The sequence below is a fragment of the Phocoena sinus genome, chromosome X, assembly GCF_008692025.1.
Source record: "Phocoena sinus isolate mPhoSin1 chromosome X, mPhoSin1.pri, whole genome shotgun sequence".
NCBI classification, from domain to species: Eukaryota; Metazoa; Chordata; class Mammalia; order Artiodactyla; family Phocoenidae; genus Phocoena; species Phocoena sinus.
Genome location: NC_045784.1, coordinates 72,746,195 through 73,034,552, shown reverse-complemented (window position 1 = coordinate 73,034,552; position 288,358 = coordinate 72,746,195). Strand labels below are relative to the sequence as shown.

General features: G+C 37.3%; 2 protein-coding genes, 1 non-coding gene and 2 pseudogenes across 4 annotated transcripts; 1 reads left to right on the top strand and 4 right to left on the bottom strand.

Annotated features, from left to right (window-relative positions):
- Positions 1 to 112,669: 112,669 nt before the first annotated feature.
- On the top strand, positions 112,670 to 219,931 carry POF1B (POF1B actin binding protein). Its single transcript, XM_032618933.1, is given in 15 exon segments — positions 112,670 to 112,954; positions 132,075 to 132,149; positions 134,436 to 134,516; positions 151,576 to 151,677; positions 156,209 to 156,391; positions 180,429 to 180,559; positions 185,168 to 185,195; positions 186,623 to 186,697; positions 192,429 to 192,521; positions 193,352 to 193,465; positions 194,466 to 194,618; positions 194,944 to 195,063; positions 196,707 to 196,835; positions 197,651 to 197,733; positions 219,787 to 219,931. Coding segments are annotated over 15 exon segments (1,797 nt in total).
- LOC116747528 lies at positions 144,218 to 145,216 on the bottom strand (annotated as a pseudogene).
- LOC116747527 lies at positions 162,310 to 163,098 on the bottom strand (annotated as a pseudogene).
- On the bottom strand, positions 167,299 to 167,403 carry LOC116748236. Its single transcript, XR_004348245.1, has one exon. It is a non-coding gene; the product is annotated as a U6 spliceosomal RNA (small nuclear RNA).
- Positions 219,932 to 226,371: 6,440 nt separating the features above from the next.
- On the bottom strand, positions 226,372 to 251,284 carry ZNF711 (zinc finger protein 711). Of its 2 annotated transcripts, none has more exons than XM_032618678.1 (8): positions 251,147 to 251,284; positions 247,580 to 249,389; positions 240,530 to 241,093; positions 235,167 to 235,322; positions 234,330 to 234,467; positions 231,139 to 231,186; positions 229,579 to 229,722; positions 226,372 to 229,050 (listed from the first exon to the last, which is right to left on the bottom strand). In XM_032618678.1, exons 2-8 carry the CDS (start codon positions 247,656 to 247,658, stop codon positions 227,873 to 227,875), a joined length of 2,307 nt encoding a protein of 768 aa, XP_032474569.1. In that variant the 5' UTR covers positions 247,659 to 249,389; positions 251,147 to 251,284; the 3' UTR covers positions 226,372 to 227,872. The 2 variants fall into 2 exon arrangements, with proteins under 2 accessions (XP_032474569.1, XP_032474567.1); XM_032618676.1 differs by lacking the exon at positions 251,147 to 251,284 and adding an exon at positions 232,053 to 232,190 and having other exon boundaries at positions 226,410 to 229,050; positions 247,580 to 247,658.
- Between the last annotated feature and the right edge of the window lie 37,074 nt (positions 251,285 to 288,358).

Sequence of the window (288,358 nt, the reverse complement as noted above, 5' to 3'; positions counted from 1 at the left end):
TTATTATACTTTACCTTCTTTCTTTCCTTCTTTCTTTCTTTCTTTCCTTCCTTCCCTCTTTTAGACAACGAATCACCCCAAATTGAGAAGGTGGTCTCTGAGAGCAAGATTTATGATTTTTACCGCTTTACCTCTTTTTGTGAGAGTGTATGTGTACGCTTCTGTGTAAGATTTTCTCTGTATAGCTTTGCTTCCAACATTTGTCCTAAGGTTCTATCCGTCCCTTTTTTTTTTTTTAATAAGGATTTTTAAATTCAATAACTTTATTATACTTTATTTTATTTTTACTGTATCTTCTTTCTTTCTGTCTTTTTTCCTTCTTTCCCTCCTTCCTTCCTTCCTCCCTCCCTCACTCCCTCCTTTCTTTCCTTCTTCCCTTCTTTGCTTCTCTCTTCCTTCCTTCCTTCCCTCCTTTCCTTCTTTCTTTCCTCACACTTCTACTAATTCTCTCTACTTTTTCTCCCTTTTATTCTGAGCCGTGTGGATAAAAGGCTCTTGGTGCTCCAGCCAGGAGTCAGGGCTCTGCCTCTGAGGTAGGAGAGCCAACTTAAGGACACTGGTCAACAAGAGACCTCCCAGCTCCACATAATATTAAATGGCGAAAATCTCCCAGAGACCTCCATCTTAACACCAACACCCAGCTTCACTCAACGACCAGCAAGACACAGTGCTGCACAACCTATGCCAAACAACTAGCAAAACAGGAACACAACCCCACTCATTAGCAGAGAGGCTGCCTAAAATCAGAATAAGGCCACAGACACCCCAAAACACACCACCAGACGTGAACCTGCCCACTAGAGAGACAAGATCCAGCCTCATCCAGCACAACACAGGCACTAGTCCCCTCCACCAGGAAGCCTACACAACCCACTGAACCAACCATAGCCACTGGAGAGACATCAAAAACAGCGGGTACTACGAACCTGCAGCCGGCAAAAAGGAGACCCCAAACACAGTAAGATAAGCAAAATGAGAAGACAGAAATACACACAGCAGATAAAGGAGCAAGATAAAAATGCACCAGACCTAACAAATGAAGATGTAATAGGCAGTCTACCTGAAAAAGAAGTCAGAATAGTGATAGTAAGGATGATCCGAAATCTTGGAAACAGAATGGCCAAAATGCAAGAAACAGTTAACAAAGATCTAGAAGAAATAAAGATGAAACAAGCAACGATGAACAACACAATAAATGAAATTAAAAGTACTCTAGATGGGATCAATAGCAGAATAACTGAGGCAGAAGAACGAATAAGTGACCTGGAAGATAAAATAGTGGAAATAACTACTGCAGAGCAGAATAAATAAAAAAGAATGAAAAGAACTGAGGACAGTCTCAGAGACCTCTGGGACAACATTAAAAGCACCAACATTTGAATTATAGGGGTTCCAGAAGAAGAAGAGAAAAAGAAAGGGACTGAGAAAATATTTGAAGAGATTATAGTTGAAAACTTCTCTAATATGGGAAAGGAAAGAGTTAATCAAGTCCAGGAATCACAGAGAGTCCCATACAGGATAAATACAAGGAGAAGCACGCCAAGACACATATTAATCAGACTGTCAAAAATTAAATACAAAGAAAGCATATTAAAAGCAGCAAGGGAAAAACAACAAATAACACACAAGGGAATCCCCATAAGGTTAACAGCTGATCTCTCAGCAGAAACCCTACAAGCCAGAAGGGAGTGGCAGGACATACTGAAAGTGATGAAGGAGAAAAACCTGCAACCAAGACTACACTACCCAGCAAGGATCTCATTCAGATTTGACCGAGAAATTAAAACCTTTACAGGCAAGCAAAAGCTTAGAGAGTTTACCAGCACCAAACCAGCTTTACAACAAATGCTAAAGGAACTTATCTAGGCAAGAAACACAAGAGAAGGAAAAGACCTATAATAACGAACCCAAAACGATTTAGAAAATGGGAATAGGAACATACATATCGATAATTACCTTAAATGTAAATAGACTAAATGCTCCTACCAAAAGACACAGATTGGCTGAATGGATACAAAAACAAGACCCTTATATATGCTGTCTACCAGAGACCCACTTCAGACCTAGAGACACATACAGACTGAAAGTAAGGGGATGGAAAAAGATATTCCATGCAAATGGAAACCAAAAGAAAGCTGGAGTAGCAATTCTCATATCAGACAAAATAGACTTTAAAATAAGGACTATTAAAAGAGACAAAGAAGGACACTACATAATGATCAAGGGATCCATCCAAGAAGAAGATATAACAATTGTAAATATTTCTGCACCCAACATAGGAGCACCTCAATACATAAGGCAAATATTAACAGCCATAAAAGGGGAAATCGACAGTAACACATTCATAGTAGGGGACTTTAACACCCCACTTTCACCCATGGACAGATCATCCAAAATGAAAATAAATAAGGAAACACAAGCTTTAAATGATACATTAAACAAGATGGACTTAATTGATATTTATAGGACACTCCATCCAAAAACAACAGAATACACATTTTTCTCAAGTGCCCATGGAACATTCTCCAGGATAGATCATATCTTGGGTCACAAATCAAGCCCTGGTAAATTTAAGAAAATTGAAATTGTATCAAGTATCTTTTCTGACCACAATGCCATGAGACTAGATATCAATTACAGGAAAAGATCTGTAAAAAATACAAACACATGGAGGCTAAACAATTCACTACTTAATAATGAAGTGATCACTGAAGAAATCAAAGAGGAAATAAAAAAATACTTAGAAACAAATGACAATGGAGACACAACGACCCAAAACCTATGGGATTCAGCAAAAGCAGTTCTAAGGGGGAAGTTTATAGCAATACAAGCCCACCTTAAGAAGCAGGAAACATCTCGAACAAACAACCTAACCTTGCACCTCAAGCAATTAGAGAAAGAAGAACAAAAAAACCCCAAAGTTAGCAGAAGGAAAGAAATCATAAAAATCAGATCAGAAATAAATGAAAAAGAAATGAAGGAAACGATAGCAAAGATCAATAAAACTAAAAGCTGGTTCTTTGAGAAGATAAACAAAATAGGTAAACCACTAGCCAGACTCATCAAGAAAAAAAAGGAGAAGGCTCAAATCAATAGAATTAGAAATGAAAAAGAAGTAACAACTGACACTGCAGAAATAAAAAAGATGATGAGAGATTACTAGATGCAACTCTATGCCAATAAAATGGACAATCTGGAAGAAATGGACAAATTCTTAGAAAGGCACAACCTGCCAAGACTGAATCAGGAAGAAATAGAAAATATGAACAGACCAATCACAAGCACTGAAATTGAAACTGTGATTAAAAATCTTCCACCAAACAAAAGCCTAGGACCAGATGGCTTCACAGGCTAATTCTATCAAACATTTAGAGAAGAGCTAACACCTATCCTTCTCAAACTGTTCCAAAATATAGCAGAGGGAGGAACACTCCCAAATTCCTTCTATGAGGCCACCATCACCTTGATACCAAAACCAGACAAGGATGTCACAGAGAAAGAAAACTACAAGCCAATATCACTGATGAACACAGATGCAAAAATCATCAACAAAATACTAGCAAACAGAATCCAACAGCACATTAAAAGGATCATGCACCATGATCAAGTGGGGTTTATTCCAGGAATGCAAGGATTCTTCAGTATACACAAATTTATCAATGTGATAAACCATATTAACAAATTGAAGGAGAAAAACCATATGATCATCTCAATAGATGCAGAGAAAGCTTTCGACAAAATTCAACACCCATTTATGATAAAAACCCTGCAGAAAGTAGGCATAGAGGGAACTTTCCTCAATATAATAAAGGCCATATATGACAAGCCCACAGCAAACATCATCCTCAATGGTGAAAAACTGAAAGCATTTCCACTAAGATCAGGAACAAGACAAGGTTGCCCACTGTCACCACTCTTATTCAACATAATTTTGGAAGTTTTATCCACAGCAATCAGGGAATAAAAGGAAATAAAAGGAATCCAAATCGGAAAAGAAGAAGTAAAGCTGTCACTGTTTGCAGTTGACATGATACTATACATAGAGAATCCTATACATGCTACCAGAAAACTACTAGAGCTAATCAATGAATTTGGTAAAGTAGCAGGATACAAAATTAATGCACAGAAATCTCTGGCATTCCTATACACTAATGATGAAAAATCTGAAAGTGAAATCAAGAAAACACTCCCATTTACCATTGCAACAAAAAGAATAAAATATCTAGGAATAAACCTACCTAAGGAGACAAAAGACCTGTATTCAGAAAATTATAAGACACTGATGAAAGAAATTAAAGATGATACAAATAGATGGAGAGATATACCATGTTCTTGCATGGGAAGAATCAACATTGTGAAAATGACTCTACTACCCAAAGCAATCTACAGATTCAATGCAATCCCTATCCAACTACCACTGGCATTTTTCACAGAACTAGAACAAAAAATTTCACAATTTGTATGGAAACACAAAAGACCTCTAATAGCCAAAGCAATCTTGAGAACGAAAAATGGAGCTGGAGGAATCAGGCTCCCTGACCTCAGACTATACTACAAAGCTCCAGTAATCAAGACAGTATGGTACTGGCACAAAAATAGAAAGGTAGATCAATGGAACAGGATAGAAAGCCCAGAGATAAACCCACGCACATATGGACACCTTATCTTTGATAAAGGTGGCAGGAATGTACAGTGGAGAAAGGACAGCCTCTTCAATAAATGGTGCTGGGAAAACTGGACAGGTACATGTAAAAGTATGAGATAAGATCACTCCCTAACACCATACACAAAAATAAGCTCAAAATGGATTAAAGACCTAAATGTAAGGTCAGAAACTATCAAACTCTTAGAGGAAAACATAGGCAGAACACTCTAAGACATCAATCACAGCAAGATCCTTTCTGACCCACCTCCTAGAGTAATGGAAATACAAACAACAATAAACAAATGGAACCTAATGAAACTTCAAAGCTTTTGCACAGCAAAGGAAACCATAAGCAAGACCAAAAGACAACCCTCAGAATGGGAGAAAATATTTGCAAATGAAGCAACTGACAAAGGATTAATCTCCAAAATTTACAAGCAGCTCATGCAGCTCAATAACAAAAAAACAAACAACCCATTCCAAAAATGGGCAGAAGACCTAAATAGCCATTTCTCCAAAGAAGATATACAGAATGCCAACAAACACATGAAAGATGCTCAACATCATTAATCATTAGAGAAATGCAAATCAAAACTACAATGAGATATCATCTCACACCAGTCAAAATGGCCATCATCAAAAAATCTAGAAGCAATAAATGCTGGAGAGGGTGTGGAGAAAAGGGAACAGTCTTTCACTGCTGGTGGGAATGTGAATTGGTTCAGCCACTATGGAGAACAGTATGAAGGTTCCTTAAAAAACTACAAATAGAATTACCATATAACCCAGCAATCCCACTACTGGGCATATACCCTGAGAAAACCAAAATTCAAAAAGAGTCATGTACCAAAATGTTCATTGCAGCTCTATTTACAATAGCCCAGAGATGGATACAACCTAAGTGCCCATCATCGGATGAATGGATAAAGAAGATATGGCACATATATACAATGGAATATTACTCAGCCTTAAAAAGAAACAAAATTGAGCTATTTGTAATGAGATGGATAGACCTAGAGTCTGTCATACAGAGTGAAGTAAGTCAGAAAGAAAAAGACAAATACCGTATGCTAACACATATATACGGAATTTAAGAAAAAAAAAATGTCATGAAGAACCTAGGTGTAAGACAGGAATAAAGACGCAGCCCTACTGGAGAATGGACCTGAGGATATGGGGAGGGGGAAGGGTGAGCTGTGACAGGGCGAGAGAGAGTCATGGACATATACACACTAACAAACGTAGTAAAGTAGATAGCTAGTGGGCAGCAGCCGCATGGCACAGGGATATTGGCTCAGTGCTTTGTGGCAGCCTGGAGGGGTGGGATAGGGAGGGTGGGAGGGAGGCAGATGCAAGAGGGAAGACATATGGGAACATATGTATATGTATAACTGATTCACTTTGTTATGGGGCAGAAGCTAACACACCATTGTAAAGCAATTATACCCCAATAAAGATGTTAAAAAAAAAAAACCCAGGAATAATGAAATGAGTTGGATATTTCAGATGCAGGGAGCAAGCAGTGTGTACAAAGGACTGTAAGAAATGATTTTGAAACCTAGAATTCATTATTGCCTGGGTGTTCTCCACATATTTTTAGTCTCTACTAATGCAAAAGCCCTCCTGCTCTTTTCTTCTTGTGACAGAGCTCAGTTGGGTATTGTATTTTTTTAAACCTTAAGATGAAAATGCAATTGCAACAAAATGCCTGTAAATACAGAATACAGATAAAGTGTTTCAAGAGAGGGAACCAGCATTCATGGAACATGTATTCCTTCACAGGGTACCCCAATCCAACTAACTATGTGGAATAAAAAAGAGCCGGAGTGTGAGAAAAGTTGTTTAAATCAGAGAAGCTGATTTATTAGACAAGATACTAACCAGATCTTTTTTTTTTTTTTTTTTTTGCGTTACACGGGCCTCTCAATGTTGTGGCCTCTCCCGTTGCGGAGCTCAGGCTCCGGACGCGCAGGCTCAGCGGCCATGGCTCACGGGCCCAGCCGCTCCACGGCATGTGGGATCTTCCCGGACCGGGGCACGAACCCGTGTCCCCTGCATCGGCAGGCGGACTCTCAACCACTGCTCCACCAGGGAAGCCCCAGATTTTTTTTTTTTATTGCGGTACTCGGGCCTCTCACTCTTGTGGTCTCTCCCGTTGCGGAGCACAGGCTCCAGGCGCGCAGGCCCAGCAGCCATGGTTCATGGGCCTAGCCACTCCGCGGCATGTGGGATCCTCCTAGACCAGGGCACGAACCTGCATCCCCTGCATTGGCAGGCGGACCCTCAACCACTGCGCCACCAGGGAAGACCTAACCAGATCATTTTTAACGTTCTTGATGCCATTGTCTAAGTACTCCATCAAACAAATTTTCAAGTGACTTATAAGATAGCCTCTCTCACTTGTCTAGGTCACCTAATCATTTCCATTTTCAGCCATGTTGATTGTTGAGGGGCTTCAGAATGGCTTTAGGGAAGAGGCAGAGATGAGAGAGAACTGGGGAAGCATCTGACACAAATGCATTCAATCTTTAAATATGAGTCATTCTATAGGACATATCTATTGAAGTATCTATAGATGTTTATATTGGAAATAAAATATTGTTCCATTTACTATCTCTGTGATAAAAAGCATGTACTATATTTTATATGAATGATATTCATTAAATGTCAGCATCAGCTTGAGGCCCAGCCTTAGCCTGAGTAATTTCACCCCTAAGGCTTGAATCTTTCTGCCAGAGTTTCTGTAACTCTGAGTGCCTGGAGTGAAAGCTGCATGAATGGCTCTATTGTCACAAGATAATCCTTTATCCTCCAAGCATCTTCTCACAAAACACCTCCTTGTTCATTAATAAAACACCAGCTACTTCATTTACTTACCATTAGAAAATCTTGTTCCAAACTGTTTGAAATCTCCAGGGAGGGAATTAGATGCTATCAATGGAATTCCTTTTGCCATAAAGTGGGACCATCTGGGAAGGGCCTGTGGTTATTGTGCGGACACTTTAGTAGGAGACCCAAGTTTTTATATGAGTTATTTTACATTTTAGTTCATAACTTTGCATTTATATTATGGGTGTGTGCAGTTATTTTGGCCTTTGCATTCCTCAAGTAATTTTAAGACAATGCTAAAAGCTGAGACAAGTTTGAAAAAAAGAAAAAAAAAGATACAGCTTTGGAGGAGTTGTTAGAGTAGAATGAATTTAGTTGGAATCAGTCTTACCTATAAGTCAGACAAGTGCATTTTTTTCATTATGAGAACTTTGATGAAGAGTTTAATAACATGAACAAGTAATCAAGGTGCTGCCTCTCCACAAATTATTATAACATCTTCTACCATAGTTACACAGAGACATTTCCCTACACACTCAAACTGTACTGACATTATCTAATTTAAAATCTGAAAACTCCATTGACATAGTGAGCACTTAGGAGTCAATGTCAAATAACTCTTTGTGCGGCTTTCATAAAGATGGACACAGAAAGGGGAATTGAAAAAAATCCAGGAAAATAAATTTGGAGAGAAACTTCAAATCTCAAAATTGAATAGCTATGAGACAGCATATTGTGGTCTGAAGAGCATTAAATAGGAGCCATGAATTCTGGGTTAAAGTCCTGGCATTGCCACTAATCAGCTGGGTGAATTTCTGTTGGTCTCTGTCTATAAAATGACAGATTGGAATAGATTATCTCTAAGGTCCCTTCTGGATCTGATAGGCTCTGATCAATCTATTACCTTTTTTGAGAGCTTGAATTGTTCTAATTTTTCTTGAAACATCAAATGAATAGGGCTTTATTTACCACCATGTTTTATAAAGCATCAGAAGGTGTATCTGTTCTGAGAATGGGTAGTGGGGCAAAGGATAGTTTAAGGGACATTGCTTTATTCAGTTTATATAAAATACAGCATTGCAATATAATTCTTTTTTCTTTTTTGCAATATAATTCTAGGTATGTAAAATTTCCACACAGTTTTGGCTTACTTAAATTCTTTGGTATTCTAGATGTGGGTATGAAGGCAAACCTATTCATAATTTGTTAACTAAATACCATGTCTAACCCCTTCCTCCAGCAACCACTAGGGAAAGGCTGGTGTCACTTCAGATTTATGTACTACTATTAACACACACACAAACACACACAGACACACAAACACAGGCACACACACAAACACAGGCACACACACACACAGACACACACGAAGAAACCGCAAGCACTTTGGCACCGAGATTTGAATGATAAGGTTTCTCTTTCTCCCTCTTCTCTCCTTTCCTCCCTCTCTCCTTCCACCCCATCTTTCTCACAAGCACTGGTTTGGCGAGGGTAGAGGAAGGGTAAGCCAGCAGTTAAGTGATGGAGCAACAGAGGAGCAGTGCCCTCTAATTAGCCCTTCAGCTATCTGATTTGAGGGTGTCATTAACGATTAGAAATTGATGGTAGAAGTGTCTGCAGAAACAAAAAATTCAGTCTTTGGCAACAATTGGTAAACGATAGAAAACAGAATGAAGTATTTGGTTCTTCAAAATAGGTGCAAAATAGCACAACTTGAAAAATGATCAATTATCCTCCCTAGAATATATCAAAAGAACAGCATGGTCTCAGAAAATAATGTAGTCTGATAGGAATTGGTAAATTTTTCTCTTTGTATAAGTTTAAACTTGTGTTGAATGCCTGGTGGGGAGGGGGAAAGAGTAGAGTTTTTTAGTTAAATCTCAGAAAATGTTTTGATAAAATGTTAATGATGGATTTTAAACTGAGATTTTCTAAAAAAGCCTGATTCCCACTGTTGTAAATAAAATATTGACAGGAAATCATGAAAAAAATATATCAATAACAGCCAGACCAATGCTTTGCATGCACTAGGCTCTCAAATATGTATTAGTCAATGTATAGATTAAATTTTAGAAGTTTATAAGTTGAAAAAAATAATTAGAGTCTAGTCTAGTTTAAATTTCCACATTTTACAAATGGAGAAACTGAGGTCCAGAGAAGTAAAGTGACTTGCCAAGATTCACGTAGCTATGAATAAGTTCATGCATTGCATTTCTTATGTGAAAGATATCAAAGGCCATATTCTATCAATATTGTTTCTAAAAGATGATTATATAATAATAGATACATGTAATTATGGAAAGTTATGAAGAGCCTTGTTACAAAAAAACCCACTAATGCAATTATATAATTACTGGGATAAGTGCTTTCTAGTGATAGTTTCTTAAAGAGAGAGAGTGAGATTGGACTGTGGTCAGCAATGTCTAATCTGAAAAAAATATTTCTCTTAAGCTAAAAATGGAAACAATAAAATTAAGCTGTATGATTCAGATATCTCTTCATTAACTGCTATGAAAACTTTACTTTGGTTAAGTAATTCAATTTTAAATCAATAACCAAAGTTTTGATTCCCAATAATAGGTGGGGAGAAAAGGACTGAAAAACTTAGCAATCACCTGACCTTTGTTTCTGAGGTCAAAGTTTATTACTAATTATTTTCATTTTTCCCAGTGTCTATCCACCACCACAATGTGCATATGTCCACCTGAGTAAAATAACAGCTAACATTTATCAAGTGCTTACTGTGTGGTGTCAGGCACTATTCTACATGCATACTTTGGCTAATTCTCACATCAGTTTTATGAGATTAAGTACTATTATTGTCAGTTTATTGAGGAAATTGAGGCACCAAGAGAATAATTTGTCCAAAGTTACACAGCTCATAACTAGTTGTGTTCAGAATTAAACCTAAACAGTCGGTTTCCAGAACTTCCATGTTTAATCATTTATGTGAATAAAGTAGAGATAAGTAGAAACTTGTCTTTATTTTCTGTTCACTTTCTAATATGCTGGGCTTTCATGATAAATTAAAAATAAACAAATGTATATAAAAATGTTCATTTACATTGTAAATTGTGAAAAGAGTAAAGAATCATGATCAAAGAGAAATATTATCTTCTTCCTAAGTGACACTTTATCATGAAAAGAGTGAAATTGTACATTGTAAAAATCAAGACATGAATCTCTTCATCTACTGTGAAGCTAAAAGTTTCTAAAGCAGAAAAATGTTTTCATTTTAAAAATGATTTATTCATCTGGATGGGAAAAATAAGGTAGAACAATTGAGTATTTGGTCTTATGTAGTGAACTAAGGTAAATCAAAGCATCAGATACTTGACAAGATTTCACAAGAAATACAAAGAGAAAACACCACAAAAATAGAATTTATGATCTTTTACAATGGTCTTTAGTTACAGTATAAGAGAAAAAATATACTAAGAAAATTAACAAAGAAATGTTCTCCCCTTCCAATCTTTTTTTTATTTTTTATTTTTTGGCAGTACGCAGGTCTCTCACTGTTGTGGCCTCTCCCGTTGCGGAGCACAGGCTCCGGATGCGCAAGCTCAGCGGCCATGGCTCACAGGCCTAGCTGCTCCGCGGCATGTGGGATCTTCCCGGACTGGGGGACAAACCCGTGTCGCCTGCATCGGCAGGCAGACCCTCAACCACTGAGCCACCAGGGAAGCCCTCCCCTTGCAATCTTAATTATGCCAATTAAGAGCACAAAATATTCAAGCATTTTAAAAGCACTCATTTACATATAAAATATTTGTACTAATTAAAAATGTTCTCATTTATTTATTCAATTAAGCTAAATAAGCTAATGCAAGATAACACACATTTCAAGATATAAATACATTATAAAATGTAAGATTTTTAAAATAAAACTGGATACTGGAGAACCTCTTCCTAGTTACTTTGTTGAAAACCTGTCTATTTGCAAGCTTGAGATTAGAAATTATGGTAAAGTTGTCCCTATTATCTCCCACATTCAGGGGCTAGTGGAAATAGTTAGCTATCCATTCCCCCTCCCCCTGCGTTTCTATTGGCCTTCTGAAGCACTTTAATCCTAAGGCTTGGTCTGAGCACCCAAATGACTTACTCTTCCTGTTACCTCTACCTGAGGGGTTTGCAAGTGAATTAAGATGACTAAATACATGTTAAATGGGGATAAGCTACTTTCTGGATACAGAAGACCCATATGGTACTCTTGGGTGGCTCTTATTTAGATCTAATAGGTGGTCCTTTCTTCTGGTTCACCCTTGCCTCCCAAGTGGGACCCAAACAGCCCACTAAGGCACTCGTGTCAGACTGCTGAGGCTTTAAACAAGCTCTTCATTTAACTTTTTCAAGCTTCAATTTCCCTATCTCAAAACTAGAGCTCTTGATGATATCTACTGGATAGATTTTTGTGAAGCGTAAAAATGAGATGATAAATGTAAAAACATTTAGAACCATGCCTGGCACATTGTAAACAGTACATTTTAACTAAAAATATAAAATAAAAAAATAAGGTGCCATTCCCTGTTGACAAAGAGCTTATAATCAATAGGGAGACATTTATGAGAACAGTGTTCATAAGATAACAAAATAAAAGTGATGGTTGAAATAAGTATAAAGTGCTGCGGAAGTAGGTGAGGGAGAGGCAAATATTTTAAGTTGTAAGTAAGCAGATGATTTCTTGAAAATCATCAAAAGGAATTTGAACATTTATATTTCGTTCTGCTATTTTCCCAAGCAAATCCTTTCTTCATAAATAAATTTCATTCCAACCTCCATATGAATCAATGCATACTTTGAATTTGAGGAGTATAAAATAATATATAGCTTTATTATATTTTGAAAGCTGGAACTTGATGGAATAATACTGTTTTATTATGATGTTGCCTTAAACTCGTCTTGAAAACAGAAAGTAGTGGCAGAGTGATCTGACTATGCAATAGGCATATGGAAAATAATGTCACTAATTGAAAGGGTTTTTTCCCCTTGAACTAGCCTTTCACCAAAATATCAGATTTTAAGTATTTTGTCAAAACAGTTTCTTTATCTAAGCATCTGGATAACATCCAGTTGAAAATAGTAGAAACCTAGGATTGGTGTTTGATTTGCAACAGAAGTTTGTGCCTCCTCTTTTGAGATATATGTATGTACAGTATCTCTTTGTATGTATAACCCATATACTTATTTTTAAGTGATGCTGTTGATTCACTGAGTAGGTAAAAACAAAGCACAGAAATCCTTTAGTCATTTTATCTACTCTTGACTAGAACTTTGTTATCTCAAAAAAAGGTGTGTTAGAGAAAGATGACACTGATAAACTGAAATTTTAAAATGTAACACTTTATAACTTATTTTGAATATGTTTGGAATATGCATCAGTTGGTAAACACTGAGCTGAAAGTAGATCTCAACGTGTAGGTACTTTGGAGAAGTGGCAAAATATATGATCCAATATATTGATAATTTATTGGGTTTCCTTGCATAGGAAGAACTCTAGTTCAAGGAGGGACCCTTTGTTTAGTAAATACGCTTTTTGCAGAAATAGTACTTGGCATGTGTCTTGGACCATTACTCAACTACCTGATTTGATGCTATAATTCCAGCCCTAATAACAGCTGGTCTGTGCAAGGTCCATACCTGAACACTAGAGGTTTTGTTAAGAACAGTTGACCTTTGGAAAGCATTACTAAAAATTTCCACTCTAATGCTGTATGTTCCTCTAACTAAAAATGAGAGAACAAACTTTTCAAAGTTAACATATAGTTCTGAAAAGCCCCATCTCCACATGACCTTTCTAATCCTGGGATCACCTTACATTACTATAGTGTGATCGTAGGCCAATTAGTCAATGGTAAAAAAAAAAAATTGTGGGTGGAAAATAGGAAATCATGTTTCTGAGACCACTCTGCTAAATCAGTCTACAAATTGTTTAAGCATAAAAATGTTTGAAAAGGGCTTCCCTGGTGGCATAGTGGTTGAGAGTCCGCCTACCGATGCAGGGGACACGGGTTCGTGCCCCAGTCCGGGAAGATCCCACATGCCGCAGAGCGGCTGGGCCCGTGAGCCATGGCCGCTGAGCCTGGGCTCCGCAACGGGAGAGGCCACAACAGTGAGGAGCCCACGTACCGCAAAGAAAAAAAAATGTTTGAAAAAAAAAAAAACTGTTTCTAGAAAATAATTCATTTCTATTGACAGTCATTTTCCTTTCCTACACAGCAACCCCCACCTCAGCATTTGATTGCATCAAATTCTAGATAAAGTGTTAATGTGTTATTTTTATTTTTGCCTTTTAAAATTCTGTTCCTTAGATTTGACTGTTAAACCATTATCTTTGTTGCTGCTCTCAGTTTTATACTTTCAGTGAATAAAACGATTTGCCTGATTGTATCATAAGGCCCGGTTTACTTTCATAAAATTGACACCATATAGAAGTCCATATACCTCCAGAATTTGGACCTCAGTGAAGCCATTTAGCATGGATAACAGGACATTGGAATAAGAGTTACAAGACCTGAGGGTCTTCAGACTTTTTCAGTGACTTATTCTGTAACCCTAAATAAATTGCCTAGTTACTTTTAGTAGCTTAAAAGTAAAATTCCTCTTACTTACCTCACGTTGATGCCACACTAATTAAACAGAAAGTGTTGTAAATGTCTTTGGGAAAAATACCCTATGAATGCATAGGATATTATTTTTCCCTTTCTCTCAGCTCCATTAGGCATAGTCCGCTGATTCCCAGTTGCTATTGGTTGGTAAGTGGCTAAGGGATTTTTATAGCTAACGTTTACTGAGAATTTGCTCTTTGCCAAGCACTGTGCTTGGTGCTTTACATGCATTACCTCACTTAGTCCCATGATAGCCTTATGAGATGGATATTTAATTACAGGTCTATGGCAGCAGGGGAAGAGGAAATATTCCAAATTGCAACATATTGCAGAGTAAAATTGTGAAGGAAGCCCTCTATCTTTGATAACTTTTTATTTTTTCTTCTAGATAGCAACATCCCCCAAGCTCCAGTGCCTAAAATACCAAAGTGTAAATGACAATTGACAATTTAAAATGCTACCTCATTCCAGGGAATTTATATTTTAAAGAGAATAAACTTTAAACTAAAGAAATGACACTCTATCAATGACATTTTCAATACCATATAGTATGGACACTTTGCAATAAGTAACAGGAAATACAGAGAGATCAAAAATCACATCACATTAGAACTATCCACTGTTGTTGCGATTAATTTGGGGGGGGGATTGCTGTAAATATTCTCTCTATCTCTCTCTCTCCACAGTAGCCCAAAGATTCTTCTCATTTTAAAATATCGAGTTGTGTCAGAAATATGGGGTGGACATCAAAGGATTGATTGCTTGTTAATGTTGAGGCATGTCTGAGGCAAGTTTCCTGTCTCTTAGGAACACATATTCCAAAGAATTTGGTTCTTCACACTCAACAACCTTCAATTTAGTTAAAATCTGAAAAGAACCTGCATAGTCCTCATCCTCGACTAGGAAGGAAGTTGCACCAGCAAACTATGAGCAACAAAAAAGTTGTGTTATATAACTTCTTTAGGAAGTCTATCCATGTACTCACTCATCATGTTCTCCAAACTGCTCCCCACCTGCTCCCCCTCAAGCTTCAAACTTCTTATCCATAGTCTAGAGAAATAGCTTTTGCATGGTATGATGGCATCTAATGACTTAATTCATCTGTTACAAAGTCATTCATATGTGTGTGCATCACAGGCTGTACACATACCTAGGGAATTACTTAACACAATTTGGACATTATTTCCCACTTTACATATTTCCAAGATACACACTTACCAGGATGTCATTAGACTTCATATCCGCATATTTAAAATCTGTTTGCATAGTCTAGGGTAGTTGCCTGGAAAACATGATATGCTTGATTTGAGAGTATGACTAAAACAAAATGTCTAGATTTCATATTATTTGCTCTTAATTATGGGAATATTGTTTTAAATTCACCTTAGAAAAGAGCAAAGGTGATTTGACTCATATATGCTAACTAATAGCAATGGCTACTGACATAACACGTGATCATCACAGGCAAATAACCAGCTCGAAGTTTCTTCTAACCTAAATTTATATGCCCCCAATACTGAGTTTCAGAAAGTTCCATTTAATCACTATCTTTGATTCTAAAGTCCATATAATTTATTGACAACTTTGTAACAGAAATAGTACCAGAAACACCCAAGAAGAATTCCGATTATGAGAGAAACACCATTGAGTCTTCCGTTTTATTTTTAATTTATTTTTATTGAAGTATAGTTGATTTACAGTGTTGTGTTAGTTTCTGGTGTACAACAAAGTGATTCAGTTATATATATATATATATATATATATATATATATAAATTCTTTTTCATATTCTTCTTCATTATGATTTATTACAGGATACTGAATATAGTTCCCTGTGCTATACCATAGGAACTTGTTACTTATCCATTCTATGTATAATAGTTTGCATCTGCTAATCTTAAACTCCCAATCCATCTCTCCCCTAACCCCCCAAACCTTGGCAATCACAAGTCTGTTCTCTATGTCTGTGAGTCTGTTTCTGTTTCATAGGTAAGTTCATTCATGTCATATTTTATATTTCATATATAAGTGATATCATACGGTATTTGTCTTTCCCCTTTTGACTTAATTCAGTTAATATGATAATCACCAGGTCCATCCATGTTGCTGCAAATGGCATTATTTCATTCTTTTTTATGGCTGAGTAGTATTCCATCATGTGTGTATGTGTATACATATATATATTCATCTCTTGATGAACATTTAGATTGCTTCCATGCCTTTGCTATTATAAATAGTGCTGCAATGAACATAAGCATGCATGTATCTTTTCAAATTATAGTTTTCTCTGGATATATGCCCACGAGTGGGATTGCTGGATCATATGGCAACTCTGTTTTTAGTTTTTTGAGGAACCTGCATACTGTTCTCCATAGTGGCTGCACCAATTTACATTCCCACCAATAGTGTAGGAGGGTTCCCTTTTCTCCACACACACCCCCAGCATTTGTTATTTGTAGACATTTTTTTTGGCCATGCCTCGTGGCATGTGGGATCCTAGTTCCCCAACCAGGGGTTGAACCCATGCCCCATGCAATGGAAGCATGGAGTCTTAACCACTGGACCGCCGGGGAAGTCCTATTGGTAGACTTTTTAATGATGGCCATTCTGACCAGTGTGAGGTTGTACCTCATTGTAGTTTTTATTTGTATTTCTCTAATAATTAGTGATGTTGAACATCTTTTCATGTGCCTATTGGCCATCTGTATGTCTTCTTTGGAGAAATGTCTGTTTCAGTCTTCTGCTCATTGTTTGACTGGGTTGTTTGTTTCTTTTTGTTATTGAGCTGTATGAGCTGTTTTCATGTTTTGGAAATTAAGCCCTTGTCAGTTGCATCATTTGCAAATATTGTTTCCCATTCCATAGGTTGTCTTTTTTTTTTTTATGGTTTCCTTTACTGTGCAAAAACATAAGTTTGATTAGATCCCCGTTTGTTTATTTTTGCTTTTATTTCTGTTGCCTTGGGAGACTGACCTAAGAGAACATTGGTATGATTTATGTAAGAGAATGTTTTGCCTATGTTCTCTTCTAAGAGTTTTATGGTGTCATGTCTTATATTTAAGTCTTTAAGCCATTTTGAGTTTATTTTTGTGTGTGGTGTGAGGGTGTGTTCTAACTTCATTGATTTACATGTGGCTGTCCAGCTTTCCCAACAACGCTTGCCAAAGAGTCTGTCTTTTCTCCATTGTATATTCTTGCCTCCTTTGTTGAAGATTAATTGACTACAGGTGTGTGGGTTTATTTCTGGGCTCTCTGCTCTGTTCCATTGATTCATATGTCTATTTTTATGCCAGTACCATACTGTTTTGATTACTGTAGCTTTGTCTGAAGTCTGGGAGGGTTATGCCCCCTGCTTTGCTCTGTTTCCTCAGGGTTGCTTTGGCAATTCTGGGTCTTTTATGGTTCCATATAAATTTTAAGATATTTGTTCTAGTTCTGTGAAAAATGTCATGGGTAACTTGATAGGGATCACATTAAATCTGTAGATTGCTTTGAAAAGTATGGTCATTTTAACAATATTAATTCTTCCAATCCAAGAGGGTAGACTATCTTTCCATTTCTTCAAATCATCTTCAATTTACTTTATGTTTTTTTTTTTTTTGCAGTATGTGGGCCTCTCACTGTTGTGGCCTCTCCCATTGCAGAGCACAGGCTCCAGACATGCAGGCTCAGGGGCTATGGCTCACGGGCCCAGCTGCTCCACGGCATGTGGGATCCTCCTGGACCAGGGCACGAACCCGTGTCCCCTGCATCGGCAGGCGGACTCTCAACCACTGCGCCACCAGGGAAGCCCCTATTAATGTTTTATAGTTCTCAGCATATAAGTCTTTCACCTCCTTGATCTGGTTTATTCCTAAGTATTTTTTGATGCGATTTTAAAACGTATTGTTTTTTTACTTTCCTTTTCTGATATTTCATTGTTAGTGTAAAGAAATGCAGCTGATTTTGTATGTTAATCTTGTATCCTGCTACCTTGCTGAATTTGTTTATCAGTTCTAGTAGTTTTTGTGTGTAGTCTTTAGGGTTTTCTATATATAGTATCGTATATAATGACAATTTTACCTCTTCCCTTCCAATTTGGATATTTTTTTTTTTTGTCTTATTGCTGGGGCTAGGACTTCCAATACTGTGTTGGATAGAAGTAGTGAGAGTGGGCATTCTTATCTTGTTCCAGATTTTAGCAGGAAGTCTTTCAGCTTTTTAACCATTGAATATTATGTTGGCTGTGGGTTTATCATAAATAGCTTTTGTTATGTTGAATTGTGTTCCCTCTATACCCACTTTGATTAAGAGTTTTTGTCATGAATGGATGTTGAATTTTATCCAATGTTTTTCTGCATCTATTGAGATGATCATGCAGTTTTTGTCTCTTCTTTTGTTGATGTGGTGTATCATATTGATTTATTTGTGTATGTTGAACCATCCTTGTGACCCTGGAATGAATCCAATTGAGTCTTCCTGAATTCAGAAACAGACACAGCAAAGCAGAGAAAACAAGGAAATATAAATATTGGTCATTAACTGAGATAATGTCCACATCATGACACTCATTCAGTCTTCTTCATTTTGAATGGTGTTTTGAGCTGTTATCTAGTGTTGAACAAATTGATGTCATGCATTTCATTTGATTTCAGCATCAGAATCATCACAATGACATGGCCAGGTGTTGTCATAAAGCTGATAGAAATAATTCATAGTGGCTCAACAGGGAGTCCAGTTCTATATTTCCATTGTATAGCACATTTCTATGAAAAGACATGTGCGTTATCTCTTTTAATGCTCAGCACAATTCTCTAAGGTTTGTCTTTTCTTTATGGATAAAGAAACTGAGGCTTGAAGAGAATAGGGGACTAGCTTGAGAGCTGTGCTTCAAGTTAGGTTCTCCTAGCAAGTATAAAACTTTGTCCTTTTCCCTACAGTTCTGCTCTCCTGTCCCAGTACTGATGCTAACTAACACCCTCAAATCACTCAGCCCATTTGAATGTAAATTTTTCCACCTGCAAAATTGGCCATGGAATGTAGAAAGTAAGAATTGAATCTTAGTGATTTGAACCTGTGAACCAAGGAGTCTTTGAGGTAGGAGTGGGGGAGGAGTACATGAATTCATATGTCCATTGAACATAGTTTGTATAGTACGTAAATAATAGGTATTGCAATATGTGTATGTAAATGCTGTTGAGATTAATAAAATACACATTCATTCAAAACCGGTATTGAATCAATTGTAGCTTTTTGTTATTATGTATTTTCTCAATCAACAGCTACTAAAAGTGCCACCATTATCTTGGGAGAGCCACCACATTTTGCAAAGTTAAAAAGGGTCTCTATACTCAAAAAGGTTGGTAATCTCTAAACTAGATGATTTCCAAAGCACCTTTGAGCTTGAAAATTCTATGAAATTATTACTCAAATCAGGCCTTATTCGATCATTAAGACAGGATAGGACTGATTAATTGTACGCCAACTGGCTGGGTAATGATTGACCCATAGTACAATTGATCTGAGAAGTCATGTAAAACCAGCTTGAGTATATTATCATCTAAGAAATTAATCAGGGGAGGGTGGGAGAGTTGATAGGACAGTGGTTTCAAAACAGAAATATGCCTTTATGTTCCTAATTCCCACAAACATTTATTATCTTGTGATTATGAGTTGTGGTGGTATAAGTTCTGTTAACTATATTGGTATTGAGCTTTTAGGGGCTTGTAATATAAGGTCTTTATTATTCTACTACCCTCCATCCTTTTAAAAATATGTCTAGAATATGACAAATTCTCACCACTTCTTCTGATCCAAGCTACAATAATCTCTTGCCTGTGATATTACAACACCTTACAAACTGATTTCCTTCTTCTGCCCTTGTCCCCACTATAGTGTATTCTCAACAAACAAGCCAGAATAATTTCTTTAAAACAGGAATCAGATCATGTAATTCCCCTTCTCACAACTCTCAAGTGACATAACATTCAAAGTAAAAATCCAAGTCTTTCAAATGGTCAAATGCCCTAATGATTTTCCCCTTACCTTCTACCTCTCTGTTTATTACTCTCTCCCTCCACTTGGTCCTTACATTTCAGCTGTGCCTACCTCTAATTTTGGAACTTTAGTTTCCAGGAAGTGTTGTTACTTTGTGCTGCTGTTCTCTATAGCTACCCTTCAATAAGTTAGAGTGGTCTGAACAAGTGAGGGCACTTCCTAAATGCCAGAGCTCATATCTCAGGGCAGGGCATTAACTCTTTGATAAGAACACTCTCTTTGCTATGGCTTGACTAGAAGTGGACTTCCCAGGTAACCAAGTAGTGGTGAAATTAACTAACAAGTCTCACCTGTTCATTTTATCTAGTATTTCCCAGGCACCTTTGACTTTTATGTTTTATGTTGATTTTTATTGTTTTATGATTTGAGGGTCACACTACTCTTAAAATCAGGGAAATTCAACAGACATAATGAAAAACATAGGTCTTAATTTTATGCTTGGATATTGCACATTGTTCAAACTGGTATGTACAATAGTTAGGAACAAGTTACAACATGCACTGAATTATGTGCCATGCAAACACATTACCAGGGCAGTTTCTGTAGGCACAGTTCCAGTAACAATGTGAGTTCATGCTAAGCCATATTTACTACAACACAGTGAAGTGTGAGAAACTCATAAGCAAATATTTTTCCATTAACATTTTGCTGCCATCATGTGAATATAAAACAGAGATTTCAGTCATTTTCCAGGTTCACAACTCTTACCTCAGAGAACCGTCGAGTATGCAAATATCAAATCAGGTATACTTCTGCAAATAACGTATTGTACAGGGCACCTTCCAAAAACCAATCATCAAAATATAATTTAACATAAAATAAGCAGGAATTGAGAGGGAGTGGTTTGAAAACATAAGAATATATGTAATGATACGACTTTGAAAAACCTGTTTTTACATGAAACTTGATTTGAATCATCAAAGCTCAGCTATACTTAAGGGGAAAAAAGGTAGTGGCAGAAGATGATGAGAAAAGATTTGGATATGAAATGAGCCAGCTTGAATGTTATGATCACATTCTTGTGACTTTTTGTGTACAGAAATGGATTCATTGGGTGTTGATCTTTTAAAAGGGACATTTTATACAATTTCCTTAGAGCCATTAGAAAGAAAACAAATGCCATGACAAAAGAAAAAAGAAAGGAAAGAAGGAAGGAACAAGGAAGAGAAAGACAGAGGGATAAAGGAGGAAGGAGGGAAGAAAATAAAGGAAGCAGAGGAAAGAAAGTAATATTTGTTTTCTGCTAAATGCTATGTTCTTTCCATGCATGTTCTCACTTAATGCTCACAATAACTCAACAAGGTAGGTATTACTCCTTTATTTTAAGAAAGAGAAACAGGCTGAGAAAGGTTAAGTGATTTGCCTAAGGTCTTGCAGTTACTGAGTGGCTCAAAATTCAAGCCTAGGTTTGCCTGACTCTACGCCTATGTGATCATTCCCAGTATGTCACACTTCTGAGATCACTCTGACATAGAACTTTGGTTTGCAATTCATGGTCCATATGGGTCCTCCAAGTGGCCCATAGGCTATCTTATACCATTAATAAAAATAATATAACAATTCCTATTCTTCAGTTAATGTTATACATTCAGAATTTCTGTTTTTAATAAAAATGCAGACATTACCTCATTGCATCTCATCAAAAGTAGGCCTTTTCCTAATTCTGTGGAGATTTGGTTGGGTTTTCTGGAGAAAAGCAGGAGCAAATGGAGTGGGTGGTTCTTTTGCCCCATTAAATGGGCCAATCGACTGAAAATATTTTAGAACAACTTCCCCGGGTGTATTTTTAAACTACATAAAGGGGTTGTTTTAAGCTCTAGAAGTGCTTTTTAGAAATGGAGGCAAACTTACTACTGAAATAGTGTATTGACACAGTGAGCCAAGTTTTAAAAGTATAATTTTGTGTGGTGGCATTGTTTTGGAAAGAAGCACTCATAGTTTATTAATTGACTTCTAGGTTTACCATCAGCTTCTCGTTTATTAAATTTTTTCTCTCTTGATTTTTTAAAAATTAAAAACAATGAAACATGCACATGAAATATAATAGTTTGCTATAGCATATGGGTATGATGTTTCTTTTAGGGGTGATGGAAATGTTCTAGAATTCGATTGTGGTGATGATTTCACAACTCTGTAAATGTAATAAAACTCATTAAATCATACACTTAAAATCATACAGTTAAAATGAGCAAATGTATGGTATGTAAATTATATCCTAATAAAGATGTATAAAAAAGAATTGAATGTAAAAAATCCAAATTATACAGAAGAGTACAGAGTGAAAAGTAAAAGGTACAATTTAAGATTAACTAATAAGTATATTAAATGAGAGCTTTAAAAAGAATGAAAGAATGTCGCTGTATAATGCTATGCTACACAGAGATTGGGCAATTCAATATTTCTTTCATCACAGTGATAATCTATATAGAAATAGCTAAGAGTTATCAATTATGTACTATACACCTAGTACTAAGTGTTTTACAGGTATTATCTCAATTTATACTCACCACAATCTTATGAGGTAAGTAGTATTATTAACATCTTTATTTTACTGATGAGGTAACTGAAGCAAAAAGATTAATAAGTACCTTTCTAAGATCACATGACCAGCAAGTTTTGAAACCAGGGTATGTAATCCAGGTAGTTGGATTCCAGGAACCTTGCTTTTAACATTTCTAATAAGCTAATTAAATTCTACCTACCTAATTTTAAGCCCTAGCCCATGTGCCAATGCCTCTGTGAGGCCATCTCCAGGTACCTATTTTGCATTGATACTCAATACCACACAGTTTTGTTTTTAGCTTTTTGATGTATTTGTGCTTTATCTTACCAGCTAGACTCACTGAGGACAAAGAGAATGTGAATAAGCGAACCCTTTGCATCCCCCACAATGCTTAGCTCATGAACAAGCATATAGCACATGCCTAATAAATACATGTTTATTAATTGACTCTTCAGGAAAATTCACTATTATTAATATATAGCCTATTGATCCAACAACAGTAAAGAAGAGACTTGAGGCAGCTTTGTAAATTCCTCACACCAACAGCTCAGCAATTGAGGGTTTAAAACATTTAATTTGAGAACCAACATTAGTAGTGAATTGATTAAACTCATTAGGTATTTGCTCTTCTACACTCTGCCTGAGTAGACTTACTGAGGAAAATATATTTCTGGTATCAATGAAAAATATGTGTTGTGCCCACTTAATTAAGAATATGTATGTTGAAGCCTATAATAACCCACTGTTCTTCTGGGTCCAAGTGAAATGGTTTAATAATTGAAACAGCCTTCTGTGGAGGTCCTTTTGGTACTTCGTTGCCTGAGAAACTAAGATAAACATGTCTTTTGTAAAATTCCTCTGCAAAATGAAACCAAAAGCTTTACGGGATTGCAGTGTATGAAGTTCTGGGTAAAAATTAAAAAAACACGTAAACATGGTCCTTGCTTTTTGGAAGTATAATATTTTTTAAGATTTAAAAATGTTTTCTAAGGTGGCTAGGAAAGATAAACATCAAACTGTTAGCAATAGCTACTACTGGGGTGTGGATTCGGATGCGGTGGGCATGTCTAATGGACCTGCCACTTTTTACAGCATATATGTCTGTAGTGTTTAAATTTTCTACAATAAGAATATGTTCATACATTATTTGTGTTATGTTAAAAAAAAACTAAACCAGTCATTTAAAATAAAAAGAAACTCTCTAGCTTTGTAATTGTTACTTTAAATGGTGACAGATTTTGATGAAAAGGAGTAAGTAGAAAGTATTTTTAGGAAAAAGTGAAGAGAAGCCCTGCTTCCCTGGCAAACTAACTCTCTCTCCTCTCTCCTCTCTCCTCTCTCCTCTCTCTCTCTCTCTCTCTCTCTCTCTCTCTCTCTTTCTCTCTCTCTCTATCTCTGTCTTTCTCTTTCACTTTCCTCATTAAACATTCTTTCCTCTTCTCATTCCCTCCTGTCAGATTAACCGCACTTTGGAAAAAAAGAATTGAAACAGATTTTGCAAGACAAAAGATTTGCTGGTTAAATAGCTGAGCTTTTCAGTTGAACCAAAACTTTAACTGTGAATGTTGTTCTATGGTTTATATATTTTTGAGTTTGAAAATGGTGTTTAAATAAATCAAGATTTGTAGTCAGAAGAGTAATGGGAAATTTTTTCAAGTAAAAATTTAAGAAAGAGACTTTCTAGTTTTGTTTCTTGATATTAAAAAAAAGCAGGGAATCTGTATTGTCAGACTAATCCAGATGCGAAGTTCCTATTGTCTTCATTTTTTGAATTTATTTATTCACATTGATTGGTCTTCTCTGCTTGAATTATTTTTATGGATAGGTAGAATCTGTCGTTTTCTAGCACCTGGTGAATACTTTCTATGTGGTTTTGTAAGAAGTCCTCACTTCAAGGCGTATTTTGTTGGGGCACAAAGCCAACTTGAGGCTCCAAGTTGATTATTTTCAGATGTTCTTTCCAAAGAAAGTGGTGTGGCCAGGAGTAACAAAAAGAAGAGAAACAGAGCCATCCTTATTGTAGCAAAGCTACATAATTCTAAATTCCCTTTCCCTAAATAAGATAAACAAGCAACTCTGTTTTATTTGCTTTCAGGAAATGAAAGAGTTAAGCAGTCATTCTCTTCCTCTCTCATCCCCACTTTGTCTCTGACCTGCCCCTAAAGGATATCATGACATACTATAGGGTTTTTTTGTCGGGCTCTAGGATGTGATCTTTCACCATGTTTACTACAAAAATCAGGGGTCCTTGCTTAGGAAACATACTTTAAACATATAATTTACATAAATGTAAAAGTACAAGAAGTGCCAATCACAGAATAGCCATGTAAAGTGATAGAACAAACTACAAATATAGGCCCTCATAGCCCACATGAATCATTCAATAGACTTCAAAAACAATCAACTTAATGACACCCTGGATTAGGAAAGTTAGGAACCCAGCTAAGACTCTCTAGCCCTTGCTGGAGAGAGACAAAGAGCAGATACACTCATCACTCCAGACCAAAAGGATGACTATCATGGTACAGCTCTTATGGCACATCTTGGCTTTCAATATACTAAGATCTTGCAGCTATTATCTTCACTTGGAATTAAGAACAAAACACAGCAAGAACAACAACAGTAAATAAAACCTGTGTCCTCAGTCAAAAATGTTTTCTCCAGAATACCTACCCATGTCTCATTCCACTCTTAAATGTATCATGAAAAGCCTCTTTTGGAGAGGAGCTTCAAGATGGCAGAAGAGTAGACGTGGAGATCACTTTCCTCCCCACAAATACTTCAGAAATACATCTACATGTGGAACAACTCCTACAGAACACCTACTGAACGCTGGCAGAAGACCTCAGACCTTCCAAAAGGCAAGAAACTCCCCATGTATCTGGGTAGGGCAAAAGAAAAAACAGAGACAAAAGAATAGGGACGGGACCTGCACAAGTGGGAGGGAGCTGTGAAGGAGGAAAGGTCTCCACACACTAGGAAGCCCCTTCCCAGGCAGAGACTATGGGTGGTGGAGGGGGGAAGCTTCGGAGCCGTGGAGGAGAGCACAGCCACAGGGGTGTGGAGGGTAAAGCAGAGAGATTCCCACAGAGAGGATTGGTGCCGGGCAGCACTGAACAGCCCGAGATGCTTGTCTGCTCACCCGCCGGGACAGGCGTGGGCTGGGAGCTGAGGCTCGGGCTTCGGAGGACAGACCCCAGGGAAAGGACTGGGGTTGGCTGTGTGAACACCCCTGAAGGGGGCTAGTGCGCCACAGCTAGCACGGAGAGAGTCCAGGAAAATGTCTGGAGTTGTCAAAGAGGCAAGAGACTTCTTCTTGCCTCTTTGTTTCCTTGTGCACAAGCAGAGGGGATTAAGAGCGCTGCTTAAAGGAGCTCCAGAGACAGGCGCCAGCCACGACAATCATCGCAAACCCCAGAGACGGGCATGACACCCTAAGGCTGCTGCTGCAGCCACCAAGAAGCCTGTGTGCAAGCACAAGTCACTATCCACACCTCCCCTCCCAGGAGCCTGTGCAGCCTGCCACTGCCAGGATCCCGGGATCCAGGGACAACTTCCCGGGGAGAATACAAAGCACGCCTCAGGCTGTTGCAATGTCCGACTGGGCTCTGCTGCCGCAGGCTCACCCCGCATCCATACCCCTCCCTCTCCCCAGCCTGGGTGAGACAGAGCCCCCATATCAGCTGCTCCTTTAACCCCATCTTGTCTGAGAAAAGAACAGACGGCCTCAGGCGACCTACAAGCAGAGGCAAAGCCAAATGCAAAGCTGAACCCCGGGAGCTGTGCGAACAAAGAAGAGAAAGGGAAATCTCTCCCAGCAGCCTCAGGAGCAGCGGATTAAATATCCACAAACAACTTGATGTACCCTCCATCTGTGGGATACCTGAATAGACAACGAATCATCCCAAATTGAGGAGATAGACTTTGGGAGCAAGATAGATTATTTTTTCCCCTTTTCCTCTTTTTGTGAGTGTGTATGTGTATGCTTCTGTGTGAGATTTTGCCTGCATAGTTTTGCTTTCACCATTTGTCCTAGGATTCTGTCCATCCATTATTTTGTTTGTTTTTACTTTTTAGAATAAATTTTTTAATAATTATTTTTTATTTTAATAACATTTTTATTTTATCTTCTTTCTTTCTTTTTCTCTTTTCTCCCCTTTATTCTGAGCCGTGTGGATGACAGGCTCTTGGTGCTCCAGCCAGGAGTCAGTGCTGTGCCTCTGAGGTGGGAGAGCCAAGTTCAGGATATTGGTCCACAAGAGACCCCCAGCTCCATGTAATATCAAATGGCAAAAATCTCCCAGAGATCTCCATCTCAACGCCAAGACCCATCTCCAATCAATGACCAGCAAGCTACATTGCTGGACACCTTATGCCAAACAACTAACAAGACAGGAACACAGCCCCATATATAAGAAAACTGGCTTCCTAAAATCATAATAAGGCCACAGACACCCCAAAACACACCACCAGACGTGGACCTGACCACCAGAAAGACAAAATCCAGCCTCATCCACCAGGACACAGGCACTAGTCCCCTCTACCAGGAAGCTGACACAACCCACTGAACCAACCCTAGCCAATGGGGACAGACACCAAAAAAAAAAAACAGGATCTATGAACCTGCCTCCTACAAAAAGGAGACCCCAAACACAGTAAGGTAAGCAAAATGAGAAGACAGAGAAACACACAGCAGATGAAGGACCAAGGTAAAAACCCAGCAGACCTAACAAATGAAGAGGAAATAGGCAGTCTACCTAAAAAAGAATTCAGAATAATGATAGGAAAGATGATCCAAAATCTTGGAAGTAGAATGGAGAAAATACAAGAAACGTTTTACTAGGACCTAGAAGAACCAAAGAGCAAACAAACAGTGATGAAAAACACAGTAAATTAAATTAAAAATTCTCTACAGGGGATCAATAGTAGAATAACTGAGGCAGAAGAATGGATAACTGATCTGGAAGATAAAATAGTAGAAATAACTACTGCAGAGCAGAATAAAGAAAAACAAATGAAAAGAATTGAGGACAGTCTCAGAGACCTCTGGGACAACATTAAATGCACCAACATTCATCTTACACAGGTGCCAGAAAAAGAAGAGAAAAAGAAAGGGACTGAGAAAATATTTGAAGAGATTATAGTTGAAAATTTCCCTAATATGGGAAAGGAGATAGTTAATCAAGTCCAGGAAGCACAGAGAGTCCCATACAGGATAAATCCTAGGAGAAACAGGCCAAGACACATATTAGTCAAATTATCAAAAATTAAATACAAGAAAAAATATTAAAAGCAGCAAGGGGAAAACAACAAAGAACACAGAAAGGAATCCCCATAAGGTTAACAGCTAATCCTTCAGCAGAAATTCTGCAAACCAGAAGGGACTGGCAGGACATATTTCAAGTAATGAAGGGGAAAAACCTACAACCAAGATTACTCTACACAGCAAGGACCTCATTCAGGTTTGATGGAGAAATTAAAACCTTTACAGACAAGCAAAAGCTAAGAGAATTCAGCACCACCAAACCAGCTTTACAGCAAATGCTAAAGGAACTTCTCTAGGCAGGAAACACAAGAGAAGGAAAAGACCTACAATTACAAACACAAAACAATTAAGAAAACGGGAATAGGAACATACATATCAATAATTACCTTAAATGTAAATGGATTAAATGCTCCAACCAAAAGACATAGACTGGCTGAATGTACACAAAAACGAGACCCATACATATGCTGTCTACAAGAGACCCACTTCAGACCTAGGGACACATACAGACTGAAAGAGAGGGCATGGAAAATGATATTCAATACAAATGGAAATCAAAAGAAAGCTGGAGTAGCAATTCTCATATCAGAAGAAATAGACTTTAAAACAAAGACTATTACAAGAGACAAAGAAGACCATTACATAATGATCAAGGGATCAGTCCAAAAACATGATATAACAATTGTAATTATTTATGCACCCAACATAGGAACACTTCAATACATGAGGCAAATGTTAACAGCCATAATAGGGAAATCGACAGTAACACGATCATCGTAGGGAAGTTTAACAACCCACTTTAACCAATGGACAGATCATCTAAAATGAAAATAAATAGGGGAACACAAGCTTTAAATGATATATTAAACATGATGGACTTAACTGATACTTATAGGACATTCCATCCAAAAACAGAAGATTACACTTTCTTCTTAAGTGTTCATGGAACATTCTCTAGGAAAGATCATATCGTGGGTCACAAATAAAGCCTTGGTAAATTTAAGAAAATTGAAATCATATTAAGTATCTTTTCTGACCACAATGCTATGAGACTAGATATCAATTACAGGAAAAAAAAACTGTAAAAAATACAAACACATGGAGGCTAAACTATACACTACTTAATAACAAGTGATCACTGAAGAAATCAAAGAGGAAATCAAAAAATACCTAGAAACAAAAGACAATGAAAACACGTTGACCCAAAACCTATGGGATGCAGCAAAAGCAGTTCTAAGAGTGAAGATTATAGCAATACAATCCTACCTTAAGAATCAAGAAACATCTCAAATAAACAACCTAACCTTACACCTAAAGCAATTGGAGAAAGAATAAAAAACAAATCCCAAAGTTAGCAGAAGGAGAGAAATCATAAAGATCAGATCAGAAATAAATGAAAATTTAAAAAAAAAAAAAAAAAAAAAAAAAAAAAGAAATAAATGAAAAAGAAATGAAAGAAATGATAGCAAAGATCAATAAAATTAAAAGCTGGTTCTTTGAGTCGATAAACAAAATTGATAAACCATTAGCCAGACTCATCAGGAAAAAAGGGAGAAGACTCAAATCAATAGAATTCGAAATGAAAAAGGAGAAGTAACAACTGACACTGCAGAAATACAAAGGATCATGAGAGATTATTATGAGCAACTCTATGCCAATAAAATGGACAACCTGTAAGAAATGGATAAATACTTAGAAACGAATGACCTCATGAGACTGAACTGGGAAGAAAAAGAAAATATGAAAAGACCAATCACAAGCACTGAAGTTGAAACTGTGATTAAAAACCTTCCACCCTGATACAAAAAACAGACAAATATGTCACAAAGAAAAAAGCCACAGGCCAATATCACTGAGGAACATAGGTGCAAAACTCCTCAACAAAATATTAGCAAACAGAATCCAACAGCACATTAAAAGGATCGTACACCATGATCAAGTGCAGTTTATCCCAGGAATGCAAAGATCTTCAATATACACAAATCAATCAATGTGATACACCATATTAACAAATTGAAGGAGAAAAAACATATGATCATCTCAACAGATGCAGAGAAAGCTTTCGACAAAATTCAACCGCCATTTATGATAAAAACTTCCAGAAAGTAGGAATAGAGGGAACTTACCTCAGCATAATAAAAGTCATATACGAAAAACTCACAGCCAACGTTGTCTTCAATGGTGAAAAACTGAAACCATTTTCACTAAGATCAGAAACAAGACAAGGTTGCCCATTTTCACCAGTATTATTCAACATAGTTTTGGAAGTTTCAGCCCCAGCGATGATAAAAGAAAAAGAAATGAAATGAATCCAAATCGGAAAAGAAGAAGTAAAGCTGTCACTGTTTGCAAATGACATGATACTATACATAGAGAATCCTGAAGACTCTACCAGAAATCCACTAGAGCTAATCAATGAATTTGGTAAAGTAGCAGGATACAAAATTAATGCACAGAAATCTCTTGCATTCCTATACACTAATGATGAAAAATCTGAAACTGAAATTAAGAAAACACTCCCATTCACCATGGCAACAAAAAGTATAAAATATCTAGGAATAAACCTAACTAAAGGAGAAAAAAAACCTGTATGCAGAAAACTATGACACCGATGAAAAAATTTAAAATAATAGAAACAGATGGAGAGATATGCTATGTTCTTGGATTGGAAGAATCAACATTGTAAAAATAACTATACTACCCAAAACAATGTACATATTCGATGCAATCCCTATCTAATTACCAACAGCATTTTTCACAGAACTACAACAAAAAATTTCACAATTTGTATGGAAATACGAAAGACCCCGAATAGCCAAAGCAGTCTTGAGAATGAAAAATGGAGCTGGAGGAATCAGGCTCCCTGGCTTCGGACTATGCTACAAAGCTACAGTAGTCAAGAGAGTATGGTATTGGCACAAACAGAAATATAGATCAATGGAACAAGATAGAAAGCCCAGAGATAAACCCACACACATATGGTCACCTTATCTTTCATAAAGGAGGCAAGAATATACAGTGGAGAAGAGACAGCCTCTTCAATAAGTGGTGCTGGGAAAACTGGACAGGTACATATAAAAGTATGAAATTAGAACACTCCCTAACACCATACACAAAATTAAACTCAAAATGGATTAAAGACCTAAATGTAAGGCCAGACACTATAAAACTCTTAGAGGAAAACATATGCAGAACACTCTATGACATAAATCACAGCAAGATCCTTTTTGACCCACCTCCTAGAGAAATGGAAATAAAAACAAAAATAAACAAACGGGACCTAATGAAACTTAAAAGCTTTTGCACAGCAAAGGAAACCATAAACAACACCAAAAGACAACCCTCAGAATGGGAGAAAATATTTGCAAATGAAGCAACTGACAAAGGATTAATCTGCAAAATTTACAAGCAGCTCATGCAGCTCAGTATCAAAAAAACAAATAACCCAATTCAAAAATGGGCAGAAGACCTAAATAGACATTTCTCCAAAGAAGATATACAGATTGCCAACAAACACTTGGAAGAATGCTCAACATCATTAATCATTAGAGAAATGCAAATCAAAACTACAATGAGATATCATCTCACACCAGTCAGAATGGCCATCATCAAAAAATCTACAAACATTAAATGCTGGAGAGGGTGTGGAGAAAAGGGAAGCATCTTGCACTGCTGGTGGGAATGTAAATTGATACTGCCACCGTGGCTAACAGTATGGAGGTTCCCTAAAAAACTAAAAATAGAACTACCATATGACCTAGCAATCCCACTACTGGGCATATATCCTGAGGAAACCATAATTCAAAAAGTATCATGTACCATAATGTTCACTGCAGCTGTATTTACAATAGCCAGGACATGGAAGCAACCTAAGTGTCAATTAACAGACAAATGGGTAAGGAAGATGTTGCACATATATACAATGGAGTATTACTCAGCCATAAAAAGAAATGAAATTGAATTATTTGTAGTGAGGTGGATGGACCTAGAGTCTGTCATTCAGAGTGAATTAATCAGATCAAGAAAAAGAAATACCGTATGCTGACAAATATATATGGAATCTGAAAAACAAAACAAAAGAAAGCAAAAAAAATGGTCATGAAGAACCTAGGGGCAAGATGGGAATAAAGAAGCAGACCTAGTAGAGAATGGACTTGAGGATATGGGGAGGGGGAAGGGTAAGCTTCCCCCTCCCCCTTCCTTGAGGGGGAAGGACAAAGTGAGAAAGTGGCATGGACATATATACACTACCAAATTTAAAATAGATAGGAGGTGGGAAACAGTCGCATAGCACAGGGAGATCAACTCAGTGCTTTGTGACCACCTAGAGGGGTGGGATAGGGAGGGTGGGAGGGAGGGAGTCACAAGAGGGAGGAGATATGGGGATATATATATGTATATATATATATATGTATAGGTGATTCACTTTGTTATAAAGCAGAAACTAACACACCATTGTAAAGCAATTATACTCCAATAAAGATGTTAAAAAACAAAAGCCTCTTTTGAAGGCATATCCAATTCCCCCATTTCCTCAGTTGATTGATTCCAATGACGTATACACTCTGAACAACATCCATGCTTTTAAAGACTCCACTACTTTGTCTCTCAGCCTCAAGTAAAACTGGAATAATTGGATGGATGGTTTTAACCCTTTCTTTTCTTTCTTTCTTTCTTTCTTTCTTTCTTTCTTTCTTCCTTTCTCTTTCTTTCCTTCATCATTCCTCCTCCCTCCTTCCCTTCTTTTCCTCATTCCTTTCTTCCTTCTTTTATTCACAGGGCAAATCATTATTAAGTACTTACTATGTGTCAAGTACTGGCTAGGTGACATGTATATGAAACAGACCTGGCCCCTGCCTTCCAGGAGCTCACAATCTATGGGGGTATGCAGGCTAGTAAATTGATAATTATGATATAATGTGATAAGTACCAGGATAAGTGAAGTATGGGATTTTCTGGAAGCATGAAAATTGTACTTATCCAAAATCAAAGTAAAAAGAAAATAAAGCTGAAGCTTGGTGAATAAATATGAGTTGGTCTATTGGTTATTATATGGTAAAATGCATTTTGAGTTTATTAACTGAGTGTTTCTGTTTAGCTACTCTGTGGAAAATGAATTTGGGGAGGAGCAAAACTGTAAGAAAGGCTACCTGTTAAGAGATTGTTGCAGTAGTTCATGTAAGAAATAATGGTATTTTTATTTAAGGTGAGTATGAAAAGAAATTGATAAACTGAAGACTTATTAAAAAGATAGAATCAGGGCTTCCCTGGTGGCACAGTGTTTAAGAATCCACCTGACAATGCAGGCGACGTGGGTTCAAGCCCTGGTCTGGGAAGATCCCACATGCCACAGAGCAACTAAGCCTGTGTACCACAACTACTGAGCCTGTGCTGTAGAGCCCACCAGCCACAACTACTGAGCCCATGCACCACAACTACTGAAGCCCACGAACCTAGAGCTCATGCAGTTCAACAAGCGAAGCCACCTCAATGAGAAGCCCATGCAGCGCACGAAGAGTAGCCCCCACTCACCGCAACTAGAGATAGCTTGCACGCAGCAACGAAGACCCAATGCAGCCAAAAATAAATAAAATAAATAAATTTTAAAAAGAGATAGAATCAACCTGAGTCAGCAGTTGATTAAATGTAGGAGATGAGGGAGAAGGTGGAATCAAAGATGACATCCAGATTATTAATTGGACAATTAGATAGACAGTGGTGGCATTTGTTGGGACAGGGAACACAGAAAAACCGATTTGAGATGTGAGGATAGAGTTGAGTTCAAATATGGATGTGCTGTATATGAAATGGGAGATAAATATCCAGGTGGAAGTGTTCAGTAAGCAACTGGATAGTTAATCTGGAACCTAGGAGAACTATCTAAGAGAAGTGACAGAGATTTGAGAGTCACAAACTGAGATAGTTGTTCCAATTATGAGAGTATATGAGATAATCTATGGAGAATGTGCACAGTAAGAAAAAAAGATCCAGGATACCAACATGGACCCAACTAATATACTAGCCAATTTACAGGGGTGACACATCTCCCATACTGTATATTTTCATCTGAATCCTTAATAGATTATGTACCCATTCACTCAATGAGGCTTTATCAAGTGCCTACTGTGGACCATACATAGACAAGTATAAAAAATACACATGCTGTCACCATGACAGAACTCATGGGTACTGAGAAAATGAAAGCAAGGGCTATCATGAAGGTTCCCATTTGTCTTCTACAAAAGTATTTGACAAATGGTCCGAAATAATCTTTTTAAAAAGAAAATCAAGTGTTGCAATCCAACTCTTTTATCAAAATTAATAAAGAAAAATGCAACCTAAGTGTCCATCGACAGATGAATGGATAAAAAAGATGTGGCACATATATAAAAAGGAATATTACTCAGCCATAAAAAGAAGTGAAATTAAGTTATTTGTAGTGAGGTGGATGGACCTAGAGTCTGTCATATAGAGTGAAGTAAGTCAGAAAGTGAAAAACAAATATGGCATGCTAACACATATATATGGAATCTAAAAAATAAAAAAAAGGTTCTGAAGACCCTAAGGGCAGGACAGAAATAAAGACACAGACGTAGAGAATGGACTTGAGGACACAGGGAGGGGGAAGGGTAAGGTGGGACAAAGTGAAAGAGTAGCACTGACATATATACACTACCAAATGTAAAATAGATAGCTAGTAGGAAGCAGCAGCATAGCACAGGGAGATCAGCTCGGTGCTTTGTAACCACCTAGAGGGGTGGAATAGGGAGGGTGGGAGGGAGACACAAGAGGGAGGGGATATGGGGATATATGTATACATATAGCTGACTCACTTTGTTATACAGCAGAAACTAACACACCATTGTAAAGCAATTATACTCCAATAAAGATGTTTAAAAAATAAATAAATAAAAAAGAATTTAAAAAAGAAAATGAAAATATAGATATGGTTTCAATGGCATTTCCTGTAGTAGAATATAGAGATATCATGATACAATTTTTGTAAAAGACAAAATTCAACTCAGGTCTTATACCACAGCAGGTAGAGAAAATGAAACCTAGCTTGTCTGTGCCATTGCATCAGATTGCTTATGGCTCCACTCATGACATACTTCATGTCATCATTGAGAGGGTGTTTGAAGAACTTGTTTGCACTGATTAAGCACTATGCTTCAAGAAGTTTCCTGGAACCATCCTACACAATGATGACGATAATGATAATTTAGCCTTCAATTGATGACCCAGAGTCACTATATTAATCAGGTATAAAACCCTTCATACTGGGATAAACTTTGTTCAGAGAATTTTGCCTTTTTTTATTAGTTAGGATGTATACTGTTCAAGATAAAAGACAAAGTGATGACTGGAAAGTATTGTTAGCAATATTATGTACACAGATTACCATTTTAACATCTATTGTGCTGGGTAGTCATTTATGAACATAAATATTACATTGTACCTTAAGTATAAGAAGTGTTCTGCTATAAAATATGTAAGAAATTAAAAATTTACAAAGCAAGCTGTGCATACAAATTAACAGACATGGTCATTGTTTTCTGATAAATATTAATGATTCTAAGGAAATCAAAGGAGAACTTAGTTCAAGTTAATCATTAGAATAGGTGATAGAAATATAAACAGATTATTTTAAATAACACTTTAAAAATAAGTATCAATAAGGCTTTAACTTTAATACACATTGTTGTTGGTTTCGACACTTTAGTGTAAGAATTTAGGAATTGTTTTGGTCCTTAATCATTTCATAGACAGATTTTATTTTATTTTATTTTATTTTTTGCGGTACGCAGGCCTCTCACTGTTGTGGCCTCTGCTGTTGCGGAGCACAGGCTCCGGACGCGCAGGCGTAGCGGCCATGGCTCACGGGCCCAGCCGCTCTGCGGCATGTGGGATCTTCCCAGACTGCGGCACGAACCCGTGTCCTCTGCATTGGCAGGCGGACTCTCAACCACTGCGCCACCAGGGAAGCCCAATTCTTTATGGGAACATATAGAATAGGCAAAGTGTTACAATGCAGCCTCTATAAAACTCAAAGTTGGGTACTTAAAAGAGGAGGAAGAAAGTTTCTGAAATGGGATATAACTTCAGTATATCATGCTCTGAAGAGCTGGCCCATGACTGTCAGCAATATCTAAAATCTGAGTGGGTAGTCTGGATTAGGTTTTGCATTACTCTATAATTTAATAACTTAGTATGCCTATTATGCTATGAAGATGACCTCTTTGGGGTTCATTTATAGTAGCACCATATACAAGCACTAATTTTAATTGAATAATTCTTTTTTATGATATCTACTTTTTCAGTGTATTGTCCCAAGTCTCAGATAGATCTTGGTTTGAATTCTAGCTCTGCCACTTAAAGCTGTGTGGCTTTGGACAATCAATTTAATCTTGCTTACCCTTGGTTTCTTTATCTGTAAAATGCAGATAATTACATTATCTACCTTATATAATTGTTTCGAAGATTAAATGAGGCATAGAGTGTCAAGGTTATGCATAGCACAAAATATGGTAAGCACTCGATTCATCTTATCATATCTTCTGTGATCATCTTCTGTTATCTGTCATTTCTCTTTTTGGGGGCAAAGAATTTTGAAAGAGTTAGCACAGGTTCAATCAGTAGTTTTTTCTATATCTACAAAACAGAGACTCCATCTAAAATGAAGTAAGATCATACAAGATTTAAGCCCTGAAATTAAGCAACTAAACACAGGAAATTAGGCAGCAGATGAATTAATTGGTTTGATGCTTTCTGACTCCTATATCTGGGTTTACACTCAAGTGTTAAAATTGTGACACACCCCCTATGTTTCCAGTTGTTACCTGCACTCAACATTTTTCACGCATTACCATCGTGGAGTATCTTTGCCAATTGGACCAGTTTATATTTCAATATGAACCTCATGGTGAGTGAGGGAACATCTTAGAGACTTAGAGACTCCAAAGCTATGTGAAAATCTATTAGGGCCCTTTGTAATTCACTTTTTGGTGTTTTTGAAAGAGATGGAGGGAAAATTATATTGGAGAAGAGGTAATAGCTCAGATATTTTTAATGTCACAGTATGAGCTTTAATGGGCTGGCAGAAATGTCACCTGGAATTCTCATGATCACAGAAGCAGCAGTAATTAATTATTTCACAATTCATGATGCAGACACACCCTTAATGTCTTTGTTTTCTCCACTGCATCTCATTTACTAATGATGTCTAGGCAGGAAGCTCTGCATGTAGAGGTCCATTGGTTGGTTGTTCAGTTAAGTTGAAGTGAAACTGGACGGAATTATGAGGTGTATAACTCTTATGTTGGAATTCATAACCTTTTCTTTTCCTTTTAGAAAACTTCCCTCAGATAGCTTATGTGTTTTTTTTTAATTTTTATTGGAGTTGATTTAAAATGTTATGTTAGTTTCAGGTGTACAGCAAAGTGAATCAGTGAAACATATACATATACCCACTCATTTTTAGATTATTTTCGCATATAGGCCATTACAGTGTATTGAGTAGAGTTCCCTGTGCTATACAGTAGGTCCTTATTAGTCATCTCTTTTATATATAGTAGTGTGTATGTGTCAATCTCAGTCTTCCAATTTATCCCTCCCCCTCTTACCCCCAGGTTACCATAAGTTTGTTTTTTATATCTATAACTTTATTTCTGTTTTTTGGTAAGTTCATTTGTAGCCTTTTTTTAAGATTCCACTTAGAGGGAATATCATATGACATTTGTCTTTCTCTGTCTGACTTACTTCAATCAGTATGACAATCTCTATGTTCATCCATGTTGCTGAAATGGCATTATTTCATTCTTCCTTGTAATTAATTTTTAATAGAGTATAGTTGTTTTACAATGCTGTGTTAGTTTCTGCTGTATAACAAAGTGAGTCAGCTATACATATACATATATCCCCATATCTCTTCCCTCTTGCGTCTCCCTCCCGTCCTCCTTATCCCACCCCTCTACGTGGTCACAAAGCACCGAGCTGATCTTCCTGTGCTATGAGGCTGCTTCCCACTAGCTGTTTTACTTTTGGTAGTGTATATATGTCCATGCCACTCCCTCACTTCGTCCCAATTTACCCTTCCCCCTCCCTATGTCCTCAAGTCCATTCTCTACGACTGCATCTAGGTTCTTCATAACCATTATTTTTTTTAGATTCCATATATATGTGTTAGCATGCCATATTTGTTTTTCACTTTCTGACTTACTTCACTCTATATGACAGACTCTAAGTCCATCCACCTCACTACAAATAACTCAATTTCATTTCCTTTTATGGCTGAGTAATATTCCATTGTATATATGTGTCACAACTTCTTTATCCATTCATCTGTCGATGGACAGTTAGGTTGCTTCCATGTCCTGGCTGCTGTAAATAGTGCTGCAATGAACATTGGGGTGCATGTATCTTTTCAAATTATGGTGTTCTTCAGATATATGCCCAGGAGTGGGATTGCTGGATCATATGGTAGTTCTATTTTTAGTGTTTTAAGGAACCTCCATACTGTTCTCCAGAGTGGCTGTATCAATTTAAATTCCCACCAACAGTGTAGGATGGTTCCCTTTTCCCCACACCCTCTCTAGCATTTATTGTTTGTAGATTTTTGATGATGGCCATTCTGACCAGGGTAAGGTGATAATTTATTGTAGCTTTGACTTGATTTCTCTAATAATTAGTGATCTTGCCCATCTTTTCAACTGCTTTTTGGCTACCTGTATGTCTTCTTTGGAGAATTGTCTATATAGATCTTCTGCTCATTTTTGGATTGGGTTGTTTGTTTTTTTGATATTGAGCTGCATGAGCTATTTCAGTACTTTGGAAATTGATCCCTTATTGGTTGCTTCATTCACAAATATTTTCTCCAATTCTGAGGGTTCTCTTTTTGTATTCTTTATGGTTTCCTTTGCTGTGCAAATCTTTTGTTTCATTAGGTTCCATTTGTTTATTTTTGTTTTTATGTCCGTTTCTCTAGGAGGTGGGTCAAAAAGGATCTTGCTGTGATGTATGTCATAGAGTGTTCTGCCTATGTTTTCCTCTAAGAGTTTTATAGTGTCTGGCCTTACATTTCGGACTTTAGTCTATTTTGAGTTTATTTTTGTGTATGGTGTTAGGGAGTGTTCTAACTTCATTCCTTTACATGTAGCTGTCCAGTTTTCCCAGCACTACTTATTGCAGAGGCTGTCTTTTCTCCATTATATATTCTTGCCTCCTTTATCAAAGGTAAGGTGACCATATGTGCATGGGTTTCTCTCTGGGCTTTCTATCCTGTTCTATTGATCTATATTTCTGTTTTTGTGCCAGTACCATACTGTCTTGACTACTGTAGCTTTGTAGTATAGTGTGAGGTCAGGGAGCCTGATTCCTCCAGCTCCGTTTTTCTTTCCCAAGATTGTTTTGGCAATTCGGGTTCTTTTGTGTTTGCATACAAATTGTGAAATTTTTTGTTCTAGTTCTGTGAAAAATGCCATTGGTAGTTTGGTAGGGATTGCATTGAATCTGTAGATTGCTTTGGGTAGTAGAGTCATTTTCACAATGTTGATTCTTCCAATCCAAGAACGTGGTGTATCTCTCCATAGGTTTGTATCATTTTTAATTTCTTTCATCAGTGTCCTATAGTTTTCTGCATATAGGTCTTTTGTCTCCCTAGGTAGGTTTATTCCTAGGTATTTTATGCTTTTTGTTGCAATGGTAAATGGGAGTGTTTTCTTGATTTCAGTTTCAAATTTTTCATCATTAGTGTATAGGAATGCAAGAGATTTCTGTGCATTAATTTTGTATCCTGCAACTTTACCAGTTTCATTGATTAGCTCTAGTAGATTTCTGGTAGAGTCTTCAGGATTCTCTATGTATAGTATCATGTCATCTGCAAGCAGTGACAGTTTTACTTCTTTTCTGATTTGGATTTCTTTTATTTCTTTTTTGTCTCTGATTGCTGTGGATAAAACTTCCAAAACTATGTTGAAAAATAGTGGTGAGAGTGGGCAACCTTGTCTTGTTCCTGATCTTACTGGAAATGGTTACAGTTTTCCACCATTGAGAATGATGTTGGCTGTGGGTTTGTCATATGTGGCCTTTATTATGTTTAGGTAAGTTCCCTCTATGCCTACTTTCTGGAGAATTTTTATCATAAATGTGAGTGGAATTTTGTCAAAAGTTTTTCTGTATCTATTGAGATGATCATATGTTTTTTTCTCCTTCAATTTGTTAATATGGTGTATCACATTGATTGATTTGTGTATATTGAAGAATCTTTGCATTCCTGGGATAAACTGCACTTGATCATGGTGTATGATCCTTTTAATGTGCTGTTGGATTCTGTTTGCTAATATTTTGTTGAGGAGTTTTGCACCTATGTTCCTCAGTGATATTGGCCTGTAGCTTTCTTTCTTTGTGACATATTTGTCTGTTTTTTGTATCAGGGTGATGGTGGCCTCATAGAATGAGTTTGGGAGTGTTCCTCTCTCTGCTATATTTTGGAAGAGTTTGAGAAGAATAGATGTTAACTCCTCTCTAAACGTTTGATAGAATTCGCCTGTGAAGCCATCTGGTCCTGGACTCTTGTTTGTTGGAAGACTTTTAACCACAGTTTCAATTTCAGTGCTTGTGATTGGTCTGTTTATATTTTCTATTTCTTCCTGGTCCAGCCTTGGAAGGTTGTGCATTTCTAAGAATTTGTCCATTTCTTCCAGGTTGTCCATTTTATTGGCATATAGTTGCTTGTAGTAATCTCTCATGATCCTTTGTATTTCTGCAGTGTCAGTTGTTACTTCTCCCTTTTCGTTTCTAATTCTGTTGATTTGTGTATTCTCCCTTTTTTTCTTGATGAGTTTGGCTAATTGTTTATCAGTTTTGTTTATCTTCTCAAGTAGTCACATTTAAAATAAATAATTAATTATTTAATTTGTTTACTTTTGGCTGCATTGCGTCGTCATTGCTCTGAGCAGACTTTCACTAGTTGCAGCCAGTGGGGACTGCTGTTCGTTGCGGTACTTGAGCTTCTCATTGCGGTGGCTTCTCTTGCTGCAGAGAATGGGCTCTAGGCATGTGGGCTTCAGTAGTTGTGACATGCGGGCTCAGTAGTTTTGGCTTGTGTCTTCTAGAGCACAGGCTCAGTAGTTGTGGCGCACTGGCTTAGTTGCTCCACGACATGTGGGACTTTCTTGGACCAGGGATCGCACCCATGTCTTCTGCATTGGCAGGCAGATTCTTAATCACTGCACCACGATGGGAGTCCCTATAGTTTGCTTTTTAAGTGATTCTCTTTTAGGAATATAGGGACTTGGGATAAATTACATCAAATAAAGCAATTTTATGTAGGCCCGTATAGTACATTACCACAGCAAAATCATAACTATAAATAACTAAAAACTGTGGGTTGGAAAAAGCCTACTTTTTACAGTAAACTAGAGATCCATCAAGAATTTAAGAGGTCCAACTATTTCATGGCACCCTGTCTCCACTTCAACCGCAAACGTGAAAGGCTGAAGCCTGACTTATGTTATATAAAAATAAATTTCTGAATAAAAACCCTATTTTGTCTCAGAGTAAGTGAACATAAATTCTTCTACATACCCACTGTCTCCCTATAATGCCATCATGCCATGACTAGCAAAACTATAATACATTGAAAGGACAGTTCCCTCCCCATCTCATCCACAGAATTTCTCTTACATTTTCTACTTTTTTTTCTTACAAAGCAGTCATAACTTAGATGTCATCGCATTTCATCAGTCATCTAGTAAACCATCAGAATTCATTCTGTGGGAAAGGAAGGAAAAGCAAACAAGCAAGCAAAACCTGAGCTTTCTGCAAAATTTTATCTTTTAATACCTCTAAATAAATCTTTAAGATGATCATTTAAGCTCAAAAGAAGCTATCTTCAGACTATGTTAGGGATTCTACTTTGTTTACGAATTCTACTACTACTGCTATACACACAGACATACACACACACGCTCACACACAAAGTACTATTTTTTAGCCCAGTGAGAATGAAAGAGGAAGATTCTTTTCAATCCATATTTGGTACATATTTTCCAACTTCAGGAGACACACAGCAAAAACTGAAACTGTGATAAAAATTAAAGAAAATAAAATCAAGGTTGATAGAATTTTTTAATTTGCATTGGAAGTTCATTTGTTCATATTACAAATTACACTCCAGAACTTAAGTTCTGGGAGCGATCATACAGTAAGGCTGCTGCTCCTACCCCATCCTCAAACTAAAGAAGCCAGTTGCTAGCAATGCAGGGTATGAACACACCCCTTCTCTACTCTTATTTTCCCATCTGTTTTCCCATGGTGTTCTCCTCTACTCATTTGTTCTGCAACCTGAAGTGGACCTAAGTGCTCTCAATGAATAGTCCCTTTTCAGAACTCTTGTTACTGCTCAGTTTCATATCTTTAAGCAGGTATGCTAGGTAGAAGGAAGATCATTATATTAGACATCAGAAACCCTGGATTTGAAGCCTGGTTTGATCTTTAAAATTTACTCTTTTTTTTTATATAGACTTCAATTTTTCTCCTGTATAACTAGATGGTTTAGATAATCGCTATATTTCCTTTAGACTCTTAACATTCCATGATTTGCAAGTATTTGCCTCATTTGCTTTCTGTGGTTTTCTTTCCAGTTTTCTCTTTTTTCCCTTTTCATAAATGGCTAGGTTAAATAATGGGATATCAGGAATTGAAAGCCCACTTAGTTGCTTAATTATGAAGTAAGGAGGGTTCATATTCTGAATAAATGAATCTACAAAACAGACAACTGCTCTGCAGAGTAAAATAATATCATCACTTCAGTAAATACAGTAATAATGATGACATTTAATTAGAGGCTCTTGATTAAATAGCTCACAAAACCAACACACACACACATATACACACACATGAACATTTGCTCACTCACACAAATGTGAATTACAACAGCTAACAAATGTAAGGAGAAAATATTTCTTAGGGAGCAAATGAACAATACTTGACAGTTGTGCTACACGAGATTGTCCCAGGATAACTCTCATCCAATCTAGTTTTTACTTCTTGTTGGAAAAGAATTGTGGTTTTAAGGACAAGATAACTGTCATAGGGGTCAGTTTAGGGGGCATTCCAGGTAACTTCATTTTGATGATGGTGATGATGGTGATACCAGCTACCATTTATTGAACAAGTATTATTGAACTAGGAGATGTTACTATACCAGGTCTATGGGAATATCCTTATTTTACAGATAAAGAAACTAAAACTTAAGAAGACCAAGTAAAGTTACTGAAGGTTATAAAGCTATTAAGTGACTCTGATATTACTGCAGTTCTGGTGAAAAATTATGTGTTGTTTCTACTTCATATCTAAGACTCAGTGTGGCGGATGCAATGGAATATAAAACAGCCAATTGTGGGCTTCCTTGGTGGCACAGTGGTTGAGAGTCCACCTGCCAATGCAGGGGACACAGGTTCCTGCCCCAGTCTGGGAAGATCCCACATGCCGCGGAGTGGCTGGGCCCGTGAGCCATAGCTGCTGAGCCTGTGCGTCCAGAGCCTGTGCTCCGCAACGGGAGAGGCCCGCGTACCGCAAAAAAACCCAGTCAATTGTTCCTCAGGAATCTTCCCCATGCCCCTCATTTTTTCTCTCTCAGTAGACTTTACATTATGAAGTTTATCCATTTTCTTGAGAGTTTTCGTGTAAAGTCTGCATGAACCTTTGCAATCCATCTCTATCTCCTATCACTTTTGTTGTCTCTTTGACTATCCCACTCTGTCAACATGTCTCTGTCTCTCTTAGTCACTCTCTCTCTCTCTCCCTCTCTCTCCAGATTTCTCTCTAGTGAGAGAGAAAATGAAGTCACTAGGCTGAAAAGATACATAAATGTGGAACCTAACACTACATTAGTTTACAAACCCAGTAAGAAACATCTGTGAACATGCAACTGTATGCAACTTGCTTTCCATTGGCTGTTTAAAACTCATAAATGCAGAGATTAGAATGGTGGTTGCCAGGGACTGGGGGTGAGGGAAATGTTAGTCATAGTACGATGTTTCAATTACGCAGGATGAATAAGTTTGGAGAGCTAATGTACAGCATGCTGACTATCCTTAATAATACTGTACTGTATACTTAAAATTTGCTAAGAGAGTAGATCTTAAACTTTCTCACCTCCCAAAAAAGTAACTATGTGAGGTGATAGATATGTTAATTAAGTTGATTGTGGTAATCATTTTTCAGTGTATACATGAATACACAGTGTATACCAAAATATCACATTTTACACCTAAAATATACACAATTTTAATTTTTCAATCACACTTCAATAAATCTAGGGGGGAAAGTAAAAACAAAGAAACAAAAAAAGGTGGTCAGGAAAGGTCTTTCTGAAGAGGTGATAATTGAACAGAAATCTGATAGAAGAAAGTTATCAAGCCATGCAAAAGTCTGAGGGGAGAGTTTGCACAACATAAAGGAAAACAAGTAGAAAGGATTTAAATCAGAGAATGAGTTTTTGTGTTCTTGGAACAGTACGAATGCCATGGGGGTTGGAGAAGATTGAGTGGTGGGAGCTGATGGGAAATAGGTCAGAGAGCTTAAATAATGTAAAGTCTTGTAAGCCACGGTAGACGAGTTTGGAGTTTATTCGCAGTGCAATGGGAAGCAATTGGAGTATTTAAAGGAGAGTGGCATGACATGGTGTGTGTTTCTAAAAGAGGGATCTAATTTCTGTGTAGTGGATAGAATGTAGGGGGTCAAGAGTAGAAGCAAAGAGACCTGTGAAGGGCTACTGAAAGTATGTAAGCAAGTCTAGGCAAGAGTTGATAGTGGCTTGGACTGGGGATATAGTCGTGGAGATGGTCAAAAGTGTCTTGATTTTGGATAAAATTTGAAGGTAAAACTGATGCGTCTTGTTGATGGATTGGATTAGAATAAGGATGTGAAAAAAACAGAAGTGTCAAAAATGACTCCTAGATTTTTTAACTTTAGCAGTTTAGTAAATGGTAGTGACATTTATTGACTCAGGAAGTACTGGAGGAGGAGCCAGTTTGAGATGGGGATAATTGAAAGTTCTATTTGTCCATACAAAGTTTGAGTTGCCTCCAAGCAGAGTTTTCATAGGCAGTTGGATATATGAGTCTTGGGGACAGGGGGTGAGGCCAGAGATGGATATATATTAAGCAACCACTTTTTGATAGACTCTAGATTAAGAACCATGAGGTGCATACTAAAAATATAATACTAAAAGGCACTGCCAATCAGGAAACCTCAATGGAATTCATAACATACAACATAGGTCTGCAGGACAACCTTTGGAATGTTTACAAATATAAAGGTTTGTACAGGTGATTATAAATTAATATAAATTAACATGTTTACCAAGGTGGTAAAAAATGAACATTTATTTGAAGACAAGGTGAGGCTAATGTAGTTTCCTGAAAGGTCTGGGAAAGTAAGGTTAATGAAAAGGCATGATTTGCTTCTTCTTGATAAAGACCTTATAACTGAGATTGTACTGTGTAGAGTTAATTTAAATATTTGCCATTTCATACGTTTAAGATCACAAAAAGGAAGTGAGTGGTACATTTAGTGTTTGGGTTGTTTTTAATGTACTTGCCATTCTGGTTTCACTACCTTTGTTAGAGGAAAAATAGAAAACAGGTAACTCATGTAGTCTTATTGCAATTATCCAGATTCACAGTAAGCTAACCCAGGAAACTGGAACAATAAACCTGTCACTCATTTAGTCAAGTGCATGAGATCATGGAACCAATGAGAAGTGTGGCTTGAATAAGAGTTTGGGAACTACACCAATTAGATAGAGGATGCTTTACATTAAGCACTGTTCCACAGTTTTGCTTAAAAGTGGCTTCAGCTGCAACTTAACTGTTTCCTATGGGAATCAAATTTTCTCCTTTAACTTTGCCTCCATTCTCCCTCACTCACACCATGATGCAGATAAGTATGGACATACATAAAGATATCTCTAGCACACACAGCAAAAATAAGAATAAATTATACTAGAACAGTTTCTTCAATAAATGATGTTGAGAAAACTGGACAGCCACATGCAAAAGAATGAAATTTGACCATTATCTTAACACCATACACAAAAATTAACTCAAAATGGATTAAAGACTTGAATGTAAGACCTGAAACCATAAAATTCCTAGAAGAAAACATAGGTGGTAACCTCATTGACATTGGTCTTTGTGATGTTTTAGTGGATCTGACTCCAAAGGCAAGGGAAACAAAAGCAAAAATAAAAAAGTGGGACTACATCAAACTAAAAAGATTCTGCACAACAAAGAAAACCATCATCAAAATGAAAGCCCAACCTACTGCATGGGAGAAAATATTTACAAATCATATATCTGAAAAGGAGTTAGTATCCAAAATATATAAAGAAGTCATACAACTCAACAGCAAAAAAACAACAATCCAATTAAAAACTGGGCAGAGGAGTTGAATAGATATTTTTTCTGAAGAAAACATACAGATGACTAATAGGCACATGAAAAGATATTGAACATCACTAATTATCAGGTAAAAGCAAACCGAAACCATGAGATATTGCCTCACAACTGTTAGAATGCCTATTATCAGAAAGACAAGGAATAACAAATGTTGGAGAGGATGTGGAGAAATGGAACATTTGTGCACCATTTTTGGGAAGGTAGATAGGTGCATCCACTATGAAAAACAGTATGGAGGTTCGTCAAAAAATTAAGAATAGAACTACCATATGACCCAGCTATTTCACTTCTGGATATTTATCTGAAGAATACAAAAACATTAATTCAAAAAGATATATGCACCTCTATGTTCATTGTAGCATTATTTACAATAATAGCCAAGATATGGAAAATCTAAGTGTCCACTGATGAATGAATGGATAAAGAAGATTGGTATATATATATATATATATATATATATATATATATATATATACAATGGATTATCACAGTCATAAAAAAGAACGAAATTTTGCCATTTGCAACAATGTAGATGGATTTGAGTCTCTTAAGTGAAATAAGTCAGATGGAGAAAGATAAATACAATATGATTTCATTCATATGTGAATAATCTAAAAAAACAAAATGAGTAAACAAAACAAAACAAAACAAAAATAAACTCATAGATACAGAGAACAGATTGGTTGTTACCAGAAGGAAAAGGGGTGGAAGATGAGTGAAATGTGTGAAAGGGGTCAATTGTATTATGATGGAAGGTAACTAGACCTTTGGGAGGTTGGTGATCACTGTGTGGTGTATACAGATGTTGAATTATAATACTGTAGTGTACACCTGAAACTTGTATAATGTTATATACCAATTTACCCTAATTTTCAAAAGTATACTAGAAAGTGCTTTAGTGCGTTGAAATGAAAATATGCAATCTCTTGCGATTTACAGATTTATAGATGCATGAGAGTAACAGATGAATTTCAAGAGATCAAGGTTGGGAAGGATGTCTTCCTCTGCACCATGTTTTGTTTTGTTTTTTTCCTTTGAGGGAAGGGTGGGAAGCAGTGGGAATAAAGACTAAAAGCTTGGGAAACACTAGCATAACACCAGGCACCCCAATCTGTTTCCTTGATGATCATTATAAATCAGTAGCCATGGCTTAGTCTTTAGTTGCTATCTTAACATTTACTTTGTTTTCTGCCACTCTCCAGGCAGTGTACTCAACTCTGTGCTCCTCTTGGTTCCTTGCTGCTGTTTATAGTAAGGACCATATCTTATTCATCTCAGTAGCTCCAGCACTTAGAACAGAGCTCTGCCTTGAGCAAGTAGTCTAATGCTTGTCTTGAGTCCTACTTTGTGCCAGGAATTATTCTCAGTGTTACAAAACAGGGGACAAGACAGACAAGGTCATTACCCCAAAAAAGCATAAATTCCAGATGGAGGGTGGAGTAGGGGGAATGAATAAGAAAATAAGTATAAAATATCTCAGTGAGTGATATGTTATGAGAAAACTAATGTAGGGTATTGAGGTAGAAAGAAGCTTATCATTTTAGTTAGGATAGTTAAGGAAAGGCTTCTCTGTGGGGAGATTTTAGCATAAACTTGAATGAAGTTAAGAGGAGGAGTCATGTGGAGATCTGCAGAGATGGTTGTGAGGTTGTATTATAGGCATAGGGAACAAGTCCAAAGGCCCTAAGGCCCCTAAGGCATGCATACTGTGCCCTTAGAACAGCAAGGAGCCCAGTGCAGTTGAAGCACAAGCAGGACAGGAAAAGTGCTAGGTGGTAAGGTTGAAAAGGTTGGGGGTCAGATCATGTAAGACTTATAGGCAAGTAAGTGTAATGGGAAGGCAGTAGAATATTGGGCTTTGAGAAAAGGAGGGAGGGAGTATGAGCTCATCTAATTTGTACTCTGGCCAATGTGTGAGGAGCTGACAAGAGTGGGGGATAGGGAGTGGGCATAAGAGGAATCCAAGAGATCAACTAAGAGGCTAGTGCTGATGGTAGCTTGGACTAAGTAGTTGTGGTGAAATTGGTGAGGAATGGTCTGATTTGAGATACATTTTGAAGGTTATCCAGCATTTACTGAGATTTCACAGTTCCTTATTTCCCAGCTCTCCTTGTTACCGCCACAACTGCTGATCAAACCATGGACTCATCTTTGCCTAGGAATGGTTGACTCCTGAAATTTTAAACTTTATTATCCCACTCTATGACTATAATAACCTCTAACCTTTCTGTTCTCTCCTTTCCTTCCTTCTGCGACACTCATATTCCACCTTATGAATATCTCTGGTCTTTTGAGTCCCCATAGCTTTTCTGTCAGGTTACCAGACTCCTTTGATCTTTCCTTCCTCCATCCCTCAGCCCAGACAGCACCATCCACCATCTCATCTACTATCTGACATCCATCCACAAGACTCTTCCTTCTATCTATCCCTCCTTTCAAGTCACCTACAAACTCCCATGCCTCCAGTCTCAGCAAAATATCTCACCTCCTTCATAAGCCACTAGGCTATAATCTCTAAGTAAATCATTCCATACTTATAGACTTATCTACATCCATACCCATTTTCTCCTGTTTTCCATCTTCCTGTTCTCTCTTCCTGTTCCAGTCTAAATAATCCCTTTGCCTGTGCTTTGTATATTATCCTCTCCCATTTTTTTAGAACCCAAAGTCCATCACATATCCCCTCCCTCAAGCTTCCCCAGAGAATTCCCCCCCCAATCCTCTATTCTCTCTGTCATATGTCTTACTTTCTCTATAGCCATTGTGTAGAAATAGTACTTTAAATTCACCACTGCTTCTCTCTCATTGTCTGTCCACTCTTCAGCCTCCTTGGATTTGGCTTCCACATTGTAACTCCACTGAAATTTCTTTTTTTTTTTTTCAGATGGAGACTTTTTATTAGAGTATATGGTATACTCACAAAAGATGCAAAAACCATAGATCATTAGATTTTCACAAAGTAAATACATCCTGGTACGCAGAATCCAGATCAGGAAACAAAATACTACCAGAATCCCAGAAAGCCCTTCATGTCTCTATCAATGTAATAACTCCCCAGCAGTTATCCTACCCACACTTTTAATATCATAGATTGTTTTGCTTCTATCTGAACTTTATATAAATGGACTCCTACAGCATGTGCCTTTATGTATCTGTCCCCTTTTCTCAACATTATTTTTATGAAAAGCATCCATGTTGTTGCAAGTAGTTGTAGTTTGCTCATTTCCATTGCTGTATAAAATTCCATTATGTAAGTATCATCATAACTCACTTATGTATTTCTACTGTTGGTAAGACATTTGGGCTGGTTTTTTTGTTTTGTTTTGTTTTGTTTTGTTTTTTGTGCTGTACGCGGGCCTCTCACTGTTGTGGCCTCTCCTGTTGTGGAGCACAGGCTCCAGACGTGCAGGCTCAGCGGCCATGGCTCACAGGCCCAGCTGCTCAGTGGCATATGGGATCTTCCTGGACCGGGGCACGAACCCGTGTCCCCTGCATCGGCAGGCGGACTGTCAACCACTGCGCCACCAGGGAAGCCCTGGGCTGTTTTTGATATTTGTATATTACAGATAGTGCTTCTGTGAATACTCTCAACTGGGTCTTTTGGTGAACATGCCTATATTTGTAGGATAAATTCTAAGAATAGAATTGGTGAGTCAAAAGATGCATGCCTTCAGCTAAGCAGGCATTTTTCCAAAGTGGTCTCCACCATCAGTGTTCCAGAATTCCAGTTGCTCCTTATCACCATACTTCATGCCATGTCTTTGACATTTTAGCCATTTTGGTAGGTCTATTCATGAGTGCAATGTGGTCTTAGTTTGCATTTCTCATGACTAGTGTTGTTGAGCACTTGTTAATATATTTGTTGGCAATTTGGATAAAGCGAGTCAATTTTCATGAATATTAAGTAGGTAACATAGGTGGTATGTGAAGATGGCAGATATCCTACAGGTGATAATTAGATGACTAAAATTGAGTAAACACTGCTTTCATTAAAGAATCTTTTACTAATTGATATATTCTATTTCTTTAACAAACCTTTTGCTCTGGTAAATTCAATTTAATAAAAGCTTATTGAGAGCTCATTATGAATAACCTCTTATGCAAAATGGAGTCAGGCCACCAAGGTCTATGTCATTGAAAGCTGCCCAGAGGAGACCACATCTAAGCCGAGTCTAGAAGCAGGAGCAGAGTCTGACCGTGGGGCAGAAAGTGGAAGCTAATGTACTGGAAAAGCTTGAGTAAAACCTGTAAGTGTGAATGTGTATGAAACTTTTAGGAAATTCCAAATTTGCAGGTGTGGCTACCATAACTGATAAAGAAAATTGCCAACTAGCTTTCCGTAGGGAGTAAAGACTTGAAAAATGACACAACATTAGCCTCCAGAAGAGCCAAGGGTCCAGAGTAAGCTGGGCTTAGGGTTCTCCACTGAAATTTCTTTTGCTAGGGTCACAATGGGACTTCCAGCTGCCAAACTGAATGGAGAAATTTTAGTGTTTCAATAAAAAACATACATTTTTTCCAGCATACAAGTCCCTTGATGCTGTGGCCCTTACTTACATTTCTAGGTTCATCTCCCTACCTCCATCTACAAACCCTACTCTCCAACCACGCTCAACTATTTGCAATTCAAGTGTACAATGATTTTTTGCCCCCCAATTTTTGTATATGCCATTTCTCCCTACTAGAAATCTCTTCTGTACCTGATGAACTTCTGTTTCAAGACTGGACTTAATGTAACAACCAGATGAAAGGTTATGAGATCTCCCTAGTCAAAGATTAACACTTCTCCTGTACTACCATAGTGCTTTATACATACAGCACTCATCATATCACTGTAATATTTCATTTACAAGTCTTTCTTCCCTCCAGTCTGTGAGACCCTGGTGGCAGAGAGGAGACAACGTTCTAATTATATCTTTATTTCCTCAGAACCTAGAATGACATATATTTGATGTTTAGTAAATATTGATTAATAAACAAATGAATTACTATTATTAGTAAAAATTTATTCAGCATCTACTGTTCTCAGGCACTGTGCTAGGTACAGGATAAGTCAAACAAAGTATATGACATGATTTTGGTCCTCAAGTGGACTCTAATCTAATTAAGGTAACAGAATGAATAAAAAAACAGATATACAAATAAATAACAACATAGGTACCCTGCAGTAAGTGCCAAATGTGATAAGGACAAGAGCTATGGGACTATGAATGAAGGAGGACTATGAAGAAGGAAGAAGTAGTCTGGGCTGGAACAGTCACAGAAAGCTTGAACATGGTCTCAAAAGATTGACAGAATTTTGTTAAATAAAGTGAAGAAATGACTGTTTTGACAGAAAATATGGAATGAACAAAGACACCAAGGCAGGGCTTCAAGTGCTGTGTTCAGGGAACTGGAAGTAGAAATATCTTATAAGAGTGGAAACTTCAAGACATAGTTCTACCACTTTCTCACTGTATTATCTTGAGCTTTCTCACCAGTAAAAGTGGATTATAATGCTGCTTACCTCATAGTGTTGGGAAATTATATGTGTGTGTGTGTGTGTGTGTGTGTGTGTGTGTGTCTGACCCATAGTAAGCACTAAATAAGTACTGGCTGCAAATGCTGGAGTGGTTTTTACTTTAACCACTAGTTCATGGAACATTCCCCCTTGAGCAGAGGAGTGTCCCATATAAAATGTTGTTTTAGGAAGATTGACATGAAAGTGTTGTATAGGATAGATTTAAAGGTAGAAAGACCAGTTAACAAGCAACTGCAATAGTCAAGAAGTGAAGTTTTGAGGCTCTAAATAACGTGCTTACAGTGGGAATGAAACATAATGAGGCACTGCAAAGAGTCTAAAGGACTTGGTGATTAGATATTGGAGGTAAGGGAAAGAGAAGAGTCAGTGGGACGCCAACATTTTTAAGACTGGCTGAGATAATGATAGTGATACTGACAATGTTGGGTTAGTTGACAGGGGAAAACAATATCCTATTTTTGGTTTAATTTTTACCTTTGATTTCCAGTGAGGGTGATTTTTTCCCAGATATTCACTAGTTATTTGTATTTTTGTGAATTATTTGCTCAAGCATTTTACTCATTTTTAAGTATTACCATATTATTTGATGTTTTAAATCAAGGCCCTTTAAAAAACCCTCATCAACCAACATTTCAAAACTTATATGCTATTTCTACAGTCTCTGTGGAGGAAGAACACACATTGCTGATCTTCATGTTATATGCATTTTATAACCTTTTAACCATTAACTTTTCTCCTCTCTGTTGGCCATGAAGCTCTATGTAGCTGTGACTGATTATACTCCCTTCTGTTCATTTACTGTTCACTCAAGGAGGCAAAGTTATGCCAGTCATACTACCCTCCCACCAAGGACAACTCCATTATACCATCCTAATATTCCTCCTGAAACAAAATGATAGGATCATTTGGTCCTTCATACAAGGGACAGAATAAGTGGCAGTGTTAAGCTGTTTCACTTTGTTTTATGATACAAAGTTCTGCTTTGTTGACTTATTTTAATATTTCTAAATTGTTAACCTTTCATTTTGCTGCCTCTTTTGGAAATGATGACATTACAGGTATTGCTGAGTGGATACAAATGTCTACCCAGTTTTAAAAAATGTATTAGAATAGGCTTGCAAATAGTCACTCAACCAGGGCAAGGAACAACTTACTCCAAGCAAATAGAGAAGAATGATAATTGCCATTATTTTACTACTTATGTGTGTGCTGCATAGAAAATGGCCTGAGAGTGTGGTGGGGAGAGAAGGTGTGAACTGTTCACAATATTTTCTATTTATTTTAATGTTTTACACTTACATTAAAATTTGTTAAATTTCTTACTTGCCTCCTTTGAAAAAAGAACATGCACCAACATTTAAACTACTTCCAAGTTTCTCTTGGGAATAAGAAGTCTTATTCTTATAAGACTGTTTATAAGTCTTATAAGAACAGTCTGCAGCTGTTTCTTATGCTTTCATTCCACTGACTATTTTTGTCACAGTCTTCTCACCTCTGTGCTATCCTGTTACTCCTAAGGCATATTGTGTGTGTTCAAACTGCTCTTACCCATCACCCAGTGCCGTGTTCTTCCCTTGTGTGTTTGGGGCTTTGAGGGGGGTCGTTTTGCTTTGTTGGCTAGGAAATCTTGGACAAGTGATTTTCAATTCAAGTGCTTTGCTGTTCTAGTACAGCAAGCTGCATTTGTGATGTAATTATGAAGGAAGCATGCTTTTCTTGACTAGCAGAGGCTGGTGAGATGTGGCATGGAAAATTATATTGTTTATCGACTCAAGGTCGGGCTAAAGCAATTCGTGGATTTGGCAGCAAATATTGCTGACAACAGCAGGAAGACTACCTCATCTGGAACACAGTGTGTGAATATCGTTTATGATTTCTAAGCTAGCTCTCCTTTTACATAGAGTGAATTTCTTTGTTCTAACATTGTTTCAAAAAAGGATTTCACCCAGCAGGCTAGGCATAGCTATTCTGCTACATTTGTTACACTGAAATCTCCTCACCATGTTTCTAAAAATGTTTACATTGAAAAGAAAATGTCATTTCAACATGAAACATCACACAGGAGCAGCAAAACTTGAATTGGAAACTATGGATGACCCTTCTGGCACAGCTGAGTTGGAAAAAACAGTCACACTGCTGAAATGGCAAAGCTTTCAACTTGATGTGATTCATGAGGCATTGGTTTATAGTGCAGACAATGGAATAAGAGACCGGGTTATTTACTCTTGCAGTAAGTGATGTTAGGGGCTGTTGGGGGTAGGGAACAGAGGTAAGTTCTAAGAAAAGTAGCCCCTACATGGAGCTTAGGTGTCCCTCTGTGAAAGCTTAAGATAACATGTTTCTTCAAAATCATGTAATCATTACCTTGGAAAGAGCCTTAGATGTTCACTAGAGCTTATCAGAATAATGACCTACTGTAGGGGCTCCTTAACTATTTGTTTCATGATGGCCTTGATAAATGGATGAATGCATAAATACACCACATGCAAGAATCCCTTCTACAGAGTTTACTGCCAGGTGGTCATCCAGCATCTGTCTGACTACTTCAAGTGACAAGAAACTCACCACCACCTGAGTAATCCATTCCAACTTTGAATAACTCTGATTATTAGAAAGCTTGTCCTTATAGAACTAAAATGAGTCTCCTTGTGCCTTCTTCCTATTTATCTCTCCTACTGGTAATGCTTGGAGTCATGAAAAGTAAATTTAATTCTTCTTCACTAGCTCTTAATATTTTGGAAGGCTATCATTATCTCATCTTCCCCACTCCAAGTTTTCTCCCGTCCTCGTATTGGTTCCAATATTTCTACCCTCCTCAGTAACTTTCATATGGGCATACTGTTCCAGATGTGATTGGACACAAGTAAAGTAGGACTATCGTATTTCTTGTTAATAATAATAATAACTAGTGTATGAGTGTTTATACTTAACCCAGTGCCAAGCGTTTTACATGGATTTTCTCATTTTGCAAGAGCCCTATGGGGAAGGTATCATCATCATCATTATTATTTATTATTTATTATTATCCCGATTTTACAGATCTAGACACTAGGCTCTTACTAGGGCCACCTAAAATTCTATTCACTTTTTTGTTTTGTTTCATTTTGTTGTATTAGTTGGTTCAAAGGATGCTTGTGATCAGTAAAATTCTATATCTTTTTCCCCATGAATTGCTGTCAAGTTTCTCTCAGGTCTCTGATTTTCTAAACTAAACACAGAACTTTACATTTGTACTTACTACATTTCTTTTTATCAATTTCATATCATTTTTTTTCCTCTTTTTTCTGGATGGGTGTGCATTTTTTCTAGCATTTTCATAAAGTTCTATTTTGATCTAAACATTCAACATCTTTTACAATATTGAGTTTATCATTCAGAATGTTTACTATCCTTCCCAGCTTTGTTACTTTTACATACATGATAAACTTGCTTTCTGCATCTTCATCCAAATAATAATAAAAATGCCAAAGAGAACAGCGTTCTGTACGACAACATTTTAGAGGTCTTTCCAGAATAACACAAATCAACCCTGTTGAAGTTCAGTTGTTCAATCCAGCTTTTCTTTTGTCTTATTTACTAGGACATCATGAGACACTTTGTCAAATGACTTGTTGAGAATAAGATATACTATATCTGGGGCATTTCCTTTACTACTTATCTTGTCACCCCATCAAGGAAAGAAACTCAAGAAAATAGACTCAGTTGGTATGACTTGTTACCAACAGACCTTTGCTGTCTCCTAGAGCTCTTCTAAGTATGCATAAATCATCCACAATATTATATTCTTGACTTCTTTAAGGATCAAGGTTAAATCTGGTTGTCAATAATTTCCAGAATCAAACACTCCAGGCTTTTGGCATCTACAGATTTTCATGATTTGCTCAAGATTACTGAGAGTGGTTCAGCAATCCAATCAGTAAAGTTTTTTTCTATCTAATTTGTCTGAGTTGAGTTAAACCTACAAAATGGGGCTCAGCGATACCTTGCTATTGTCTCCTATGTCTCATTCTTCTCTTCTTTAGTTACTTCAAAGATATAGGCTGATTTTTGTATTGACTTCTTAATTCTCTTCCTGTCCTATCTTGTTTTTCACTGGGCAAGACAGATATATACTTTGTTGGCAATTATCTAAACAAAAATGGATTCTAAATGAGAATGTTCTCAAGATAAGAGGAATTTTTAAATATTTAGATGGTGCCATCTTCTCTCACTTTTATTTACAATCAAGGGAGAATAAATCTAATGTCATCTAATCACATAAGCACACTAAACAAATTGGATTCTATGAACCATTGTAAATCAAAATCTATGTTTATAAGAAAGGAAAACATTGGAATAGGGGAAGTCACCAAAGTAAAAAGTAAGACACCAAAACATTGTGAAATAAATCCAATAAAATAACAAAAGAAGTCTCAAAAGCAAGCAGAAAAAACTATGAGACATAATAGAGACAAAGATCTTACAGTTGATGATGAATGGACACTGGAAGGAACAACACTCTAATGAATTAAAAGTCAAAAATAATTGAGTTATTAGATATCTCAGAAATCACAATGAGAGACTTGGGAATAATGAAAGTAAATTTTTATAGAAATTGAGGGAAAACCTGAAGTGACTTCTTGGCCATACAATTTCCATAGTAGCAATACTAGTATTTCTTCTCCCTGGAATTCTTTTTCCCAAATTCTAAAGGGATGAATAATGTCTTGTATCTGAAAACGATTTTATTTATCTTGCTCTTAATTCATGTGCAAAAGGGTCCCAATCAACAAGAATGTGGTAGGACTGAGCGTGTCATAAGGATGAATGCCTGGAGCATGAAGAAATATATAATGAGAATGTGGTCCCAAAGCTAGATAGCAGGCAGTTCTATTCCATTTGGCCCCAGACCACTAGTGAAAACCCAAATCATGGTGTCTTAATCCTTCTAACACACAAATGCATAATTACATACACTTCTAATTCTTCCCTGACTTCCAGGGACCCCATCATCTTTTGGTCTTAGTTACAGGACCTGACATCCAATTGACTGAGGTTTACCCTCCTCACCAGTTTCTCAAAATTGTCTTACCCTAAGTTATTCACACTCATGTAGAGAAGCTTTAATTATCTTCTATTTTTTGGAATCTGCATTATTATTTTTCTTCCATGAATAGGAATATTTGAGAACTGACTGTGCTATTTAACTACTAATCCATGTTTGTTTCCTCCCATCTTAGGCTGTACTTCCACAAGACCTCTTTGCTGAGCTCTGAGTCAGATAATCTTTTAAAAAAGAGACGGCATGACCTTTCATAAAATACATGATTATGGTTGTACCTATCTGAGATAAATGTCTGGTGTGTGACTGTTTTCACAAACCTAGAAAAAATTGGCTGAGAACATGCTTGGGTGTGGCACACCATCAGCTAATTACTAACACTTTGTCTGAAATTTCCCTTAATGTGGTAGAACATTCCAGTTGGAAACAAATTTCTAATGAAGTGTTTGGTAGGACAAAGGCAGTTCTTAAATTTAGGAACTCACCCTAAACAACAGTGCCCCACCTAGTTCCTTAATAAAAACTTTATTTGCTAAATCTTACACAGGTTATGTGTTTATCTTTTAACCAGTAAGATAACATGTCAGTTTCTCATAATTTGGTAAGCTGTTCCAGGAGCTATTATGAACATTGAGAAAATATTATGTCTTAGTTCAAAATTTAGAGAAATGAGAAAATACCTAGACATATAGAAATAACTGTGAATGACCTTTGGTGTTAACTTTAATAGTAACTGAGTCAAAGATAATTTCTTAATGTTCAATTTTCAGTACCCTTATGGGCAACCATTCTACTCAATCCATGTTACTGTAACAGATAAGAATCATTCTCAAATAGCCTACAGTCAGCTTCCTTTTTCAAACCAAATAGAGATGTTAATTAAAAATAAAACATCTTTCACCCATTTGTGAGATTTACTTTTATTTTTTAGAATAGATTTCTTTCAAGCTTTTTCTGACTAAGCACAACATTTGATTACATTTGTGCCTTTAATTGGTGTGTCAGTGCAGAAATGAATCAAATAGGCCTTTGACCTCTTTCAAAATAATTACCTTTTCAGTGATTTTAAGAAGTTAATAAAACCATGCTAGAGATAAGGCACTAGGAAAAAGGAGAAGCTAGATAAATACTATCTTCAGAATTGAGTTCTTTCAGCGGTTCCTAAAACTGCAACCTCCATGATGTGGAAAATTAATAGTCATTTATTTCCTTTCTCATTAAGTAAAGCATATGAAGCACTTAATTCAATAGCATGTGCCTGGTGATTACTTAGGTAAAGATGATAATAATGACTATTCTTTATGCAAGAAGCTTTCCTGCAGTAACCTTCAAAGTCAACTTTCATCTTGAGCTATTTCTCCTAGTGAACACATATAATTAGCATAGATTGCAATATATGTTTTTCACTACACATCTGTACTATTAGTATCTCATTAATCTGTATTCTCCTTTAAGATGATTTTAAAAATTAGGGGAAAATATATGCTTTTTAGAAAACACATTCAACAAATGGTAACTATTATTAGTAGTATTAATGTCTAATGAAGTAGTGTCCAATTCAGTAATCTGTATGTTCTCCTCAAAGAACAAAATATGTGTTTCTTTGGGAAAGGTACAGTGAGTTGGGCACACTCATACACTAATGGTAGATGTGCAATTTTGTGTATTTCCAAAGGGCAAATCAAAAATCTTTAACAAAATAATATATACCATTTTACCCACTACAGTTAGTTTATTCTAAGGATATAATTATGAAAGGCACAAAGCCTTCTTTATAGGAATATTTATAAAATCTGTTTATAATATCAAAGTAAATGTTTAGCAATAAGAGATCCATTGACTAAAGTCTGATACAATTTTATTACATGGCTATTAAAAACTTGAAATGTAATATGTGTTGGCATTGAAATATTTGTGAACTATTGCTAGTTGAAAAAACAAATAACAAGACAGCATGTTCAGATTACTATATGATTTAAAATCCCTATGCATATGCATGAAAGGAGACTGGAATGACATTTGTCTTTAGGTAGTGGGATTATGGATGGTTTAATTTATATTTTTCGTTCCTGCGTTTTCCCAGTTTTCTACAATAAGCATGTATTATTTTAGAAATTAAGGGGAAAAATATACCAACTGGTCGCTTTTACCTGTGAAAGCATGGGCATGGAAGATGCCTGGAGGAGTTTCTACTCCAGCTTTATGATTCTCCAGCTTCCCTTCCTCTGTATTATAGAAGGTGCTGAGGAGCATTAAGTGGACTGGGGAGAGGAAGTGGGTTAAAGCTGCTGGACTATTGCTACCCTAAGTCTGACTCCCTCATTCAAGGCAGGCCCCTAGTAATCTCTCACGATAATTTGTATTTCTGCAGTGTCAGTTGTTACTTCTTTTTCATTTCTAATTCTGTTGATTTGAGTCTTCTGCCTTTTTTTCTTGATGAGTCTGGCTAATGGTTTATCAATTTTGTTTATCTTCTCAAGAACCAGCTTTTCATTTTATTGATCTTTGCTATTGTTTCCTTCATTTCTTTTTCATTTATTTCTAATCTGATCTTTATGATTTCTTTCCTTCTGCTAACTTTGGGGGTTTTATTGTTCTTCTTATTCTAATTGCTTTAGGTATAAGGTTATGTTGTTTATTTGAGATTATTCTTGTTTCTTGAGGTAGGATTGTATTGCTATAAACTTCCCTCTTAGAACTGCTTTTGCTGCATCCCATAGGTTTTGGGTCATCCTGTTTTCATTGTCATTTGTTTCTAGGTATTTTTTTGATTTTCTCTTTGATTTCTTCAGTGATCTCTTGGTTATTTAGTGGCATATTGTTTAGCTTCCATGTGTTTGTATTTTTTACAGTTTTTTTTCCTGTAATTGATATATAGTCTCATAGCGTTGTGGTTGGAAGAGATACTTGATACGATTTCAATTTTCTTCAATTTACCAAGGCTTTATTTATTACCCAAGATATGATCTATCCTGGAGAATGTTCCCTGAGCACTTGAGAAGAAAGTGTATTCTGTTGTTTTTGGATGAAATGTCCTATAAATATCAATTAAATCCATCTTGTTTAATGTGTCATTTAAAGCTTGTGTTTCCTTATTTATTTTCAATTTGGATGATCTGTCCATTGGTGAAAGTGGTGTTTAAAGTCCCCTACTATTACTGTGTTACTGTCAATTTCCCCTTTTATGGCTGTTTGCATTTGCCTTATGTATTGAGGTGCATAAATATTTCCAATTGTTATATCTTTTTCTTGCATTGATCCCTTGATCATTATGTAGTGTCCTTCTTTGTCTCTTGTAACATTCTTTCTTTTTTTTTTCCCTTTTTTTTTTTTTTTTTGCGGTACATGGGCCTCTCACTGTTGTGGCCTCTCCCATTGTGGAGCACAGGATCCGGATGTGCAGGCTCAGCGGCCATGGCTCAGAGGCCCAGCCGCTCCATGGCATGTGGGATCCTCCCGGACCGGGGCACGAACCCGTGTCCCCTGCATCGGCAGGCTGACTCTCAACCACTGCGCCACCAGGAAAGCCCCATTCTTTATTTTAAAGTCTATTTTGTCTGATGTGAGAATTGCTACTCCAGCTTTCTTTTGATTTCCATTTGCATGGAATATCTTTTTCTATCCCCTCACTTTCAGTCTATATGTGTCCCTAGGTCTGAAGTAAGTTTCTTGTAGACAGCATATATACAGGTCTTGTTGTTGTATCCATTCAGCCAGTCTATGTCTTTTGGTTGGCTCCTGAGAAATACCTCACTGGCTCCACCTCTGCCAGATGTGCTACCTTTTCCTGGACAGGGACCCTGGTCTTAAGCTGTGTCTGTTTTCCTGCTCTGCTTAACAATGCTGGTCAATAAAATTCCCTCTACTGTCCTTCCTGAAACCTTTAGAGCTAAGGACAACTCTAGCAAGAAAGCCTTGCTTTCCATCTTCTTAGATCCTCCCTCCCCTCTCTAAAGAGTTAAAGGCACTTACCAGACAGAATAACCACCCCCCCCCCCGCACTCGGGCCACCTAATTAGCCTCTCCCTGTATTACCACCGAGAGAAACAAGAGCATAGAAGAGGGGCTTCCCTGGTGGCCCAGTGGTTAAGAATCCACCTGCCAGTGCAGGGGACACAGGTTCGAGCCCTGATCCAGGAAGGTCTCACATGTCACAGAGCAACTAAGCCCGTGTGCCACAACTACTGAGCCCTTGTGCCACAACTACTGAAGCCTGTGTGACGAGAGCCCATGCTCCACAACAAGAGAAGCGACCATAATGAGAAGCCTGTGCACTGCAATGAAGAGTAGCTCCCGCTCTCTACAACTAGAGAGAGCCTGCATACAGCAATGAAGACCCAAAACGGCCAAAAATAAAATAAATAAATTTATTTTTAAAACAAAGAACATAGAAGAGGAATAAAGCTTTTTATAATTCTCTCACTGCTTTTACCATAAGTGTGGGTAAGAGAGGTGGCCACACATGACATCACATACCCCCATTTCCCAGAGCAAAAATTTTGTAACTGTTGGAAATGCAATGGACTTATCAAAAATACCTGAAATCAGTTACTTAATGTAAATCATGCTTCTATTTGTTCTGTGACAGTGTGAAATTCACATTTTCAATAAGATAGAGCATAAAAGCTGAGCACTATTACATCTGTGGAATCAATCAGTCTAACCACTTTAGCTAAACCATGGATGTGTCACACAACAAAACCCATACTCACATATCATGTGTTGTACTAACTTGGGGAGGAAGTTGGGTGTGAAATTCAGGGGATATCTGTTACTCTCTGATGCTACAAATGGTATTTTTGCACCTCATGTTACACTTTTCATTACTACGTTGGCTCCTTAAAGCTGCCTACTTTTTAAGTCCTTGATGCATGTGCCAGAACCCCTGAGGGGACTGTAACAAGGACAGAGAATATGTGGTCAAGAAATAATTCATTTAACATGTTAAATCTCTGGTAAAAAAAAAAAAAAAGAGTCCTAAAACTACATCTTTCAAGTTTCCAGTTCTAATAGAATATGTTCACCTAAACCATACACTCATAAAATTTAATAAATACTTGTCTTATTTCCACCCACTCTGTATTTTCCTAGCCTGGAAAGATTTTTTATGGAAGTCTCTATACCTTAGATAATTTTCTCATCTACCCTATAACTTTCCCCAGAAATTTCTATTCTGTTGTCCTTGACATAGTGACTAAACTCAGATATAGTGTTCCAGTTACATACATTATGGTTTTGTATTAAACAATGTTAAAGCTTTGTAGTTTTTTCCTAATACATTTATTATGTTTTTAAGACAATCCATTCTCAATATTTGTTGAGATGTAATAGACACATAACATTATATTCGTTTCAAATGTACAACATAATGATTCAATATTTGTATATATTGCAAAATGATCACCACAATAAGTCTAGTTAACATTCATCATGACAGGTAGTTACAAACTTTTTTTCTTAAATGAGAACTTTTCAGATCTACTCTCTTAATTTTCAAACATACACTACAGTATTATTAACTATAGTCACCATACTGTACATTACATGCCATGACTTATTTTATAACGGAAAGTTTGTACTTTTTGACGCCCTTCACTCATTTTGCTCATCTCTAACCCCTGCCTCTGGCAACCACCAATGCTGTTATTCTCTGTATCTTTGAGATTGTTTTGTTTTGGTTTTGTTGTTGTTTTAGATTCCACATATAAGTGAGACCACACAGTATTTGTCTCTCTCTGTCTGACTTATTTCACTTATTTTTTTTTACATCTTTGTTGGAGTATAATTGCTTTACAATGGTATGTTAGCTTCTGCTTTATAACACAGTGAATCAGTTATACATATACATACATTCCAATATCTCTTCCCTCTTGCGTCTCCCTCCCTCCCACCCTCCCTATCCCACCCATCCAGGTGGTCACAAAGCACCGAGCTGATCTCCCTGTGCTATGCGGCTGCTTCCCACTAGCTATCTACCTTATGTTTGGTAGTGTATATATGTCCATGCCTCTCTCTCGCTTTGTAAAAGCTTACACTTCCCCATCCCCATATCCACAAGTCCATTCTGTAGTAGATCTGTGTCTTTATCCCTGTCTTACCCCTAGGTTCTTCATGACATTTTTTTTTCTTAAATTCCATATACAGGTGTTAGCATACAGTATTTGTTTTTCTCTTTCTGACTTACTTCACTCTGTATGACAGACTCTAGGTCTATCCACCTCATTACAAATAGCTCAATTTCATTTCATTTTATGGCTGAGTAATATTCCATTGTATATATGTGCCACATCTTCTTTATCCATTCATCCGATGATGGACACTTAGGTTGTTTCCATCTCTGGACTATTGTAAATAGAGCTGCAATGAACATTTTGGTACATGACTTTTTGAATTATGGTTTTCTCAGGGTATATCCCCAGTAGTAAGATTGCTGGGTCATATGGTAGTTTTACTTGTAGTTTTTTAAAGAACCTCTATACTGTTCTCCATAGTGACTTTACCAGTTCATATTCCCACCAGCAGAGCAAGGGTGTTCCCATTTCTCCACACCATCTCCAGCATTTATTGTTTCTAGATTTTTTGATGATGGCCACTCTGACTGGCGTGAGATGATATCTCATTGTAGTTTTGATTTTCATTTCTCTAATGATTAATGATGCTGAGCATTCTTTCATGTGTTTGTTAGCAGTCTGTATATCTGCTTTGGAGAAATGTCTATTTAGGTCTTCTGTGCATTTTTGGATTGGGTTGTTTGTTTATTTGATATTGAGCTGCATGAGCGGATTATAAATTTTGGAGATTAATCCTTTTTCAGTTGCTTCATTTGTAAATATTTTCTCTCATTCTGAGGGTTGTATTTTGGTCTTGTTTATGGTTTCCTTTGCTGTGCATAACCTTTGAAGTTTCATTAGGTTCCATTTGTTTATTTTTGTTTTTATTTCCATTTCTCTAGGAGGTGGGTCAAAAAGGATCTTGCTGTGATTTATGTCATAGAATGTTCTGCCTATGTTTTCCTCTAAGAGTTTGATAGTTTCTGGCCTTACATTTAGGTCTTTAATCCATTTTGAGCTTATTTTTGTATATGGTGCTAGGGAGTGATCTAATCTCATGCTTTTACATGTACCTGTCCAGTTTGCCCAGCACCACTTATTGAAAAGGCTGTCCTTTCTCCATTATACATTCCTGCCTCCTTTATCAAAGGTAAGGTGACCACATATGCGAGGGTTTATCTCTGGGCTGTCTATCTTGTTCCATTGATCTATCTTTCTATTTTTGTGCCAGTACCATACTGTCTTGATTACTGTAGCTTTGTAGTATACTCTGAAGTCAGGGAGCCTGATTCCTCCAGCTCCGGTTTTCATTCTCAAGATTGCTTTGGCTATTCAGGGTCTTTTGTGTGTCCATACAAATTGTGAAATTTTTTGTTCTACTTCTGTGAACAATGCCAGTGGTAGTTTGATAGGGATTGCATTGAATCTGTAGATTGCTTTGGGTAGTAGAGTCATTTTCACAATGTTGATTCTTCAATCCAAGTATAGAGTATATCTCTCCATCTATTTGTTTCATCTTTAATTTCTTTCTTCAGTGTCTTATAATTTTCTGAATACAGGTCATTTGTCTCCTTAGGTAGGTTTATTCCTAGATATTTTATTCTTTTTGTTGCAATGGTAAATGGGAATGTTTACTTGATTTCACTTTCAGATTTTTCATCATTAGTGTATAGGAATGCCAGAGATATCTGTGCATTAATTTTGTATCCTGCTACTTTACCAAATTCATTGATTAGATCTACTAGTCTTCTGGTAGCATCTTTAGGATTCTCTATGTATAGTACCACGTCATCTGCAGACAGTGACAGCTTTATGTCTTCTTTTCCAATTTGGATTCCTTTTATTTCCTTTTCTTCTCTGATTGTTGTGACTAAAACTTCCAAAACTATGTTGAATAAGAGTGGTGAGAGTGGGCAACCTTGTGTTGTTCCTGATCTTAGTGGAAATGCTTTCAGTTTTTCACCATTGAGGATGATGTTGGGTGCGGGTTTCTCATATATGGCCTTTATTATGTTGAGGAACGTTCCCACTATGCCTACTTTCTGCAGGTTTTTATCCTAAATGGATATTGAATTTTGTCGAAAGCTTTCTCTGCATCTATTGAGATGATCATATGGTTTTTCTCCTCCACTTTGTTAATATGGATTATCACATTGAATGTTTTGCATATATTGAAGAATCCTTGCATTCCTGGTATAAACCTCACTTGATCATGGTGTATGATCCTTTTATTTTTTTTTATTTATTTATTTTTAAACATCTTTATTGGGGTATAATTGCTTTACAATGGTGTGTTAGTTTCTGCTTTATAACAAAGTGAATCAGTTATACATATACATATGTTCCCATATGACTTCCCTCTTGCATCTCCCTCCCTCCCACTCTCCCTGTCCCACCCCTCCAGGCTGTCACAAAACACCGAGTTACTATCCTGTGCCTTGCGGCTGCTTCCCCCTAGCTATCTACCTTACTACGTTTGTTAGTGTGTATATGTCCATGACTCTCTCTCACCCTGTCAAAGCTCACCCTTCCCCCTCCCCATATCCTCAAGTCCGTTCTCCAGTAGGTCTGCGTCTTTATTCCTGTCTTACCCCTAAGTTCTTCATGACATTATTTTTCCTTAAATTCCATATATATGTGTTAGCATAGGGTATTTGTCTTTTTCTTTCTGACTTACTTCACTCTGAATGACAGACTCTAGGTCTATCCATCTCATTACAAATAGCTCAATTTCATTTCTTTTTAAGGCTGAGTAATATTCCATTGTATATATGTGCTACATCTTCTTTATCCATTCATCCGATGATGGGCGCTTAGGTTGTTTCCATCTCCGGGCTATTGTAAATAGAGCTGCAATGAACATTTTGGTACATGACGTGTATGATCCTTTTAATCTGCTGTTGGATTCTGTTTGCTAGTATTTTGTTGAGGATTTTTGCATCTATGGCCATCAGTGATATTGGCTTGTAGTTTTCTTTCTCTGTGACATCCTTGTCTGGTTTTGGTATCAAGGTGATGGTGCCCTCATAGAAGGAATTTGGGAGTGTTCCTCCCTCTGCTATATTTTGGAACAGTTTGAGAAGGATAGGTGTTAGCTCTTCTCTAAATGTTTGATAGAATTAGCCTGTGAAGCCATCTGGTCCTAGGCTTTTGTTTGGTGGAAGATTTTTAATCACAGTTTCAATTTCAGTGCTTGTGATTGGTCTGTTCATATTTTCTATTTCTTCCTGATTCAGTCTTGGCAGGTTGTGCCTTTCTAAGAATTTGTCCATTTCTTCCAGATTGTCCATTTTATTGGCATAGAGTTGCATCTAGTAATCTCTCATCATCTTTTTTATTTCTGCAGTGTCAGTTGTTACTTCTTTTTCATTTCTAATTCTATTGATTTGAGCCTTCTCCTTTTTTTTCTTGATGAGTCTGGCTAGTGGTTTACCTATTTTGTTTATCTTCTCAAAGAACCAGCTTTTAGTTTTATTGATCTTTGCTATCGTTTCCTTCATTTCTTTTTCATTTATTTCTGATCTGATTTTTATGATTTCTTTCCTTCTGCTAACTTTGGGGTTTTTTTGTTCTTCTTTCTCTAATTGCTTGAGGTGCAAGGTTAGGTTGTTTGTTCGAGATGTTTCCTGCTTCTTAAGGTGGGCTTGTATTGCTATAAACTTCCCCCTTAGAACTGCTTTTGCTGAATCCCATAGGTTTTGGGTCGTTGTGTCTCCATTGTCATTTGTTTCTAAGTATTTTTTTATTTCCTCTTTGATTTCTTCAGTGATCGCTTCATTATTAAGTAGTGAATTGTTTAGCCTCCATGTGTTTGTATTTTTTACAGATCTTTTCCTGTAATTGATATCTAGTCTCATGGCGTTGTGGTCAGAAAAGATACTTGATACAATTTCAATTTTCTTAAATTTACCAGGGCTTGATTTGTGACCCAAGATATGATCTATCCTGGAGAATGTTCCATGGGCACTTGAGAAAAATGTGTATTCTGTTGTTTTTGGATGGAGTGTCCTATAAATATCAATTAAGTCCATCTTGTTTAATGTATCATTTAAAGCTTGTGTTTCCTTATTTATTTTCATTTTGGATGATCTGTCCATGGGTGAAAGTGGGGTGTTAAAGTCCCCTACTATGAATGTGTTACTGTCGATTTCCCCTTTTATGGCTGTTAATATTTGCCTTATGTATTGAGGTGCTGCTATGTTGGGTGCATAAATATTTACAATTGTTATGTCTTCTTCTTGGATCGATCCCCTGATCATTATGTAGTGTCCTTCTTTGTCTCTTCTAAAAGTATTTATTTTAAAGTCTATTTTTTCTGATATAATACTTGCTACTCCAGCTTTCTTTTTGTTTCCATTTGCATGGAATATGTTTTTTCATACCCTTACTTTCAGTCTGTATATATCTCTATGTATGAAGGCAGTCTCTTGTAGACAGCATATATATGGGTCTTGTTTTTGTATCCATTCAGCCAATCTGTGTCTTTTGGTGGGAGCATTTAGTCCATTTACATTTGAGGTAATTATCAATATGGAAATTCCTATTCCCATTTTCTTAATTGTTTTGGGTTCGTTATTGTAGGTCTTTTCCTTCTCTTGTGTCTCTTGCCTAGAGAAGTTCCTTTAGCAGTTGTTGTAAAGCTGGTTTGGTGGTGCTGAACTCTCTTAGCTTTTGCTTGTCTGTAAAGGTTTTAATTTCTCCATCAAATCTGAATGAGATCCTTGCTGGGCAGAGTAATCTTGGTTGCATGTTTTTCTCCTTCATCACTTTAAATATGTCCTGCCAGTCCCTTCTGGTTTGCAGAGTTTCTGCTGAAAGGTCAGCTGTTAACCGTATGGGATTCCCTTGTGTGTTATTTGTTGTTTTCCCCTTGCCGCTTTTAATATGTTTTTTTGTATTTAATTTTTGACAGTTTGATTAATATGTGTCTTGGCATATTTCTCCTTGGATTGACCCTGTATGGGACTCTCTGTGCTTCCTGGACTTGAATAATTATTTCCTTTTCCATATAAGGGAAGTTTTCAACTAATCTCTTCAAATATTTTCTCAGTCCCTTTCTTTTTCTCTTCTTCTTCTGGAACCCCTATAATTCAAATGTTGGTGCATTTAATGTTGTCCCAGGGGTCTCTGAGACTGTCCTCAGTTCTTTTCATTCTTTTTTCTTTATTCTGCTCTGCAGTAGTTATTTCCACTATTATACCTTCCAGGTCACTTATCCGTTCTTCTGCCTCAGTTATTCTGCTATTGATCCCATCTAGAGTATTTTTAATTTCATTTATTGTGTTGTTCATCATTGTTTGTTTCATCTTTAGTTCTTCTAGGCCCTTGTTGTATGTTTCTTGCATTTTGTCTATTCTATTTCCAAGATTTTGGATCATGTTTACTGTCATTATTCTGAATTATTTTTCCAGTAGACTGCCTGTTTCCTCTTCATTTGTTAGGTTTGGTGGGTTTTTATCTTGCTCCTTCAACTGCTGTGTGTTTTTCTGTCTTCTCATTTTGCTTATCTTACTATATTTGGGGTCTACTTTTTGCAGGCTGCAGGTTTTTAGTTCCCGTTTTTTTTGGTAACTGTCCACAGTGGTTAAGTTTGGTTCAGTGGATTGTGTAAGCTTCCTGGTGGAGGGGACTAGTGCCTGTGTTCTGTTGGATGAGGCTGGATCTTGTCTCTCTAGTGGGCAGGTCCACATCTGGTGGTGTGTGTTGGGGTGTCTGTGGACTTATTATGATTTTAGGCAGCCTCTCTGTTAATGGGTGGGTTGTGTTCCTGTCTTGCTAGTTGTTTGGCATAGGGTGTCCAGCACTGCATCTTGCTGGTCGTTGAGTTAAGCTGGGTGTGTGTATTGAGATGGAGATCTCTGCGAGATTTTCTCTGTTTGATGTTATGTGGAGCTGTGATGTCTCTTGTGGACCAGTGTCCTGAATTTGGCTCTCCCATCTTAGAGGCACAGCGCTGACTCCTGGCTGCAGCACCAAGAGCCTTTCATCCACACGGCTCAGAATAAGAGGGAGAAAAAGTAGAAAGAAAGAATTAGTAGAAGTAGAAAGAAAGAAAGAAAGGAGGGAGGGAGGGAAGAAAGGAGGAAGGAAGGAAAAAAGGAAAGAAAGAAAGAAGATAAGTAAAATAAAATAAAGATAAAATATAATAAACTTATTAATATAAAAAATAATTATTAAGAAAAAAATTTAAAAAAAAAACAGACGGGTAGAACCCTAGGGCAAATGGTGGAAGCAAATCTCACACAGAAGCATACACATACACACTCAGAAAAAGAGGAAAAGGGGGAAAAATCATAAATATTGCTCTCAAAGTCTACCTCCTCAATTTGGGATGATTCGTCATCTACAGTAGGGAAGGAAGGATAGAAAGCAAGCAAGAAAGAAGATAAAGTAAAATAAAATAAAGTTATTAAAATTAAAAAAAAATTATAAAAAAATGGACCGATAGAACCCTAGTACAAATGGTGGAAGCAAAGCTATACAGACAAAAATCTCACACAGAAGCATACACATACACACTCACAAAAAGAGGAAAAGGGGAAAGAATCATAAAACTTGCTCTCAAAGTCCACCTCCTCAATTTGGGTTGATTCGTTGTCTATTCATGTATTCCACAGATGCGGGGTACATCAAATTGATTGTGGAGCTTTAATCCGCTGCTTCTGAGGCTGCTGGGAGAGATTTCCCTTTCTCTTCTTTGTTCTCACAGCTCCCAGGAGCTCAGCTTTGGATTTGGTCCAGCTTCTGCATGTAGGTCGCCAGAGGGCCTCTGTTCTTCGCTCAGACAGGACGGAGTTAAAGGAGCAGCTGCTTCGGGGACTCTGGCTCACTCCGGCTGGGGGGTGGGAGGGGTACAGTGTGCCGGGCGAGCCTGCGGCGGCAGAGGCCAGCGTGACATTGCACCAGCTTGAGGCACACCATGTGTTTTCCTGGGGAAGTTGTCCCTGGATCCTGGGACCCTGGCAGTGATGGGCTGCACAGGCTCTCCGGAAAGGGGGTGTGGATAGTGACCTGGACTCGCACACAGGCTTATTGGTGGCGGCAGCAGCAGTCTTCGCATCTCATTCCCATCTCTGGGGTCCACACTTTTAGCCGCGGCTCGCGCCCGTCTCTGGAGCTCCTTTAAGCAGCGCTCTTAATGCCCTCTCCTCGCACACCAGGTAACAAAGAGGGAAGAAAAAGTCTCTTGCCTCTTCGGCAGGTCCAGACTTTTCCCCGGACTCCCTCCCAGCTAGCCGTGGTGCACTAGCCCCCTTCAGGCTGTGTTCCCGCCAACCCCAGTCCTCTCCCTGAGCTCCGACTGAAGCCCGAGCCTCAGCTCCCAGCCCCGCCTGCCCCGGCGGGTGAGCAGACAAGCCTCTCAGGCTGGTGAATGCTGGTTGGCACCGATCCTCTTTGCGGGAATCTCTCCACTTTGCTCCCCGCACCCCTTTGGCTGTGCTCTCCTCCGCGGCCCCGAAGCTTCCCCCTGCCCCCGCCACCCTCAGTCTCCACCCGTGAAGGGGCTTCCTAGTGTGTGGAAACCTTTCCTCCTTCACAGCTCCCTCCCACTGGTTCAGGTCCCATCCCTATTCTTTTGTCTCTGTTTTTTCTTTTTTCTTTTGCCCTACCCAGGTACGTGGGGAGTTTCCTGCCTTTTGGGAAGTGTGAGGTCTTCTGCCAGCGTTCAGTAGGTGTTCTATAGGAGTTGTTCCACATGTAGATGTATTTCTGGTGTATCTGTGGGCAGGAAGGTGATCTCCGCGTCTTACTCTTCTGCCATCTTCCCCTCGTTCCCCCTTTTTCACTTTGTATAATGCCCTCAAGGCTTATCTATGTTGTCACAAATGGCAAAACTTCCTCCCCTTTCATGGCTGAATTATATTCCATTGTGGTGTGTGTATGTGTGTGTGTGTATACCACATTTTCTTTTCTTTATGCATTCTTCCATTCATGGACACTTAGGTTGTTCCCAACTAACACATTTCTTAATAATGTCTATATTTCCATAATGAGTCCCTAATCCTTTACCAATATTTTGGACTTCGTGTAATTTTCTTGCAAACTCATTTATTCTTACTTGTCTGCAATGAAACTCATACTTTGTTATCTGCTCAGACTTGGGAGGGTTTTCTGAATTTCTCACCATAGTCCTGGCAATGCACCACCTAGATAGACATCAAGTATCTCTCACAAATATGGAGGCATGGAGGCAGTGTGCTGTGGAAGAAAACTCTAAGGGTCACGATGTCACAGTTCTTAGCACTAGCTCTGCTGCTAGCTAGCTGTATGATATTGACAAAGTCACCTGAGGTCTCTTTCCTCCTCTGTTAAGTAATTTCCTCAAGGACTCCTGCTTCCATATTTATTAAGTTCTCTAGTAGTAAGGAGAAACATTGTTCCCATCTATTGGATAGTCCCAAGTTCTCAGTCTTTTAATGAGTTAAATGTATGTCTCCTTGAAAGTGAGATGCATTTCTTTGGCTACAAAATAATATAAGATTCAACAAAGAATTCAGAAAATGAATCACAATCAAACATAAGATACAATGCAAGAAAGTATTTAAACTTTTGCTTTAATTCACATATTTGGATGATTTTCTGTCAAGAGAATGTGAATACAGGGTAAGAATGATTAAATCTATCCAAACCTACACGAGAATTTATCTACTTACTTCAAATACTGGGTAGATCAACCTAGGTAGATTTTTATCCTTATGGGCTAAAATCAGCTAGAAAAGGAAAAATCTTTATCTGAAAGGTTATCCTTTGTATTTGAAAATGTTGTTTCTGATTGTGTATTTTCTTGGATGGAAACATAGGCATCAGCAAGATTTACACCTGATTTATTTTATTGTTGGCTCTTATATTTTCCATATTGGAAAATCTCAACCTTGAACAATATTGCTCTAAAGAATCCCTTATCAGCCAGTTTTTAGAATTAACAGTTCAATCCCCCACCAGGAATAATGACATAAATAGTGACTATATTCCCCAGCTAGCACACAACAGCCAGTTGAATTCATAATGTAGCTGAAGTTTATTATCAATAGATTCTTTAAAATTGTAACAGAGAACACTTTGGGGGAATGGCCCAGAAAAGGTCAGTTGAAAACTAGAAGAAATTTTAGTCAAAGCCAAGATTTGGAGAGGCAGGTTGTCTGGAGTGTGCTTATGGTTGGGAGTTACCTAATAGGCACCAGGAAGCTAAAGTCCACCAGGAAAAGACAAATTTAAATTTACCTCAGATGTTCAAGAGGAAGAAGTTTCCAGGAAGATAGAGAGGGAAGGAGGAAGAAGCAAAGAGAAGGAAAATAGCTCTTACTGATTAATAGGCTAGAAGGTAGCCTATCTGCCTTGACTGAACAAATTTCAATAGGATAGCATAACCATTATTCAGGTGGCATCAGCATGATAGTAAAATAGGGTGACTTTGTAACAAAATAGTCTCTTGATCATCAACTAAAATCTAGTCCTGTTAAGTGTCTTATTTCTGGTATCTCTCTTGCAGGGAGACCCTGTTTTTCATGCATTCGTAAATCACACATGCTGCCCACATTTATGAATGGTTCTCACCTCTCTGTCTGCTGTTCCTGTTCTGGCTTCTTGGTCATTTTAAGTTTCTATAATAGCCTATGAAATCACCTTTCTTGGCTACCGATTCCTTTCCGCGGTTCCTTATGCCTCATTTAGATGGATAGCCAGGATATTATTTAACAATCATGACACTGAAGTGGGAGAAAAAACTTCCTCCTTCATCTCCTACCCATCATCTGCTCAATTATAGGACCACAAACAAAAGCACCTCATGCTTTCTGTTTCTAGTCTAATTTAAAAACTCAGATATAGCTCTTTCATTTCATTTACTTCTTGAGTCAGTTACAGGTCATCTTGCTGTAGAGATCTGTCACTGTTTCCCATGATAGTACCAGAAGCCATCACCATCATATGGCCCTCACTGGCACCCACATTATTGCACTTACAATCATTCTTCACCTGCTACCCCCACCAGACTTCTAAACCAAGTTTCAATATCTTGACTCTCATTTTCCTCGAAGTAAGTCAGTACCTTCATTATTAAGTCAACATTCTGAAAGGATATAAGTTAAGAGGTCATCCTTATTCTTTTACACTATATATGTCCTTAGCCTGAGGAGGCATCTGTTGACCCCAGCTCATCCAGTTATTGTCACACATGAGGATCATTGACGTTTATCCAAACAAACTCCAGTTCAGAGACACAGTATCTCACAGTGTTTTGCTTCAAATCTTGGACCTGCATTTTCTAAATAAGTGATTCTTGACTTCTGGCTGAAGAAAACACAGATTTCTGGGGCTTCAAAAGCTATAAGAAAGGATACTCAACATTATTAGTCACTAGGGAATTGTAAATCAATACACAATGAAATACCACTTCACACTCACTATAATGGCTATAAGAAAAAATAAACAAAATGACAAGTGTTGATAAGGATGTTGAGAAATTGGAACACTCATACACTGCTGGAGGGAATGTAAGTTGGCATGGCCATTTTGGAAGGCATTTTGATGATTTCTCAAAAACTAAACATAGAATTACCATTTAACCTAGGAATTTTACTTCTAGGGCTCTACTCAAGAAAAATAAAAACACAAATGTTCATGCAAAAATGCATACACAAAAGTTCGTCCTAGCGTTATTCATGATAGCCCAAAAGTGGTAACAACCCAAGTAATTGTTCATTAACTGATGAATGGATAAACCAAATGTTTTATATTCATACAAAGCAATATTATTCAACCAGAAAAATGTATGAAGTACTGATACATGCTAAAACATGGATGAAACTTGAAAATATTATGCTAAGTGAAAGAAGCCAGACACAAAAGGCTTGTAAGATTCCATTGATATGAAATGTCCAGAATAGGCAAATCCATAAATATAGAAAATAGATTCATAGTTTCCAGGGAATGGAAAGACAATGGTGAATGACTTCCAATGGGTATTGGTTTCTTTTTCAGGGTGATGGAAGTGTTCTGGTATTGGATAGTGGTGATGGTTGCACAAATCCAAGAATATACTAAAACTACTTAATTGTATACTTTAAATGGATGAATTGTGTGGTATGTTAATTATACCTCAATAAAAAGAAAATCTATACAGACACAGTGGATTAGTGTTTGCCCGGGCTGGGGGTAGGAATAGGAAGTGTCTGCACATGGATGGGGGATTTGAGGATGGGTTGATGGAAATATTCAAAAATTAGATTGTGGTGATAGTTGCACAACTCCATAAATTTATTAAAAACTACTGAAATTGTACACTTTAAATGAGTGAATTTTATGGTATGTAAATTATACCTCAATAAAACTTTTTTAAAACGTTATGAATATCTAGTCTCCTCCTACACTGATTAAATAAGAACACTTGGGGGTAAGTTCTTGTCATCATTAGTTTCTAAAAGTTCCCCAGGTGATTGTAACATGCAGCTAGAATTGAGAACCATTGTCTTAAATCATGGTTACTGGGTCAGAGAATTGATTGATCTTGAAATGGCAATTCTTTTTTTTTTAAATAAATTTATTTTGGCTGTGTTGGGTCTTTGTTGCTGCACATGGGCTTTCTCTGGTTGTGGCGAGCGGGGGTTACTCTTCGTTATGGTGTGTCGGCTTCTTGTTGTGGTGGCTTCTCTTGTTGTGGAGCATGGGTTCTAGGCTCACAGGCTTCAGTAGTTGCAGCACATGGGCTCAGTAGTTGTGGCTCATGGGCTCTAGAGCACAGGCTCAGTAGTTGTGGTGCACGGGCTTAGTTGCTCTGCAGCATGTGGGATCTTCCTGGACCAGGGCTTGAACACATGTCCCCTGTGTTGGCAGGCAAATTCTTAACCACTGCGCCACCAGGGAAGCCCGGCAATTCTTATGGCTTATAAAATGCCTGGTACCATCTCTAGTACTACATTCTCATCTCACCCCACTTGCTACTTACATAGCATTCATCCGTGTATTCAACCGGGATTTATCAAGCATCTATTGTGTGCTAAGTACTGAGCAGATCACTGAAGGCACAGCTCATAACCTAGTGAGATAGAGAGATAGAAAAGCAACAAATTGCGATAAAATGTGATAAGGGATAACTGAAATATATGCTAGTTCCAAAAGTCCAGAAAAAGGCATGACCAACTCATCCAGACATGCTGCTAAAAGCTTACAGTCAAATGATAAAGCAGATATACAAATGAATAATTCAAGTGCAGTATCATAAGAATTGCTAAAGTTTTGGGGGTGTTTTTTGTTTTGTTTTTTGTTTGTGTTTTTGTTCTTTGGTTTGTTTGTTTGCCACACCACATGGCTTGAGGGATCTTAGTTCCCCAACCAGGGATCAAACCCATGCTCCCTCCAGTGGAAGCTCAGAGTCCTAACCACTGGACTGCCAGGGAATTCCCAGGAATTGCTAAAATTTAATCATTCACAAAAGGCAATGTGAGCACCAAGTATACCTGGGAGTCTGAGGAAAACTTTACAAAGATTACATTTGAAGTGGATCTTAAAAGAGGAGAAATAGTTTGCCAGGAGAAGAGGGTGGGAAATGAGAGAGGATGATTAGCATTCACTGAGGGTTTACTTTGAACCAGTTATTGTTCTGAACTTTTAAAATTTGTTCTTAGTAAACTTCAGAAATGTTTGCAATATTATACAATTAGGTGATTCTAAATCTGAACTTTGAACCCACGAAGTCTGAATATAGATCCCCAAATCATAATCACTACATTGCTGTAGGCTGGGATTTTAGTAGTTAACAAACTTGCTACTCTGGAAAGGCAGCTAAAGTAGCAAACATCAAAATACTCACTTAAGATATGACCACATCTCAAATTTCAGGTTGATTAATTTGCTAAGTTATTAATTAATCTATTAGTGGGTGAAAAAGTTAGTTTTGTGTAATTTGGGTAATTCCTCCCTCCATTCTTTTATTCCTGTGGTTCCAAAAATAATAAACCAAACAGAGCAAAAAAACTTAGGATATAGATTTAAATTACTGGAAAAGAATTTCTATGTCAGCTTTTAGCAGAATGTACTGTCTTTTGAATAACTTAGGAAGCGTGAGAATAGGACACATGCTATAATTATGGCTAAAGAAGGAATAGTCATCAATGTGTATAGCAGGAAAGATCAATAATAAATTAATTCAAATATTGGTACTGGTCCCTGGAATAATCCCTTTTTAACACCTGAGTTCCTCTTTCATTTGTTACTCTTATATCTTTTTCTTTTGGTTATTATACTGTCACCTAAATTAGTTGAAGACCATAGTCCTTAAAATCTGGCTGAATTTACTTTATTATGAGAGAGTGATCTGAACTTAGGTGCAAAGACTATTTTTTAAATATAGGAGTATGATTGATTCTTAGCAACATAATTTTAGAGATTGTTAAAAGAATTTTACATGCACAGTCCATATAAAACTTATGACTACACTCAGCCTTAAAAAAAAAAAAAAAAAGATCCTGTGGCTTGTTTTCTCTTTGGAGATCTGAGTCTAGGTTTTCTGGATATAGTTACAGAGGCCCACTGGGAGGATTGCTGTTTTTCCCCTGACTGGACCAACTTGACAAAGCAGGCCAAATTCCCTGCCAAATTGAAGGCTCCTGTAATGATGCCCACCCTCCTTTTATGCTGTCTGAATATGTTCTACCCTTCTTGGAGTAATAAGAGACTAGAATTCCTTTCTTACTTTCGGACTAGGTGAAATTAGAATTTGCTTTTGTTTCACTAATACAGTGTAAGTCTGTGTTTTCTGTGTAAAGGCCCTCTCATTTAGAGGGAGCACAACCAACTATCCCACTTTTGAAACTATAAATTGGTTTCTAATCAGACTAAGATAATCCATTAGTGCATTATTCACATTTTTGCAGGATTCTAATCACTAATTTGCATGTAATACCTAGAAAAATAACTGGCACAAAGTTGAAGATCCTCAATGAATATTTGTTGACCAGATTGATCAATGAATACATGTTTAATTGAGAACTACTTTGAACCAAGCTTTGGAAGAGGTCTTATGGAAGACTCAAGAGAAAACAGTGACTGGATCCATCTTGTAAAGAAATTTAAAAACTAGCTTGGGCAGAAAAGATTGGCACATTTTCAAAGAATTGATTAACAATGGTACAAAGCAGCATACCAGTAGGTATAAAATTAAATTTCACAAGCTAAATGTTCCAAGTACCATTAAGAGCTTTGACTGGTTTTGAGTAGATCGAATATTAAATGATTCATATTATCAATGAATGAAATGTATACCTGCATAGTCACATAAACATTAGGCCATGCTATATTTTGCAACTATAATTGAAGCTCAGTCCATATTTTTCTTTTAGCAGATAATAAATCAGCTCTTCTTTGGACTATTTGGAGACATGAATCTGAAGGTACAAAAAGATTATAAATCATTTAAATAGAAATTCAGTTTTATGATGTGCAATTTTATAGCCAGTATATTCAGCTACAGATTATAAAGGACTTCATATAAAATTTGTTTTAGTGTATAGATTTTTTATAAAGAGTTTAAAGTTAACATAACAAATGTTTGAAAGATACTTAGGGATTTTAAATCTCACTTTGTTCTTTGAGTATAACATAAACATTTAAAAAATGTACTTACATTATTAATTTGCATAGATTTCCTCCATAAACATCAAGAAACTAAAGAATCAAAGGCCAATAGCAAAAATTTCTAAATTAAGATAAACTGAATTATTCATGCATTTGATAAGCATTTTATAGAGAACCAAGCAAGTGCCAAGAAATAGTCCACGTACTTGAGATACATTAGTGATAAAAACAGACAAAAAGTTCATGTCCTCGTGGAGCTTACATTCTAGCACGGAAGGTTCATGAGACTTTAATTACCTCAGAAATGAAATGAAGATGAAAAACACTTAACCCAAAGGCAATAATAGTCTTTTAAGCGCCCATGTCACTAAGCAATTTAGTAAAATGTTTAGGCTGTTATATTTCAAAAGAGTGCAAGACAAATATTCATTCTTGACTCCATGTCTCTCTTTGTTCTTCTTATTCTCTTATCACTCTTTATTCTCTTTGTGTCTTTACCTACACTGTATTGCACTGTGTGTGTGTGTGTGTGTGTGTGTGTGTGTGTGTGTGTGTGTTTGGCAGAAGATGGAAAGGAATGTTTTATATCTGTAGCTTCTGTCCCCCCTTGTTTCTTCCAATTTCTTTCTGTTTGTCTTTTTTTCTTCTGTTTCTGTCTGTCTCTCAATCTGTCTACTCTATGCCTCTTAATATATCCTCTGCTTCTGTCATTTATCTCCTTTAATCTCCCAACAATGCTTTGAGACAGATACTTTTGTTATTTCAGTTTTACAGCTGAGGAAACAAGACACAGTGTTTTGCTACTTTACAAAAATTACCCAACTGATAAGACAAAGCACAGGTAGTCTGACTCTGAATCATGGGACATTTTCACTACACCACAATGTTTCATGCTTGTCCCTTAAACAAGGAAACAAACAAAACAGGCAAGGAATCCAGTTCTAGGTAAGATGGAGTAAACACATAGCAATCATTTTCTCTTATAGATGCAACAATAAAACTTGCACATAATGCATGATACAGCTATTTTAGGTCTCTGAAAAGTAAATATCAACAGGAGGAAAAGGAAAGCACACTTGAATTTGAAATGTCACTGAACCAATTGTGAGTTTACCATTGTTTTCCTCTGGTATCCTGTAGCCTGAATTCAACGATGCCTTAAATGGAAGTGAGTACTGAGAGAGAGAAACAGACAGAGAGATAGAGGCATAGATAAAGAGATCCAGGAGAAACCCACTACTTCTAGCTCAAGAAGAAAAGGGAACCCCTAAAGTTCAGAGGCTGTTGAAAAATCCTCTGGGTTTTTTCTCCATTCACTTGACTTAACCAAATCAAGTGCCTGATGAAGCAAAAATATAAATATTATCAATAGGATATAAACAAGAACCAAAGTCACATAAAGTATTGCTTACAAGTACAAAAAATTACTCAGCGTATGAATTACCAGTTGAGATTACCAAAATCTCAACTTATAGAGGAAAAACAATTAACAAATGCCAAAGACAAAGCAACACATATTTTTGAATTATCTGACAAGGTATTTAAAGCAGCTATTATTATGGTGCTCAGACACAAAATCATAGATATTCTTAAACCAATATAAACAGAAAGAATCAGCAAAGAAACATAAAGCAAAAAGAAAAACCAAATGGAAATTTTAGAACACAAAATGCTACAATCAAAATTAAAAAAAATCACTGGAAGGGCTCAATAGTAGAAGGAAGATAACAAAGAGTTAGTGATTTTGAAGATAGATGAATAGAAATTATCCAATCTGAGCAACAGAAAGAAAGAAGATTGAAAAAGGTTAATAGAGCCTCAGGGGCCTGTAGAACAACAAGAGGAGCTAATGTTCATGCCATTGGAGTTCCAGAAAAGGAGAAGAAACCATGTGGTGATGAAAATAGTTGAAGAACTAATGACTGACTGCTTACCAAGTTTGATGAAAGATATTAACACACAGAGTCAAGAAACTGAGCAAACTCAAAACAAGATAAAACCAAAGAAATCTATGCCCAGACACATCATAATCAAACTGCTGAGAACTAGAGAGCAGCCAGAGAAAAATGACACATTAACTACAGGAGAAAAACGATTCAAATGACTGCAGATTTCTCATCAGAAACAATTGAGGTCAGAAAGAAGTGGCCATTTTTTTTCAAGTTCTAGAAAGAAAAGAATTGCCAACCCAGTATTCTATATCTGACTAAAATATTATTCAGAAATAAAGGTGAAATAAAGACATTCTCAGATGAAGGAACACTAAGGGAATTCATAGCCAGCAGAACTGTTCTGAAAGCATGGCTAAAGGAAGTTCTTGAAACAGAAAGGAAAGGAAACTTTGAACATCAGGAAGAAGGAAAGAGTAAAACTATGGGCAAACATAATAGACAATTCTTCTCTTGAGTTCTTTAAAATATGTTAGACTGTTGAAAGCAAAAAGTATAGCATTATCTTATGCTGCTGCTAATGTATGTAGATGTAATATACATGAGAATAACATCAGAAAAGGGGGAGTATAAAGGACTTGTATGGTGGTATGGTTTCTACATTCCACTCTAAGTAGTAAAATATTAATTCTAGATATACTGTGAAATAGGTGAGTCTATATATTGTAATCCCTAAAGCAACTACTTAAAAAGTTATGTAAAGAGATATACTTAAAATACAATAGATAAAACCAAATGGAAAACTAAAAAAATATTCAAATAATCCAAAAGAAGACAGGAAATGGGAAACAGAGGAGAGAAAGATGGATGGTACAAACAGAAAATAAATAATTAAATGGTAGACCTAAATCTGAACATTATTTGGTATTTATTCTAGAGAAATGAAAGCTATGTTCACACAAATATCTATAAAAGAATATTTATAGCAGCTCTATTTATAATTGCCAAAACCTGGTAACAACCAGGATGTACTGCAATTGGTAAATGGGTATACAAACTATAGTCCATTCATACAATGAAATGATACTCAACAGTAAAAAGGAAAGAACAACTTAGATAAATCTGGAGAATATTATATGAGTAAAATAATTCAGTCTCAAAAGATTACATGCTGTTTTGTTCTGTTTATATAACATTGTTGAAAGATCAAACTACAGGAATAGAAAACAGATCAGTGGTTGCCAGGGATGGGAGTTAGGAGTAGGTGTGACTATAAAGAGGTGACAATGGAATTTTGGGGAGTGATGGAACAGTTTTGTACACTGATTGTTGTAGTGGTTACACAAATATATACATGTTATGTTACCACGTATATGTGGAATCTAAAAAATGAGAAAAATGAATATAACAAAACAGAACAAAACATAAACAGACTCACAGATATAGAGAAAAAACTAGTGGTTACCAGTGGGTGGGGAGAGGGAGGGGTGGAGGGGCAACATAAGGTTAGGGGATTAAAAGGTACAAACTACTATGTAAAAACCAAATAAGCTACAAGGATATATTGTACAGCACAGGGAATATAGCCAATACATTATAATAACTTTAAATGGAGTATAATCTATAAAAATATAGATTCATTCTGTTGTACACCTGAAACTAATGTAATACTGTAAATCAATTATACTTCAATAAAAAAATTCATAGAACTGTACACCAAAAGAAAAAAATCAATTTTACTGCATGATATTAAAAAATAAGTAGGTGATTAACTTGATACTTATATGGCCTTTATATTTATTTCTCTGTTAGTGGCCCTGGATAGGCTGTAAAACATCCCAAATCCTGTAGAGTCTTAAGCTAACAGATGATTATTTTTTTTTACAATAGAGCTACAAACTAAAATCAATGTCATGAATTTCCTAATTATTCTTCCCTGCTAATAATATTTGATTCTGTTCCATCCTTAGGTGAGAAACAGCTTCAATATTTCAGTATAACACTACACTATTTGCTATGGTTTCATTAAGTAATCAATCATCTGTATCACTACTATAAAGGAGAAGTTTGTATTTCAGCACATGATTAGGTTTGCTACCTAGAATTTAGTGCTTTTCCAGCCATTGAGATGGGTATTTGTTAAAATGGAGATAGTTGAATGGAAACCCATGTTTGTGGGCAGGTGGGAGCCCCAGATATATTGCTCTTAATTGACAGCGTTTATGACCTTTAACCAAACACACAGCTGTTGTTTTTGTCCCTTCCTGAAAGCACAAAGATGGCAAATAACATGGTTGCTAGTGATTCTCTTGAGAAGGTTGTGTCTATAGTTGCTTCTAATAGTTAGAAACCATTGGTTCTAGTATCATAATAATCTCACTATTTTTCTTCAATAACAGCCCTGGCTTTCTTGGGTGTCAATCCTTTATTAAGAGAGAAAATCATTTTGGCTGAAAAATTATGTGTGTGTGTATATATATATATGTGTGTATGTGCGTGTGTATAATTATATGTGTGTGTGTGTGTGTGTATATATATATATATTCAAAATCACAATAAAACAGCCCTTACATTGGATCTTCTGTTTGAGAACAGGGACTTCCACCATACTTGTCTTATGCATGGTTCTGATAAAAAGTGCATTATTATTATTTTTTTATAAATTTATTTATCTTTGGCTGTGTTAGGTCTTCATAGCTGTGCACGGGCTTTCTCCAGTTGTGGTGAATGGGGGTTACTCTTCGTTGCGGTGTGCGTGCTCATTGCGGTGGCTTCTCTTGTTGCGGAGCATGGGCTCTAGGCGTGGGGGCTTCAGTAGTTGTGGCTCGGGGGCTCTAGAGCGCAGGCTCAGTAGTTGTTGTGCAGGGGCTTAGTTGCTCTGCAGCATGTGGGATCCTCCCGGACCAGGGCTCTAACCCATGTCCCCTGCATTGGCAAGCAGATTCCCAACCACTGTGCCACCAGAGAAGCCCAAAAGTGCATTATTGATTGGAGTTAATTGTAGACATTTACCAAAACCCACAAAAAAAAACTATTAAAATTCTCATATCTTGGCTATTGTAAATAATGCTGCAATGATCATAAGGGTGCATATACCTTTTCAAATTAGTATTTTTGTATTCTTCAGATTAATACCCAGAAGTGGAATAGCTGGATCATATGGTAGTTCTATTCTGAATTTTTTGGGGGTAATCTTCATACTGTTTTCTATAGTGGCTGCACCAATTTACATTCTCACCAACAGTGTATGAGTGTTCCCTTTTCTCCACATCTTCTTCAACCCTTGTTATCTCTTGCCCTTTTTGATGATAGCCATTCTAACAGGCATGAGGTGATATCTCACTGTGGTTTTGATTTACATTTCCCTAATGAGTAGTCATGTTTAACATCTTTTCGTGTGCTTGTTGACCATCTGTATGCCTTCTTTGGATATAAAAACAAAACAAAAGAAAACAAAATAAATGAACAAACCAAACTAAACAAATACAAACAGACAGATTCAGAGAATGGAGTAGTGGTTTCCAGAGGAGAAGGGGGGTAGGGACAAAATGAATAAAGGGGATCAGCTGCATGGTGACAAATGGAAACTAAACCTTTGGTGGTGAGCACGCTGTAGTGTATACAGATGTCAAAGTATAATATTGTACCCACAAAACTTACATAATGTTAAAAGCCAATAAAAAGTCTCAGCCCTGATTACTAAGCCTTTTAGGAGTTCTCAGTGGTAAGGAGGGAAGATGTTAAGACTGATGGGAGCTGAGACTGGCCAAAAGTGGAGAGTAGAGAAAGAGTCAGGGCAAAATGACTAGCTGCCTTTAGGGAAGAACACTGTCCAAAAAACAAGTTTCAGTAACGTGACAGAGTACATTTAAATCCATATGATCATTCATGTGTTTGTTCAGTCAATAAGTATTTGTTGAGTGACTACTCCATGTCATGCACTATTCCAGGTGCTGGGGATACTGCAGTGAACCAGACAGCCAGTATTCTTCTTCTCATGGAACTTACAAGTTTAGTGGGAAGAGAAAGACACTAAATAGGTAAATAAGACCATTTCAGATAGGCATAAGTAATACTGAAGAAATGAAACAGAGAAATGTGATAGAGAGTGACTAGCATAAGAATGGGGGTAGGTTTGGGAGGGTATTTTACATATGGAGATCAAGGGGACACTTGAGCTGAGACCTAGTGATGAGAAGGAGGCAGGCATGAGAAGACCTAGGCTGAAAGAACAGCAAAGGCAAAAACCCTGAGATGAAAACAAGTTTGGCCAATGTGGCTAGATCATTAGAGAAGTAGGTAGAGGGACAGACCACTTAGGGTTTGGGGAGCCATAGTCAGCAGTTTGGATTTTGTTATCATTCCAATGGAAAGCCACTGGATAATTTATAGTGAAGATGAATGATCTAATTTACATTTTTAAGCAATTAGGATTTGCCTATTATGCAGAGAGTGGGTTTTAGTGGGCAAGAGTGGAAGCAGGGCAACCAGTTAAAGTAATAGTGCACTAATCTAGACAAGAGAAGATGGTGACTTGGACCAGGGCAGTGGAAGTGGAGATAAAGGGAAGTAGATGCATTCGGTATATATTTTGTATATATCACTGATAAGACTTGATGATGGATTATATATGGACTGTGAAGGAAAGAGGAATCAAGAAAGACTGAAGTTTGTACCCTGAGCAATTTTATTGAAGATAGAAGCATTTACAGAGGTGGGGAAGTATAGGTTCTTTTATTGAGGGAGGAGGGAGAAAAAAAATGTTCTGTTTTGAATGTTTTAAATTTGAGATTCCTATCAGACATCTAGATAGACATGTCAAGCTGGAAGTTGAATATATGAGACTAGAAATCAGAGGAGAGGTTGGGGCTGTAGAAGTACATTTAGGAGTCACTAATATAGAAATTATAAATGAAAATATGATACAATCTCTGGGATCAGAGTGTGACAGTGGAAGATTCTAAAAAAGCATCAGTCTCAATGTTAAGATATTGTCACAGCTGCAGATCAAAGCACTCTATCTGAGTTGATACAGTAGTAGAAAAAACTATGTCCAGTCTATAGTTAAGGGGTCAATTTTATTCCCAGTGCAATAGGAAACTATTGGAGTGTTTCAAGCAAGGGAGTTATATCTGTTTTATGTTTTTAAAAGCTATATTAAAGGAATCATGTGCTGAATGGATCATATGAGGACAAGAGAAAAAGCAGTGTGTGTTAGGCAAAATTCTAATAATATGGCCCCCCAAGATTGTGGGCCTCTGAGGAAGATGTACCGTCTTTCAGTTATTCAAACTGTAATCTAGGTAATGTTGTGAAAGGGTTTTGCAGATGTATGAAGGTCCCAAATCAGCTGACCTTAAAATACAGAGATTATCTGAGTGGCTATGATGTCATCAGGTGAGCCCTTTAAAAGCAGAGTCTTCTTTGATTGGTAGCATTGCTAGCCTGAAGATGAAGGAGCCACATGGCAAAAAATGCAGGTAGCCTCAAGGACCTGACAGCAGCTCCTGGCTGACAGTCAGCGAGGAAATGGAGACCTCAGTCTTACTGAATTCTGCCAAAAACAATAATCAACTCAGAAGTGTATTTTTCTTCAGAACCTCCAGACTAGAACTCAGTCCAGCTGACATGTGAATTTCAGCCTTTTTGATACTCTGAGCACAGAACACAGTCATGTCATGCCAGACTTCTGATCTACAGAACTGTGAGCTAGTAAATTGGTGTTGTTTTAAGCTGCTAACGTTGTAGTACTTTGTTATGCAGCAACAGAAAACCAATATAAAATGTGTTAGTTTGCTAGGTCTGCCATAGCAAAGTACTACAGACTGGGGTGGTTTGAACAAAATAAATTTATTTTCTCATAATTCTGGAGGCTTACAGTCTGAGATCAAGGTGCTAGCTGGGATGGTTTCTTTTGAGGCTTCTTTCCTTGGCTTGTAGATGCGTTGTCTTTTCCCTGTGTCTTCGCATGATCTTCCCTCTGTGTATGTCTGTGTCCTGATCTATTCTTTTTTTTTCCTTTTTTCTTTTTATGGCTGTGTTGGGTCTTTGTTGCTGTTCGTGGGTTTTCTCTTGTTGCGGAGAGTGGGGGCTACTCTTCATTGCAGCACACGGGCTTCTTATTGCGGTGTCTTCTCTTGTTGTGGAGCATGAGCTCTAGGTGCGTGGGCTTCGGTAGTTGCAGCACGCAGGTTCAGTAGCTGTGGCATGCGGACTCAGTAGTTGTGGCTCATGGGCTCCAGAGCGCAGGCTCAGTAGTTGTGGTGCACGGGCTTAGTTGCTCTGCGGCATGTGGGATCTTCCCAGACCAGGGCTCGAAACCATGCCCCCTGCAGTGGAAGTGTGGAGTGTTAACCACTATACCACCAGGGAAGTCCCTGATCTATTCTTATAAGGATACTGGTCATATTGGATTAGGGTTCACCCTAATCACCTCATTTTAACTTAATCACCTCTTTAACGACTCTGCTTCCAAATACAGTCACATTCTGAGGTACTGGGTGTTAGGATTTCAACATACAGATTTGGGGTAGGAATGACACAATTCAGCTTATAACACACGGGGAGACAAGTTAGGAGATTTTTCTGGTAGTCCAGAGGAGAAATAATAGTGACTTGGACAGGGATAATACAGTTGGAGAGAGAGAGAAGTGAATGAATTCAAGATATATTTTAATAAATTTCTGACAGGACTTGCTGACGGCTTATATGTGGATTATGAAGGAAAGAGTGAAATTATGAATGACTGAAAAGATTCTTTCCAGAGCAACTGTAAGGAAGGTAGTAGTATTTACTGAGGTGAAGGAGACTGGACCAGGTATGGGGTTTTTCATAGGGAAATGAAAGTTTTGTTTTGGTTATGTTCAGTTTTAAATGTCTATTATATCCAAGTGGAGATGCCAAGTAGGCAGTGGAAATATGAGAACTAGGCTGTTGATGTAAAGTTGAGGGCTATCAGCAATTAGATGGTATTAAGGCCATGGGACTGGAAAAGAGAATGGAGATTTTTTCCTTGAAAGTATAAAACATAAAATGTCAATGTTATTATAAAATATGTAATAAAAGAACACTATATGTTTGATTCAGCAAATAACCTCTTTAAAAGAGATAGTTAATTACTATCCTATGTTAGAAATAAGTGTTGAGATTTCTTTATAACATTCAATAGCCATCCATAATAAGGCATCCATGGGCTGGAAGGTTCAGTGGGTGGGTGGAGAGGAGTTGGAAGCAGGGAGAGAATATGTGAGCAAACATCAAGATTGATTGCAAAGTACCAGGTATTTGAAAGTAAAGCTAAGGAGTTCAGACTTGATTATGCAGAAGAATGATGAGATTCTAAAGAGCTTTGAACAGATACCTAGCTAAAGAAAGATGGTGCTGATACAATGGATGGTTGCGGAGAATGATGGTGTGGGAAACATGAATCTAAAAGTAGAGAGACCAATTAAGCTTATTACAAGAATTCATGCAGGATCATCAGACAAAGATTCATAGGGATTCAAAAGCAAGGAGATATACTTTTCTGGTTAAAAAACTTGTCTAATTCAACACAGAGTAAGTTCTTAAAATAATGTTAATTTCCTTCCCTTTCCCCTTGGCCTTATATCTAATTATTGGGCCTGTGAGACACAAATTAAATACTTCCTTTAAGAGTGGAGTTAGATAAGGAAATTGAGTCTCTACCAGTCTCTTATGTTTCAGGGTTTGATATGAGACAAGTAAAAAACATTCTCAAACTATGTCTTAGTAAGGTATTCCTGAGACAAATTCCTTCATGGACTCTACACCTCCTGAAGTAAATGTTACTTCATGATGTCATTTTCTTTATTTGATTATCAGATACTTCCATAAATGAATTGAAGCTATAGTCCTTAAATAATAAAGCCCACTAAGGCAACATGTTTGTAATAAAGAAGTTTGAATTTAAATATCAATGCTAAGTTTGAAATAGAAGTTTGCATTTGGCTTCTGGCTATGTGATTTAAAATGTTGGTAGGCTAATTTTATTATGGCAGCCAAGTCTCTAATTCTCTGGCCACCCTCATTAAAAATCCATGAAAATCAACATTTCACTCAGTGACCCTGTAAAGGTGAGGATCCAGTGTTTGTCTCTGTAGATCAGCCTAAAGCAATCATGATCATGAATCTAGTGGGGCTACTACTGTATCACTAGTGAATGTTCTATTCCTCCTCCAACTACATATGAAAGGTTTCAATTACCTTGGAAACCCTCGGGCTATCAGGAAGACTACACAATTCTTTGCCACAGGGTATATCCCATATCCACCTGTAGTGGTGAGGGCTATAATCATTAGCTCAGCTATGGATTCTCGCTTTCTTCCTCCATTAGGTCTAGACCAAAAAGGAGGCAGACATTCAAGATTGCTTGTGATTTACCTATATCTTGTGAGTCTATATGCTTGCTCTTGGTGAAGCACATTCGTCTATAGGAGAAAGAAGCCAATTCCAGCCATATTCCTGATGATAGAAACGTAATTAGACACCATTGTTACCCTCAAGGAATTCCCTGTCAATCTAGATCAAGTCAATCTCCTGTTATGTATGGTATATACTTATGTGTAGTGGTGATTGTTTTTGAAAAGTAGCTTTTATGACAGAATATATCTCTGTAGGGTGATTGTACCTAATATTACACTTACATTGGGACAATGCTGGGAACATTATCATTTAATGAATATCACCTCTTGCTATAAAATTCAAGAACGTGGTCAATCTATTCTCCTTGGGAGTGTTGGTGATTTTTTTCTCAGTATTCTTATCTCTTCCCCTACCACATTTATCTAGCTTTTATCATCCAACTGCACACTGTTTATTGCTTCTATTAAATTTGAATACTTTGTATACTTGCAAATTTTGATTGTGCAGTTTTTGCCTTTAGTAACTGAGTCATTTTCTGCTCAGTAATATCTGTTTCAAATGGTCCTACCCAACTAAATAGTTCTGCTTTTATTATTTAATATTTTTTAAACAAAATCTTGTTTATATAACTTAGTATACAATCAATATTTTTAGGCTTAATAGTTTTTATTGATACACATCCCTCAGATTCATTTTCTTCAGTTTTCAAGGATTTTCAGGCATAAAATTTTATTTGTTATAGATTTAGTATAATAACAGAGTTTGAAAATTTGGCCATAATTTGGAATATGTTACAACATTGCTTGAAATACAGAAAAAGCACATGGGTCTTAAATGTTCACAAGTATGGAGATTGATTTATAATGCCTCCATACACTGGAATATTATGCAGCTTTTTATGAGTGAGAATTTTCAATATGATATTTATGTAAAAATTTCCCATGATAAATTATTTGGAGGAGAAAGCACATTTCAGAATATTTGTATATGTGTCTATGTATATAAATATATATGTATACATACATTATCTATCTATCTATCTAAATTTCTAGGAGAATACACACAATACATGCAAAACTACTAACATTATTTACTTATGGGGGGTGAGTGGGGGAAGATCAGGAGGATTTCAGTTTTTACTTTATACCCTACCGTATCATTTGAATTTTCTAACCAAATGTGCATTTTTCTTACAGTTTAATAAGTAAATGTTAAAATAGAGAGGAAGAAAGAAAGGAGGGAGGGAGTTTGGGAAGGAGATGAAGCCGTATCATGTGGGAACATCTGGAAGCTAGTCACTAACTTCTCAATTAAGGAGATAGTAAATAGATGAAATAACCAACCAAGAAGTCATCCAGTGATATTTGCTGCAGGGACTTCCTGGTAGTCCAGTGGTTAAGACTTTGCCTTCCAATGCAGGGGGTGGGGTTTCAATCCCTGGTTGGGGAGCTAAGATCCCACATGCCTCAGGGCCAAAAAAACAGAAAAAATCATAAAAAATAGAAGCAATATTGTAACAAATTCAATAAAAACTTTAAAAAATGGTCCACATAAAAAAAATGATATTTGCTGCATACTTTTGAGAACCTCTTGAACATAGTAGCATAGAATAAAATGATAGTTAGGTTACTTTCCAACCCTTAGATTTTATTATTCTAGCTCCCAGTAGTCTGCTAGGTGACAAGGGAGATACATAAGTAGAACAAAAGACTTGTCTTCAAGAAATTATCAAACATTTATCAAGTACTACTTTTTATTTTTGCAAAAGAGGATTATAGGATCTGTGAGATATACAAAGATGTTAGGACATACATAAGTGATGTATTTTTATAATACTAATATATATGTAATAAACATTGTTGATTCTCTAATAATCATTCTCCCCTTCCTCTTTTCTAAATAATCTCAATCTTGTTTAGGTATCCATTCTTTCCCATTTCAGTTCATATGCCTCAGGGAAAACAGACCTTACCTCTTTTTCCAGAGGTAAGTCTAATAGATCGAGGACTGAGCATATGACCCAAGTTGGTCCAGTTCCACTGAAGGGCTTCCAATCAACTTGTTCTTCCAGATTGTGTGAGAGGGATATTATTTCTGCTGCTGGTTGTGAATGAGGAAGCCTGTAACCCTGGTTGCTACTGGCAAGTATCATATAAACATAAGAGGAAATTGCTGTAGGATACTGTGGAGAACAGGTTCGAGAGACACCTCCGCCTCCAGAATTAACAACATAATGATATCATTGAGCTGCTGAATCAACCATCTCTGAATCTCTTCCTACCTCTGGGATCGTTATTAAGATAATAAATATCCTTATTGTTTATGCCACATTGAGTCAAGTTTTCTATTACCTGTGGATGAAACCATCCTAATATACAATGTGCAAAACAGTCTCTTGCTGGTGGTGGTATTATAGAGGCTTTATTTCTTTTTTATAACTTTCTAGGTTTTCCAAATATTTTACAGTAGACATGAATTACTGCTAGAATTAGGAAAGAAAAATAAATGTTGCTTTAAAATAATATTTCATATTACAAAATAAACATATATTAATTGTTGGAAATATGGAAAACAGTAAAACACAAAGCAAATAAAAATTCTTATAAATACATTATTTCAAAATGGCATTTTGCTGTGTCCTTCTAGTCTTTTTTCTATATATGCATATTTTTTTCTTTACCAAAATGAAATCACATCTTATGTGACCTACTTTTCCACTTGTTAATTTATTATTTTATGAACATTATCCATGAAATTAAATGTTTCTATGATATAATATTAATGGCTGCATAATTGTCCATATTACGAATAGAGCAAGGCATTCTTGGATATTGGGTTGATCTTTACCCAGAAGTGGAATTGCTGGATCATATGGTAGATGAATTTTTAAAATTTTGAGGACCCTCCATTTTTCTTTTCTTTTTTCATTTTTGTTTCTTTGGCCATGCTGCACAGCTTGCAGGTCTCTGACCAGAGATCGAACCTGCAAGTGGAAGTGCAGAGTCCTACCCACTGGACCACCAGGGAAGTCCCTTCCTTGTCTTCTTGATGATGGCCATTCTAACAAGTATGAGGTGATATCTCACTGTGGTTTTGATTTGCATTACCCTGATGATTAGTGATGTTGAGAATCTTTTCATGTATCTGTTGGCCATTTGGATGTCATATTTGTAAAAATGTCTAGTTCACTGCCCATTTTTAATTGGACTCTTTGTTGTCGTTATTGAGTGGTGTGAGTTCTTTTTTGAATATTAACCTCTTATTTGATATACAGTTTGCAAAATTTTTCTCCCATTCTGTAGGTTGCTTTTTTATTTTATTGACTGCTTCTTTTGCTGTGCAGACGCTTTTAAGTTTGATGCAGTCCCACTGGTTCATTTTTGCTTTTGTTGTTTCTGCTTTTGGTGTCATATCCAAGAAATCATTGCCAGGACCAATGTCGAGGAGCTTCTTCTTTACATTTTCTTCCAGGAGTTTTATGACATCAGGTCTAATGTTAAGTCTTTGACCCGTTTGGAGTTAAATTTTCTGAGCAGTGTGAGAAAAGACCCATTTTCATTGTTCAGCTATTCTATCCATTGCAGCAACATCAAAGAAAACTTATCATCCCCTATATTGCAGGGGTTGGCAAGCTATGGCTGACACATTTTTTTGTAAATAAAATCTTATTGTAACACAGCCACTTTCATTTCTTTGCACGTTATCTATGCCTGCTTTTTTTTTTTTTTTTTTTTTTTTTTTTGCGGTACGCGGGCCTCTCACTGCTGTGGCCTCTCCCGCTGCAGAGCACAGGTTGCGAACATGCAGGCTCAGCGGCCATGGCTCACGGGCCTAGCCACTCCGCGGCATGTGGGATACTCCCGGACCAGGGCACGAACCCATGTCTCCTGCATCGGCAGGCGGACTCCCAACCACTGTGCCACCAGGGAAGCTCCATCTATGGTTGCTTTTGCAGTGAAAGGCAAAGTTGAGTAGTTGAGTAAGAGACTCTATGGCCTGTAAATCCTAAATTATTTACTCTCTGGACTTTTAGAAAATGGCTCCTTTAGAAAAATGTCCTTTCTAAGGGAATCACTTCAATTTTATCTAATTTAACTAAAAATAAAGCAGATAGAAGATTTTGATGTTGCAAATGCCATGCTTAAAAAGAAAGTTGTTAGCCCACTTGGAATGTCCATTTGACTTTGATTTATAATAAAATAAACCTGTTTATTTTAGATCCTAAATAATCTGCTGCATTTAACATTGCCAGAAAATGAAAGTGACTAATTGCCATACTTTTTATTGTTTAAATCATAAAAATTAGCAGGGTACACTAAGAATGAACTGTAACACCTCTGACTCGTGTGTATATTTATAGCCATTTCTAATCGGTTGCAGAATAACCTATACAGAAGCATATGACAATTTTAATATTTTTGTTTTGCTTTTAAAAGGGAGAAGGGAGAAGAAGAAAATGAAAGGTAGTCATGGTTACTCTACTCACAAGTAATTAATTTCTCCCAAAGAATGACACTGACAAATATCAACCTTTTTATGTAGCTACACAAATGCACATTTGGTGGGTCTTGAAAAAAGGTCTGAGAGGACAGAAAACTGGGGGAAATGCCCCCCCCCGATGACTTCTTCCTATCCTCAGAGTAAGGAATGCCTACTTGATAATAGATAACTGTTTTCTTTGGATATAACCTGTTAGTAATTCATGGCCTCACAGTTAATACTATCCCTCTCCTTCAAGAAAGTACTCACCAAGGAGACTGAAGGCTTACTTTGGGCCATGTATGCCTGACCTGCCCATCAGGAAGTCATAATCCCAGTGCTAATGGCTATCTGGATTTTTTTTTTTAAAGTGTTCATTACTATTATTTTTAGTTGACATACAGTAAAATTAAATTTTCTATTAGTGTACTGTTCTATGAATTTTAATGCATGCATGAATCCTTGAAATCACCACCACTGATAGAATAAAGAACAATTCCAATACCCCAAAGAATTCCCTCATGCTACCCGCTTTGTATTCAGACCCTCTTCTCAACACTAACCCCTGGTATCCATTGTCCTATAGATTTATCTTTTCCATAAACTCATAAATGGAATAATATAATACGTATCCTTTTGAGTCTGCATTCTTTAACTTAGTAAAGTACACTTAAGATTCATCCACGTTGTTTCATGTATGAAATCCATTCCTTTTTACTGCTGAGTAGTGTTCCATTCTATGGATGTCCAACAGTTGAAGGGCCTCTGGGCTGTTTCCAGTTTGGAGCAATTATGAATAAAGCTGTAATAAACATTTGCATGTAGGCTTTTGTGTAAACATAAGTTTTAACTTCTCTAGGATAAGTATCTGGAAGTGTGATTGATGAGTCACATGGTAAGTCTATATTTAAATTTGTAAGAAACTGCCAAACTCTTTTTCAAAGTGGCTGCACCCACTTTGTACTTCCACCAGCAATGGTAGAGTGTTCCAATTGCTTCTCATCCTTGTCAGCACTTGCTAGTGTCAGGTTTTTGTTACTATTTATTTCTAATCTAATAAGTATTTAATGGTATCTCATGGCTTTAATTTAAATTTCCCTGATGACTCGTGATGCTGAGCATATTTCACAAGCTTATTTGTCATCCTTTTATCTTCTTTGGTGAATTGTTTGTCAAAATCTTTTGTCCATCTTTAGTAATTGGGTTGTTTGTTTTCTTATTGTTGAGGTTTGGGAGTTTTTAAAATGTATTCTGGATACAAGTCTTTTATCAGATATGCAATTTGCAAATATTGTCTGCCAGACTGAAGCTTGATTGTAAGGTTTTCATTTATAATTTTAAAAGCTTGGCTAGAATGGAAGAGCTTAGCTAGAAGGTAAAGTCCCGTGGTATCTGTTCTAGGTATCTGTGTTGTAATGTAGAGAAACTATAAGGAGTAATTTTAATGTAATCAAATTACTTAAAGTATATGTACAAAAGTATCCAAAGCAAACATAAGAAGGGAAATAATAAGAACTGAAATCGATAAGATTGAGAACAGAAAAACAATGGAGAAAATCAATAAAACCAAAAGATGGTTCTTTGAAGAAAAATCAATGAAATTGATAATCCTCTAACAAGATAAAGAAAAAAGTAAAAATAACCAAAATCTTGAATAAAAAAAGAGATATCACTACTGACTCCACAGACATTAATAGGATAATAAAGTACCCTATGAACAACTCTATGCACATACATTCTCCAATTTAGATGAAATGGACCAATTCCTTGAAAACCACAAACTACCACAACTCAGACAAGATGAGATAGATAAACTGATTAACCCTATATCTATAAAAGAACTAGAATTCATAATAGTAAACCTTACAAAAAGAAAAATGCTGAATTTCACCAAATATTTAGGGGAAAAATCAATACATTTTCTATACAATCTCGTCCAGAAAACAGAAGAGGAAGGAACACTTACTAATGCTGGTAAGTGTTTTGAGACCAGCATCAAAAGAGACAAAGACAATACAAAAAAGAAAACTATAAAACAACAACCCTCATGAATATAAACTCAAAAATCCTCAACAAAATGTTAATTCAAATCCAACAATATATAAAAAGAATAATATATTATCAACAAGTAGAGTTTATCCCAGGAATGCAAGACTGACTCAATATTTGAAAATCAATCAATATAATTCACCATATTAACAAACCAAAAAAGAAAAAAAATGTATAGTAGTCTCAGTTGATGCAGATAAAGCAATTGACAGGATCCTACATTCATGGTTGATGATAAATCTGATAAAGGATATCTAAAAAAAAGACCTACAGCAAATATACTTAATGGTGAAAGCCTGAATGTTTTCCCCCTACAATCAGAAACTAGCAAGAACATCTGCTCTCATCACTCCTTGAAGTCATTGACAATGGAAAAAGGGAAGAAAACAAAATAAAAGGATTCCAAATTTGAAAAGAAAAGAATAAAACTCCCCTATTAGCAAATGACATGATTGTCTATGTAGACAATCCCAAGGAATCTACAAAAAACCTCTTGGAACTAATGTAAGTAAGTTTGGGACGACTGCAGGTTGGTAAGATGAACACACAAAAATCAATAGTATTTCTATACACTACCAATGAACAAGTGGAAATTGAAATAAAAACAAACAATATCATTCACAGTACCTCCCAGGGAAATATTAAAGTATATATCAAAAAATATATGAGCTGTATGCTGAAAACTACAAAACACTGATGAAAGATATCAAACAAGGCCTAAGTAAACGGAAAACACCCCATGTTGATGGACTGGAAGATTCCATATAGTTATAATGCCAATTCTCTCCAAATTCATCTATAATTTTTTTAACATCTTTATTGGAGTATAATTCCTTTACAATGGTGTGTTAGTTTCTGCTTTATAACAAAGTGAATCAGTTATACATATACATATGTTCCCATACCTCTTCCCTCTTGCGTCTCCCTCCCTCCCACCCTCCCTATCCCACCCCTCTAGGTGGTCATATACCACCTAGCTGATCCCCCTAGTGCTATGCGGCTGCTTCGCACTAGCTATCTATTTTACGTTTGGTAGTGCATATATGTCCATGCCACTCTCTCACTTTGTCACAGCTTACCCTTCCCCCTCCCCATATCCTCAAGTCCATGTTCTAGTAGGTCTGTGTCTTTATTCCCATCTTACCCCTAGGTTCTTCATGACCTTTTTTTCTTCTTCTTCTTCTTAGATTCCATATATATGTGTTAGGATATGGTATTTGTTTTTCTCTTTCTGACTTACTTCACTCTGTGTGACAGACTCTAGGTCCACCCACCTCACTACAAATAACTCAATTTTGTTTCTTTTTATGGCTGAGTAATATTCCATTGTATAAATGTGCCACATCTTCTTTACCCATTCATCTGTTGATGGACACTTAGGTTGCTTCCATGTCCTGCCTATTGTAAATAGAGCTGCAATGAGCATTTTGGTACATGACTCTTTTTGAATTATGGTTTTCTCAGGGTACATGCCCAGTAGTTGAATTGCTGGGTCGTATGGTAGTTCTATTTTTTAGTTTTTTAAGAAAACTCCATACTGTTCTCCATAGTGGCTGTATCAATTTACATTCCCACCAACAGTGCAAGAGGGTTCCATTTTCTCCACACCCTCTCCAGCATTTATTGTTTCTAGATTTTTTGATGATGGCCATTCTGACCTGTGTGAGATGATATCTCATTGTAGTTTTGATTTTCATTTCTCTAATGATTAATGATGTTGAGCATTCTTTCATGTGTTTGTTGGCAATCTGTATATCTTCTTTGGAGAAATGTCTATTTAGGTCTTCTGCCAATTTTTAGATTGGGTTGTTTCTTTTTTTGATATTGAGCTGCATGAGCTGCTTGTAAATTTTGGAGATTAAACCTTTGTCAGTTGCTTCATTTGCAAATATTTTCTCCCATTCTGAGGGTTGTCTTTTGGTCTTGTTTATGGTTTCCTTTGCTATGCACAAGCTTTGAAGTTTCATTAGGTCCCATTGGTTTATTTTTGTTTTTATTTCCATTTCTCTAGGAGGTGGGTCAAAAAGGATCTTCCTGTGATTTATGTCATAGAGTGTTCTGCCTATGTTTTCCTCTAAGAGTTTGATAATGTCTGGCCTTACATTTAGGTCTTTAATCCATTTTTAGTTTATTTATGTGTATGGTGTTAGGGAGTGTTCTAATTTCATACTTTTACATGTACCTGTCCAGTTTTTCCAGCACCACTATTGAAGAGGCTGTCTTTTCTCCACTGTATATTCTTGCCTCCTTTATCAAAGATAAGGTGACCATATATGTGTGGGTTTATCTCTGGGCTTTCTATCCTGTTCCATTGATCTATATTTCTGTTTTTGTGCCAGTACCATACTGTCTTGATTACTGTAGCTTTGTAGTATAGTCTGAAGTCAGGGATTCTGATACTTCCAGCTCCATTTTTCATTCTCAAGATTGCTTTGGACATATGGGAGCATATGTATATGTATAACTGATTCACTTTGTTATAAAGCAGAAACTAACACACCATTGTAAAGCAATTATACTCCAATAAAGATGTAAAAAAAAAACGATTGCTTTGGTTCTTCGTGGTCTTTTGTGTTTCCATACAAATTGTGAAATTTTTTGTTCTAGTTCTGTGAAAAATGCCAGTGGTAGTTTGATAGGGATTGCATTCATCTATAAATTTAATGCAATCCCAGTAAAAACTCCAACAATATTCTTTGTATATATACACAAGTGGATTATAATACTTATATGGAAGGATAATGGTACTAGAATAGTCATAGCCATACTAATTTTGAAAAAAAAAAGCAAACTTGGAGGACACACACTACTCAATATTAAGATCTATTGTAAAGCTACAATAATCAAGACTGTGGTATTGGAGAAAAGGTAGATACATAGATTGATGAAATCAGAAGAGAGAGTCCAGATACAGACCCAAGATGTAAAGACAATTCAATGGAGAAAAGCAAGTCTTTTCAACAAATGGTACTGGAACACTGAATATATACATTCAAAAATAAAAGATGAACGTAAACCTGAACTTTTCACTATATACAAAATTTAACCCATAATGGATCATAGGCCTAAATCTATGAAACTACAGTTTATAGTTTATAAAAAACTGTAAAACTATAAAAACTCATAGAAGAATACATAGGAACAAATTTCCATACCCTTGGGTAAGCAAAGACTTCTTAATTATGACATCAAAAGCAAAATTTGTAAAAGAAAAACTCACTAAATCGGATTTCACCAAAATTAAATCCACTAAATTGAGTTTCACCAAAATTAAAAACTTTGTTCTGCTAAGTACACCATAAATAGAATGAGAAGACAAGCCACAGTCTGGCAGACAATATTTGCAAATTGCATATCTGATAAAAGACTTGTATCCAGAATACATTTTAAAAACTCCCAAACCTCAACAATAAGAAAACAAACAACCCAATTACTAAAGATGGACAAAAGATTTTGACAAACAATTCACCAAAGAAGATAAAAGGATGACAAATAAGCTTGTGAAATATGCTCAGCATCACGAGTCATCAGGGAAATTTAAATTAAAGCCATGAGATACCATTAAATACTTATTAGATTAGAAATAAATAGTAACAAAAACCTGACACTAGCAAGTGCTGACAAGGATGAGAAGCAATTGGAACACTCTACCATTGCTGGTGGAAGTACAAAGTGGGTGCAGCCACTTTGAAAAAGAGTTTGGCAGTTTCTTACAAATTTAAATATAGACTTACCATGTGACTCATCAATCACACTTCCAGATACTTATCCTAGAGAAGTTAAAACTTATGTTTACACAAAAGCTTACATGCAAATGTTTATTACAGCTTTATTCATAATTGCTCCAAACTGGAAACAGCCCAGAGGCCCTTCTCTGTGGCTATGTCATCTGGCATTTCCCCACTTCTGATGTTTTCCCTTTTCTCAAGTCAGACCTGTATCATATGATACTTTCTACTATAGGTAGGTTTCTATCTGCAAAGCCATGGCAAGCCCTTTCTTTCTTTATCCCAAGCCAAATCTATAGCATAATGTTAAGAACTCCCATTTATTGTATAGCTACTAGATACCAGACACCATGCTAAACACTTGACATGCATTTTATCTAATCTACACAGCAAGCCATTTGTTAGGGGCTATTATCCATTTCTTTGAGAATAACAGAAGCTCAGAGAAGTAACATGATTTGCCAGGCCATAGAGCTAATATGTGGTAGAGCAAAATTCTAAATCCAGGTCTGTCTGAATGCAAAGATGTGCTCATCGACACTACACTATATAACCTTCAATATTCTCCTTTTATTAAAATGAAAATATTTTATTTTTAATATCAGAATACCTTAGATAGCTATCATTAATGTACTACACTGTAGTTCATTCTTATTCTAACTTTTTTATATACATAGAGAGACTCTTACCCAAGTTTGTAGCTCACCTCTACTTCCTCATAGACTTTTTTAAAAAATATCTTTATTGGAGTATAATTGCTTTACAATGGTGTGTTAGTTTCTACTTTATAATAAACTGAATCAGTTATACATATACATATGATTCCGTATCTCTTCCCTCTTGTGTCTCCCTCCGTCCCACCCTCCCTATCCCACCCCTCTAGGTGTTCACATACCACCTAGCTGATCCCCCCGTGCTATGCGGCTGCTTCGCACTAGCTATCTATTTTATGCTTGGTAGTGTATATATGTCCATGCCACTCTCTCACTTTGTCACAGCTTACCCTTCCCCCTCCCCATATCCTCAAGCCCATGTTCTAGTAGGTCTGTGTCTTTATTCCCATCTTATCCCTAGGTTCTTCATGACTTTTTTTTTCTTAGATTCCATATATATGTGTTAGCATATGGTATTTGTTTTTCTCTTTCTGACTTACTTCACTCTGTGTGACAGACTCTAGGTCCACCCACCTCACTACAAATAACTCAATTTTGTTTCTTTTTATGGTTGAGTAATATTCCATTGTATATATGTGCCACATTTTCTTTGTCCATTCATCTGTTGATGGACACTTAGGTTGCTTCCATGTCCTGCCTATTGTAAATAGAGCTGCAATGAACATTTTGGTACATGACTCTTTTTGATTTATGGATTTCTCAGGGTACACGCCCAGTAGTTGGATTGCTAGGTCGTATGGTCATTCTATTTGTAGTTTTTTAAGGAACCTCCATACTTTTTTCCATAGTGGCTGTATCAATTTACATTCCTACCAACAGTGCAAGAGGGTTCCATTTTCTCCACACCCTCTCCAGCATTTATTGTTTTTAGATTTTTTGATGATGGCCATTCTGACTGGTGTGAGATGCCTCTTCAATAAGTGGTGCTGGGAAAACTAGACAGGTACATGTAAAAGTATGAAATTAGAACACTCCCTAACGCCATACACAAAAGTAAAGTAAAAATGGATTAAAGACCTAAATGTATGGCCAGACACTATCAAACTCTTAGAGGAAAACATAGGCAGAACACTCTATGACATAAATCACAACAAGATCCTTTTTGACCCACCTCCTAGAGAAATGGAAATAAAAACAAAAATAAACCAATGGGACCTAATGAAACTTCAAAGCTTTTGCACAGCAAAGGAAACCATAAACAAGACCAAAAGACAGCCCTCAGAATGGGAGAAAATATTTGCAAATGAAGCAACTGACAAAGGATTAATCTCCAAAATTTACAAACAGCTCAATAACAAAAAAACAAGCAACCCAATTCAAAAATGTGCAGAAGACCTAAATAGACATTTCTCCAAAGAAGATATACAGATTGTCAACAAACACATGAAAGAATGCTCAACATCATTAATCATTAGAGAAATGCAAATCAAAACTACAATGAGATATCACCTCATAGACTTTTAATCACCCACTCCTGAGCTGCTTACAATTTCTTACCCAATACACATGAAGTCTCATCTCTCTGGCACTACTGCCTTCCTCTTTTGTCCAAGCCTGCCCCCAACATATTGGTATAATTCATGGATTTTCATACTTTTTTGTGCATCAGAATCACCAGAAGGTCTTGTTAAACAGATTGCTGTGACCCACCCCTAGAGTCTCTGACTCAGTAGATCTGGTGTGGGGGCCAAGAATTTGCATTTCTGAAAATTTTCCAGGTGAAGCTGCTGCTTCTGGTTCAGAGACCTCACTTCAAGTATCACTGGCATAGTGATATGGCTGATCAAATGGTCTTTGGTATGTTTTCATAATATTGGTAGAATTATAAACTAGTTATGAATTTCCAACTAATGAGTTTAGTTTAAAACATATGGAAGGGACTTCCCTGGTGGTGCAGTGGTTGAGAGTCCGCCTGCCAATGCAGGGGACACGGGTTCATGCCCCGGTCCGGGAGGATCCCACATGCCATGGAGCGGCTGGGCCCGTGAGCCATGGCCGCTGAGCCTGCACGTCCGGAGCCTATGCTCTGCAATGGGTGAGGCCACAACAGTGAGAGGCCCACGTGCCGCAAAAAAAAAAAAAAAAAAAAGGAAGAAAAAAGCATAGAGAAGAAAAAAGTCTGAAAAGCACCAGTCACTAAAGTTTTTCTACACAAAATATATTTCATCACCAACAAAACTTGAAAATGTCTAAACATCATTGACCCATTTAGAATATCACAGTGTCCATTAGCTTATGAAAGGTTATAAGAATTATGTCAATAAAGCTACTTCTTGCAATATATTTAACCAAGTGTTTCTTAAACTTATTTGGTCATAAAACACTTTTCCAGGTATAACATGCTGTACACTAGTGTTATTCAGGACGCACTTTGAGAAATGCTGTTCTAAAATAATCTCTTTTACAGGAAAGGTCAGGCATCCCTGGGGATCTTCCAGAATCATAGTGGCTTGGTGCCTGTTCAGCTGCATTCATATCATACAGAGGAGTTATTTACTCTGTTCAGAATCGAGGTCTGATTTTCTCTAGTGTGACTCTTAGAATGTTGGAATTAGTTATTTCTGAGCAAAATTATGTCACACTTAAAATTTACTTAAGGACAGAGATTCAGAAACCATAATAGGGGATACCAAAGGACTTTCAGGGATCAACTATCTCTATTCTAAGTATGTGTATCATCAGACACTTGATAATACAATACAGACTTTTGACCTGGATTGATATCAGACTAAACTGTTCAGTATGTAAACTTCGCCATTCAGTTTTTTAAAAATCAAGACAATGATTTTTCATATCTGATATTCTGAAACATTGCCTGGTCTAAACTTCCCCAACAACAGTTAAGCAAGCTCAACTTTTAGTTCTGTCAGAAGGCTGGAGTGGAGTTCTGTTGGATCAAGTGACTTGGACCTATTTAATAAAGCATGGGTGCTTTCCTACAATCATCTCACTACCTTGGCCTTTAGCTCCCTCTGACCATTGTTTGTCGACCCTTTTTATACGAACATACTTCTCCCTGATCATAGAGAAATCAAAAGTAAAAATATTTGAATAACTTTGCTTTTAACTCTATCTTTTGCCATTACACCATTAGCGGGAAGCAATGGGCCAGGGCTAGAGATAGATTTGAGAGTCAGCCTCATAAAACAAGAGGTGGAGTACAGGATTAGTTATACAATGAAAACTCCACTACTGATGCTTATAAAATTCATTTGGTGTTAAATTTATAATTAGTGTTAGTATTTAATATTCTAAGATAGTTCTGTATATCAATTTTGATAAATAACTGAACTATTTTACCTTAATGGTTTTATGTAGCTAAGCTTTTAAAAAACCAGACCCATAGCCTCTTGGGACATTCATATTTGCTTTGCTTTTCAAAGCCTTCTATTTCACAAAAATCACACAACACCATCTGTTAATAGTATATTTAAAAATGTTTGGGGCTTCCCTGGTGGTGCAGTGGTTGGGAGTCCGCCTGCCGATGCAGAGGACGCGGGTTCGTGCCCCGGTCTGGGAAGATCCCACGTGCCACGGAGCGGCTGGGCCCGTGAGCCATGGCCGCTGGGCGTGCGCGTTGGGAGCCTGTGCTCCGCAACGGGAGAGGCCATGGCAGTGAGAGGCCCGCGTAACACACACACACACAAAAAAATGTTTGTATCTGGATAGTGCATTACAACTAGCAGGCACTTTTTCATTTAAACCTATTAACAATTTTATGAGGTAAGTAAAGTCAAGACTTCAGATGACCTTCGAAACAGCTTAGTCAAAATGCAAATCACTGTTGTTATTTTTTTTAACATCTTTATTGGGGTATAATTGCTTTACAATGGTGTGTTAGTTTCTGCTTTATAACAAAGTGAATCAGTTATACATATATATATGTTCCCATATCTCTTCCCTCTTGCATCTCCCTCCCTCCCACCCTCCATATCCCACCCCTCCAGGCCATCACAAAGCACCGAGCTGATCTCCCTGTGCTATGCGGCTGCTTCCCACTAGCTATCTACCTTACGTTTGGTAGTGTATATATGTTGTTATTTTTATTACCAGTAATGTATATGGCAGACATTCCTGATCCTTATTCTATCCCTTGCTCTTACCATTGTTAGACCCAAACGGTCTACGAGGGATTCCAACTCGCCCAAGAACCGCCAAGAGTCGAGAGCCGCTGCAACACGCAAGAGGTTTATTAGGAGCCGATGCACCGGGGTTCCCTGAACCTCACGCAGGAGGCCGATGGGGAACCCCTAAAAGCGGAATCACATACTTTTTATAGGTTTATTTACTCATAGGGCGGGTATATTCTCACAATGATTGGGTAAATGTGGTGACTTTTGAATTCATTGGCTTAGGAACTTTTGTCCCACCTTCTGGCCGTTATAGTTGTCTGTTCATTGTGGCGGTTAGGGCGTATACCTGTTACGGGCAACTGGAAAATTACCCGCTGTCTGGCAAGTCCCCGTCAACTGAAAAACTCCAAGAATTGGTTTCGATAGGGAGAAGGAGTGGCGCACGATAGGGAGAAGAATTGGTTTCGATAGGGAGAAGGAGTGGCGCTCGATAGGGAGAAGAATTGGTTTACGGGAACAAGTGAGGGGGTGGAAAGTCCCTAAAGGCCCCACATTCCCCCCCTTTTTTTTTGTAACTAATTTCAATCATGGAATTTCAGTTTCTTTTTGCGAGTTTTGGTATTGTTGCCTTAGCATTAAAACTTGTACCGTACTAATGCGTTCTCTAATAAAGGCTATCAGGCGATTCAGAATGCATGGTCCAAAAGTTAAGAGCAACAATAAAATAATGAGGGGCCCTAACAAGGTGGAAACTAAAGTAGTAAGCCAGGGAGATTTATCAAACCACGATTGAAACCATCCTTTTTGATTTTTCCTTTCCTGTTGTCTTTTGTCCAGGCGCTCCCTAAGTTTGTCCATAGTTTTGGTAATAGCCCCAGAATGATCAATATAAAAACAGCATTCTTCTTTTAGTGCAGCACATAGTTCGCCCTCCTTAAGGAACAGCAGATCTAATCCCCTCCTGTTTTGCATTACCACCTCTGAAAGCGAGGTGAGGGATTCTTTTAACTGAGTTATGGAACTTTCTAACGCCCGGAGGTCAACATCTACAGCTTGTCTTAAGGCATCATAATAGTGGGGTTGTTGAATGAGGGCTGTTGCACCTGTTCTTACCCCGGCTGCCATTCCTAGTCCTAGGAGTACAGCCAGGGTGAGTGTTATGGGTTTCCTCTTAAACCTTCTTCTGCCCTCATATTCATCTAGAAAGGATGAATCTGAATGATAAATGAGTCTGGGGACTAGCTGAACTAACACACAAAAATCGGTTGAAGCTTTAAGGACCTCTAAAGAAATGCAGGGGGTCAATCCTGTGTTACATGCCCACCATCCATCCGGAGGAGGGAGGAGATACCCTGAGCCCTGTGGGAGGCTTAAATTGGCACAAAGATGTCGGTGGGACGAGGGGGGCGTTCCTACACATGTACCGTTTCCTAATACTGAGGCCAGGGTCAATTTACTATTTTCTTCTTGTTTCCATCGACATTGATCTGGAGTGTTAACATTATTATAATTAGAATTATAGCCTATAGCATCATAATAAGGGGGAGGAGCAGCATAGCAAAGCCAACATGATTTGGTAGCCTCCGGGTTTGTGGCATTTAAAACCTCAAAAGCCGCCTGGACCAATGAGAGCATTCGGTCCCGGGGGGTCTTGGGCTTGATTGTCATTCCTTTTGGCTCAAAAGTTTGGTTTCTTATCTCTGGTAACGCTGTGGGAGGGGCCAAAGGTAGCAAAGAGTGCCCTATCTCAGGGTTGGGGCCTATAGGAACTGGAGTAGGGGTTTCAATTTTTAGTTTGATGGTCATTAGTAATCCATCATCATATCCTTCTTTATAAAACCTGATTCCCCATGAATGGCCATTTATCCAGTTTTTTATCTTTTTTTCCTGGTTCACTAAAAGAAATCTTAAGGGGATGGCACCATTTAGTACATTCAGGCCTATAAGTTAAGGGGTTGGTTGGGTGTGTATAATTGGCTGTCACCTTAATAAAGTCCCAGCCAGAGGTGGGCTTCCAATAGGTGTCTCCTGTGGTTTCATATCCCCAGCTTTTGCAATAAAAGTTTTCAGTTCCTCCATATTTATAATTAAGGGACCTGTGGCGATGGAACCCGGGGCATATGTAGAAAGCAGGAGCTCTGAGCCCAGTCCTCCGAATCCCGTTTTTGCAACCCTTTCCGGAGGAATCAGCTCTAGTTGATAAAATTTTTGGAACATTATGTTGATCATAATAGTCTTCTAAATCCCAACCGGGAGCCCCTATGGCCAGTTTACAAACATCAGGAAAAAGGTTTGGCCACCAGGTCCATTGGGGAGCGATATTGCTAACAGACATATTACATCTCCAGTTTGGGAAATTACCTGCCAGGTTAAACGCTGGGGCAGGTGAGGACTAAAATTACTCACAGTCAGTAGGGGTAACAAAGTTAAAGTTATAAGTCTGATGATCGCAGAAGCTTGAGCTTGAGCGGGTTGCTGGTCTTTTGGGCTCGCCATTCCGATGTTGCAGATGCTGGTGCGGCCTTCACGTGTGAAGCGTGGATCCACGCAGCGATGCCGTCTACCTTTATAGCCGTGGGGGTGGTGAGCAGGACGATGTATGGTCCTTTCCACCGAGGCTCTAGAGTCTGGGTTCGGTGCCGACGGACGTACACGGAATCTCCGACTTGGAAGGGATGAGCCTCTGCTGGTGTTCCTGGTCGGTAAGCCTCTGCCAACTGGGACCACACCTCCTTTTGGACCAACTGGAGTCCCAACAGCCTAGCATATAAGTCAGTGTTATTCTGGCAGTCAGGACTTAATATTTTCCTTAGCGTAAAAAGAGGAGGTGGGGCCCCGTATAGTATTTTAAATGGAGTAAGATAATAGCGGGAGGGGGTATTTCTAGCCCGGAACAGGGCTAAGGGAAGGAGCACCGTCCAATCTGTACCGCCAGTCTCTATGGACAATTTAGTTAGGGTCTCTTTTAGAGTTCTATTCATTCTCTCTACCTGTCCTGAACTCTGGGGTCTATAGGCACAATGTAATTTCTAATCAGTCCCCAGGTATTTGGCCACACCCTGACTTACCTGGGCGACGAAGGCGGGACCATTATCTGATCCTATTACCTTTGGTGCCCCGAACCGGGGGAAATTTTCTTTTAAGATCTTTTTGGCCACCACAGTAGCTGTCTCCTTCGTCGGGAAAGCTTCTACCCATCCTGAGAAGGTATCTATAAAAACTAGAAGATACCTGTTACCGTACCTTCCAGGGCGTATTTCAGTGAAGTCGACCTCCCAATAGGCTCCTGGGCGGTCTCCTCTGAGCCTTTTTCCGACCTCAAGTTTTCCTTTATGGGAGTTTACCTGTTGGCATGGAATGCACTCTCGTGCAATCTGCTCAGCTAATTTAGTTAGTCCAGGGGTATCATAACCTGTCTTGTGTAGTAGGGACACCATCTTTTTGGTTCCCAAGTGTGTCCATCTGTGAATCTGTTGTAGCATGGATTTTGCTTGTTGAGGAGATAATGTTCCTTTAGTTATGGCTGGGGTACTTGTTCCCCTATCATTTGGTTTCCCAGGACTCTCATCTGATAGTTCTAGTATGATTTCCCATAGAGCCACTTCTCGTGCCACCCTATCTGCCATGTTGTTGCCTCTTGTCACCGGGGTATTGTCCTTCTGGTGTCCGGGGCAATGAATGATGCTGACTTTAGTGGGGAGCATGAGGGCAGCTAGCAGTGCCACTATTTCTTCTTTGTTTTTAATTTCTTTGCCCGCCGAGGTGAGCAACCCTCTTTGTTGGTAAATGGCCCCATGGACCTGGGCGGTAGCAAATGCGTATCTACTGTCCGTATAGATGTTTACCTTTTTGTTTTCTGCTAGTTCCAATGCTCTAGTCATGGCGATTAGTTCAGCCCGTTGGGCCGATGTCCCTTGCGGTAATGTGGCTGCCCAGATGACCTCTTTCCCGTCTACCACGGCAGCTCCCGCCCGACGCTTACCTTCCTCTAGGAAACTGCTTCCGTCAGTAAACCAGGTAACGTCGGCGTTGGGGAGGGGCTGATCCATCAAGTCTGGTCTGCTACGGTGTGCTGCAGCCAGTACTTCCTGACAATCATGGATGACGGTAGTGCTTTCCAGGTCAGGGTCGGGTAGCAAGGTGGCCGGGTTGAGTCCTGTGGCTGAGGTAAACTTAATACGATCTGAGTTTAACAGCAGGGCTTGGTAATGAGTCATCCTGGCATTTGTTAGCCATCTGTCGGGTGGCTGGCGAATTACACTTTCTAATGCATGGGGGGCTGTTATCGTTAGGTTCTGCCCCAAAGTCAGTTTGTCAGCATCTTTGACCAAAGCGGCCACCGCGGCGATTATTTTTAAACAGGCGGGCCATCCTGCTGCCACAGGATCCAATTTCTTTGATAGGTACGCAACCGGGCGATTCCAGGGGCCCAGTTTCTGAGTTAGTACTCCCTTTGCGATACCTTTATTCTCGGCCACGTACAGATGAAAAGGCTTAGTGATCCTTCCCCCGTTCCTTTTTTTAGGGCATTCTCTTGCCCAATGACCTTTTTCTTTACAGTAGGCACATTGGTCCTTGTCTAATGGCCGCCTTCTATCCGTTGTTCGCCCTTCCTGTCTATTTCTGTCTCTACTGTTTCCTCCTCTGACTACAGTGGCCAGTATCTTACTCAAATGTCTTTCTTGCCTCTTATCTCATCTTACCTCACGAGCCTCTTGTTCCTTCTGCTTTCTTTCTTCTCTTTCTTCTTCTGTCTCCCTCTTATTATATACCTTATCTGCCTCTTTTACTAAGTCCTGAAGGGAGAAACCTTGTAGGCCATCCAGCCTTTGTAACTTCTTTCTAATATCAGGGGCCGCCTGGTCAATAAAGGCCATTGCTATGGTGGCCTTATGTTCCTCAGAGGTTGGATCATAAGGAGTGAATCGTCTAAAAGCCTCCATTAAGCGTTCTAGGAACACGGTTGGCGATTCCTGGGGCCCCTGAGTTACCTCTCTTACCTTAGCCAAATTCGTGGGGCGCCTGGCCGCTCCATGGAGACCCGCTACCAGAGCCTGGCGATACATTTTCAGGTGCTCCTTACCTTCCGGGGTATTAAAGTCCCAATTCGGCCTGACGAGTGGAAACCCGGCATCAATCTCGTTAGGCAACTGGGTAGGTTGTCCATTGGCGGCTAACACATTCTTTTTAGCCTCCAGGAGAACCCGTTGCCTCTCCTCAGTTGTGAGGAGAGTCTGGAGGAGCTGTTGACAATCATCCCAGGTGGGTTGGTGGGAGAAGACAAGAGACTCTATTAAAGCAGTAAGAGCCTGTGGGTTTTTAGAGAAAGTAGGGTTATGCATCTTCCAATTATAAAGATCTGCAGAGGAAAAGGGCCAGTATTGAAGGGGTCTATTCCCGTGGTTATCGGGGGGGCCATATTCTCTAAGGGGTAAAGCAGTAGAATCTGGGGAAACAGCCCTCTGGCTTCTGGTGCCCGCCGAGGGACCCCCCCTTTCCGCCATAACAGGTGGCCCTACTGGTGCGGAGGGTTGTGAAGCTGGGGGTCCTAGGGGCGACATGGGATTTAGGGCCGGAGGATAAGGAGGTGGGGAATCTAGAAGAAGCAAATCAGACTGCAGGTCAGGATATATCGCCTTTGGCGGGTCCGGGGCAGCAGATGACTTTTCCGTGTCTGGGGTTTTCTTCAGGGCCAATATCTCCGATTGTGCTGGAGCGCATGCAGACGTGCCTATTGAGGAAACAAAGGGCCGGACCCACGGAGGCGGGGAGAGAACTAGATCTTCCCAGACCAGGATATATGGTATCTGGTCTGGGTGTCCGTGGGGTCCTGTGTTAAAGACCCTAGACTTGACTAGCCCAACCTTATCTAACAAAAAAGATCCCTCGGGTGGCCACCCTGTCTGAAATGTAGGCCACTCAGAGGTACACAGCGTTTACCATTTTCCTTTCCTTACTTCTACCGAAAGGTTGTGGGCCCTAGCCCTAACTTCGGTCCAGTGGCTTAGGGTAAGAGAAAGAGGAGTCGTCATAGTTTGTCCCATTGTCGTCCGTCAAAAGAAAGATAATAGTACAGAAAAACAATAAAATTTCAAAAGACACACATTGATATTGCCGCCGCGAACTTAAACCCGAAACCAACTCAAATTCAGATGGCAGCTTATATAACCTGCCAGAACCAGCCGCCGCGAACTTAAACCCGAAACCAACTCAAATTCAGATGGCAGCTTATATAACCTGCCAGAACCAGATGAAGAGGGGACAAAATTTGTTTCTCCTTCCAGATGGACCACCAGGGCGTCCCCCGGGGCCCGTGGACACCAGCTTTCGGCACGTCTGCCTAGCCAGGAGTCCAATACAGATTCCACAGCAAGCCGGTTCGCACGGCTTTTTCCTAATGGCGGCTAGCAACAAACAAACGACAAACAAACAGACAATTGGGCTCGAGCCTACCTGATACCTCCGACTCCCGATGTTCTTGTGACCCGGGGGCGAGTGGGGATCCCGGACGAGCCCCCAAATGTTAGACCCAAACGGTCTACGAGGGATTCCAACTCGCCCAAGAACCGCCAAGAGTCGAGAGCCGCTGCAACACGCAAGAGGTTTATTAGGAGCCGATGCACCGGGGTTCCCTGAACCTCACGCAGGAGGCCGATGGGGAACCCCTAAAAGCGGAATCACATACTTTTTATAGGTTTATTTACTCATAGGGCGGGTATATTCTCACAATGATTGGGTAAATGTGGTGACTTTTGAATTCATTGGCTTAGGAACTTTTGTCCCACCTTCTGGCCGTTATAGTTGTCTGTTCATTGTGGCGGTTAGGGCGTATACCTGTTACGGGCAACTGGAAAATTACCCGCTGTCTGGCAAGTCCCCGTCAACTGAAAAACTCCAAGAATTGGTTTCGATAGGGAGAAGGAGTGGCGCACGATAGGGAGAAGAATTGGTTTACGGGAACAAGTGAGGGGGTGGAAAGTCCCTAAAGGCCCCACACCATCAATATGGGAAGTTTCATTTTCTACTTTTTCCATGTCTTCAGTTATTTTAATTTTTAAAGAATAAATTGCTTTTATAATCAAAAACACTAAAGGTTTTTAAAAGTCTGTTAGAACTGAATTAGCTTCTAAAGGGATATCACGTCTGAGGGGAAATCAAATTCATCATCATAAATGAGGTTTTTTCAGTACTAAACATAAAATATCTATATTACTGAGTGAAACAAAATAACTGCCAGAAATATAATTAAGGATTCTCTGAACAAGTCTGGAGCTGAGAATAAGAAATCAACTCTTACTGTCTCATCCACCAGTGTAAGAAGTGTAGCATAATCATGAAGCCTGAGGAATGCAGAGTGTCAAGCCTTTGGGCTTTCAAGTAGAAAACAGAGCAATTACCATTATTAAATGGTCAAATAATTTATATGCATTTATTAATAAAAAGAGGTGAGTATTAACATTATCTGCATAAAGGAGAAATAAAACAATTGGAGAAGCAGATCAACGAAGGCATAAATGCATTCTCAGAGAAGGAGCACAAACTTTGGTGAGAATGATTGGTAGGTCTCTCTGAGGTGTGCAAGGGTGGTCAACACCTGTTTCATATTAAGATGTGGTTTGTCTGCCAGATAGTGTCTAATCTCATTTCTTATATAGTATCCCTGAGCTTCAAGCTCTCTTTTCCTCATATCCAGGCATGTGGAAAAGTGATGGGTGAGGCTCCGGAATTGAAAGAGGGTGTCAGTTTCACACTTTACTCTTTGCCCAACTGCATTAAGGTGGTTGCCTCAAAATGCTATATATCCAAGAAATGTGAAGAGCAGGTATGGATGAAGGAATTTTTAGTCTTCATCTCAATCTGTTACTAGGATACAGATATTAATAGCACTGGATGCAGATATTAACAGCACTGTGTATATGTGTTTGTGTGTGGTTTAAGTTCAGATTTCAACAATCAGAGCTGACTGGATTACCCCACTTAATACCCATTCCCTATTCACATATAAAGCTTATTCAAAATGATACTGCTAATGATATTAACAAGTTATTGATCTGATATTTTGCCAGGCTGTTTGGCAGGTCATGTGTTCCTAATTAAATTTTCATTGATCCTTGAGGAACAGCATTATAATGAACAAGGATTAGATTTGAAAGCTCTGCACACAGTATGCAAATATAAACATAAATATACAATAAATTATTTTAAAGAGTTTTTAAGGTCGGTTTTCAGCATTTTGCATACCTCTCCTCCATAAAAAATCCATAGATTCTTTTTAAAGTCACTTAACGTGCTAATGGTTCAAAACTGTGTTAGTTTTCCACTTAGAAGATGTATTGGATGCCCAGATACAGAACATAATTTAAATTTTTACTTAGCAGTATAATATAGTAGAGCTATAGGCTCTATGTTCAAATCCCAGACTCATTTTTTACTAGTAGTTTAACTTTGGGAAGTTTTTCAGCCTCTCTGTGTCTCTGCCTCAGTTCCTCACCTATAAACGCTCATAAATTTGTGAGGATGATAGATATTCCATGTAAAGCTTCTCGCATGGTCAGAGTGAATGACCAGTAAGTCACTACCTTTTGTTTACTTAGCAGATTAAAAACCTGGCTAGACAGCTTGATGATATTCTCTTCCTCTCCAGAATGGTGGTGGTGTGCTTGGGTTCTATGGTATATATACACACTAGGAAGATGTCCCTTTTCTGAAGACACCCTCAGTGAATATTCTAGAGTTCCGTGGTGCTGAAATATCTTGCAGGGAAAAACCTGGTGGTTAAGTAGACCTTATGATTGTAATTTCAAGTAGTGATAAATATAAGTGCTGAGCATATTTAATCTCATTATATCAGGTAAGGCACCTCTCAGGACTTGCAGCTCCCTTAACAACTAGATATTAAAAAGGCAATCAAACTCAGTGTTTCCTAAGGCACAAATCAAGTCAGGGTACATTCCTTTGTAAAAATGTGAAACAATAAATATAAGTGCTAAAATGCAGAGGGTTTCTGGAATGGTTATATTTTTCTTGACCAAATCTCCCACCTACAGACAGCAATTTAATCATTTAGACAAATCTTCCTCAATTTAAATTAGAAAGCCACACAAGGCCTGGAGCAAGATAAACAGGTCCACAAATTAGAGAGTGTTGCTAGAAGGAAACCTCATAGCAATCTCCCTTAACTGCAATTACTAGCTGGGTTTTGCAAAGAATGCAGATTTATCTGTGAAAACTAATGTCCTTAGGCTAATACCCCTTATTTTGGTCTGGGACTCTGGAATGATAATACTCATGTTTGTAATTACCCTTGCTAAGCTTAAGAACCATGGGAAAGCCACTTTCATGTGACATTTGTGACCTTTTTTCTGCAGTAAGTTTTGGCATGGGCATGTCTTTGTTTGCCTATTTACAGTTCAAGTGAATTTCCAAGACTGTGAATTTGGAAGCTCTGGCTTTAGCCTTGAAATTCCACATTTCTGCTCTTTCCAGACTTCCTTACCCTACTGGACAGCCTAGTAGCTATCTCCATAACAAAGCAGGGCCTCTCCCGGCAGGTAAACCTACCCAGTGATTCTGCCCCTCAGGGGCGTGGCAGTACTATTTCCTGGAGCAATCTCACGGGGTGGTTCCACTTTGCATTTGCACTCAATTACTTTATTTGCTGCCTCCTCTGTAGCTGCCAGACCGGCTTCTGCTGTTGCTCAGGTAACTCCCATCTCTCCCTGGCACCACTATAGGCAGAGGTGGTTGATAAAAGGCTTCTAACGTGTGCCTGCCTGCCTGCTTTCCTGCCCCTTTCTTTCATGATCTCTCTCTGTTTGTTCCTTAGGGAGAGCATCTGGGGAGTACCTTGGTGACCACTGAGAAGATGATGAGCTCAAACTATTGGAGTGAGATGAGCAGCAGCAGCTGTGGGACTCAGCAATCCCCAGAAGTGCTGCAGTGCCAGCCCCAGCATTACCGCTGCTACCATCAGTCAAGCCAAGCCCAGCAGCTTCCAGAAAAAAATGTAGTGTATGAGCGAGTGAGGACCTACAGTGGGCCCATGAACAAGGTGGTTGAGGCCTTGGACCCCATCGGCTCACGGGAAGTGTGTTCCCCTCTCAAAACTGCCTCCTCCTACCAAAGCTTGCTTTGGAGTGACCGTTCCCAGGTACCACAAAGACAGCTATGCCAGAAAGGGGAAATCTTTGTTGCCTTTGTTTGCTTTTGAACCTCATTTCTTTTCTTTCTGCTTCTCTGGCTCTGTTCTACAGGATATTATCTCTTGGATTGCAGCTATATACGCAATGTACGGTCACCCAAATTCCATCTCTTGGCTGTTCTTTCATTTACTAGTTCTTGTAGCCATTTGTTTATCAGTTCCAGTGATTTTCATAATCTAACTAGAGCATAGGATGGTTCATTTTTTGTTGAATTAGATTGGAATATATGACCTGAGGTATTCTTTTGCTCCTACCACAAAGCAATCCTCAACTAGAATACCGTCATTTTTATAAAATAGGTTCCCACTGATTCACTTCATATCAAAAGTAAACAGGTTTTTTTGTATCAAATATGGTGGTGCAGGGGCAATGGCATGTATGGAGTGATGAGCAATTATTTGTTTAGCAAATAGTATGCTACTCCAGGATAAGTGACAGGCACAATGTCTATTTCAATTGTCATATGTGTTTCATCTTTTGAAAATGATGCATTTGTTCTTGTATAGTCAAGGTGGATAATTTATGAATATTAGTAGAAGGAATATTGAAAGAGTGAATATAAGATTGAGGAAGGCAAGATGTAAGCAATTGTTACATGAAAGCTAAAAATGGTGGAAGTCTAAGACACCCTTTAAAATGAAACAAATTTGTTTTTAAAGGGGTTAGTTTAACATCAGTATCTGTGTTAATAAACTTGCCAATGAATATGAAAGAACACTGTAAGACAATATAAAATTAACAGCTCTATGTCTGTGTTCATCTTTGACTCTCTTTATATTAAATTTGCATGTCTTTAAGCTTTCTGGAAACTTCAGTCCAAACTAAAATTATGTTTCAAGATACAAGTAGTACTGTGAAAAGCTCAAAAAGCAACCATCGGGATGATATCCTATGTTGCATTGTTATGCTGATCTGGAATAAAATGGATTATTTTTCCCAAAACAATAATTTTAATTAGGATATGAGGCAACATTTCTAAAGTATATAATGAAACTATTTAAAAAAGATGTTTTAAAAGATATAGGTAACCCAACAACTATAAAGGCCACAATTTTCCTGTTTTATTTCATTCCTACCTTAATTTGAGGGAAAAATATGAAGAAAAACCCAGTATTCACTGTCAGTAATTTCCTATTTGAAAAAAACTCCACCTGCATTGAAGTCAAAGGGAAGAAAAATAAAAGGTCAAAACTACTAGTTTGTGATAATAATAGTGCAAATGTACATTCCAGTATTCAGTGATGTTAATGAACAACAAAGTGGGTGTCACCTATGTTCCTGAGTAGCCCCAAAACAATGGGGAAGTTGAAACAACAGTTACCATTATCATACGAATGCTAAAATCACCCTATCTGGCATAGTTATTTAAATACATTAACCTCTTTTCTTATCAACTTCCTAGTAAAAGAAAAATAAATAGATAAAAATTTAAAAAGCTTACATTTGGCAAATTATAAACATTGACCACAGAACAACTTTTAGGGTCACACTTTATTGCATACTCCATGGTTCAACTTTCCTTTTTAATATTCTTGGGACCAAGCTGGTTGAGTTTTTTACGAGACTCACCTTTCTATCTGATATTTGCTAAGTGATCCTCACAAGACTAGCTCTATCCTGAAATGTAGTTCCCCAAAGGAGTTTATAAAGAGCCATAGGGACAGAAAGTATGGCCTCAGAAACAGGGAAAATAAATTGGAATGGAGGGTGTTGTGAAATCTGAAGTGATTTATAATTGAAAAGAAAGAAAAGGGCTGGGTAAGGAAGAGGGAGGTGAACTTCTAGATATGTGGTAAAGGAAAAAAAAATAAGAATCTTCATTCTCTCAGTGAAATTAGAAAGAAAATTTGACTATAAATTTCAAACTGAGTTCGATATCAAAGGGCATTCATAAATCCACTAAAAGATAATTTGGCAAGAAAGCTTTTAGATAGCTGCCACAAAGAATGTGACTAGGAAACTATTATTCTATTATTTTATTTCTTTTCTCCCTGTTTAGTGGCAGGATGGCATTATATAAAGTAGGACCTAAAATTGATCTGAAATTACCTTCATGTTAACAAAATGGGTAAGATGTAGTGGCAGCTTTATTATATACCATGCCAAGCACAAGCAAGCAGTACACATTACTTAAAACACTTTTTGTTTTATGCTTTAAAATTCTCTCCTTAATATGCCATGTTTCAATGACATTTTGAGGTGGTATATAGCAATTATTCTGATGCTAAAGTTTGTGACCATGGCAGCTAGGAAGATAAGTATTATAATCAATTGCTAGTTATCATGAATTCAATTAAACTTTTACTTGAATTGTTTTTAGCATTTTTCTGTTTGGATGATAGTAAAAGAATTCCTAAGATTAAAAAAATATATAGGGCTTCCCTGGTGGCGCAGTGGTTGAGAATCTGCCTGCCAATGCAGGGGACACGGGTTCGAGCCCTGGTCTGGGATGATCCCACATGCCGCAGAGCAACTGTGCCTGTGAGCCACAATTACTGAGCCTGCGCGTCTGGAGCCTGTGCTCCGCAACAACAGAGACCGCGATAGTGAGAGGCCCGCGCACCGCGATGAAGAGTGGCCCCCGCTTGCCACAACTAGAGAAAGCCCTCGCACAGAAACGAAGACCCAACACAGCCATAAATAAATAAATTAATTAATAAAAAAAAAAATATATATATATATATATATAATTGCCAGTAGTAAAATATGTTCCCTTTGAGAAACCGAAATTGATGTCACTCTGCTTTGCTTCCTGAATCTTAATTTTCGCTTATGTAGTAGACATTTTGGATTTAACCAAATGCTTTTTGCAGCACTTTAGTATTTTCTATTTCTGGCTTTTTGGCCCACGTTTTTCCTTTTTTGCTTTCTTGTGCACTAAAATAGTGCTTATAGACATAAACATATTTTAAATTTCTCCAGATATAATGTTGCTTTGCTTCTTGTCTAAAATTTATCAGATATATTTTATGATCCCTCAGTTATTATTTTGTCTGACTGATAAAGTGTTTCTCAGAGAAAACTGACTATAGAAACCAGGTATGGTGAAATTGTCTAAATTGATGGTAGAATTAAAATTACTAAGTTTATCCATATGAACAGGAAAAATCAAAAGCAGGTGTAATCAAGGTCATATGTGCATTTTAGAACTGAATATAGTCTTGTAAATAAATGGAATTCTAGAAACTACATAAAACTAAAGAAAACAAAAACCTTATGGCTCAACCTTTTAAAAGGCCTAAATATTAAACAACCATCATTAACTCAGAATGAAACACTGCCTCAGATGAACAACATTGATGTTAATATGCATTGAACATATGTATTTCTCTTCCATTAATTTTAGCTTTTTATGAAGTTCAAGATATTTTCCACATATACAGAGGAGTTCTGTTGTGAGAGAGAGAAATTGATCAAAATAAAATATTTTTAATACCAGGCATTAATTGAACACATATTTATTAAGTGCCTATTATATAAGAAGCACCATGATTATCTGGATAAATACCATTTGCTTATCCAGGGAGAGTTCATATTGAGGACAGATATATACGATCTGATCTGTAGGTGTCCTATATGCTTAGATTTCATTTTAAAATATAATTTTGTGCTTTTGCCATCAATATTTTATTGAATAAAACATTTTGGTGCAAGAAGGGATCTCTTAGAGATTGTGTTTTATGGATTACCATTTTTTTAAATTTGAAACTTGCAACCAAATTTAGCTCCAGAAAGCAGCCCAGGGGAGAATGTGAGTGAGTTTATGAATGGCCTCTGCTCTCAATAATTACCCAGCTTGGGCTTTTCTTTGTTTACATGACTTTTTTCCTTTTTCTTTGGTTACAGAGATAGTGGATAGTTCCCTTACTGTGCCAGGATTTATATACACTATCATAAAATTTTCCTGTTCTGTGGGGATGGGTGTGTTGCTTTGGAAAATTGTTGTTCAAAGGAGTGGTCACTAAAGTGAACGATTATTCAGGGAAGTAGCTTGCCTGAGAAAGCAATGAGGTTAAAGGATAAAGAGGCCCAGTTTTCAGCTTTGGTCATCCCTTTTGTACTTACAATTAAATGAAGCTATAGAAATTGAGTGCAAGTAATTGCTGGGTGAAAATGCCCTTGCCAATTGTCTCTTGTTTAAGGGAGGTCTGATAAATTGCTAGGCCTGTTTTGAGTCAGTGGCACTCATGAGCTATCATTTTGTGTGTGTGTGTGTGTGTGTGTGTGTGTGTGTGTGTGTGTGTGTGTGAGAGAGAGAGAGAGAGAGAGAGAGAGAGAGAGAAAGGTGGTGGGGGCAAAGGGGAGGGAGGTGAACTTTTCCTTTAACTGTTGTTTTATTTCTTGACAATTCTTGGTAAAATAACTGCAAGTTTGCCATGCTCTTAAACCCTATTTAAAAGTGAAAACCTTTCTAAACAGGTGTATTTGAGCTAACTTTTTCTTCACAACAGCAGCTATCTTAATAGCCATCCTTTTTTGGCTTCCAATGGAACGTATGTACTTTCAGTTTTTAAAGTCAAAAAGCATGCGCTACAAAGGGACTGTATACTTTATTTTCTCTCCTAGTTGCCTTCAAGAAAAGAAAGAATCCAGGAATGGGTCTCTTAAATGAGGGATTTTCCTTGGAGGGAAAGGATGAGTGGAAGGATTTCTATTACTATTACATTCTATTGCTTTCTTTACATGAGAACAGAATCACACATTTTATCCTAAATTAAGGAAGTGTTTGTTTCATATAAACAGAGGTCATTATAATTTACATGTTTCTTCCTGTACAAAGTTCAGAACAGCATCTCAACAATAACCTAAGGCAAGTGTTTAACCATGTTACTGTCTTTGACAGGTTCTAACAAAAGCATCTCCCAAACTATTCTGAAAATTTATTTAAATGGCCTATTTAAATGGCCGTTTGCCTTGGCAAATTCTGCCAGCATAAATTTCAGGTGGTTTTTAAAGATTCTGCCTCTTTTGAAACTATTCAGCCTAGCCTTTTCCTAAGTCACTATTATTACTTTCAGTGATTCTCATAGTCATTAAAACTGACAGGAGCGTATAGAAGGCTCCCATGGTTTTCCTTCTTGGAACATTATATTATGTATTAGTTTTTAAGTAAAGTTTTAAAATTCAAATTAGGCAACATGAAAGAGTGCCATGTTTATTTCAACAAGATTCCAAATATTTAAAGAACAAAGTCCTGTACTATGCATGTAATCTTTTCTATTACCTAATTCTCGTTCCCAGCAGTCTTGCTGTCTCTCCTTTACATACTGCACCAAGGTCTTGAACTCTTTGATCAGAGCTATCAATAGGAAAATGAAAGCCAATAGGTATTGACTGAAAATGTTCATATTATGTAGAGCCTAAAGATCAGTCACAGAGAACATTGTGTGGAGAAAGTGCCCATGCAAATGAATCTATGTGTAGTGTCCCAGAGAGAACTACAAATAATAAATGTGCATTGATGAGGTAGACTTGGGGAGAACTGAACTATGAAACAGTCAAGTGTAGTGGCTAATAGTGTAAGCTTAGGTTTTAAACTTCTTTGGTTTAATTCCTGGTTCAGGGACTTGCTAGCTATATGCTTCAGTTGCCTCATCTATAAAATGGGGCGATAATAACACCTAAGTCATAGGATTGTTATTAGAGTCAAATGCGATAATATATGGTGAAAAATACACAGCACAGTGCCTGACACATCGTGTTAATGTTGTATTACTCAGAATAAATGACTTGACCTCTCATGACCTAGTGTCCTCATTTGTAAAGTGGGGATAATAATACCTTCCTTCAGAGTTGTAGTGAGTATTGAGATAACATGTGAAGGTGTACAGCACAGAGTTAGCACTGGATAATTCTTTCTGCTTGTATTATTGATTTATAAAAATATAGCCAACAAAAGCCGATAGCTGCACAAACTACGGTAATAAGCTAAATGAATAAAGTAAGGGTTCCTTTGACACTGGGAAGATTAGGTAAACACACATGCTTGAAAGGCTTATTAGGGCTCTACTAGCTAAGACAGACTAACAAGGAAAAGCATTAAAGCAATTTTCTAAAACATGGTGTATGATCAAAAGACTGGAGCAGCAAGAATGTATTTATAATGTTTACTGGCATAAATATCCTTTAGAAAGAGTAATTTGGAAGTTCCCATGCTCTTAGAGTCTTTGAACTTGAACCTCAATATTTGAAATGAAGTTTTTTTTAGTGTGTGTTTTTTTCTTTTTCCTTTTTAAAATGTAGTGATGCTGACATTAAAGCTTGCTTGCAGTCTGCCTCTTACCTAATGCACCTAATGCTTCCTCTACAGCTACACTTCCAGTAGGGTAGTATGCGGTTAATTACATTAACATTTAAATTAATTCAAATCCAATAAAACTAATTATTCAGTTCCTCAGCTGCAATAGCCACATTTTAAGTGCTCAACAGCCACATGTGGCTAGTGACTACTGAACTGTACAGCACAGATACAGGGCATTTCCACCACTGCAGAGAGTTCTACTGGACCCTACAGATCTATATATTCAAGCTACTCATTTACATATAGAACTACCTCTAAGATCATCACAATTCAAAGAAATTCATGGTGATGCAAATGTGCGATCAAAGGGCTACCAAAGTACAGGATCAGCTTTAACAGAAACATAGGAATGAAACAAAAAAGGAAGCCACAAACTTTCAAAGTACAAGTTTAGAATGACAATTTCAGTAGAAGAAGAATTAAATTCATAAAATTTTTTAAAAGAGCTGACTGAAATATTTTTCTGTATGTATGCAGGTATAGTCATCCTTTGCTATCTGAGGAGGATTGATACTTGGACCTCTGCTCCAGATACCAAAATCCACTTATGCTCAAGTATCTTTATTTTGTTGTTAGTTTCTGCTTTATAACAAAGTGAGTCAGTTATACATATAAATATGTTTCCAAATCTCTTCCCTCTTGAGTCTCCCTCCCTCCCATCCTCCCTATCCCACCCATCCAGGTGGTCACAAAGCACCAAGCTGATCTCCCTGTGCTATGCGGCTGCTTCCCACTAGCTATCGACCTTACGTTTGGTAGTGTATATATGTCCATGAATCTCTCTCGCTTTGTCACAGCTTACCCTTCCCCCTCCGCATATCCTCAAGTCCATTCTCCAGTAGGTCTGTGTATTTACTCCTGTCTTACCCCTAGGTTCTTCATGACATTTTTTTTTTCTTAAATTCCATATATATGTGTTAGCATACGGTATTTGTCTTTCTCTTTCTGGCTTACTTCACTTTGCATGACAGACTCCAGGTCTATCCACCTCATTACAAACTGCTCAATTTCGTTTCTTTTTATGGCTGAGTAATATTCCACTGTATATATGTGCCACATCTTCTTTATCCATTCATCCGATGATGGACACTTAGGTTGTTTCCATCTCCAGGCTATTGTAAATAGAGCTGCAATGAACATTTTGGTACATGACTCTTTTTCAATTATGGTATTCTCAGGGTATATGCCCAGTAGTGGGATTGCTGGTTCATATGGTAGTTCTATTTGTAGTTTTTTAAGGAACCTCCATACTGCTCTCCACAGTGGCTGTATCAATTTACATTCTAACCAACAGTGCAAGATGGTTCCCTTTCCTCCACACCCTCTTCAGCATTTATTGCTAGTAGATTTTTTGATGACGGCCATTCTGACTGGTGTGAGATGATATCTCATTGTAGTTTTGATTTGCATTTCTCTAGTGATTAATGAAGTTGAGCATCTTTCATGTGTTTGTTGGCAGTCTGTATATCTTTGGAGAAATGTCTATTTAGGTCTTCTGCCCATTGGATTGGGTTGTTTGTTTTTTCTGTTATTGAGCTGCATGAGCTGTTTATAAATTTTGGAGATTAATTCTTTGTCAGTTGCTTCATTTGCAAATACTTTCTCCCATTCTGAGGGCTGTCTTTTGGTCTTGTTTATGGTTTCCTTTGCTGTGCAAAAGCTTTGAAGTTTAATTAGGCCTCATTTGTTTATTTTTGTTTTTATTTCCATTTCTCTAGGGGGTGGGTCAAAAAGGATCTTGCTGTGATTTATGTCTTAGAGTGTTCTGCCTATGTTTTCCTCTAAGAGGTTGATAGTTTCTGGCCTTACATTTAGGTCTTTAATCCATTTTGAGCTTATTTCTGTGTACGGTGTTAGGGAGTGATCTAATCTCATACTTTTACATGTACCTGTCCAGTTTTCCCAGCACCACTTATTGAAGAGGCTGTCCTTTATCCACTATACATTCCTGCCTCCTTTATCAAAGATAAGGTGACCATATGTGGGTGGGTTTATCTCTGGGCTTTCTATCTTCTTCCATTGATCTATATTTCTGTTTTTGTGCCAGTACAATACTGTCATGATTACTGTAGCTTTGTAGTATTGTCTGAAGTCAGGGAGACTGATTCCTCCAGTTCCGTTTTTCGTTCTCAACATTGTTTTGGCTATTCGGAGTCTTTTGTGTTTCCATACAAATTGTGAAATTTTTTGTTCTAGTTCTGTGAAAAATGCCAGTGGTAGTTGGATAGGGATTGCATTGAATCTGTAGATTGCTTTGGGTAGTAGAGTCATTTTCACAATGTTGATTCTTCCAATCTAAGAACATGGTATATGTCTCCAACTATTTGTATCATTTTTAATTTCTTTCACAGTGTCTTATAATTTTCTGAATACAGGTCTTTTGTCTCCTTAGGTAGGTTTATTCCTAGATATTTTATTCTTTTTGTTGCAATGGTAAATGGGAGCATTTTCTTGATTTCACTTTCAGATTTTTCATCATTAGTGTATAGGAATGCCAGAGATTTCTGTGCATTAATTTTGTATCCTGCTACTTTACCAAATTCATTGATTAGCTCTAGTAGTTTCTGGTAGCATGTATAGGATTCTCTATGTATAGTATCATGTCATCTGCAAACAGTGACAGCTTTACTTCTTCTTTTCCGATTTGGATTCCTTTTATTTCCTTTTATTCCCTGATTGCTGTGGATAAAACTTCCAAAACTATGTTGAATAACAGTGGTGAGAGTGGGCAACCTTGACTTGTTCCTGATCTTAGTGGAAATGCTTTCAGTTTTTCACCATTGAGGACAATGTTGGCTGGAGATTTTCATATATGGCCTTTATTATTCTGAGGAAAGTTCCCTCTATGCCTACTTTCCACAGGGATTTTATCATAAATGGGTGTTGAATTTTGTCAAAAGTTTTCTCTGCATCTATTGAGATGATCATATGGTTTTTCTCCTCCACTTTGTTAATATGGTTTATAACATTGATTGTTTTGCATATATTGAAGAATCCTTGCATTCCTGGAATAAACCTCACTTGATCATGGTGTATGATCCTTTTAATCTGCTGTTGGATTCTGTTTGCTAGTATTTTGTTGAGGATTTTTGCATCTATGTTCATCAGTGATATTGACTTGTAGTTTTCTTTCTCTGTGACATCCTTGTCTGGGTTTGGTATCAGGGTGATGGTGGCCTCGTAGAATGAGTTTGGGAGTGTTCCTCCCTCTGCTATATTTTGGAAGAGTTTGAGAAGGGTAGTTGTTAGCTCTTCTCTAAGTATTTGATAGAATTAGCCTGTGAAGCCATCTAATCCTGGACTTTTTGTTTGTTGGAAGATTTTTAATCACAGTTTCAATTTCAGTGCTTGTGATCGGTCTGTTCATATTTTCTATTTCTTCCTGATTCAGTCTTGGCAGGTTGTGCATTTCTAAGAATTTGTCCATTTTTTCCAGGTTGTCCATTTTATTGGCATAGAATTGCTTGTAGCAATCTCTCATGATGTTTTGTATTTCTGCAGTGTCAGTTGTTACTTCTTCTTTTTCATTTCTAATGCTATTGATTTGAGTCTTCTCCCTTTTTTTCATGAGGAGTCTGGCTAATGGTTTATCAGTTTTGTTTATCTTCCAAGTACCAGCATTTAGTTTTGTTGATCTTTGCTGTCATTTCCTTCATTTCTTGTTCATTTATTTCTGATCTTATTTTTATGATTTCTTTCCTTCAGCTAACTTTGGGGTTTTTTTGTTCTTCTTTCTCTAATTGCTTTAGGTGCAATGTTAGGTTGTTTATTTGAGTTGTTTCCTGTTTCTTAAGGTAAGATTGCATTGCTATAAACTTCCCTCTTAGAACTTCTTTTGCTGCATCACATAGATTTGGGGTCATCGTGTCTCCATTTTCATTTGTTTCTAGGTATTTGTTTATTTCCTTTTTGATTTCTTCAGTGACCACTTTGTTATTAAGTAGTGTATTGTTTAGCCTCCATGTGTTTGTATTTTTTTACAGATCTTTTCCTTTAATTGATATCTAGTCTCTTAGCTTTGCTGTTGGAAATGATATTTGAAACAATTTCAATTTTCTTAAATTTACCAAGGGTTGACTTGTGAGCCAAGATATGATCTATCCTGGAGAATGCTCCGTGAGCACTTGAGAAAATGTGTATTCTGTTTTTTTTGGATGGTATATCCTATAAATATCAATTAAGTCCATCTTGTTTAATGTATCATTTAAAGCTTGTGTTTCATTATTTATTTTCATTTTGGATGATCTGTCCATTGGTGAAAGTGGGGTGTTAAAGTCCCCTACTATGGATGTGTTCCTGCCGATTTGCCCTTTTATGGCTGTTAGTATTTGCCTTATGTATTGAGGTGCTCCTGTGTTGGGTGCATAAATATTTACAATTGTTATATCTTCTTGGATCGATCCCTTGATCATTATGTAGTGTCCTACGTTGTCTCTTCTAATAGTCTTTATTTTAAAGCCTTTTTTGTCTGATATGAGAATTGCTACTCCAGCTTTCTTTGGTTTCCAGTTTCATGAAATATCTTTTTCCATCCCCTTACTTTCAGTCTGTATGTGTCTCTAGGTCTGAAGTTAGTCCCTTGTAGACAGCATATATATGGTCTCGTTTTTGTATCCATTCAGCCGATCCTGTCTTTTGCTGGGAGCATTTAGTCCACTTACATTTAAGGTAATTATCAGTATGTATGTTCCTATTCCCATTTTCCTAATTTTTTTGGGTTCATTATTGTAGCTCTTTTCCTTGTCTTGTGTTTCTTGCCTAGAGAAGTTTCTTTAGCAGTTGTTGTAAAGCTGGTTTGGTGGTGCTGAACTCTCAACATTTGCTTGTCTGTAAAGGTTTTAATTTCACCATCAAATCTGAATGAGATCCTTGCTATGTAGAGTAATCTTGGTTGCAGGTTCTTCTCCTTCATCACTTTAAATATGTCCTGCCAGTCCCTTCTGGCTTGCAGAGTTTCTGCTGAAAGATCAGCTGTTAACCTTATGGGGATTCCTTCGTGTGTTATTTTTCCCTTGCTGCTTTTAATATGTTTTCTTTGTATTTAATTTTTGACAGTTTGATTAATATGTGTCTTGGCGTTTTTCTCCTTGGGTTTATCCCATATGGGACTCTCTGTGCTTCCTGGACTTGATTAACTCTTTCCTTTCCCATATTAGGTAAGTGTTCAACTATAATCTCTTCAAATATTTTCTCAGTCCCTTTCTTTTTCTCTTGTTCTTCTGGAACCCCTATAATTCAAATGTTGGTGCGTTTAATGTTGTCCCAGAAGTCTCTGAGACTGTCCTCAGTTCTTTTCATTTTTTTTTTTGTTTATTCTGCTCTGCGGTAGTTATTTCCACTATTTTATTTTCCAGGTCACTTATCTGTTCTTCTGCCTCAGTTATTTTGCTATTGATCCCATCTAGAGTATTTTTAATTTCATTTATTGTGTTGTTCATCGTTGCTTGTTTCATCTTTACTTCTTCTAGGTCCTTGTTAAATGTTTCTTGCATTTTGTCTATTCTATTTCCAAGATTTTGAATCATCTTTACTATTATTATTCTGAATTCTTGTAGACTGCCTATTTCATCTTCATTTGTTAGGTCTGGTGGGTTTTTATCTTGCTCCTTCATCGGCTGTGTGTTTTTGTGTCTTCTCATTTTGCTTATCTTACTCTGTTTGGGGTCTCCTTTTTGCAGGCTGCAGGTTTGTCGTTCCCATTGTTTTTGGTGTCTGTCCCCAGTGGCTAAATTTCATTCAGTGGGTTGTGTAGGCTTCGTGGTGGAGGGGACTAGTGCCTGTATTCTGGTGGATGAGGCTGGATCTTTTCTTTCTGGTGGGCAGGTCCACATCTGTTGGTGGGTTTGAGGGTGTCTGTGGACTTATTATGATTTTAGGCAGCCTCTTTGCTAGTGGGTGGTGTTGTGCTCCTGTCTTGCTAGTTTTTTGGCATAGAATGTCCAGCACTGTAGCTTGCTGGTTGTTAAGTGAAGCTGGGTGCTGGTGTTGAGGTGGAGATCTCTGGGAGCTTTCGCCATTTGTTATTGTGTGGAGCTGGGACGTCTCTTGTGGACCAGTGTCCTGAAGTTGGCTCTCCCACCTCAGAGGCACAGCATTGACTCCTGGCTGCAGCACCAAGAGCCTTTCATCCACTCAGCTCAGAATAAAAGGGAGAAAAAGTAGAAAGAAAGAATTAGTAGAAGTAGTAAGAAAGAAAGAAAGAAAGGAGGGAGGGAGGGAGGGGGGAAGGAAGGGAGGAAGGAGGGAATGAATGAAAAAAAGAAAGAAGATAAAGTAAAATAACATAATATAAAATGTAATAAAGTTATTAAAATAGACAAATAATTATTAAGACAAAAATATTAAAAAACAAACAAACAAAAAAATGGACGGATAGAACCCTAGGACAAATGGTGGAAGCAAAACTATACAGACAAAATCTCACACAGAAGCATACACATATACACTCACAAAAAGAGGAAAAGGGGAAAAAATCATAAATCTTGCTCTCAAAGTCCACCTTCTCAATTTGGAATGATTCGTTGTTTATGCATGTACTCCACCGATGCAGGATACATCAAGTTTATTGTGGAGTTTTAGTCCGCTGCTTCTGAGGCTGCTGGGAGAGATTTCCCTTTCTCTTGTTTGTTTGCACGGCTCCCAGGGGCTCAGTTTTGGATTTGGCCCCGCCTCTACGTGTAGGTCGCCAGAGGGTGTCTGTTCTTCGCTTAGACTGGATGGGCTTAAAGGAGCCGCTGATTTGGGGGCTCTGGCTCACTCAGGCTGGGGGGAGGGAGGGGCACAGAATGCGGGGTGAACTTGCGGCAAAGACCGGCATGACGTTGCAACAGCCTGAGGTGCACCGTGTGTTCTCCTGGGGGAGTTGTCCCTGGATCCAGGGACCCTGGCAGTGGCGGGCTGCACAGGCTCCCCGGAAGGGGGTTGTGGATAGTAACCTGTGCTCGCACACAGGCTTCTTGGTGGTGGCAGCAGCAGCCTTAACGTCTCATGCCCATCTCTGGGGTCCACGCTTTTAGCAGTGTCTCGCGCCCCTTCTCTGGAGTTCCTTTAAGCAGCGCTCTTAATCCCCTCTCCTCACGCACCAGGAAACAAAGAGGGAAGACAAAGTCTCTTGCCTGTTGGACAAGTCCAGACTTTTCCCCAGACTCCCTCCCGGCTAGCTGTGGTGCACTAACCCCTGCAGGCTGTGTTCTTGCTGCCAACCCCAGTCCTCTCCCGGTACTCCGACTGAAGCCCGAGCCTCAACTCCCAGCCCTGCCCGCCCCAGCGGGTGAGCCGACAAGCCTCTCAGGCTGGTGAGTGCCGGTTGGCAACGATCCTCTTTGCGGGAATTTCTCCACTTTGCCCTCAGCACCTCTGTTGCTGTGCTCTCCTCCTCTGCCCCGAAGCTTTCCCCCCTCCACCACCCGCAGTCTCTGCCCCCAAAGGGGCTTCCTAGTGTGTGGAAACCTTTCCTCCTTCACAGCTCCCTTGCACTGGTGCAGGTCTTGTCCCTATCCTTTTGTCTCTGTTTATTTTTTCTTTTGCCCTACCCAGGTACGTGGTGGGGGGGGGTTCTTGCCTTTTGGGAGGTCTCAGGTTTTCTGCCAGGATTCAGTAGGTGTTCTGTAGGAGTTGTTCCACGTGTAGATGTATTTCTGGTGTATCTGTGGGGAGGAAGGTGATCTCCACGTCTTACTCTTCCGCCATCTTCCCGGAAGCCCTCTTCTTACTGATTGTCAAGTATCTTATGTAACCTATGCATATCCTTGCCCGCATTTAAAATCATCTTTAGATTTGTAAATACAGTGTAAATACTATATAAATAGTTGACAGAGCACACCAAATTTAAGTTTTGCTTTTTGAAACTTTCAGATTTTTTTTTTTATATTTTCAATCCTTCGTTGGTTGAATTTGAAGATGCAGAACCTGTGGATATGGAGGGGTGACTGTATCTATCCTTTATATAATTTCCCCAGAACCTTACTTTTTGAAAGAGTAAATATTTAAATAGAGGAAAATGATGAAATAATCCTCCTCAATAAAAATGCACCTCCCTTTCTTTTAGCACATGATCTGGGTTTCATAGCCTCTCTGGAACTGCCTATGTCCCTTAAGCTACTGAATTAATTTTAAACTTTAGTAAGTAATGTTCAAATATCATTCCCATTTTTACTGATGAGGTAACAAAAGCACAGGAGTGCTATGTAACTTGCTCAAGTTCATGGAGCTAGTATGTGGTAGAACTGGGATTTAAATCTAAGCAGTCTAGTTCTAGGTCTATGCTTGTAACCACCATGCTATACTGGATATTCCTGATCTATACATTTGACTCTTATTTATGTCATACAGTCTGATATCTGATTCCTGTATCCCAACTCTGATTTAGGTTAAACCAAGGTATGAACAATTATCTCAAGTGATGTTGTAAAATTATCCCAGAAAAGCAGACTGATTTTAATCCACTCTGATCTTAAAATTGGTAATGCCACATGTACTTTATAAGAGGAGGAGGAGGGGAAAAACGGAAAGAGAAGGGTGAGGAGGAGAAGGAGGAGGAAAAAGGTGGGGAGGAGGAGGAAGAGGGAAGAGGGCTGCTACAACTTTCCCAAAGTAGAAAATGACTTTAGTCACCATGGGAAAAACACCCTTGGATTTCATAGTAAGCCTAAATCTACTAATTATAAACAAAATTATTTTTCAACAAAACTCTACCTAAAGAATGTTGCCAACAGGCAATATTTATGTATTTAGCAAATATGAGCCACAGGAATAAACGACTCAATACTAGGCTGAATATTTGATCAGAAAATGTAGGGCCTTCCTGCAAAATCAAAGGGCTTAAATGATATGAAAATTAAATAAAAATTCAATGTTTTATTGAGTTTAGAGTTCTGTATGTACACTCTAAATATATAATGCTGTCTACTTTTAAAAAAACCCTATTGTATTTGTAGAAGCTTAAAATACTTAATCAGGGCTATTCTCTCACACGGTCAGTTATAGGTGGATTTCTTGTTTTCAGGCACCAAAAAGTTACTTTTGATAGTAAATAATAAAAAGAGTCAAATATCTAGTCTCCTATTATGATAATTACTCATATCTAACAGTAGAATTTTGTTCCACAACTTGAAGAACAGAAAATATAATGAGGCAGGCTATAAGTGTGGGAAGGTATAGTGATTAAGGTTATGAGTTCTGGATTTAGTGATTAAGTAGCATCATGCTACTTGAGTTGGAATCCCAACACCTTAGTATTAGCTGTGTGATCTTCAGCTAGCTACTTAACCTACTTTGTCTAACTTTACTCATATGTAAAATGGGGTTATTATAATAGTACCTTTCTGATGACAGTTTTTCTGAGTGTTAAATAAGATGATCTATGTAATATATTTGGCATAGAAAGCTCTTAATAGGTGTTAGTTGTCATTATCATTTCATCAAAGGAAAACAAGACTGACAAGTTGAAAGGATTTGAAATTGTCTTGTCTGTATGGAAAAATAAGCTGGGAGTGATCTCTTATATTCACAGAATGTTGGAAATAGAATGGGGCTTAAAGATCCTCCAGTCCACACTTAAACATACCCACATCCCGTTTCTCACATGAGGAAACAAGCTCAGGAAGATGGCATGAGTTGTTCATTATCATAGCTGGCTGGTGGTGTAGTGGTATAACTAGAAGTAGAACCTAGGGGTCTGGACTTCAAGCACAGGACTCTTTCCACTATATTATGATAGTCACCACCACCCCTTCCCCAGCCTTCAGTTATTTTGTTATAAGGAACATGGGGCTATGGCATAGAGGGCATAAGTACAAAAGATGTAACTATTCATTAGATTTAATGATTTCAACATGAAGGATTTAGGGAAGCTCTGTACAGATGAGTGACACTGAAAATTAAACATTGATATAGGTTATCAAGAGAGATTTAGATTTCTATTCCTGAGATGCCTTTAAAACTAAGACATCCTCTTCATTCATCCATTCATTCATTCACAAACATTTTTGATCACTTCCTGTAGAATAGGCAATGGCTACTTGTGGAATGACTTGCTGCAATCCTGCCTAGCACTAGATGCCACTGAAAGTAACTTCCATCATCAAGACAATGTTCATTTTGGACCTTTACTCACCCTACTTATCTAATTCCGTAGACTTTCAGGGGAAAAGGGTTTTCTTTAGCAAGTTTTTCTGAAATTAATATACCTTATATTCAGATAGGTTTTTTCCCACCTTATGATAAGTCTAATACTGCTGTAATTTAAACTCATTCTGGTCACTGCCATACGTCTCAATCTCTTTGACCCATATTAAGCTACCACCTTAATATTTTACTTTTTGAAGTCATTCCATTTGTCCTTCGTTTCCATAAGGGTTGTATGGGAAAAGCCACATTTGCCTAGATCAATTCTAATAATGAAGGCTCAGAACAATTAAGTAAAGCATAATTTGTGGAATTAATGTACCAGCTTTCCAAATATAAGAAGATTGAATAATTTCTTCATTTTAGCACTAGACTAGTCTTTGTGCAAATACACCAATTTGCCTTTTGAATATCTGCTATCTTGGCATCTGAGTAAAGTAACTGCCTATCAATATATGCCCTAAATATGTAAGATACATACACACACACCACACACACACATATTTGTGTATGTGTGTGTATTCTTACTTGGGTTAATTTCAGCAAGTTTATAAAACTTCTCAGTATACTCTTTCATCTTAAAAGCTACTCCACATAGCTAGTTAAGTTTCATTCTGTTTAATTTTCTGATGTCATCATATTTGAATAGGGTAAAGGGAAGGGGAAAGAACTACCATCTATAGAACCAGGTACCAGGCAGTGTGCACTAACTGTATTCTCAAAATAACCCTAGTATTACTAGCTACAGCCTAAAAAGGCTAAAAGTTTTCATAAAAGCATCTTTCACACATGAGTAATTTTACACTTGCTGATGGATGTGGAATTGGCATAGCCATTTGAGAAATCAATTGGGCAGTATGTATTAAAATGAATAATGCACATACTCTGCTCTAGTAATTCCACTTTGTGGGGTTCTAGAGAAATACTCACATTGCACAAGGATGCTCTTTGCAGCATAGTGGAAACCTGGAAACAATTTTTAAAAGATAGATAAATGAACTATCAAACAAACATTATGGAACACTATAATTTAAAATAATGAATTAAGACATTAATCTATAATATGAGATATTGTTAGGCTTACATTGCAGAATAATAAAAGCAGTAAATATTATTTATACATATATGTATAAATATGGGTAAGAGATTTGAATGAATGGAGGATGGTTAAGGGAAGACGTTTGACTTTATAAATTTTTATGTTAGAGTGTATTCATGCACTATTGTATAACTAAAAATCACATTTTTTGTCTTTCTGAACTTATTCCTGTTGGATCTCTGGGCCAAATCCACTTGCACTTGGTTGTATTTGTAACCATTTTTCCTAAACTGAAGAACACGTACATTTTTGGTCTAAAGTCTGTAAATCTGTGCATTTGTCTGAGCAATTATCCTCAGCTACCAGCAGGAAATCTGGGAACCTATTCAAAGTCTGCCTAGAAACATTAAGCTTGCAGTATTGCTGTTGATGTAACAGAGGGAGGAAGGATGAAAATGTTACAAGTTGAACCAAAAGGAAAACCACAGCATGCAGAACATTTGGCAGTCTGAGTAAATGCACAGTACTGTTTTAAGAACACAAGTTACACCTACATTATAGCTATATTTCGGTATGAGTCTGTCAGTGTTTCCCTTGTAAGTCTGTGATTCTGATTTTTAATACCTCCTTGATCTGAAGAAAACACTATTTTTACCGTTTTAGGAATATATCCTGGAGTTGTGTCAATTGGTTGTAAATTATAGTAATGTATGAAGAAATTGAGTAATGCTGTCGACTCTTTGCACACTGATAAATTATGCAATTTGCTGATCTGGGAAAAATGTAAAGAATGCCAGCATAATTGATAGAGTGAACATTTTATCTAAACATCAAAAATCATACTCTCATCTTTATGGATCATTCTTTAACATCAGAACCTACTCTGAAATTAAACTAGAAGCAGATCACATGAAGCATAATTAAAAATTAGCTTGAAGTAATATAAGAGCAGTAGTCTTAGTTGAGTTTTCAAAGGTAGTTTCCTATATTGGTTTCAGATTTTTTTACATTTAGTGTTTTTGTTTGTTAAACTTTAAATCTTGTTAATTGCAGACATACAATAACATTGGGGGATACATCAGGTGAGTTCTCAAAAAAGCAAAAAAAGGGAAGCAAACTAAAAGTGCAAGAAGTATGTACTGTTATGAAAGCATTCTAGAAATTATTTTTCATTAGATTACTTGCAATGCTGACAAAGGAATTGGTAATGTGCTCTTTGGAAAGATGGACATCATCTAAGAAAGCACTAAATAACGTTCTTATTTCTGACAAATTGGGTTATTATAAAAATAAAGGAAATAATAATACCTTCAGAACTTAAGACTTTTTTTTTTTTTTTTTTGCCGTACGTGGGCCTTTCACTGTTGTGGCCTCTCCTGTTGTGGAGCACAGGCTCCGGACGTGCAGGCTCAGCAGCCATTGCTCACGGGCCCAGCCGCTCCGCGGCATGTGGGATCTTCCCGGACCGGGGCACGAACCCGTGTCCCCTGCATTAGCAGGCGGACTCTCAACCAGTGCACCACCAGGGAAGCCCAAGAACCTAAGACATTTAAATGACACTGCTCAGTAACAGTTTCTGAACCCCCTTTTTTTCTATCAACAGGAACTTCATTCTCCAACTCTGAAAATATCTACTTGTGCCCCAAGCACTGTACATATAACCCCAAATACTGAACAGGTAAAATAAGATGTGGGTTAGATTAGATTACTTTCTTTTTGTGTAAACCTTGCTTGTCTAAGTGATCTTTAGGCCCTCATAAAACTTTACACATTCACAAAAATTCAGGAACATAAAACTGGAAAGGAGAGCCTTACATATGAAAGTCAGCTCAGCCCATTATAGGAATGCGAAGCAAGTGCTGTGAATTGAGGTTTTTCAGTTTCATTGTCTACTCAATCTGATTGCTTTTGTTTGAGTGCAGTTTATTTTTCTCCAAGGATCTCCCACTGATTATGTATATTTTAAGGGTCCTTGATCTGAGCAGAAATGAAGTACCTAGATCTTGGGTTGATTGAGGACGTGGCTTTTTGAATGATAATACTATACATTTATATCCAGAGAGAATAACTTACAGGGTCAGAACTAGCCCTTCTCCAAAGTGCATGATTTGAAAGACACACAAGTTCAAGTTCCCTTAACTTTTGTGACCTAATAATCCCACTTTTAAGATTATTTTTGAGTGTACACATTATATCTCCAAAAGGTACCTGTAATAATAATTAAATACCATATTAACAAATATGTGTTTAATGAGCTAGTCCCACATATTAAAAAGTAAATTCTGAGTAAATATACCATATGACATCTTGAGTTTGTTAGTACACAAGAGGGGAGTATAAAGGCTGCAGGATTTGGAAGATAGGAGGGAGAAAGATACTGTTCTGAGAAAACATGCCTGCCCAGACTGAAGTGTCACGATGTGAACTTGAATAGTGAAGGGACAAATGGACAAAAGCTGGTCTCTAGACCTGGGGTACAGTGAGGAAAAGGTGATATTATGCAGAACAAGTAAGATTATCAAAGAAAAGTTTGCTTACCATGTCCCAATTCGGCCTGGCCTAGAGCTAGGTCAGTTAGAGTCATGCATTTATTCAGTGAACATTTGCTGACTGCCAAGTATGTACCAAATATTGCACAAAGGTGAATTGGAACCAATCACTACTCCCAAAGACCTCAGACTAACATGGGTCACACACTAACAAAACATAGGACAGTGGAATAAAGGTCACAACTGAGTTAAAAGTGGAGCCCCATGGGATGGACCACCAAGATAGGATTAGCTCAGAAAAGTAAGTCTACTTAAATCACAGAGCTGTTCACTACACTCAAATCCAGTCATGAAATTGCATTTACTGTTATTTTTCATAATAAATGGCTCTATAATTAAGTTTGCTGTAAATTTTACTTCTGACAAAAAATGTTTTTTCTAGAAAATTTGGAAATACAAAAGAACATAAAGAAGAAGAAATAAAATTCACTCATGACCCATCCCCTAGTCAGAGATAGTACTCTTAGCATTTTGTTGTGTTTTCTTCCATTCAAATAAAAAATTAAGATCATACCATATATGCAGTTTTATATCTTCACTTTCACTTAATCTTACATGGTATGAGCTTTTTAATGTAAATTTGTATTATCAAGATCATTATTTCAATGGCTACATATTTCAGCTTATGCATGATTATTTAATCTTTCCCCTCTCCACAGGAAAATGCTCCTCCTACTGTGCCCTCATCAGCATTATTTTAACATTTTCCCAGTTAAAATATGGTATTCTTTTGTTATGTTTACTTGATTCTTAGTTTGTTTGAATAATTTTTGTTGTTTGTTAATCATTTGCTTTTCTTCTTTTCTGCTTTCATACCGTTTGCTCATTTTTCTATTAGTGTGAAGATTTTTTTTCTCACCGAGGTATAAAACTCTCTTTATATTAATGATACCCACTCTTTTTCCATCAAAAATTTACAAATGACTTTGTTCTTGTGATTTGTCTCCCTTTTAATGTTATTTATGGCCCTTTCCCACCACCACACTGAAGATTTAAATGTTTAAGTGTACACACACACAGTTTTCTCTTTGCGTCTCCTTTCATTTTTTAAAATATAGGATGTCCTTTCCAAATAGAAACTCTGATTAATAAATATTAAGCTATATTTTCTTCTAATCATGTGGGGGCATTTACAATGAAACAAATATTTTGAAACTCCCATCAAATATAGTTTGGAATGTGTGATGAATTACTATGCAATGAGTATAATAGAAATACCTAGCATGGTGCTGAGCCCATAAACACACTCCTTCATGTATGTTTTTCAGACTGAAATTAACCAAAACATAAATTCATATGTCATCATTTATGTAAATGGTTTTTAAAATTTCACTCTGAAAATTGCTCCCTATTATTCTGGCTGCAAGGTCACTAAATAACTATGATTATATGCAGCTTTTATCTTTTCTTCACAGGAACTCCATTCTCCAACGGTGAAAGTCACTACATATCCGCAGACCACTATTAGGCAATATGTAGTGCAAAATCCTGAACAGGTAAGCTATATCATGCAAACTCTTGTCACAACCTAGTAATTCTTCAGAAGTTGATAGCTTAAACAAGAAGGGTGAGTCAGCTACTAGATTCCTAAAATCAGATTGCTGGAGTTCTTCCAGTTATAAAGTTACTTTCTGATCATTAATATTAACAAAGTCATCTTTAGCTCCAGACAACCATGTGCCTCAGAGATGCAACAGTTCCAAGTAACATGGAAATTGTTGGGTTATAAAGTCTTTCTGCTTCTATAGCACCACCCTTTGTGCACTTTGAACCAAAGAAAAAAGGGACAAAGTTCTTTCACAGGCTTCATATAAAACTATCACCTGTTGCATCGGCAGTTGGAGTCTTTAGTCTATTTAGATTTGCCATTGAGATATGGGCTAGGAAGAAGAAAATGAAAAGTCAAAAGTTCAAAAATGTCTCCATGCCTTTGTTTCCTACAGTGTACGAACTTTTGTGCCTAGAAATGAGGTCTTTTGAAAACTACATTATTATATTTTCTACAAAGATATTTAACCTTATATTATACAAACTAGGATATTATTCTTTGACTCATTTTGAGGAGAAAATTAAGAAAAATATTTTCCCATAGTAATAAGCCTTCCTCAACACATACACACACACACACACACACACACACACACACACACACACACACGGCCTTACTTTAGCTGCAACAGGAGGTTCTTCTATGGGGTTATAAGGACAAAACTTTCACAAATAGAAACAGTGTGCCCCGAATAATAATACCACAATTCTTTGCTTTTCTCTTTATTTTATTTTTCTACTACTGCAGGAAACAGTTCTCTCTCTCAAAAATAAAATTGATCATTTTCTTCAGCTGTGGAAAACAAAGGGTTAAATTAGGGTAACACACTTGGTACTAGTCTAGTTGAGTGGGAAGTATATATTAATACTATACTTCTGCTTGTATCTATCTATCTCCCATCTTCTTTCTTTATTAATTTAAAAATTATCGTCTCATGTCTCTAGCTAGAGAGGCTGTTAGTTGTGCACATGCGCATGTGTGAACCTATGAGCTTACAAGCTCTGTGTTGGAGGGGGTGATTGTTTTGGACATTTCTTTGAGTTTTCATACATCTTTGTAAAAATCAAGAGAGAATGTGATTATAGGAAAGCAGCTGCTTGCTCCTTTTGCAGAATCAAGTGTTTAAGCAAAACATCTGAAAAATGTGCGTGGGGGAAGGGAGACATGAGGAAGGCCTCGGGGATGAGACTGTGCCTCTTTCTACAACTTAGCCAATCACTTTATGCTTTCCCCTTTTTCCTCTCATTCTCTTTTTCTTCCTTTCACAAATAAACTGGGGAATATGCATATTTGAATTCATATTACACTTGACATCCCTGGCTCTCAAAGAATTAGTTCTAGATAGCACTTTTTTTTCACGATGTGAGTATTGTGTTTGCCTAAGATATATCCATGGAGAGATTTTAAATATCGAATCATTTGAATTCCAGCCTTCTTTGCAAGCAATTCTTATGTGACTTTGGATGCATTCTTATTCTTTAGTTAATGAGGAAATGGAAGAATTAATACTTATTGGATATACACTCCATGATAGGTAATTTACATATTTTATCTCATTTAGTTCTAAAAAAGTGAGAAAACAGCAGCATAGAGAAGTTATCATTTATTCAGTGAATTTTTTTCCCTCAGGTTTAATGGGTTTAATAAGATTACCCTTTCAGTTCCTATTTGCAGCACCCAATATCCTTTGAAATACCAGAAAGACCCATCAGTGGCCAACAGTAAAGTTCAGACCTCCAGAGTTTAAAAGTTCAGGTTCTCTGAGCATTCTGTTTTGCAATGGCACTTGTACAAAATTGGTACCTCCATATAGTTGGGGGCACGTTAAATGTACCAGTGAAAAAATCTTTTTCCGCTTGAAGGGGAAGAAAGAAAATCACTTCTCAAAACCCAGCAGATCTAGCTGTGAGGATCTAGCTGTGAGGTCTTAACTCCTGTTCCATCTCTTCAGGCTTGTTTTCCTTGCAGTGCAGCAAGAGAACAAATGTAACCTGAGTTACAAGAAACAAGACAGTGATGGCTATAAAGGGAGTGACCAGGAGCAGCAGAGCCTCCTTTACCTCCCATATCCAATATATGTACTTCACAGAAAAACAAAAATAACAAGTCCACAAAATACAACAGCTAGAATTACAAAAACCCATTCATCAAAGGGTGGTGGAAGGCAGGAAGGGGAAGTGGGAAGATAAATGGCACAGGGAGAAATTCAAATCAGTCTAGGCACGGGGGCTGACAAATGCTAGAAAAGAACTGCAGAAAAACCTGTGGTCCTTTCATACTCACCGGTGTTTAAAATCCATACTGATGTCAGGAAGATTCTGCCTTACCTGCACTGGAGACAAAAATCCCGATTCCTGAAAATGGCAGAAGAGTAGGACATGGAGATAACCTTCCACCCCACAAATACATCAGAAATACATCTACATGTGGAACAACCCCTACAGAACACCTGCTGAACGCTGGCAGAAGACCTCAGACTTCCCAAAAGGCAAGAAACTCCCCATATACCTGGGTAGGGAAAAAGAAAAAACGGACAAAACAATAGGGATAGGACCTGCACCTCTGGGAAGGAGATGTGAATGAGGAAAGGTTTCCACACACTAAGAAGCCCCTTTGCAGGTGGAGACTGTGTGGCAGAGGGGGGAAGCTTTGGAGCCACAGAGGAGAGAGGAGCAACAGGGTGCAGAGGGCAAAGAAGAGAGATCCCTGCACAGAGGATTGGTGCCAACCAGGACTCACCAGCCCGAGAGGCTTGTCTGCTCACCCCCTGGAGTGGGCAGGGGCTGCAAGCTGAGGCTTGGGCTTTGGAGGTCAGATACCAGGGAGAGGACTGGGGTTTGCTGTGTGAACACAACCTGAAGGGGGCTAGTGTGCCACAGCTAACTTGGAGGGAGTCCTGGAAAAAGTCTGGAGCTGCCAAAGAGGCAAGAGAATTTTTCTTGCCTCTTTGTTTTGTGGTGAGCAAGGAAAGGGGATTTAGAGCGCTGCTTAACTGAGCTCCAGAGACAGGCGCGAGGTGCGGCTATCAACGCAGACCCCAGAGAAGGGCATGGGATGCCAAGGCTGCTGCTGAAGCCACCAAGAAGCCTGTGTGCAAGCATAGGTCACTATGCACACCTCCCCTCCTGGGAGCCTGTGCAGCCTGCCACTGCCAGGGTCCCGGGATCCAGGGACAACTTCCACGGGAGAGCACATGGCTCACCTCAGGCTGTTGTAATGTCATGCTGGCCTCTGCTTCCGCAGGCTCGCCCTGCATTCCCATACCCCTCCCTCTCCCTGCCTGAAAGAGCCGGAGCCCCCGAATCAGCTGCTCCTTTAACCCTGTCTTGTCTGAGCGAAAAATAGACGCCCTCAGGTGGCCTACGTGCAGAGGTGGGGCCAAATCCAAAGCTGAACCCCAGGAGCTGTGTGAACAAAGAAGAGAAAGGGAAATTTCTCCCAGCAGCCTCAGGAGCAGCAAATTAAATCTCCACCAGCAATGTGATCTATCCTGCATCTTTGGAATACCTGAATAGATAATGAATCATCACAAATTGAGGAGGTGGACTTTGGGAGCAAAGATATGTATATTTTTTCCCTTTTTCTCATTTTGCGAGTGTGTATATGTATGCTTATGTGTGTGATTTTGCCTGTATAGCTTTGCTTTTACCATTTGTCCTAGGGTTCTGTCTGTTTTTGTTTTTCTTTTCTTTAGTACAGTTTTTAGCACTTGTTATCATTGGTGGATTTTTTTTTTGGTTTGGTTGCTCTCTTTCTTTTTATTTAAAAAAATTTAATAATTTTTTTTTAATTTTTATTTTAATAACTTAATTTAATTTCATTTTATTTTATATTATTTATTTTACCTTTTTCTTTATTTCTTTTTTTCTCACTTTTATTCTGAGCTATGTGGCTAACAGGCTATTGGTGCACCGGCCAGTCGTCAGGGCTGTGCCTCTGAGGTGGGAGAGCCAAGTTCAGGACATTGGTCCACCAGAGACCATCCAGTTCCATGTAATATCAAACAGCAAATATCTCCCAGAGATCTCCACCTCAACATCAACACCCAACTCCACTCAACGACCAGCAAGCTACAGTGCTGGACACCCTATCACAAACAACTAGCAAGACAGGAACATAACCACACTCATTAGCAGAGAGGCTGCCTAAAATCATAATAAGGTCACAAACATCCCAAAACACACTACCAGACATGGACCTACCCACCACAAAGACAAGATCTAGCCTCATCCACCAGAACACAGGCACTAGTCCCTTTGACCAGGAAGCCTACACAACTCACTGAACCAACCGTAGCCACTTAGGGCAGACACCAAAAACAATGGGAATTATGAACCTGCAGCCTGTGAAAAGGAGACCCAAACACAGTAAGTTAAGCAAAATGAGAAGACAGAGAAAAACACAGCAGATGATGGAGCAAGGCGAAAACAAACCAGACCAAACAAATGAAGAGGAAATGGGAAGTCTACCTTAAAAAGAATTCAGAATAATGATAGTAAGATGATCCAAAATCTTGGAAATAGAATGGAGACAGTACAGGAAGCGTTTAACAAGGACCTAGAAGAACTAAAGAGCAAACAATGTTGAACAACACAATAAAAGAAAATAAAAATTCTCTACAAAGGATTAATAGTGGAATAACTGAGGCAGAAGAATGGATAAGTGACCTGGAAGATAAAAGAGTGGAATTAAATACTGCAGAGCAGAATAAACAAAAAAGAATGAAAAGAATTGAGGACAGTCTCAGAGACATCTGGGACAACATTAAATGCACAAACATGAGAATTATACGGGGTCATAGAAAAAGAGAAAAAGAAAGGGACTGAGAAAATATTTGTAGAGATTATAGTTGAAAACTTCCCTAATATGGGAAAGGAAATAGTCAATCAAGTCCAGGAAGCACAGAGTCCCACGCAGGATAAATCCAAGGAGAAAGATGCTAAGACACATATTAATCAAATTATCAAAAACTAAACACAAAGAAAAAGTTTTAAAAGCAGCAAGGGAGAAACAACAAATAACATACAAGGGAATCCCCATAAGGTTAACAGCTGATATTTCATCAGAAACCCTGTAAGCCAGAAGGGAGTGGCAGGACATATTTAAAGTGATGAAATGAAAAAATCTACAACCAAGACTACTCTACCAGCAAGGATTTGGTTCAGACTTGAAGGAGAAATTAAAACCTTTAAAGACAAGCGGAAGCTAAGAGAATTCAGCACCACCAAACCAGTGTTACAAGAAATGCTAAAGGAATTTCTCTAGGCAGGAAGCACAAGAGAAGGAAAAGATCTACAATAATAATCCCAAAACAATTAAGAAAATGGGAATAGAAACATACATATCGATAATTACCTTAAATGTAAATGGACTAAATGCTCTAACCAAAAGACATAGACTGGCTGAATGCATACAAAAACAAGACCCATACATATGCTGTGTACAAAAAGCCTCACTTCAGACCTGGGGATGCATACAGACTCAAAGTGAGGGGATAGAAAAAGATATTCTAAGCAAATTGAAGTCAAAGAAAGCTGGAGTAGCATTTCTCGTATCAAACAAAATATACTTTGAAACAAAGACTATTACAAGACAGAAAGAAGGACACTACATAATGATCAAGGGATGAATCCAAGAAGAATATATAAGAATTGTAAATATTTATGTACCCAACATAGGAGCATCTCAATACATAATGCAAATACTAACAGCCATAAAAGGGGAAATTGACAGTAACACAATCATAGTAGGGGACTTTAACACCCCACTTTCAGCAATGGGCAGATCATCCAAAATGAAAATAAATAAGGAAACACAAGCTTTAAATGATACATTAAACAAGATGGACTTCACTGATATTTATAGGATATTCCATCCAAAAACCACAGTATACACATTTTTCGCAAGTGCTCATGGAACACTCTCCAGGATAGATCATATCTTGGGTCACAAGTCAAGCCTTGGTAAATTTAAGAAAATTGAAATCGTATCACGTATCTTTTCTGACCACAACACTATGAGAGTATATATCAGTTACAGGAAAATCTGTAAAAAGTACAAACACATGGAGGCTAAATAATACACTACTAAATAACCAAGAGATCACTGAAGAAATCAAACAGGAAATCAAAAAATACCTACAAATATATGACAATGAAAACACGACGATCCAAAACTTATGGGATGCAGCAAATGCCGTTATAAGAGGGAAGTTTTTAGCATTACAATCCTACCTTAAGAAAGAAGAAACAACTCAATTAAACAACATAACCTTACACCTAAAACAATTATAGAAAGAGGAAGAAAAAAAACTCCAAATTTAGCAGAAGGAAAGAAATCATAAAGATCAGAGCAGAAATAAATGATATAGAAGCAAAGAAAACAATAGCAAAGATCAATAAAACTAAAAGCTGGTTCCTTGAGAAGATAAACAAAATTGATAAACCATTAGCCAGACTCAGCAAAAAAAGGGAGAAGACTCAAATCAATAGAATTAGAAATGAAAAGTAACAACTGACATTGCAGAAATACAAAGGATCATGAGAAATTGCTACAAGTAACTGTATGCCAATGAAATGGACAACCTGGAAGAAATGGACAAATTCTTAGAAAGGTATAACCCTCCAAGACTGAACCAGGAAGATATAGAAAATATGAACAGAGCAAGCATAAGTAAGGAAATTGAAACTGTGATTAAAATTCTTCCAACAAACAAAAACCCAGGACCAGATGGCTTCACAGGGGAATTCTATCAAACATTTAGAGAAGAGCTAACAACTATCCTTCTCAAACTCTTCCAAAATATAGCAGAGGGAGAAGCACTCCCAAACTCATTCTATGAGGCCACCATCACCTTGATACCAAAAGCAGACAAAGATGTCACAAAGAAAGAAAACTACAGGCCAATATCATTGAGGAATATAGAGGCAAAAATCCTCAACAAAATACTAGTAAACAGAATCCAACAGCACTTTAAACGGATCATACATCATGATTATCATACACCATGATCAAGTGGGGTTTATCCCAGGAATGCAAGGACTATCAATATACACCAATCAATCAATGTGATACACCATATTAACAAATTGAAGGAGAAAAATCATAAGATCATCTCAATAGATGCAGAGAGAGCTTATGACAAAATTCAACACCCATTTATGATAAAAACCCTCCAGAAACTAGGCTTAGAGGGAACTTTCCTCAACATAATAAAGGCCATATATAAGAGAAACCCACAGCCAACATCATCCTCAATGGTGAAAAACTGAAACTGTTTCCACTAAGATCAGGAACAAGACGAATTTGCCCACTGTGACTACTATTATTCAACATAGGTTTGGAAGTTTTAGCCACAGCAATCGGAGAAGAAGAATAAATAAAAGGAATCCAAATCAGAAAAGAAGTAAAGCTGTCACTGTTTGCAGATGACATGATACTATATATAGAGAATCCTAAAGATGCTAGCAGAAAACTACTAGAACTAATCAATGAGTTTGGTAAAGTAGCAGGATACAAAATTAATGCACATAAACCTCTGGCATTCCTATACACTAATGATGAAAAATCGGAAAGTGAAATTAAGAAAAGTCCCATTTACCATTGCAAGAAAAAGAATATCTACAAATACACCTACCTAAGGAGACAAAAGACCTGTATGCAGAAAACTTTAAGACACTGATGAAAGAAACTAAAGGTGATACAAACAGATGGAGAGATATACCATGTTCTTGGATTGGAAGAATCAACATTGTGAAAATGACTCTACTACCCAAAGCAATCTACAGATTCAATGCAATTCCTATCAAACTACCACTGGCATTTTTCACAGAACAAGAACAAAAATTTTCACAAATTGTATGGAGACACAAAAGACCCCGAATAGCAAAAGCAATCTTGAGAAAGAGAAAAAGAGCTGGAGGAATCAGGCTCCCTGACTTCACAGTATACTACAAAGCTACAGCAATGAAGACAGTATGGTACTGGCAGAAGAGCAGTAATATTGATCAATAGAACAGGATAGAAGGCCCAGAGATAAACCCATGCACATATGGTCACCTTATCTTTGATAAAGGAGTCAAGAATATACAGCAGAGAAAAGACAACCTCTTCAATAAGTGGTGCTGGGAAAACTGGACAGGTACATATAAAGTATGAAATTAGAACACTCCCTAACACCATACACAAAAATAAACTCAAAATGAATTAAATACCTAAATGTAAGACCAGACACTATCAAACTCTTAGAGGAAAACATTGGCAGAACACTCTGACATAAATCAAAGCAAGATCCTTTTTGACCCACCTCTTAGAGAAATGGAAATAAAAACAAAACTAAACAAATGGGACCTAATGAAATTTAAAAGCTTTTGCACAGCAAAGGAAACCATAAAGAAGACCAAAGGACAACCCTCAGAATGGGAGAAAATATTTGCAAATGAAGCAACTGATAAAGGATTAATCTCCAAAATGTACAAGTAGCTCAAGCAGTTCAATATCAAAAAAGCAAACAACAAAATCCCAAAATGGGCAGAAGACCTAAGTAGACATTTCTCCAAAGAAGATATAAAGATTGTGAACAAACACATGAGAGAATGCTCAACACCATTAATCATTAGAGAAATGGAAATCAAAACTACAATGAGATATCATCTCTCACCGTTCAGAATGGCCATCATCAAAAAAATCTACTAGCAATAAAGGCTGGAGGGGGTGTGGAGAATAGGGAACTTCTTGCACTTTTGGTGGGAATGTAAGTTGATACAGCCACTATTGAGAACTGTACAGAGGTTCCTTGAAAAACTAAAAATAGAACTACCATAAGACCCAGCAATCCCACTACTGGGCATATACCCTGAGAAAACCATAATTTAAAAAGAGTCATATACCACCATGTTCATTTCATCTCTGTTTACAATAGCCAGGACATGGAAGCAACCTAAGTGTCCTTCGACAGATGAATGGATAAAGAAGATATGGCCCATATATACGATGGACTATTACTCAGCTATAAAAAGAAACAAAATTGAGTTTTTTGTAGTGAGGTGGATGGACCTAGAGTCTGTCATACAGAGTGAAGTAAGTCAGAAAGAGAATAACAAATACTGTATCCTAACACATATATATGGAATAAAAAAAAAAGAAAAATTGTCATGAAGAACTTAGGGACAGGACAGGAATAAATACTCAGACCTACTAGAGAACGGACTTGAGGCCTCGGGGAGGGGGAATGGTAAGCTGAGTCAAAGAGAGTGGCATGGACTTATATACATTACCAAATATAAAAAAGATAGCTAGTGGGAAGCAGCTGCATGGCACAGGGAGATCAGCTTTGTGCTTTGTGACCACCTAGAGAGATGCGATGTGGAGGGTGGGAGGGAGGGAGAAGCAAGAGGGAAGAGATATGGGGATATATGTATATGTATAGCTGATTCACTTTGTTATAAAGCAGAAGCTAACACACCATTGTAACGCAATTATAGTCCAATAAAGATGTTAAACAAAAAATGCCCGATTTCTCAGAAAGAGTGGAATATGCACAGGGCCCTTGGCAGAGTTGTTGCCTTCCCTGGTCAGGGAGGTGAACAAGGAAAAGAGCTGCCATGGTGCTCCTGTAATCTCACCCATCTCCTCTTGATGGCAGTTGACTCAGTGGCCCACAATAGCTTTCAGTTTGGCAGGACATGGGTGAGGTGAGGGGAAGTTCTCTGCAGAAGTTGAGCTACTCAGGGCAGATTGCAGGTAGACTGTCTTGCAGAAGAATCTGTTGCTTAAGAAAACCACCAAGGAGAAGAGGTGCAATTGGAAAGACACTGATAATGAATAAAGGAACGAGGATAGAGAAGAGGCAGGCACTGACAACGTAGGAGTACTGCATTGCTTTGAGGAAAGACGAGGGCAAACCAAATGCAAAGTAGTAAGGCCAATTCTTTCTATGTTTGACAACTGTTGGTGAATTTCAATTCCTTTATTGAACCAACGATACTTGAAGCAGTATAGTGAGTAGAGAAGAGACATGTGCAGGAGACTAACCAGCTGACCAACAAGATGGATGGGGAAGAGACTCATAAACATCCCCTGGAGGAGAAAAAGAGCCTGCAGCAATAGGTTGAAGAGCATGTCAGCAATTATTTTTCTGAAACTAACGAATGGTGAGCCTTTCTCCTTGATACCTCGAATGCCAGATCAGTTATACCCTGAAACCAGATTGCGTTCACAACTTTGCTAAGCACAAACGGGGAGCACCCAAAGAACACTGAAAATTGACGTGAGGAAGAATACTAGCCACAACAAAACATCCTGAGGGAGTGATGATTCACCAAAATTTGGCCCACTGCTGACTGAAGCACAGGAATAAACACTCAATAAAACAAGAGGAGACAACCAGAATACTCCACCATTCCAAGTGCAGCACTGAAAAATTCTACTAACAATATGTGGTTCACTGTCTTGCTTCCTCTCTATACTCTGGGCTCTCCTCTGAGCCCAGACACTGCTTGCCCTTCTTCGATGCTGCTCCTCTCTCTTTTGTTGACTTTGACCATCTAGCTTTGAGATGGTACAAATTCCCCAGATGGAGTCTTTTATTCCCCTGGCAAGGTCCTGTAGAAAAATTTTGACACTGTCTGCCATCTCTTCACTGCCCAAACTATCAACTACACAATGGAGAGAGAAATGCCCCCAAATCTTTCACCATGAAGGACCCGGCAGCTTTGCCCCTCCATGCCCGGCCGCCCACTACCACCTATCAGTGAATTTTTATTGAAGCTCCCGCCTATTCGGTGAATTTTTATCGATTGCCTACTATGCACCAAAAATTACCCCAAGAACTGGTGATTGACTAGTGAACAAAACAAGGTTGCAACCTTCTTGGAACTGAAGTTCTTAATTGACCCCAAACCATTCAGTTACAAAACAGCAGAGTTGAGACTGAAATTGAACAATGCAGATATGGGAGAGGAACATTTGGGAATTAAGGACGATTGATGATGTAGGTGAACTAGGATCCAGAGACCCACCCACATACCACTTCTCTCCCCCATCCTCACCAGCTAGAGTGTAATCACAAAAGCAGAGAAATCAGAAGTATGTATGCAAGTACATAACATATTTGTAACACTGAGCCTGCCTCATTATGGTTGTGTTCAACTGCAAAGAAGCAAATAGTTTCTCAGGGAGAAGATGCAGCACAGGGTTAAAGAAAAATGATCATTTTAACTTTAACATTTTCAGCTTTTAACTCTACATTATTGAGGGGTAAAACAAATTTCAATCTCCATGCTTTGTAAACAAAAATAATCTAACTGGTTTTGCAGAGCAGCTTGAAAATCCTGTCCAGATACATTTTATTTATCTAAGTATATGGCTTTTTGTTGGTTCTTTTAAATTCCCTCAGGAGAAGATTCTGGCTAAATTACAATACTTATAATAAGCTGAGCCTCCTAAGTGGCAACTTTATCCTCTTTCACCTTCCAGTTTGTCTAATCTTTACTTCTTCCCATAATTAAACTGATCTCAATCCACTTCTCTCATGATATCCTAACTCTGTTCAGCCTTTTTATTTTTGGTTGCTCCTGATCTTCCTTATTTTCCATTTATTGTCATTTTAGTCAAGGGATTTATGCATTCTGGTATATAACATGACTCAGAAATAGGGAAGTATTTTTATTCAATCAGTAGATATAATCCAATTTATATTAATCATTTTCATTAATTTTCCACTCACAGACTCCTACTTTGGGAAGGGCACTCTACAGCCTTCAAATTGGAAAATAAAAGGAAATAAGACATGGTTCCTGAATCAAAGGGGCTTACAGTTCCTCTCAGGAAGGGGAATAAGATATGTCCACAAACAGCTATATAAAATATATGGTGAGGTGTATGATAGATGCCATAAGAGAAATACAGATGAAGTCTTACTGAAGTTCAGAGGCTGGAGATAACACATTTGTTTGGGAAATCAGAAAAGGATTTATTGTGGTATTTAAGGAAATATTACAATGAACATCATTATTGGTACCATTTTACTAATGTGGAAATAAAAGCTTAAATAAGTGTGACTTGCTTAGGTCTTCTGACTAAATGTGTCACTCTCTATCTTTTCTGACAGTTATTCTGGGGGTAATTTTGACAAGTTTTGATAACCTATATTGGATTTGGGGTTAAAAGAAGAAAAGTCACATATGACATAAGCTTTTCAGTTTGAGATACAGGGAACATGGTAGCCCAATTAAAAGGAGTAAGAGTAGGGGAGAGGAGAAGCTGGTTTTGGAAATGGGGAGACTGAGATCTGTTTGAACCAGTAGCCTTTGAGACACATGGCAACGAAGATGCCCAACAGGCAGTTAAAAAGTGACTTGAGGAAGGTCACATTTGTGTTAAAGATATAGGAGTTATTTCTCTTAAAGTTATCTTTGTAGCTGTGGGAATGAGTGAGATCACTGAGGGGTAATGGAAGGGGTTGAGGCCAGAACCTAAAATGCCTACTCTAAAAGAACAGAAGGAAGGAACCACTTTCACAGGTAGAGGAGCGGTCAGAGAGGGATGTGAACACAGACTAACTGAAGCAAATAGAGAAACGGGGTGGTCAACCATCTCAAATGGCCAAAGGGCCAAGGAGGATGAGGTTTGAAAATAGAGTTTGACCATTAAGAAAGCAATGGTGATGTTTGAGAGAGCAGTTGTGGTATACATACGGAGGCAAAATCCAGATGCAAAAAGTTAATGGGTGACTGGATCAAGAAGTGGAGGAAATAAGTGAGGATTACTCTCCTAAAAAGGATATTGGTCAAAGGAGGAGAGGTGGGGTAGTATCACAGAATCTTGAAGATCTAAGAGATTTATAGACAGGGAAATAACTAGTAGTAAGGAAAAGTTAAGATGCAGCAGAGAAAGGGAAGAAAGGGGACACAATTCTGGAAGAGTCAAGAGTGGATAGGATTCCCGGTACAGACAGAGAAGTGACTTCCAGATAAAAGAGGGGTCTGTTATTCCATAATGAGTGGAACGAGCAGAAACTGAAGAGATTTTTGAGGTGGGGAGGAAAATGGAGGAATCTCATTGGACAGATTATATTGGTTTTCTCAGTAAGTAGAAGGTGAATGAACGAACATGAGCATGGGGCTTTGAGGAAAAAAAAATATTTGTAACCGTAGTTATAGAGAACTTGGTGAATACAAGTATGACCATGAATGTCGGAGGGCCTCTTAAAGTTGGATAACTTGAATTCGTACTGAGCCACATCAGCAAATCTTTTAAAAAAAAATGTTCTCCAACAAGGTTTCATGGCCTGGAAACAGTAAAGTGGATGCTGGGGAATATGTACTTTGTTAGATGTGAGAACTACTCCCAGACGTTCTAAAAGTAACAATTAAATTATAAGATCAGCCATCTTTGAAAACACCTGTTAAATTTTAGGGTGGGTCTGGCACCAATTCCAATGTACAGGTAGAAAAATAAAATAAGCTACCAAATAGTGAAACTGTTTAGCAACTCATTTGTTAGAAATCTAAAACTTTTGATTAATTTTGCTGACCTGTTTTATGCAGAGTGATCTATTCATATTAATATTTGGTTTTACTTTCTTATAGATTTGGGGAAAATAATAGTTCCCTAAATTTAGAAGTTTTTCTTTCAGTAGATCATCTAAAATAAGTCCAACACTCAGTTTAGGGAGAATTAATACTCTTAGCACCTAAGTCCTTTTTCTTCTTAAAAAATAATAATGGTTCAGCATTTAGAGTGAATTTTAGTTCATAGAGAAGAAAATTTCATGCTTTTGTTAAATTTTTTTCCCCTATTAGAAGATGCTTATATCCTTATATAAGAGTTCATATCGTCCCTTCTCATCCAATCATCTGTTCATTCACTATGGGGTATTTAAGATGGATAAAGTTCCTGTCCTCAACAAGCTTACTTTTGTGTATTTTTAAACTTGATATCCTAGAAAAGTTCTAACAAGATTCTCATAAATTATTTTAAAACCAGTATTGATTTTAAATATTATATTACTGTATTATTCAAAGCCAATGCCTTTTATACATTAACTTGACAGATTAAATGTACTTTAACATACATATTTTGCTTGGCATAAAGTTCCCTGCATTACTATCCTTATGATAAAGGAACTGAGACTCAGAGAAGGTAAATGACTTACCTAACTTTCCACAGCATGTAGGTGATAGAGGCAGAACTGAATATAGGTTTTATTAACCCAGAAATTTTGGAACTGAGCCTCAGAGAAGGTAAATGACTTACCTAACTTTCCACAGCATGTAGCTGATAGAGGCAGAACTGAATATAGGTTTTATTAACCCAGAAATTTTGGAACTGAGCCTCAGAGAAGGTAAATGACTTACCTAACTTTCCACAGCATGTAGGTGATAGAGGCAGAACTGAATATAGGTTTTATTAACCCAGAAATTTTTTTTATTATACCTATTTCCATTAATTTTAATAGTCAAATCCAATAGATTCATAGTAGTTCAAATCCAATCTACTTTGTATTTCTCACCTGTTGACCTCCCTGAAGCATTTATACCTTCACTCACCTTCCTATTGCTTCTTAAAAACTTCTCTTCTCTTGACTGTATGACATTTTTCTCTTATGATTCTCATATGTCTGAAGATTTGAATTTCTGTCTTTGATCTTCATTTGCCTTTTCAGCAATTGCATGGTTTTAACTAGAACTTCTAAACCTATGATTCTGAAATCTAGAACAATAGCCATGAAATCCCCACTTAGTTCCAGACATGTGTTTTCAACTGTATGCTGTAAAAGAGTTCTTTTGCTAGTTATTTGCAATAAGTTAATACATGTTTAAGGGATTACTATGCACTATATACTTTGCTAAGTGTTATGAGGAATAAAAACATGAATCTGACCTAGATTCTTACCAGGAGCACAGAAAACTCCATGTGTCTCCACTTTTACTGTTTTAGTTTTTGAGCCCATTTACCATATAGTAGATTCCTCAGGTTCAAGACCTCAGAGTCTTCTTTGAAAAGTGCTGTCCTTGATTTAGGATAATTTTCTAACTGGTCTCCTCACCCGTATTCTTTCCATTCCCCAATTAATCTTCCTGAAGTAGACCTAAGTTCAAATCACAGCCCCGTTTAAAAACATTCAAAGGTATCTCACTGCTTGCAGAACCAACTCCATCTGCCAAGTATGACCCCTACATATAACTTTACACTTTTCCAACCTTGGTGTCTTGACTTTGTTTCCATCACTTCAAATACCATTTTCTTTCACCTCCTTATATTTAAAGCCCACCTTTACCTTCTCTTAAATGCTACCTGATCCAAGTAACCTACCTAAGCACTGCCAATGGAACTCGGTTTTTCTTCTTCTGAATTCCATCCCATAAGTTATTTCTCTGTACTTTTTATTGGCCCTTGCCTCTTTCTCCCTTGTATTATAGGTATTTGTGTTCATATATCATCTAGACTAGGGATTAGCAAACTTTTCCTGTAAAGGGCAATATAGTAAATATTTTAGGCTTTGTTGGCCACATGGGGTCTTTGTCTTCTTTCTTTTTACTTATAGTCCTTTAGAAATATAGGGTCTTGGTCTTCCTTCTTTTTACTTACAATCCTTTAAAAATATAAATACCATTCTTAGCTTGAGAACATTACAAGTATAGGCTGCTGGCTACAGTTTGAACCCTGATCAATATTCAGTGCTCCTAGTAATAATCTAACTTTGCTTCATGCCTTATAATACTTAGCAAAGTATATTGTGCATAATAAGCTCTTAAACATGTTACATGAATGTAGACATGTGTTACATGTATTACCAAAGAGGCTTTTTTTACAAAAACAAACACAAAATAGTTTCTAGGGGAATTTTAAAATATATATCCATCTTTAGATTTGGTAATTCATCAGCTGGTCAAAACGAATCACTTATATGTTTGTTTAACCAAAGTATCCCAGGAACATTAAGATAAAGCACCCTTTATCCAAACTTGAATACAAGAAGTGTATACTTTGGGTTCAAGAGTGTCTTGCCTTCTCAACAACCAGTGTTTTAGTCCAGTTCTAACAGTTTTTACAATAGCAGACTACAAAAATGCTATCATATTTTGTTGGTTTTGGAATGGTCCTAAGCACATTAACTGGTAATAGGTTTAGCCAATCCCCTTCTCTACTGTTCCCTTGCATTACAAAAATAAATGAATGCAATTTTTGGTTTGTAACAAAATAACCCTCACTCTCCCTATACAAGTGAAAAGTCATATGAAAACCAAAAGAAAGGAGAGGAGTATAATACACAGTACATTTATTTTGGACTCCTGGTCTGATTCTTATTAGCCCTTCCTGGTTTCTTTCAGATCTTGGGTATGTCACCACCCATTATTATATTGGTGACAACCTCTAAGCACTTGGATAATCCTACATCAATTTAGTTGATTATATGGAGATACAGTGGCTCTTAAAGCCTCTACTCTGTTCTCAGTATTCAAAACATACTTTGTACTGAGAGCCTTAGCTTTGATTGTAATCACAAGTAGGAATTGTACACTTCAAGGGAACCCAAATTGAGTTCCAAGAAAAAAATCTTTAATACAGTTCTACGTACTTTATGGCTCAGTGGTGCTGAATTATGTTTATTTTGCATTTCTCTAATAATAACTTTGGCATAGAAAGTAACTTGCCAGTGAACCCAGTTTAGATGAGGTTGACCTCATGCCTGTCTACCTCAGAGGAAACTTATCTTGCCTTAGGAACAGAAAAAAAATCTTTCCCACTCTTCCAATTTCCCCAAAACACTGTTAGGCTTAGTAAAATGTAGTGGGAGATACAGTTTGCTCTGTTTGAGAAAATGGACTATTTTTATTACTATATCCTTATATCTCTCAGAACCTTTTTGGGATGTCATTCCACTTTCCTCCTAAAGTCTGCCACTACCTCAGATTTTATTGGAGAATGCATATTTGCTTAAGTTCAGATTCCTCTGAAAAGGTAACTTTCAAAGCAAAATACCGTCTTTACTGTCTTTATAGGAACCACTGTCGCCATTCCTAAGAGGAGGCCATTTCTTTCCAGGAAATAATGTTATTTATGAAAAAACCATAAGAAAAGTGGAGAAGCTAAATACAGATCAGGTAAGTGAAATTTGTTTTAAGGCTTATTTTATGTGTATACTTTTGAATTATGAATATTTTAATAGAGCTAAAATGACCTTCAATTGTCAAGTGCCAGGCAAGCTCGCTATATAATGATACCTCATTATATCTACAGCCCTTTGTATCATCCTTAACACTTTCATTTCCATTTCCTCATTTGAAGTATTGTCCGCATTTTACTGAAAGGGAAACTAAAATAAAGATATGTCCAGTCACGGGGAAAATTAAGAATCTGAACTTAATATAGATATCTCAATGTTTTGTATGTTTCTTTTAAATGAGGCTCACAAAAATCATAAAACATTGCAATTTTATCTTAATTCATTTAATATGAAGTGAATTTTTAAATGAACACTATCTATGAACAGATCTGTAAAATACTGTATACTGTAAAAGGTCTAGAAAGCTAAAGCTTGAAGTCAGTTTTTGAAATTCCATTAAGCTAAATTGAGAGACCAAGTACAGAGTACAAAACTGCAGCAGGGTGATGGTAATTCCATGGCATCTAGAGCTCCTCTCTCCCCCTGCGCTTCCGTCCTTTAAGCAGAGTTGTTACTGTAACCAGAAGAGGTTTCACATTGATCTCCTCAGTGGGTACAAGCATTCGCAGCCCAGACAAATCCTGGGATTTATCTCTTGAACTAGGACAGTGTATTAGCTTCTTAGGGCTGTGGTAACAAAGTATCACAATCTGGGTGGCTTGAAACAACAGAAATTTATTGTCTCACAGTTCTGGAGGTCAGGACTATGAAATTGCCATGTTTAAAGGGCGATGCCCCCTCTAGAGCCTCTATAGAAGGAACTCTTCCCTGCCTATCTCCTAGTTTCTGGTGGCCTCAAGTGTTCCTCAGGTTGTAGGTGCATAATTTTAATTCTCTATTGTCACATAGCACCCTCCCTCTGTGTCTTCACATGGTCTTCCCTCTGTGCATGTTTGTCTCTGTGTCAAATTTCCTCTTTTTATGAGGACACCAGTCATGTTTGATTAGGACCCATCCTATTGACCTCATTTTAACTTGATTACCTCTGTAAAGACCCTGTTTCTAAATAAGTTCACATTCCGAAGTACTGGGAGTTAGGACTTCAATGAATCTTTTTTTGGGAGGCACAATTCAACCCAAAACAGGCAGTTAAATATTATCAAATGAATTTTGATCACAAAATCATTTTTCTCATATACAACTGAAACATTAAAATATACTAAATTCTCTTTTTTTCATTTTTCTTGGCATGAGAACATGTCTTATTTTTATGAGCATTTATGGGCAGTTGTTACCCAATTCATAGGAACTAATACATCATTACTCATTTGATACCCAATAAAAATGAAAAAGAGTAAACTCTCAGGATCATAAATATCCAAATCTTTAAGATTCTAGTCTGCTTGGAAAACTGTATATAGTCTGAAGGGTTTAGTAGAGTACATATTAAATACATATTTTCCAAAAGAACTGCAGAATATTTCTGGACATTATGATACCAAACAGAAAAATTTCTCAAAATATTTTAGTTCTTCAGAAGGCATTTTCCTCAAGCTACCAGATTATAACATCTGTCCTTTATCTAACTGGACAGCCAAAACAATGCCTGACACACTTTAAATAGGAAGGAATATTTGAGACACATCATTTCATGCTGCTTCCAACTTCTTGTTTCAAAGAGAATAAACAGCTTTTCTAAATCTTGGCCCTAGAAGAAAATATTGAATATCCTATACATTATTATTGCTATGCATCTGGAAAAATTAAAGAAGAATTCCTTTAATAGAACATTGCTGCTACTTACTGTTAACTAGAATATTTACTTTTACATGTCCACTTTTCTTATTAATGACTTAAATGATTTGGGAGTTTTGGAACTGCCATGGGAGGCTTCCCAAGGTAAAAGGAAACATGCATACAACTGCTTTGACCTAGTTGAGTTTCCTCAGTGACAGAAATACAATGTGATGAGCTGGATAAAGCCAGAGTCTGGATGAACCTGTTTAATGTCATATGAGACTAATCCAAATAGGACTAGCTCTTAGGAGACGGGACCTGTCCAAAAAAAGAGGTATTTATAGTAGAAGGGTGGTAAAGTGGTGTCAGTTGCAAGATAATTATCCAATTCATATAAATTGTACTCTGTGTATATTTTTCTTGAGCAAAAAAGATAAGATATATGGTAAATCAGAAATGTTTGATCTTTTGTACATTAAAAACTCAGCTTGTGGTATGCTTCAAAAGTATGAGAAATGTATGAATATCTTGCTTTGGAACAATAATTTTAGTAGTCAGGTGTGAGGAATAGAAACTGAAAACCTGCTAAGACTTTAGTGGTACCAATGAGTGGTTCAGATGCCAAATAGGCTCAGGAAAACCACAAGACATCCCAGATGGAGAAACTGTCAGCATTCTATTCAACTGATGCGTTAATAAAGAAAGATGATTGAGAAATGGGTTTTGTTTTATTTATTGTCCTTTCAAAGTTTTTTCCTAATCTGCTTTTTAAGGGACACATTTTTTTTTTCAGGAGGAATTCTACTTCAGTAGTGTACAAGCTCCCCACTGGTGAAAGCGTTCTCTGACTATCACTCTGACTTTATCCTAATCTAGTGTATGAAGGTATTTTGTAACATAAAAGAACAGATGACACATTCACCCCCAAAATTTGTACAAAAGTTACTGATAGTACACAGTCAGGCTTCTAAATTGTAGAGCTCTTACTTAGTGCTAGCATATTTGTAAAGTAGGTCATATTTGAAAAGAGCCTAGAGAAAATAATTCTATGAACTGATTCTATGACCTTTATTATCTATATGTCTACCAAGGCAGTGTCTACTTGTAAATGTGTTTCTTTATATATATATATTTTTTTCTTTCAAAAAATTTTTTGTATACATGAAAAGATATTTGTATACATGGTAAAAAATTTCAAAGCATAAAAAGTATAAAAAGGTACAAAAAGAGTGTGAAAAGAGAATTAAAATGTATATAGTGAAAAAACAGCTTCTTTATCTTGATCCTCTTGTCCCTCAGTTCTTCCTCCCAGAGACAGTTACTCTTAAAATGTTTTTTGCTCTATTAATGCATTTAAAAGCAGCTGTATATATTTGTAAATATACATGTATGTACATTAAACATATTATACAAAAGGAGCATATTATATTCATCCTTATACATCTTGCTTTCTTCATTTAATATAGCTTGAAAATTGTTCCATAAAAAACTTTTAAAATTTGAAGTGCCTTACTTTATTAATATAGGTCACCTTTCCAACAGTCAAAAGGAAATAGAGCATTGAATTTATACTTTCAAAGTTAATTGTATGTGCATGAATGTAGCATTATAATTCAAATAGAGTATGTTTTTCTTTGAAAACTGGCTTTCAGGTGCCTGCTTTCAAAGTAGGATAATAACAAAATAATATAGAAAATTCAAGCATACCTGAAATCCCCCAAACTATAACCAGATATCTATTTTTATTCTGTGCTCTACACTTACCAGAAAAAAGCCATGGTAAATAAGCAAGCAGATAGCAAAGATTTAGTTTGAAAAGAAGTTCCAAAATATTTTGAAGACAGTACAAATTCAGTTTAATGTTCTGACAGAACTCTGAGCAAGAAATCATGAGTTCCAGTCCCAATTTTGCCATTAATTATTTGTGTCATTATAAGTAAATCATCTTACTTCTCTGGACCTCATGGTTATTTTTTTTTTTCACCTGCAGAATTAATGGGGTGGATGATGATTAAGTTGATGATGATGATGACAGTGATAATATATGATGATAATAATAATAAATGTTAATTATCCACCTACTTTGTACTAAGCACTTAACAAACATTAGTTAATTTACTCCTCATAGCAACCCAGTGAGGTACATACTATCTCCACTTTTACACATGAGGAAACTGAAGCTTATAAAGGTTGTATATACAGTTTCTCAAGATCACAGAGTAAGTGGTAGAATCAGAGTTAGAATCCATGTTTTCTGAATCTGAAGGCTTAGTCACTGTTTTCCAATCTTTTTAAATTTATGCTTGATTTTCACAAGCATAAGAACTTCACCTGCCCCCCACTGTGTTTCTAATATGCTTCCTGACATTGAAAATCACTACATTATATTATTTTCTAATTTATATCCATCAACATCTTCAGTATTATTTTGTAATTAGATCCTGAAGTGCCTGTTGAATCATCAAAGAAATATTAATATTAATATTCATTATAGTTTGTGTTAAGTATAACTGTAATATGAATTTAATCAGAACATGCAATTCTCTAGCCAACTTAGGTAAGTATTTGGATGTTTACAGCCACCTGGTCAAATAAAAATAGAGTTCAATACAATTTTTCACAATGGAATAATTGGAAAAAATAATATATCACTTATTAAAACTATAAATCCTAGGGTTTGAATTATCTTGTGAAAGAACACATTAAATTTTTTAAAGTGGATTCAGTTGGCTTTTCTTTTATTAGTTATTTTTATTCTGAGTGACTGTTTTTGGCATGTGCATGTATTTTAGGAATGCTATCCTCAGGTTCAGTGCCATCATCACATTGTCTAACAGCCCCAGATCTTCCACTCTCTACACTATCAACAATCCCATTCTAGCCAGCAAATCCAAACCATCACAGGAAGTGATTCAATTTCTACAAACACTGGAATTGAACTGTATCATAGTGACTCAAACCATACACATGAGCAGGTAAGATTAATGAGCTGATTCCTTGTAAAACTGAAATAATCTCTTAAACACTGCTCACACCACTGTATAGGTACCCACATTATTTTTTCATCAAAATATTGAGGAGTTATACCATGAAGATTCATGTTTTATTATGGCATTTTTATATATTTATTTTTTAACATCTTTATTGGAGTATAATTGCTCTACAGTGTAGTGTTAGTTTCTGCTGTATACAAAGTGAATCAGCTATATGCATACATATATCCCCATATCCCCTCCCTCTCTCTTGCGTCTCCCTCCCACCAAAGCGCTAAGCTGATCTCCCTGTGCCATGCAGCTGCTTCCCACTAGCTATTTATTTTACATTTGGTAGTGTATATATGTCAGTGCTACTCTCTCACTTCGTCCCAGCTTACCCTTCCCCCTCCCCGTGTCCTCAAGTCCATTCTCTACGTATGTGTCTTTATTCCTGTCTTGCCCCTAGGTTCATCAGAGCCATTTTTTTTTAGATTCCATATATATGTGTTAGCATACGGTATTTGTTTTTCTCTTTCTGACTTACTTCACTCTGTACGACAAACTCTAGGTCCATCCACCTCACTACAAATAACTCAATTTTGTTTCTTTTTATGGCTAATATTCCATTATATATATGTGCCACATCCTCTTTATCCATTCATCTGTTGATAGACACTTAGGTTGCTTCCATATCCTGGCTATTGTGAATAGTGCTGCAATGAACTTGTGGTATATGTCTATTTTTGAATTATGGTTTTCTCAGGGTATATGTATTATGACATTTTTAAAACAAAATTTTCCATCTCTTCTCAGAAGACAAAATAATTCAGGTTTATTAATACATTAAATCTATGAGGGGAGTTAAGAACTGATCAATGAACACTTAATTTCTAGCTGATCCTCAGTTCTAAAATGGGTCCAACAGTTGTGCAACATTAAATATTTTCATGAAGTATGATATTTAAGTGAATAATGAATTGGAAGTGATATTGTCTAAGATGGTTGTAATGGTCACCATGTGACCATTATTTTTTATGTTTTCTTTGAAAATATGGCATATTAACTCAAGTCAGAATAGGCATACATTTTATTATTTGTTACATCAACAAAATAGAAACTAAAACTTACTTGCTAAGAAGAAGTATCTTGGGATGCAATCATCAGTGACTAATTTATGTTCTGAATACTTTAGAATCTTGTAAACCTCTGTTATACATGTGTTAAAGGAAAAAAAGATTGTCTTGTTTCTTGGAAAAACTAACAATTATAACTAGAACTGTGGGGAATAATACACTCTTTGTATTTTTTCATATTTTTTTCTAATAAAGAATAGTTTGCTCAAATTGACCGCTCTCATAGGCAACTCCTACAGAAAGACAAAAGAAAAAGAATAAGAAAAAATAAAGAGGGAGCCTGCCCACATAAGAATATGATTGTTTTATATTAAATATGAATGAGATTATTTCTAAGGACTGAAACTCGAAATATACACTTTAGCCATATTGGTAAAAAAAGAACCACAAAAAATTTAATATCCATGTTTTCCCAATCTAAAAAAGCCTAAAATTATCATGTATGGAAATACTGGTCTTTAGAATTACTCTAAAACATGGTCCAGATGGTGTTGAATTTCTTAAATTAAATGGATTAGTAATAGCCATTAGAAAGACATTTTATTAGGTTAAATCATATGAAATTGTCATTTTTATAGGTCAAAGTTGGTCAAAGAGCAACAGTTTCATACGGTTCAGTCTAATGCTTAACTTCATTACGCTTCAGTTTCTTCATCATAAAATAAAGATTCATCATCCATTTCTTACCGGGTTATTGTAAGAATAAATTATGTCATGTATGTTAAGCACTTAACCATTGTTGAGTGCTGACGGTAAGTACTTAAATGGTAATTACTAATTTTTAGTAGTAATTATTATTTGTAAGCATTAAATCTTCATGCCAGGTACTATGAAAAATACAAACGTGGGTAAGACATTGTCACATTTCTCTTAGGTGCTTATTCTCTAATAAGGGAAAGTTGCAAACACATAAAACATTATACAAAGCAAAGTGTTGTCTGTTATAAAAGAGGATCATGCAGTGTGCTTGGGAACAGAAGAGAGAAGAAATTAATTTCAGCTGGGAGATCTAGGAAAGCTTTGTTGAGGAGGAAGAGATTGTCCTGGGTTTTGAAGAGTGAGCAGAATTTCCAAACGTGGTATTGTGGTGTGTGGCATGGACATCCTAAGAACAGGGAATCTCATGAAAAAAGTCATATATTTGGGAAAGTACACTTTGGGTTTCAGGAATCGTGGTTTGTTTTGTATGGCAAGGAAGACATGAGATGAAGAGTACTAGAGTGTAGGGTTAAAATGATACCTTAAGGCCAGATCATGAGGTCCTTCCCACTGCAGGATCTTAGCTCCCCAACCAGGGATTGAACCTAGGACCTCATCAGTGAAAGCACAGAGTCCTGACCACTGGACCACCAGGGAATTCCCGAATGTTAAGTTTAAAATTTTGAACTTTATTTGGCAGACAATGGAGAAAGATTGAAGGTTATTGAGTAGGAAAATATTGATAGGCATGATTTAGGAGGTTAATTCTAGAAGCTTTGCACAAGATAGATTGAAATATTGATTAGTTTTCTTCTCACAATGATCAGATGAAGAAGGTATCATTGTTGCTGTTATTGTTCAAGAGAAGGAAACTGAGGTTCAAAGAAGTTAAGTTACTTGTGAAGGCTTGCATAGCTCTAGCATGTGGTAGAGCCAGGATTCATATATAGGTAGCCTGACTCCAGAGCTTATTGAGAGTTCCCTCTGGAAGTTGAGTCAGTAATGTGGAGAGTCCTTGGTCAATAATGTAAACATGAATAGGACAGTGGATTAATAGTCTGCCACTGGGGAGATATTCATGCTATAACAGAAAGTGGACTAGCTTCAGGGTAGGAAGACCTGGGTTCCAGTTCCAGCTATGTCCCTTCTAAGCTTTGTATTCTTAATAAATACTAAATCTCTCAGAAATATCCTCATCCATAAATTTTGGTAGTGATGTCTACCTCACAGGGTTGATGTAAAGACTAAATGAAAATATATGTTTGACATGCTTTATAAACTATAAAGCCTACAACATGAAAAAATACCACAGAGAAGAACTTGCAGAGAGATTATTAAAAGCTAAATATTCCAGTAGTCAAAGTGTAAAACTTAAACTAGGATAATGACAGTAGGAATGGAGTGAGGGACAATTATCAGAGATGGGAAAAATATCATAGGATTAAGAATCTTGTACAGTGACAATGGTAATGCTATGATATCCTTTCATTAGCTTAGTGCAACTAATAATATATTTGACCAGACCAGATATTGTCTGTTTAGAAAATAGGCAGAGGTTGGTAACTAATATATTACTTTCTATTTTATTATTCATCTTTTTTTTTTTTATTCATCTTTTAGTTTGAGATTCCGACTTAGCTTTGTTAAAGGCTGGAGGCTTTTTGTATACTTTTCTTCTGGTTTTTCAGTATTTTATGTGGATAAAGTTGAAGTGCTTCTGAAAATGGAATAGTGCCCTGGGAAGCTTAGAGCTGGTAATTTCCACCTATGTGGATTACACAGGATTGGATCCATTTCTGGTCAGAGTAGGGATGGGATAACCCGATTGTGCAGATCCCATGGACAAAGTAGGGCAGAGAATGGGTTGTCTCACCTAGGCTCCTTGGTGCTTACATGTGTCTTCCACATGAGTGGAAGAGTCTCTGAAGAGTAATGGAGCAGATGTCAGTTAGGCTTCTTTAAAACTAAAGGATGACCCATTTTTAGTTTGTGTTTAGAGTTAAATTGCAATTCAGAGGTAGTATAATAAGATAGAAAGAACATAGACTTTCAATTCAATTATCTGGGTTTATAAAATCTGATTCTACTGAGTTGCATGATCCTAGGTAATTGACTTTAACTGGACTGAGGTAATTGACTTAACTGGACTGCACCTCAATTTCCCCATCTATAAAAGAGGGGGAGAATCACACTTAATGTGCAGTGTATCTAAAATGGATTAAATGAGGTAAAATATGTAAAGTATCCAGCTTAGTGCCAAGCACATACTAGGTACACAAATGAATGTTTGATTCTCTGCCTTTTCCTCCCCCAACCCCAGTCCCCAAGTCTTTCAAAGCATCAAAATAAAAAATTGGTTTCCATTGTAATGATATTCTTTTTAAGATTTATTTATTATTTATTTCCTTATTTTATTTATTTTTGGCTGCATCTGGTCTTAATTGAGGTATGTGGGATCGTTCGTTGCAGCACGAGGGCTTCTCTCTAGTTGTGGTGTGTGGGTTTTCTCTTCTCTAGTTGCGGCACACGGGCTCCAGGGTGCGTGGGTACTGTAGTTTGTGGCACGCAGGCTCTCTAGTTGAAGCGCGAGAGCTCAGTTGTTGTGGCACACGGGCTTTAGTTGCTCCGCATGTGGGATCTTAGTTCCCTGACCAGGGATTGAACCCGCGTCCCCTGCATTGTAAGGCGGATTTTTTTACCACAGCACCACCAGGGAAGTCCCTGTAATGATATTTTTAAATGAAACTAAATCACCTTTAAAGTGCTTTCCAAGAAGCAAAAGGCATTAAAATATTTTTGAAAATTAGATGTCCAAAAACCTGGCTTCAAAATATTTTTAATAAAACTAATTTATGTATGTTTTCCATGGTTCTCCTTAGAAAGACCATTATTTTGGTTTCAAATTCGAAACAGCACCAATCACATTTCTTTCCCCGAGGACATTAAGAATAACATGCTGTGATCATTTTCCTGCCATTAGCAAGGAACAGATAATTTCACATATGTTAGTGACAGGGAAAAGCTCAGCTGAACTTGTTTTACAAGTTGTTATACAGGTGGTGTTTATAAGAAAGACTCAAATAATTATATATATTGCATGTACAACTCTTTTGCACTTGGCTTGAGGCTTCCAAGAAAACTTTGAGTCATGGGAAGATGTCAAGGGAAGAGTCCTGCTCACTTGGATAGTGCTATTGCCAATGGAAAATTCTCCAACTTATGATCCTTTCTTCTGTCATTTGAAAATTTAATTTTTGTCAACATCAAGACAGCACAGATCTTAGTGTCAGGTGCTTTTTCTGACAAATATCCAGGAAGCTTGTTACAATGTTTATTTAACATAAGTCGTTCACTAATTATGGAAACTCTGGGCTGCTTAGCTTAATAAACTCAGCATTTCTGCCTGTTCCCTCATTCAGTCACATGTGACTCCAGTCCTTCTCCATCTTTTTTTTTTTTTCCCTTCGGTAGGCGGGCCTCTCACTGTTGTGGCCTCTCCCATTGCACAGCACAGGCTCCGGACGCGCAGGCTCAGCGGCCATGGCTCACGGGCCCAGCCGCTCAGCGGCATGTGGGATCCTCCCGGACTGGGGCACGAACCCATGTCCCCTGCATCGGCAGGTGGACTCTCAACCACTGCACCACCAGTGAAGCCCTCTTCTCCATCTTTATTGCCTTCTCCATCCCCATTATTGAAAATGAGTGTCTTTTGTGCAAAACTCTATTCCCTGCTATCCTTTCCCCAAATTTAATTGATATCTGTTTTGGACCCATTTTTTCTCCAACACCACCCTTATCTGTCTCCTGCTACCTCCTGCTCTTGTGCCCTTTTGAACTCTTGTTCTGTGGCAAACAAGAATTGTTATTTATTTACTCTTTTAAAAAGTTTTTATCTTTTTAATCAAAATAATGCATATAGATAGCATAAAAGGTCAAATATTATTAAATGGCATAAAACAAACAGCAAGTTCCTGTCCCAACCCTTTCCATGCACGCCTGATGCCCAGAGGAAACCATTTTCTGTTTTGTTTTGTTTTGTTTTATCACAAATAAGATCTTTTATTTGTCACCATTAAAGTCTGATTTTTAAACAGATTCTTGGACTGGTGGCTCACATCCATTAGCTCTTTCAACTTTAGCACCTGTCTCATCCCCAGCAGCTTCTCCAGAACTACTACCTTCACCATGTAGCTCCATGAGTTTTCCCAATTCAAACTTGGGCTCTTCAGCATTTTTACTTTTCTAACAAAGACATCATGGAGTGGATAAATAGATGGGCGGGCCTTTTCTATGTCTTTTCCAGTGCTGTCTGGAATCAACTGATTGACCACCCCTTTCAAGTCATTTGTCTGCACCTCTTGGGTCATGATTTCCATCATCTTCTTGAAGATCTGGCGGACCTGCTGGTGCTGGGCATAAGAGGTCTTCTGAATCTGATTATTGCATTTTTTAGTAAAACCCACACAGAATAGATGAAGCAAATAACCGTCGGTAGTCTTGACATCAACGTGAGCTTCAGGCATGGTCTGCCATTTTTTTACCATGGAGCACATTTTGTCATGGGTAAGATCCATGCCATGGAAATTAGGCAGTTTTTGCCCTGAACATCCTCAGTAATAAGCTTGAATTTTCTAAATGCAACTTCATCATTCTGCAGATCAACAAGGCTCACTTCAAAAACATGACCCTTGAGGCCATCAGATGCGATTTGGGTTCCTTGAGTTCTTGTGATAGTGTTTTCCCAATATTTCTTATATTGAACATAGCTGGTGCTTTCACATCATACCAATCTTTCTTAGAAAATGGGTCAATGACTTTCTTCTTGGCTCCCTTTTTACCCCCTTTTGTAAGGCGCTTGTTCTTGCCGACTGCCATGGTGCTGCTCAGAGAGCCAAAAGGGCGGAAGTTAGAGGCAACAATTTTCAACTCAGCTTTTTTTCTTCTTGTCTTTACTTTCATATAGCAAAATAATATGGGTATACTTATGCTGCTATTTTTTTGATTTATCAAAGTTGTATATTATCTCTTGGTAATTCTGGTACATAAGGATTTAGTTCTATTAATCACCCACCTACCTGTTTACATCCCTTTCATCATCTCAGTATAGTTAAATCCCCATATTTTGGGCTAAATCATTATTCAGTGTTTATATTATTATTGCTATGAAAGTATTATTTACTGATGAACCAATTTGTGTACTATTTTGCTGCTTTTATTAGTACAACCATTATTTGCTGGTGTTAATAATTCCCTAAATGTTTTCATTTGTTTGGTTTTCTATGTATCTATTGCTAATTATTTTCTCAGTACAATTTTTTTTTTTCGGTACGTGGGCCTCTCACTGTTGTGGCCCCTCCTGTTGCACAGCACAGGCTCCAGATGCACAGGCTCAGCGGCCATGGCTCACGGACCCAGCCGCTCCGCAGCATGTGGGATCTTCCTGGACCGGGGCACGAGCCTGCGTCCCCTGCATCGGCAGGCAGACTCTCAACCACTGCGCCACCAGGGAAGCCCTCTCAGTACAATTTTATACAGTCAAGTGTTCTGGTTTTTGTTGATCAACCATTTCCTCCCTTTAAAACCTTGCAATCCATATACACCTCTCCTCTTGGCTCATATTATCACTACTACTGACCTTCTAGTCACTCTCATCATCCTTCAACAGTTTCACTGGCAGGCTTACAATCTTCTCCCCACTTTCCCCTGACCCCTGCCCTGGAATCATCTATGAGAACTTCTCCACTCAAATGATAGATCTTTCTCATGCTCTGTCCTCATGGTTCTTCATCACCCTTAATTTCTTCATTTCTACTACATCTTCAGCTCTCATAGACTTTGGCCACTCCTTGAACCTCCACATCACTTGAAACTGTTTCATCTGGAATTCTGAATCTCTTTTTCTCTTATCATCACTTTCTTACTTCATCTCCTACTCCCTAATTCCCATTGAGCCTTGCCCTCAACAAGCTCTCTAGCCCTCAGTTCCAAACCAGGCTGGTGTCCCCTGTCAGCTGATTCAACAATGCTCTTGCTAGAAACCCTTAAAACTGTTGCCTTCTCTGATTAGTCCTCATTTTGCTAATCTCTTACTTCGGATAGACTGCGATCCACTTTCTCTGCACCTAGATTTTGACTTCGTGTGCTAGAGAAAGTTCGCAAACTAGGCCAATTTAGTCTAGTACAGATTATCTCTGTCTTGCTGGATTCCTTCTGTTGCTAGACAGTCCTTTTAGTTAATTCTGATTGACTTGCCACCCCGGTCCTCAGTATATAGTCTTTATTTTTCCCTCTTCACACTCCAGGTCCCATTGCTGTTCTCTTATTTTCTGCAGGTAGCTTTGCCTTCTACCAAGAATGGGCAGTGGAACTCAGATTTTAATGTGTACCAGAATCAGTTGGCTGACCTGCTTAAATATAGATTGCTGGGACTTGATAGTTTGCATTCCCAAGTTCACTCGTTATCCTAATGCTACTTGGTCCAGGGACCACAATTTGAGTTCACTATGTGAACTCCTTCAACACCCTACTTCATTGAAAAATTTCTCTGTACTTTCAGTGAACTTTTGATTCTTCTGATCTTTGAGAATTAATAATCTAACCTTGTCTTCAAGGTGACTCCATTAGCAACCCTGCCAATCTACTGACTTATGATCTCAATCATTTTTGTTCCCTTCACTTGCAAAATCCCTGAAGGAGGAAGGCATACTCACTGCTGCCATTTCCTCATTACCCACAGATTCCCTAACACCTTGAAAACCAGATTCTAGTTTCAACATTCTTCTGAAACTGCTTTTATTGACCTCTAAGTTGCAAATTCCACTTCCTTTTTTGCTTCATTTTCATCTTATTCCAGTTCGAATAAGATGGAATAGTTGATAATGTTGATCCATTGTATTCTTGATATTCTTTCTTTCCATTATACTGTACTGCTGCTTCTAATTCTTCTCAGGCTCCTCTTCCTTCTTTCATCATATCTTCCCCAAAGACACATCCCCTTGGCCTTCTCCTTTCTCTACCCCTTCTGCCTTGACTATATGGTGTAAAAGCTTGACTTCTATGACCTTTACATATCACCTTTACATGGACAACTCCCCAAACTTCCCTCCGAAGCTCTAATCTATAATTTCTTTTTGTGTGTGTGGGACATGGGCCTCTCACCACTGTGGCCCCTCCTGCCGAGGAGCACAGGCTCCGGATGCGCAGGCCCAGCGGCCATGGCTCACGAGCCCAGCCGCTCCGCGGCTTGCAGGATCCTCCCAGACCAGAGCACGAACCCGTGTCCCCTGCATCAGCAGGAGGACTCCCAACCACTGTGCCACCAGGGAAGCCCTAATCCATAATTTTTAATGGACTAGTTGATGTCTCTACTTGGCTGTCCCACAGTCACCTCCAACTGACCATATACCAGCTTTTCATTCTATGCCCTCCATTTTTATTAATGATATCTTCAGTGCCCTAATCACCAGACTTAGAATTTAGCATTACTGGGCTTCCCTGGTGGCGCGGTGGTTGAAAGTCCGCCTGCCGATGCAGGGGACGCAGGTTCGTGCCCTGGTCCGGGAGGATCCCACATGCCACGGAGCAGCTGGGCTGGTGAGCCATGGCCGCTGAGCCTGCACGTCCAGAGCCTGTGCTCCACAACTGGAGAGGCCACAACAGTGAGAGGCCCACGTACCACCAAAAAGAAAAAAAAAATAGCATTATTTTTTTTAGATTTATTATTTATTTATTTAATTTATTATTATTATTATTATTTTTGCTGCATCAGGTCTTAGTTGTGGCACGCAGGATCTTCATTGAGGCGCGTGGGATCTTTCATTGTGGCATGTGGGCTCTTTGTTGTTGTGCACAGGCCTCTCTCTAGTTGTGGCGGCGGTTTTTCTCTTCTCTAGTTGTGGCTTGCAGGCTCCAGGACGCATGACCTCTGTAGTTGTGGCGCCCAGGTTCCAGAGTGCATGGGCTCTGTAGTTTGCAGCACGCAGGCTCTAGTTGAGGTGCGTGAGCTCAGTAGTTGTGGCATGCGGGCACGTTTTGGCATGTTGCCCCACGGCATGTGGGATCTTAGTTCCCTGACCAGGGATTGAACCCACATCCTCTGCATTGGAAGGCAGATTCTTTACCACTGGACCACCAGGGAAGTCCCTTAGCATTATTTTTTACTTTCCCTCTCATTTGCCACCTCACACCTAATCAGTTGTCATAGTCTGAAGAATCTTCCTACATAAAACCACTCTCATATAGCTGAAAGTTGGGTTTCCTTCCTATAACTCTTTTACCATTTTTGTTGTTGCCATCATAGCTAAGGTTTATTACAGTAATATAGCCAGTGGGGGGCTGAACCCTGGGGAGGAGACACCCACTCCACAGGAGCCAGCAGTAGCTTTGGGGGCCCTCCCTGGCTGTGGGGAGGGTGCACCACACTCACAGGAAACGGAGAGCAGAGGAAGGGCCCGTGGTTGCCTTTGCCCAGCAGTCCTGCTGCTCTACAGGGACTAATGTAGTACATAGAGCACATTTAAAATGGGGCCAGCATGGGAGATAAAACCATTATCCACCCTGTGATAACTAGTTACAAAAGTCACCCCTGGGTCAGACTGCTCAGGGAAGGCAGCACGTCGTGCCCAGAATCGAACCATGATGAACGAGGGTGTCCAGAGGCTCGACTTGCCTCCTGGGCGTGGTCTGGGGTCAGGGTGACTGTGCCGGACACCGGCCGCTGCCAGTCCCCCTGGGTCCGCAGGCCAGTCCTTGGCCCCTCAGGCAGGCACTGGGTCAGCGGTCAGGGGTGGGTGGCCAGGCTTTCTTGAGGTCAACCTGCATGGCCTGCAGGAGCCACTCCCAGTACTCGGCCAGCAGGTGTTTAGGGTTTTTTCTCCAAGCAGCCAGCAAGGCGTCTCGCAGTTGGCTTTCTCGGCAACAAAGGCTCTCAGGAGACTCTGCCCTGGGCTGCAGTCTAACCCACGTCTTCAGCATCGTGCTGAGGCTAGACAATAAACAGCCCTTGTAGGAGGCCAGCTTGTGGTGTGGAGACACCACAGGACGTGGAGAAGGCTCCAGGGCTCACATCCCGCCCATAGAAATATGGAACGCTTCACTAATTTGTGTGTCATCCTTGCGCAGGGGCCATGCTAATATTCTGTGTATCGTTCCGATTTTAGTGTATGTGCTGCCGAAGAGAAGAGAGCACTCTTTTACCATTTGATCTGTACTTCTCTTCATAGCTCTTATGAACTGGGCAATCTATCATATAAAGTTATTTAGATACATATCTTAGCTCTTCTAAAAGACCATAAGGTCCTTGAGAGAGGAGGAGACAGTATCTTATGTCTTTTTTTCCCCCAGTAGTGCTTAGAACTGTACCATAAGGCAGTACTTAGTAAGTTCTCAGTAAATGTGTGCTGAATGAATGAAAGCATCATGCCACTGAGACCTTTTAAATCCTGCATGTGGCTTGGGGGTATAGATTTTAGCCTTTGTGTTAAGAAAAAATGTTAGAATGTAAGATAAATTATCAATACACTGAAAGAGCTACTACATATGTGCAGTGAGTTCCTCCATTGGCTTTACTTACATAATAAAGAAGTGGTTCTATTCCTTGAATAAATTACATACTAAGGAATGGCAGAATAGAGAAATGGCAGAGAGGTGGAGAAGAGAAAAAAGTAGCAACAAAGATGTTTCCAAGAAGTTATGCATTAAAAAATACATATTCATTTAAAATTAATTTCATTGGGATATATCTCCCGCTTCATTACAAAAAGTATTTAGAGTGGCTTAAAAGAACAAATAAGATGTAATAGAACAGAAAAAGAAATGTCAAGGACAGTGTAAATATAATGGGGCAATAACACCAGAAGGAAAATAGAGTACACAGAAATGCAGGCCATAGAGTTCCATGTCATTAGTAAAAATGGGCTAAAAACTTGGCTCTGAGATTTCTGGAAGCCACAAGGGGGGAAAAACATGATTAGTGGCAAAATTCCCATTGTTCATGAGAAAAAGCTTCATAAGTTTTCAGTAGTCACGTGTGTTATAGGAAAATATATTTTATTTTCCAGTCAGAGAGAATAATTTAAGCAGTTACAAATTAGTCACCTGGATTCATTATAAAATGACAATCCAAACCATCTACTTATTTTTAGTTGTTAGAGGAGTGGAAGAATCATCTTGTTTTATAATAACATGTCAAAAGCTATACATATACACTAAAAAGGGAGCAAGGACAGCATTGACTAGGTTTTGGATAAAGTCAATTTCAGCTGCTTTTTTAAAAAAAATTATTTATTTATTTATGGCTGCATTGGGTCTTCGTTGCTGCACACGGGCTTTTCTCTAGTAGCGGTGAGCAGGGGCTACTCTTCGTTGCAGAGTGCAGGCTTCTCATTCCAGTGGCTTCTCTTGTTGTGGAGCATGGGGTCTAGGCACATGGGCTTCAGTAGTTGTGGCACGTGGGCTCAGTCGTTGTGGCGCCCAGGCTTAGTTGCTCCAGGCATGTGGGATCTTCCTGGACCAGGGCTCAAACCTGTGTCTCCTGCATTGGCAAGTAGATTCCTAACCACTGTACTACCAGGGAAGCCCTTCAGTTGCCTTGTTAAAGCACCTCTTCCAATTAGTGCTTTTCCATCTATTATAGTTAACATTTAGCTCAAATTGCATCCTTTATGACAACTTCCTCATGCAACAAATGTTTACTGAGGATCTACTATACTCAGACTCTATGGTATGTGCTGGAATTAAATAAATGTATAAAAAGAGTGTCTCTACTCTCCAGTAGCTGAGAGTTGTGTAGAAAATTTATAACCATCTACCACTCCTTCTATCATTATTCAAATAACCAATTGTCCATATGTGTTAAGTTAAATAAAACCATTATTTATATGATGGTTTTTACATGACAGTTTAATAATTTACCTGCCCCCCTCCAAAGTAATACCTCCAGCAACTTTATAAAATAAGTACTAAATTACCTGCATTTTACAGTTGAGCAACCCGAGGTTCAGAGAGGTTAAGCAGTACATACACTTAGGCCACAACTAGGAAGTGGGCGCTCCACTTTTGGCTCCAATTTCCATTCTTTCTTCATTGCAACACTTTGCTGCCTAGAGTTACTCACAGGAAATTAAATTAGGTCTCTATTTCAAGTACAGGACTGTTGTTATGAGTCAAGTCTTCATTTTAGAATTATAATTATTGTACAGTACATTCAATTCAGTGACAACATTTATTGAAAATCTTCTGTGTACCAGGTACTGTATAATGCAACATTTCTTTACTAAAATATCTATGGAGATTAAAATAGCACTGAGGATTTTCAGAACCTAAAATTCTGATACTTTTTCTCCTAGGATTTCTTCTTGTGGTACAAAATAGGAAGAGACCAATTATTGTTTTTTTTTTTTACCTTGTTAGCTAAATGACATGGTACATAAAATGCATTTCATTTCATGGGGATTAATGCCAACTGGATTAACTATGGTTTCAATCTATATGACAGCTATTAAATGTCCCAAATCAAAGCAAAATTAATGAAGCAGTAACCTTATTTATCTACAAGTGTCACTTACTGGAGAGGTTTGCAGGATAATAATCCTATTCTCCTATTATTAGGATATTATATTATATATATTATATAATATATATAATATAATATATATTATATATATTATATTAATAATAATCCTATTATCCTATTATTAGGATTATTATTAATCCTATTATCCTATCCTATTATAACAACCTATACGTTGTAAGCTTTCCTTAATAGTGATGTTTTCTGTTGTCATGTAGCAAAAAGTTACTACCCAGGAGGGTCTAAGCACAGAAGACCTTATTAGTTAACATGTCCATGACCTTTTAGAGGGTTAGGCATTTATGTATAATTGCTTTTATATAACATGGCATTTTAAGCACTTTTGAATCCACTAAGCAACCATTCTAAATAGGTGAAAAATGCATACATAAGCCAGTTACCTAGTGGGGATAAATTTAATTAAGCCAGTACCCTCTACTATGAGATTACTACTAGATTGTGATTTGTGCCTTCATCACAGGCTATCCCTAGTCCTGAACAGTATTCTCAAAAATGTGTGTCACTAAGCTTGAAGGGGGCCAGGGAAGAAAATATAGATAGCTCAGCTGAAATCTGCAACTATTGTGTGTCTACTATCGGTAGGACTCTATAATCACTACCACTGAACTTTGTAAATATGGTTGGTCAAAATTATCATCTTTGAATATCAAAGTTTATATAATATAGATACTAACAAAAGAAATTCCACACCTGGAATCTCATAGACCACAAATAAGAAACAAAACTCCAGACTGGAAACAGGACAAGAACTTCCAAGGCAGTAGTGAGGTGAAGCCCATGGCTTTCCTTTACAAGGTACTTCCTTTCTATAGATTTTCTGAAAAATGACTGCTGATTTGCCTCTGGTTTCACACTTAAACATTGTTGCTTGCCTTGGGCTTGTGGCAGTAATTCTAATCAGAGGGTTTTACTAGCAATCAGACGCAAGGAGTTGGACTGCTTAGCCATTATTATGGTCAAATAGTGATCTGATTAAAGATATTTGATGGATGCATGCTAAAGAATCTTTAATAATTTTTGTAATTTTTTGAGAAATATCACATTTTGTGTATCTTGGAACTATTCTTCAGCACAGTTTGTATTCCTGCCCTATTTTTATGTGAAAGCTAAAGCTATTATCTTAGATTGACATTCAAGATAGCTCTCATTCATCAGGCAGAAATGCTGATGTGAGGTAATTTTATTTCAAGTATCCTATCAACTCAATATTGTCACAGAGAGAAACCCTCCATCCATTAGAGCTACCATTATTCTGACTTGAAAACATTCATGTTTCCTTGGGAGGCTCCCTATCTTGGCTTTTTCAAGTCAACAAGAACATGGTTTTGAGCCAGCTCTAAAAGAAATGTCAAAGCACACCTACAAACAATTCCAATAAAATTAAAATCTACCGACCTGTGATTTAGTAATGAAAATATTGCTAACTGGCACATCATAGTTTATGGTTAGGAAATTTCATTTTATTATTGAGTGTAGTCCTGTCAAAGACTTAACAGCAGAAGAGAATCTGATTTCTGTCTGTCCTCTCCCCTCCACACTTTTGAACCCAAGTGGGTTTTGGTTTTTACTGTGTTACTCAAATGTTACTGTAACTTGTGGACTGTATACAACTAAGGAGGAATATATATACAAAGGAGTGAAATTTTGTTTCTTGCTATTCTACCCTGATGGCTGTTTGGTCAAAAGAACCCATTCTTCAATTTTAAAGCTCTCACCTTTTCTCTAACTGATTAAAATGTATTAACTGAACTTCAGCCATATTTTGCATGGTTTCACAATAAGAAAATCAAACTTTTTTTTTTTTTAAACATCTTTATTGGGGTATAATTGCTTTACAATGGTGTGTTAGTTTCTGCTTTATAACAAAGTGAATCAGCTATACATATACATATGTTCCCATATGTCTTCCCTCTTGCGTCTCCCTCCCTCCCACTCTCCCCGTCCCACCCCTCCAGGCTGTCACAAAGCACCGAGCTAATATCCCTGTGCCTTGCGGCTGCTTCCCCCCAGCTATCTACCTTACTACGTTTGTTAGTTTGTTAGTGTGTATATGTCCATGACTCTCTCTCGCCCTGTCAAAGCTCACCCTTCCCCCTCCCCATATCCTCAAGTCCGTTCTCCAGTAGGTCTGCGTCTTTATTCCTGTCTTACCCCTAGGTTCTTCATGACATTTTTTTCCCTTAAATTCCATATATATGTGTTAGCATACGGTATTTGTCTTTTTCTTTCTGACTTACTTCACTCTGTATGACAGACTCTAGGTCTATCCATCTCATTACAAATAGCTCAATTTCATTTCTTTTTAAGGCTGAGTAATATTCCATTGTGTATATGTGCCACATCTTCTTTATCCATTCATCCGATGATGGGCGCTTAGGTTGTTTCCATCTCTGGGCTATTGTAAATACAGCTGCAATGAACATTTTGGTACATGACTCTTTTTGAATTTTGGTTTTCTCAGGGTATATGCCCAGTAGTGGGATTGCTGGGTCATATGGTAATTCTATTTGTAGTTTTTTAAGGAACCTCCATACTGTTCTCCATAGTGGCTGAACCAATTCACATTCCCACCAGCAGTGCAAGAGTGTCCCCTTTTCTCCACACCCTCTCCAGCATTTATTGTTTATAGATTTTTTGATGATGGCCATTCTGACTGGTGTGAGATGATATCTCATTGTAGTTTTGATTTGCATTTCTCTAATGATTAATGATGTTGAGCATTCTTTCATGTGTTTGTTGGCATTCTGTATATCTTCTTTGGAGAAATGTCTATTTAGGTCTTCTGCCCATTTTTGGATGGGGTTGTTTGTTTTTTTGTTATTGAGCTGCATGAGCTGCTTGTAAATTTTGGAGATTAATCCTTTGTCAGTTGCTTCATTTGCAAATGTTTTCTCCCATTCTGAGGGTTGTCTTTTGGTCTTGGTTATGGTTTCCTTTGCTGTGCAAAAGCTTTGAAGTTTCATTAGGTCCCATTTGTTTATTTTTGTTTTTATTTCCATTACTCTAGGAGGTGGGTCAGAAAGGATCTTGCTGTGATTTATGTCATAGAATGTTCTTCCTATGTTTTCCTCTAAGAGTTTGATAGTTTCTGGCCTTACATTTAGGTCTTTAATCCATTTTGAGCTTATTTTTGTGTATGGTGTTAGGGAGTGATCTAATCTCATACTTTTACATGTACCTGTCCAGTTTTCCCAGAACCATTTATTGAAGAGGCTGTCCTTTCTCCACTGTACATTCCTGCCTCCTTTATCAAAGATAAGGTGTCCATATGTGCGTGGGTTTATCTCTGGGCTTTCTATCCTGTTCCACTGATCTATCTTTCTGTTTTTCTGCCAGTACCATACTGTCTTGATTACTGTTGCTTTGTAATATAGTCTGAAGTCAGGGAGCCTGATTCCTCCAGCTCCTTTTTTCGTTCTCAAGATTGCTTTGGCTATTCAGAGTCTTTTGTGTTTCCATACAAATTGCGAAATTTTTTGTTCTAGTTCTGTGAAAAATGCCAGTGGTAGTTGGATAGGGATTGCATTGAATCTGTAGATTGCTTTGGGTAGTAGAGTCATTTTCACAATGTTGATTCTTCCAATGCAAGAACATGGTATATCTCTCCATCTATTTGTATCATCTTGAATTTCTTTCATCAGTGTCTTATAATTTTCTGCATACAGGTCTTTCGTCTCCTTAGGTAGGTTTATTCCTAGATATTTTATTCTTTTTGTTGCAATGGTAAATGGGAGTGCTTTCTTGATTTCACTTTCAGATTTTTCATCATTAGTATATAGGAATGCCAGAGATTTCTGTGCATTAATTTTGTATCCTGCTATTTTACCAAATTCATTGATTAGCTCTAGTAGTTTTCTGGTAGCATCTTTAGGATTCTCTATGTATAGGATCATGTCATCTGCAAACAGTGACAGCTTTACTTCTTCTTTCCCGATTTGGATTCCTTTTATTTCCTTTTCTTCTCTGATTGCTGTGGCTAAAACTTCCAAAACTATGTTGAATAAGAGTGGTGAGAGTGGGCAACCTTGTCTTGTTCCTGATCTTAGTGGAAATGCTTTCAGTTTTTCACCATTGAGGATGATGTTTGCTGTGGGCTTCTCATATATGGCCCTTATTATGTTGAGGAAAGTTCCCTCTATGCCTACTTTCTGGAGGGTTTTTATCATAAATGGGTGTTGAATTTTGTCGAAAGCTTTCTCTGCATCTATTGAGATGATCATATGGTTTTTCTCCTTCAATTTGTTAATATGGTTTATCACATTGATAGATTTGCGTATATTGAAGAATCCTTGCATTCCTGGAATAAACCCCACTTGATCATGGTGCATGATCCTTTTAATGTGCTGTTGGATTCTGTTTGCTAGTATTTTGTTGAGGATTTTTGCATCTATGTTCATCAGTGATATTGGCCTGTAGTTTTCTTTCTTTGTGACATCCTTGTCTGGTTTTGGTATCAAGGTGATGGTAGCCTCGTAGAAGGAATTTGGGAATGTTCCTCCCTCTGCTATATTTTGGAAGAGTTCGAGAAGGATAGGTGTTAGCTCTTCTCTAAACGTTTGATAGAATTCACCTGTGAAGCCATCTGGTCCTGGGCTTTTGTTTGTTGGAAGATTTTTAATCACAGTTTCAATTTCAGTGCTTGTGATTGGTCTGTTCATATTTTCTATTTCTTCCTTGTTCAGTCTCAGTAGGTTGTGCATTTCTAAGAATTTGTCCATTTCTTGCAGATTGTCCATTTTATTGGCATAGAGTTGCTTGTAGTAATCTCTCATGATTTTTTTTATTTCTGCAGTGTCAGTTGTTACTTCTCCTTTTTCATTTCTAATTCTATTGATTTGAGTCTTCTCCCTTTTTTTCTTGATGAGTCTGGCTAGTGGTTTATCTATTTTGTTTATCTTCTCAAAGAACCAGCTTTTAGTTTTATTGATCTTTGCTATCGTTTCCTTCATTTCTTTTTCATTTATTTCTGATCTGATTTTTATGATTTCTTTCCTTCTGCTAGCTTTGGGGTTTTTTTGTTCTTCTTTCTCTAATTGCTTGAAGTGCAAGGTTAGGTTGTTTATTCGAGATGTTTCCTGCTTCTTAAGGTGGGCTTGTATTGCTATAAACTTCCCCCTTAGAACTGCTTTTGCTGAATCCCATAGGTTTTGGGTCGTTGTGTCTCCATTGTCATTTGTTTCTAGGTATTTTTTTATTTCCTCTTTGATTTCTTCAGTGATCACTTCATTATTAAGTAGTGTATTGTTTAGCCTCCATGTGTTTGTATTTTTTACAGATCTTTTCCTGTAATTGATATCTAGTCTCATAGCGTTGTGGTCAGAAAAGATACTTGATACAATTTCAGTTTTCTTAAATTTACCAAGGCTTGATTTGTGACCCAAGATATGATCTATTCTGGAGAATGTTCCATGAGCACTTGAGAAAAATGTGTATTCTGTCGTTTTTGGATGGAGTGTCCTATAAATATCAATTAAGTCCATCTTGTTTAATGTATCATTTAAAGCTTGTGTTTCCTTATTTATTTTCATTTTGGATGATCTGTCCATGGGTGAAAGTGGGGTGTTAAAGTCCCCTACTATGAATGTGTTACTGTCGATCTCCCCTTTTATGGCTGTTAGTATTTGCCTTATGTATTGAGGTGCTCCTATGTTGGGTGCATAAATATTTACAATTGTTATATCTTCTTCTTGGATTGATCCCTTGATCATTATGTAGTGTCCTTGTTTGTCTCTTCTAATAGTCCTTATTTTAAAGTCTATTTTGTCTGATATGAGAATTGCTACTCCAGCTTTCTTTTGGTTTCCATTTGCATGGAATATCTTTTTCCATCCCCTTACTTTCAGTCTGTATGTGTCTCTAGGTCTGAAGTGGGTCTCTTGTAGACAGCATATATAAGGGTCTTGTTTTTGTATCCATTCAGCCAATCTGTGTCTTTTGGTGGGAACATTTAGTCCATTTACATTTAAGGTAATTATCGATATGTATGTTCCTATTCCCATTTTCTATATTGTTTTGGGTTCGTTACTATAGGTTGTTTCCTTCTCTTGTGTTTCTTGTCTAGAGAAGTTCCTTCAGCATTTGTTGTAAAGCTGGTTTGGTGGTGAACTCTTTCAGCTTTTGCTTGTCTGTAAAGGTTTTAATTTCTCCATCAAATATGAATGAGATCCTTGCTGGGTAGAGTAGTCTTGGTTGCAGGTTTTTCTCCTTCATCACTTTCAGTATGTCCTGCCACTCCCTTCTGGCTTGTAGGGTTTCTGCTGAGAGATCAGCTGTTAACCTTATGGGGATTCCCTTGTGTGTTATTTGTTGTTTTTCCATTGCTGCTTTTAATATGCTTTCTTTGTATTTAATTTTTGACAGTTTGATTAATATGTGTCTTGGCGTATTTCTCCTTGTATTTATCCTGTATGGGACTCTCTGTGCTTCCTGGATTTGATTAACTATTTCCTTTCCCATATTAGGGAAGTTTTCAACTATAATCTCTTCAAATATTTTCTCAGTCCCTTTCTTTCTTTCTTCTTCTTCTGGAACCCCTATAATTCGAATGTTGGTGCGTTTAATGTTGTCCCAGAGGTCTCTGAGACTGTCCTCAGTTCTTTTCATTCTTTTTTCTTTATTCTGCTCTGCAGTAGTTATTTCCACTACTTTATCTTCCAGGTCACTTATCCGTTCTTCTGCCTCAGTTATTCTGCTATTGATCCTATCTAGAGTACTTTTAATTTCATTTATTGTGTTGTACATCGTTGCTTGTTTCATCTTTAGTTCTTGTAGGTCCTTGTTAACTGTTTCTTGCATTTTGTCCATTCTACTTCCAAGATTTCGGATCATCCTTACTATCATTATTCTGAATTCTTTTTCAGGTAGATTGCCTATTTCCTCTTCATTTGTTAGGTCTGGTGGGTTTTTATCTTGCTCCTTCATCTGCTGTGTGTTTTTCTGTCTTCTCATTTTGCTTATCTTACTGTGTTTGGGGTCTCCTTTTTGCAGGCTGCACGTTCATAGTTCCCGTTGTTTTTGATGTCTGTCTCCAGTGGCTAAGGTTGTTTCAGTGGGTTGTGTAGGCTTCCTGGTTGAGGGGACTAGTGCCTGTGTTGTGCTGGATGAGGCTGGATCTTGTCTCTCTAGTGGGCAGGTTCACGTCTGGTGGTGTGTTTTGGGGTGTCTGTGGCCTTATTATGATTTTAGGCAGCCTCTCTGCTAATGGGTGGGGTTGTGTTCCTGTGTTGCTAGTTGTTTGGCATAGGTTGTCCAGCACTGTGGCTTGCTGGTCGTTGAGTGAAGCTGGGTGCTGGTGTTAAGATGGAGGTCTCTGGGAGATTTCCACCGTTTAATATTATGTGGAGCTGGGAGGTCTCTTGTTGCCCAGTGTCCTGAAGTTGGCTCTCCTACCTCAGAGGCAGAGCCCTGACTCCTGGGCTGGAGCACCAAGAGCCTTTCATCCACACGGCTCAGAATAAAAGGGAGAAAAAGTAGAGAGAATTGGTAGATGTATGAGGAAAGAAAGAGGGAAAGGAGGAAAGGAAGGAAGGAAGAAAGAAGCAAAGAAGGAAAGAAAGGAGGGAGGGAGAGAGGAAGGAAGGAAGGAGGGAAAGAAGGAAAAAAGACAGAAAGAAAGAAGATACAGTAAAAATAAAATAAAGTATAATATAGTTATTGAATTAAAAAATATTTAGAAAAAAAAAGGGACGGATAGAACCTTAGGACAAATGTTGGAAGCAAAGCTATACAGAGAAAATCTTACACAGAAGCATACACATACACCTTCACAAAAAGAGGTAAAGGGGGAAAAATCATAAATCTTGCTCTCAGAGACCACCTCCTCAATTTGGGGTGATTCCTTGTCTAAAGGAGGGAAAGAAGGAAGGAAAGAAAGAAAGAACGAAGGTAAAGTATAATAAATTTATTACAATTAAAATTAATTATTAAGAAAAAAAAATTTTTTTAAGAAACCATGGACGGATAGAGCCCTAGGACAAATGGTGGAAGCCAGAGTATACAGACAAGATCTCACACAGAAGCATACACGTACACATTCACAAAAAGAGGAAAAGGGAAAAAAATCATAGATCTCGCTCCTAAATTCCCCCTCTTCAATTTGGGATCATTACTTGTCTATTCAGGTATTCCACAGATGCAGGGTATATCAAGTTGATTGTGGAGCTTTAATCCGCTGCTTCTGTGGCTGCTGGGAGAGATTTCCCTTTCTCTTCTTTGTTCTCACAGCTCACAGGAGCTCAGCTTTGGATTTGGCCCTGCCTCTGCGTGTAGGTCGTTGGCGGGCGTCTGTTTTTTGCTCAGACAGGACGGGGTTAAAGGAGCCGCTAATTCAGGGGCTCCGGCTCACTCAGGCCGGGGGTTGGGGGATGGGGGAAGGAGGGGCACTGCGTGCGGGGCGGGCCTGCGGCGGCAGAGGCGGCGTGTCGTTGCGGCAGAGGCCAGCGTGACGTTGCACCAGCCTGAGGCCCGCTGTGCGTTGTACCGGGGAAGTTGTCCCTGGATCCCGGGAACCTGGCAGTGGCGGGCTGCACAGGCTCCGCGGAAGAGGGGTGTGGAGAGTGACCTGTGCTCGCACACAGGCCCCTTGGTGGCGGCAGCAGCAGCCTTAGCGTCTCCCGCCCGTCTCTGGGGTCCGCGGTTGTAGCCGCGGCTCGCGCCCGTCTCTGGGGTTTGCGCTTTCAGCCGCGGCTCGCGCCCGTCTCTGGGGTTCGCGCTTTTAGCCGCGGCTCGCGCCCGTCTCTGGAGATCCTTTAAGCAGCGCTCTTAAACCCCTCTCCTTGCGCACCAGGAAACAAAGAGGGAAGAAAAAGTCTCTTGCCTCTTCGGCAGGTGCAGGCTTTTCCCCGAACTCCCTCCCGGCTAGTCGTGGTGCACTAACCCCTTCAGGCTATGTTCAAGCCGCCAACCCCAGTCCTCTCCCTGAGCTCCGTCCAAAACTGAAACCCGAGCCTCAGCTCGCAGCCCCGCCCGCCCCGGCGGGTGAGCAGACAAGCCTCTTGGGTTGGTGAGTGCTGGTTGGCACCGATCGTCTGTGCAGGAATCTCCCCGCTTTGCCCTCCGCACCCGTCGCTGTGCACTACTCCGCGGTCCCGAAACTCCCCCCTCCGCCTCCCGCAGTCTCCACCCGCGGAGGGGCTTCCTAGTGTGTGGAAACTTTTCCTCCTTCACAGCTCCCTCCCACTGGTGCAGGTGCCGTCCTTATTCTTTTGTCTCTGTTTTTTCTTTTTTTCTTTTGCCCTACCCAGGTACGAGGGGAGTTTCTTGCCTTTTGGGAGGTCTGAGGTCTTCTGCCAGCCTTCAGTAGGTGTTCTGTAGGAGTTGTTCCACGTGTGGATGTATTTCTGGTGTATCCGTGGGGAGGAAAGCGATCTCCGCATCTTACTCTTCCGCCATCTTCAAGGTCCCCCCAAAATCAAACTCTTGACTGTTTCAACTCCTAGCCCAGCTAACCTCCAAAATAATGCAGTTAGGGGCAGTGTAATTCCTAAGTTGCTGAGAAAACAAACACAAGAGGTCTTCTGGTAGGCAATATTGTGTAGTGGTTATAAGAGAACATTACCTCATTTAATCTTTATGTCACGTTCATAGCACAATGGCTGGCACATAGTAAGAGCTAAATAAATATTAGTTATTGTTATCATTTCTCAAAATAAAATCACCTCCCTTTGGTAACTATTTTTTTTCCTTTGGTAACTTTTAACACCTCTTTTTATCTATGGACACAGACACGAGGCTGATGCAAATCGTTCCCCGTCCTGGACTCTGTGACTCTTTATTTGGGTGCCACACTGAAATCACAAGAGCAAGAGTTTTAGTAATGGCACAAATTACTAATGTGGGCAAAGAATTGTATACCCAACATGTTAACTAGTGTACAGTGCAATGACAGGAGAATATTTGTGCAAAAATAAAAAAAGGAATAAATACTTTAAGATAATTTGAAACTATAAAATTACTCTGTCAAATTAAACTGGAAGGAAAAAAAAAACTCCATGGTTTTCACAGCGTTATGAGGGCATTATAATTGGCTAAGAGAGAAAAATAGGCAAAATACTAAGTGTATCAAATTACTTGTGTGCAGATTCTAACAGGGAGCTCAGTACTTGAATGTCCTTGGCTAAAGAAATGCCCTTTTCTACTTGGGAAAGTTAATGGTTTTGGAAGGGACACATATAGAGAGGTGAGGCAGGAAGGCGTTATCTACCTGGCTAGCTATAGCAATGAGATAACCTGAGGATCAGTGGAATGACACTGACAGATGAATAAGCCATGTGATGATAATGAGTAACTCAGAGATTTTGATTTACTTGTTTTACTTTTCATTTAAGCATCTATATTCAAGAATTTTTATGTAAATTATTCAAGTTTTGCATTCATTAGATCACTTAGGCTTGAGTGAAATGAAACTGAAAATGCCATTACAATGTTGCTTTTCCTTTAAATTCCTCCCATATTGAAAAATGTATACATCAGCTACAAAGAAAATTTAGTGGCTTCATTTATGTGATGACTTTGTGATGAGTTACTTGTATTAATAGGTTATTTCACTTTTTTCATTTCACAGCAAAATATCTGTGAACTTAATATTGTTTATAATTGTGATTGATATTTTCTTCAGGTGATAATTCAGGATGATGGCCCTGAAAAATTGGACCCCAAATATTTTGGAGAGTTGCTTGCTGATCTAAGCCGTAAAAATATGAATCTATATCACTGCTTATTAGAACATTTGCAGAGAATTGGAGGAAGGTACTGTAAATATATCATTTGCTTGGCGTTGTAGCTTTCAAACATTTTACAATACCCTGGTATTTTTTAATAGACTTTATTTTTTAGAGCAATTTTAGGTTTACAGCAAAACTTGAGTACTTTTAATGGGGAAACAGGCAACTGTATGAGCAGATCTGAGGAAATATCTCATTTTAAGAGTTAATGTACTTAATGAAAATCATTGAAGATATCTTACCAGCTATTTTGGGGTCAGTAAAGAATTACGTAGATCTTCTTTTCTAACGTACTTTGATGAAAAATGCAACCACTTAGACAAGGAGCTCAAAAAATGTGTGGCATACTATGACTTGTTTTAAGATATTACACTGATGATATAAGATACAGTCCCATTGCCAACACACTACTGTTTATCTTCCATTGATGTGTGCTCAACATATGAAGACCAGAGTTTAATATACATTTAGGGTTGTATATTATTATAAATGTCATGTATTATTTTAATATTATATATTACATATAATGTATGAAATATAAATTATACAAATATCTATTTATAAGTTAATGTAAATATGTATATTATACAATAATATTATATAATAATATATAATACTTATTTAAATATATAAACATAAACAATTTATCAACTATTCATGTGTAGATGAGAGCACATTATGTCATGAAATGAATTTCATAAGCTATACTCCAAAAGTTGCCTTCTACTACATAGTCACTTCATATATGTGGTCATCTGTCAGGCAAAATTTAGGAAAGCTCCATAAACTCAGAAAAATCTGGAGGATAAAGGAAAGTCAGTATAAACTTCCCCAACTAGATTCTTCTACTTCTCAGAGATCTTTAATCTCTTCTCTCTTTTCTCTCTGCTTATTACAATTCTGTTTATTAGCTCCCTCCTCCCCAACTTTTCTTGCTTTCTTATTCATGATTGCAACCATTCTCTTGGCATCACCCTCAACTGCCTTGCCTCTTTATCATATTGTCCCTGCCACTTAGCAAAATCCCAACTCTGGATCAGTCTAGTTCTCTGTTTTATCTATTGTTTTCTTTTTTTCCTCTATCCAGTACTCACTGCCCACTACCCCTAGAATTCAGACACTACCCCCTGAGGGCTGTTTCATTTACCCTGGTTTCCTTGGTGCCTAGTGTGGTGACTGATTTAGTGTGGTGCTTAATAAATATTTGTTGAATGAATGAATGCCTTCTTTATGCTACATCCATGCAGTTGAGCACAGAGAAAAGCGCATGGTTATTATTAACGCATGGTTTCCATCTTCAGCTAGGCCTTCATCAGTGTTTTATACTAATCAATATCCTCTCCCCTTATCCAAACAACTATTTCACACATTCATTCATTTGCATAAGGTCACTACCTTAAAATCTTTCCCCTCATTCTGAGTACTCTAGTATGTATTGAGTGTCCACTATTGTGCCAGACACTGTGCTAAGTGCTTTTTAAATATTATCTAATTTGCACAGTAACCATAAAAAGTTTCAAATGGACACCCAAAGAGAATAAGTTATTAAGATCACATAGCTACTAAGTGCTTGAGATGGATTCAAACAGTTTTGAATACTCTTATACCTATAAGCCATGACTCAGCTTTTCTGCAAAGCCTTCTCTAGATACTGTTTTGTCTAGATGTTCCTCTTCTGTGCATTAATCATGTCTTATGAATATTTCTGTTAAAGTATCACATGGTAAAATCAAGAGCATATAGAGACATATATTCTTAAGTACCTGATTGTAGATGCAGGGTTCATACCCTGGGTTCATGTCCCAGCTTTTGTTACATACTAGATGTGTAATATCAGGCAACCTGTTTAACCTCTCTGTACCTCAGTTTCTTCATCTGTGAAATAGGGATTATAATAATACTTATTTCATAGATTTGTTATAAGCAATAAATGATTTATTTAAGACATGTACTTACAAGCAGCAGGAGCATCATGTGAAATGCAGGTCTGCAAACAGACCTGTAGAATCAAAAACTCTGGGGTAAGGCCAAGCAGCAAGCCCTCTGGAGGATTCTGATACATGTTAAAGTATGAGAACCACTGACCTAAGGCCACAAAAGTGGCAAATCTGGGACTAGAACCTATGGGAGAACCTTAACTTAGGCAAATCACTTAACCTTTCATACTAGATATGTGTCTCTAAATTATTTAACATACTGCAGACACATTAAAGCAATTATCAATTTTTGAATCATCAAATTTGAAAAGGTTGGAGGACTTAGACCAATTTTACATTGCTCAAATTTTGCCTTAGATCACTTATGTTTGTGTCACGTACAGGACAAGATAATATTTGTGTTTGGATTGCTGAAATCCAGTTCAGAGCACATGGCCTTGACAAAGTCGCTACTCAATAAAGGTTTATAAAATGAGAGTTAAATATATTCCAAATGTATTAGTCTCATACTAATTAGAAGTAGACAAAGTAATTGAGCAAGGGAAGTTAAATTGCTTTATAATGACCAACCAGGTAGAGATGTAATCTGGGGTTTTGAAATAACTTCCTGTCATTGAGGGTTTTGATAAATGTATATGGGTGACCTAAATGTGTAATTAAGCGATGCAAAACATTGAGCTTAATTTCTAAAGTAGCTAAAAATACTAAAAAGAAAATAGAAAGCTGGGGTCTCCACATTAGTAAACACTCCAGAGTGGAGAGGGTCTCATAAAATTTTGGTGCTTAAGACTTTTTGTTTGTCAGAAGGTTGTCAGTTTCTTTCTCTTCATTCCACCCGCCTTTTATTTCTTCTTTTGTTTTTTTCCTTATTACATTCCTTCCTTCCTAGGAGGTGAGATGACATAGTGAGTGCCTCTCTTTTTTTTTTCTGCCCACTGTAATTATAGTCACCATCACCTTGTACTGAATGGAGATATAATCCACAATGGCCTTTCCACCTCCTGCCTCTGCTCTCTTTGTTTCCACTCTCTCTCTCTCTCCCACCCCTTTGTCTCCACTTTTCTTCTCTTTCTAAATTGCAATTCAGCAATAAGTAGACTGGAAGGTCAGAATTAAGAAAGGTTGTCTTATGAAACCATTTTGGTTACATTTGTAAATTCCAGTATTAAGTGCTGTTGATTGCTCCTTGTTTCTTTGTTTTGTTTTCTTATTTGTAGAAAGAAGTAAGTGGCTAGGGACATGTGTACTAGGTTGGCATTGGAATTGGGATTTTAAACATAAAAGGTCTATTAATATTGTGATAATAATTCCAGTTAACAGTAATGCAAGACTACTATACCTGCATCGTGAGTCATATTTTAACTTCTTTTAACTTCCAATATATGCATGCAGTTACTTCAGTAACACACTAAAAAAGTAAAAGATACTTCATTTTTTTTCGCTAGGGCCTCCCCAAAATTTATATTTTGAGCAACCCAGGAAATACCACATACATACATACAGACAATTGCACATATGCAGTCATGCCTCAGGAAATGAAATCTTCAGTTCTCATTCTCCACATTAGCTTGTGTATTTTTATAAATGCATGCGAGAGGTTTCGCACAGTGAGTGATCCACTTATCTCTGTAAGCAATATATTACTCATAAGCACTTACTTAGAAGGTAAAGGTAGGAGCTAATGTACTAGCTTATATCTCTAAAATATGTTTCTGTTGTACCTGACGATATGGCAGTCATATATCTATAATATCCTAAGATAGTCTTACTTTAACATATTTTGTCTTGCTGTCAGAACATGTGTACAGTTTTTTGTTTGTTTGTTTGTTTGAGAAGTATGTTCACCGTATGTATTTTGGACCCAATTTTTCCACGAAGTGCAGGGGGAACAAGTAGGCAAAAATAAAGGCCTATCTGTTGCCACTGGCAATGCTAGAACTGTATCCTTCCCAGCTTTCACCATTCCCCAAAGGAGCCAGTGCCGGACTGGTATAACCACTAACAATTCGCTTGCAGCATTTGCCTACCTAACATGGCTTCACAAAGGGCCTTCCAACCCTCATGGACAAACCTTCATTTTGATGCTGGAAATTCAACTATCCCACTAGAATTCTGGTCATGTTGCTTGAGGCTATGTCCCTATGTAAACATTCCAATATCCTTTTAGCTTTGTCATTGCTATACATACTGTAGTGTAGATTGAATGATTAGTGTAGATTACGAAGTCTTACAAGTTTCGGTTTTGACTAAAAGGGTATGAATAACTTAAAGACACTGTAGGGAGAAGCTGGAATCAGCATTAAAAGGGAGCAATACAAGGAGAAAAATAAGGTGGAAATAGAAAATGACTTATTGTTATTTGTTCACTCAGATAGTATGTTTTGCCAAACTGAAGACTTCTACATCTAGTCACAAATAAACCAGTGTTAATGAATGGTAGTAATTCTGCATATTATATTGGTTTGTTATTTGGATGTTGTTCATTTTTAATAGATTAGCTAATTCCAGGAAAATTAACTTTATTTTTGTCAAGTGCCATTTTAGTTAGCTTTAAATTTTTCATTAGGATTATAAATTTCACTTGGATATGTTATATATCAAAAAGTAAGGTAAAATATTTAGAACACTAACATTTATATATGATCAATGTATATATTTTCCTAAGGTTGTCTGTTGTTTTTTTTTCATTCTTGCAGCAAACAGGACTTTGAGTCTACAGATGAGGTAAGTGCAAAAAGAGTTGAAAATCAAATATAGTTGATAACAAAGCAGATAACAAAGCAGATACTTGCATTAATAATATTGTTTTTCGTTTGGTATTTTCATTAGACTGGAAACAGGTTAGTGAAAGAAATAATGATCCTTTTGCCTTTAAAATGATATAACCATTTATATTTTGTAATGGCTCTAAAGGTGATAATTGTAAAAGTAATAATCATTCACACAAAAAATGTTTTATCAGCTGTCACCTTATGATTTAACTTGTCTTTGCTTATGAGAACATTTAAAAGTTCATTGACTACATACTCTGTTTTACAAAACTGAAATCTACGTTAACTAATTAAATAGAAAATTTAGTTTTAATGTATTTCAAAAACTTGTATGTCCCATGCCAAATAGCCAGCAACTTGAAGTAAATATTTTCAAGTATCAATTCTAAATATTATGTATATACATTTTGGTAATAGTTACTTTTAATGGAATAAGTCATCAAATAGAGAAAGAACTGATTTCAAAGTAACAATCACAATGGCTTCTTTTGTGTTAATTTTCATCTTTATTTCCAAAGTATTGACGTACTGCATTTGTTACAATAATTCAGTAAGCCCTAAATTGTCTTTATGAAGTACTGAATTCAATTCAGCTTCTCACTTAAAATTTGTTGAAGCTTCTTGGCTTCCCTGGTGGCGCAGTGGTTGAGAGCCCGCCTGCTGACGCAGGGGACACGGGTTCGTGTCCCGGTCCGGGAAGATCCCACATGCCGCGGAGCGCCTAGGCCCGTGAGCCAGGGCTGCTGAGCCTGCGCGTCCGGAGCCTGTGCTCCACAACGGGAGAGGCCACAACAGTGAGAGGCCCGCGTACCACAAAAAAAAAAAAAAAAAAAAAAAAAAAAAAAAAAAAAAAAAATTTGTTGAAGCTTCTTAATGTTGCTGTGGCAACATCATAATCTTTCAAAAGTCACCACAGCTCTATGCAAATTCTCAGTAAACCTTTAATTTTATTTTATTTACTCAAATTTTCATTATTTAAAAAATCAGCCTTTAAAGTGTCATATCTACCACCCAACTAAACTTCCAGTTGTTAAAAAATACATGGAAATAAAGTGGTAATGGGATTTAACTGACTACCCTTTTGTTTTTAAGTTGCTCTTTTTAAAAAATAGAAATGCGACATCTGATTGATTGCCCCAAACTTCCCCCTAAACTTCCTGTAATTCAGGGTTCTTTCCATGGTGTATGTAGTACAATGATTTTTTTTAAAAAGTAAGAACTGATAATGCTAGAAGTAAAGTTTGTGGCAACTATTACCCAGAAAGTGAAGTAATCTTCTGATGTTCATAAAAACACGTCCCTCTCTACAAAAGTCTGCTGACCCTCTGATTAAAACACTAACATGTATCTGTTGAAAGATAAGCCTCTCTTTTCTTACAGTCAGAAGACACTGAATCATTGATTCCTAAAGGATTGTCAGAATTTACAAAACAGCAAATTCGCTATATTCTGCAGGTAAGATGGGGTCAAGAGTGGCTGTGAAGGCAACACTAACAAACCACTAGCCCAGGATGTTTCCTTTAATTAAGGACAGAAAGTCCCAAATAAAATTCCTATTTCACAAGAGTTGATTGCCTTTTGATTAAACAAGGGTTGCATTATAATTTGGTCAGACTATCAAACACTAGTATTGAATGACTAGCATTTAGGAAATCATTATAGAAATATTCCGGGCTGTGGAATGCCCTTATTCTCTCCTCACTGCTGTAGCACAACCTGACTCTAACTTATAGGATTTGCCCTCCTCTTCTCCATTCTACTTTCTATACCTCCCTACCCTACCCCTGGCAGATGGAAAGGCCAATGACTTGATTTTCCTGAATTATGGAATGCTAGAGACCACTGCAGCAGTAAATTCCCCTACACTGAAGGGAGAGACAGACCAAGACAGATCAAGATAGATGCTAAAGAAATAAGGCTAAAAAATGAAGAGTACATGTGTTTGCAAGAAAGGATTCTAAAGATACTCTAGTTTTGTCTAGTGAGGCAAATTTCTAAGTTTGATATTTGGTCTCAAATCTTTGTTGATCATCCAGATATTGGACCTGACATCTTATCTGTGAAACTTAAATGAAATATTTTTAGTGGGACACAGTCTGTATTATAAAGAGACAGTGGTATGGGGAACACATATGCTCTGCAGAACCTGAATTTTGGATACATCCTTGATATTATTTCTGGTGGCAGGATGTCCATCCAAAGTGCATTCAAGGCCTATTTCCTCAAAAAACTCTGAGAATGTTTGCATCTAACTTCCTGAGAAACATTAGTCTGTAGTTTTCTTGTATTTGCTTTGATTTTGGTGTCAGGATAATCTAGCATCATGAAATGAATTGGTAAATGTCTCTTCCTTTTCTGTTTTCTGGAAGAAACTGTATAGACATAGTGTTAACTCTTCATTAAACATTTGGTATAATCCTTCAGTGAAAATATCTGGACATGGATATATATTTTTCAGGAGTTTAAAAAAATTCTAAATTCAATTCCTTAGTAGTTACAGGTCTAGTCAAATGATCTGTTTCGTGTTGGGTGAGTTGTGGTAATCTGTGTTTTTCAAGGAAGTAGTCAATTTCAACTAAATTGTCAAATTTATATGTGTATAACTATTCACAGTATTCCCTTATCCTTTTGATGTCTGTGGGGTCTGTATTACTCTTCCCTATTTAACTCCTGACACTAGTGATTTATGTCTTCTTTCTTTTTTGTTGTCAGTCTTGTTGGAGGTTTATCAATTTATTGATTTTTTTCAAAGAACTATATTTTAGTTTTATTGATCTCTATTGTTTTCCTGTTTACACTTCCATTGATTTTTTTTCTCGTCTGTATTATTTCCTTCCTTTGCTTGCTTTTGGTTTATTTTGATCTTCTTTGTCTAGTTTCTTGATATAGAAAGTTAGATTATTGATTTCACACCTTTTCTATTTTCTAATGTAAGCATTTAGTGCTATAAATATCCTCTCAGCATGGCTTTAGTTGTGTCCCACAAGTTATGATATGTATTTTCATTTTCTTTCAGTTTTATATATTTTTATTTCCCTTTAGACTTCTGCTTTGACTGGTGGATTATTTAGAAGTGTATTGTTTACTTTCTAAGTGTTTAGAGATTTTCCTATTGTCTTTCTGTTATTCATTTCTAGTTTGATTCCACTGTGGGCAGAAAATATACTCCATATGAGATTAATTTTTTTGAAATGGTTAAGTTTGATAGTCAAGTACATGGTCTATTTTGGTATATGTTCCATGGGTATATGAAAGGAATGTGCATCTGTTGTTGGATGAAGTATTCTATAAATGCTGATTCGATCCTTTGGTTGATGGTATTGTTGAATTATTGTATTATGTATTCTTGCTCATTTTCTTCTAAGCAGTACTATCAGTTGCCGAGAGAGGGGTATAAAAGTCTTCAGTTATATCTGTGGGTTTGTCTATTTCTCCTTTCAGTTCTATCAGTTTTTGTTTGATACATTTTGTAGCTCTGTTGTCTGGTGCATAAACATTTAGGATTGCTATGTCTTCTTGGTGGACTGACTCTTATTATCCCTCTGTGTTCCTGGTAATTTTCTTTGCTCTGAAGTCATTTTTATCTAATATCAATAGCACTCCTTTCTTTTGATTAATGTTTGCATGGTATATCTTTTTTCCCAACTTTTAAATTTCATTATGTATATTTTAATTTTCATTATCTTTGAAATGAATTTCTTATAGAAAACACATAGTGAGGTCATGTTTTTTCTTATCATTCTGTCAATCTGTCTTTTAACTGGTGTATTTAGACCAAGTTGTAATTATTCATATGTTAGGGCTAGATCTGCCATTGTGTTTTGTTTGTTCTGTTTTTTGTTTCTGTTTTCTTTGTCTTGCTTTCATGTGGATTACTTGAATATGTTTTAGAATTCCATTTTGATTTACCTCTAGTGCTTCTGAGTGTATCACGTAGTATAGCTTTTTTAGGGGTTGCCCTAAGTATTACATTATATACCCATAACTTATCCCCGTGTATTGGTGTCAACATTTTATCAGTTTCAGTGAACTGCAGAAAATTTTGCTTCTTTTATCTTCCTTTAACCTCCACATTTATAATTTTTAAAATATTTCCTCTACAGGCATTGAGAGCCACATCACACAGTGTTTTATATATATATATATATATATATTTTTTTTTTTTTTTTTGCCTCAATCTTCAAATATAATTTAGAAAATTCAAAAGGAGAAGGAAAGCCCACTGTATTTACCTATATTTTTGCTTACTGTATTACTTCTTCCTTCTTGATACTCCAAATTTCTTTTTTTATCATTTTCTTTTTCTTCAGAGAACTTCCTTCAGCCATTTTTTTAAGGGTAGGTCTGCTAGTGAAAAATTCTTTTTCTTTTCCTCTGAAAATGTGATTTTCCCTTCATTCCTAAAGGTTGTTTTCATTGCATACAGAATTTGTAGTTGACAATTCTTTTCTTTCATCACTTTAAAAATGTATGCCACTTCCTTCTGGCCTCTATGATTTTTCATGAGAAATCGGCTGTCATTTGAATTGCTATTCCCAATAGTTAAGGTTTCTTTTGCTGCTTTTAAGATTTTAAATTTATCTTCAGTTTTAAGAAGTTTGCCTCATATGTCCAGGCATGGATTTCTTTGGGTCTATCCTGTTTAGGGTTTGCTCAACTTCTTAAATCTGTCTATGTTTTTCTGCTAATTTGGGGAAGTTTACAGCCATTATTTCTTCATATAATTTTTCAGCTCCCCCCTCTTTCTTTTTTCCTTCTAGGATTCTGATGACATGAATGTTAGATATATGTCATACTCCCACTGGACACTGAGGCGCTGTTCAATTTTCTTCCAACCTATTTTCTGTCTGATGTTCAGAACTCAGTATTTTCTATTGTTCTGTCTTCAAGTTCACTGATTCTTTGCTCTATGCTTTCCTTTCTGCTTTTTAGTCCATCCACTGAGGTTTTTGTTTTTGTTTTGCTTTTTAATTATTGAGTTTTCAGTTCTAAAATTTTCATTTAGTTACTCTTTATAGCTTCTGTTTGTTTTCTGAGATTTTCTGTTTTGTTGCTGAGACTTTCTATTTTTTATTTGTTTTAAATCTTTGCAATTTCTTGTTGAAACTTTTTTTAATTTGGTGTGTTTTTCGAATTAATTTTTATTAGAGTATCATTGCTTTACAATGTTGTGTTAGTTTCTTGCTGTACAGCAAAGTGAATCAGTCTTACATACACATATATCCCTTCTTTTTTAGATTTCCTTCCCATTTAGGTCACCACAGAGCACTGAGTAGAGTTCCCTGTGCTACACAGTAGGATCTCATTCGTTATCTATTTTACACATAGTAGTGTATTTATGTCAGTCCCAATCTCTCAGTTCATCCCACCCCTCCCTTCCCCTCTTGGTAACCATAAGTTTGTTCTCTACATCTGTGACTCTATTTCTACTTTGCAAATAAGTTCTTCTCTACCATTTTTCTAGATTCCACATATAGGTAATATTATGTGACATTTGTTTTTCTCTTTTTGACTTACTTCACTCTGTATGACTGTTTCTAGATCCATCCATGTCTCTGCAAATGGCACTATTTTGTTTCTTTTTATGACTGAGTAATATTCCATTGCATATATGTGCCACATCTTCTTTATCCATTCCTCTGTTGATGGACATTTAGGTCACTTTGAAACCTTTTTAAAATGGCTGCCTTAAAATCCTTATCAGGTAATTCTAACTTTTCTGATATCTTGATGTTGGCATGTATTAACCCTTTTTTCTTACCAAGTTGAGATTTCCTGGTTCTTAGAATAAGTGACTTTTTAAAAATTGAAACCTGGACATTTTGGGTACTGTGTTCTGACTTTGGATCTTATTCACATCTTCTGTTTTAGCAGGCCTCCTCTGATACTGAGCAACAGGGGAAGTAGGGGCATGACCTGTTACTGCCACATGGGGGTGGAAGTCCAGGTTCCCCATTCTGCCTCTGTTGACACAGGTTGGGGGAGTAGCTCTTTGTTCTTCCTTGGCAGGTGTAGGAAGTGTGGCTCTCTACTAGGCTCCCACTGAAAACACCCTGGTTTGGATGGGGAGGTGTGTTGTGTTACTGTTCCCTTGTTGGCCTCTACTGACACTGCAATGTGAGTGGCCTCATTTCTGTTGGGCAATGATGAAAGTCTTGACACTTCACTAAGAATTCTCTGACATCACCCAAGCAGGGAGGTTGAGAGAGAGAGTCTACGTTCCCTTCTTGGCTTTTGATGGTTTGGGTGGGCGTAGAATAGAGTTGCAGGTTTTTCTGTGGTGTTTGGCTGGAGTAGACTGGTTATTATTTAAATGCTATCTGCCTTGCTAGGCTGCCCTTTTCATGGTACTTTGGGTAGAGAGAGCAGGCTTTTCTAAGGACTTTTGTTGTCTGTATCCACTGGTGTTTCTTTGTTATTGGTTTGCCCAATACCACTCATATATGAAGCAAAAAGAAAACCCAGGAAATCACTTCTGTATTATTCCTTAGCTCCTAATGTTCTCAACCAGACTTCATTCTTCTTTTTTAACTTTCAGAGTCTTTTTATGTTTGTTTTATACATAAAGTGCAGGGTTTTTAGTTAGACTTAGCAGGAAAAATAGAGAAAAGTATTTCTGCTCCATCTTTTCAGAAACAGAAGTTGCCTGTTTTCAAAACCATTTTTCTTTGAAGAAATGAGTTTAATCTAGTTAAAGGGTTTTTCTCCCTCTTTAAATTTTGAGATATTTCTATACTTCAAGGTTAAACTTAATTTGTATTAGATTCTTCTCAACTCAGGCAAAATCTATGCATTTGGCAACACACTTAGGGAGATGCAATTTATTACTTGAAGGTTGACTGTCTCATCTTTTCTAATCTTTAAATAGAGAAGAAAAGTAAATTTAAGAATTTGATGATATATTTCTGTCGTGAGAAAGATGATACTTTATCATGGAAAAAATAAGAGACCCTTGTTTTAATAGCATAGCTATGATCTCTTCAGGGACTCTTCAGGGATATTGCTTGGATTACTAATGCATGTTATTGACCAAATGCTCTGCATCACTATTCTAATATTGCCATATCAAAAATGAAACTGTTAATAAGTTTGCTTGTAGGAATAGAAAAAATAAGATTATTATTACTTATATTGCCTATTTTTAAATGCTAGTAAAAATAAACCATCAATAATTTTCTTCCTCCAGATGAGGGGTATGTCTGATAAATCACTCCAGCTAGTGCTGTCCACATTCAGCAACATACGGGAGGAGCTTGGACATCTTCAGAATGACTTGACAGTAACATTTATTTTGATTTTTCTTTCCAAATCTTTTCTAGATCCTAGCTTCATAACATAGAAATCAAAGCATTCAGTATACCTTTTTAAAATTTAATACAACACAACAACATTGTGCTCACCCAGATATAGTTATTTTCCTGAAATAATTAATTGGGGTTGGGAGAGAGGAGTAAAGACTTATCCAATGTGAAAATGAAAGTTGGGTGAACACTTACTACTTAGTTTACCGCTAAGGTAATTTAACGCTTAAAGCCAGGGAGTAGTTTGTAAAATTACAATAATCTGACTCTGATTCATAATTTCCCCTTTTCTGTAATAGTAAAGCATACTTTGAATTTATTTGAATACTTGAAAACTTCTTTCTCCAAGAACTTAACATTTTCTATTTTAATTGGTGCTCTTCATGACATCAGCTAGATACATTCAGAACACTTTTCATACAATGAATAACTCCTTGGGGACTTTGGAGTGGGCTTTCTTGTTTCTGGGTTCTGATGAACACATTTAGACTCTTAATTTGAAAATTCACCACCTGCTGGGATTAACAAGGGTCTTTGTAGATTGAAGAAAAACATTAAAATAATTCAAAAGGTTCTGCTTCATTGTACTTACAATTAGTCAATTCATCAAAATGTCCATTGATGCGGGTTTTTAAATTTTCACTTCTTTGTATCCCATAGTTTGATTAACTTTTAAGAATTCCGTTTTATTAAACAATTACAAATGAAACAAGTGCTTATTTAAACCTTCCAATGTAAACAGGTCTTTGTATTACATAACTGTTGACAGGATTCTGTAATTCTGGGTCATAAATAATTTTGCTTCTAGTCACTGGAAAATGACAAGATAAGACTTGAGAAAGACTTGTCATTCAAAGAAACTCAAATAAAAGAGTATGAAGAACTCTTAGCATCAGTGAGAGCAAATAATCGCCAGCAGCAGGTAAGTTGACATTTTCTTTGATAATAAATTTGATAGTTTTTCATATGCACAATTACTAGCACATTGGAGTTATGAGATATAATCCAGAAAATTAAAATATGATGGAACAATTTGTTCATATGGGAATTGAGTGGCTTTAGGTATTTCCAAATACTGAAGCCCTCTCAGAAAAATAGATAACCCCAAGTATTTTAGATATAAAGTATATACTATCCACAATTATGTTTTGTTGGGTGACAAAAATTGTATAAATATTGAAAATCTAAGTTCACTCGTTCATTTAATCTACTAATGTGTCAATAAAAAAGTTTTGGAGATCTTAGCACGTTTGTGCAATGAATAACTGAATGAATGAACTCTAGAAGATTTCTCCAGATACCTGAGCAGAGAGGATTTTTAGGAAATTGTAATGAGTCTCTGAGGCCAGTCCATTCTTAAAATTCATTCCCATGACAATTTGGCTGAGTTTTCATTTGTCACATAATCAGGCATATGGTCATTTTGGTGCCTACTAAAAGGCAGGTTACGGTATTGTCAAAAAGCAGCAAGAGTCAGATTGCTCGATTGGTACATTGAAAATTCATCTGATCTCGATTCCTTCTCACTCAAGATAGGCAAGTGAGGGTAATGTCGTTCATAGCTGATTTAACTTACCTTTTTTTTTTTTTTTTTTTTTTTTTTTTGCGGTACACGGGCCTCTCACTGTTGTGGCCTCTCCCGTTGCGGAGCACAGGCTCCAGACGCACAGGCTCAGTGGCCATGTCTCACGGGCCTAGCCGCTCCGCGGCATGTGGGATCTTCCCGGACTGGAACACGGCAGGTGGACTCTCAACCACTGCGCCACCAGGGAAGCCCTTAACTTACCTTTTAAGGTTAAATATATAAGAAAACTGGGCATGGAAAAATATCAATATTTGCTTTGTTTCATTGAATTAATCAACTAAAAGCACTCTCTCCCAAAAAGTAGAATCCATTTGTCTTATTTACTGTGTCTTTACAGCAAGGACTTCAAGACTCAACCTCAAAATGCCAAGCATTGGAAGAAAACAATCTTTCTCTTCGGCATACACTATCAGATATAGAATATAAACTAAAAGAACTGGAATACTGTAAGCATAATTTAGAGCAAGAGAATAAAAATCTTAGAGTGCAGGTATTCAAATTTTGTTTTAAATGTGTGTTATTGTCTTAGTTATATGGTTGTAATCCTAGCATTGGCTATATATATATATATATATATATATATATATATCTCCAATTCATCTCGAGAAAATATGTAGACTGCTTTCTGATGATCTCACATGCAGTTAGGTCTTAACTCACTGCCATCTGAGCTGTATAATGCAGTTCCTAAATGTCACTGTCATTATTTCAATGTTTTGTTTAATCAAGTGGTTTTCATCTATTAATGTCTTATAATATAATATGGGTTTCCTTCATAACAGTCTAACAACAGAAATTTATTTTGTCTTGTGTAGCTCTCAGAGACTTGCACAGGCCCGATGCTGCAGGCTAAAATGGCTGAGATTGGCAACCATTACATGGAGATGGTGAAAAACTTAAGAATGGAGAAAGATAGAGAGATCTGCAAACTAAGGGTATGTAGATCCTACACTGCATAAATACACAGTTCAGCACAAACTTTCTAATAAGACAATGATAGTCTCCAGTTTAATGCTACAAAGAAAAATCAACCAAAGGTAGAGTTTTAGGAGTATGCCATAGAACCATTTCTTTAAATACATATCACTATGTAGGGAATATCGTTAAATTGTCTTGTAATTTAGCTTCATCTTTTCTAGGAAAGCAAAAGAAGACCTTAAGTTCAGGGTTGTTGATTTTTAATTTCTATTCATTTATTTATGGTGACGGGGGAACACTTTATGATCTTGCCTAAAGCTTGCTGTATGCAGCCAAGCAACTTTCAAGATTATCCAGTGAAGCCACATTTGACTTCATAAATATCCTCACTTGATTTTGAAGGATGATAGCTAGCAAGAGTTTTGTCAAGCACATGGATAAGAACTGTTGAATTATATACCTGTAATTGGCATCAAAATTAAGGTGATATTTGTGAGAATAAATATACATTGTCTTATTTTGTCATTCTAGGTCGAATTGACTAACAATTTACTGATTCCTAATTGTAGTTATATATACTCAAATATTTTAATAGAAAAACTGACCACAGTTTTTTCTCTCCAAATATAATGTACAGTCTTTACCAAAAATCAAAATGAAACAAAATAGAATTTGTTCAAAAGTCTGCTGATTTTTCTTGCAGATGTCCTCCACTGGTTTATTTTCCATCTGAACGTTACTAATAACACTTTAACCTAAACAGCCATCTGTGCACACATAATGCAGTAAAAAGGGAAATGGACAGGATTTGCAGTTGGAAGACTTGTCATGGAGTTGCAGCTATGTTGCTTAGTAGCTGTTGTGCCTTCGTGTCTCTGGATCTCATTTACCTGTTTTGTAAATAAAGATTATAATAATACTTAGAGGGCTGCTATGAGGACTGAGATGAGTCATGCAGGAGGAATATGTTGTGAACTGCAAATTATGATATAATATTTGTTATTGAGTTTTCCTTAATTAGTATTTGAAGGAATGTAAAGTACCTGTTTTCTTAGCTTTATTTTAATTCTTGTTGCCTAGGACTTTTACTTAAGTAATGCCTAAGCCTAAATAGTAAAGTCACCTTTTAAAAATGAGAAATTTATTGGACTTCCCTGGTGGTCCAGTGATAAAGAATCCACCTTACAATGCAGGGGACTTGGGTTTGATCCCTGGTCAGGGAACTAAGATCCCACATACCATGGGGCAACTAGAGCCCACATGCTACAACTACTGAGCTCGTGCACCTCAACTAGAGAGCCCACATTGCCACAAACTACAGAGCCCACGTGCTCTGGAACCTGCGCGCCACAACTAGAGAAGAGAAAACCCACATGCCACAATTAGATAGAAGCCTCAATGAAGATCCCATGTACTGCAACTAAGATCCGACACAGCCAAAGATAAACAATAAATCTTAAAAAAAGTGAGAAATTCCTAATTGGCATTTCAGTTCACATATTACATTCATAAAGCTCTTTAAATGTTTATAACTACTGGTATTTTGCTCTTCATTTCATAACTAGCTGTATGACTTTATGTCACTTAACCTCTCTGGAACTCAGTTACCCATTTTGTTAATGAGAATTATAATAATTCTTAGTTCTTTTTAAATCCTTAGACTCAATTAAATCAGTACCAAAAAGATGTTTCAAGAAGAGAAGGAAGTAGCAGTGACTTCCAATTCAAGATTCATGAACTGACAAGCTTGCTGGAAGAGAAGGATTCCCTTATAAAGCATCAATCGGAGGTAACAGAGAAGGGGTCAAGGTGGAGACGAACCATACAACTCAGCCCTGTAGGATAAATACTTCCCACAAACTATAAAAAGACATGTTTCCAAGACTTACTTTATTCATGAAGTAGAATGTGAGTGCCTACGAGAAGTAGAAGACTCACATTTCAGGAGAAATAATTCAAATGAAAGCTAGAATTGAAGCAAAAAATATGTGCTATTGTGCCTTTAATAATTTTAAGACATTGATTTTCTACCTCATTGGCAGGCAAACTCCCAATAAGGCTGTGAGCTGCTTCAGCAAGGGACTGTGTTATATTCCTTTCTATGTCTGTATCATGTAGCCCAAGATCTGTCATAAAATAGGTACTGAAGGAAGAAACTACCCAAATGGTGGCTAATGTTGTATTGCTGTTATTGAACAAATGGTACTTGTAGTAGCATTCAGTGATAGATTTTCTGTTATGAAACAATATCTACTTCCATATTGAAATTTCATATTTTTCTGCTATAGATACACATTTAAATCTTTTTGGAACAAAAATTTTCACATCTTCATCTTGAGAATCATGCCCATTCTATCTCATGTTATCCCTTAAGTATAGAACCAGTTAGTGGATTCCTGCAGAGACTTATAATGTAACTGATTAGGTACCATGAAGCAAGACTATATGGAATTCAACAAGTGGGATTGGAACATTCTTACCTCAAGGCTAAAAAGGAAGGGAAAAAAGTAATTATTCTTTAGTAACCTTGTTAAATTATCAAACATACCTCTTACCTCATGTTTCTATGGTTTTCAAATGATTATATTGTCTTTTATTTGTAAGGAACTCTCGAAGTTGAGACAAGAAATATATTCATCTCTTAACCAACCCTCCAGTGGTGGAAGGACAACTATTACCACTAGAAAGTAATGTATTTTTAATGAAATTTGGGTATGACTTTGGTTATGTTATAATCCAAGTTATAGCATGTTTAACTGACATATATGCCCCTAGACAGAGTTTGGTGTTTTCTGCTGGCCAATAATTCTACTGAAGAATGAATGTTCACAAAAAGACATAGCTATTATGGTCAATAAAATTCAAGAGCACACTTTTACTGTATTTACAATACAGTAAATACAATGAAAGTGAAAAGCAAATAATTAGTTGTTTAACCAACCATATTAGTCAGGACTCTTTCAGTTGCACATGCCAGAAACCCAACTTAAACTGGGAATTAGTTAATTCATGTAATTGGGATTGCTTGGTGTCCAGATGGATTTGTGTGATCAAAATATGTCTTCAGAAATCTGTATATCTTTTGGCTCTGCTCTTTCCTGCATAGACGTCATTCTTAGGCAGGGTCTCTCCTCATGTTAGCAGTACGACCATAGCTTACATCTCAACAATTTAGCAAAACCAAATAGAAAGTGACTCTTTATGAATAGTTTCAGCAAAAGTTTGTTTTTGACATTTCACATAAATGGAATAAACAAAATGTGGTCTTTGGTGGCTGAATTCTTTCACTTTGCATGTTTTCAAGATTCATCCATGTTTTAGCATGTGTCAGTACTTCATTGATTTTTGTTACTAAATAATAGTCCATTTTGTGGATGCACAACCTTTTATTTATCCATTCATCAACTGATGGACATTTAGGGGCTGTTTTCAATTTTGAAAAATGCTACTGTAGATATCTGGGTACAAATCTGTGTGGACATATGTGTTCATTTCTTTGAGTATATAAAGAAGAGTAGAATTGCTGAGCACATGATAACTCTGTTTAACTTTCTGAAGAACTGCTAGACTTTTCCAAAACAGCTGCACCATTTTACATTCCCACCAGTGATGTAAGAGGATTCCAATTTCTCTCCATCCTCCCAAACATTTGTTATTGTCCATCTGTTGGATTGTAGCCATTCTAAGGGGTGGGAAGTGGTATCTCATTGCACTCTTGATTTGCAGTTCTCCAGTAATTAGTGTTGCATAGTATTTTTTCATGTGCTTATTGGGCATTTTGTATATCTTCTTGAAGAAATGACTAAAGTCTTTCTTCATTTTTAAATTGTATTATTTGCTATTTTATTGTTGAATTGCAAGAGATATTTATATATTCTGGATACAAGTCCCTTATCAGAGATATGATTTGCAAACATTTTCTTCCATTCCATGGATTGTCTTTTCACTATCTTGATTGTATCATTTGTAGCACAAGTTTTTTTGAGAAAGTCCAATGCATCTATTTTTTTCTTTACTCACTTGTGCTTTTGGTATCATATGTAAGAAACCATTGACGAATACAAGGTCATTAATATTTACACCCACATTGTCTTCTAAAGAGTTTTATATTTTTATCTATTACATTTAGATTTAGGATCCATTTGAGTTAATTTTTTATATATTGTAAATTAGGTATCCAAGTTCATTCTTGTGCATGGGGATATCCAGTTGTCCCAGACTCATTTATGGAATATGCTATCCTTTCCCCCATTAAATTGACTTGGCATCCTTGTCAATCAAACTACCATAAATGTAAGGGCAAATATGTAGACTTTCAGTTTCACTCCATTAATCTATTTATCTGTCTTTATGCTAGTACCATACTGTCTTGATTATTATAGCATTTTATTGAAGTTGTGAAATCAGGAGTGTGAGTCTCTAAACTTTTCTTTTCAAGAAAGCTTTAGCTGTTTGTGGTCTTTTGCTTTTCCATATGGGATTTAGGTTAAGCTTGTTAATTTCTGTTAAAAAAGATCCCACTGGAATTTTTACAGAAAATTCATTGAATATGTAGGACACTTTAGGTATTATTGCCATGTAAACAAAACTGTCTTCTGGTCAATAAGCATGGGATCCTTTTCAATTTAGATCCTCTTTAATTTCTTTTTCAAAAAATGTTATTGGAGTATAGTCGATTTACAATGTTGTGTTAACATTCAGGTGTACAGCAAAGTGAATCAGTTATACATATACATATATCCACTCTTTGTTTAGATTCTTTTCCCATACAGGCCAGTACAGAGTACTGAGTAGATTTCCCTGTGCTATACAGCAGGTCCTTATTAGTTATCTATTTTATATATAGTAGTGTGTTTATGTCAATCTCAACCTCCCAATGTATCCCTCCCCTGCTTATCCCCTGGTAACAATGATTGTTTTCTACATCTGTGACTCTACTTCTGTTTTCTAAGTAAGTTCATTTGTACAATTTTTTATAGATTCCACACACAAGCGATATCATATGGTATTTGTCTTTCTGTGTCTGACTTACTTTACTCACTATGACAATCTCTAGGTCCATCCATGTTGCCACAAATGGCATTATTTTGTTATTTTATGCAAGAGTCCATTGTGTATATGTACTGCATCTTCTTTATCCATTCCTCTTTTGATGAACATTTAGGTTGATTCCATGTCCCAGCTAGTGTAAATAGTGATGCAGTGAACACTGTTCTGCATGTATTTTTTGAATTATGGTTTTCTCCAGAAATATGCCCAGGAGTTGGGTTGCTGGGTAATATGGTAGTTCTATTTTTAGTTTTTTAAGGAACCTCCATACTGCTCTCCACAGTGGCTGTACCAATTGACATTCCCAACAACAGTGTAGGAGGGTTGACCTGTATCCATACCCTCTCCAGCACTTATTGTATGTAAATTTTTTGATGATAGCCATTTTGACTGGTGAGAGGTGAAACCTCATTGTAGTCTTTTTGTTGGTTTTGTTCTGTTTTTACATCTTTAATGGAGTATAATTGCTTTACAATAGTATGTTATAGTTTCTGCTTCATAACAAAGTGAATCAGTTATACATATACATATGTTCCCACATCTCTTCCCTCTTGCATCTCCCTCCCTCCCAACTTCCCTATCCCACCCCTCCAGGCGGTCACAAAGCACCGAGCTGATCTCCAAGTGCTATGCGGCTGCTTCCCACTAGCTATCTACCTTACGTTTGGTAGTGTATATAGGTCCATGCCTCTCGCTCGCTTTCTCACAGCTTACCCTTCCCCCTCCCCATATCCTCAAGTTCATTCTCTAGTAGGTCTGTGCCTTTATTCCTGTCTTACCCCTAGGTTCTTCATGACATTTTTTTTCTTAAATTCCATATATATGTGTTAGCATATGGTATTTGCCTTTCTCTTTCGGACTTACTTCACTCTATATTACAGACTCTAGGTCTATCCACCTCATTACAAATAGCTCAATTTCGTTTCTTTTTATGGCTGAGTAATATTCCATTGTATATATGGGCCACATCTTCTTTATCCATTCATCCAATGATGGACACTCAGGTTGTTTCTGTCTCCGGGCTATTGTAAATAGAGCTGCAATGAACATTTTGGTACATGACTCTTTTTGAATTATGGTTTTCTCAGGGTATATGCCCAGTAGTGGGATTGCTGGGTCATATGGTAGTTCTACTTGTAGTTCTACTTGTACTTTTTTAAGGAACCTCCATACTGTTCTCCATAGTGGCTGTACCAATTCACATTCCCACCAGCAGTGCAAGAGTGTTCCCTTTTCTCCACACCCTCTCCAGCATTTATTGTTTCTAGATTTTTTGATAATGGCCATTCTGACTGGTGTGAGATGACATCTCATTGTAGTTTTGATTTGCATTTCTCTAATGATTAATGATGTTGAGCATTCTTTCATGTGTTTGTTGGCAGTCTGTATATCTTCTTTGGAGAAATGTCTATTTCGGACTTCTGCCCATTTTTGGATTGGGTTATTTGTTTTTTTTGTTATTGAGCTGCATGTGCTCCTTACAAATTTTGGAGATTAATCCTTTGTCAGTTGCTTCATTTGCAAATATTTTCTCCCATTCTGAGGGTTGTCTTTTTGTCTTGTTTATGGTTTCCTTTGCTGTGCAAAAGCTTTGAAGTTTCATTAGGTCCCGTTTGTTTATTTTTGTTTTTATTTCCATTTCTCTAGGAAGTGGGTCATAAAGGATCCTGCTGTGATTTATGTCATAGAGTGTTCTGCCTATGTTTTCCTCTAAGTGTTTGATAGTTTCTTGCCTTACATTTAGGTCTTTAATCCATTTTGAGCTTATTTTTGTGGATGGTGTTAGGGAGTGATCTAATCTTATACTTTTACATGTACCTGTCCAGTTTTCCAAACACCCCTTATTGAAGAGGGTGTCCTTTCTCCACTGTACATTCCTGCCTTCTTTATCAAAGATAAGGTGACCATATGTGCGTGGGTTTATCTCTGGGCTTTCTATCCTGTTCCGTTGATCTATATTTCTGTTTTTGTGCCAGTACCATACTTTCTTGATGACTGTACCTTTGTACTATAGTCTGAAGGCAGGGAGCCTGATTCCTCCAGCTCCGTTTTTCGTTCTCAAGATTGCTTTGGCTATTCTAGGTCTTTTGTGTTTCCATACAAATTGTGAAATTTTTTGTTCTAGTCCTGTGAAAAATGCCAGTGGTGTTTTGATAGGGATTGCAGTGAATGTGTAGATTGCTTTGGGTAGTAGTGTCATTTTCACAATGTTGATTCTTCCAATGCAAGAACATGGTATATCTCTCCATCTATTTGTTTCATATTTAATTTCTTTCATCAGTGTCTTATAATTCTCAGCATACAGGTCTTCTGTCTCCTTAGGTAGATTTATTCCTAGATATTTTATTCTTTTTGTTACAATGGTAAATGGGAGTGTTTTCTTGATTTCACTTTCAGATTTTTCATCATTGGTGTATAGGAATGCCAGAGATTTCTGTGCATTAATTTTGTATCCTGCTACTTTACCAATTTCATTGATTAGTTGTAGTAGTTTCCTGGTAGCACCTTTAGGATTCTCTATGTATAGTATTATGTCATCTGCAAACAGTGACAGCTTTATTTCTTCTTTTCTGATTTGGATTCCTTTTATTTCCTTTTCTTCTCTGATTGCTGTGGCTAAAACTTCCAAAACTATGTTGAATAAGAGTGGTGAGAATGGGCAACCTTGTCTTGCTCCTGATCTTAGTGGAAATGGCTTCAGTTTTTCACCATTGAGGATGATGTTGGCTGTGGGTTTGTCATATATGGCCTTTATTGTGTTGAGGAAAGTTGCCTCTATGCCTACTTTCTGCAGGGTTTTTATCATAAATAGTTGTTGAATTTTCTCAAAAGCTTTCTCTGCATCTATTGAGATAATCATATGGTTTTTCTCCTTCAATTTTTTAATATGGTGTATCACAGTGATTGATTTGCGTATATTGAAGAATCCTTGCATTCCTGGAATAAACCCCACTTGATCATGTTGTATGATCCTTTTAATGTGCTGTTGGATTCTGTTTGCTAGTATTTTGTTGAGTATTTTTGCATCTATGTTCATCAGTGATATTGGCCTGTAGTTTTCTTTATTTGTTACAACCTTGTCTGGTTTTGGTATCAAGGTGATGGTGGCTTCATAGAATGAGTTTGGGAGTGTTCCTCCCTCTGCTGTATTTTGGAAGAGTTTGAGAAGGATAGGTGTTAGCTCTTCTCTAAATGTTTGATAGAATTTGCCTGTGAAGGCATCTGGTCCTGGGCTTTTGTTTGTTGGAAGATTTTTAATCACAGTTTCAATTTCAGTGCTTGTGATTGGTCTGCTCATATTTTCTATTTCTTCCTGATTCAGTCTTGGCAGGTTGTGCATTTCTAAGAATTTGTCCATTTCTTCCAGGCTGTCCATTTCATTGGCATAGAATTGCTTGTAGTTATCTCTCATGATCTTTTTTATTTCTGCAGTGTCAGTTGTTGCTTCTCCTTTTTCATTTCTAATTCTATTGATTTGAGTCTTCTCCCTTTTTTCCTGATGAGTCTGACTAATGGTTTACCAATTTTGTTTATCTTCTCAAAGAACCAGCTTTTAGTTTTATTGATCTTTGCTATCGTTTCCTTCATACCTTTTTCATTTATTTCTGATTTGATCTTTATGATGTCTTTCCTTTTGCTAACTTCGGGATTTTTTTGTTCTTCTTTCTCTAATTGCTTGAGGTGCAAGGTTAGTTTGTTTATTCGAGATGTTTCCTGTTTCTTAAGGTAGGATTGTATTGCTAAATACTCCCCTTGTAGAACTGCTTTTGCTGTATCCCATAGGTTTTGGGTCATAGTGTCTCCATTGTCATTTGTTTCTAGGTATTTTTTCATTTCCTCTTTTATTTCTTCAGTGATCACTTTGTTAGTAAGTAGTGTATTGTTTAGCCTCCATGTGTTTGTATTTTATAGAGATCTTTTCCTGTAATTGATATCTAGTCTCATAGCGTGTGATCAGAAAAGATACTTGATACAACTTCAGTTTTCTTAAATTTACCAAGGCTTGATTTGTGGCACAAGATATTATCTACCCTTTAGAATGTTCCATGAGTACTTGAGAAAAATGTGTATTCTGTTGTTTTTGGATGGAATGTCCTATAAATATCAATTAAGTCCATCTTGTTTAATGTATCATTTAAAGCTTGTGTTTCCTTATTTATTTTCATTTTGGATGATCTGTCCATTGGTGTAAGTGGGGTGTTTATGTCCCCTACTATGAATGTGTTACTGTCGATTTCCCCTTTTATGGCTGTTAGTATTTGCCTTATGTATTGAAGTGCTCCTATTTTGGGTGCATAAATATTTACAATTGTTATATCTTCTTCTTGGATCGATCCCTTGATCATTATGTAGTGTCCTACTTTGTCTTTTCTAATAGTCTTTATTTTAAAGTCTATTTTGTCTGATATGAGAACTGCTACTCCAGCTTTCTTTTTGTTTCCATTTGCTCGGAATAACTTTTTCCATCCCCTTACTTTCAGTCTGTATGTGTGTCTAGGTCTGAAGTGGGTGTCTTGTAGGCAGCATGTATATGGGTCTTGTGTTTGTATCAATTCAGCCAGTCTGTTTCTGTGATGGGACCATTTAGTCCATTTACATTTAATGTAATTATCGATATGGATGTTCCTATTCCCATTTTCTTAATTGTTTTGTGTTTGTTATTGTAGGTCTTTTCCTTCTCTTGTGTTTCTTGCCTAGAGAAGTTCCTTTAGTATTTGTTGAAAAGCTGGTTTGGTGGTGCTGAACTCTTTCAGCTTTTGCTTGTCTGTAAAGGTTGTAATTTCTCCATCAAATATGAATGAGATCCTTGCTGGGTAGAGCAGTCTTGTTTGCAGGTTTTTCTCCTTCATCACTTTAAATATATCCTGCCAGTCCCTTCTGGCTTGCAGAGTTTCTGCTGAAAGGTCAGCAGTTAACCTTATGGGGATTCCCTTGTGTGTTATTTGTTGTTTTTCCCTTGCTGCTTTTAATATGTTTTCTTTGTATTTAATTTTTGACAGTTTGATTAATATGTGCCTTGGAATATTTCTCCTTGGTTTTATCCTGTATAGGACTCTCTGTGCTTCCTGGACTTGATTAACTATTTCCTTTCTCATTTTAGGGAAGTTTTCAACTATAATCTCTTCAAATATTTTCTCAGTCCCTTTCTTTTTCTCTTAATCTGGAACCCCTATAATTCGAATGTTGGTGTGTTTAATGTTGGCCCAGAGGTCTCTGAGACTGTCCTCAGTTCTTTTCATTCTATTATCTTTATTCTGCTCTGCAGTAGTTATTGCCATTATTTTATCTTCCATGTCACTTTTCCGTTCTTCTGCCTCAGTTATTCTGCTATTGATCCCATCTAAAGTATTTTTAATTTAATTTATTGTGTTGTTCATCATTGCTTGTTTCATCTTTAGTTCTTCTAGGTCCTTGTTAAATGTTTCTTGCATTTTGTCTATTGTATTTCCAAGATTTTGGATCATCTTTACTGTCATTATTCTGAATTCTTTTTCAGGTAGACTGCCTATTTCATCTTCATATGTTAGGTCTTGTGGGTTTTTATCTTGCTCCTTCATCTGCTGTGTGTTTTTCTGTCTTCTCATTTTGCTTTTCTTACTGTGTTTGTGGTCTCCTTTTTGCAGGCTGCAGGTTCGTAGTTTCCATTGTTTTTAGTGTCTTACCCCAGTGTCTAAAGTTGGTTCTGTTGGTTGTGTAGGCTTCGTGGTGGAGGGGACTAGTGCCTGTGTCCTGGTGAATGAGGCTGTATCTTGTCTTTCTGGTGGGAAGATCCACGTGTGGTGGTGTGTTTTGGGGTGTCTGTGGACTTATTATGATTTTAGGCATCCTGTCTGCTAACAGTTGGGGCTGTGTTCCTGTCTTGCTAGTTGTTTGGCATAGGGTGTCCAGCACTGTAGCTTGCTGGTTGTTGAGTGAAGCTGGCTGCTGGTGTTGAGATGGGTATCTCTGGGCGATTTTCGCTGTTTGATATTATGTGGAGCTGGGAGGTCTCTTGTGGACCAGTGTCCTGAAGTTGGCTTGTGCACCTCAGAGGCACAGCAGTGACTCCTGGCTGCAGCAGCAAGAGCCTTACATCCACACGTTTCAGAATAAAAGGGAGAAAACATAGAAAGAAAGATTTAGTAGAAGTAGAAAGAAAGAAAGAAAGAAAGAAAGGAGGGAGGGAGGAAGGAGGGAGGAAGGAGGGAAGGAAGGGAAAAAAGACAGAAAGTAGATAAAGTAAAATAAAATAAAGTAAGGTAAAATAAAGTTATTAAAATAATTATTAAGAAAAAAATAATAAATGGACGTATAGAACCCTAGGACAAATGGTGTAAGCAAAGCTATACAGACAAAGTCTCACACAGAAGCATACACATACACATTCACAAAAAGAGGAAAAGGGGAAAATATCATAAATCTTGCTCTCAACGTCCACCTCCTCAATTTGGGATGATTCGTTGTCTATTCATATATTCCACAGATGCAGGGTACATCAAGTTGATTGTGGACGTTTAATCCGCTGCTTTTGAGGCTGCTGGGAGAGATTTCCCTTTCTCCTTTTTGCTCTCACAGCACCCAGGGCTCAACTTTGGATTTGGCCCCACCTCTGCATGTAGGTCGCCAGAGGGCATCTGTTCTTTGCTCAGACAGGATGGGGTTAAAGGAGCAGGTGCTTCAGGGACTCTGCCTCACTCAGGCGGGGGGTGGGGGGTGGGGGGAGGGGCACAGAGTGCCGCGGGAGCCTGCGCTGCTGATGGCATGACATTGCACCAGCCTGAGGCGCGCCGTGCATTCTCCCAGGGAAGTTGTCCCTGGATCCTGGGACCCTGGCAGTGGCGGGCTGCACAGGCTCCCTGGAAAAGGGGTGTGGATAGTGACCTGGGCTCGTACACAGGCTTCTTGGTGGTGGCAGCAACAGCTTTAGCGTCTTATGCCCGTCTCTGGCGTCCGCGCTTTTATCCTGTCTCTGGAGCTCCTTTAAGCAGCGCTCTTAATCCCCTCTCCTCACGCACCAGGAAACAAAAGAGGGAAGAAAAAGTCTCTTGCCTCTTCGGCAGGTCCAGACTTTTCCCCAGACTCCCTCCCGGCTAGCCGTGGTGAACTAACCCCATGCAGGCTGTGTTCACGGTGCCAACACCAGTCCTCTCCCGGAGCTCCGACCGAAGCTCGAGCCTCAGCTCCCAGCCCTGCCCACCAGGGCGGGTGAGCAGACAAGCCTCTCGGGCTGCTGAGTGCCGGTCGGCACCAATCCTTTGTGCGGGAATATCCCCACTTTGCCCTCTGCATCTCTGTGGCTGTGCTCTCCTCTGCGGCTCCAAAGCTTTCCCCCTCCACCACCCATAATCTCCGCCCGCGAAGGGGCTTCCTAGTGTGTGGAAACGTTTCCTCCTTCACAGCTCCCTCACACTGGTGCAGGTCCCGTCTCTTTCCTTTTGTCTCTGTTTATTCTTTTTTCTTTTGCCCTATCCAGGTACGTGGGGGTTTCTTGCTTTTTGGGAGGTCTGAGGCCTTTTGCCAACATTCAGTAGGTGTTCTGTAGGAGTTGTTCCATGTGTAGATGTATTTCTGGTGTATCTGTGGGGAGGAAGGTGATCTCCGCATTTTATTCTTTTGCCATCTTCCCGGAAGCCTCCCTCGTTGTAGTTTTGACTTGCATTTTTCTAATAATTAGCAATGCTAAGCATCTTTTCATGTGCTTTTTGCCCACCTGTATGTCTTCTTTGGAGAAATGTCTATTTAGATTTTCAGCCCATTTTTTGATTGGGTTTTTTTGTTTTTTTTGATATTGAGCTTCATGAACTATTTGTATAGTTTGGAGATTAACCCCTTATGGGTTGCTTCATTTGGAAATATTTTCTCCCACTCTGGATTCTCTTTTTGTTTTGTTTATGGCTTCCTTCATTGTGCAAAAGTTTTTAAGTTTAATTAGATCCTATTTATTTATTTTTGTTTTTATTTTCACTTTCACTATGCTAGGAGGTGGACTAAAAAACAGTTTGCTGTGCTTCATATCAGAGTATTCTACCTATGTTTTATTCTAAGAGCTTTATAGTTTCTGGCCTTACATTTAGGTCTTTAATGCATTTTGAGTATGGTATTAGGGAGTGTTCTAACTTCATTCTTTTACATGTAGTTCTCCAGTTTTCCCAGCACCACTTTTTTAAGAGACTGTTTTTTCTACATTGTATATTCTTGCCTCGTTAGTCATAGATTACATGACCATAGGTGTGTGGGTTTATCTCAGGGCTTTCTATCCTGTTCCATTGATCTATATTTCTATTTTGTGCCAGTACCATACTGTCTTGATGACTGTAGCTTTGCAGTATAGTCTGAAATCAGGAAGCCTGATTCCTCTAGCTCCGTTTTTCTGTCTCAGGATTCCTGTGACTATTCATGGTCTTTTCTGTTTCCATACAAATTGTAAAATTTTTTGTTCTACTTCCTTGAAAAATGCCATTGGTAATTTGTTAAGGATTGCATTGAATCTGTAGATTGCTTTGGGTAGTATAGTCATTTTCTCAATATTGATTCTTCCAATCTAAGACTATGGTATATCTCCATCTGTTTGTGTCATCTTTGATTTCTTTCATCGACATCTTGTAGTTTTCTGAGTACAGGTCTTTTGCCTCCTTTGGTATGTTTATTCCTAGCTATTTTATTGTTTTTGATGTGATGGTAAATGGGATTGTTTCCTTAATTTCTCTTTCTGATCTTTTATTGTTAGTGTATAGGAATGCAAGAGACTTCTGTGTATTTTGTATCCTGCAACTTTTCCAAATTCATTGATTAGCTTTACTACTTTAATGGTAGAATCTTTAGGATATTTTATGTATATATCATGTCATCTGCAAACAGTGACAGCTTTACTTCTTCTTTTCTGGTATGGATTCTTTTCATTTCTTTTTTCTTCTGTGATTGCTGTGGCTGAAACTTCCAAAACTATGTTGAATAACAGTGGTGAGAGTGGGGAACCCTGTCTTGTTCCTGATCTTAGTGGAAATGGTTTGTTTTTCACTATTGATAATGATGTTTCCTGTGGGTTTGCCATATATCACCTTTATTATGGTGAGGTAAGTTCCCTCTATGCCTACTTTCTGGAGATTTTTTATTATAAATGGGTGTTGAAATTCGTCAAAAGCTTTTTCTGTATCTATTGAGGTTATCATATGTTTTTTATCCTTCAATTTGTTAATACGGTGTATCACATTGATTGATTTGCCTATACTGAAGAATCCTTGTATTCCTGATATAAACCTCACTTGATGATGGTGTATGATCCTTTTAAGGTGCTGCTGGATTCTGTTTGCTAGTATTTTGTTGAGGATTTTTGCATCTATGTTCATCACTAATATTGGCCTGTAGTTTTCTTTCTTTGTGAACTCTTTGTCTGGTTTTGGTATCAGGGTGATGGTGGCCTTGTAGAATGAGTTTGGGAGTTTTCCACCGTCTGATATATTTTGGAAGAGTTTGAGAAGGATAGGTGTTAGCTCTTCGGTAAATGTTTGACAGAATTCACCTGTGAAGCCATCTGGTCCTGGGCTTCTGTTCGTTGGAAGATTTTTTTTTTTCGGTACGCGGGCCTCTCACTGTTGTGGCCTCTCACGTTGTGGAGCACAGGCTCTGGACGCGCAGGCTCAGCATCCATGGCTCACGGGCCCAGCCACTCTGGCATGTAGGATATTCCCAGACTGGGGCATGAACCTGTGTCCCCTGCATTGGCAGGTGGTCTCCCAATCACTGCACCACCAGGGAAGCCCTGTTGGAAGATTTTTAATCACAGTTTCAATTTCAGTGCTTGTGATTGGTCTGTTTATATTTTCTGTTTCTTCCTGGTTCAATCTTAGAAGGTTGTGCTTTTCTAAGAATTTGTCCATTTCTTCCACGTTGTCCTTTTTATTGGCATACACTTGCTTCTAGTAATCTCTTATGATCCTTTGTATTTCGGCAATGTCAGTTGTTACTTCTCCTTTTTCATTTCTAATTCTGTTGATTTGAGTCTTCTACTTTTTTTTCTTCATGAGTCCAGCTAATGGTTAACAATTTTGTTTATCTTCTCATACAAGCAGCTTTTAGTTTTATTGATCTTTGCTATCGTTTCCTTCATTTCTTTTTCATTTATTTCTGATCTGATCTTTATGATTTCTTTCCTTCTGCTAACTGTGGGGTTTTTTTGTTCTTTCTCTAATTGCTTTAGGTGTAAGGTTAGGTTGTTTATTTGAGGTGTTTCTTGTTTCTTGAGGTAGGATTTTATTGCTATAAACTTCCCACTTAGAAGTGCTTTTGCTGCATCCCATGAGTTTTGGGTCATCGTGTTTTCATTGTCATTTGTTTTTAGGTATTTTTTGATTTCCCCTTTGATTTCTTCAGTGATCTCTTGGTTATTTAGCAGTGTATTGTTTAGCCTCCATGTATTGGTATTTTTTACAGATTTTTTCCTGTAATTGACATCTAGTCTCATAGTGTTGTGGTCAGAAAACATATTTCATACGATTTCAGTTTTCTTAAATTAACCGAGGCTTGATTTGTGACCCAAGATATGGCCTATCTTGCAGAATGTTCCATGATCACTTGCGAAGAAAGTGTATTCTGTTGTTTTTGGACAGAATGTCCTATAAATATCAATTAAGTCCATCTTGTTTAGTGTATCATTTAAAGCTTGTGTTTCCTTATTTATTTTCATTTTGGATGATCTGTCCATTGGTGAAAGCGGGGTGTTAATGTCTCCTACTATTATTGTTTTACTGTCAGTTTCCCCTCTTATGGCTGTTAGCATTTGCCTTAAGTGTTGAGGTGCTCCTATGCTGGGTGCATAAACATTTACAATTGTTATATCTTCTTCTTGGATTGATCCCTTGATCATTATGTAGTGTCCTTCCTTGTCTCTTATAACAGTCTTTATTTTAAAGTCTATTATGTCTGATACGAGAATTTCTACTCCAGCTTTCTTTTGATTTCCATTTGCATGGAATATCTTTTTCCATTCCCTTACTTTCAGTCTGTATGTGTCCCTAGGTCTGAAGTGGGCCTCTTGTAGACAGCATGTATATGGGTCTTGTTTTTGTATCCATTCAGCCAGTCCACGTCTTTTGGTTGGAGCATTTAATCCATTTATATTTAAGTTAGTTATCGATATGTATGTTACTATTACCATTTTCTAAATTGTTTTGGGTTTGTTATTGTAGGTCTTTTCCTTCTCTTGTGTTTCCTGCCTAGAGAAGTTCCTTTAGCATTTGTTGTAAAGCTGGTTTGGTGGTGCTGAATTCTCTTAGAATTTTCTTGTCTCTGAATGTTTTAATTTCTCTTTCGAATCTGAATGAGATCTTTGCTGGGTCAAGTAATCTTGGTTGTAGATTTTTCCCTTTCATCACTTTAAGTATGTCCTTCCAGTCTCTTCTGGCTTGCAGAGTTTCTGCTGAAAGATCAGCTGTTAGCCTTATGGGGATTCCCTTGTATGTTATTTGTTGCTTTTCCCTTGCTGGTTTTAATATTTTTTCTTTGTATTTAATTTTTGATAGTTTGAATAATGTGCGTCTTGGCATGTTTCTCCTTGGATATTTTCTGTATGGGACTCTCTGCGCTTCCTGGACTTGATTGATTATTTCCTTTCCCATATTAGGGAAGTTTTCAACTATAATCTCTACAAATATTTTCTCAGTCCATTTCTTTTTCTCTTCTTCTTCTGCAACCCCTATAATTCGCATGTTGGTGTGTTTAATGTCCCTGAGGTCTCTGAGACTGTCCTCTATTCTTTTCATTCTTTTTTCTTTTTTCTGCTCTGTGGTTTTTATTTCCATTATTTTATCCTCCAGGTCACTTATCCATTCTTCTGCCTCAGTTATTCTGCTGTTGATTCCTTCTAGATAATTTTTAATTTCATTTATTGTGTTGTTCATCATTGTTTGCTTGCTCTTTCGTTCTTCTAGGTCCTTGTTGAATGTTTCTTGTATTTTCTCCATTGTGCTTGCAAGATTTTGGATCATCTTTACTATCATTACTCTGAATTCTTTTTCAGGTAGACTGCCTATTTCCTCTTCATTTGTTTGGTCTGCTGGGTTTTTACCTTGCTCCTTCATCTGCTTTGTGTTTCTCTGTCTTCTCATTTTGCTTAACCTGGTGTGTTTGGGGTCTCCTTTTTGCAGGTTGCAGGTTCATAGTTCCCTTTGTTTTTGGTGTCTGCCCCCAGTGGGTAAGGTTGGTTCAGTGGGTTGTGTAGGCTTCCTGGTGGAGGGGACTGGTGCCTGTGTTCTAGTGGCTGAGGCTAGATCTTTTCTTTCTGGTGGGCAGGACTATGTCCAGTGGTGTGTTTTGGGGTGTGTGTGAACTTTTTATGATTTTAGGCAGCTTCTCTGCTAGTGGGTGGTGCTGTGTTCCTGTCTTACTGGTTGTTTTGCATGGGGTGTCCAGCACTGGAGCATCCTGGTCGTTGAGAGAAAATTTGTCTTAGCGTTGAGATGCAAATCACTGGGAGAACTCTTGCTGATTGATCTTATGAGGGGCTGTTAGGTCTCTGGTGGACCATTGTCCTGAACTCGGCTCTCCCAACTCAGAAACTCAGGTCTGACACCCGGCCAGAGAACCAAGACCCTGTCAGCTACACAGCTCAGAAGAAAAGTGAGAAAAGAAAAAAGAAAAAAAAACCCTAAAGTTATTAAAGTAAAAAAAATTTTTTTAATATTATTATAATAAAATTAAGTAATTAATAAAAAGGAAGACAGCAACTAAACCAATAAACTAATCCACCAATTATAAGAAGTGCTAGAAACTATAGTAAAAAACAACAGACTGACAGAACCCTAGGAGAAATGGTAAAAGCAAACCTATACAGACAAAATCACACAAAGGAGCATATACATACACACTCACAAAAATGGAAAAAGGAAAAAACAAACAAATAAACAAAAATATATATATATAAGGAAGAGAGAAACCAAATCAATAAACGAATCTACCAATGATAATAAGCTCTAAATACTAAACTAAGATAAACATAATACTAGAAACAAATTAGACACAGAAAGCAAACCCCAATTCTATAGTTGCTCCCAAAGTCCACTACCTCAGTTTTGGGAGGATTCATTGTCTATTCAGGTGTTCCACTGATGCAGGGCACATCAAGTTGATTGTGGAGATTTAATCCGCTGCTCCTGAGGCTGCTGGGAGAAATTTCCCTTTCTCTTCTTTGTTCACACAGCTCCTGGGATTCTGCTTTGGATTTGGCCCCGCCTCTGCATGTAGGTCACCCTCTGGCATCTGTTGTTCGCCCAGGCAGGGTGGGGTTAAAGGATCAGGTGATTAGGGGGCTCTGGCTCACTCAGGCCGGGGGGTGGGAGGGGTACAGAGTGCAGGGCGAGCCTGTGGTGGCAGAGGCCCGCAGTGACGTTGCCACAGCCTGAGGTGTGCTGTGTGTTCTCTTGAGGAAGTTGTCCCTGGATCACAGGATCCTAGCAGTGGCAGGCTGCACAGCCTCCTGGGATGGGTTGTGTAGATAGTGACCTGTGCTTGCACACAGGATTCTTGGTGGCTGCAGCAGCAGTGTTAGCGTTTCATGCCCGTCTTTGATGTATGCACTGATAGCTGAGGCTCACACCAGTCTCTGAAGCTCGTTTAGGCGGTGCTCTGAATCCTCTCTCCTCACACACCCTTTTGGGAAGTCTGAGGTCTTCTGCCAGTGTTCAGTAGGTGTTGTGTAGGAGTTCTTTCACATGTAGATGCATTTTTGATGTATTTGTGGGGAGGAAGGTGTTCTCCACGTCTTACTCCTCTGCCCTCTTAAAGGTCCTCTGCCTCTAGTGTATTTTTATTTTCATTATTGTGTTGTTCATCTCTGTTTGTTCTTTAGTTTTTCTAGGTGTTTGTTAAACTTTTCTTGTATCTTCTCTATCCATGCCTCCATTCTTTTTCTGTGATCTTGGATCATCTTTACTATCATTACTCTGAATACTTTTTTAGACAGATTGCTTATCTCTTCTTCATCTAGTTGTTCTTGTAGGTTTTTTTCTTGCTCTTTTGCCTGCAACATATTTCTTTGTCATCTCATTTTGTCAGACTTATTCTGTTTGTGGTCTCCTTTTCACAGGCTGCAGGATTGTACTTCCTCTTGCTTCTGTTGTCTGCTGCTTGGTGGGTGAGGTTGGTCCATTGGCTTTTGCTGTTATCCCGTTGGTAAGGTGTTTGATTGGTGTTGTGGTGATCAGAGCCTGCCCTGGATATTGAGAGGACCTCCCCTTTGCTCCCAGTGGCTGTTACTGCCCTGTGAGGGGCGGGGTCTTCTCTCTATTTGTTGGAGTAAAGGTCCCTAGATCTTTTTCTTTGCTGTGATTCTGATCTGTGGTGTGGTGTGAAGTATGTGGGATTGGAGGACTCCCACTGAGAGAGAAGCTAGTGAGTGTTCCTCCTCTGGAGGTGTTCACTGTGAATGTGCTCTGTTGTGTCCCCTTTCATCCGTTGTGTGGACTCACAAAGTACACTGTTGTTGGCACTGCTCTTGGTCCCACCTTAACTGTGGGTATGCCAGCAATTGGCCCTGGTGACTCTCAGGCATTATTTTCACCCAGTCACTGGCACAGATCCACTGAGGTCAGTTCCTAGGACTGCAGCATTCATTCACCTGGACCTGCCATGGGAGCTATGGAGGCTGCTCAGACTCTGGTCTGGCACATTCCCCGTGTGTACATGCCCACAAATCCCACAGCTGCTAGTGCCATATCCATCCAAGTGCAGGAGTTCTTGTTGTCCTTTTGGATGTTTCACAGGTGCTGAATTTAGGAAGCCATCAGCAGAGGTGTAACTCCACAGTTCGTTCAGCTCCGAGGAGAGATTTCAGCTCTTCTTCCTTAGTCACACAACCCCTGGCTCTCAGTGGTGGTTTCAGCCCCTACTCTGGGTGGATTTCCTAGTGGTGGGAGCTATCCCTCTCCTTCTGGGACAGTGGGGCAGGTCCAGGCACCCACTGTCAGATTTCCCTGTAGTGAGAGCTATCCACGTGCTCCCTGGATAGTGGGGCAGGTCCTGGTACCCGCTGATGGATTTCCTAGTAGTGAGAGGTTTCCGTGTGCTCCTGGGACAGCGGGTGAAGTCCTAGCACACACTGACAGTCCCAGCACCCACTGGTGGATTTCCTTGTAGTGAGAGCTATCAGGGCACTCCTGAGACAGTCAGATGGGTTCCAGTGTCTGCCTGTGGGTCTGGAAGAGGTGGCCAGTGCCTGCCTCTGGAGACCAAGATGGAGGTGGTGACTCACGCCCACCCTGAGAACTCCTCTAGGCAGCGTCCCGTTGACTGGGAGCACTCATAGGGAAAGAAGCTTGTGGTCACATCCCTCTCCTCATGCACCTCCCAATAATGGTGCCTTGTTTCTCTGGTTGGCCAAGGCTTCTTCATGGTATACCTTCAGTTGCCACTGCCTGACCTCTTCAGGCTGCTTCCACACCTAACCCTGGTCCTCTCCCTGGGGCCGAACTTCGGAGTCTGAGCTTAAGCACCCAACCCCCACCCTCACCAACAGAGGAGTGTTTCAGGTTGGGGAGTGCAGGGTGGCAGGTCCAGCCCTCTGTGCAGGTTACTCTCCATTTTGCCTTACACGAACTGGTTGTTGCTCTCCCCTCTTAGGCTCCGAAACTCCCCCTTCATCCAATCTGATCTCTCCACTGGTGAGCAGACTTTCCAAGGTGTGGGAACCCTTCTTCTTTCCCAGCTCCCTCCCTGTCCTGATTCCTTTTTTTTTCCTTTTGTCTTATCAGTTATGTGGAGGTTTTCTTGTCTTTTCGGAAGTTTGAGGTCTTCTGTCAGCTCTGTTTTGTAGTTTGTGTCTCTCGAGGAATTGGTGCATGTCATCTAAGTTATCAAGTTTTCTTGGCATAAAATTGTCATAATACTCCTTTGTTATGTTTTCAAGACAAAGGATCTCCTTTAAAATTTTAAAAATTGAGATATAATTAACTTATAACATTATTTTAGTTTCAGATGTACAAAATAATGATTCACTATGTGTATACTGCTAAATGATCACCACAATAAGTCTAGTTAACACCCATCACCATCCATAGTTACAAATTATTTTCTTGTGATGAGAACATTTTAAGATCTAATCTTTTAGCAACTTTCAATTATCCAATACAGTATTATTAACTATAGTCACCACACTGTTCATTACATCCCCAGGACTTATTTATTTTATAACTGGAAGTTTGTACTTTTTGACCACTTTCACCCATTTTGCCCACTCTCACCCCCCACCTCTAGCAACCATCAATATATTCTCTTTATGAGTTCATTTGTTTTAGATTCCATGTATAAGTGAGATAATATGGTATTTGTCTTTCTGTCTCTGACTTATTTCACTTTGCTTAATGCCCTCAAGGTCCGTCCATGCTGTCATAAATGGTAGGATTTCCTTCATTTTTGGCTGAATAATATTCTAGTGTGGGGCGGGGTGGTGGTGGGATGAATTGGGAGATTGGGATTGACATATATACACTAATATGTATAAAATAGATAACTAACAAGAACCTTCTGTATTTTTTTAAAATAAACAAATAAAATTTTTAAAGAACTAAAAAGAATATTCCAGTATGTGTGTAAATATATGTATATATATATTATACATTTATTATATATATAATATTTTATTTATCCATTCTAATATTGATGGACACTTACATTGATTCCATGTCTTGACTATTGTAAATAATGCCACAGTGAACATGAGGGTGTAGATATATTATAGTGTTTTCATTTCCTCTTGATAAATACCCAGAAGTGACATTGGTGGATCATATGCTAGTTCTATTTTTAATTTTTTAAGGACTCTCCATACTGTTTTCCATAGTGCCTGCACCAGTTTGCATTCGCACCAACAGTGCACAAGTGTTCCCTTTTCTCCACATCTTGCCAACACTTGCTATTTCTTGTCTTATTGATAATAGCCGTTCTGATACATGTGTGAGGTGATAGCTTCTCTTTCTTAATATCAGTTAATTGTGTGCTCTTTCTTTGCTAACTAGTCTGCTTAGAACTATATCAATTTTAGTGATACTTTAAATGTTCTTTCATTATTGTTTTTATCTATTTTACTGGCTTATTGGGTATATTACTTTTTTATAATTGGTATAAGTTTTAAAGTATTCCTTTTTATCTTATCACAGTCTATCTTCAAATAATATACCCCATCACATGTAGCATACAAACTTTATAGTAGTATACTTCCATTTCCCCTTCATGATTTTTTGCTATTTTTTTCATTTATATGTACTTTTTTTAGTCCAAAATTTTTTATTGAGGTATAGTTGATCTACAATATTAAATAAGTTTTAAGTACACTATGTAATGATTCAAATTTTAAAGTATATTCTATTTTTAGTTACTATAAAGTATTGGCTATATTCCCTGTTTTGTACAATATATCCTTACAGCTTATTTCATTTTATTTTTTTAACATCTTTAATGGAATATAATTGCTTTACAATGGTGTGTTAGTTTCTGCTATATAACAAAGTGAATCAGCTATACATAAACATATATCTCTATATCTCCTCCCTCTTGCATCTCCCTCCTATCCTCCCTATCCCACCCCTCTAGGTGGATACAAAGCACTGAGCTGACCTCCCTGTGCTATGTGGCTGCTTCCTACTAGCTATCTATTTTACATTTGGTAGTGTATATATGTCCATGCCACTCTCTCACTTCATCTCAGCTGACCCTTCCCCCTCCCCGTGTCCTCAAGTCCATTCTCTACCTCTGCATCTTTATTCCTGTTCTGCTCCTAGGTTCTTCAGTACAATTTTTTTTTAGATTCCATATATATGTGTTAGCATACGGTATTTGTTTTCCTCTTTCTAACTTACTTTGTATAACAGACTCTACGTCCATCCACCTCACTACAAATAACTCAATTTCGTTTCTTTTTATGGCTGAGTAATATCCCATTGAATATACATGCCACATCTTCTTTATCCATTCATCTGTCGATGGACACTTAGGTTGCTTCCATGTCCTGGCTATTGTCAACAGAGCTGCAATGAACATTGTGATACATGACTCTTTTTGAATTATGCTTTTCTTGGTGTATATGCCCAGTAGTGGGATTGCTGGGTCATATGGTAGCTCTATTTTTCGTTTTTAAGGAACCTCCATACTTTTCTTCATAGTGGCTGTATCAATTTACATTCCCACCAACAGTGCAAGAGTGTTCCCTTTTCTCCACACCCTCTCCAGCATTTATTGTTTGTAGATTATTTTGATGATGGCCATTCTGACTGGTGTGAGGTGATACCTCATTGTAGTTTTGATTTGCATTTCTCAAATGATTAGTGACGTTGAGCATCCTTTCATGTGTTTGTTGGCAATCTGTATATCTTCTTTGGAGAAATGTCTATTTAGGTCTTCTGCCCATTTTTGGATTGGGTTGTTTGTTTTTTGAAATTGAGCTGCATGAGCTGCTTTTAAATATTGGAGATTAATCCTCTGTCAGTTGCTTCATTAGCAAATATTTTCTCCCATTCTGAGGGTTGTCTTTTGGTGTTGTTTATGTTTTCCTTTGCTGTGCAAAAGCTTTTAAGTTTCATTAGGTCCCATTTGTTTATTTTTGTTTTTATTTCCATTTCTCTAGGTGGTGGGTCAAAAAGGATCTTGCTGTGATATATGGCATAGAATGTTCTGCCTATGTTTTCCTCTAAGAATTTTATAGTGTCTGGCCTTACCTTTAGGTCTTTAATCCATTTTGAGTTTATTGTTGTGTATGGTGTTAAGGAGTGTTCTAACTTCATTCTTTTACATGTACTGTCCAGTTTTCCCAGCACCACTTATTGAAGAGGCTGTCTTTTCTCCATTGTATATTACTGCCTCCTTTATCAATGATAAGGTGGCCACATATGTGTGGGTTCATCTCTGGGCTTTCTATCCTGTTCCATTGATCTATCTTTCTGTTTTTGTGCCAGTACCATACTGTCTTGATGACTGTAGCTTTGTAGTATAGTCTGAAGTCAGGGAGCCTGATTCCTCCAGCTCCATTTTTCTGTCTCAAGATTCCTTTGGCTATTTGGGGTCTTTTGTGTTTCCATACAAATTGTGAAATATTTTGTTCTAGTTCTGTGAAAAATGTCATTGGTAATTTATCTCACTACTAAGGCAATAGTCTTTTGTAGTATTTGCCTGATGCCCTCTGGTATTAGGAGGTCTTTCCACTCTGGTTAGTGGAACACAGACTGGAGTTCCCTTTACTATGTGAACTCCAGGAATTTGAAGAGTGCTCTTTTTCAGTGCTTCTTTCCCTAGCCTCAGTAGCTTTTTCACAAGCCTATACTGATCAGTGCTCACCCAAGGACTTGTGGGGGGACTCTCTACAGATCCCATGACCTCTCTCCAACTATATAACTCTCTCCTGTCTGATATTCTGCTCCACATATTCTGACTCCAGGCCGTGAGCTAGGCACTTGTAGGGCTCATGTCATTTGCTTCCCTTCTCTGGGATCACTGTATTGTGCAGCCAGTGGTCCATTATTGCCATAAGCAAAAGTACTTCCCTCTTACTCTCTTGAAAATAGCCGTAGTAAATCTTTGTACCACTGAGAGGAGATTTTCTTTTTAGAAAGAGTTAAAAGTCATTCAAAGCCAAATTAATTAAATAAGGAGGATCAAACTAGGAGTGATTAAAAAGTAATGAGAGTTATTTTCTTGTCCAGCTTGTAAACTAACTTTTTTTTTCTATATAGGTACAGGTCACAATATCCTATCCTAGGCCTCCTGTATGATGACTATGAATATATACCACCAGGTAGTGACACACAGACTATTGTGATTGAGAAAACAGACAAATGGACTTGTGTAAGTTCACTTGGGCATTTTTCGAGTATATAATTAGGGAGAAAAAATCCTAAGGCCATTGTGTTGTGTTAGCAGAGTTTCTCAACCTCAGCACTATTAACATTTTGGGCTGGATAATTTGATGTGGGGGGACTTCCCTGCACATTGTAGGATATTCTAAAATGATGTAGAATCTCACTTTTAACACTATGAAAATGACAGCCTTTGTCTTGTTATGTTAAAAACTTCTTAGGTACTGAAAGCAGGTAAAACTAATCCATGGTTATTAAAGTCAGGAAGTGGTTGGTTATCCTCGAGGTTGGGTACTGATTAGAAGGAAACAAAAGGAGGACTACTGGGGTACTAATAATATGCTGTTTCTTGATCTGAGTGATAGTTGCATATACATGTTCAGTTTGCGAAAATTCATTTAGTTGTACACCTATATGTGTACTTTTCCTGTGTTTATTATACTTCAATAAAAGTCTTAAAATGCTTAAGTATATTATGATGAGCAACAGATAAATATATGTCAATCAATTATTCTGTACAACCTTTTGAGGAAATTTTTAAATGTAGATTTATCATTAATAAAATACTACAGATGTATAACTAATAAATTACTACAGATGTAGTTAATAAAATTAAATATCTGTTAAATAACTCACTTTAAAAAAATTATCTTTTGGTTGAACAAGCTCAAATATTTGAATAAACCAAAAAATTCAGAAAGTTGATAGCTCTGAAGCACTTCTCTGACTATAATAAAGCCATCAATCTTGTATACATGATTATCTATCATCAGTGAAAGCAACCAACACTTAGTAATCCTAAGATAAAAATTTAAGCTTTGAAATATATTGTGCTTCTTAGGTCATTAATTAGTTGAGAATTATTTATTACTAATTATTAGTTGACAAAGGGTGCTTCGTGGCCCAAGAACCAGTTGAGCAACAAGAGAAAGTCAGCATAGGATTTAAAATTTGTCACTCAAAGTTTATTTGATTCTGAAATTTAATACTGAGAAGCAATTGCTGCTACTAACCACATGTGTCTCAGAGGTGGCATCAATGTGAAGACCTACCAAATAAAGGGTCTACAGAATAATAGTCGTTACTTCTCCTTTCATTAACAGCATACAGCAATGAACATCAAACTCAATATCTGAAGGAACTAGATACTGATAGCAAATTCAAAATATATTTAAATAAATTCACAGATAGATCTGTACTTATTAACAGAGACTTTTGGGCATATTTAACCTCTAACTATGACACCAAGGAGTAAATCTACTCACATCTCCCTCCCTTGTGCTTAAAATCATTTGAAACATATACTTTGGCTAAAGTCAGACAAACCATTGTTTCATTGAATATACATATAAAAACTGCCCAAACTGTGCCATACATTTCCCTTGGTATTATTCATATCAATTTAAATCATTTTTACAACTGTGTGCATACAATTACAATGTTTTAAATTAATTATAAGCCATTCTAAACTGACTTTTTTTTCTTTTCTAGCCGTGAATGAATCTCCAACTCAAAGGAATTTTTTTTGTCTTCATTAGTACTTTGTTATTTTTCCATAACTAAAGCCAATCAATATTTTGAACCAAGCTACTACCCAGGAAGTCTAATGGAATTAATTAGATATACAGATGAGAGTTTCTCCAACTATTTATAAGGCCTGAATCCTTTCTATCACATTTTTGTATTCAGTATAGCAACACACCACTTTTTTTTTTTTAACATCTTTATTGGAGTATAATTGCTTTACAAGGGACACCACTTTTAAAACTCAATTACAGGCACTGTAGGACTTAATCCACTATTTTTCAATAGGGTGCTTCCTAGACACTGAATTAACTTTGTTGGGGTAGAGATTTTACAAGTTATTCCATTAGAAGATTTTTCTATGATATTAGATGTGCAATTTAGCTACAAGAGTAAATACTGTGTTTTAACAACAACAAAAAGCAATACTATTGAATTAAAAAAAAAGTTTAGTGCATGGTATATACAGCATATATTTGCTTTTCTCACATTAGACTTTGTGATTAAAAGAGGTGATTTATTACATGCTATTCATACCTCTTGGAGACAGAACTAAATCAAAGGTGATGATTAATTTCATTTAGCAGGGAAGTGGGAAGTATATTTTTTAAAATACCTAAATCCACTAAATTGTACATTATGCTATTATGGTTCTAAGTACATATCAGTAGCTTGGCAAATCTGTTCTTTTGAAGCATATCATCCCCAAATGAGCCCACCCACTTCCTTAAAAACCTGTAACACTGGGCTTCCCTGGTGGTGCAGTGGTTGAGAGTCTGCCTGCCAATACAGGGGACACGGGTTCATGCCCTGGTCCGGGAAGATCCCACATGCCGCAGAGCGGCTGGGCCCATGAGCCATGGCCGTTGAGCGTGCGCGTCCAGAGCCTGTGCTCCGCAACGGGAGAGGCCACAACAGTGAGAGGCCCACATACTGCAAAAAGACAGACAAAAAACCTGTAACACTATTATTGTAGTAGCTGGTGGAAGGAAGGTGGGCTTTTTTTTTTATAGCAGTAGACAAAACAACATTGAAATACTGTGTAAAAGCTTAAGGAATAAAAATAACAAAAACAAATACTTGATACGTGCATTCTACTTGGGAGAGACTTTATAGTAGAATATTTAATGTACTTAGAAGTTGGTCGATTAATTGGGTTCTAATGACCTTATTAAAGGGGACTAAAGTATTTTCTAAATACAGTAGTAGATAAGAATAAATGTTTAAAATGTCAAGGCCTTTGGTTAAAGTTAAGAATTAGCAAAAATTAAACTGTTTGCATTTGACAAAGTATAGATTAAGATAACAAATAAATTTGGGTTTACATGTGAATGAGATTTTGCACTGAAATGTCTCTGCAAGTAACTATATAGAATTCTGTCATTCTTTATAATTATATTCTAATAATTATCCATTATATTAAGAAACTGTTAAGATAGCAACATATAAGGCACTACATGAAATCAAACCACAAATGAAGAGAGAAAATGCTTTTAATACTTATATAAATATCCAAATGTCTTGATATGAAGCTAAAAGCCTTATTTTATTTTCTTAATACCTCAACTAAAATGTTAAGCTTGAGAACATCATGGCGGTCCAGTGGTTAAGACTCTGCCCTTCCACTGCAGGGGGCAAGGGTTTGATCCCTGGTCGGGGAACTAATATCTTGCATGCCGTGCAGTGTGGCCAAAAAAAGAAAATATATTAAAAAATATTAAATGTTAAGCTTTATAATGTGGATTGATACAATTCCAGTCTTATTAGTTATTTTGTGATAGAAAATGTTAATATTCTTTATGAGCTATGTAGTCCTTACATTTTTTCCCTTGGTGTAAGAACAGGGTAGTTTCTCCTCTGCTAACTACTCATATGTGTAACTGTAATTATGCCATGTTATCTACCCATTGCATATAAGTGAAAGTTTTTAGTAGCTTGACAGAAAAGTGCCACCATAACTGTCTGCAAATTAGAACAAGTGTGATTTTCCTAAAATACTCTTAAATAAAAATAACAGTGTCCAAAATTTGGGATAGTTAAGAAGTCAGCACTTCATTGGCTCACTTGATCCATGCATAGTAAGAAATGGGGGTCATAACAAGGTGCTTATTATACTTAACAAAGTTAAATGTATGTATTTCTTTTCCAATTTTTGATTAAGCTCAATAGAAATACTAGTGATATTTTCCTCTCACAAGTTTCGCACAGCTTATCTCTGAAAATTGCAAAGATATTGTTGGATGAGGAATGCCTGTTTATCTAATTTCTATTCCCAGCATATTTTGCTTTAGATGTTGAATAAAATGGAGACTGTGCAATGACATGCAAAGTAATTTGTTTAAGTGTGTAAATAAAATATATATCTGTATGGTCTTTGTGGAAGTCCTAGTAGGAATCATGCGGAATGGAGTTTTAGCTTAGCTGTATACTTTTGTCAGGAAGTTATTATCATGTGAATGTTTATGTTAGAGCTAACAAGCACCACTATAAAAATAATCCTGATGTGGACTACTAGAGACAGCAGTTTAACATAGTTGGACCTCTGGTTGATGCAGGTTTCTGCTTTAAATGAGAATTTCTTTGCTTACAAACCTAGTCTTCTAAGTTCTGTAATTCTCTAAGTTCATAACTAGATGCCATAAAGCATTCTTCCTATCTTTGTAATGGGGCTTTAACTGTTATACTTTGTCTTTACACAAACAGTACAAAAGGAAAAAAATAAAGCTCAAAAAATTGCATGTCACCACCCAATTTAGATCACTTTAACAAAAAGTCATTCTCACTTCTTTCCTGTTATAATCTACCAAGATAACATGTAGACATAATTCCCTCGAAAGTAAATAATAAGCCATGAAAAGACTTCCCTACAAGGTCTCTCTCTCCCACCACACACCATTACTGAATTTATTGGATTTCCATAGTACTTTTTTGTCCAGTAAAAAAGTGCAACGTATTTCAAGCCCATCCTAGGATAAATAAAATATATTTTTTTAAAAACGAAGAAAGGAATAAACAACTACATCTGTCTTATAAAACCATTAATCTTTAGTGACAAAATAAGACATACTGCTTTTGAGTCTACAAAGGAAGACTGGAATCGTTGTATGACATAATTATAATACATGATAGCCAGGCAGTCTTGGTAATCTTGGGTTGGTCTCTTGTAGATGAGATGTTAAGTCCAGTTCTTAATCTCTGCTGTTTTCCTTCAAAAATTCTTAAAAAGCTATCTGGGATTTACTTCAAATTAAGCCAGTGAGAGAAGGGGGCATCAGAATAAACCAATGAGAGGCAGGTTGGTGAAAGCAGGAGTGAGGAAGAGTAAAAATGAAACAAAATTGGCCATAAGGTGATGATTGCTGAAGCTGGGTAATGGCTATATGGGGAGTCATTATATTGTATGTGGTTGAAGATATTTTACAATAAAAGTTATCTGTCATACTACATCTATCATACATATCTTTAAGGGAAGGCCAAGGTTCAAACTGGTGGTTGTCCTGTATGAGATGTGAATTGGAGAGGTCTACCTGAATAATTCTAAATATTTTCCTGTCCATCATGGTATAGGCCACATAGAAGTGACAATCAGACAAAGTCATCTGCACATAATGACCCTAATGACCCTGGACTGTCCTGGAAAAGTGCCTTTTTTTTTCTTTTGTTTGTAACATGGGCTGAATTTTTATGTGTTCTATCTTGGCTGTTTTTTTCTTTTGTTTGTAACGGGCTGAATTCTTATGTGTCTATCTTGGCTGTTTTCTAGGCCCAATTTATAAGAAATAAAATCCATTTGCTTTTCTCCAGCACCACTGTGACCACGAACAACTGGAATAACCTCTTCACATGGCTGCCTGCTCCCTCTGGTCCCTGTACAATACATTCCTCACACAGCCTCTACAGTGTTCTTCAAAACGTAAATCACATCATATCACTCCTTTCCTTAAAACCCTCCAATGACTTCCCATTTCAAATTCTCACAGGTCTCATCCCTTAATCAGTCTCCCTTCACCATGATCTAGCCAAAGCTGGTACCATTTCAGGTTGTTCGCATTTGCATGTGTGTTTCTCTGCCTTGAATGCTCTTGCACTTGCACAAGATTTTCATGACTGGTTCTTTCCTGCCACTCATGTCTCAGCTCAAATGCCAAGTCCTCAGTATGGATTTCCTCTGTGTACTCACCCATAGGTATTTGTTTAAGCAAAGTTGGCAAAGTGTATGGGAATTACACTGGGGGCTTTGTCTAACACCTTACTATTTCTATGGTGGTAACACATTGGGGGCTTGCTAGAAATGCAGAAGTGTAGGCCCTGGCCTACACCTATGGAATTAGTATATTTTAACAAGATCCCTAGATGAACTCTATAGAATTAAAGCTTAAAGCACCGGTCTAACATGTAATGGCTAATAGATTCCTTCTTTTTCTCTTAGTGATCATTAAAGAATAACCCAATTGACAAAGAGTCTTAGCAATAGTGCTATATATTATATCCAGGTACATGGATTCTACTGAATGCTGACTAGTTTGAATACAGCACGTTATTTTTACGCTCATTTGCAGAAATATTTCCCAAATACCTGATTTAATACTTTTCCTTTTGAATGTATATTGGTCTATTGGGAATATAATTAGATTCATTTTTCAGGATTGTGTTACTTAAGCAGGTTAAGAATTTTTAGTTTCCTCTGTAATACTAAGTCTCAAGTCTTAAGATGGGCAACTTTAAAGCATTCCATCACGGTTTTAGCAAAAACACAAAATTTTGAGGAATAATCATGCCATAGTCATCATAATTGTTTAAATTCCTAGCTCATGTTGTTAATGCACAAAATCCTACAAGACGCTAAACTGCAGACAAAATTTCCTAAGAGCAATTTTAAGTGAAGTCTTTTAATGAGGGACACTGCAACACAACTTTAAATAAACTCATAAAACCCTGAAGTGCAATAAATGCTTTTTATTGTATGCTCATTTCAATGAGTAACATTTAGAAATAATAATCCCACATAACAGTGACAATCTTATTTTACAGCGTGTACATCATTTACAATCACATGACACACAATTTTAGATTTCCAAATTTAATATTCTGAAGTTAAGAAAGATAAAAAATTTATTCTCAAGGAACTGATTCCTATCTGGTGCAAAAACAGAAAGGTGAACATTATTTAAAACACAAAGCCACAATATAGCATGAAGTAAAATTACATTTTAGTTATGTTTAACAGCTGAGTGTAAACATGAAGCAACTAAAACTTAAAAATACACATCATATGCATTACATTTATGAACAGGATTTTCATTAAATTTCCCTAAACCTGCTTTTTATTTTAAGCGCCATGTTGATTTGCAGCATGCTAACATGAAGCATTGTTAAAGGGATGCATATTTTAAATTTATACACTGTAAACTGAATATCCACCTCCAAGCTCTATTGGCAGCATAGTGTTTTGTTAAATACCGCATAAATACTGCCTCATATTGAAAATTTATGTTAATAATATGGTATATAGATTTTAAAAATCAAAATTTTCAATAATGGCATAAAATTGCACCTTTAAACGTTAGAGCAAGTAAGACTAGAACAATCATACTTGCTATGACTGTCCTAAAAAAACCTCTAAACATAATATTTAAGAAAACTGTGTTCTCTCAATTTAATCTTTAGATCATTAAGAAATATAGTGCTAACTTTGCAACATTACTGTTGCATCCATTTTAGAAAGCCACATTTGACTCAAATATACTTCTGTCATATATGCCGCACTGAACAACAATCAACTTGAATATCAGAAAAAGGGGAACTTTAATCTTTAAACTTCAGTACAGAATGCTATATTTTAAACATCCTATCCTGTGTTAAAATCTTAGCAGCTCTGAAATTCTTTTAAATAGTATTGAATTAATCTAACCTGTTTTCCAGTGAAATTTCTTTTGATGAATACACAAAACTTTTGCCATTTCTGGAATTCAATTTCCAGGTACCATATAAAGGCTCAATGACTAAGTGACTAATGGATGACTGCATTTTATTTCCCCATTCCATTTCTAAAACGGCATAAAAGTGATGCTTGCGATAGCAAAGCATTGCTAAACTCCTCAATTAGATATGATCTTTTCAGAAACATCTGTCTCTAGTATGATCAGCCAAATAAAGTGGTTGTCTTTGCTCTTCCCCCATGTAGCTGAATTATGCTTATAATACTATTAAATAGACAATAAGGTTTTCTGCAACCATTCTATGGTGCTCCTTAAATTCTTTAATTTCAAAGGGCTATGAGATCCCCTCTCAATTCAAATATCTTAAGATCTTTAGTAAAAAGAATGTAAATTTATGATTTAATATCAAGCTTTGTAACCAGGTGAAACAGTTCATGAAATTATCTTTCCATGTAGCATGTCATATTTTCTAAATAGCTTCTTTCTTTATATTGATCTTATTACATAAGAGCCTCCTTGTGGTGCCTCATAATATGCTGATTTTTTTCTGATGGTCTTCGGAATCCCTTCTTGCAGAATTCACACCTGTGTGGATAGTCTTTTGTATGTATTGATATCACATGTCGTTTAAAGCCAGATGCATCTGTAGTGCTGTATTCACAATACTCACATTGGTAAATCTTTCTTCCAGTGTGAGTCTTCATATGCTTTTTGAGCTCATTTTGTTGTCTGAACCCTCTTTTGCACCTTTTACACTTCAGTGACTGATCCTTAGTATGAACTGAAAGGATATGACCACTAAGAATAAATGGATCTGATGTTTTAAAGTCACAGTGCCTACACTGATGAATCTTCCTACCCTTATGGATATCACTATGCTTTTTGAGCTCAGAAGGACGATGGAAACCTTTATCACAGACCTCACATTTGTGAGGAAAATCCTTAGTGTGGACAGATATGATGTGCCGCTTAAGGTCACTTGAGTTGGTGCTCTTATGGTCACAATGAGGACACTGGTGTGTCTTATGTCCTTGAAACAAATCCAGATGGCGCTGAAGTTCCCTCTCATCACCAAATGCTTGGGGACAATGCTCACATTTATATGGCAAATTGTTACCATGCTTAGACTTAATGTGAGTTTTCAAATTTGATTGATCTGCACACCTGAAGACACAATACTGACATTGATATGGCTTCTCACCAGTATGGGTTCTCATATGCTTCTTGAGTTCAGAAGGATGTCGAAAGCCCTTCCCACACTCAACACAAACATGAGGAAAATTCTTGCTGTGAACAGCCAGTAAATGTCGGTTTAACAGTCCTTGTTCTGCAGTTTCATAGTCGCAGTATTTGCACTTGTGCATCTTCGGCTCCTTGTCTCTTAATATAAGTTTATTTGAACTCAATGGACTAGCCTCTCTGTATCTTCGTGTGTATTCCGTAAATTCATGAGTTTTGTCAACTTTGTTTATAAGCTTATGGCTTTCTAAGTGGTTATGGAAACTCACTTTCTTGTTAGTTGTAAAGTCACAATCTGTACACTGATATTTTTTTCTCATCAAATGATCAGGATGATTCTTCATGTGTCTTTTCAAGAATCCCCTGGATTTAAACTTTTTCGTGCAAATATGGCAAGGGTATACTGTCAGGGGCTGTCCATCAGGACCTATTATAACAGCTAGATTAAAAACAACAACAACAACAACAAAACAAAACAGGGAAGTTGTGAAATTTGGCCAGACTGTTTTAAACAGTTTTACCACAAAGGCGGCAAAATTAGCTGCCATTCACAATGTGAGAACTGTACTAGTAGAATAAGATCCCGTAAGATAAAATGCACATTGAAAGCAATTTATAATAAAGTAGCTCACTAAAAAGTAATGAGCAGCACTCTACTATAGACTATTCACCTGCCAAAATGCTATATCACATGCACTTTGTAAACTAGAAATAGGCACCCTTTATTGTTAAACCAACCTGAAAATTCTCTTTAAAAACATCATTTGGGTAAAAAGCAAACAAGTACAGTTTTATTAAGTACCAGTAGAACATTTAAAAAACCCCAACTATTTAGATCAAACACAAGTAGGTACATGGGAGTAGGACTAACTACACTACAAACAACTGGCATATTCTTGGGTTACAAAAAATACTACTGCATTTCAAGTAATTATAATATTCATCGAGTAATGTATTAGTATTTTACCTGTTTGCCACTGCCTCATTTCTCCCCTTCTCCTCTTCTTAGCTTTTTGTTTAAGTACTTTATTTGTATTAATGCTATCACAAATTTGAAGGTATTGTGCTGCTGTACTACTTCTGTTTTCTAATGTTGAGTCCAAAGTATTTCCTGGAAAAAAAAATCGATACACTATTAAACTACATATATTTACACTTTTTTGGTTTTAGTTAGACGAATTAGAGAAGACATGGCATTCAGTTGCCATTGCAGTACTAAATTTCACAAAGTACACCCATCTTCTCCTTCTCTGTCTTTTATACTCTTACACACACATGTGTATATGCAAATACTTTAAATACGATACCATGTGGAAGTAACTTTAAAATATCCCAATTTATTCATCCTAAAGGAACAAACTGATAAGGTGAATGAAACATAAGAAACTGAATTTTATGACCCTAAACAAAATCTTGACATCAGATCAATTTCTCATTGACAAAGGCTGATGAAATTAAAGAGATTTAGCAAAGAAATTTACACATGTCAGTTATCCAATACAATCATGGTAACTGTAATATATGACAAACAACAGATTTCTTGTATTTATGCTTTAGAATAGTTTACTTAATGTTAAAAGTATTAAGATTGATTTTTTTTAAGTGTTAAGATAAAAGTGGCAGGCAATCTACTGCAATTTCAGTGGGATCAGTGTATATGGAATAAAGTACTTAATAAAATCTCAGTTCTCACAATCTCTTGTGTTATGCAATTTAGTTTAAAAATGTAGCCCTAAGAAACTGTTTAGCTTAAATGCTGTGATATATATGCCTCTCATTAATTCCCCTGAAATCTACAGTTAGAGAGTCAAATACCTCCTAAAGATAGAAACAAAATAGACAATCATTAGAAAAAGTCTCCTTGTGTAAGAAAATAAAAAGAACTATCAACCATGGAATAAATAACACTACATGAAGTGTATCAAAACTAAAGAAAAATTTACGCTGACACATGAGCTTTATGTAACAGCTATATAAATCTACTGGTTGCCATAGAAATTAAAAAAATAGTTCCATCCCAAGGAAGACATTAACAAGTGGTTGATATCATGGGCAACTTTTACTTTCATGTCAGAGTAATTTCTATTTTATAATTTTTTCCATAGTAACTTTTTTATGGCCCATGTAGTAAGTGGCCTGATATTTGTATCTTGAGGTAAATCTATTTTTTTAATTTTAATTTTTTATTTTTTGGCCATGCCATGTGGCATATGGGATCTTAGTTCCCCAACCAGGGATCAAACCCGTGCCCCCTGGAAGTGGAAGGGCAGAGTCTTAACCACTAAACCACCAGGGAAATCGCGAGGTAAATCTAAAATGAACTGCATTCACAGAATAACACATGCTATGTCTCTATATAAATTAATCAATTTCCCAAAGAGGTAAACTCTTCTAACTAACTAGATATGACCAGGCAAGTAAGAGTCTAACAAATGGGTCTGTACACACAAACTAATAACTCTGTATCTACCAAGCAGTACACAAAACCAGCTACCTAACTTACATCTCACATATAATGTTCTCTCACCTGATGACTGACAATCTTCATACCTTCGAGAAACTCTTCTTTCATCTCCTTAAAAAAAAAAAGGCTAATTAAAAACTGATAGACTGAGTATAATGATTACTAGTAGATCACATCTTAATCTACAAAATCTTACTTTGATCACCGTTCCGTGGATTAAACTTTTTTGTTGTTGAGTTCTTCCACTCCCATAGATTAGATAATATCACACACTGAAAATAAGGGCTGCTGTCAGCATCCTTTGAACTACTAACATCTAGGACAACCTTACTTTTCAAATAAAACCTGGGTAGATATTTCTGCAGAATACCCTCAAAATTGAAGATGCTCAATAAATGACTGTTGAATGAATGAACCTTTGGAAAAACCAAGTAAAGATAAATTAATGCATTTGAACAACAAAATTTTTCAAAGTAAAGAGTATACCTGGACCATCTTGTAAATTAAGTAAGAATGAGATAAAATAGAAAGGGAAAAAATAACTTGATAAATTTACCTTTCATTACGTACTTCCTAGAAGAGCACACTTGGATTTCTGTTCCTTTTCAAAACCCCAATATCTTATTATTTGTGGTGTTAAAACATAAAATAAGTTTTTCCAAAAGGGGAGGGATCAATTTTCAAAGGATATTCCTATTTTAGAAAAATAAAACTTTTTATGGCACTCACTTATACATGTAGGATTTAAAATAAATCCTACTGAAAAACAAAATGCATTAAGCAAGGTTCATTGTAAATAACACAAGATATGTGGTACAAAAATTATGTAAGTAACTAGAGATGAATCAGTCCACAGCAAAACATTTTATAGTATTAGCCAACTCATGGGGGCATTAGCACAGCATAGTTAATGACCTAAAGGCTGATCAAATAGATATGTTATGTACTTATCAGGTGAAAAAATGCCAGTGTCCTACCATATGTCGCAGCCCAGACAACAGGGACAATTGTTTTATTAACATCAGAGTCCTCAAGCTGAGTCTCAGGGAGAGAAGTTCCTTCCTCTTCCCCTACAATGACTTCCATGTAAACTTCATCTGCTATTTCAGCGCAACCTAAATTTTAGAAATAATTGCTTGTTTATAACCCCAAGTATTTAATAAATGGGTAAAAATTTCTAAATGATTATCTTTCAACTTTCAAGGTTTCAATTTGGTTAACTTAAAAATTACATTAGGCACTTCGCAGGCTGGTGCCACTAGGAGACAGTAATTTATCAAAGTTCTTATCCTCCTCTTAAAACCTAGTCCTACGAAAATGACTTCTAGATTATATAAAACGTGCGCTTGAAATATATTGACTGATTTCACAGTCCATTGGGCATTAGGAATTTATAAGAAGAGCTGTATTCCATAATTCTGCCTGACAGTTCTTCAGAACTCAGAAGGCATTTCCCATAGAATCAGTACTAGAAAGTGGTCCATGCTATCCCACATGTAAATTAAATGCAGTACTGTACATGCAGTGAAAAATTGTCAAAAATACTAGTAATTGAAAAAGAATTAAAAATGAAAGTAAAACCATAATATATGGTTATAATATAAAATGCTGGTGGCTCAAGGCTATGTGGACACCCATTAAGAGGCAGGATTTTCAGAGACCCTACTGAAGACAAAAGCGTTAAGTGAGACATTTAAAAAAACATAGTATTAGTGTAAAAGAATTTAAACGTAGAAGGTTAGTAAGTATATTTTATGTGAAATAATCCATTTGGATTTAAAGTGTTAAGTAGAAAATTGGCTTGAATTTACGCTTGTCTTTTGATTCACATACTGGGATTTTCTACTAATTTTTTTTTCTTTTTTTGGCCGCGCCGTGAGGTGCGGCATGCGGAACTTCCCCAACCAGGGCTCAAACCCATGCCACCTGCAGTGGACGCATGGAGTCTTAACCACTGGACCACTAGGGAAGTCCCTACTCACTACTGAAAAATGTGGAAAAAATGTGGGAAAAAAGTATCCCTTTTCTCCTAGGTTTCCCTTCTTTCAATTAACCAGAAGGAAACACTGGTCTAAGTTTTGCACATCCTTATGGAATTCTGGCATCAGCTAACCTAACCTTTAGTCTCCTGACCAATGAGTAAAACAGAAAAGAAAGAATCTAGAGACCAAATAGAAATTAATTCTTTTTCTCTCTAACCAAATCCTCTAGACTCATTTGTTTTGACATTTTCAGCTGTGGTATATTATTCATGTTTGTTTGGGATTGGAATTCAGCTCCCTATGACTTCTAGGGGAGGAAATTTGAGGAGTGGGGATCATAGTGCAGTATAGGTAAAGCTAACTATTATCAAGGTAATGCACTGAAGTGGAGGCTCTTGCTCTTCTAGGGCAAAACAAAGTAGTTTTTGTCTCAGCATGGCAAGAAGACAGAAAAAGCCTTAAGGAAGGGCTGCATTCCTACACTGAGGTGAGGAGAAAGTAGGAAGAAAGTAAAACATCTTCATAAGGAAATGTGTACCATGGCAGGAAAGGAAATGTGAGGAGCTTTTTACTCCCTGTGGTACTCAGCCGCAAGAAACCTTAAAGAGCAACTACTTGGAGACCATCAACGGCATAATAAGTAAAAATCCTGGTGGCTTGACTTGGAAGAATACTTACTCAGCTAATCTCTCAGTGGCAGAAGGAAAACAAACAGCTAGCCCTTCTACTGCTAAATTCAGAGAGAGGTCAACAGTGCTCACTGCCATGTACAAAGATCACTGACAGCAGAGTTAGGCAGACATGAGTTCAAATCCTATCTTCCTCATTTAATACTGGAATGGCCTTGGACAACTGCTTAATTTCCCTGAGCACTTTCTCTTTCCATAAAACAGGGCTAATACCACCTACCTCAGAGATGAATTATGAGAATTAAATGAGATAATACATATGCAACATATTCAATAACACACACAAAGTAGATTCTCAGTAATTCCCTACATATTTGTGGGCTATCCTAAAGTCAGGAACCATATTTAGCTGATCTCTGTATCCCTAGTATCTCAGACACAGTATTTTATGTTTTCTCATTTGAACAATACATGCATGCACGGATAGTCAAAAGGACCCTTTTCCTTTAAATTAATTATAGCGAAGGGTCAGACTTATTTTATTGAACTTTGTTCCTATGTAGTGCTTGAATATGAGATTGTTTTTTTTTTTAAGAATGCATGATGACTACTGATAAGTCATTACAGTGCCTTTTTTCCTTACTGATATCATCTTCTTCTTGAGAAGAATCTTTAACTGCCATGTAAACCATCTTCTCCCGCTGCATTCGGCTCTGGTCAAGCACTCCAGCTACAGAATGCCCATTGGTGTACTCACTCTCTGTGACAATTTCTGTTCCACCTTAGAAGTTAAAACATGTATCAAAATCAGTAAGTATCATGGAATAATTCCCTAAATTAATAAGAAGGATACATAAAAATATTTTCCTTTAGAAAAATATTCCCCCTCAAATATTCAAACATAAATTTCTAAGTGTCAAGAGAATTTTCTTATAAATTGCACTTTAAAGTTTCAGTCATCACTAAGAAATAACAACAAATGTTAACACTTACATTACACTTGTATATGCCAAGCACTATTTAAGTCTTTTACATGTATTTACCCATTTAATCCTCACAATAGCATTATAAGGTAGTTACTACCATTATGGCCATTTTATGGATGAGGAAACTGAGGCAGAAGAAGGTTAAGTAATTCACCAAAGACCACTCAGCTGAATGGAAGAAGTAGGATTAAAATCCAAAGCACCCTGCCTCTAGCCTGCCCTTAAATACTCATAATTTCCTACTCTGAATCAAATCCCCTCCACTCATATGTTTTGAAATTTCAACTGGAATCTTCTACTCAAGTTTAAAAATATCTAAGATGACTTGTTCTCTATCCCTGATTTATATTTATATATAATTTTTAAATATTCCATCCCCAAAGAAACCTTTTATAAGAGTTGCACTTTGAAGGCAATATTAGAACTTAGTCTCCAGAAAAGAGAAGTTCTAATTCCTAACCATTATAGCAATAAATTAAAATTATTATTTGTACCTATTTCAACGTCATCTTCAGCCTCAGCTTTAAATATATACACTTTTATTACTTCTGAACCAAATCCATCTTCTTTAACATCTTCTTGTGAACCATCACTGCTGATTTTTAATGGTGCGTTCCCCATATGCTCTAATTTTTCCCCAACATCATCCACTGTAAAATATAAACGGGAAGCTGTTTCAGTCAAAAAGTACCATTGACATTTAGTCGGTGTTAAGTATTAGTGCAATGTGAAATAATGTGTTAACCACCTACCCACTATATTCAATTAATGATCTATTATGCAACCATTAAGAGTGGTATATTTCATGAAAAAATGTATACAAGACAGATATACTACATGATCATAATTATATAAAAGACATAATCACAGATTTCAATTTATGTATATGAAATACTCTTAAACATCCAGCTTTAATTAAAGTGGTTTGGGAAAAGATTAAATAATCTTCCATTACATTCAACATTTTAAGCTAAATCCTAACACCAAAATTAATAACAAAAATTAGAACATAAAATATATAGTACTCATGAAATAAGCTGACATAAACAATTCCCAAATTAAATAGCAGTATATCTAAAACCAATTAACATATGAAATCTAGTATTTAAAAAAAGAGAAAATAGAAAACACCTGAATTATTTTATAAAAAGGGCTTTTCAGAAATCATGAAAATAAAATCTTAGTAAATACTTTTAATTCTTGTTGAGTCAATGGAAGGCTACTTCAAATCAGAAATTTTGTATACTTCCAGGTTTACCATTGGATGATTTGCTTCAAATCATATATAAAATAAAGCAACAATAATTACTTACATTTTAAGTATACTTAAAAATTTGATTCTTTAAGAATAGCATTTAGTTTCAAGTGAATACTGTGCATAAACTATGCAATGAATACATTATATTCATAAAGTTTGCTCTTTGGACATAAATATTAAACAATATACTCCCCCAAAGATTATATGCCTACCATTTTTTATTTCAATGCTTGTCCTGTCCCCATAAAAACTGAAATGTAACCTAAACTGAAAATCTGCTCCTCCCTACTATATGTATCATAGTATCATATATGAAACAAAATCATGAAGCCTTGACTATATCTAAACAATTCCAGAGCTACTTAAAACAGAATAAAGTGACATTAAAAAGTTTTTAACTCAGTACTCTTAAAATATGAATTTCAGTAAGATCTAAAGTCTAGATTTTCTCTACCTCAGTTTCAAATTTGATACATGCAAATTCAAAAATATTCCTTTGGCCTTTCAAAATGGTGAAAACACCAGAATTTCAGAAATTCTTCTTACAATGTAAAACTACTTTAACTTTGTGGTTAAATATAAATGATTCCACATTATTTAAGAGTTCAAATAGTTTATTGTCTATGAAAGAGAGTACCTAAATGATCAAAATAAACAGAAAAAAATATTTTCATTCCATCATAAACCCTAATTCTGTTAGTACTTTTTTGGCAAATATTTTTTTCACAATGGGACAGATTAAAATGAAAGAAAAAAGGATGAGGAAGAATCTGATATTACTGGTTTTTAACAGCCTCTCTTTTAAAATACATTGAATAAAACAATGAGATCATTAAAAAAATTAAGAGGCAAGTTAAGTCTTCAGAAAAAAAGTACTTTCTCATTCTTGGAAATAAAGACATAGGATATAAAACACTCAAAAAGTGTCCAAAATATGAATTTCTTAGGTTGGACTAACAGTAAATTAATGAAAAAAATACTCTCATCTGATAAATACTACTTTATTACACTTCAGTGGTTAAAAGTAATCAGAGTTCCTCCTGGGATAAACTGAATTAAAACTGTAATTCACAAAACTAAAGCTCACGAAATGAAATAGACATTTGTTTGGTCATTTCTCAAAAGTTTTGTACCATAATTGTTGCTTTAAGTATTGAAATTACTGGTGCCATTCAGATTCCATTTATACCTTTCCTCGAGGTCCACAGTTTAATGTATCCATTATTTTCTACTTAATTAGATTCCTCAGAATGAACAATTTTGAAATGTATTGAGTAATTAAACTTGTTCTGTATTTTAAGTTCATAGAAGATGATAAAGTTATTAAATATGTTAGTGTACAGTTTTAAGAGATAAACCATCAACTTCACCAAGATTTATTCTATATCCTTTGTTATAGAAAGTACAAAGTTAACAAAGATTTAACAGGCAATCAACAGATTTTAGAAATAGATCCTCAAAGACTCTTCTTTACACAGATAATACTCAAAATACCCAAAATTCAAGCTTAACCTTTTTGTTATAAGGCTTACAACATTCAAGTCCCACGGTGTTGTTTCCCAACCCACATGACATCCCAGCCAGTGATAAGTGGGTAATAGTATATAAAACGCAGAATTCTACTGGTGCTAAATATAATATTAAAACAGTAAGGTGCGGGGGGTGGGATGAATTGGGAGATTGGGATTGACATATATACACTACTATGTATAAAATAGATAAATAATGAGAACCTACTGTATAGCACAGGGAACTCTACTCAGTGCTCTGTGGTGATCTAAATGGGAAGGAAATCTAAAAAAGAGGGGATATAGGTATACGTATAACTGATTTACTCTACTGTACAGCAGAAACTAACACAACATTGTAAAGCAACTATACTCCAATAAAAATTTAAAAAAAAACAGTAAGGTGCATTATTTGCCAACCCTACAAAGTTTGCTATCGTTCAATATTCTTCTATAGCCCATTGGTACAATTTGATTAAAATTTCATTTTAGCAAAATGTACAGTATAATATTTCTTTTAAAAACTAAGTAGGCTTTTTACTGTACCCCTTTCATGTTACATCTACCAAAATTATATGGTGAATATGACATCAGTATAGACTACAGCTGACCCTTGAACAATGCAGGGCTTAGGGGCACTGACTCTCCACATAGTCGAAAATCCATGTATACCTTTACAGCTGCCCCTCCGTATCCGTAGTTCCACATCTGCAGACTCAATTAACCTCAGATTATGTAACACTGTAGTATATATTTATTGAAAAATATCTTTGGATTAGTGGACCCACACAGTTCAAACCTGTGTTGTTCAAGGGTCAACTCTGTATTGATGTACCACAGGGATGGGGTGAGGCAATGTGTAATGGATCCATATTATGCAATGATGAAACAAACAAAAATTAGTAATATTTAAATTACAAAGGTATTCCATTCCCAGCTGTATATATCCAAGACATCTGAAAACCTATGTGCACAAAAACTTGTACATGAATGTTCAGAGCAGCATTATTCATAACAGCCAAAAAGTGGAAACAACCTAAATGTCCATCGACTGATGAACTGATAAATAAACTGTATATCCATATAATGAAATATTACTCATTAATAAAAAGGAATGAAGGACTGATGCATGCTACAACATGGATGATCCTTGAAAGCATTATACTAAGAGAAAGAAGCCAGACACAAAAGGCCATATATTATATGATTCCATTTACATGAAATGTTGAGAACCGGCAAATTATAGAGAAAGAATTTGGATTAGTGGTTGCCTGAGGGGTGAATGGAGTGGCAGGGGTGACTGCTCAAAGGTATGGGGGTTTCTTTTGGGGGGAAGAAAAATTCTAGAATTGATTATGGTGATGGTGATACAATTCTGTGAATATATGAAAAACCACTGAATTGCACACCTTTAATGAGTGAATTGTGTGGCATGTGAATTATATCTCAATAAAGCTATTATACTAAAAAAAAAAATACAAAGGTGTTAACTTTTCTCTTTTACCCCTGAAATTGGTGAGGTTTCATGACCGCTCCCATAATGACCCTACCAATATGTTTTGCTTTATACAAAATTATTTTCCTGGAAGAAATAAAAACTGATTTTATAGGTAAAAAAAATAATTTGAATGCATTATATTGGTTCATTATTTAAAGGAACCTCCCTTCTCCGGTGAAGCTTTTCATAAAGCAAATCATCACCCAGGAATGCTTTGAGGGTGTTAGGTATTTTTAAAGAAAAGCACACCTGGGATAACTTTAGACAGATACAGTTATCCTATATTAATTTCCAAGTTACTTAGCACAAGTGGAACAGCCTAACCAACTGCTAAGGTAAAGAAATTGTGACATTTGGTCTGAAAGTGGAAAAATTTCAGATGCACCTCAGAGACAGAGAAGACAAACTCAGCTGCTGATAAGATTTCCTTACAGGAATAGTTAGGGATTTAGGAATAAGATAACAGTCTGTTTTAAGTCTTCAATTTTATCCCTTGAGTAGTTTGAAGATATCTTGGGAAAAAAACAGAGGACTTTTAAAATTACCATTGAGACATTTCAAGGCAATTTATTCTCTAACTCCTGAAAGATTCAATGGTCAACAGAAACCAAGAGGTAAAAAAAAGAATTACAGATTAAGTGATGAAGAAAAAAAGGGAAAAACTAAATAAAATAAAATAAATGAAAATGGTTAAAAAGAGTAACTATTCTCAATTTGAATATTCTAACCATTATAAAAAGTTAGGGATCTGGGTGGCAAGAGAATGAATGATATAAAAAAATTTAATTTTTGTATATTCTATTTTCTAAAATAAAAAATTATTTAAGTTTTAAAGGGATTTTTTAAATAAAGGAATGCCTTCAAATTTTATAAAGAATAGACCCACTTCTTCCTCAAGCTCCATCAATAACTTATCGTGAGATTTTTATTATTGTTGCTGTTCAGGCAAACTTACCACTTAAAATGAGAATAAGATATTTCTATCTTCCTCATTCAGATAGAATGTCTTAAGAACATCATAAAGCAGTCTGAAATAAATATGTTTAAAGTGTTTTTGCATGGACTATACAGACACATATATAGGCAACAGAAAACAAACACAGGCAGAACTGTAGAACACAATCTGAGTTGATTATTTACTTTTCAAGTATTTAATTCAAAAAACTAATCACACATTTCTTAACACACTATGCTTAAACTCCTAAGCAAAACTGAACTGACATCTCCAGTACCTGTCATATTAAAAAGAAAGCAGTGGTTGCATGAAATAAACTTCCCATTTTGAAATATATATATTTACCATTAAAATATTGCGTCACTTAATGTTCTTTTTGAACCTTCCAAATCTGTATTTTTGTTCTAAGATATTAATAAATTGCATTATTTTACTCTGTTGTGGGTATAAATTTTCATAAATTAAAAACATGAACAAATTCAAAAAAGCATCTCAACAACACAGCTTTGAAATAAATTATTTTTCAAAACGATCACCCCCATGACTTTTATTGAATAGATCCCCATCTTAGAAAACCTGTCCGTGTTATACATAAATTAGTTTCTACCAAGTAATTATGGACTTTAAGTTTCACTTACAAGATATCATTAAGTAGTCTTCAGAAGTGCTCTTGACATCATCATCATCATCATCATCATCATCATCATCATCATCTTCAGTTTTAATAGTAACTGTAGAACCAGGAACACCGCCAGCTGCTTGAATCACAGTTTCTGTATCTGAATTAGTTACAAGAACCTCCTCTGATACCATTGTGGGAGAGTCAACTCCTGAGACACAATCTTGGACCACATGTTCTAAGTGTCCATCAGGACCAGTAACAAGGTCAGCCACAAAAACCTGCTCAGGTACTCTAACAGTTTCTGTAATTAGCTCAGACGTCAAGATGTGATCACTGTCATCTTCCTCTAAATCTTCTTCAATAGCAACATCAGCCTCAAGTACGGCTTCAGGAACAATTACACCTTCTGTTACTACATCAGTCTCGGTGATGATATCAGGCCCATGGACAACTTCAGCTGCGAGGCCATGATCAAGAGTTATCCCATCATCTGTGACAACATCAGAAACTAATACAGCCTCAGGAACTGAAACAACAATATGGTCTCCATCGATATGCGCAGTACCAGCCATTCCAGCCACTACAATACAAACAATTATCCAAAAAAAGTAAAGTTATTTTATTAATTAAAAGTACTGTATGTATATATCAGATGACATAAAATAGTTTTTAAATATGAAACAGTCCTGGGCAAACTATCATTTTAAAGAACCACTGACAATTTAACTGTAATAAAAATCATCACCAACCAGGAACTGGGGTGGAGATGGGTGAAAACGATATTAGTAAAATCTAAATTAAGACCTTAAAAATAATGTACTTTATTTTCAAGTAAAAAAAAAAGCTACAATGAGATATCACTACACACCAATTAGAATAACTAAAATAAAAAACAATAACACCACAGGTTGGTGAGGATGCAGAGAAACTGGATCTCTCATACGTGACGGCAGCAGCCACTCTGGAAAATAATTTGCCCAGTTTCTTATAAAAACATGTGCTTACCAATACAACCTAACAACTGTACTCTGTGGCATTTCTCCCACAGATATTAAAATATGTTTACACAAAAAGCTGTACATAAATATCCATAACAGTGCATAGTAGCTATTATTCCTAGTAGCAAAAAACAAAACTACAACAACTCAAATGTCCTTTAGCAGGTAAATGGTTGGTTAAGCCAACTCTGGCACATCCTTACTATGCAATACTACTCAGCAATAAAGAAAGGGACAAAACTATTGATACATTCAACAACCTGAATCAACTGCTAGAAAATTATGCTGCGTGAAAAAAGTCAATTACCAAAGGTTACTGTAATGTATAAATGGAATCATCTATATAACATTCTCAAAATTCTAAAACTATAGAGATGGAGAACAGATTAGCAGTTGCCAAGGGTTGGGGTGTGTGTGACTATTTTGGCATAGCATATATATGGAGATGGAGCCATTCTGTATCTTCATTGTGGTGGTGTCTACACAAATCTATATATGAAATAAAACTGCATAGAACTATATACACTCTCACACACACAAAAGGTGAAAACTGAATGAGATATGTAGTCCCATTAACAATAATGTACCAATGTTAATTTTCTGCTTTTGATACTGTACTACAGTTATTATAAAGATGTCACCATTGGAGGAAGATGAGTAAAGGGTATACAGGACCCTATATACTATTTTTTCTACTTCCTGTGAGTCTAACATTTCAAAAAATTAAAATTAAAGTAAAAAGGGCACACAAACATAAAAGGTTGCTAATATGTTAAATTGAGTTAATAAAATATGGCAAGCTTAATACATTAGAAAATACGTATTATAAACATAAAAGTCCCTGAACTTCTTTATTGTACAAGAATTACTATATTCAAAAATGGAAAGCATCCTTTAACATCTGATTTGAGAAGAAAAAGAACCAACTCATTTTAGGCAAAGATTTGGTTTATTTAAAAAACATACATACAAACTCTAAATTGCATTAAATTCTGAATTAGTAAATCTGCAGGAATAAAGTTTTAAATAACGTTTTTCTTGAGCAGCATGGTAAACACCAACTCCTACCCCCCTTATAAATACTGTAAGAGTGTAAAATTCCTTCATGAGTAATTCTGTTACATTCTCCCTGAGGTGGTATAGTAAACAAATTAACAGAGTTTGTGGGCCAGGTTACAACAAAATTAACTGCATGAAATAATCCAGTACAAAGCCTTTTCTTCATAATGATCACTTTCTATACAGTAATACCTGAAAGAGTACCATTTGTTATACACTGTTCACTATTATTAACCAATTCATTATGGAAGTTTGTTAGCAAGTTAGGATGGAGACCAGTAAACACTACTAATACCCTAACACATCAAAAAATAAGGTGAGAAGGGAAAAGCTGCCTTTCAGGATTATCTTCCTTTCAACCCTTCTGTAGCCTTCTCACTATTCTCAAACTCTCACCTAAACCACCATATTACCCAAAAGGACACAGCCTCAACCTTGAAAATCTGGTAGACAAAGGGAGTACGTATAGAACAAGTACTTTCTATTCACTTGTTACTCCACTGGCCATTTTTGGAGACAGGGAGAAGGTGAGGGTTCAAATTTAGTATTCAACCAGACTGGAAATATGGTTTTTAGCAGGGAAAAATTAAATGTTAACCCTATAAAATTCACAGTATTGCAATTCTATGTATATGAACAATGAAATTAGTATTTTATAAAATCTTTTCATAAGTTAGACTTAAAATATGGGAAATCCCATTTATTTTAGAACATTGCTGGAGAGTAGTTTGGTTTCTGAGAGTAGACACTAGGGAAGGATGGAAGGATAGAATAATGCTAGTGCTGGCTTGGGTTCAGATTAACCTGTTTGGGAGGATTCTAAGAAGAAGGAATAAGTGTTTTTCAGTTTACCTAGTCTTTAACTCTAGCAGGAAATTACAGGTCAAAATAAATCAGATCTAAACCAAAAAAATCCAAACATCCTTGTTTGCCCTGAACTAAATAATTTAAGGATCTTAGACCAAGAATTAATGGGTTCCTCACAGGGTATTGGCAGATTACTCAGACCAAGATCCAAGATGTCTTTTATTAAATTTTGCACTTTCCTCTTATCAACTCATCTGTTAGATTTCACTGACTTTCTAAACAAAGTCACTTATTTTAGTTATACTCTAGCTATATTTATTGAGTACTATGCACCAAGCAACCTAATACTTTTACATATATTATCTCACTTAAGCCTCAGAACTCTGTAATAAGGTGAGTGTTATTATCCCCATTTTAAATATGAACAAACTATGGTTTAGAGAGATTAAATAACCTTGCCCAGACAGGAATAAAGACGCAGACTTACTAGAGAATGGACTTGAGGATACGGGGAGGGGGAAGGGTAAGCTGGGACAAAGTGAGAGAGTGGCATGGAAATATATACACTATCAAACGTAAAATAGATAGCTGGTGGGAAGCAGCCGCATAGCACAGACAGGGAGATCAGCTCTGTGCTTTGTGACCACCTAGAGGGGTGGGATAGGGAGAGTGGGAGTGAGGGAGACGCAAGAGGGAAGAGATATGGAGGTATATGTATATGTATAACTGATTCACTTTGTTATAAAGCAGAAACTAACACACCATTGTAAAGCAATTATATTCCAATAAAGATGTTAATAAATAAATAAATAAATAAATAACCTTGCCCAAGGTTCAAGCTGGGAACTGAACTCATTGTTTTACTCCAGACTGGCTTTTTTTTTAAACTTGCCTAAATGAGGAGAATAGAATTTACTTATTCTAGAGACTATTTTTTAAGGAATTTATAGGGCTAATCATGTGAGTGACTACTAAAGGAAGAGTTTGAAAGAGAAAGAATAAGAAGACCTACTATAGAGTCACTCGTTTAAAATTTAAGGCATTTAGTAAGCAGCATTAAAGGGAATTAAAATTTATCTCACTAGGTAGCAAATTATAAATGATATGAAGAACTTTTTAAAAGTGTGAAATCAGTTAGATAACCAGATAACAGTAAGAAACAAGTCATTATTTCAAGCATTTCCCTTTTTACTAAAGTTATTTAATTTAAATGTGAATACCTGGAATTTCACCAGGACAGCATAAAATTTGGTATTTGTTGGGTCCATCTTGGGCCACCATCTAAGGTTTTCTGCTACTTAAGACCCAAAGCAATATGGACTCTTTTCAGCAATAAAAACTTAACAACAACTAAATTCAATGGCACAGATTCCAAGGGCAACTATTACACTGAGACATGCACAAGTTATTACATAAATCATACTACTGTAAAATTTAAACTCTAAAGTATCCTTCAAAAGAAACTGGTCCAATAAACTTCTCAATTAAATTAATAGTTCAGATTCTTTTTCTTTTTTTTTCATCTTTATTGGAGTATAATTGCTTTACAATGGTGTGTTAGTTTCTGCTTTATAACAAAGTGAATCAGTTATACATATACATATGTTCCCATATCTCTTCCCTCTTGCGTCTCCCTCCCTCCCACTCTCCCTATCCCACCCCTCTAGGTGGTCACAAAGCACGGAGCTAATCTCCCTGTGCTATGTGGCTGCTTCCCACTAGCTATCTATTTTACGTTTGGTAGTGTATATATGTCCATGCCACTCTCTCACTTTGTCACAGCTTATCCTTCCCCCTCCCCATATCCTCAAATCCATTCTCTAGTAGGTCTGTGTCTTTATTCCCATCTTACCCATAGGTTCTTCATGACATTTTTTTTTCTTAGATTCCATATATATGTGTTAGCATACGGTATTTGTCTTTCTCTTTCTGACTTCACTCTGTATGATAGACTCTAGGTCCATCCACCTCACTACAAATAAATCAATTTCGTTTCTTTTTATGGCTGAGTAATATTCCATTGTATATATGTGCCACATCTTCTTTATCCATTTATCTGATGATGGACACTTAGGTTGCTTCCATCTCCTGGCTATTGTAAATAGAGCTGCAATGAACATTTTGGTACATGACTCTTTTTGAACTATGGTTTTCTCAGGGTATATGCCCAGCAGTGGGATTGCTGGGTCATATAGTAGTTCTATTTGTAGTTTTTTGAGGAACCTCCATACCGTTCTCCATAGTGGCTGTACTAATTCACATTCCCACCAGCAGTGCAAGAGTGTTCCCTTTTCTCCACACCCTCTCCAGCATTTATTGTTTCTAGATTCTTAATATAGTAGCCATTTCATATTAACCAAAAACCTTACAGAATTTAGAGATCCTGAGCCACACAATGTGTTTACTTGGCTAGGTCTACCTATGTATGCTAAACTCTTATGTTTCACAAGTATAATTAATTTATGGCATTGCAGATATCTAAGTTTTGATGTTAGCAAAAATTTAAAGAGAATGTATCTAATTTCTAATCAATTTTTAGAATTTGGAAAGCTTAGTATTAGATAAATAAGGGATTAATTAAACCTCAAGACATTGAGGAGGAACAGTGGAAAGAAAGGTAAGAGGAACACCAAGCAAATATTCACCAGCACCAATCAGACATTTTTTCACTCTTTGAAACGAATCAAGTTTTACTTGCCAATGGGCAACTTCTTCAGGAGTGAGGGGGGTTCTGGCACTTTACCAGATACTACAGGGTAGGTAATATTTTGTATTAAATGGAGAAAATACTGCCTTTCTTCCATTTAAAAATATCTTGCTTTTAAAAGGTAAAAAATTAAAGTTGAAATTTCAACCAAAACTTAATTTATCACACTGAATTTCAAGTGTTCCAGAATTTGAAAAACTATCTCTAACAAAGAATTCACAAAATTATTTGTGAAATCTCTTATGCTTCAGCCTTTTGTCCTTCTTCTAGAGTTTATTCCTATACTTTTTTTTCACATAAAATCACTTCTAAGTCATCAATAATCAACACAACTCACTTCTGACTCTTTCAGCAGAATAAATCCATAATTCCTTTCTATTTCATGAACTACACAGTCATCTCGATTCCCACCATATTAAATCCTAATCTACGCATTGCACCTTTACCATCAGACAGAAAGGTCAAGGAATCAGAGAACTGGGGAGGACATTAAATGCTTTCTAGTCCAACCCCTTCATAAAAGTGAAATATGTAATTTGACCATTTACACAGATAATTTAATAGGCCTGCCAAGACTAGAATCTAGTTCTTCTGGCTCTCATTACTGTGGGCTTTACAACAGAGGACAAAATAACATATTCAACCATATTATCTGAAAACAGTAGGAGCATTTTCTTAATTGAGTAAAGTATCACTTGTTGTAATCCCCCATTCCTAATTTCATCTTTAACAATTCCACAGTGTCTCATGTTTCTGTTTACTTTTGGTCCCAATTTACCATTTACCTTTTTTACTCTCACTCTCATCTTTTCTTTAATTCTTACCACTCTATGCCCGCCTCTTACACTTCAGACACCTCTCTCTTCTATCATTCAGACTGAACCTGTCCAAATTCAGTTTCTTTGTTGACTGTCAAGCGAGTCTTATCATCTTCATCAAAATGACTACTGTTAAGAGGCTACTGAAAAACTTGGCCACAAAAGTAGGGAATTTTTTTTTCAAAAAAAATAAAAAGGTAATGCTATTAGTAACAACTTTCTGAGGATATGGCACCAGAATATAATTAATCACCTAGTGCAAGATATTCCTCTATCACTATATAAGCATCTAACTAACTTCTTTGAAATGACTGAAGTACTTCCTTTTTCAGCTTTATTAACAATGCAACTTAAAATGTATTTTATATTTTAATATTTCCTACACATGAGAACTGATGCAGGTATTTATGCAAACTGAGGTTTTCATTTCCAATGACATATTACCACTATATTCCAAGTTTCCTTACCTCAACCTTCCCACAAAATTATAAGAATGATTTTATCTAGACTACTGACACATCGCCTTACTTTAAGAAAATAAGCCCTACAAATGTATTTTCCTGGCAAAAGAACAATTTTTCATTGTAATTTCTCCCCTTCCCCAATACAGTTTTGATATTTAGTATGTTCTGACTTTTAAAAAAGAAAGAAAAAATATAACAAAGAAAATGCTTTACCAAAATCCTGCATAATCATGGTATGTGCCATTCTAGAGTCTGATGTGTGCAATCCAAGACTTCCACCACCTGAATCCATACTTAGCAAAGTTCATTCACAAATCTCTGTAAAAGAAACGGTTTTAAAAATAGTTTAAATACATTTAGGCCAAAGTCAGTTGCTTTGAGAAAATAATGCAATTGAAAATGTTCCTCTCAACCAGGTGTGCAAATCTCATTACAAAGGAAAACAAAACAAACAAGCAAAAACCTTGATTAGATGCTTTATGTGACAACCATAAATAAAAGAAGGGTCAAATGGAAGTAAACCAAAGATAATGGAGAATAAGCACAGTAAGGGTGATGAGCCATAGGGAAGTGAAAGAAGCAAGCAAAAGAACAAAACTGTAGCACTGAGGTTCCACTTAAAATGTTATTAAATAAGAAGAAAAAAGAGAACAAGATGACAACAGACAATAGTTGGGATATTTATACATTACTAGAGGACTCAGGTGTCTAGTATTAGTGAATTTCATCCAGTGGCTCTCATCCATTTCTTCCAGACCCAGCTCAGCTCTGCAGCGTAGTTCTGCAGATAAACGTGTGTTTCACCTCTGGCTCCCGGGGTTCTACTTATAATGTAAAATGTTCTATCCCAGTTTCCCTGGAGTTCTTTGAGCCAGTAAGGACGTCTGGCCTTATTCTACTACATTCTCTTGTCTCACAGTTTTGAGGACTCATGAAACATGACTGCTTCCTAAATATAGTGGAGATAAGATCAATCACATACAAACATTTAGTAAATTGGTTCTTTCAGAATATCTTTTACTTGTAATTGTATGACTAATTTTTTTCATTAATGATTAATAAAGTCACACTAGCCTCATGCTAGTTTTGAAAGCAAGGGCTCAACCTATTTCATTTCAAATGACTTATCCTATATTTAAGATCACCAGATCATATGGAACCTAAAGTCAGGTTCTGTAACTCAAAGTATTTCTTACAACTACATGTATACTTCGCTTTCAAACATAAGATTCTAAGTAAATCAACCAAAAAGTCTGTCAATTTTATAAAACATTTCCTCATTTTTAGTTAGGAATGTTTAATAAATTGGGCTATACCACACAAAAGATGAGGTTGCATCATTAAGTTTTAGAAACTTTTAGAAAGCTGCCATGTAAGACAACTTAATCTATCCTTAAGTACCAGAGATCACTAAGATTTTTTCCCTTGTCTCAAAATTTGATAGGTGTAAAAGAGGCAGGAAAGTCTCACAGAGTAATCTTTATTAACATTTGAGTCATGTATATCAAAATCCTACAGCAGTAGGTTATTTTTCTGTATATTAAAATGATTCAAACAAAATTACTTCATGTGTGAGCAAAATTACAAATTTTTAGAAACTCTTAGCTATATTTCTCTATTTTTTTCAAATACCACATTATTTTCTGCCTTCAAAATGAAGTCAAGAGGGGCCAAGAGAGTTCACAATAAACTACCTGGGGCTTCAGAGAGATAAATTAAAATGCCATAAGGACTTATTTTTAACATTTAAAACAGTGTACTATTCCAAATTTAATTAGAGTAATTGCTTTCTTTATCACATAACTAATAGAACAATTATAGATGTCTTTAAAATGTTTTAACACTTAATTTTGTTTAATTATTAAAGATAAGACATTAAGTAATTTGTTAATCACCTTAATATGAGTATCCTGAAGAAACTGTTGATTTTCTTACATATTGTAAAATAAAATCTGCAGCACTTTCTTTTTGTTATTTTTCCTTCTGAACTACATTACTTTCTTTGGAAAAACGTTCTTTTTACCTATTGTAAAAATACATTCACAATTAGATATTTAAAACATTTTAAACCAAATCTCTTACACAACTTAAGAATTTTTCTTTACACTTTAATGTGCAAGGTGAGATTAGGAAGGGTTCATATGCTCAAAACTGCTAATCTAAAAAGCAACCGAAGGGATTGCAACAGAAACAACTATCTAAAATGACATAAGCAACGTTATCTCACTTAGAATTCGACCACCTGATTAAACCAAAATCTTCCCTAAAGCATATTTTAATAATCACTAGCAATACCTTATTTTGGAAAGTAAAAGAGAACCAACCAAGGGCAAGCGTTACCCTTGCCAAATTCATAGAGAAAAATCTGCACTAGTGCTCAATGAAGTGTAAAAATTTTAACACACAGTGCAGCTATTACGGGAAGTATCACACTGCAAGAATACCAAACAAATAAATTGGAGCACCTTTTTCCCATATAGGAAGTTTCAATAAGATCAATAATGAATGAGGTATGAGAACAGCAGTGTGTTAAGGATTCAACAGCCAATAGATAGCTAGGCTTCTCAGTTCTTCTCAAGAGTGTATCTCCCATCCTTACTGAATGGAGGTACCCACCAAGCACTCTTCAAGTAAACATCTTTCCATAAATATGTGGGGAGCAGAAATCACAAAACAAAAATCAAAACAAGACAACCCCACCCCCACATTTTACTCTCATTTGTCTCCTCGTCTCCTCTAAACATAGTTCACTCAGGACCTAGCTTCTCAATAATGTAAATAGGGTGAAGAACAGGAGAGAAATCCTAAGGCGGCAGAGCAAGAGAATGTGAAAGTAGTATTAGCAGAGATAGGAGACAAAGGAGCCCTGGCAAGTAGCAGTATTGCAGCTTTGGACGCAGCCCTCTTCCCGCAGAAGTCTCCCTTTCCCATGATCATGCCAAGTTTCAATCATTTTGAGCAGAATGCACACATGTGCCCTCCCATATATTACCCATCTGCCTGGATCTTCAACCAAACAAGAGAACCTTCGCAGTGGAAAGTCAAGAGAGCGAAGAAACAAGAATACCCTTACCCCTCCTCCCGCACTTGGTGCAGCGGTCGGCACCGCTGCTACCCACGCCGTGCTGCCCAACCCCTCATCCTCCTCCTGCTACCTCTGCCCCGCTACACGGGAGACGGCGGCTGGGAACCAAAATGGTGGTGTTTTAACGGAGGCGACAGTTGCCGCACACGGCCCCCCACCCCCACTCCAGGCTCTGACGGCTCCCTAGCCCCTAAAATGCCCTATTCGGTGCTACCTTCTCGCAAACGCCGCCATCCCTCGCGCGTTCCAAGGTTACCATTCGCGGCAGGCGGGGGGCGGGGGCGAGGTAGGGGCAGTGCAACCGAGAGGAATATTGCGGGGCGGGGGTCGCCGAGAGAAAATGCCAGGGGGCCGCCGCATTCTTCACTTCACTGTTTTGTTTTCCGCCATTTTCCCGTCACCCTAAACCACCGACGGCCTCCACGACGGCTCTCGCCCCCGGGGGCTCTGGCCTTGGGGAAGAACGGATCGGCTGAGGGGGAAGTAATTCTCACAATTCCTCCAGCCACCCGCTGCTGCTGAGGAGAAACACTGTCTGCCCGAGGGGGAGGGAACGCTTAGGGACTAGACGCCACTTCCATTGTTCCCTTCGTCCTACACTACACGCTGGGTGGGAGCCTCTCCTCAACTCACGCTAACGACACTGAGCGCAGCGGACCCGAGTCCCTCTACTTTCTCCTCAGGCGTCTCCTTACCTGCAGCCGCTACCGCCAGTTGGCTTCTGACCGCGCTCCGGATTTCTGCGAGGGGCGGCAGCTGTGGATCCGTAAGCTCCTCACATTCGGGTTTCCGAGGTTCCGCAGCTCGAGCCAATCACAAGCTACTCTGCGTCTGGGAGGCGCGCCGCCTAGTCCTCCTTTATATAGCGGCTGACTTGCTGAGGTTGCATTACGTCACGCTCCCCTTGCTGCAGGGTAGGGGGCCGAGGGAGGAGCGCGCACGCGCGCGCGGTCGATCCAGAAGCCCGCGCTGGGTTTCTGCCCGGAGACCCCGCGGACTTGCAAGCCGGGGCTGTGCCACCGGCCGAGACCCAGTGCGCAAGCCTCGATCTTGGCGCGACCCTGAGGAGTTTCCGTGGGAAGATTTTCTATTTTCCAGGTTTCTCAAAGGAGAGGAAGAGGGGGAGGGGGAGAATTAATATCTGAATGGCCACTCACTGAACCTCTCATAGATGTTGGATACCGTTAAGAAAAAATCGGCCCTACCCTCGAGGATTTGACCAATTAGGCTGACCAGAGTGATAAGAGGTTTACCTCCCCAAATGAAACCCTTGTGTGTTTTGCAGTTTCCCTCCTTCATTTCTTTTATATTTCGTAATGGTAGACAATTCGATGAAGAAAGTAAAGTGAAGAAAAGCATAGAAGGGAAAGGTGGACAAAGGACCTAAATGAAGTGAATATTAAATATCTTGAATGTGTCACTTTCAGCTTGTGTCTGAACAAAATGGGAGAACAGTGAGAAATTCAGTGGTGAAAGGTGGGGAAAAGAGTGATGCGATGTGACTAAAAGGTTGCATTTGCAAAGGACCTTATGTTCTGGAAATTTAGCTTTAGTACTATGAGCATTTGGAATGAATAGCAGAGTTTAAGGAGGGAAAGGGTACGATCCTTAAAAAAAAGAAAAAGAAAAAGTAACATTACCTTTGCCTAAATAATTTGAATATTTTACAAATAAAACGTTATTTTTCTCCATCAGCTAGATATTTTCTCCATGTCTCTATAATCTAATATACCACTAAAGGTTTTGAGAAAAGTAAGAGACACGGTGTGAAAGCCCTGGAACAGTATCTGGCTTATAGAAGACCGGGAGTCTGCAAACTGTCTACGTACAGAGCCAAGTAGTAAATATTTTAGGCTTTGAGGGCTATAGGGTCTCTGTCACAACTATTCAATCTGCAGCTGTAGCCCCAGTGCAGCCATAAACAGTATGTACACAAATGAGCATGGCTGTGCTCCATAGAACTTTATTTATGGGCACTGACATTTGAATTTTGTCATTTTAAAGTGTCTTGAAAAATTATTTTTATTTGAATGTTTAAAAACTATTTAAAAATGTAAAAAACATTCTTAGTCTCAGGCCATTAAAAATACAGGCAGCCGTCCAGATTTGGCCTGTGCACAATAGTTTGCTGACCCCTGTAGGTATTATTTGTTTACACTTTTATTTTCCCTCCTAGATGAAGAAAGGTATTTTTATGAGTATATTCCCATCCATGCTGTGTTTCTGCATTGGATACCCTGGCAAATACTATTTGAAAGGTCTTCTCCCAGTGACAATTCCAATAGGAGACATGGAAAAATCTGAGAAAGATGTGGGGTTTCTACATTAAAAACCTTTGTGAACGGTACATTGTGGTAGATAATTTTTAAAACCTGAAAATCATCCATGCTCTTCTCTCTTTCTCCAAACACCTCTTCCATCAAATTGTCCTGAGACTTCTACTTCCTTAATATCTGTGTAATTCATCCAATTTTTTCCATTCCTAATATCATTACCCTGTTTGGGTTCATATCCCTTCTTACCTGGATTACTGCAACACCTTCCTAACTTGTTCATCTGGTCCATTTGCCATCAAATCCTGAAATCAAAAATCACCAGATCAGAAAAATATCTCAAATCAAGCTTCATGACTTCAATTTCATTTCAGTTGAGGCCCTCAGCAAATAGGTCTGTGCAATAGCCTCCTAACTCATTTCTCGGCTACAAGTCTCTCTTTACTCCACTTGATATCTTTTACTGTGTAGAGTCTACACCACCACAAAGATCACTTTGCATAACAAACCAAACAAAACTGATATCACATTCCCCTGCTTAAACATTACTGTCAATTCCCACTGGAAGTCAAGGATGATATTCAGGCAAGGAATGAAGGAGACTTGTAGGACTCCCAGCTGGGCAACCATGTGGAAGACGATCCAACATACATCTTTTAGATATTTGGTCAATATTTATTTGAAGGGTAAATTAAATACTATGTTAAGGATGGCTGTTTGTGCTATTATTTTAAATAGTAAATGTTGCTTTTATAGTCACGCTTCAGCGTTTTTAATGGCCTGAGACTAAGAATGTTTTTTACATTTTTAAATAGTTTTTAAACATTCAAATAAAAATAATTTTTCAAGACACTTTAAAATGACAAAATTCAAATGTCAGTGCCCATAAATAAAGTTCTACAGAGCACAGCCATGCTCATTTGTGTACATACTGTTTATGGCTGCACTGGGGCTACAGCTGCAGATTGAATAGTTGTGACAGAGACCCTATAGCCCCAAGACCAATATTAGTTAGGTGCTATAAACTCTTTGTAGTTTGTAGCTTGCTTTGTTTTTTAGCTTGCTCACTTCACTCCCTCTACTTCCCTTGATAGTCTTGGCTAACTAATAGTGTTTTACTGTGGTACATTTAGAAACCACATGTTGCTGTCCCTCCTTCCTCATGTACTTCCGAAGTCACAGTTTGTCATCAGATATATTCCCTTTAACTTCAACCTGTTCTCTGAAAACTCTTAGACTTCTTGCTTTAACCAGCACCTGGCCATCTCCCAAGGAAATAATCTAAAATAAATTAACATAAGCATATTCAGAATCATCTGGAAGACTGCTTTGTAACTGAACACTGTCATACATTAGCAACACTCACATTTGTTTTTGTATTTACAAGCACATCAGCACCAGAGAGTACCACTTTAATTATTTTAGGTTGATATGAAATGAAGGAGTCAGACTTTGTAAATTGTATGGTCTGGTCATATACCAGGTGTGCTGTACATAGTACAATTTCTTGGTAGTTGGAATAAAGTGGTGGGGCAAGTGAGTCATCCCATAGTATACAATAAGATAAGCTATGCTCAATATGCTATTGTGGAGTCATATTCATGTTATGAAATGTAATTTACTTTCAGGAAAACAATATAATGCATAGCATTAATGCTGTTAATTTATTAGTTTTGTTGTTTATTGCTTTGGTTTTCTAATTGTATAAGCACCATAAGCCTACGATATTTATTTATACATAGCTCTACTGTTATTTATGTTTAAGTAACATTATAATAAAGCTAGCTTAAATCAACATTGACTACAAATATTTTTCCTTTAGTCTATGATAAAAATACAAAATGATGCACAAAAAGTTCTCTAAATACTATTCCACAGAAAAATATGAGGACTTACTGGGGGTAATAGCTAATTTCAGGTTTGAGATAGGAAATAAACAAGATGAAATTGTGTTATATTGTTGTGTCAATGAGCAAAACAACCATCAAAGACAGTGAGATCATGTCAAAAGTACACAAGAGCAAGAGGGGCTGGAAAAAGTTGCTGCTGAAGGCAGCCCAGCTTTAGGAAGACCAGCTTTAACTACATGTTGAAAATTTTATCCCATAAAATAAAAACCTAGGTCAGAGAGGGCTAATGGCAGACTCTAGGAGGGCTCACGCCAAGAGTACATCCCAGAAATTCTGCTGCCAGTGCCCTTGTCCCCACGGTAAGCCACAGCCACCCCCTACCTCTGCAGGAGACCCTCCAACACTAGCAGCCGTGTGGCTGACAAAGTCTTGGTGCTCCGGCCAGGTGTCAGGTCTGTGCGTCTGAGGTGGGAGAGCCGAGTTCAGGAAACTGGTCCACCAGAGACCTCCCGGCTCCACATAATATCAAATGGCAAAAGCTTTCCCAGAGATCTCCATCTCAACGCTAAGACCCAGCTCCACTCAGTGACCAGCAAGCTACAGTGCTGGACACCTTATGCCAAACAACTAGTAAGACAAGAACACAACCTCACTCATCAGCAAAGAGGCTGCCTAAAATCATAATAAGGTCACAGACACCCCGAAACATACCACCGGATGTGGTCCTGCCCACCAGAAAGACAAGATCCAACTTCATCTCCCAGAACACAGGCACTAGTCCCCTCCACCAGGAAGTCTACACAACCCACTGAACCAACCTTAGCCACTGGGGGCAGACATCAAAAAACAACAGGAACTACGAACCTGCAGCCTGCAAAAAGGAGACCCCAAACACAATAAGTTAAGCAAAATGAGAAGACAGAGAAAAACACAGCAGATGAAGGAGCAAGGTAAAAACCCACCAGACCAAACAAATGAAGAGGAAATAGGCAGTCTATCTGAAAAATAATTCAGAGTAATGATAGTAAAGATGATCCAAAATCTTGTGCATACAATGGAGAAAACACAAGAAATGTTTAACAAGGACCTAGAAGAATTAAAGAGCAAACAAACAATGATAAAGAACACAATAAATGAAATTGAAAATTCTCTGGAAGGAATCAATAGCACAATAACTGAGGCAGAAGAACAGGTAAGTGACCTGGAAGATAAAATAGTGGAAATAACCACCACAGAGCAGAATAAAGAAAAAAGAAAAGAATTGAGGATGGTCTCAGAGACTTCTGGGACAACATTAAGTGCATAAACATGAGAATTATAGGGATACCAGAAGAAGAGAGAAAGAAAGGGACTGAGAAAATATTTGAAGAGATTATAGTTTAAAACTTCCCTAACATGGAAAAGGAAATAGTCAAGTCCAGGAAGCACAGAGACTCCCATACAGGATAAATCCAAGGAGAAACACACGAAGACACATATTAATCACACTATCAAAAATTAAATACAAAGAAAAATATTAAAAGTACCAAGGGAAGAACAACAAATAACATACAAGGGAACCCCATAAGGTTAACAGCTGATCTTTCATCAGAAACTCTGCAAGCCAGAAAGGAGTGGCAGGACATATTTAAAGGGATGAAAGGGAAAAATCTACAACCAAGATTCTTCTACCCAGAAAGGATCTCATTCAGATTCGACAGAGAAATCAAAACCTTTACAGACAAGCAAAAGCTAAGAGAATTCAGCACCAGCAAACCAGCTTTACAACAAATGCTAAAGGAACTTCTCTAGGCAGGAAACACAAGAGAAGGAAAAGACCTACAATAACAAACCCAAAACAATTTAGAAAATGTTAATAGGAACATACATATCGATAATTAATTTAAATGTAAGTGGATTAAACGCTCCAACCAAAAGACATAGACTGGCTGAATGGATACAAAAACAAGACCTGTATATATGCTGTCTAAAAGAGACCCACTTCAGACCTAGGGACACATACAGAATGAAATTGAGAGGATGGAAAAAGATACTCCATGCCAATGGAAATCAAAAGAAAGCTGGAATAGCAATTCTCATATCAGAAAATGTAGACTTTAAAATAAAGATTATTACAAGAGACAAAGAAGGACACTGCATAATGATCAAGGGATCAACCCAAGAAGAAGGTACAACAATTGTAAATGTTTATGCAGCCAACATAGGAGCACTTCAATACTTAACGTAGATGCTAACAGCCATAATAGGGGAAATTGACAGTAACACAATCAAGTAGGGAACTTTAACACCCCACTTTCACCAATGGACAGATCATCCAAAATGAAAATAAATAAGGAAACACAAGATTTAAATGACACATTCAACAAGATGAAATTAATTGATATTTATCAGACACTCCACCCAAAAACAAGAGAATAAACTTTCTTCTCAAGTGCCCATGGCACATTTTCCAGGATAGATCATATCTTGGGTCACAAATCAAGCCTTGGTAAATTTAAGAATATTGAAATCACATCAAGTATCTTTTCCGACCACAACACTGTGAGACTAGATATCAACTACAGGAAAAAATATATAAAAAATAAAAGTACATGGAGGCTAAACAGTACACTACCAAATAACCAAGAAGTCACTAAAGAAATGAAAGAGGAAATCAAAAAATACCTAGAAACAAATGACAATGAAAACACGACAACCCAAATCCTATGGGATGCAGCAAAAACAGTTCTAAGAGGGAAGTTTATAGCAATAAAATCCTACCTCAAAACACAATAAGCATCTCAAATAAGCAACCTAATCTTAAACCTAAACCAATTAGAGAAAGAACAAAAATCCCCAAAGTTAGCAGAAGGAAAGAAATAAAAAAATTCAGATCAGAAATAAAAGAAAAAGAAATGAAGGAAACAATAGCAAAGATCAATAAAGCTAAAAGCTGGTTCTTTGAGATAAAAAAAAAATTGATAAGCCATACTCATCAAGAAAAAAAGGGAGAAACTCAAATCAATAGAGTTAGAAGCGAAAAAGGAGAAGTAAAAACTGACACTTCAGAAATACAAAGGATCTGAGAGATTACTACAAGCAACTATATGCCAGTAAAATGGACGACCTGGAAGGAATGGACAAATTCTTAGAATTGCACAACCTTCCGAGACTAACCAGGAAGAAAGAGAAAATATAAACACACTAATCACAAGTACTGAAATTGGGACTGTGATTAAAAATCTTCCAAAAAACAAAAGCCCAGGACGAGATGGCTTCACAGGCGAATTCTATTAAATATTTAGAGAAGAGCGAACACCTATCCTTCTCAAACTCTTCCAAAATATAGCAGAGGGAGGAACACTCCCAAACTCATTCTATGAGGCCACCATCACCCTGATACCAAAACAAGGTAAAGATGTCACAAAGAAAGAATACTAAAGGCCAATATCACTGAGGAACACAGATGCAAAACTCCTCACAAAATACTAGCAAACAGAATCCAGCATCACATTAAAAGGATCATACACCATGATCACGTGTGGCTTATCCCAGGAATGCAAGGGTTCTTCAACATACGCAAATCAATCAATGTGATACACCATATTAACAAATTGAAGGATAAAAACCATATGATCATCTCAATAGATGTAGAAAAAGCTTCCAACAAACTTCAACACCATTTATGATAAAAACCCTGAAGAAAGTAAGCATAGAGGGAACTTACCTCAACCTAATAAAGGCCATATATGACAAACTCACAGCCAACATCATTCTCAATGTTTAAAAACTGAAACCATTTCCCCTAAGATCAGGGACAAGACAAGGTTGTCCATTCTCACCACTCTTATTCAACATAGTTTTGGAAGTTTTAGCCACAGAAATCAGAGAAGAAAAAGAAATAAAAGGAATCCAAATCGGAAAAGAAGTAAAGCTGTCACTGTTTACAGATGACATGATACTATACATAGAGAATCCTAAAGATTCTACCAGAAACCTACTAGAGCTAATCAATGAATTTCATAAAGTAGCAGGATACAAAATTAATGCACATAAATCTCTGGCATTCCTATACACTAATGGTGAAAAATCTGAAAGTGAAATTAAGAAAACACTCCTATTTACCATTGTAAGAAAAAAAAATATCTAGGAATAAACCTACCTAAGGAGAAAAAAGACCTGTATGCAGAAAATTATAAGACCCTGATGAAAGAAATGAAAAGATGATACAAATAGATGGAGAGATGTACCATATTCTTGGATGGGAAGAATCAACATTTTGTAAATAACTATACTACCCAAAGCAATCTACATATTCAAGGGAATCCCTAGCAAACTACCAATGGCATTTTCCACAGAACTAGAACAAAAAATTTCATAATTTGTATGGAAACACAAAAGACCCCGAATAGTCAAAGCAATACTGAGAAAGAAAAATGGAGCTGGAGGAATCAGGCTTCTGGTCTTCAGACTATACTACAAAGGTACAGTCATCAAGACAGTATGGTACTGGCACAAAACAGAAATATAGATTAATGGAACAGGATAGAAAGCCTGGAGATAAACCCACGCACATATGGCCACCTTGTTTTTGATAAAGGGGGCAAGAATATACACTGGAGAAAAGACAGCCTCTTCAATAAGTGGTGCTGGGAAAACTGGACAGTTACATGTAAAAGAGTGAAATTAGAACACTCCCTAATAACATATATAAAAATAAACTCAAAATGGATTAAATACCTAAATGTAAGGCCAGACATTATCAAACTCTTAGCGAAAAACATAGGCGGAACACTCTATGACATACATCACAGCAAGATCTTTTTTGACCCACCTCCTAGAGAAATGGGAATAAAAACAATAACAAACTAATGGGACCTACTGAAACTTAAAAGCTTTTGCACAGCAGAGGAAAGCGTAAAGAAGACGAAAAGACAGCCCTCAGAATGGGAGAAAATATTTTCAAATGAAGCAACTGACAAAGATTAATCTCCAAAACTTACAAGCAGCTCATGCAGCACAATATCAAGAAAAGAGAAAACCCAATCCAAAAATGGGCAGAAGACCTAAATAGACATTTCTCCAAAGAAGATATACAGATTGCCAACAAACACATGAAAAGATGCTCAATGTCACTAATCATCTGACAAATGCAAATCAAAATTATAATGAGTGTTCACCTTACACTGGTCAGAATGGCCATCATAAAAATTTTTTCAAACAATAAATGCTGGAGAGGGTGTGGAGAAAAGGGAACCCTTTTGCACTGTTGGTGGGAATGTAAATTGATACAGCCACTATGGAAAGCAGTATGAAGGTTCCTTAAAAAACTAAAAATAGAGCTACCATACAACCCAGCAATCCCACTACTGGGCATATACCAGAGAAAAACATAATTCAAGAAGAGTCATGTACCACAATGTTCATTGCAGCTCTATTTACAGTAACCGGGACATGGAAGCAACCTAAGTGTCCATCGACAGATGATGGATAAAGAAGATGTGGCACATGTATACAATGGAATATTACTGAGTCATAAAAAGAAACAAAATTGATTTATTTGTAGTGAGGTGGATGGACCTAGAGTCTGTCATACAGAGTGAAGTATGTCAGAAAGAGAAAAAAAAATACCGTATGCTAACACATATATATGGAATCTAAAAAAAAAAATTGTTCTGAAGAACCTAGGGGCAGGACAGGAATAAAGATGCAGAGATGGAGAATGGACTTGTGGACACGGGGAGGGGGAAGGATAAGCTGGGAAGAAGTGAGAGAGTGGCATGGACATATATACACTATTAAATGTAAAATAGATAGCTAGTGGGAAGCAGCCACATAGCAAAGGGTGATCAGCTCTGTGCTTTGTGACCACCAAGAGGGGTGGGATAGGGAAGGTGGGAGGCAGGTGCAAGCGGGAGGTGATATAGGGATATATGTATACATATAACTGATTCACTTTGTTATAAAGCAGAAACTAACACACCATTGTTAAACAATTATACTCCAATAAAGATATTTAAAAAATACACAGGAGCATCAAAAAATAATAGTAACTGCATGATTATTAAGTGATTGAGACACATTGAATATGTAAAAAAATCATGAGTTTATTAAGGATACTGGAAGAGAAATAGAGGTCGCCCCCCTACGCCCACCAAAGATAAACCTCATTGGATACGATTTGAAATAAAGAAAACATCAGCTCCTTTCTCTGACAATTAACAATTAAAAGAAAATAACTCAGTATTTTATTCTGCTTTTCCTGTACACACTATTTTAGTACAACCAAATAAATCTAGGTTGATGAGGGAAAGTTCTTTTTTCACAAGAAATATAATAACTTTGGAATAAACATAGAAATAAATATAGAAATTCACCATTTTACAACCTTTAATGAAGTAACAGATCCAGGCAGTAATCATCAGTGGGTGAAACATTAGATGAAGTGCTGATGGAAAACTTTATAAAGGAGTTCAGGCTGTCATCACCTGGACCCTGTAATCAGTTTCTCCCCATCCTCGCCGGCAGTTGGTATTATCACTATTTTTTATTTCAGCTGGTCTATTATATGTGTAGTGATATCTCATTGTGGTGTTAATTTGCCTTTGTGTGGTAGCTAATATTGTTAAACATCTTTCGTATGCTCATTTGTCATAATCTCTTCAGTGAAGTGTCTTTTCAAGTTTTTTGCCCATCTTTTAATGTGATTGTTTCTTTATTGCTGAGTTTCATAGTTTTAAATATTTATATTGTGAAAACAAGTCCTTTATAAGATTTGTGATTTGCAGATATTTTCTCTCCATTGTCACCTGGTCTTTTTGTTTTCTCAAAGTGTCTTTGACAGAGCAAAAGTTCTTAAGTTTGATGAAGTCCAATTTATCAACTTTTTCTTGTATAGATTGCACTTTGGTGTGAATTCTAAGAATTATTTTCCAGTTTCAGCTCACAAACATGTTCTTCTATGTGTTTTCCCAGAAGTTTTATTGTTTGGTCCTTACATCTATATCTGTGATCTATTTTGGGTTAGTTTTTGCATAAAGTGTGAGATTTAAGTTGTGGTTCATTTTTACATATATCGATGAGTAAAGATTCCAACAACATTTGTTAAAAAGTCTATCCTTTCTCCAAAGAAATTTTACACATTTGTAAATAATCAAATGGCCATATTTATGTAGGTATATATCTGTCTTATTTATTAGGTTCCATAGATCTGTGTATATCTAACCCTTCACAACACTGACCTGATTACTTTAGCTTTTTTAGTATGTCCTAAAGTTGGGTAGTGTAATTTTTCCAACTTTTTCTTTTTCAAAATGGTATTAACTATTCTCCTTTATTTTAATATCGCCACGTCTATATCTATAAAAAAACCTGCTGGGATTTTGATTGATATTTGTGAATCTGTAGATCTCTGAGGAAAATAGACATCTTTACTTTGTCAATTCTTCTAATTCATATAACACAGTATGTTCGTTTCTTTAGATCTTCTTGGGTTATTTCATCAGCGTTTTGTATTTTTCAGAATTCAGCTTCTGTACATGTTTTGTTAGATACACACCTAAGTATTTCATTTTGGGGGAACTGTTGTTTCTTTTTTAAATTTGGTTTCCAATTGTTAGTTGTGTTTAGCTTTAAGCACTTTGATTATAATGTGACTGGGCTTGGATTTCTTTGGGTTTGTCCTGTTTGGGGTCCACTCAGCTTTGGGACATTTTCAGCCATTATTTCTTTGAATACTCTTTCAGCACCATCATCTTTTTCTAGTCCTTTGAGACTTGGATTATATAAAGTTTAGACACTTTGTTGTTGTCCCACAGGTCCCTAAGGCTTTGTTCATTTCTTTCAATCTTTTTTCTTTTTGTTGTTATGACTGGATAATTTCTACTGGTCTAACATCAAGTTCACTGACCCCTTCCCCTGTCATCTTTATTCTGCTATTGAATCCAGAAACTGAGTTTTTCTTGGGTTTGTAATTGTTTTGGTTATTGTGTTCTTCAGTTCTAAAATTTCCATTTGATTCTCCTTTGTATATTCTATTTCTTTGATGATACTTTATTTTAATATTTGATTCAGGAGTGTTATGATTGCTTATTTGAACATTTTTGTCAAAGACACTTTCAAGTCCTTGTTAGATAATTCCAACATCTTCTTCATCTCATCATTAGCACATGTTGATTGTCTTTTCCCAGGTACATTGAGATTTTCATGGATCTTCATATGCTGAATAATTTGGTTTGTGTCCTGTACATTTTGAGTAATACATTGAGACTCTGGGTCTTGTTTATATCTTATGGAGTATGTTGACATTTTTGTTTTAACAGACTTGTTTTGGTTAGGTCAATGAAGAATGAAGAAAATGAGTGAGAAAAAAAACAAATGGTGTTTTACCTTACTCTCTTTGAGCTTTAAGAATTCTCTTTTTCTCTCTCAAGCTAGAGCTAGTGGATTTCTCACGGCTCTCTATCTCTGCACTCCCAATTCTCACTTTTGGGTTTCAAGTTATATCAACTTCAGGCCAGGGAATACTGGACGGGGTAAAAAAGGGTAAACTTAATCACTGGTTCACTGGTACTTTGATTTCTGATTTTCTTCCCTGATCCTCTTGTTGTTGTTTACTTTTCAGAGCTCTCAAACAGCTTTCTGTGCAGTCTGTCCACGTTTTATATTTTAATTCAGTAGGAGATAAAGGGAAGCATGTGTTTACTCCATCTTACCTGGGAGCAGAAGCTTGAAAGTAAACTTTTCAATTGTTTGAAATTTATTCAAAAATAATTTTTAAAAATTTTACCAAAAATGCAAGGAATGATCAACTGTATCAATATCAAATGCTCTTGACAGACACTTTGAGTATGATAACAGCTAATATTTGATGATTGGATTGAGCAATATGAAAGTTATTGGTGATCTTGACCAAACGTCTTTTGGAGAGTGGTGAGAACAAAAGCCTAGTTAGAATGAGTTCAAGAGAGAATTAGATAAGAAAAAGTAAATATAATGACTAAGGACAACTCTTGGATTACTAGGTTAAGGCTTTATCAACCTGAGGCATAGAGGCTTAGTATTAGTTATTCATTCAGTCAAGCAGTTATTCACGCATTCATTCACCTATTTATTCAATAAAGATTTAGTACCAGGCACTTCTAGACACTGGCAATAGAGATATGAACAAGACAGTCTCTGTCTTCATGGAGCTTACATGCTCCTAAAGATCTAATATTTAAGCCAAAGAAGGAGTGAACTCATATGAACCACTTACCATTTTAGAGACTAAGGACAAAATTTTAAAACTCTGTGCCTCATTTGTAAACTGCGGATTTAAACAGTACTTTACCTCATAAGGTTGTGAGAATTGATGTGAGAACTGAAAGAGGGAATCCTTATAAATGCAGTCCAATGCTTGGTACACAGTAAAAGCTCAATAAATATTACTGTTTTTATTAATCTTGTTATCATCTTTACTAACAGAACAATTTGAATATGTCCCTTTCCTACATTCTCTGGGAATCTAAAATGATTTATTCAAGGCTAAATATCTGTGAGTGGCCATATACTTGCTTAAACTTTGTCTTTGTGCTTTAGAATAGTCCAGTGGTATTCTGGTAAACAGTCTGAGGGAAGATGGGAACCTTGAATTATAGTATTTTTTGATTTCCATGGTGTAAATACTCCCACCATGGGTAATTTTAAACTACTAATGTGACATTACTGAATGTGGCCTTGAAAGAGATGTACTAAAAATGGCTTTAGTGAGTCAATACATACAGCTCTAGCACACCATTGAAATACTCCTGTTATTTCCTGAATTCCTATATAGGAATCCATCTCACTTCAAACCAGGTAAAACTTAGGCAACTTGTGATGACTGAATTACTATTTTCCATAATGTTACCACCACTTTGGAAAACACTTTGGCAGTATCTACTAAAGCTGAACATATGCATACCCTGATACCTAACAATTCCCCTCCTAGGTATATACCCATCAAAAGTGCATACATAAGCACAACAATAACAACAAAAATATGTCCAAGAACATTTATAGCAGCATTATTTGAAATAGCCAAAAACTGGAAACAAACCAAATGTCATCAAGTCATTCATTCATTCATTCATTCATATTCCTTGAGTGCCTAATATGTGCCAGGCCCTTATCTAGTGTGTCTTTGCCTTTTGGAGCTTACATTCCAGCTGAGGGATACAGATAGTAAACAAAATAAACTAACAAGCAAATATATACAAATTGTGAAAGCTGCTATGAAGGAAAAGGAGTGAATATTCAGGTAAATAAAACCTCTCTGAGAAAGTGATATTTAGGCTGAGACTTCAAGTTTGAGAACATTTTAGTCAGAAGAAGAGCTGGAGAAAGAGCAACACCCAGAGAGAACTGTATATGTGAAGGCCTTGAGACCAGAAAAATCTTTGTGCACTTAAGAAATTGAAAGAAGGCCAATGTGGCTGGATCATGGTAGGTGAGGGGGAGAGCAATGCAAGATGAAGTTGAAAGCATGCAGATCTCAGATCATTCAGGGCCCTGTAATGAGTTTGTATTTCATTTTATTCACAATGAGAAGTCATTGAAAGATCCTACTGATTCAACTTTCTAAGTATTTTTTATATTCCTCATCCATATTCCAGGTTGTCATCATCCCTCACCTGGGTTACTGCAATAATTTCCTAACACATCTGCCCCCTTCCTTTAGTTTATCCTTTTCATGTCCATAAAAGAGATCTTTTAAAAATGCAAATCTAATCACTCTGCTATTCTATTTAAATCTTCCAATGATTCCCATGTATTCTACAAGATGAAGTTCAACTCCTTAACCAGGCCTATAAAACTTAGTGCAAGACCACATCATGACTTTCATGAGCCGTAGGCACTTCTGCCTTCCTCCGTAAGAATATACTAAAAATTACATTTTTTGACTGAGTTGTTATAAAGACTAATATAATTCAGGCTGGATTCATTATTGTATGCTCATTATTATTCCTCTTTTTCTTCTGATTTTAAAATAAAGTTAAAATATTTTCACGACTTTTATAGGTATCATGGGCCCTAGGCATGGTGCCTATTTTACTTAATGAGTATGTCACCCCTGTTAGTGTGATATAGTTCCATCATAACTCTCTATATTCATTCATTGATTAATTCAAAAAAATATTTTTTGAGTACCTACTGTATGCCAGACACTGTTCTAGGTACTGGGAGTACCTCAGTGAACAAAAAAGACAAAAAGCCATGACTTCATATTGCTTTCATTCTATTGTGGAGGGAAAGGGGCAATAGGTAAACAAATGACTAAATAAAATGAGTAGTGTGATAGACAGTGATGAAACAGGGAACAAGGATGATGGTTTCGGGGATGGTTTGCAATTTAAAATAGGATATTCAGGGGAAACCTTACTGAGAATATATTATTTATGTAAACACCTGAAAGAGGTGAGTGAGTGATCTAGGTGGCTATCTGGGATAAAAACATTCCAAGTGATGGAACAGCAAATGTAAATGTCCTGAGACAGAGAGTTGGCTAGTGTATCACTGAATAACTAGGAAGCCAGTGTGGTTGGAGTAAGAGAGAGAAAAATGGATCAGATCATGGGCCTTTTATCATTATAATTTTGACTTTTTCTCTGGGGGAAATGGGAACCTAATGGAGGGTTTTGACTGTGGAAGTGACATGATTTAATATATGGTTTATCATCCTGGCTGCTGTGTTGAGAGTAGACTATAGCAATGCAAAGGATGAAGCAAGGAAACCACTTAGAAAGGAATTACAATAATCCAGATGAGAGATAATGATGGCTTTGACCATGGTGGTAGCAGTGGGTGGTGAGAAATGGTCAAATTCTAGATATATTTTTAAAGTAAACCTAATATGTTTCACTGATAGGTTGGGTATGGAGCTAAGAGAAGTCAAGGATGACTGCAAAATTTTCAGCCTGAATAACTGAAAGGATGGAGTTGCTACCAAGTGAAGTGGAGACACTGTAGAAGGGAAGAATGCTTTTAGGGAGTCCAGTTGTAGACTGGTTAAGTTTGTGATGTCCGTTAAATATCCAAATGTAGGGGCTTCCCTGGTGATGCAGTGGTTGAGAGTCCGCCTGCCGATGCAGGGGACGCGGGTTCGTGCCCCGGTCTGGGAAGATCTCACATGCCATGGAGCGGCTGGGCCCGTGAGCCATGGCCGCTGAGCCTGCACGTCCGGAGCCTGTGCCCCGCAATGGGAGAGGCCACAACAGTGAGAGGCACGCGTCCCGCAAAAAAAAAAAAAAAAAAAAAAAAAAAACATATATCCAAATGTAGTGTGGATTTTAGGGGAAAAGTCCAGGACAGAAATATAAAATTTAGAGATGATCAAGAAAGAGTATAGATACAAAAGAGAAGGAATGAAATCTAGAGAAGTGAATTGTTTAGAAATCAGAAAAGTGAGAATGAATCAGTAAAGGAGACTGAGAAGAAGCAAGAGGAGCAAGGAAGAAGAAAACCAGTAGAGTATGTTGTTTTGGCTGCCAGGTGAAGAAACTGTTTTGAGAAAGGAGTGATAAACTGCATCAAATGCTACTGAGAGTTCAAGTAAGGTGGGAACTGAGAATTGACCACTGGATTTAACAACATTGGGATTATTGGTGGCTTTCACAAGAGAAGTTCCAGTGGTGTGGTAGGAGCAAAAGCCTGGTTAGAATGGACTCCAGAGAGAATAGGATAGGAGGAGTTGGAAACTATGAATGTGGAAAACTCTTTTGAGGGGTTTTACTCTAAATGCAGCAGAAAAATGTGGCAATAGCTGGAGGGGTATACAGGGTGCCTAAAGAGGACTTTTTTCTTTAAAGTAAGAAATTATAGCATGTTTATATGCTGATTGGGGCTGATCCAGTAGGGAGGGGAAATTAATAACGCAGGTGAGATAAAGGAGAATTACTGGAATGACATCTTTGAATAGCTGAGAGGGATGGGTCCTTTGTACACTTTGAATAGTGTACAAATGAAGTGGTCTGCCTTACCATGGGGTGTGGATAATGGCAAGAGGGAAGCAAAATATGTGTGTACTGTTGCCGGTAAGTCAGCAGGAAGTTCTCTTCTGATTGCTTGTGGAAAATATCTCTTTTAAAATATTCTTCATTTTGGAAAAGTTCAAACATATACTGAAGTAAAGAGAATGGGATAATGAACCTCTTGTTGTCATCACCCAGATTTAGCAATTATCTCTTCATCACCTATCTTGCTTTTCCTGTTGGCCCACCTACACTCTCTCCATTCCCCAGATTACTTTGAAGGAAATCCCATATGGTATATTATTACCATAAATGTTTCCATAATAAGTACCATAAGGACCTTAAATATTTATGATTTATGAACAATAAATATTTCATTATATGTCTCTAAAAGACAGTTCTTTTAAAAATTTAACCACATTACCACAATTAAAAGATTTATGATAATTCCTTAGTAGCATTAAGTATCCATTCAGTGGTCAAAATACCCCAAATGACCTTTAGCAATGTTTTCTTGAAACAGGATCCAAACAAGGTCCATGAAATGCAATTGGCCAATGTGTGTCTTAAGTCCCTTTTAATCTATAGATTCTCTTTCCATCTATTTTCCTTAATTTACTTGTTGAAAAATTGAATTATTTGTCTTACAGAATCTCCCACAGTCTAGATTTTTCTTTTTGCGTCCTCATGGTGACTTTTAACATGTCTTTCTGTTCTCTGTAATTTGCATTCTAGAGGCTTAATGAGATATGGGTTCAAGTTTTTGCAGGAATATTTCATAGATGGCATTGTATACTACCATCAGGAGGCATATAATGTCCAGATGTCTCTCTTGTTAAGATGGTAGCAGCAATTGATGATTTTTGCTTAGATCTATGAATTCATTAGGGGTTGCTGGAATTAGCTGGAATATTTCTAAAATAAGAAACTTCCCCTCATTCCTGATAAGGTTACACTAGTATACAGTTGGAAGTTTTATTTTGATTGATTCAATTTTCTCAGTTAAATAGGAAGGAATGTCATCAACTAGAGTGAGGAGAGAGATGAGATACTGGAGATTTGATGAGGAGAAGGTATTAGTTAGACATCTAGGAGAGTGGGAACACGATTGGACTAAGGAAATTTAATATGATTGCCAGGTAATACTAAGAGCACAGATGAGGTTCATGATCAAGAATTTGACATAAGACCAGTAAATGTAGTTGTGCGCTTTTCTCAAGAAAACTGCAGCTGCATGGGTGCAGGTAAAAGTAGGTAAAGAACTGGATTTAACCAGGATTGGGTTTTGGAAGATCAGTACAAGCAAGAAAAAGACAAGAATATTGAGGATATGTGCAAGGGAATGATTGTAATGATGAACCATGGAATTTGAATTAGGTAAAGGAGGAAGTGAGGGAATGAGAATGATGAGGAACAGTGAAAAGTGGATAGGGTCAAAGGAGTGCATATCCTATAATGAATGAATAATTAAAGAAGTCAAGAAGCTAAAAAAAAAAAAAAAGAGTGTGCTACAGGGATAGGCGGTTTTGATCAGATAATGTAAGACTAAAAATTGAGTTATGAAGAGAGCAATGAATGACTAAGGCTAGGGAAAGACTACAGGAGTAAGTGGCTGAGGTGGAGTGAGGGACAAGATCACTGGAAGAGAGGAGATCAAGGGAAAAGAGGCCAAAGGATTGGAAAATTCATTAATATAGATATTGACGTCATTAAGTATAATGACGGCTAGTGGGCCAGAAGCTAATCTCCTCAAGGAATGAGTGGTATAACTCAATAAGGAAGGGTAGTAAAATATAAACTCCATATGGGCAGGGATTTTTCTCTATATTTTTTATCACTGTATCCTCAGGTCTTAGGATAATACCTGGCATATAGTAGGGTGCTCAATAAGTTATTATATGAATTAATAAGTGAATGAATGAATGACTTGAAATTCAAAGCTGAAGAGTGTTTAGGTAAGAGAGAGAGAGTAAATGAGTTGTAAGTAGAACATTTAACCCACCTCTAGGACCATTGATTTGAGGGGTATGGGAAAGGAAACAGCTGCCACTTGATAGGACTTCAGGGGAAGCAACGTCTTCATGGGAGAGCCAGAGTTCCTAGATCAAGAAGGCAAAAGGAATGTTCAGAAAAGAGGTTGAGGATATAGGAAATTTTTCTGGTGAAGGATTGTAAGTTCCAGTAGACATTGTAGAAGAAATTCAGGAGGGTGCGAGGGGTGGGGAAAAAGGACCAAAAGAGAATTTGCGAAGTTGTATGCAGATTAGGGATTTGGGATTTCTGGACTTCTCTTGGTGACTGAAGTAAGCTGAGATAAAGGGTAAAATGAGATGTTTCTAATGATTTCAAAGCAGATAATGGTTGTGAGGCTGTGAGTGTTGCGGGTGAGGGAGAGAGAGATGGGGATCCTGCAAGGAATACAGAGAGATATGAGGCCAATTCTTCATTTATGTAATGAAAAGGTGGAGACCAGGGAAGGAGGTATGTCTTTCTCCTAACTCTTGGAGAACAAGGAATGCTAGGGTTCTCTTTCAATCCTTATGTATCATAGTGTTGAATTCCAGGGATTCCTTTTGACTACTACCAAAGGTGAACGAACATTTCAGGAAAAGTGATATCTCATGCATAAGTTCTTTATGCTTCAGCCATACTTCACTTACTCGTAGCTCACTCAGTCTGGCATGCTGTCTCAGGTTTCTTTGCCTTCTAGTCTCTCTTCCTGGAGTATCCCCTATATACATTCCCCATCTACCTGGAGTGCTCCTACTCAATTTTCAAGACTCAGTTTAGGCATCTATTTCAATACAAAGTCTTCCCTTTTCCTCACATCCAAGGCAGATTTAAGCACTTCCTCCTGTTGTATTCCTTAGCACTCTATAAATATACCATCATGACATTAACTTTTTTATTAGGATAGTGTAGATTCACATGTAGTTGTAAGACATAACACATAACTAATCAATATACCCTTTACCCAGTTTTCCCCAATGGTAACATCTTGCAAAACTATAGTACAATATAGCAACCAGGACACTGACATTAGTAGAGTTCATCAATCTTATTCAGATTTCCCCAGTTTTATTTGTATTCATGTGTGTGTGTGTATGTGAATTTAATTCTATGCAGTTATCATATGTGTAGGTTCCTGTATCCACCACCACAGTCAAGGTACAGAATAATTCCTTCACCACAAGGATCCCTCTTGTTGCTCTTTTATAACCACAGCAAACTCTATTCTACTTCCTGCAACCCAACCCCTGACAACCATGAACATTCTCTCTATTTCTAAAATGTAGTCATTTCAAAAATGTTATAAAAATGGAATCATATAGTTTGGAAAATTTTGGGATTCACATTTTTCACACATAATTCTTTGGAGATTCATCCAGGTTGTTGCATGTATCAGTAGCTCATTCTTTTTATTGCTGAACAGTAGTACATCATATGGATGTATCATTGTTTATCCATTCACCAGTTGAAGGACATTCAGCTTCCCCCCCCCCCAGTTTTAGCTACCACAAATAAAGCTTCTATTCATATATATGTTTTGTGTGAACATAAGTTTTCCTTTCTCTTGGATAAATACTCATGAGTGGAATTGCTAGATGTAGTGGAAGGACCAGGGAAGTCCATCTCCTCTTATCAGGAAGGCAAAAACTTTCCCAGAACCCTATCCCCATCATACTCCCCCTTCAATTTCATTGGCCAGAAATAGCTGCAAGGGATGCTGGAAAAAACAGGGACAAACTTAGATGACCCAAACAAAACTGGGATTCTGTTAGCAAGGATGAAGAGGATATTGGTTATAAAATTTTAAATGCCTGCTAAAAAGTCAATGTTTGAGAACAAAAGAAACTGAATAGGAGAACGTGTATCATAGTAGTTAGAGTGGGCTAAATGGTGACTCCCCCAAAACTATATCCCTAACCCCTGGAACCTGTGAACATTACTTAAATGTCAAAATATGCGATTAAGTTAAGGATCTTGCTTGTCTGTTAAGAGACAGAAGAGGATACAGAGACATACACAGAGGAGAAGGTGATGTGAATACTGAGGTGGAGATTGGCATGATGTGATCACAAGCCAACAAAGCCATCAGAAGCTGGAAGAGGTAGGGAATGGATACTTCCCTAGAACTTCTGGTGGGAGAGCAACAGTGCTGACACTTTGAATTCAGGGTTTTATATTCCATATCTGTGAGAGAATAAATACCTACTGTTTTAAGTTGCCCAATTTGTGGTAATTTGTTATAGCAGCCACAAGAAATTAATACAGTAGTTAAGAGCACTGACATTAGAGTTACATCTGAGTTCAAAGCCTTCCTTAGCTACTTAGGACTATGACATTAGAGAAGTGACTTAAATTTTCTATGTTTAAGTTTCCCCATTAATGAAGTGGTGACATAACATAAAAACATTGAGCACTGTGGCTGGCACACAGTAAGCACTTATTAGCTTTTAGCCATTAGTGTTATTCAGAGAGGTGAACCTACAGAAGAAAGCAAGAAAAACACTCACATTAATATATAAGCCACCAATCTCAAACTCTATCTCTCTCTTTTCCAGTGTTATAATTTCCATAAAGAATGCTTCAGGGTTTTCAAGATGGCAGAGGAGTAGGAGGGCATGGAGTTCATCTCTCTCCACAAATGCATCAATAATATATCTACAGATGGGACAATTCTCACAGAATACCAGCTGAACACTAGCAGAAGACCTTGGACACTGGAAAGGACAATAAATATCCCCACATAACAGGGTAGGATGAAAGAAAGAAGGGAGAAAGAAGAGGAGAGGAAGCAGGATGGGACTTGCAGACCTCGGGGGGAGCTGAAGCAGAGGAGAGGTTCCCGCATTCAGGGAAACCCCATCACCAAGAGGGAAATCAGTTGGGACAAAAGGGAAGCATCTGAGGCTGTCAGAGGAGGGTGAATTGCCTGTCTGTGGCAGACAGGACAGAGTGAGAACTACATAGACAGTCCGTACTACGGCTCTGTGTGCCTCAGACTGGGACATGTATGCACTGGTGTGCATGTCCACTGCTGGCTGAGAGCTGTAGTGTGGGGATTGGAGAGCAAACCTGGGGGGAGAACTTCTGTTGGCTGCGAGGAGACAGACTGAAGGGATAGAGGGGAGGAAATCTGCAACAAGGAACGCTTGTGGAGGAAACCCGGTCTGCCATGGAAGCAAGGTGCCACTGTTGAGTGATGCACAGTGTGTGGAGCCATCATTGTGGTCTCTCTCAACACGTGCTGACCCCTGCCCCCCGAGGCACCAGGAAAGGACCCCACCAAGGCTGGCCCTTGCACATCTGCCACCAGGTACTAGAAAAGACTCCCACTAGGGCTTGATCACTCGTGCCCGTGGCCGCTGGCTTACCCATGCACCTGTCACCACTGGGGCTCCTGCGACCCAGGAAGCCACGCCACCTCCATGACCTGTCCTCAATGGGGCAGACCTGAGTGCTCTAGGGCAAGCTTGGGAGCAGACTCCTGTGGGTGGCCCACATGCAGAGGTGGGGTTAAAACTACAGCTGAGCCCCAGTGACGGGGTGACTAAGGAAGAGTAATGAAAATCTTTCCCTCAACTGCACAAGCCACATTAAATGCCTGCGATCTGCTTGATAGACACTTCATCTATGGAGTATCTGAATGGAAGAGCGTTCCCACAAATGAAGCCAGTCTAGCTCCGACAGCTGTGGATTTTGGGGGCAAGCACACATAAGAGTTGGGCCGATCAGAGTCTGAGCTGTCCCCACAGGGCCCACAGTAGATCCAGAGACCAACCTAGAGGCATTGGAGGGCCTCCGGGGGAGGCAGAGGTGGGCTGTGGCTCACAACAGGGGCAAGGACAGTGACAGCTGAGACTCCAGGGAAATACTATTATTACTATTGTTTTTATTATGTTTTGATTCATTCAGCTGTTGGCATTGTTTTATTTTCTTAAATTATTTTTTTTATTTAGTTTTCTGGGTTTTTTTGGTTTGTTCGCTTTTTTCTTTTTGTTTTCTCTTTTAAATTAAATTCTCTTTTAATATGTTGTTATTGTTTTATATTTCTATTTTTACTTTGCTTTTTCATTCTGTTTTTTTCTTTTTTTCTTTTCTTCTGTTTTGTTTTTATCTTTTATTAAATCGTTTTTATGTGTTTGTTTTGTTTTCTTTGCTTTATTCTTCAGTTTGCATTCCACTTTAGTTTTGTTGTTTCCTTTGTGGTTTTGTTAGTTTTGTTTTTAATTGTTTGGTTTCATTTTGGATTCTTTTGTTTGTCTGGTTGTTCTCTTGTTTTTTGTTTACTTTGCTTTTGTTTCTTTTTTTGGTGTTTGTTTCTTTGCTTTTTTGTTTGGCTTTGCTTTTACCATTTGTCTGTGGTTTTGTTTGTCTGTTTTTTTTATTGCTGTTTGTTTGCTTCTGTCTTTGCTATTTGTCTTCAATTTTGTTTCTCTGTTTGTTTTCTCCACCCCAATATTTTTCCGTTTATTGCCATGATGTGTGGCTTGCAGGGTCTTTGTTCCCCAGCCTGGGGTTGAGCCTGAGCTTCTGGGGTGGGGGTGCAAAGTCCAGGATGCTGGACCATCAGATAATTTCTGGCCCCAGGGAACATTAATCAGACAGAGTTCTCCCAGAGGTCTCCATCTCCAATCCAAGACCTGGCTCCACCCAACTGCCTGCAGTTCCAGTACTGGACACCTCATGACAAACAACAAGCAAGACAGGAACACAAAACCACCCAACAGACAGGCTGCCTAAAGTTGTACCAAGCTCACAGACACCCCAAAACACACCACCAGACATGATCCTACCCATCAGAGGGACAAGATCCAGCTCCACCCACCAGAGTTCAGGCAACAGTCCCTCCCACCAGAAAGCCTACACAAGCCAGTGGACTAACCTCACCCACTGGGGGCTGACACCAGAAGCGAGAGGAGTTATGATCCTGCAGCCTGTGGAAAGGAGAACTTGAACACAGCAAGTTAGAGAAAATTAGAAGACGGAGAAATATGTTGCAGATGAAGGAGCAAGGTAAAAACCCACAAAACCAAATAAATGAAAAGGAAATAGGCAATCTACCTGAAAAATAATTCAGAATAATTATAGTAAAGGTGATGCCAAATCTCTGAAATAGAATGGAGGCACAGATTGAGAAAATACAAGAAATGTTTAACAAGGACATAGAAGAACTAAAAAACAAATGAAGAGTGATGAACAACACAATAACTGAAATTAAAAACACACTAGAAGGAATCAAAAGCAGAATAACTGAGGCAGAAGAACGGATAAGCCACCTGGAAAATAGAATGGTGGAAATAACTGCCATGGAGCAGAATAAAGAAAAATGAATGAAAAGAAATGAGGACAGTCTTGGAGACCTCTGGGACAATAATAAATGCACCAACATTCAAATTATAGGGGTCCCAGAAGAAGAAGAGAAAGGGCTTGAGAAAATATTTCAAGAGATGAGAGTAGACTACTTCCTTAACATGAGAAAATAATAGTCAATCAAGTCCAGGAAGGACAGAGAGTCCCATACCAGATAAACCAAAGAAGAAACATGCCAAGACATATATTAATCAAGCTAAAAAAATTAAACACAAAGAAAAAATATTAAAAGCAGCAAGGGAAAAGCAACAAGTAACATACAAGAGAATCCCCATAAGGTTATCAGCTGAGTTTTCAGCACAACCTCTGCAGGTTGTGTGAAGGAAGGGGCAGGATATGTTAAAAGTGATGAAAGGGAAAAACCTACAACCAAGATTACTCTACCCAGCAAGGATCTCATTCATATTCGAGAGCAAAATCAAGAGCTTTCCAGACAAGCAAAATCTAAGAGAATTCAGCACCACCAATCCAGCTTTACAACAAATGCTAAAGGAACTTCTGTAGACAGGAAACACAGGATAAGAAAAAGATCTACAAGAACAAACCCACAACAATTAAGAAAATGGCAATAGGAACATAAATATCAATAATTAGCCTAAATGTAAATGGATTAAGTGCTCCAGACAAAAGATATAGACTGGCTGAATGGATACAAAAACAAGTACCATATATATGCTGTCTAAAAGAGACCCACTTCAGACCTAAGGACACATACAGACTGAAAGTGTGGGGATGGAAAAAGATATTCCATGCAAATGGAAAAAAAAAAAAACAGGAGTAGCAATTCTCATATCAGAGAAAGTAGACTTTAAAATAAAGACCATTACAAGAGACAAAGAAGGGCACTACATAATGTTCAAGGGACCAATCCTAGAAGAAGATATAACAATTGTAAATATTTATGCATCCAACATAGGAGCACCTCAATGCATAAGGCAAATACTAACAGCCATAAAAGAGGAAATCAACAGTAACACAATAATAGAGGGGGACTTTAACACCCCACTTACACCAATGGACAGGTCATCCAGACAAGAAATTAGTAAGGAAACAAGGCTTAAATGACACATTAGACAACATAGACTTAACTGATGTTTACAGGACATTCCATCCAAAAGTAGCAGAATACACTTTCTTCTCAAGTGCACATGGAACATTCTTCAGGATAGATCACATCTTGGGTCACAAATCAAGCCTTGGTAAATTTAAGAAAATTGAAATCGTATCAAGCATCTTTCCTGTCCACAATGCTATGAAATTAGAAATCAATTACAGGAAAAAAACTGTAAAAAGACACAAAACTTGGAGGTTAAACAATATGCTACTAAATAACCAAGAGATCACTGAAGAAATCAAAGGGGAATTCAAAAAATACCTAGAAACAAATCACAATGAAAACATGATGACCCAAAACCTATGGGATGCAGCAAAAGCAGTTCTAAGTGGGAAGATTATAGCAATAAAAACATACTTCAAGAAACAATAAAAATCTCAAATAAACAACCTAACCTTACACCTAAAGTAACCAGAGAAAGGAGAACAAAACCCCCCAAAGTTAGTGGAAGGAAAGAAATCATAAAGCTCAGACAAAGGTATCACAAAAAAGAAAATTAGAGGCCAATAACACTGATGAACATAGATGCAAAAATCCTCAACAAAATACTAACAAACAGAATCCAACAACACATCAAAAGGGTCATACACTATGATCAGGTGGGATTTATCCCAGGGATGCAAGGATTCTTCAACATACACCAAACAATCAATGTGATACACCATATTAAAAATTGAAGGATAAAAAAACATATGAAATTCTTAATAGATGCAGAAAAAGCTTTTGACAAAATTCAACACCAATTTATGATAAAAAATAACTCTCCAGAAAGAGGGCTTAGAAGGAACCTACCTCAATATAATAAAGACCATACATGATACACCCACAGCAAACATCATTCTCAGTGGTGAAAAACTGAAAGCATTTCCTCTAAGATCCAGAGGAAGACAAGGTTGCCCAATCTTGCCACTATTATTCAACATAGATTTGGGAGTCCTAACCACTGCACTCAGAGAAGAAAAAGAAATAAAAGGAATCTAAATCAGAAAAGAAGAAGTAAAGCTGTCACTGTTGGCAGATGACATGATACTATACATAGAGAATCCTAAAGATGCTACCAGAAAACTACTAGAGCTAATCAATGAATGTGGTAAAGTAGCAGGATACAAAATTAATGCACATAAATCACTTGCATTCCTATACACTAATATGAAAAATGTGAAAGAGAAATTAAGGAAACTCTCCTATTTACCATTTCAACAAAAAGAATAAGATACCTAGGAATAAACCTACTGAAGGAGACAAAAGACCTGTATGCAGAAAACTATAAGATACTGATGAAAGAAATCAAAGATGACACAAACAGATGGAGAGATATACCATGTTCTTGGATTGGAAGAATGAAGTTTGTGAAAATGACTATACTACCCAAAGTAATCTACAGATTCAATGCAATCCCTAGCAAACTATAAATGGCATTTTCCACAGAACTAGAAGAAAATTTTCACAATTTGTATGGAAACACAGAAGACCCCGAATAGCCAAAGCAATCGAGAAAGAACAACGGAGCTGGAGGAATCATGCTCTCTGACTTCAGACTATACTACAAAGCTACAGTCATCAAGACAGTATAGTACTGGCACAAAAACAAAAATATAGATCAATGGAACAGGATAGTAAGCCCAGAGATAAACCCATGCACATATGGTCACCTTATTTTTGATAAAGGAGGCAAGAATATACACTGGAGAAAAGACAGCCTCTTCAATAAGTGGTGCTCGGAAAAGTGGACTGCTACATGTAAAAGAATGAAATTAGAACACTCCTTAACACCATATACAAAAATGAACTCAAAGTGGATTAAAAACTAAATGTAAGGCCAGATACTATAAACTCTTAGCGGAAATCATAGAATACTTCTTGACATAAATCGCAGCAAGATCTTTTTTGACCCACCTCCTAGAATAATGAAAATATAAACAAAAATAAACAAATGGGACCTAATGAAACTTAAAAGCTTTTGCACAGCACAGGAAACCATAAACAACATGAAAAGACAGCCCTCAGTATGGGAGAAATATTTGCAAAAGAAACAACTGACAAAGATTAATCTCCAAAATGTGCAAACAGCTCATGCAGCTCAATATCAAAAGGATAAACAACCCAATCCAAAAATGGGCAGAAGAGCTAAATAGACATTTCTGCAAAGAAGACATACAGATGGTCAAGAGGTACATGAAAAGCTGCTCAACATCACTAATTATTAGAGAAATGCAAATCAAAACTGCAATGAGGAATCACCTCACACCAGTCAGAATGGCCATCATCAAAAAATCTACCAACAATGAAGGCTGGAGAGGATGTGGAGAAAAGGAAACCCTCTTGCACTGTTGGTGGTAATGTAAATTGAGACTACCACTTTGGAGAACGGTATAGAGTTTCCTTAAAAAACTAAAAATAGAACTACCATATGACCCAGCAACCCCACTCCTAGGCATATACCCAGAGAAAACCATAATTCAAAAAGACACATGCACCCCCATATTCACTGCAGCACTATTTACAATAGCCAGGACTTGGAAGCAACCTAAATGTCCATCAACAGAGGAATGGATAAAGAAGATGTGGTACATATATACATGGAATATTACTCAGCCATAAAAGGAAACGAAATTGGGTCATTTGTAGAGTTGTGGATGGACCTAGAGACTGTCATACAGAATGAAGTAAGTCAGAAAGCGAAAAACAAATATCATATATTAATGCATATATGTGAATTCTAAAAAAATGTTATAGATGAACTTATTTGCAAAGAAGAAATAGAGACACAGATATAGAGAATAAACTTATGGATACCAAGGGGGAAGGGAGCATGGGATTAATTAGGAGATTGTCATTGACATATACACATTACCATATATAAAATAGGTAACTAATGTGAACCTACTGTATAGCACAGGGAACTCTACTCAGTGATCTGCGGTGACCTAAATGGGAAGGAAATCCAAAAAAGAGGGGATATATGTATACATATAGCTGATTCACTTTGCTGTACAGTAGAAACTAACAGAACATTGTAAAGCAGCTATACTCCATTAAAAATTAAAGAAAAGGAATGATTCATTTTCATTTTGTAATCTGAAAACATTAGGCAGTATACTCCCAACTATGATTCATGCCTGCATTTATCCTCTATTCCCAGAGACATAAAAGTGTACAGTGCCTTCTTCATTCCTATACTTAAGAATATATTCTTTTACTCTCAGTCTAAATACCTAGTTTTGAATGTTGACAGAGAAAATATCCTAAGGTTAATATAGTGACAGATCTGATTATCTGTTCAGCTAAGGCTCTGGGCATTGAAATACTATTCTACAAATACTACATCTACCAAGGGAGTTCCTCAATATCAGTAATGAGTTCACCAGTGAGAATTAGTTTTGTTTCAAGGAGCCTTAGGCAAGAAAGTAATTTAATATATAGTATAATGCTTCATTTTAATTATGTCATTCAAAAACAGATAACATACATGTGTTAGAGCTGATTTCAAGTGGATGTACCTAATCAGATACTAAACTGTTAAAATTTGGGGTTCCCATCAGAAAGCTGAACATATTCTCCAGTCCTGTGTTTGGAAAGTAAACACGCTATTGCCAGATGTCGGCTTTCTTAAAAGGAAAACGATTCTGTGAATTGCAGGCTTCTAACGCACATTTTGACTCTCATTTGGGGACCATAACTGGACCTTTATCTTACCTAACACAGAAAGGAAATCCTGGTAAGCTTATCAGGACTTCAGAGTTTCAAGAACTTTTTGAAAAGACGAAACATGCTCTGATTTCATTACTAATGTTGAAAGTTCCAGTCTTTTCAAATCCATTCATAGTGGCCTACTACAAAGTTGGATGCAGCTTTGTTTTAGGAACATGAAAATATAAAGCATCTTGTAATATATTTCAATAGAATGTTATTGCTAAACGAAAGAAAATTGTTTTCTTTCTAGAAATATAACCTAGTAATTTTGCAGGATATAATTTTTTTTTTTTTTTGCTGTACGTGGGCCTCTCACTGTTGTGGCCTTTTCTGTTGCGGAGCACAGGCTCTGGACGCGCAGGCTCAGTGGCCTTGGCTCACGGGCCCAGCTGCTCCGCGGCATGTGGGATCTTCCCGGACCAGGGCACGAACCCGTGTTCCCTGCATCGGCAGGCAGACTCTCAACCACTGCGCCACCAGGGAAGCCCCAATAGGTGTTTTGTAGGAGTTGTTTCACATGTAGATGTATTTCTGATGTATTTGTGGGGAAGAAGGTGATTTCCACGTCTTACTATTCCGCCATCTTGAAGGTCTTCTCTCTCAATATTTTTTTTTACTTGGTCGCCATCTTGAAGGTCTTCTCTCTCAATTTTTTTTTTTACTTGGTTTATTATCATCTAAAGGTCCTTCCTCTGCAGGAATGCTGTTCTTCACTTTACTGCGTGGGAGAAGAGGGAGCAATATTGAAGGCTTTAAGAAGAGAAGTTAGATTTGTATTTTTTATTGAAATATAAATGAAGTAAAATATGTTGATTTCAGGTGTATTACATAATGACTTCATGTTTGCATACATCATGAAATGATCACCATGATAAGTCTTTGTATTTGTCCCCATATAAAGTTTTTACAGTATTTTTGACAATATTACTTATGCTGCATATTACAGCATAATGTGACCTATTTATTATATGACTGGAGGCTTGTACCTCTTAATCCCCTTCATCTATTTTGCCTACTCCCCATCCCCCACCCTTCTAGCAACCATCCATTTGTTCTCTGTATCTATTAGTCTGTTTTCATTTTGTTTTGTTTTTTAAATTCCACGTATTCAGTGGATCATGGGGTATTTGTCTTTGTCTGACTTATCTCACTTAGCATAATACCATCCAGATGCATCCACATTTTTGCAAATGGCAAGATTTCATTTTATATTTGGCTGAGTAATATTCAATTGTGCATATATATATGTATATATATACACACACACATACATACAATATCACGTTTCTTTATCCATTCCTCTATCATTGGATACTTATGTTGATTCCATATCTTGGCTATTGTAAATAATGCTGTAATGAATATTTGAGTTCATATGTCTTTTCAAATGATTGTTTTTGTTTTATTGTTATAAATACCCAGAAGTGAAATTGCTGGATCACGTGGCCGTTCTATTTTTATTTTTTTGAGGAAACTCCATACTGTTTTCCATAATGCCTGCACTAATTTTCAATCCCACCAACAGCGCATGAGGATTCCCTTTTTCCACAGCCTCGCCAACACTTGTTATTTGTTTTCTTTTTGATGATAGGCATTCTGACAGATGTGAGGTGGTATTTCATTGTAGTTTTGATTTGCATTTCTCTAATATCAATTTCTCTTTCTGTTAGTTAATTGTTAATGTATAGAAATGCAACAAATTTCTTTACATTAATTTTGTATCCTGTAACTTTACTGAATTCATTTATTAGTTCCAATAGTTTTTTCATGGTATTTTTAGGATTTTCTATATATGGTATCATGTCATCTGCAGAGTGACAGTTTTCCTTCTTCCTTTCCAGTTTGGATTCTTTTTATTTCTTTTTTCTTGTCTGGTTGCTGTGGCTAGGACTACCAATGCAATGTTGGATAAAAGTGGCAAGAGTGGGCATCCTTGCCCTCTTCCTGATGTTAGAGGAAATGCTTTCAGCTTTTTACCCTTGAGTATGTTAACTATGGGATTGTCATATATGGCCTTTATTATATTGAGGTATGTGCCCCCTATAACCACTTTGTTGAGAGTTTTTTTTTTACCATAGATGGATGTTGAATTTTGTGAGATGCTTTTTCCTGCATCTATTGAGATGATCATATGATTTTTTTTAAACATCTTTATTGGAGTATAATTGCTTTACAATGATATGTTAGTTTCTGCTTTATAACAAAGTGAATCAGTTATACATATACATATGCCCCCATATCTCTTCCCTCTTGCATCTCCCTCCCTCCCTCCCTCCCTATCCCACCCCTCTATGTGGTCACAAAGCACCGAGCTGATCTCCCTGTGCTATGCGGCTGCTTCCCACTAGCTATCTATTTTACATTTGGTAGTGTATATATGTCCATGCCACTCTCTCACTTTGTCCCGGCTTACCCTTCCCCCTCCCCATATCCTCAAGTTCATTCTCTAGTAGGTCTGCATCTTTATTCCCGTCTTGCCCTTAGGTTCTTCATGAAGATCATATGACTTTTATTCTTCAATTTGTTAATGTGGTGTATCACACTGATTTATTTGCAGATATTGAACTATCCTTGCATCCCTGGGATAAATCCCACTTAATCATGGTGTGTGACCCTTTTAATGTATTGTTGAATTTGGTTTACTAATATTTTGTTGAAGATTTTTGCATCTATGTTCATCCATGATATTGGACTATAATTTTCTTCTTTTGTAGTTTCTTTGTGATGTATCTTAAATTCGGGGGGTGGACAATTGCTCTCTTACCATAATGTTAGTGTTAGTGGAGAAATTGATTTTAGGTACTCTAAAGAAGAACTAGCCTCACTGTAACTTAGACTAGAAGACCTCTACATTCTCTTCCTCCCACTACATCCACAGGCTCTGAACAGCTTCTACATTTAACACTAGAGATCATGGAATTTGCAAAACTTTCCCAACTTTGGAACAATCATATGAATCCCTTCTCTCCAGTTGTTGGCTAACAATTTAGCTGGAGAAACAGCTAAGCCAATCCCCCATCAACCCATCTCCATCTGCCTTTCTGTGAGGGAAAAATGGTGCTGCATGGGTTAGAATTATATTGGAGGAATGTGGCAGACACTTCTGGATGCCATTCCAACACCCATTTTCTCCTTTCCTCTTGCCAACAAAACCTTTATTGTGATCAAAGTCTTGAATGATACAATAGTAAGAATAATGCCCTTCCCCCAAAGATGTCCATGTCATAATCCATAGAACTTGTGGGTTTTACCTTAAATGGTAAAGGGGAATTTAAGTTGCAGATGTACCAAAGGATGCTAATCATCTAATGTCAAGATAGGGAGATTACCCTGGATTTATCTGGGTGGATCCAATGTAATTCTTAAAAGTGGAAGAGAAAGGCAGAAGAGGTATTTGGAGTGATGCAATGTGAGAAGGACTCAACCCACCATTGCTGGCTTTGATGGGGACCATAAGCAAAGAGATGTGAGCAGTTTAGAAGCTGGAAAAGGCAAGGGAACAGATTTTCCCCTAGAGCAGGAGCAATACAGCCATGTCCATACCTTAATTTTAGCCCAGTGAGAGTCATGTTCAGACTTTGACCTACAGAATTGTAAGACAGTAAGTTAGTGTTATAAACCAACTAAGTTCTTGGTGATTTGTTACAGTGGCCATAGGAAACTAATATGAGCAACTAGATAGATGAGCTCACTTTTAGAAATATTGGGTTTTCAATGCTTTTGAGATATCCAAGTTTACAGTGACATTAATCTGCCTCTATCCTCCCAGCTCTTTTGTTCTCTTACCCCTCTCCCAGTCTGCTCATTGACCTGTTGATCTGTTAACAACCTACATCATTGAATAGTCCCAACATCCTTTCAATCATAATAACTTCTTCCTCCCATCTGTGACATCTCATGAGTCTCCATGTCCTGTCAGTTTACTTAGAATTTGCTTCAATCTGCCTTTCTTCTCAATCTATTTCTCTCACTGCTACAGTGATAGGATTCCTCATCTCTACCTTCTAACTGGCCGCTCTGCCTCTCATCTTGTCTCCTTTATTTTTTAAAAAACATTTATTTATTTATTTGGCAGTGCCGGGTCTTAGTTGTAGCATTCAAGATCTTCATTGTGGCATGCAGGATCTTTAGTTGCATCATGCAGGATCTAGTTCCCTAATCAGTGATCAAACCTGGGCCCCCTGCATTGGGAACACTGAGTCTTAACCACAGGACCACCAGGGAAGTCCCTCATCTCCTTTAAATCCATCCTCCACTTAGCCATCAAAGTGATCAATCTAAACATAAAATCTGATTATGATTATTTAAAACCCTTCAAAGGATCCCCATAGCCAATAAAATTTAGTCTAAACTCATTAACAAGACATATGAGATCCTCCATGACCTAGTTTTTGGCTACCACCTCAGCCTCATCTTTTATCTTATGCCCTTGCTCACTTTTACATGCCAGCAGTACTTGAAGTTCCCTGCATACTCCATGTTGTTTTTCATTTCTCCACTTTTTGCTTTCCCTCTGTCTCAAAAACTCTCTCCCAACCTCACTTCATAAAGCTAACTCCCACTCACCTTTTATGACAGCTTAGGCATCACCTTCTTTTATGGCCTTCGTCCTTCACCATTATCATCACACTTCTCCCTAGGCTTGGTTAATTGTTCTTTGAACTCCTACTTCCTTGTATACATTTTTATCATTGTATTGATAACATTGGATAATAAGTGTTTTTTGTTTCTGTCTCTTCTACCAGCCTGAGCTCCAGGGACTATCTCAGATTCATCTTCGTACCTTTGCAACTAACCAGTGCTTGGCACATAGTTGGTGTGAAATAAGTGCCTTTTAAAGAAAGGAGGGATGAAGGAAGAGAAGTAGGAATAAGGGAAGAAAGGAAAAGGGGAAGGAGCAACCCAGATCTTGGGATCATTCCACAATACCACTCAGTTACGGAAATCATTTAACAATTCTTAGTTTATTTTAAGGAATTAATTTATAATCAAATCACACATTTCAAATAAAATTCATTATTTATATGCCAATGCTTTGGTGCAATTCCATAGATTTATCCAGTAACTAAAAAGTATTCAATATTCTCTATAAGCAATTTGCAACCAACCTTCTATGCATTTCACTGAGTACTTCATAAAGATACATGTCATAAATCAGTAAGCAAGTGTTATGCTGAATTTTGGAGATAACAAGTATTTGCCATCCCTGCTGGTCAAAGAAGTTGGATATTGGAAGTGAAAGTTTCGCTCTGTGGTCATAGAAGGAAGGGTTGGGGGAAGGAAAAGTTAAACATATAAAGAGATAACAATTGATGGCATTAATACAGAAAGAAAGGTAAAGTATAATTTATAGCATAGGTAACTCATACCCATCGTTTTCTAAAAATATTCCAAGTATGCTTTGAAAATGATCAAATTATATTATATATATAAATTATATATATATACAGATTTTTTTTCTGCCGGAAACGTTTAATAGTTGGGTTTTGTCTGCACACGTCCTATCTTATAAGGGATTTCTGGCTCTTCAGAAATTGGGTATCCAACTTGTTGTCTCTCTCTTTGAGTGTAGCTTGACTTTGGAACTCCTGGTGTGGCCAAACTCTGCAAGGAAGTTAAAAATATCAAACATAATTAAATGATATTTAATAAAATTTCTATTCTTGTTTAGATACGTTGTGTATTAGAAAATTGTGCATATAATATCTGAATCATTTTAGAAATTTGTTTAACCACCATTATACATTTTAGTTATTTAAAAACACACACACAGAGAATTTTTTTTTAGCAACTGAATTGTTGGCTGCTTTTAAATAACCATTAAATACTGTACTCATAGTACAGTTTCCCTAGACAAGTTTAGATATTGTCCAATCCAGAATCTCTGTACTAAAGTAAGAACCTAACATTACAGGAGCAAATTTATGGAAGAAAAACAGATACCTCTTTTTTCTGAAATTACAGTACCAAAGTCCACACTCTAATCTTGCAGTGATGAATGTTAGTACTATATAACTGCACAATTACATTTGTTGCTTTTATGAAGTATCTCACTTTTCTTTTGTTGTATGATCTTATTCACAAATATTAAACTACATTACTAGTGTTTCCACATCATATGTTATTATAACAACATTGTTTATGTCATAGTAGCCCAGACTTCTGTTACCACTATAATATTGTTTTATGATAGGGGTTCATGCTAAAACCTCATTTTCTCAGCATAACGTGTTACTTTTTGACAATTAATCTATACTCACAGATGCACTTTTCTATTGCAAAGACCCTCAGAAACATGTTCATGAGCATTTAAAAATACCATTTTAAAACAGATCTGAGAAAGAAATGAAGGCCTTTATTTTGAGAATTCTCTATTTTTATTGGAAAACATTGCACTGATCACTTTCCTCAGTTGTAAGAGAATGGTTCAAAGATAAACACACATATGTGCACATATACACATATGTTGACCACCACTCTGTGGCAGGCATTGTACTTGGCACTAAGGATACAATAATGAATAAGTGAGGGTTCTTGATCTGGATGAATTAAAAATCAAGTGGAAGATACATACCAATAGTCAGGTAGATAAATAATTATAACATAATATCTTAGTATAAGAATGAAGGCAATAATAGTGCTGCTGGGAGGGCAGAGGATAGAGCACTACCTCTGCTTAAAGGTTTGGGAAAGGCTTCATGAATGTGATATTCAAAGTGCATATTAGGATGACTAGGAGTTTTCCAGGCATGGAACCATAAATGCTTTGGAACCATATACTTGAGAAACCATACATGTGGTATGGCTGGAACATAGAGTGCAAACCTAAGATCAGCCAGAGATGAAGCTGTAGAGCTGGAGAGATGAGGGGAGCTAAAATCCTTCACATTATGCTTACTTGAGGAATTTTGACTTTGACCTATTGGTAATAAGGATCAAGTATGGTCTTTTAAGCTAGATAACAATAAGATCATATTTGGTTTTAAGATAATAACTTTGGCAGCTGTGTGACAGTTAAGCCTGAAATAGAGACACAGGTGGCAGAGGAATTAGTTGGTGATAATTTAGAAGGGACATGCTGAAGACCTGAATTTAGTCCGTGGCAGAGGGATTGAGTTTTCCCAGAACTGAGCGGGTTCCTGGAATGTGGGACTTTCACTTTTAAAACCAGGACTGTCCCAAGCAAATTGTGGTGAGATGGTCACCCTAGATTTAAGGGAAAAAATTAATAACACATGACTTTGTGCATGATTAGATTTAGAGAGAGTAGTAAAGGAGAGAAAAGAGCCTCCTAGTGCTCACAGACTTCAGTTTTAGATGATTGGGTAGATGGCACTATTCACTTTAATACAGAATACAGGAGAGGAGCAGGGTGGAGTGAAGAGATAATGACATAGGTCTTTAAAGGGCCTGCTAGACATACAAATGTACAGATATCCTGTAGATTACTCAAATCACTGGTCTAGATCTAGAGAAACTTCTATGAGTTGAAATTAGATTTGAAATTCACAAACAAGATGGAACCCTGAAAAAACAGCACCATTTAAATTGTGGACAGAGTTGGAAGTGTTTCAGAAGGAGTTTGAGGAATAATAATCAGAGAAGTATGCAGAGAACAAGGGCAGTGGTACCCTGGCAGTCAAATGATGAGTCAGGAAGCAGTGAGTGTCAAATGCCAACAGAGACGTCAAGTAAGGTAAAGTCTTAAAATAAGCCTTTAGGTTTGCTTATCAGGGGCTTACACGTATATGTAATGAGAGCAATCTTAATAATATGGTTTAATAAAATGCTGAGCTTGGTCTCCTGTGTCCTTTAAATGATAGTACAATGGAAGATTTCTTGAGAAAAAGATAAGTTGAAGTTGTTAAAAGAAACTCAGATGAAAATTTCCCTAGGTATTAAGTAAGGAGCTCTTGGCATATTGTTTTCTTGTTTGGTGCACTACCTTCTACCCTTATCAATATCAACTTCACTTCAACCTTTTCTCTTACCTTGCCTCCTCCATTTCCAGCCCTGCCCCTACTTAGAAATTGCTACTACTTTTTGACTGAGGTAGCCACAAAAGGGAGCTACAGCCCACTTCTTCCCTTTTAAGTCTCTTGTCCAACTCTTGTATATTACTGCTTTTCTTTTAGTGACTGTAATTAAGGGTAAAATTGATATGCGCACTCCATTGAAAGTGACTGCACCAACTTTGTTATTTTCTCTCACTACCCTCTGAGCTATTTCCTCATAGCACTTATTACAATTAGTAATCCTATATGTGTTTATTTGCTTAATATATTTCCCCCACTATATTACAGCTCCATGGAGCAGGAACTTTTCTTTCATCATTCTTTAACTACCACAGCAGTGCTTGGCATGTAATGGGCAACAAATTAGTTGAGTGAATGAAAAATGTCATGTTACTCTGTTAACTTCACTCAGTTTTAAAAGATTAATCTGTCTGTCCCAAGATTTCTATAACTCTATAATCTTTAAGGGTCACTATTTTTTTTCTGTTCACCTAGTCTTCCAGTAAAATGCTGTTTTAGTACCATTTTAGTCCACTTTAAGAGGTAACCTGCTATTTATCTGGACACACCCTAAAGAATGACCCTCCAATGAGTCATGTCCCCTGTGTAACCCCCTA

Bases quoted from the DNA above. Each gene is read 5' to 3' on its own strand.
- ZNF711 (XM_032618676.1), bottom strand. From the start codon at position 247,658: ATGGATTCAGGTGGTGGAAGTCTTGGATTGCACACATCAGACTCTAGA. The intron at 234,468-235,166 runs GTACAAATAATA...TTAACTTCTAAG, and splicing joins TGAAGATGACGTTGAAATAG to GTGGAACAGAAATTGTCACA. The intron at 232,191-234,329 runs GTAAGGAAAAAA...TCTAAAATTTAG, and splicing joins TCAAGAAGAAGATGATATCA to GTTGCGCTGAAATAGCAGAT.